The sequence below is a fragment of the Drosophila takahashii genome, chromosome 3R (genome assembly GCF_030179915.1).
Source record: "Drosophila takahashii strain IR98-3 E-12201 chromosome 3R, DtakHiC1v2, whole genome shotgun sequence".
NCBI classification, from domain to species: Eukaryota; Metazoa; Arthropoda; class Insecta; order Diptera; family Drosophilidae; genus Drosophila; species Drosophila takahashii.
Window position 1 is genome coordinate 22050866 of NC_091681.1, and position 262904 is coordinate 22313769.

Here is a 262904-nt window from a genome sequence, read left to right on the forward strand (position 1 = left end):
CTCTCTTTTCTAATGAGCACTTAAGAAATCATTACAGAATCGTTATGCAATTGATCAATAAAATTAAATCAAAATCGGGCGAATAAACATAACATTGGAGTACTGAGATCCGAAAGTGATAACCAGCCGCTTTCCTCCGCTTATTTAATGCCCAATTTTTATTCGCCAGTGCTTCAAAACTTTGTGGCCCTGATCCGATTCCGGTTGCGTTTGTGAATGAAGTAATTATATGTATTGCTTTGATTGCTGTTGTCGTTCCAGCGTTTTGTCCATCACTTTTTTCAGCGGTGCAAAATACAGAGAATAATAAGTGCTTCCGCTTTCACTGTTTGCTGCTTGGAAGTTCGGTGGCGTTTTCTGAGCCAGAGCCACCAAAATATTTCGGCTGTCTTCTGTACAAATGCACGTAACATCGGGCAGTTAAGTACGAGCTTAAAGTCATTAGGCACCTCTTTTTGCGCATTAAATGCGATTTTATATAAGATATTAGGGCTTAATAGAGTGATTTTCCAAATAAAAAGTTTCTAGCTTAATAGCTGCGCTCGGTCAGCTTTCGTTGGGAAAACGAATTGTTGTCTGGGGCCAAGCTATTCAAGTGTAAGTAGGTATTTAAGTTCTGGGCAGAAACTTTCTTGATCAATTAAGTCATTAAACTTTCGTTGGGGGTTCACTCTAATCCAACTTTCTTATCAGCAGAACCGAAACAGTTATCGCTTTTATAGCAATCACTCGGAAGCGGCTCGTAAATGCCCGAATTGCAGCAGACAATTAAAATGTTCCACTGCAGTAGATTTGATTTTTGAATTTCCACCACCAGTTAAAAGTTAACAGCGGCTTCTGTTAACCGATTTGAACCGCTTGCAGACATCTGTCTTACCTGTTGGCAGTGCTTTCTTTTTAATAAAAATTTCTTTTGTCGCCGCACAACTTCATTCAGTGCCTGGCCGTCGAAGGCAGCGGTCGCGTCGTAGTCTTCAGATTTTCCTTCATCGTGAGAGAAATGCAAATACCAGAAATTCAATATTGAACGCGAGCCGAGAGAAAAGAAAAGTGTGAGACGTGTTTGGAAAATCGAATCGAATTTTGTACGGCACCGTCAACGGAAATCGCAACAACGGTAATTGTTGTGTGTGCTCGGTCTCTGTGCTTTTGTGTGAACTCTATTGGTTTTTTGAGCAGCCAGCTAATTGTGGAATACTTTGGTTTGGGCCCCCGCAGCCAAGGATATCAGCCGGATTCAGCCAGTTTGCGGGTAAGATTTGTGGGTTAGGCGGTTAGGAATGTTTGTTGGCCATTACGGTTGCAGCTAATTAGCATGCTGCACTCGACACAAAAAGCACAAGAAGCTAACTGCAGCGGGCTCCTGCTGGTCACCAGCTGGAAATCAGGGCAGGCCCAGCAACCCACACGAGTTCGTGCCTTAAGTCTTTTGTTTTGCCTCTCTTTTTTGTGTGCTTTTTGTCGCCGGCCCTTGCACATTTAGAAAAAAAGTGGCTCACTTTTTGTGTCAGAATAATTATGTACGCAACTTCTGCCGAGTGTTGGATTTTTTGCTCAAGTTTAGATCTCGCGATGGCTTACTTTCCTCCCCATCAAATTCGGTTGACCTACAAATCGTGGTCTACATGCTAATTGACGTTAACTTGTTTCCGACAATCCGCATTCCGCTGGCCAAAAAATTGTCAGGTTCATTGACCATCGCCTGGCGTTATGTAAAGTGCACAATAATTGAATTCTGGTAATGAATTCACACTTTGCATGAGAGCCGATGGGTTGCGTGTTGGCTGGCTGGCGGCTGTTATGCATTGGGCGCGAATTATTCAATTCGCAGACGAGGAGATAACGAGATCAATTGGCTGGCAACCGTTAGCTAATTTATGACTTTCCCAAAAGGTCGAAGCAGCGTTCCCAATCGGCCGCTAAGGAGTCCGCCTGCTGATTTATAGCCATCGCCAGCGACCCAAATTGGCTGGCAATATGCTCAGCTATGTCGGGCTATGCCAAGCAGAATCATAGAATCAGAGGCAGCAGCAGAAACAGAAACAGAACTTGGAGCCAACCCATTTACTGGATGGCACGCGCGGGCGCAGCGCAGCTATTGCAATTGCATTAACCATCCAGTGAGCCAAAAAGCCAAGTGACCATAAAAGAAATGCCAGAGGCAGCAGGCCTAAACCGAATTACCTACGAGTACAAGATCTGTCCATTTATGGGCGCCTCTTCTGCCGAGGAAGTCAGTCACACTCCGCCACCAAAAGCGAGCTGACAGCCTTGAAAGATTTATTGGCTGCCCAGATCGGCGACGTGCGGCGATTCTGCAAATGGTACATATCCATCGGCGAACATAGTCAATCATCCATCGCTTATCTGCCTTATCGCCGCTCTCTGAAATTGTCTTTCGACTCGGCAGCACCTTGAGCACTTTCCTTTTTATTTGAGACCCCAGCTCGTGCTTAGTTTTTGCTACACAGAGGGAAATATGATAGAAATAAAATATATTTTATTTTTTAAAAAATAAAAATAAATTATTTAGCATTTGAAAATTTTTAATAATATATTATGATAATTTTCTCTATGTACCCAGAGTTTTGCCTGTCACTCAACAGATAGCTTTTCTGTACGCTTTTTCTTCAAATCAGCACTTGAGCAGTTTCCATTTGATGGCTCGGACAGTACTTTAATAATAGCAATTCCATTGTAAAATTCATGTTCATCTGCGCATGTGTGCAGCGCATAATTTCCTCGCATTGTGCCATAAGTTGTTGTAAATTTCGACTCGCCGTCGTCGACTTCATTAAAAATTAATAAAATAGCAACAAATTCAAGTTTCGGAGAGCGTGTGTGTGTGGCATTTGAAGTGCTCGGCTTGAACTTCACACTCTGTGGCGGCAAGCTGAAATTTCACCATTTCTCTTTGAAGAACCTGCGAATGCGTATTATTATAATTAAGATTTCAGGCACGTTGCCTTGACTTTCATTGCCATTTCTTAGACGCGGTCAGCGGCTATTTCGGTTTATTGATTTTTAAGTCATTCGGTTTTTATTTTCTGACTGAAGGAATTCCGCCTGTTTTGGCCAATGGGGTTATTCATTTCTATATGCTAATCGGCACTTAGCATGTGGGCGTCACTTTCTATCTTCGCCGAACGAGAGAGCGGAAATCCGATCGCGGATTTCCTTCGCCCATGATTGCTTTCGGTTCACGGGAATTTGCTCGAAATTTCGTGTGATTGCAACACTCGAATGATTCACGAGACTTCAGCCGAGGTGTGTGCACTTGCCAGCATTTGTTAACGTTAACTTTAACGTTAACATCAGGCAGCAGGCAACAGGCCGCAGAGATCATAGCCGGGATTTATGACTGTGAGTGGTGTGGCGGCCAAGAGCGATTACGCACCTTAAAAAGTGAAATTTCTCGTGCTTTGTTGTTTGGTTGCGCCTTTTCGTTTTTTTCGCCAGAAAGAAATGCAAATTAATTCGAATGACTAAGACGGCGGCGATTTTGGGAATGCCAAAACCTAAGGCCATCTAAATGGAAACTGCCTAGGGTCGGGAAAATGACTCTCGCTTTACACGACGAAAAATTATGATTAATTAGCCTTGGATTTTACAGTGCTATCCTAATAAAATATTGAAAATAAATCTTCATAATATAAAAATCTTTAAAACATAGCAGTAATTCAATTATCCCTAAAAGATTTAAAACATTACTAGAACTTATTTAAGAAACGCTATAAATATATTTTTACTTTATTATTATCCTAATAAAATGTTGATTATAAATCTTCATAATATACAAATTTTTAAAAAATAGCAGTAAGTTTATTATTTTAGTAAATTCTCTGCAAATATTACTAGAACCTATTTTAAATACTCTATAAATATATTTATACATTTATCAGAAAGTGTCAATGTAAGATATTAAAATTCGCAATACATCCTAGAGTTTTTTAAATGTGCATTTGAGTATAACCGGGATCATAAGCATAGGGTTTCCAAGCCCACGACCAGGCTTCGTCCACATTCCAGTCGCACTCGCCATCGACTGTTTGTCCAATGATCGTTAACGGGGTCAGCTGAGCTACGTACACGGCTTTCAGCCGCTTCTCTCGCAGTCGTTGTTGGTTTATTTAGTGGTACCTCCATTGGGTATTGGGTATCTGTATCTGTTACTGGTATCTGCTGGCTGGCTGATTCACCAAAAAAATAAGAAAAAAAGGAAAATAAAACAAAACGTGAGGCAGACCGGCGGGCACAGGAAGACTGGCTTCCTCGGTATTTGGGATTGGGATTACAAGTTGCCTCATACTGCGGAGCGGATCGGTTCAGAGCAGAAAGAGGAGTGCCAGGGGGGCAATCAAAAATTTCACTGATTTTAATTATTTTTATTTTGCGTCCTACCGTTCTGGTTTGGCTACTTTGCCGCGTGTGTGCGTTTCTTTTGCCTCGGCTCTTTACATTGCGGTTAAAGTTGAGGCATAAATTCGGTAAGCCATAAATAATTCTCTCTGGCGCCGCAGCAGCAGCAAAAGCAGCCAAAGCGAACAGCACTCAGAAGCTGAGCGAGAAATTTTTGGCTGCCAAAAGTGAAAGTTGCAGCTGCTGCTGGCCGTGCCATTGAAAAGAAATAAGAAATGTAGGAAAGCGCCGAGAGACCCCTACCCCTCTCTAGACCCCTTCACCCCACCTATCTGGTTTAAAAATCAGCCCGCTAGAGACAGTTTAAAGTTGAGTCTGAGGGTCTGGGCTCCACTAGATTGGCCCGGGTGTCTAATGACTCCGCTGGCTGCTCTTTGTCAACATTCGGCCGCAGGGGGGAATTAAAACTAAGCATTTTCGCTATTATGTGTTTCGTTTTGTCGTCGTAATTATGTTTACCACGCTTTTGATTGCCACCATTTCGGTGCCATTAAAAATTACACCTAATTGCGGTGGTTCGTAATAGACGTGCGACTTTTTCGGGTGCTCCATATCAAAACACTAAGACTTCTTCTTCGCGGGGGTCGTCGGAAGGCGAAAGTTATGGTGTTTATGCACTTTATGCGAACATGATTGTGTGGGAACCCCGGGCGGAATGAGTTAATCAGTGAGACCAAGGCGAATTGTGTAATGTGAAAGCAGGGAAGTGATTACGATTACGATTCCACTAATCCCCAGACGACTTACTTCCTTCCTTCCTCTCAGCAGGAATTGGGTCAGCAATTGGGCGGAGTTCATTGAACCGAACCTCGAACGTCTTGGAATGCTATGGTTTACGACCATAACTCGTTTCAATATTTAAATCTGAAAATTTAATTAAATTAGCACTTTCTACGCGACCAGAAAGCCGTGCCTCACATATTGAATAATAATTACAAGCAATTAGCACAGTGACCCAGATGCGTAAATTATGAAAATGAAAATGCATCCATCGCCATGGCCGCCCAGAAATTCCTTTGGCCGACGGCGTACTCATAATGGAAAGTGGCAATCAAGTGCGGCTCAAATGTGCAATGAAAGCACGTTCGCATATTCAAAGACTCAAAAGACTTGTTGACAAGAAGTTTGTGTCTTGAGTCTTTCGTTTTCGAGCGCGTGCTCTTTCAACAATCCAGCGATGACGGGTTTTTATTTGGCATTCGGTGTTCGGTGTTCTACAGGAGGATGCTATGTTTATGTAGCTTCTGCTTTGGCTTCTGCTTCTCATCGGGTTGTTCTTTTTTATTAGCATACTGATAAAAGCGAACTTGGTTAGTGTGTGTGTGTTCGCGTTGTGGACATTAAAAAATGATGGAAAAAGCAAACAAGTTCCTAAATTGTGACCCAATTACCCAGTTAGCCAGTCTGTTGATACAACTGCCACTTGGCCTTATGAATTGCGGCCCATCGACGAGGCGTGCAAAATTGACGAGAAATGCATTTGCATAACACTTTGTCTCAGTCCGAAGAACCGAAGAACTGAAGAACTCCAGAAAGCACAATCTCTACCAAATTCATTGACAATCGAAATGAAAGTTGCAAAGTAGCTAAGCGGGCTGCAGTTAAATGGCATCGCAGATCACTCGCAATTGTTCCGTGTGGCAAAAGCACAAACACATGGCACATGCAATCGAGAGGAAATCTAGACCATAATAATAACCACGGCAATTTGTAGACTGGCAATTGCACTTTCATCTGGGATTCTTGCTAGCCGCGGCACTTTGAATAAATTTCTAAATGCCTTGATTGACAGTCCGCTGTGATTGAGCTGGGCGCATAATGCGACTTTGACATTGATGTGACTGTGACTGCTCCGCGCCGCCGGTGAGTCAGTCATAATTAGCGCTGGGTATTTCGGCTGGGTGACATTATCGATGTATTTTGATTGAATGAAAGTTGAACTGTGTTTTTGAAAGTGAATTTCTTGTCACGGCAGAAGAGGCCGCGAATCGAATCGAAAGCACTGGCGGCCCAGTCGATTTCGGCTTTTTCAGCTTCTTCAGCTTCAGCTCTTTTGCCTTTCTGTTGCAGCAGAATATCGATGAGCGTTAGACAATAGGCCAAGACCATTGGCTGGGATAGAGGCAGGGGCTGGCATTTGGCTCGTTTGACATAACCACCACAATGAGCGACCAGAGCCACAACAAGCCACAACTCCCAGACGGGTTTTCCTCCTCGCCACTCGCTGCAAAAACTGGCTGCTCACATTTGGTAAAATTTCACTTTTTCCTTTTATTTGCTCGCTGGCCGCCGCGACTATTGCAGCAGCAGCAGAAGCAGCTTTTTATATGAAAATCAAAGCAATCCCATCCAGTCACTTGCCAGTCGGGAGTCAGTGCCAAATTTGGAGTGCACCAGTTGGGTTGTGTTGTGTTGTTAATTGTAAGCGACACTGCCAGCCGTTTTGATCTGCAATCATAACTCGAAGGCTACCCCATCCAACATCGAATTGCGAGTAGTACTGCACTCATTGTTTTGGCCAAAACACTTCTCGCAAAACAAAGAAGCAGACACGGTCATGTCTCAATTAAGCCAACAGCCAGCAGCCAACCTACGGTGCTTGGTCTGCTGACAAATTGCCGAGAGGCCGCGACTCGAATCCCGACAGCAACACCAGCAATCTCAGCTTCAGCCACAGCCACCAACTGGCTGCAATTTTCGCACCATAAACGTGGAAGCGGTCCGTTGTCAAAGCTTTTGAAGTGACAGCGGCCTTGTGGAGGCTTTGAAATCAAGAGTGGTTTCGGCTTTGGGCGGAAGGTCTTCGATTCAAATTAAAGATTTAAAGATTTCTTTGCTCTCTCTCTCTTTGCAGCCAATCAAAATGGCAGGCAGTCGCCACTTAGGGTTGCTGCTGGCACTGGTGTTGCTGCTCGACGCAACAGCAGCAGCAGCAACATCGAGCGCAGAGTCCACCACGGAGACCCCTTCGGCCCTGCTGCCCCTGGAGGCCAGGAGTGCCGATATCTCCGGTGAGGAGGATGTCATCTCCACCAGCTATGTGCTGCCCAATCAGATTTTCAACGAGGGAAAACCCTACTATGCCCGCCAGGATCCCGTGTCGGGTCAGCTGGACTTCAGCGCTAAAAAGCCGGCGGGCATTCAGCCGGAGGCCAACGAGGTGGTGGATCCCAACGAGAAGATCGTGCTCAGTGGAGGCAGTTCGCCGAATATACACGACTTTCTGAACCTACCTGTGAAGTACTCCTCGTCGAAGTTTGTCTATCCGCTGGTCTCCAGTTCGTATGCCAATCTGAAGTACCAGGGAAGCAACAAGAACTACATCACCAACAAGAAGCCCACTTCGGTGGTGGCACCAGTCACTCCACCACCGCCAAACTATCACAGTTCGAACTTCTTCACGGTGCCAACTACCAAGCTCACTGCTGTGACACCCACGGCAGGTGCCTACTACCCCAGTAGTCCTAGTAGCACCACTAGCACCTCCACATCCACCACTACAACCACTACGACCACGACTACTCGGGGAACTCCTCCAACTTCCAGGCGACCAGTTAGCACCACTACTACAACCACCACGCAGGCAACGAGTCCGGTGGCCAAGTACACCACCACCTCTCGACGACCCATTCCTGTGCAGGTGACCTCCACTACGGCTCAACCACCACGCACCAGCACCACCCGCAAGAAGTTTGTGCCCACCAAGAAGTACAGTCCCACGGTGCCGAGCACCAGTGGAAGGCCAGTGGAGGTTAACCACGAGGATCGGCGACCACCGGTGAAGTCCAGACCCACGCCCAGCAGCCAAGACGAGACCCTCACCACCCACCATGCCACGCCACAGGCGGCCATCTTCCCCACAGAGCCAGCCACAACCACCAAGATGTACACCACATCGAGCACCAGTCCACCTGTGGTCTTCACCGAAGGACCCACGCCCCCACCTGCCTTCAGTCCCATTCCGGGAACTGGTATTCCCAACCTGGATCCAGCCGACGTTTACCACACGCTGGGGCAGAAGAACACACAGGCCGAGGAGCAGCAGCAACAGCAGTTGGAGAAGCAGCAGCAGCAGCAGTATCAGGAACAGCAGCAACAGCTATATCAACAGCAGCAATATCAGCTGCAACTGGAGAAGCAGCAACTGGAAAAGCAGAAGCATCCATACCAGCAGCAACTGGAAAAGCACCAGCAGCAGCAACAACAACTACATCAGCAGCAGCAGCAGCAGCAACAACAGCAGCAGCAACAACAGCAGCAGCAGCAGCAACATCAGCCTCAACCGCCAACTCAGCAACAGCAACCCATTCCACCGAAATCGCCCATGACCCTCAGCGATATTTTCAACAGCCTGGCTGAAGAAGAATCCAATGTGGCGCAGAACTACCAGCAAAATCAAGGCTTCGATGCCCAGGGCAATCTCATTCAGCCCATCGCCCCATCCAAGCCATCGCCCTTCGCCATGCAGCAGCCAGGAGCACAGCAGCAACCAGGAGCTCAGCAGCGACCCAGCCATCCCAACGAGCAGAAGGTGATCTCCGGCAGCCAGGAGAACTACAGCAACGAGTACGTCTCCTACCAGGTGCAGCAGCCGAACATGATGCAATACCGCCCAGTGCCTGGCCAGATCAACAATGTGGTCATCTCGCCGGGTCAGCAGTCCGCCTCCTTTGTCCTGGGCAGCCAGGTGCAACAGGTCAGCGTGGGTCACCCGAGCATGGAGAAGGAACCTCTGTTCGCCAAGGACACGCCGGGAGTGCAGTATGGTCAGGTGATCAGTGAAGATATTGGCAATATCAAGAGACCCAATATTAAGGAACCATTGCCAGCGCCTCCGAACTACCAACAGATGCCTAGTATTCAGCAGAACTCCAACTTCCATCAGAACGGAAATGTGGCCACATCTGGAGCTCCCACCTACCAAGAGCCACCTCCAGAGGCACCTAGTCCCTATCAACAGCTGCCCCTGATTGGATCCAACAAGCGACCATCAAAGAAACCCGTGGCCAAACCAGAACAGCCTTACCCACAACCACCACAGACATCGACGCCTCCCCAAACGCAGCCCACTCCGTCGACTGTGATGCAGGGAGACGACACCAAGGAGCTTCTGGTCTCCACCAACATCAGGTTCCCTGCTCAGGGCGAAGAGCCGCTGGAACTGTCCTCCTCGCCTGTGATGCAAGGTCCTCCGGCTGGACCCCACATCAATGGACATGCTCAACCGCTGAGCCTGCAGCAGATTCAGAACGCCAATCCCGTTGTTTTCCCCAAGGCCCAGGATGAAGTGGCCCCTGGCAGCGGTAATGTGCAGATCCAGCAGCATGAAGTGCTCAACCTGAGTCAGCAGAAACCACCATTGGTGAGTAACTTATCTTATCTATAACAGTTCGATATAACCTATCTCTATCCACAGAAATTCCCTGCCCAGCAGCCAGCACTTGGCGAGCATCCCTCGCTGGACATGGAGCCACCTCCGCGGTATCCCACTACCATGGGACCCGTGCCTCAGGCTCCTCCCACTCCTGGTAAACGACCTCCTGCAAGCTTCTACAACGAGTTCAACCGCAAGCCGCAGAATGGCCCACGTCCCAGTAATCTGCCGAATATTCTGCCTCAGTTCCGTCCGAATGCCAAGATCTCCAGCGGACATCCTCCTGCTCTGAACAAGGAACCCGGCAACATCCGTCTGCCCCAGCAGGGCGGTCCTGGTCCTGGTCCCAAGCGTCCCTACAATCCCTCTGTGCCACCCCAGTTTGCCCATCGTCGCCAGCCCTTGCATCATCAACAGCAGCAACAGCAGATGTTGCAGAAGCGCTATCCCATGAATCGCATCTCGGAGTATCCCGTGGGTCCCGGTCCCAGTCCAGGAGGAGATGTCAACAGGAGGGTCTACAGACTTCCCCCGTATGGCGGTCAGAATGTGCCTTACCTGCCCGATCACATGTATCCCCGGCGTCCTCATGGTCCTGGTCCATTGAGATCCGTTGACGGCTACCCGGCAGAGCGACATGCTCCCTCGGCGGAACCCTACAAGACCATCGATGCCGAGGCAGCTGCCGATTTCGAGGAGGAGGATCTGGTGATCAACGATCCGCCACAGCCAGTGACACCCGGCAAGGATCGCACTGGAGTGGAGGACACGAAGCTGGAGCCCGTGGTCACCCTGCAAATGCTGCAGTCCCAGAAGAAGGCCGTCAGCCTGCCCGGTGATGATACGGGAGCGGGAGAGATCCAGGTGACGGCCGACAACGATCCCCAGGAGGCGGAGGCATCTAAGCTCAGCCAGCAGAAGTTGGATCCCAGCGGAATGTACGTGGTCTTTCCCATGAAGGGCGCCGAAAAGGGTCAGGCGGAGGGAGAAGCTCCCTCGGCACCAGCCGAATATCAGAACACTCCGTTCTCCGTCATCCGCGATCAGCCACAGGAACCGATTCTGAAGAACAAGAAGCCGCAGTCGCTGCAGCAGCAAAACAAAGCGCAGACGGGACCAAAGGAGAAGTTTCCCTACCCCATCGAGAAGCCAGATCCATCCTATTCGGAGCTCCATCCCGAAGCACAGTCTGCTGTTCCGGGAGTTCTCGTGGCCCCGAGGATCATCACCGGAGCTCTGGGCACCGGCACCGAGACACCCATCGCCATTGCCTACACGCCCACTGAACCCAATCCTTTCCGTCATGAACAGGGACAGAAGTTCTCTAACATCAACCTGGCCACGTCGGTGATCAATGAGATCCGCCAGGACACCCAAACGGAGGAGGGTCTGAGCAGTGACTTTGATCTGCGTGGTCAGAACTTCGAAAAGGACTTCATGGCTCCATTTTATCCAAGTGTGAGCCTAGGTGGTGGTGCACCCAGTGGAGCGGCAGCTGTAAATCCCGCTGCCCCTAGCAACTGGAACATTGTGCCCTCTACCACGGATCAGGCGATCTATGAGAAGAACAACATCAACCGGGCCGATGTGGATGCCACTGAGGAAAAGAAAGCGGAGGAGGAGCAGCCTACGGCCAGCCCGCTGACAGCGGAGAAGCCCTCCGAGATGGACAGCTTCCAGCCACAGCTCCAAGGTGGCTTCAAGCCCATTTATCCGCCGGGCTACAAGCATGTGGAGCAGGTGGAACAGGAGGAGGTCGCAGGTGCCAAGAATGCTGCCCAGGATCAGCCAATCGCATTGCCTCTGGTGGCCACCACAGCGAAGCCTTCGACACCAGCCTCGCCAATCAGCAGTAGCACCAGCAGTAGCAGTTCCACCTCAACATCCTCCTCCACCTCCACGACCTCGACGACCCACCAGCCTGGGATAACCAAGTCGGATGCCACACTGGCCACCACCACCAAGGCGCCGGTGGTCAGTGCGAAGCCCACGCAGCGCAAGAAGACCAGCTTCGAGACAAGTCTGGCGGCCCTGCTATTCGGGGACGAGGATGAGGAGGACGGAGCTCGCAAGTCCGCGGAGCTGCCAAAGGCCCAGTCTGGTCCCAGGAATGTGCCACGCATGGGTCCCCGAAGTCTGACGCTGAGCTAAACGGGAGCCTCGAGGTGCCCCCGCCCCAACAACACTAGTGTAGTCCAATTTTAGTTCGTATTATTTATTCAAAGTTTATGAGACAGCCGGGATAAGCCCCGCTTAGAGGTAGACCATGTGGTAATCTAGTTCTGTTCTACAGCTTATAGTTAGTAAGCTCACCATCCAGATATATAGACCATCGCCTCCAACGAACACAACACCCCACGATCCCAGCGACTTTTGCGAGTCTGATTTGAAATGCGATTTCTATGAACTTTCTCATTGGACTCCCGAATCGTCGGAAATGAGATAAAAGCTTTTTGTATTCAATTTAACAAAACCCCTAAAATAGTACTCACAATTTACGCGGATTATTGTACCATAGAAAACCATGCAAAATAAACATAACTCTTATATTATTAACCATTTTCTTGTTTGAAATAAGGTCTATTTAGGGTTTTCAGGTTTAAATTAGAAGACAAACTCAAGACAACAGAGATGTTAACAAAAACCCCTTTTTTTTCTCTAGTAAAATGGCTTACAAAATATTTGATTTTTGACATGGAGAGAAGATCTTACACTAATTTTACACCTCTACATTGTCATAAAGCCTTGCATACTTTTGGTATTTGGCCCAAAAGAAGATCTTTCCACCCTGGTAAGTGGAATTCAAGAAAAAACGGATGTTTTACTATATCAGTATCTTTATTATACGAGTACAATAATTCAGTTTACAGTTTTACAAAATTATTTGTTTGCCTGACATGATTTCGTTCTTCGAATTAAGATTTACTTCGTTTTAACTTCTGTTAAAACCCGAAATGAATTTCGTTTTTGTGTCTGGGATGGACTGCGATTTCAATGTTGATAATAATATAGATAATACTTATTCATGGTCGACCCAAGTCGGTAAGTGCATTAAAATATTTGATTGGCAACCGGAAATGAATTTTAAATTCATGATTCTCTAATGTTTGGCTTTACTTAGAACCCATTAACAAGACGATGCAATGAGGTTGATGTGTTATGCTCAAATGGACGACTTTCATTTCTTAACAATCTTTTCTATACCGCTGAATCGTATGTACACATATCGTACTTTATTTACAGCTGCCACGGAAGTCTCAATTATCTTAATACATTTTTCTGTTGAACAGTGTCTAAGTTGGTAAAGTAAGATGCTTTAGTTGGAGCCATTACTTCCTAATGAATTCTTGATAAAATAATCAATTTACGGATATATTTTCCTATCATCAGTATAATGGAATCTACTAGCCAATTGAAAAACGATGGCTCAGTCTTCGCCTTGCTTTTGCAATATGTGTTATAATTGAAGTATAATTGCAGCCGAATTACATTAATCGTATATTTAAGTTCGATTATAAGGGACACACACAAAAAATAAGTAAAACAATAAATCATGTCCCATAATACACTCTTTATAAAATCTGAAATTTCTCAGCCAATCTTTGATATTGATCTGCTGGGTGTAATGTATACATATGTATTTATTTGTAATGCAGATACCCACATATTTGTAACGTAAGAAACTAAAACTAAAGTCCTAAGCCGGGATTAAGCCGATCGGGAGTTCCCAATGATAAATGGTCTTGCTTCTCGAATTGATCCGGGATCATCTGTACAATTTTCGAGGGGAAGGGGGTTTCAAGTCTTAAAACCTCAAGTTGATAAGTCTACATCGATATTTAACTTTGACCTTACGTGGTAGTTAATCATTACAGGTAAAATGTATGTATTGCAATATGCCATTTAATGTGTATATGTATGTATATTTGTATTGTATTAAAACATAATCTTTTTATACAGAGTTTAGACAAAATCAAATAAATAGCGCGATAAATGTAATAATATTTGTAAATGTATCTATAAAGAACAGCTATGCCATTTCGTAGGAGTTTACCAGCGACAGGTTTAATTATTAAGAATAAATACTTTCCATGATTGGTTTCTGAATACTCGCTAATTTAGCATAATATATGTAGCGATGTAAATTTGAAGGACTAGGAACCAGTACGACATATGAATATGTTTTTATAAATGGTAATTAGATACAATTTTCAAACTAATACAAACAAAATGGATTCTCTTATTGTTAAGGGCATGCTTAATTTTTAGTAGAACATTTTGGCTTATTTGCAACTGCGCTCTATACACACGACAATAAGGAAATAAACTATGAACTTAAAAATTAAACTTTTAGGCATCGAAAACTAACCAACTTTTGTGGGCAAACTAAGTTGCGATTATTTTTTGTATTCTTATCAAGTGGTACTGCCAGGTATAAAGGAATAGGATATGGGGATAAAAATCTCACAGAATCTAACCAAGTCTTAGGGTGACTGAACAAATAAGTTAAATATGAATCAGGTCTGGGTGTCCGGCTATCCGCCCTGCTGTTGCTTCTTTTTGTCGAATATAGGAAGCTTAGACTTCACTGCACCCTCGCACACCATCATCCTTTGCTGCGCCGGCTTCTTGTCCAGATCGAAGCACAGGGCATCTGCATTCAGGTGCCGCTTGAAATCCGAGTAGCGGCGCGCCTCGTACGAGAGGTAGTTGGACCCCAGTGCCGAAGCAGCCACAGCAGCGGCCACAGTTCCGTTTCCATTGCGATGATGCATCGACGGCGGCGAGGAGTCCTGTCGCTTCCGCTCAAAGTACTCCACTATCTTGGCAATCTGTGCAGATCTCGTACTGGGCAGTGCCGTAAAGGAGCGGTCGTCCCAGAGCAGGGAATCGGATCCGGCCAAGCTGCTAATGTCATCGGAGCTATCGGTGTAGATGGACGAGGTGCGGTTCTTGCAGTACAACAGTTGATTCGTTGCGAACGGACTGCGCTGGAGTAGAGTGTGAATCTCAGAGTCCAGAGCCAATCGATTGATCAGGCCCGCCGTGGCCGCCATCTGCGAGTCGCCGCCATTGCCGCTGATTAACGCATGGTGACAGGTGTACCGTCGCTGGTGTGTGGGCCGCGCAGCCACTATGTCGGCATCCAGGTCATCCATCGAGTCCAGCGCTGTGGATGATGAAGTATTTCCCCCGATCACGGCGGGATCGTTGTCGATCAGCAGCACCGACGACGAGGTCGAGGATGTGTCGTTGAGCAAGTGGTTCTGCTGTTGCTGTTGGGCCGCAGCAGCGGCAGCAGTTACGGCGGCATTCGATGTCGAGGTGGCATAGTAGCAGCAGCGACACAGACTCGCAAGTTTATCGCTGAAAGATAAGATGAGATAATCAGTATGCGGTAATCAAGGACTCAAATGCAGGCCCTACTTAAGGTAACGAAAACATTGGACAAACACTTTTATAGCTTTTCAATGCTTTATGGGTTTCTAATGAACATCGACTAATAATATGATTTTACACACATACCATGTCAAAGTTTAGATATTTAGGAATTATGTAAGTGACTTTTATGATAGCGTGATTTCAATGCTTTCAGCAAAATAAGTCACTTACGTTGTTGTGTGCGTTTGGGGCTCGATATTTATACCATGGCTGTGTTTAACCTGGGATATGCCGAAATAATTACTATATATTCAAATTCTATCGGTATATTATTATTTAGGAAATTTTAAACATGCATTTTAAAGCTTTTCTTTATAGTTACACAACGATCTCTAGGATTAAACAATTTTAGACACAAAAATCTATTACAGAAGTACGAAATATTCCAAGTTTTATGATCCGATTTACTTACTTGATTTCACTATCTGCGCTGACGCATGCATCGAGCATTAGCTGCGTCTTCAACTTCTCGTAGCAGCAGTTACTACTGTTGCCCCCGCCGCCGCAACCAAACCCCAACGACCCAATCCCGTTGAGCTGTCGGCCAAAACTGTTGTTGGTTATCGCCGCATCCGACTCCTCGTTGAAGCACGAAAAGAAGCCGCTTTCGATGGAGTCCCGCCTCGTTAGGTTCGTCTTCAGGGGCAGCTGTTCACACGAGTTCTTCAGTTCGCTTAGATCGCAGGTATTCTTCAGCTCGTCGAGCTCCAGATCGGTGCAGGATGAAACGGAGGCGGGGGTTTCCACCAGCCTCGCTGAGCAGCCGGACATTTGAGTGGGCGAAGCGAGGGCCGTGGCTGCTGCACCGCAACTCGTTTGGTCTTTGGATTTCTTGGCGCTTTCAGTCAGATCCTCGCAAGAATTGGACGCACCCACCGAAGCAGTCAGCGTAATGGTCGATGCGCTGGCCTTCAGCAGGGCTGAGCTCTCGAATTCGCTGGTGCTGGTACTTTTCAGGCTGGTGCCATTGGGGCCACGAAAAAGCGGATGCGTGTACAGGGAATTCGCGCGGTATTTGCGAGCGGTAGGCACGGTGGCAGGACGCACGGCGCTGTCATCGCTGCTGGACTCCGCATCCGCGCAATTGCCACCGCCGTCGGGATCCTCGCCCTCCGAGGTGCAATCATCGCAGTCATCTTCATCCGCTGGCAATGCTGGCGCTGCTGGTGGCGCAGTGGTACTGGTAACTGGAGGAGCAGCATTGCTGATCCGCTGCGGCAGCTGGAGTTCGATGGCGCTGTACTTGCGCGTCATATGCGGCGACACTGGCAGACTCTTTGGTTCACTGGGCGTCGCTGCCGTCGCTCCCTTTGCAGCAGTGGTTCCTGCTGCTGCTGCCTCATCCGTACTCGCTCCCCCTCCCTGGCCAACCGCCTTGCTCTGCATGGCGGCGAGCTCCTTGAAGAACGGCGCCAACATCTCAAAGCACGAACTGAACAGATCTCCCACTCCTGCTGCATAGGTCTTCGGATTGGCGTCCAGGATCTTCTTAACGCCCCGCAGCTGCGCCAGCGCTTCGAACGGATTTGGCTTGGAGCCGTTGTGATCCTTTTCAGATGTCGGCTTGTACTGCGGATCCTTCAGACACATCGTTTCGCCCACCTTGCGCAGCGTGAGCACCGCGGGAACAGGCTGAGGGAGTGGTGGCGGTTCTGGAATAGCCGTGGCCGGCAGTTGAACCGAGGCCAGCTGCCTGGGAGGCGTTGGTGAGTGAGTGGAGGATCGCTGGCGCTGCATCTGATGACACCGCGCCTTGTCACTGGGCGACGTGTGCATGGGAAAGTGGATGATGTTCTCGCTCAGTGAGCGCCGGTGCAGCAGGATCTCGGCCTCCAATTTCTGGGTGGCTCGTCGCACTCTGGACTTCAGGACGTGATCATCGAACCCGTTGCTTCCGGCGGATCCATTCGGCGTGCCCGGCAGCGCAGCCGAGGCGGACTTTTTACTCGGGAACCGGAAGCCGTCCTCATCCACTTCTTTCAGGTGGCGCGGTGTTAAAATACCAGCTGGAGCCGTACAAATAGTGGCCACCGTGGGTGCTGCTGCTGCCCGAGGAGTAGTCATTACATTCTCCGAATCGCTGCCTCCTGGAGAGCAGCTTATTAGCTCCAGGGAACTAAGTGGACTCGCTCCTGCCGAAGACTCGTGCTCGTACTTCTCCAGCAGCAGAGTCAGCTTTTTGGTGGCATCGTGGAAAGTGGGGCGGCTCTTGGCATCGTACTGTAAATAATTAAGCGGATTAGAGACACATTCCTAAACTGATGAAGGCAGAAGAAGCGGAAACTCACCAGACAGCAGTAAAAGGCCAGGCGTAGAAACACGGGAGGTGTATCCATGGGACACAGTTCGACAAAGGCCAGATAGTCCAGGCCAAACGACGCCGTGCGGGGCATCATATCCGGATCCGCTTCGATGCGGGCTATGATCTCGCACTGGATGATGCCGAAGGAGAAGACATCGCTCGTCTGGTCGTACCACTGTCCCTTCAGACACTCCGGACTGACCCAATACGGTGAGCCGACGGTCTCCAGGCGTGATTTTCTACTGCAAGCAAGCCCATTTATGGATTAGTTTATTTGTTTTTAAATTTTTAAAACAATTATAAAGTATCAGTTAGTTTTCATACGAGCTTTAAGTATAATCAAATGAAGTTTAAACCAGGACACACTTACGATTTGACTGGTATCTTTGCGGCTAGACCAAAGTCACCCACTACGGCTTCGTACTGATCGTTGGCCAGATTGCGAATAAGTACATTCTGGAAAGGGATTCGGATTAGGGCAAGAACTCATCGGGATTCCAGGCAGGCAGCCAGTAGCTACAACTCACCTTGCTCGTCAGATCCCTGTGGAAAATGCCCGCGTCGTGGACATAGGACATGCCGCGCGCTATACCCAGCGCCAGTCTTATCTTCTGCGTGGCGCTGAGCACCACCTCCTTGTTGGCCAGCAGCTGCTCCAGGGAGCCGCCGTTGATGTACTCGGTCAGGGCGTGCAGTTGGCCCTCCTGCACGCAAACGCCCATGAAGCTGAAACGGAACGAGAAGGAGCCCAACAAGTCAGTTAAAGTTTGCCACTGCATTGCAACTATTCGGTGTGGCCCGAATAAGTTTCACTTTCAATCATACAACTTGACGGGCACTGCAACTCCCCTGTGCCCAGATTTCTTATCGCCGGTCGACATGCAATCGGCCACCACCCCCCACAGATTGTTGGCATTGTTTCAGCCTTGATTCGATGCAAAATGAAATTGTAATTCGATGCTCCCCGAAGCGGCAGGAGCACGCAATAAAAAGAGAAAGTTTTCCCTTGACTGGACACACAGAGCTCCTTCTTGGAATGCAATGGAGAGATGGAATGCAGTCTCCTAGGATTTTTCAGAACAAAGGAACCCACTGCCTAAGCACTCATCTCCGCTTCCTGTTCAGACAATGTCAATGACTCCTAAGCCTAAGGAGCTCAACAGCCACTGACTCATTCCCTGGCGGGAGGACAAGTTGAGGTCACCAGGCTCGGGAACCGGAACTGTAAGCTTATTAAGAAAATGGCAACGCATGCGTCTACCTTTTCTGCCAACTCCTTCCTCCAAACAGAGTGTGCAGTCAGGTAAAAAAGGTTAAATGCTGCCAGACGGGGCTGACAACGATGCTCCGAGGTGACAATGAACTTTGTTTATGTACGAAAGCAAGGCAGGTTGCATCATCCTTTGGATACCCTGATGTTATCTAATCCTTTAATATTAATAATATTTCTATTAAAAAGGTCTAGTTAATATTAATGATAGATCACGCTGAGTTATAATAAAGGAAATATACATATACCGGAATATTCCCAACCGATTTGCACATGTGACTCAGGTCCCGTGCAGGTGTTCAATACCACTGTCATTATACCACTTCGATAAGGCTTCTTCGCTTCGATTTCAAATTCGTCTTCTGTCAACTGGTCTAATCGGACGCGCAGGTTTTATCTCCGCACATGCTCGGTTTTTGGCCATTTGCAGGTTAAAGCCGTGGCCCAAATCGTTTGCCAAATGGCTCGGAACTCTGAGGCGTGTGCCAGATAAGCTTTATCGTCCGTCATGCCGCCATGCGAATATTCTTCTATAAGCTATATTTACTGTAGATTGTATAAAAGCGCACCAAGAAGAACTTAAGTGGCGTTTGAAAAGTTTGATTTACGTGTGTGTTTGCCCGATTGGGCCATTAATTTTCACTTATAGCTGGAATTTAATTTTATTAACTTAACCGCAGAGCATCAAATCGTAAATAAATTTCGCAAATGTTGCGGAGGGTGGAAATAATTGTTTCGAGCACGCAACCTGTCACCCCATCTACCCCAAAAACAGACACCTTTCTGTCAGGCTGTCAATAAGGCCTTGTCAGGGTATCCAGGTCTCCAGGGTGCGACTGCGAGCGTGACGTCAGGGCAATGGCAATCAAATGTTACGACCACCCCAGCCACCTCATAACAACTCGGAGGTCGTCTCAACGCATTAACATACGCGTTGTAAAGGGGTTGAACCAGGAAGGACCACCAGTTGCATCGCCTTTTGGCGGCGTTTACTGGCTTGCGTGATATGCGGCATTAGGAATCACAGCAGCCCTATTGAATCATCAAAGCCCTTCGGGGGAAGCTTAATGGAAATCAGTCTGGTCACTGGCTTTCCGGCAATCAATCCTGAACATGGAGTTGGGGTAAGGATAGTACAGTGAAACCTGCACAGCTGCACTTTTGAATTGAAAATATGAAATTGGGAAGAACTGTTTTCCCCTTTAAAAATTCGGATATGGATTGAACCCTATAGTAGAGTAGCAAAACATATTGTAAAAAAATATAGTACATCAAAATATATAAAAAGGGATTAAAATTTCAAAAATCTAGAAAAAAAATGTATTTTTTTATAATCTAGAAAATTTTAAGTTTGGCGAAAAGTTTAAAATAATTCTGGATTCAGAAAAATCACGTTTCCATTACTAGTTATTCGATACGTATAAAACTATGTTTTGTGATCCCTGAAAACTTCACCTACATGGATAGCTGACTTTATTTATGTACACAAAACGTTATTACGCTGCATAAAGATAAAGAATAATGAAAATGTCTTGGGCAAGAGGGCATGACCCTTTGAGATTTTTGATAGATGCCACGCCAGTGTGTGGCAGACACATGTCAGCCCTTCAGACGGCCCAAGGGCTCGGCTCAGCGCGGATCTGAAATGAAGTTATCACAAAGGCGAGACACAGCACAACTCGTCGATCCCAGGTGTTGAAGGTGCGATGGCAGGGGCTCCAAGAGCCGAGGCCCGAGGGTTTTTGTCTGCCGCACATCCTCTCTGCCAAGAGACACACCTCCACCTCTGACTCCTCCTTCCACCTCTTCGACTCGTGACCGTGGGTGCAGGCAGGCACTTCCATTTGCATGACCATCGCCGGGATTTACGGTTCTAATTCAATTTATTTCCCTGCGTGATACACGATTAGCGCCCCGAGTGAGTGCCCCATGCCCTGCCCTTCGCCTCGCCTCGCTTTTCCTGCCCATTAGCGGCTTACATTAAGAGGATTTGCCTGCAGTTAACACCTTTAATGTGCGCTTTAAGCCGTTCTCAAGAGATCTCTGTTGACAGAAAGGATTTAATTTAATTGAAAGGTACAGAGAAATCGAGAGGCTCCAGAAAAGGAAACGCAAAAGCCTGTCGACCATGTTTGATTGCACGACGAGTGCTTTGTTAATTGGTCAATTAATTTATAACGCATTTATCAGGGGTTTTTATTTTCGGCACACAAAACAACAAGATTAATAAATTATCAAAAGCATTTTGCAGTGGGCGCTGCCAGGTTCGTCGACATCAAATTGGCTGGAGATGCAAATCAGTAGCTGAACACAAAAAAGGGGCAGTCAGGAGGAGATTCCGGCAAAGGTGTCTCTAGCCATTCTCCAGCAGGAAATGAATACACGTCGAGTGCCTAGGCTTTTGGCCACTTCAAGAGCTGCAACACACTGAAAGACTGAAGATGCCGAGAGCAGGAAGCGAGAACTACTCAAGCGGCTATAAACCTCTGAAACTGCCGAAGAAGCATTGTTCTGGCAGCGTTTAGATTTTCAATTTGTTTTTTGTTTCTCGCCGGCTTTGCAGTTTTCTTTTTTCCCTTGCCCTGCAGCGCAAAGAGATGTGATTGTGTTAAATTGAAATGTGCTGCTTTGCTGGGTGTTACAATATTTGTTACAGGCATTACACAGTTTTCCCGGGAAAACGGTGTTCGTTCGACAATCGACAGAAGGCAGGCAGCCGGCATTTCTCTTGCAAGTCGCAATGAAAACCATAAATTGACACGTTTGCACGTTTCTCTCGTTCGAGACTGCGCCAATTGGTTTCCCAGACTTTTCGCAGACGGCGACCGACTAAAGCCGCTAACTGCCGCTGGCCAGCTATCTTGGTTATTAGATAGGCTAATAAAATGCAAAAGTCCCGCTTGGAATTCTTTCACCCGTGTGTTGCAACCGCCGCCGCCGAGGCATTTAATGTTGGCAAATCGAATTGGAGCATTAAAGCATTTTGCGCTTAATTGAAAATTATTACCACAACATCAGCGGCAGCAGCAACAGAAATTGCAACTGCAGCAGCAACAGCAACAGCAGCAACGGCACGATCGGCGGGGTTAAAAGGTTGACACAAAGTAAACAAAATTCGCTTTTAGGCAAACAGCAAATAACCCAGGACCATTGGACCAGGCCCAATATCCAAGTACCAAACGAGACGGTGGCAGTGGAGCAGCCGGGGGCGTGGCAATGGGCGTTATAAATGGTCCTAAACGCCAACTGCAATTACCATTCGGCATTTGCAACCAAAGCAACAACAACTAGCAGCAGTATTTCGAAATGAAATGATTGAATTTGGTTTTCAATTAGAAAAATATGCAAAACGTGATGCGAAAATTATGCAGATTGCAGCTGCAGCAGCAACATACAGCAGCAACAGTTGCTGCTGCTGCCTCAACTTCCTCTTCTTGTTTTCACTGCTGACCGATTTTGAAGCCTCGGCCTCCTTGCAGCCCAAAAAGAAAGCTCGTGTATGTGCGGAGAGGGTGTTGCATAAATCTGAATATCTAATGCTCGCTTTTTGTTGTGCAAAATTGATTGAAGTGTATTGAAATTGATTGAAAGTTGATGACATAATTTCGTACGAAACGCAGTCCGCAGTCCAGCAGAGACAAAACAAAATAAAAAGACAATGGCCAAACGCAAATTGGAAGTGAATGTTGGCAGCCGGGCCAAAAGACCAATAGCCAACGGTTGGGTGAGAGATGCTTTATGGGACATCGGGCTGCCTGACACGTTTATTTACCATTTTATGGCTTTATTTTTTCACATGCGGAAACTGGCAATTACAAGTGCGATTTATGCAGACAAATATGAGACGATTTATCGCTGGGAGAGCCGAGCCAGCGATAAGCCAACTAAAAATCCAGCGTGCACAGTAGTGAGTAATTGCTGTCAAGAAACTTGTTACAACACACGCAAATGCAACAAAACGGACTGGAATGCCAGGCAGCAGCTCATTAAATTCCAATCTGTATCTGCATCTGTCTCCGAATAACCAAAAGACCGAAAAAACCCTCTGTATTGTGCGATACATATTACTCATGCTCATCATCAATCCTGTTGCTCTTCTTTTTTATATATTTTTACATGTGTTAGCACTTACAGAGACACAACAATGTATGTAATAATAATGCCGTGGGTTCAATGACTTGCAATTGCGTCGCACTGTGGATGTTATTGTGGCTGAGACATAAAGCATTACCAAAATAAATAAGAATGACAACAATGCAGTATGTACCCCAGTTTTGGGTCAGTGAGTTTAGTTCAGTCTGGCATTGCCAAGAAAAAAATAAAAGGCCATAACCCCCTGCGAATACTGAAGAGCCATCGATAATTGGGAATGGCTGAATGGAATGCTTAATTTCTGGTTTGCTGTAAACACTCCACTGGTCTAAATATAGCCCACGCCTCCATAAATAGACGATCGAAAATCCGTGATGCAAATACTACAGATATTGACGTCAATGCAATTGACGATCGAATCGAAGCGAATCCAGATCGAACAACCTGATCGCACGGGCGTCTAAAAACAAGCTGCCTAATGAAATTGCGCGCGACAGTTTACCAGGCCATGTTGATCATCAATCAGAAATTAACCCAATTTAGCTTTCTTGAACTGGCTGCGATCTTCGATCCGTGCCACACGGCAAAACTCGGAGCAGAGCAGCCTCAATTACAGGCTATCGAATCGACAATTGACAATCCATCCACCGTCCGCAATCGACGAGCAAACATGAAAAGCTGCGCTGCGAGCTGATAAAAGTGCACTGGCAGTAGTCAACCAGTCTGGCAGTCAGGTATCCATTAAGCAATAAAAAGAAATGTTTATATGGCCGCAATCATGACACGCTCTCTTTCGGCCTCGTGTTGTTGCTGATGTTGCTTCTGATGTTGCTGCTGCAGCAGCAACAGGTGTTGCTGTTGCAACTTGTCAAAGTCTAAAAGTCTGGTAACTGTACAAACTACTCGGGGCTAGAAATTAAGAACTCAATTTGGCCAGACACTAAATCCCCCATTATACTAGGCATAATTATATATGCGCGAATTGCGGATTTCGGAATTTACTCAAGCTGCTCGCATGAATGGCCAATTTAACCCATCTTGCACAATAAAATTCTCATTAAATTGTCAACAATTTCTGCTCGTTCTCGGCAATCTTTTCATTAGCTCCCGAGACAGGCCGACAATGTGCCACTGGGCGCCCATCGTTCGTTTCAAGGCCAGCCATCTCGGTTTATTGGCAAGCGCATTTCATTTTCATTTTTTTTTATTTCATAAAAGGGGACAGAAATGAGCCGCCAACGCTCGGCGACACACAAATCAAGCCAAGACAAATAATGGCCGAGAGACAACAATGTGCAGTGTGTGGCCCCTCGAAAAATGGAGGCTTGTGGCATCTATACTATACTGTACTATACTATACTATACCATACCGAACGCATTCCCCCTCTACAAAACGACCTTCAGATGAAGGCGGGACTCGACTCATCGATGAGATGAGTGGCTCGCTCGATCGACTGGCTATCGAGTCATTCAATTAAGTGCAATCTGACCTTTGTGGAATCTCTTGCAACGCCAACGCCGGTTTTATCATTAGCTACCGATTGCCCAAGTCTCAAGACTCAATCGGGGTCAAAGCTAAACTGCAGCCACTACTCAACTCACTCGTGCGGAAGTGTGAGAGCCCAGTGGTCCGAACTCTTAGCACCTAAAGTCATTAACCCGCGCCCATTTGCATGCCAACAATTTGTCAACATTTGCCCACAACTTATCACCTGCTTAGCATCGCAACCAGGCGCAAAGATCAAGTGCCGCCATGGCAGAAAAATAAAAAGCAGTAGAAACAGCAGCTCTAGCGGAATTTCCACCATTGTTTGCCACCGTAACGAGCCGACTGGGCCAAGAACTGTCACATGTCTTACCCGGGCTTAGTCGCGTTAAATGAGCGTTTAAATGGCTCTGAGCCAAAGGCAGCATGTTTGCTTTTCCCCTGCCTGCCCCATGATGGTTACAAGTGGAGTTAATATAAAAAACAAGGGAAAAAAACGAAAAGTGTAGAGAACCCGGCGCCACCATCGTCGTCATCGCAGTGTTTACATCCAGAGAAAGGCACTCAATGGAAGTCAACTGGCAATGGGATTTGTGAGTCAAACAATGCATATAGTGCACTGCCAAGAATTGTTTTTAAAATTTAAAGGGTCAGAGGTTAGCAATAACAGGAGAACTAGGCCAACTTAGGATAATTCTAACTTGTTTGGTGGTTCTAATCAGGAATAAAAAAAAGTTCTTATGATCAGAAGACGAATTTGTATTATAACAATTTATACTAACAAATATTTGGCGAAAAATGTAAAGAAAAGGAATTTAAGAAGTAGACAACATACCATTTGTTCTACAACTAACTCAAGTTTCGAGCTGAACCATGCGCCGATCCACGGTGGATGGTAGGGGATAAGTAACAGGATATGTGAAATTTAAGAAGTATGCAACATACAATATTGCCTCAAAATTCAAGCTTTTTTCCCAGTGCATTAGTGCTGCTGGTAAGTAGAGTGACTATCTGTCAAGTTGGCGGCTGCCTGGGAGCGGCGACAGCTACAAGCCATGTGGGTGGGTGGGTGTTTTTATAGTAGATCGAACGGGGGGTCGAAAAGGGGGCAGCGGGCTGGGACCAATGCAATTGCCTGACTCGCTGCCTGTTCGCTGTTCTCATTGTGCGACATTCCGCATTACGGCGGGCGCGTGATAAGCCCATAAAAAAAACACGCCAACGGCAACTACTCAACCACTCAGTCGAGTGTGTGAGAGTTTCAGTTTCAGTTTTGTGGCCAATAAGTCACCCATTCGGGCGTGTGGGTGGGTGTAGTGTCTGGTATTCGTATGGGATAGCTGGGCATTCGGCATGCTGCCGGCTAGAAAGGTGGTTTCAATTACCCAAAGATTAGTTCTATTGACGCTCGACTGCATTAACATTACACCCCGGAATGAGACTTAGGCTCAGAGGAGAAGGAGGATGCAACGGTATAGCAGCTTGCTAGATCTGGCAGCCAATCAATAGGCTTCATTAGCCGGATCGGATCGTGGATGTGGAGGCCTCCATGGGAGGCGGCGGCGGCTCAGTGGCCCGCATGGACGCCCAGCGGTGTAGCTGTTAAAATTTGACAGTTAGCCGACAGCCGCGATCGTTAAGCATCATTAAACATGCCCGCCAACAAGAACAGCGCCTAACTAACTACTAACTGACAGTCAGTCAGTCAGTTAGTCAGTTAGTCGATCTGGGAGCGGAGTGTTTAGCGATCCACGTCACTCATAAAATCACAATCACAATCGCGGATCGAGGATCGAGGATCGCGGATCTGAGCTGGGTTCAATCGGGTGGAACATTAGTGGCCCCCATATGGATACACTGGGGGAAATAAAAACGCCATTAAAAGCACATGAAATGCCATAATTAAGATGATTGAAATGCACCTCTAAAATAAAGATTGAAGATTGAATAGCCATCAAATGTTAAGGGGTGCAGCATTCACTTGAGGCGGCGAAAAACTAGGAAAAATCAATTGCTTTAACATTTATGAATAGCATACGTTTTTGTGGTCTATAAAATGCATTTTTCGCCTTTAAATACACATTTAAACAGTAATTACTTTTCAGGGGATTTATTGTGAAATAAAATTAAGACATTTTTAAAAGAGATTAATCACTAAAATAATAGATACTATTAATTTCAATAAAACCCTTGATTGTTCTTGATTGCAACTACTTGTTTTCGTTTTCCCAGTGTCGTATTATAAATAGCTCTGCTGCTGGGGATCCATAAAACAAAGAACTAAATGCGTGTGGCTGAATTTTAATTTCACTATCCAGCCAGCCGATGGCGCCATAGCTGCATTCCAGACTTTTTCAGAATTTTCATTTAATGCCTACAAATAAAGAAAAGTTGGCAGCTGCATAGTATAGTATAGTTGTTGTTGCTGGCTAGCTGGCTGTTCCGCTGACCCAAATCCATCTCTCAACGAGCCGGGCACACAGCGAAATAAGTTGGCCAGGCCAGGGCATTTAATCAACAGAATCCGTTGCATTTAATACTCTGACTGCGATTCGCCGCACGTTTCACTCAGATGTTTTTTTCGTTTGTGGGCCAGAAACAGAATTACTGAAATAGCCCCTGATGACAGATGTCATAAAATCAAGTGGTCTCTCTGCCACCTGGAAAACCTGGAGAATTAACGGATTCTTTCGGATTATACGAGGTTAAAGTTTGAATGGCTGCAGGCAAACTCAATCTGGTGGGAAGAACGTGTCTCTCTGCCCATTTTTGGGGTGTTAACATTGTAAATGAAAGGGCGGTACCAAAAAACAGAAACAGAAAGAAAAGGTCTAAGCCAGAAATTGCATATTCATGGAGGCAAACAGGAAAAGATGGGCGGTGCAAAATGGATTGGTCTGTCTGTCTGGCAGTTTACGGAAAAAAAAATTGGAAAAATAGCTAAAATAGAAAACGGCAACAGCAGCCGCGTAGTTGCAGTCGCAAAAAGTCCCTGAGAATTGCATACAATTGAAGTCGCTGCCATCAGACACTCATTGTTGCGTGCAGTCACGTGAGGATAAAACAAACTGAACAAAAAAATGAAAAATAGTATAAATAAATCCGAAAAAAGGGCGGCAGCGAAGTGAGTAAGCTCTCTACGCAGCTTGGCAATTAAATCTAGTCAAGTCAGACAGACAGACAACAATGTCATGAGCCTTTGCCATATTGTTTCAGACTTTGCCACTCAGCCAATTACATCAGCAGTTTTTTCTTGTTGTGTGACCCGTGAGAGGGTCCCCTAATAAACCCCTGCCCCTAAAGCAAAAACACACCTGGTCACTGCCAAGGTAATTACAGACAGTCGGTGCACCGACAGCAGCCCCCCTGAACTTGACCTTTCCGCGGGCATCGGAAATGTTTTGTGCGATTTTGGTCTTGAACCCGCTGCTCTGAACTCCACTGAACTGGAATGGAACTCTTTAAAGTGGCAAAAGCAAATGGCCAGCCGAAAAATATAAACAAACCGCCGAAAAACCATAACAAGGCAATTCCATTTCGGTAAACAGTAAATATTTGCTCGGCATTACTTTGAAAGCACTCAAATACTCGTATATATTTTCATTTCCATAATGACATCAGTTTAGTCAGCAGCCCAGAGATGTCAGAACTTACGACAGGCTGAAAAGTGAATCATAGCCCGCTATTTCAATGCTTTCAGTTTTTAGCATAGGTCAGTATTTATTTGATGATGCCAGCCAGCCAGCAGCTTTTACCCCCTAACAAGTTCCGAAATCGAGTGTAAAATATGCAAAACTGAATTGAATCCGACAGGGAGAACATGTACATTATATTTGCGTAGAATTCAAAATAAAGACCCCGCGCGATGAACCCATTAAATTGTTTACGTAATCCATTTAAATGAATGGTCAATTCGCGTCGAGGTGCGAACTGAATGCGTAAACACAATCGGACCACATGATCATCAAAAGCTAAGGGAATATGTGTGCATATAAGCAAACATGTAGCTCATTTGGAGTCGTCAACAACAACAACAACAATCATTCATAAGTCCCGCAGTCAAGTTTGCAATTAAAATCAGAGAGTGAGTCAGAAAGGCGAGCTGGCATTGACCCATAAGATGCAACTTCACTACTTATGTTTTTGTTTACCCGCACTCGCGATTAGAATAAATATATTATGGGCTATATTTAGCTGGTATTTCCGATATTCTTAATGGTATTATGATATTCTTAGCTTACCTCAATATATTCGCATGCGAGAGCTTGTTCAGGAGCTGCACCTCCCTCAGCATATTGGGTCGATTGGCCCGCAACTGATTCATCTTCAGCACCATCACCTGGCCGGTTGTACGATGTGTGACCTGGAAAACAGAACAGAAAATCAGAAAAACATTGCCAAAATCAGAAACATGAATTTATATATAGCAAGTAGTAAGTGGCAGATCCATAAATCGTTCTGCCGGCGCTGACAACTCAAGTGCAAAATGTGAGGACACGGGTCTAAACTAAACCAGGTATGAACATATGTATTTTTTTGCAATATTCCAGGGTCAAGTTCGCGTGGAAAGTTGCCGAGGGGCGAGTGCAAAGCAAATATATCGAGAGCTGGAGGATAATTGCATTGAAACAAGTGAGACAACAAGCAAAGTGGTTTTCATGGATTTGTGCAGACCGAAACCAAATGAAAAATCAATAAACCCGTCTATCTCTCTGTCTGCGCCTGGACCAATGCAATTTGATGGTCGGCGGTTAGCGAGCCAGAGATGTCTGCAATCACAATTAAAATTGTAAATTGAATTTGCCTTTTTGAAGGTGGTTTGGGTAGGGTTGGGTTCGGTTAGGAGGTACCGCCTGTCAAGGGGTTAAATGTCATTTGGCCCCAGCTTGGCCGGAAGGCATCCGCAACCGCGTAGGTGCTATTTCTGTACATCTTCTACACTGAAGGAAAACGGGGATTATTATTTGATAATAATCATGGATAGATAGACTACCAAAAATTCTTAAAACATTTAAAACACGCTATGAAAAGTTAAGTATAGAAAGACTTACTTATTTAAAGACTGTCTAGTATAAGCTGTCACCTTTCAAACCCTGAGCTAATAATAAAGAACATTTATAAGTTAATGTTCTGCCATGCCTGTCTCTGTATTTGGCGATAATACTTTTGATTTAAGAGTGACTTTTTCTCAGTTTAGAGCTCGTCGTCTGAGCCGGGATTGCCACTCGGCGCCAGACAACATTATTCACAATTCACTTAAATAAATAGCCCCGAGTCGCTGCTGCCAAGGCATATGTATGTAGACAATGGCAACTAGTGTTCAGTGTTCAGTTCTTCTTGAGTTGTATTCTATTTTTATGCCGACAGCGAGCAAGGCAAATAAGCAGTGAAAACAAACAGCCAGCAAAGGCACAGGCACTTCTATTCCTTGAGCGCGAATTTCTCGGCTCTTTGCTAATGGCAGCAAATTAAGTTTCCTTGTGAAGTTGGGTCTATAGGTGAGTAAGCTGATATGTGCCGGATGGATGGGGGTCTGGGGACCTGGGGATCTGGGTACCTAGGAACCTCGGGACACGTGTGCGTGGGTGACACACACGACGCCGACAACTACTACGATAAAAACTTCAGTACCGACAACAGTCGTAACCAAGTCATTGTCATTCTTTATTGTCCTGTTGCGCTTTTAGCTCATTTCGACTGTTGTGAGCTGGCCTCCATTCGCCTTTGCGTCGGTGTTAACAAATTTATGAAGTTTCTGTTGCCATTTGCTATTTGCTTACGCCCAGCGGGCAAAGTCCAATTCACGGCGGTCTGCAGTCATGAGTTGTTTGGCTTGTTGTCTAGCAGCAACAGCAACAGCAGCATGTGGCAATCAGTTAGAAGGAGAAGAAGGGGTGAGAGGGGTGTAAAAGGTGTTTCCAAGATTCTTAACTCGACTCAGAATTCGATTTCCGCTTTGTGTCACTTCATTTTCGGCCAGCCAGCTCCCCATGTCATTCGCTGATTTGCTTATCTGCCACTCAAAGAGCTTTCAATATTCGTATACTTTATACCTATATGTTTTCCGCTATAAAATCGCCTCATAATGCTGACACACCCAGCCGGATGGTCTCAAAATATATTTGGTTCGGTTCTCGTTTAAATTGCTGTCGTTCATCATATTGATTGAACAGGCTAGCTTCTGTAAGTTAATTCTTTTTGTATTTATTTTGGTGTTTTGATTAAAGCTGTTTTTCGATACTTCTGGATATTATCGTATCAATATTATCAAAATATCGATACTTTTCAAACTCTATTTTTGATTAACCCTGATTGTATACGAAAAATTCGAATAATGAAGGTTTTTTACTAATAGTTCTTGTTAAAGAAGCTCCACTGTCTGTCTTTCTTTAATTACCAAATTATTTGTGCGTTGTGCGTGACCAATAAAGCCTGAAAGCTTTATGTATGTTTGCCAAATTGATTTGCATTAAATGAGTCTCTACCTTACAGTCACAGTCACTTTGACAGAGCCTGTCATCCCGACAGACCATCAAATGAGACAGCGAAGCAAACCACTCCCCGTCGAGTGTTTGCTGGGACAATTAAACCATTAAATGCATTTTAGAAGCGAATGCTTTAGAAGCGCTTAATGAGCGCTGCAGATGAAAAGAGGCAGTTCCTACAAAATGCACGCTGGGTACGTGTATTTATCCAAAAATGTTCGAATGTCCGAAGTTCGAACCGTTCGTGCAGCAGACAAAGCGAATGCAGTGGACCAAAAAGTGGCACGTCCGTGTTCCTAAGTCCGAAGACTGGGGGCCTGGCCTGCAACTGTGCTAAAAGAGAGCTCACTCGGTCTACACACAGACAAACACATGTGAGTTGTGGATTGATCTTTTGCTCGGCGGCCAGCTTCAAAGACCATCGGTCTGTCGGTCAGTTGGGTTTCTTATTGAAAAGCGTTTAGGCCAGCAATGACGTGAGAAAAGAATTACCGACACAGCACAAAAATGCCCATACATCATACAATACATAACATATACCCACAGCATCGATGGGCTTCCAAAATAATCAATTACCGGCGAAATCCGAAAACGAAGGTGTTCGAGTGAAAGAAGCCTTTCCATTGATCTGGGTCGTCGTGTGTGGGAAAGTTATGGGGTTCTAAAAGCTTTTTGACCAGCTTAGGAAGATCCCCAGATTTTCCCCGAAATTCATTTGCACCTCCTCAGCCGCTGCATCGTTTAATTTACCCTCCCAAACTGGGTGATAAACAATCGACGAGTGTAAACAGCAGAACCAGAAATTATTTATGAAGGAATATAAACCACACACGAACTTCTTTGTTCTGTTTGCTTATTTTAAAGCATGGAAATGCTTTTAGGCATTTCGTTTGCACTTCAAATAATGTCCAACTTAAAGTTCCGCCAATAAAAACTGTAAATAACCGACGGAGGATGAGGAGGTGAGAGTGAAGTGAAGTCATCGCCATCCGTTCTGCGCATTCAAATGAAACACATCAAATCATTATTACTTAACCAGTTTTAATGGCCAGCTGAGAGGCTCCTCATCCTCATCGCATTGCATCGATGGTTATGTCAACAGGCAACAGGCAGCAGCATCTCGGCGGCATGCAAACAAATTTCTTGCCTTTTGCCGTAAATACTCGTATTTTCACTTTCAGTTGGGGCAATGCAAAATAAAAAATGAAAATAACAGCGTCCACAATAAAATGGTGGCGGTTGCGGAAACAAAACAACAACGAAAGTTGCCGCACCACCTCGCCGAAAAAAACATCCTTTTTGACCAAAAGGCCAGGCTTTTGGCCGAAACCAGTCGAGAGAGGCTTACACTGACATTTCAGCCGGCGGAAAAGAAAGAAAGACGATGAAAAATAAAAATAATAATGCCACTAAACACAAAAAATTGGTAATCGGTAGGCAGAGAAAAACCCGCTCGATATATGTATATTTCTCAGTTGGCCGAAAAACGCGTTTTCAGCCAACGGACTCGACATGGGGCACACACGTGTGACATTCGATCTTCGACTCGATTGCACCGGCTACTTACTACATATACCAGTTGGTAGTGAAAATATTCCAGATATTTCCACGCCGCTGCGGCGTTTCGTTTTGCTGGTTAACAAATACTTAATGCGATTTACAGTTGGGTTTTTTCATTCACCAGAGATACTAAGAGTATGAGCCTGCCTGGCTGGTCAATCATCTTTCACAGCGGCAACATATTGTGGCAACACGAGTTAGCGGTACAATGTCACCAGCGGAACGGAGGAAGGGAGTCCAGAGTCTCTAAAACGTGTTCTGGCACACTCCGTCGCGTTTTTCACGCCGCTGTGCGAACCCAAACCCAAACCCAGAGCCAAGAAATACGCACTCCAACAGACAAATGTCGGCTAAAACCATGTAAGACAAATATTAGGCGAGAGGTGTTGCTGCCACCAACTTCTGGTCATTCCCATTCCCAAGTTGTCGGCAGAGAAGTAAAAGAACCAGCTGAGAGCTGATAGCTGGAAGCCGGCTTTGAATGGAATTTAACCCAGTTTGCTTTCTTCTTTCTCGCCATCTAGCTGGCTGTCTTCATTTTTCTGCCAAGCCAACTGGCTTTTTGGGCGTTCAGCGGCCGCTCTAAATGGCCTTTATTGCTATGGTCAGTTATAACGAGGCAATGGAGAGACAGGTGACTTTGTTTGGATATTTGCATGGGGCACAAAACGGGTTAAATGGGGATAATATTGCACGCTCCATTGTCACGAGAGCCCCCAGAGGAGTAAATTAGGAATTAGGTTAGAGGTGGGTCACCTTTTCTAGACATTCGTACTCTATAAAAGGGGGAAAAAACTAATTTGCTGAACTAAAATTAACCTTGACAGCTGTGGACTGACGTAGAAGCCAATATTTTTAGACATTATGATACGGTCAAATTGTATGAGCCTTATCGGTATAAACCTGCAGCCCAGTCAAGTATTAGGATTATAATTCAATGGGTAATCTAATCAGTTGTCGCCGAGTTGCTGGCCAATCTTATCGGCCCCATGGAAAGTTCAGCTGCCCAAGGGCAAACTTATGATTGGCCATAAAGATGCATCCGCTGGCGGGAATTGATGGAGAGGCGGTATGAGGATGGGAATGGGGATTCGGTGGAATTAATTAGCCAAAAGGCGAGTGAGCGTGTGCATCAATCACCATAAACATTTATTAAGCCGGCAATAGCGGAACACAATTGCAGATAAAACTCCGGCCAGCCCCCAAATACCAGATATATATCTCTATATTATGCCCGGGCCGCAAAACAGAGTCGTAAACAACGGCAAAAAGTCCAAACTATAAGCTCAAGTGCCGTTTTAAGCGATTTCGAATTTGGTTTTCATGTGAAACGAGCGGAATTTGCTGTTGCACCTTGTTCATTCACACCATCACTTTTCCAGGTGCTCAAATGGGCGGCGTTGCCGCATGTGTGGGCGACCAGGAAGTTTCCAATTGAGCAGTGAAAATCAAAGAATATCTGTTGGCTTTTGAAGGCTGCAAGCGAAGATGTTGCAAGCTGCAATTATCACACACCGGGAGATTCGGGGGCAAGATACAGTTTCGGATTTATGCAACCTTTTATTGAACTCGTTGGGTAATGCGCCTCGGACTTAAGATATAAGATGATTATTATGCTTGGTGGCCCCGTGTGTGTTTGTGCTTTTAATTGTTAACGGAAGCTTTGGCGCCGTTATGCAAATGTTGCTTGCTTTTGTTTTTTATTTGGTTTGGTTTTTGTTTGGCGTTTGCCGTTTTTTTTCTTCTGCAGCTCCTGCTTGTTGTTTCACCTTTTCCTTTGCGGCACATGTTTAACAAAATTTTATTTCGTGTTAAGCAAATAATTTAACAAGTAAAATGTTGTTGCTAGTAGATGTTGCCGGGGCAGGAAGCAATGGCTATGCAGTAACAGCTGCAACTGCAACAACAGAGGCAAAGGCAACAGCAGCTCACGCATATTGCACAACTTTTAGTGGGAGGATGAGGTGGGTGTTTGATTTTTTTTTTTGCTTACTTTTTTCTTTTTGTAACTACAGCAATTATTAGCTGTTAGTTGTAGGCAACATGGAAATTCGATATCAAATTGAAAAGCCGAGGAAAAGTGTTGGCGGAGGCGGGGACAATTAACGCATACTCAAATCCAACAGCCATGCATCACGAATATGCGGAAATTGCGAGTACATCTCATGTATTTATCAGCTAAGCGAAAAGGTAATAATAACAAACATTGCATAATCAATTAAATCTGACAAGGAGGCCTCACTGCTCACTGCTCACTACTCACTGCTATCAGCCTTCGAGATCACCTTCAGCAGTTCATTGCACGTTCGCTGGATGGGCTGGCCATCCTATCTGTAGTATAACTAAGTATAGTTTAATGGCCCGTGTTATGTCACCGTCATCTTATTCCATTCGATTCGATTCGGTTCCATTCCAGAGGCCCCCGTAATGCTGTTCTCACGATCGGCACGAGAGACTCTAGGACTCGGGCTTTAATGACATCGGACGACAGCAAACTTTACGATTACACGACCGGCGTCGTATCGGCCATAAAAAGCATTCAAAATCGAACACGTTCTACATATTGAATTATAACAATGTCACAATAGGAACAATCCGGCCGTCATGTGGGATGACTCGGCAGCCCGGGTTGTTTTTAGTTTTCAGTTCCAGTTTGAGGTGGATCGTATGCCATCATGCATACGCTTAAGGGTTCGTGAGCGGGCCCTAAGAGAGCTGTTCCAACGGCTCCTCAGAAATTAATAAACTAGACTACGTGCCTTCCATGGGATACCAAATACATTTTGTTTGTTTATTTGTTGGTTTAGGTGAGGCGCACGACGGCGAAAAGACATTCTTGGATCGAATCGAACCTGATTTGTTTATGGGCTTGCCCAGCTGCATATTTCCCTCCTCCCAACCACTAAACCTCCTCCAATCTCCAAACAGAGAACGTCGACGACCCCCTGCCAAGACTGAAAGTTATAGTACACCTATTACCTATCCGCCGAACCGAAGGTCATAATTATTCCTATTCTTGGGGTATCAATCATTTGCGGTTGCGGAATGTGCTGAAATGGGCAATCCGCACACTTTTCTATATGTACTTTGAATACATATAAACAGGTAATGACTTAATAATTTGCCGAACAATATATTAGACTGATTTATAGTGGCCGGGCCGCTATGCTATCTCTGTCTCGGTTCACCTCTATTTGTGTACTTAACTTTACGATACTCCACAGCACAGCACAGAGTAGTATAGCGTACAATAATAAAATTAAAAGCCGCTTAACTTGTTTACTTTTGCATCAATGGCATGGCAAAAGACATAATAAATGGGTTAAGCAAACACACTCTCACAAACGCACCTAAAAACAAGCAGCGTCATTAACCGACGACGTTTCGGGCCCGTTGAGTGCCTTAGATAGTTGAGGGATCTTAGATTGTAGATACTCGCACTCACATAGCGATTGCATAGGAATTACGGTTTTCAGCTATTTCGTTTTCTCTAATATTCGGAGGTGGGAAAAAAATCAACCCAAGGTAGTTCCGCAAACTCCGTCGGTTAAGTTTTTAACGGGATAACCTTAGAAAGTGTTAGAAGTACTCACATGACTGGGCTTTTAATGCCTGACTCATGTGGAGATATACTCATAAATTTGAATAAAACCAAGTGCATTTTTATATTCATTTAGTATGATGCAATCGAGGGATTTCACGGTTGCTTGCCTTGAACCCTATAGACCACATGCAGCTATCATATAGTAAAAATAAATATTTCTCTTTGTCTTGTGATAGTCACTAAACCCTTTATAATATATTCTATAAGTCTGTAAACTTTATGACTAACCAGAATGACAAACAGCTATCCAAACAAAATGTCATCTATAAGAATCGAGTCATTGCCACTGCGTATAAGATATAATTTAATCTCTAAGACATGGCAAAAGCAATTAAATGGATAAATGTAACACAAAATCAATTAAAGACGTTGTTGTCTTGTTGTACATGAGCAGCAGAGCAATACGTACATATATCGCCAACAAGTCGCCTCCTCTCAACAAACTGTGCTAAATACCAGAAATGAAATAAAAATAAATAAAAAAAACCGCACAAGACAGTAGCAAACTGTTAATTGGATGTGGCGACTGTCAATCGATAGGTGGAAGTGAAAAGCAATAACAGAACAGAATAGAGCACTATACCTCCCCGGTCTTCCAGTGCGTTTTTCAAGTACGTCAACAGGGATTAGGGGTGTGCTGCGAAATAATTTGACCTTAGAGCCAAATTGATCGAATTGCCAATTGATCGGGGGTTCGTTGGGGTGGGAGAACATTCACTTTCATGGGGAAGAGCGGAAGAGCATGCAGTTTTCATTTTATAAATTTCATTCTGACGGAGGCGCCTGCCTATCCCTTTCTGGGCACTAAGCTCTTTGATCACATATGCGCGGCGAGTAAGTCATACAATTTAATTGCTTTTATCGCACGCCTTAAATCGCAAACATCAGTCGATGTGGGCTCTGTCAATTAAATTAGAAAAGCACGGCTGAGTGTGTGTGAGTGGGTACCTTTATGGCTCAGAAACACTCGCACACACACACAAATAACAACTAAAGAGTGGATGAGCCGATGCATTTGGCCAGTTGTGACACGTATCCGTGATTAAAATCAACATAAAGTCCAGACACACGCCTTCCGCCGACTTCCCCCCTCTGTTTTCATTAAATGACAACAACGAGCACTTCCGTTTCCATTGCTTTTCTCCGGCTATTTCACTAAGTGTGGCGCATTTTCCATAAGCAGCAGTCGTGCGTCTGAGTTTCAGCGCCCTGTTCTGTTGCCTATCCTTTCCACTTGGCCCAAAGACCACAGTCCAAAGCCCAAACAAGCCAACGCGATCCAATCAAGACGGCTCGGGGATCGGTCCCCGTTGCATGCTGACCATAAAAGGGTCACTGGCATGCTGCTGGCGATTAGCACAAGATGCCATTCGAAAGGGTTTTCGCCTCCCTATTTGGCTAGCGAAAATGTAAGCAAGATGGGAAAGTGGTATTTCGGGTTGGAAATTGGGAATACCCTATATCATGGCAATACTACTTAAAAGTATTTCTGTTGAAGAGTTTGAGTTGCGAAATTGCGACCATAAATACCAACGACCAACTTCTTTAAGATAATCGTTAAAAAATATACCTATTCCTATACCATCCCATATACAATTTTAAATATTCTTTAAAGCTGGTAAAGAATATCTAAGCGAGTCGCTTGAAGATATCATAGTACTCCCCAGGTTCCAGGGTATTTCAGCTAGAGAGCCCACGAATCTCCAGAGAGATCTTTTGGCACAAAGAGCTGCATTCGAGATCCACGCAATTTCCATACCCACTACGACCGAACTTTGTCGGCTTGTTAAGTGCGATCGGGTACGAAATGTAATTGGTTTGGCGCGTTAATAATCAATTGGCGTTTACATTTTAAATGTGGCATGCCGCGGCCGAGGAAAGGCGGCAGCGTTTGTTCTCCCAGCGAGACACCGAAGAATTTCCAGCCAGGCCAAACGGAGCCGGCACTCCAAACTCCCCTCCATTGAGATCTTGGCGACGTCTCGGCTTTGCCGTCTGCCCTTGATGAAGTGCCACATGCTGCCCGGCCACAGTAGCCAGTCCGTATGATGGAAGACCACCGCTCCCTCACTCCCCTACTCGGTTACTCTTTTTTACCAGACGGAGTTTGTGCAACTCATGTCAAGTGGGCCGGACTGGACGGCGGCTACACGTGTCGCCCAACGTCATCGCCATCGCCAGCACCCAACTAGTTCTAATCAGAGCCGGATTTTAATACACTGCTAGAAAAAGCACAATATCTTTCTACCAACTACAGATTTTCTGTGAAGCGTAGCTACTTGTTTGATAAGGGATCAAGGAAAATTCCTTATAAATAACCTGATAACGATTATATTACAGATAGCACCAGCTATATTAATATTGATCTTTAGATAATAATCTTCATAGCTAAACACTTAAGTTAAATGGTGAGCATACAAAATTCAAAGCACATTCCTAAAATATTTTTAGAAGAGCTCGACTAAAATAGAAACTATGCAAAATATGCGACCCACAAGCGAAACTCTCCTGAAACTCGAGACGTTCTATTGTATCGACCCATAAGACTTTGTTCTGAGTGCAGAAACCAGTTGGACTGGATCGATTGGTGGCGTTTCAAGCTCAAGTCCATCAATCAGCGGCTTGTTTGGGAGGTGAGTGAGCCATGGGCCGTGGAGCCGGGCTGAAATAGCTTTTTAATTGTCGCAAATATTTATAGGAAATTTCTCACGCATAGCCAAACCGAGTCGTGCGATTTACCTGGTTTCAGTTACCTGACACTCACTCAAACTGTCGTGCAATTAAATCCAAGGATTTGACAATAAGGAATCAAAAGCTCACCTGAAAGCAGAAAGAGAGGGAGAAAAACATTTATTAATTTAGTGCTACGAGTGATGGCAATGAACTTAACAATCTACTTTTGATAATTAAAATGTGCGCATAAATTATTGTGCACTTCATAAACAATCAGAAAAAGAAAACAAAAAAAAAGCAACAATTGCAAACGCTCCATATAAGAAAGCAGAGGAGAAGAAAGAAACATAAAAACACACAATAAACAATTTAATTACGCATCGTTTGCGCATCGAGTGCGGTACACAAAAGTGAAATGCAGTTATAAACACTCCAAAATGAATAATCGTATTTTGCTAAAGCAAATAAACAAAGACACGGCCCACAACAGTTGGCTGCACACTTGAAATTGGCCAAGGCAGGCCGGGAAAAAGCCCCGCTTCAATTTCATTACATTTTCATGTTTCAAATGTGAGAAAACTTTACGAAAAAATACCTCCGGCACTCGACTGGAAGTTTAATTCATAAACACGAGGGCAATAAATTACATTGTATTGGAAAAACCTACGCAGATGCGCCTGCCTTTTGTCGCGTGTAAGACGGTTTCCAAAAAGAAAGTCTTCATTATAATTGCTTTGTTTCATTTTCCACACCATTGTTGGCTGTAAAAATATTTCAGCTCTTTTGGCAAATTGTGGCAAATACATTTTGAAAATAAGTGCAAGATAAATCAGAAAACTTAGCCAAGCCCCCGGACAATGGCAATGACAATACAGCAGCAGCAGCAACATCTGCATAGCATCTTGTCATGTCGCTCGTCGTTCAACTTTTACAGCGCGGTCCTCTGTTTTTATTACTCCATTGCTGCGGAGGGATATGAATGGTTGGATGGATAGTTGGATGTCTGTATAGAGGGGAAAAGCCTGCGACATGTCAACTATTTCAAGGCTAAATCAGCGAGGCAACCAGTCGTGTGTCAACAATGTTTCACCCTCGCCAACTGCGGGGCCATTGAACTCCGGACTGCAGGCTGCAGCACAGCTTGGATTTATGGAACAAGTTGGAATGCATTTGCCTGTCATTTCGTTAATTGAAAGTTGGTGACAACAAACAGCAGAGGAAGCCGGGCCTTTCAGTGAGTAATTTCATTTGGATATCCTTCATTCAGTTTCAAGCACTCTAAATATGTACGGCCAGACGGAATGCAAACAAAAACGGACAAACGGACAAATGGATAAAGACTAACTAAAAGCAAACTCGCAATCAATTAGAACAAACAGAGGTCTGTTTTTCCCAGGCCCATTTGGCGACTCGTTAAAATACTCACAGACGCCGCACCCTGCCACGAAAAATGTTGCTCATTATTTTCGGTCTTTTTAGCTTTTTGCTGCCAGGGTTTTTCCAATGCGTTCGAAAAAAACAAAATAAATAATAATAATAAAGTTGCACAACACCCATATACGTACGTGTACGAATTTGAATGAAGGCAAAGCGATGACGCCGCCGCTGAAAATCATTTTGCGCCGAGTATCTCGTATCTGTTTCTTTTTAAATTTATTTAATTTTCTACCTCTTTTTTGGGGCATTTGCTGGGAGCAGCTGTCAAGCCGTCAGATGCGTTTCTGTTGCCTCACAAAAAAAACCAAGTTTGACTCTGAGCCAGGGCTTAGAAATGCAACCGAAAAAATAATAACAATTCGTGGTTGTTGGCGCCGTGACAAATTTAAATGAGCGCTACTTTTGGGTGCAGCCCCCGGGGACTCACAAGAAAAAAGGGGCAACGGCAAAAAAAACATAGTAATAATAATGCGGTCATATATTACTAATGTGTTTGGATCGCCGGCGTCTGCCCGAAGCTCCGAAATGAATCAATGCAAACTATGAAATGCATATCGCAACGACAGCGGCCACAGCAACAACAGTGACAACACAGTTGACATGCGCTGCCCGCGGTGCACAGTGGTCAAAACTGATACATTCTAGGGTAAAATAAACAAACGAAATAACAAGTAATACCTGGTAATTTAACAAGTTATTTTAAAATACAGAAAATGATATTTTTACCAAGATCTATAAAGATAAAACCTTGTATTGCAGACACTATCTATAAATTCTTTTTCAGCGAAAACAAGATAATAAAACTTTATTGTTGATATTGTAGCAATAATTTTAATATATTTTTAAGGCGTGTTACTCTTAATACATATTATAAAAAGCTTTTTGAATTTATAATTTTTAAGGGTGAGAAGAACCAGGTTACAACAGTCTTATCTACTCAGAACCGAACCACTGTGATGCATCGCTGGCGATGAATCAGTTTTACAGCGGATGGAGGCAGGGCAATAATCGTCGTGGGGCAATATGCTCAAGGCCTTGTGTCAGAATTTTTATGAATGAACGCGAGAAGGCATACAATTTACACGTATTGAATGCGCTTAAACGCTCCACCAATCGGCGGCGGGCAAACTGAAGCAGATAGCTGAGATCTCAAAAAAAAAAAAAGATGAAAAAATGCTGAACTATTGCCAGCATCCTCAATGATTTCGGTATTCGCCAGAGTTCGCTGAAAAGCCATTGCCATTGCAGAGATAGCGCGGTGCATTGAACCCCAGCATCGGATGGATCAACCAGTTGAGCAGTCAAACAAACGTTTAAACGCTCAACAGTCAATTCCATGCGACTCCATTCAATTCAATTCGATTGGAGTATCTGCTAAAAGCAGATATTACCAACTGGCTTTGGCCAGCCCGTTTGGTTGTTGCCTATTTGGTAGGATATCGTGTTGGCAGCGGTTCGTTTTTGGGCGGCCTTATCCTCCTTCTCCTCGAAAGCGAAGCAAGCCAACAGCCGGTCACGTTTCAACTATCAACTGAAAATGGTTTTTTGATTGGCCATCCTCCCCAGAGCAATGCCCATATAGTTCTCGAAATGCGGAAGTTATGAGCTGTGCATTGGGCCCTAGCCAAGATTAACCTGCGGACTCCCTTGGTTAATGGTTAATGGCGTATATTTTCTAATCAATTTCGGAACAAACACACACTGAAAAGTGCCTTGCAGCGTTAAATCGATAAATTGCTGTGTAGTATTCCCCATTAGACAACAGGCTGTGCAATCTTTAGTGTCGTTTGTCACCATATTTGCCACTGCAGTTGACACTGATGGGGACCAACAACCGAGAACCACACACACGGGAACCCACCCAGACAGCCCAGCTTCTGCGGTCACCTCTGTCTGGCTATGGGTCTATGTGTGCACTGGGAAAAATCTGATTTAAGGTCAGGTTAAAGATGGGAGAAAATGGGGTTACCACGAAATAGATTCTAGATCCTAATCCATAAGTTCCCTATCAACCTATTTTGATTTTAGTTTGTATTTTAAGTATTTTATATATTCAATATTTATTTTATTGATTCAAGAACTATTTTTCTCAGTGCTGAAGAGCCACCACCAAACTTGTTGCTGCCTGCGCCCTTCATTAATCGTGAACCTGGTTGAGGAGGAACACAACTTTGTGCGGTGATGGCATTTGATGTGATCCTGAGCCTGCGGGCTGACTCCCCTGGGTGAGCGCACAGGTTTTTGGTTGTGATTCTGTTTGTTTGACTGGGATTTGATTATGCACCAGCCAGTGTTTGTAGGAAGTCGCTCCCTGTACCATTCCCATTTCGATTTCCATTTCCATTCCCGAACCCATTCCCTGGTTGCATCTGCGCAAAAGCGTCGAGTGCAACTTGTCATTGTTTATCTGCTGTGGCAGTGCCAAACGATAGCTCGTTGTGCTTCTGATTCTGATTCTGCTTCCGCTGGATGGGAGAGCTTGTGATGTTCCTGCTGCTGCTGCAGCTGCATACAATGCGACTTGGTTGTGCCATTTCCATTTTCTTTGCCTGCCCAAATGTGCGCAACTGCAGCTTATCTCGAGGGGAAGGGAAAGAGCTCGGGGTTCTATGTCTTTCCATTCACCACTGCTTCTATTTAGGGTTTCCTTGCCACTGGAGGCGGCCATAGAAGTGCCCGCGTCCAGCTTTCTGTTCTCTGCTGCTGCTAATTAAAAGAGCCTGCCACAGAGACTAGATACAGATACATGCGGGATCCAATGGGAAGATCGTACACAGAAAAAATAAATAAAACCTTTTATTAAAGGATTCGTTATATTTAATAGATACTTCTTAGATATTCCTAATTTAATAATCTGGAATTTTAATCAGAATGTAATCGTAAATCTCCAAAATTGTGTACTATAAGAAAATCAAAAGTTATTGTATCAATTCTTTCTATAAAAAGTCTACTTCATTTTGAAATGTTTTGATCATCTATTTTACACTTTTATTCTATTTGTCGCAGTGCAGTTTAGTAAGTGATATCAAAGAGAGGCATCACCCAAGACAAAGACAAAACACGAACTGCAACTGCAACTGCAACTGCTGCAACATCGGCCATCCATCGCCAAAGGGGCAGTGCTTGGGTGGCAGCCTGTTAAATGCATTTGCTGCCCTGACCCCTATTGTGACTATCAGGCCATTTGGCGGAAATTTAAATTTAATTAGAGCTCTGCTTCTGCTTCTGCTTGGGCCTCGGTCCCAGTCCAACTCCGAGAACGGGAAGCTCGAACTCGTATTCGTACTCATATCGGTTAGTTAAGGCGGTCGTAGGGTCTTTGATGGCTCTCAATTGAGGAATTGAACAAAGGAATATATTAGAAGACTTCGATAATATTTATGATATACTCGAAATCGGCGACGGATGCGTGGGAATGAGCAGTCGGAACGCTATAAACACATATTGTTGCTGTACGAATTTTATTTATTTTCTTTATGTCTCTTTATTTCTGTTCAAAAAGGGGAGACATTCGAGATGTTCTTTGTCCCACGGATTGATGGGGAAGATACTATCTATCTATCTATATATCTATATGGAGTGCGCGCATTATAGCTGTCATTTTACTATTGTCGAATAGTTTATTTGCATACTTATACTCGTTGTTTCGTTTTGTTTCATTCAATTTGCGCCATAACCCGCTCATGAATCGCTGCTGGTGGCATGACGCAGTTCACAACATACCGGCAATAAATATACATTTATCTATAGCCAGACAATCGGAAAAAGAGAGCGCAGAAAAGTACGCACTTGAGTCACTTTAGATATTTTTTTTGGGGACTGCGAGAAAAGGGAGAAAGGGTTGAGGAATAGATATCCATATCCACATGTGAATGGGTCTCAAGGGGAGCAGCAGCACTTTAAAGAAGGAAATTTTCAATTTCAAAATTGTCTGACACTCAGACAATTGAGTTATGACAGCTGGTTGAGTGTTTAGTTCTATTAAAGTGCCTCTACCCAGATGCTCCACACTTGATATGGGGGATACCTAGATCCATGGATAGATACTTTCGGTGAATTTTCAAAACCAAAACCTTGCCTGAGTTTCACCCGTTTGGAGAGTTCGTTCAATCAATTTGGCTCAACAAATTTGCAGCACAAATAGAAACGCTTGGGATATTTAACCAAATGGACAATTGTCACGCCAATTTGAGACGCCAAAGTCTCCTTTGATATTTTCCCCCTTCAATACCGATTTGTTTGTTTTATGCCGCGAGCCAAAACCAAACTGACCATGAAACAAACGGCCAGCCCCGAGCGGCCAGTTCAATAAAAATATTCGAAAATATGTCTCCGACTTCTTTCCGTGCGCCACGCTTGACCGCTTCGAAGGGTATATTTAGTTCAAGTGATTTGTAGAAAAGCCGGCGATTTTATTTACATTTAGTTGATGGATAGCTTCGGCTCGTCGGCCCCTGGATAAACCATAATTAATTACGATCGAGCGACGTCGATCGATTGTCGTGTTTCCCGGGACTGGCTGACTTTGACTTTGGTTCCCTAAGCAGAAATCCGAAAACCGAACTCCGGCCGATATTATCTCGACTTCGTCTCATTTTTTGGGCATTTTTTTCAACTGTCAGGTATAGTTTTTCAAAAACAAATACGCATATAGTTTTCCCCTCGATCGGGGTTCGTTCTGTTGTAGTTGCGTTTTTCACTGGAACTCATTGGGGGAGAGTGCTTTCTTTTTGAGCGATGCGTGCTTACAAAGGCGCCCCACGAGTTCAATGACACGGTCAGCAGCCAAGATCGTTTGTAATGGAAGGGGGTAGACCATTGTGTGTACATTGAGCAGGGGGGCCGGCATAAAGCCGCTTTATCCTGCGATGTGCGGTCTAGGGCATTTTACTGGGCTTTTGTGATCCGATTCTCGGTGTGTGTATGTTTTCGTTTTTTATATTTATACCCGTTACTCGTAGAGTAAAAGGGTATATTAGATTCGTGCAAAAGTATGTAACAGGTAGAAGGAAGCGTTTCCGACCCTATAAACTATATATATTCTTGATCAGGATCACTAGCCGAGTCGATCTAGCCATGTCCGTCTGTCCGTCTGTCTGTCCGTCTGTCTGTCTGTCTGTCTGTCTGTCTGTCTGTCTGTCTGTATGAACGCTGAGATCTCGGAAACTACAAAAGCTAGAAGATTGACATTTTGCATGCAGATTCTAGGAGTACCTACGCAGCGCAAGTTTGTTTCAAAAGGGTGCCACGCCCCCTCTAACGCCCACAATCGCTTATATCCGATTTTAAAAATTTCAATATTTTGGAAAAGTAAAAATGCAGTTTTGTTGTGTTTAAAAATACCTATCGAAATGTAGAAGAAATTTTTTAAATCGGACCATTCGTTAAAAAGTTACGGCGGATCAAAGCTTTTATCTCCATCTCCTTCGCATTCCCTTTAGCTGAGTAACGGGTATCTGATAGTCGGGGCACCCGACTATAGCGTTCTCTCTTGTTTTTGCTGCATTGTGCCTGCAATTCATGGATTTTCATTGTTTGCACGTCCAGATGTTTAAGACCGAAAATGTCGTTAATTGACTTACTTAACTCCCCACTCCCAGCCGTAATGACAATTAGATGACTTAACGCTCACGTGGCCAAATGGCTGTTTGCAAAATTAACGAGGGGAGTGCACTGCAGTTAATTGAAAGTATTCCGATATTAACCCACCTTGCGCAAAGTTTTCCTTTTGGCTTAATTGTTTGTTTACACCCAGAAAAGATAAGTAAATTTGTGCCTGTTCTGCTGTTTACGATGGAGAACAATAAAGTATGCCACAATCTATATATATAAGCGCAATTTATGGATATAACTGCTTAAATAGACCGACCCTCCCTTCCCAGAATATTTGCATAGCCGATAAATAAGGCCCCCAGACTTACTTACTAACTGACTGACACATCGGACTGACAAAGCCAAGAAGCACAGGCCATGGCGAATGGAGGATCTTCGGGTGAAGTCCAGGAGAAGGTAGAGATTAAGTTAATTACAATTTCGCGCTGCTCTGGCAAAGTGAGGCGTGCAAAACTTGCACCATGCAACTTGCAACATTGTTGCGATTGCGATTGCTATTGCCACTGAGTACTTTGTTTTGAACTTGAACGCTGGGCCAGTGTGGGAACGCCTATGCCTTCGATGGCTATATATTCGATATGTATTGTATATATATTCGTTGACCAACTTTTGAAGACAATACGATTCATGGGTCGTCGACGCCTGGCACCCACGTAGCAAAACAAAGCAAAAAGCGAAACTAAATCGTGATTTATGATGATTATATTTGAATTGCTAAATAAAATAAAAATCATAAATAAAAATCAAAATTGGGACTCGCTGCTGGTAGTGCCCTGACCATGACCATGTTGCAGCTGTTGCCAATGCAGTTTTCCAGCGAACCGCGATAGAAGATCTGCCGAAAAAAAAAGGGAGCTCGAACTGCATTTTCACTTTGGCTCTCCCTTCGGGGCCAAGACTCGGTGCATTGGGTCTGTAGGGCGCCGGGAAAGTTAATTAATTTTCCAGCGAAAGTTGCCTTAATTAATGCACATCATAGACTGCATTTTGGGGGCATCTAAGCTCGCCAACCATAAACCTTTATCCACGGCCAGCAACCCCTTGAAGTTCGTATTACCAAAGTCCTGGCGTTTTAAATTACAGTTTCACTTTTTAATTAGGCCCCGCCCGGGCCAGACGTCTATGCAAAGTCGAATAGAGAGCACACCAGAGGCAGCCCATGAAAAGGAAATTTTAATTAAACAGTCTGCGAGGGTTGGCACAACCAGCAAAAAAAAAAACAAAACAAAATAAAAAGCACATCGCATATACAACTCCAATAGCCGAAGTCACAGAGCTGTGAGTGTTGGTCAGTTGCGAAAAATGTTTCGAGGGCTTGGCCAGGAAAAGGAGGCGGGGCCTTTTCAGAGGGCAAAATACAATGAATAGAGTCTCACTAACTTGTACTGGAAAAAAAGTTCTCGGGAGATCATCCTAATATTGGAGTCATCAATGATTGTTCTAGAGTAATATTCAATAAAAAGTGATATCGCAATCTATAAGACTAGCATATAAGTGGAAAAGTTTACTTTTTAAAATATTATTGGTTAAGGTGTATTTTGAAAACATTCTAAGGGATGATTCATCGATTCCAATAATAATCTTTATATTTAAATTTACCTTTCTCTATTTTAAAGAAGTATTTCCCCTCAGTGTAAAAGCCCAGCGACGAACTAAGTCATTTGCAGACCTGGCCGAGGGATTCGAATAGGGCACGGCATTCAGTTCGGCTCAGATCGCTTTGGTCGGGGGGTTCCTGGTTTAATAGCTTCGCTCTTGGCATTGAAATATTTATCATGTCGTGCTAATATTGCCCAGAACCTCGAGGACTGGACACGCTCGATTGGACAGTTGGATAGGGCGCAGCTCTGGAAAGAGCTGGCCAAAGTCAGCCAGGTTTAGTTGGTTGCTTGGTTGGTCTTAGTCGTCTATCTATGTATCCCCAGATACTGAGACCCTGCTCCTCCTCTCTGGCTGCTTCTTGCGTTGCCTGTCATCATTGACACGCGAATTGCAAAAGTTAATTTAAGTAGTTTTGGCCAAAAGACGACAACACGGCAAACTGCAGTGCACTCCTTCAGGCCCTGAGCTTTAGCTTCAGCTTTGGCTTTGGCTTTGGCTAGTCATGGGCAGATTTATATGGCCATTTGGCTAATGAATTGCGGCCAGCGGCGGACGAAGAAATAAGAGCTGATCCATGGGCGCACATAAATCATGAGAACTCAACGTCGTCGGTGCTGCTTTTACTACTTCGATTTCATTCCTGAGAAGCCAGATCATCGATGAGCTCGCCGTTTTTATTTTCTTTGAATTTTTTTAAGCCATCAGCAATTTTGTTTGGGCCCGCATTTGTTGTTTTTGTTATTTTCGAATGCCATTTGCCTGTTTTTGTTGGCCATATCGTCGCACGCCATGTGAATTATGTGGGAGTTTTGTTGGCCCTGCGCAAACATTTCAATTCCGAGCGTCTGTAATTATTGCGCAAATGTGACAAGACAAACAGTTTGTTGAACACATGTATAAATTGTATGTGAGAAAGGCAAAGGCAAAACCCCGAGTAAAACAGAAGAAACAACCTAAATGGATGGCAAGGTCAACCCGAACAGCAGCAACAGCGATGAAACCCTTCGAAAAAGGTTTTATTTTCGGTGCTTTATGGCAGAAACAAAAATGCGGGCCGCAAAGGAAATGCCCAGAATATACATGGACTGAGTCATCGCTGTCAAAAGATCTTGCAAAATAGGAAATATATATTAAGATTGCGGTGCTAAACAAAGCGAGTCGCCACAAATTAAGGCAACGTCAAGCGGCGTGAAATGAAACGGCAAAAACAAAAAAATAAAAACACGAGACGAATCGCCGCTAAAGTTGAGCAAACGAAACAAGCACACACCTCATAAACAAAACGTATATTAACCGAAAGTTCTCCGAGGATTCTGTCCACCGTGCAAGTAGCACGAGCATTTATTACATTTTTGACTCACAGAAAAATCAACGTGAAATATTTGGCACACATTCAACGTAGAGAAGGAGAAAAAATATAAACATTGGGGCACGCGACGTTTGGCGGGGGCCTGGCGTCCCGATCAATAAAAATAGCCAGTCGCAATCCGCGGCAAGACGTGGGCGAGCATCATCATCATCATCAGCACACAGCATCTGAATCTGAATCGAAAACATCATCATCGCCGGATGATGGCCCGATGGAATGCCATCTATGCCACAGTTAAGAGCCAAACAAAGTGCAAGGACGTCCCAAGGGGCCTGGACCCATCGCAATCCCCCTGCCCATTTCCATTCCCATCTCTACCCCACACTTGCGGGTTATAAAAATATCTTCTTCTCGGTATCTTTGGCTCCAGAGGTGAATGAATCCAAAAATATTTCTGCACGCAAGTTGCGCGCGTAATTGCACGTTGCTGCACCTCGCTCTCGGTTATGGGAGTCACTCAGGCCCCAGACTTCGAGTCGAAGGCAGATTGAGATCCAGAGAGTCTGTGGGCTGCTCGACGGCATCTTCGGCTTAACCCACATACAGGCACAAACCTCCCTTTTCGCACACAGATGCCAGCACTACCGATGCATTCCTAGCTCTTTTTTTTTATTATTTCGACTTGATGATTGGCGGCATCCCCGTCGCAGTATCTAACTGGATCTAAATGGAGTTGTGGGCTTTAAAGTTCTTAGAACCAACTAGGTTCGCCCTATGCAAAAATAAGAATATGACCAGAAAAAATACATATTTTCAAGAGTTATTTTAAAGGTTTAGTATTAGATATTGCTGGGTCCTAACAAATATTCATTCAATTTGAATATTTCAGGCACTAATACACAATATTTAGACCTGAAAACTACTGAGCAGTTATAATTGTAACATTTGAATTAAATATTTAAATATAAAACTACATACAACTGAACTAGTTCACCCACTCGACTGAAATACCCGGCCAGACTTTCCTCCTCGCATACAAATGTCGCATTTTATGGGCTCTAATGTGAAAATCATGGCAGACCAGGCTCCTCAAAAATGCAGCAGCTCGTTAGACGCATTAGGGCCCGGACATTATTTCCCCGGGCGGATGACATATGGCAAAGTGGGGATCTGCTTTCCTCCCATCGCACATACCTGTGGTGGCGGCGCGTCTTATTAGAATTTATGATTGCCATCTTTTTTGCTTTCTTTGGCGCCGTTTCATGGACTTTGGGTTGACTTGCTTTGCTTTGCTGGCTTTGCCCAGCTGGCATTTACTCTTACTTTATTATTTATCATGCACTTTATGGAGAGCCCCGAACAGCACTCGTATATATTTGCATTTATAATTTCAAAAATGTTTATGGCCAAGCGTGAAAATGCCTCACAAGACAACAAGAGAACGGCAAAACTGCAAGCAGCAAAGTACAAAATAATAAAAAAAAAAAATCACAACAAATCTTTTCCTAATGCATGAAAATTGTAAGTGCATGACGCATCCGACACACGCTGAAGGATTGAAAATATTCATAAATTATACAAGAGTCGGCTAATTGAATTCGATTATTTACAGCAAGCCCTTGGGGTGGATAAACCCGGGATTTGCATCAATTTTCCCACCCGCCTAGGCAGTTTATGAAGATAAATGTACAACGCAGCTGTCGCCGTCAAATCAAAGCAGAGAAACGCCAAATCCTCAAAAATGCAAAATATTGAATGTTTGCTCAACAAATGAACCTTCAATTGGATTAATTATGAACACATTTGCTTAATGTTTGAAGATAATTTTTTGACAAATTTGGGTAGCCGTACCGAATTAATGGGGATAGGTGATTTCATAAATTACCTGCCCCGCTTTTGCACTACAAACAATAAATAACTGATTGTTTGCGCTTATCGATTGGATTGTGAAATTCTCTCGCATTTCGCAACAAACACTATTGCAGTGACTAAGAGCATTCTGTCACACATCAATAAATCTATTAATGAATGAATTGCTCCACTACCCACGACGAGGCTAAAAACAAAGCGCAAATATTTGCATATTTATTTCAAAATGATATTTACGAGTCCGAGTCCAATCAATTAACGCATTAACATGGTTTTATTATGTATCACATTCAAATTGGGCAAATCGGCGGTAGCCAGTGCGAAACTCGTTCTCGGCGCCATTACCAAAAAAAGCGAAAAGCACACAGGTTTTCTACGTGGGCGATCCCATCCAATACAATCCGATCGCAAAGTGAGTGAGCAGTGAGATTTGCGGCTCGTTAAGTATTATAACTTAATTAGCTGCATAGCGATTTGGGGAGATGCTTGAAAGGAAACCAAATATTTTCGTTTCGTTGCTTTTTGTTAAGTGTTTACGGTAAATATTTAGCTGTATATTTTTGGGCCATTGCATAACTTGTTTTGTTTGCAATTCGCGTTCAAAGAGTGCAAAAATAGTTTGGGTTTTCTTTCGCGGGGGGCTTTTGTTATTGAAATTGCCTGATTAGTGCGTTAAGCACTTTTACTTTTTTTCGAAACAAAGACAATGCCCCTTGTTATGTAAATTGATTTTAAATTTCTCAGTTTTATAGGCCTGAGGCTTGGATTTAGCCAACTATATTTTTAGCCTAGGCCTAATGGTTTGATTAATCAAGCTCATCTGGAAGATGCATTAAAAGCGGAGAGAAATTAATTGGGGCGCATCAAGGTTCGTCTATAAGAAATATAGAGGGAATATCTGTGGGATATGTTCGTTTTTGTGTAAACATTTGCATGCACATCAAAAGTAACTGTAACCGAATGTTTGCCTGGCCGGCAAAAAGTAACAAACAACCAACAGACAGGCAAAAGCAACAACAAAAGATCAAAATCATTTGAAAAATTGTTTGGCGAAATGGTAAGACCAAATCGAAGATGGAAAATGTGTGCAGCATGAGGGAAAAAAGTTGCCGAGTGGCCAGCGGAAGAAACGAACCAAGCAACGAACCACTCCCGGACCAATGCAGATGTTGCAGTTGCAGCGGCCGATGTTGCTGTTGCAGTTTCTAAATGCCGCCGCGCACCAATTCACCGACAGGCTGCAAAAGCTGCAAGCTGCAACAACGAGAATGCAAACTTTGCATAATTTATGGCAATCAATTTCGCGTGAACATCAACACGGTTGCAATGCAAAAAGATACAAAGCCGGGCTCTGAAAGCCAAGATGGCCAAGAAAATGGGGGAAAAAAACAGAAAAAAAATTGCGGCAATGGCAACGGACGACTGCAAGCCATCCGTCTATCGAATGCCACTATCAACTTATTTAGTTCTACTTAAATGTTTACTTTCATCAATTCGCAACGATTGCCGGCGGTGCAATGTCAATTGGCTGCGGATTGGATTGTCTGATGTTGCTTTTTGGTCACAAAACTGTAGCTGGTCAAGAGCAGACTAGTCGCCTCAACAGGATGCCCGTGCCCGTGCCGGCCATTGGAGATACATTCACTTTACCAAGACCGCTTAGTGGAACACTTTTAGAAACAAAAAAAAAAAAAAAAAAAAAAAAAAAAGAATAATCATGCAAAGGCAGCCGACTCTGTGGAGTACGATTTCGCCTGGCCCTAATCTAATTGCCATCGCCTAACCCAATTTCAGTTTTCAGTTCTCCAATTGCAATTTAGAACTTTCACTGGCAGCAACACCAAGAAAACAAAACCACCTACCACCAGCAATTGTCTTGCACTTTCGAGAGGATGGTTTTGAGGTCTCCTGGCTCAAAATACATATCATTTTACATAATAAATTTAATGCCAAAGAGTGCAACTAACAAATTGCAGCCAGCATGGCGATCCGATCCCCTTTGTCTTTGCTGACAGCTCGCAATTTGTAGAAAAATAGGAGCCGCAGAGGCAGGTGCCTGGTGCATTGTGTCTACTATAGTTATCAAATAAATACTAAGCACTCTACTCAACTCAACTCTACTCTACTCCCATTCTGCTTGAGTGCCGTCTACACTAGCACGGCGTTATGCATTCACCGTTGCTTTTGGCCCACTTACTAACAACACTTACTTACAAAAAGCAAAAAAAATAATACTGAAAAACTAAAAACCAAAAAAGAGAAACAAAAGTTAAACGAATAACCAAGTTTTTCCTGATTTATGTCCGAGCAAATTTTGTGTTGGCTTGGCGGTTTCCTTATACGACATGATTTAAGTGAATTATGTTGTGATTTTGATATACATTTTTAGCACTTGAGCCGTGACCGAATCAAAACGGTTCCTGACTGATTAAAACCCGGGATATGCAGAGGTTATCCGTTATTAATTTCTCCACTTTTATGTACACTTTCCCGGCTGATTAACCCCATCGGTGTGAGGTTCAAATCCGCCAACTTCTATATCTTGCAGCTGAACCGCATCGTTTACAGTTGGCATTCGTTGCACGCAACAGATGGAAATAGATGGGAAATTGTGAAAGAGTTTTAATCAAAGTGGGAACGCGCCAGCTTCTCCTCCGTTTGATATCTTTCTCGCGGCTGCCTTGACACGCAATTCAAGTGAGCAGCAGCCAGGGCCAAAAATAAATCTCGAAGAGATTCTTCATTTCGAAATATCTTTGGGGGGAAATTGGGGCCAAAAGCGTGGCGGTTCGAGATGAAAATCCAAGCGTGCACTTGACGCCGCTGAACCCACAAATTGATGGTGTCATTAGGCAGATATTGATTTGAATTTATTGGCAATTTAATTAACTCTAACCGAATGATCGGGGGCTGGCTTTCAATTATTTCTTTCCCCTTTTTTTATATCATCGATAGGAAAAGGAGTGAAGTGAAGTTCTGCTGCAGCCATTAATTGTCTGGCAGCTGGCGCATTACAATGCGGAAATGCAATCGAATCGAATGGATCCGAATGGAATGGAATCGAACGCACTTCACACGCAAATAAACAGGCCGTTGTTGGTCGGTTGGTTGGATGGTCTGGAGTTTATCTTCGGGATGCACGGCAGCAATTTATTCCACAGTGAATAGTGAATAGGGAACTGGGAACTGAGAATGGCGAGCAGTTATGCAAATCAGCAGGTAGTCTCCCCGGAAAGGTAGAAAAACAGACCCACAGGTCGGTCATTCACCGCCGCAAGTATCCATGAGATACGCGCAACTCGCATGCAATTTGCGGCATTAGAATATGCGCACATGAATAGATAGAAGAGTCAAGGATTCGACTGTTGTGTTGTGCGGCTCCAATGAATGGAAGAGATTTCCATTTAGCCGCAGCACTTTGTGCACTTTCATTAGACAACTGAAATATAATTGCAAGTAAGGGTAGCGACCGAGCGCCTTTGTTAGTGATGGGAAAGCTGGGGAAAATAATGGCAACAAATAACCGAATAATGCCCGTGAAACACAATAAACATACGAGCAAAGAAATGTGTAAATATCACTTAAAGAAACGAAAATGAAAGTGAAACCGTTTTCATTCATCCATTGAGACGGCAAAATATCTCAAAAAAATAGATGAGAAAGTTCAATACAAGTCGAGAAAGAGTTGTCAATTCATTCAGAAAAAACTGGGTGTCACATTGATTTCGATTTCAATTTTCATTTTCATTTCCCTTTTAATTTATGATCTGTGCACTTATCCATCTAGATGGCCGTGCACTTCACTACCAATGTCACCGCTTGATTGCATAATCATTTGACCGTCACTAATTCCTACGTAATTGGAAAGCCATAATGTCAAAGTCTTTGTGCCGGTCGTGCTTCGATGGGAGGCAAAGGCCCTCCTCCTCCATGCATCGCATCATATGCACCACATCTGTTGCAACTTATTAATTTTTGGGGCCAACAACCGTTCCGAGCCGCAAGCGAAATGCCCAAAAACACCAAAAGCACCCCACACAAAGCCGATTACACTCTTAAGTGTTGGGCCGAAGCTGAAACTAAACGCTATTAATTTTTACACACGGTTTCACTGCAGTTCGAATGCGTTTTTCATGAGCTCTCCGTCTCGGAATTTTATAGCTCCCAGCTAAGCTGCAGTGGCAATGGGTTTGGATTTTTTCAAATCAAGTCTGGTGTGGTCTGGGCCATTGTTTTGCAATTTTGTTTCATTTTAGCCCAGAGAGACAGAGGGGGATGCGGCCCCATGATGATGATAATGAATGATGAGCCGAACGAACGAGCGAGCAACCGCCACAATACCTATTGAGTAATTACAAAAATTTTAAAGTTTAATTAAAATTGTGTAAATAATCGTATTTGTTTGGCTTTGTTACCGTTGGCGGGTGTTACTCTTGCGAAAATGAAAGTGCCATCAAAATATGATGCTCAATTGTGGGAACAACAGCTGTCTTTTGACAGGCTCACCGGCTGCCACTCGAGCGATTTCAATAGCTCGACATGACGAGGCGATGTATCTGGATGGATCTTACAAGTAATTGCACGGAGAAAAGGTAGTTAACAAATTGATCATTGTATGCCAAAATATTTCTTATCTTTGACATACTACTTTTCGCAGAACGCTATCTTTTATCTGAGATTTCTTTTTATATGAACATAGAATTTATAGATTGATGCATTGATTCCCTATCCTTAAACGAATACACTTATTCCTGAAATTTTTCTTATCTTACCTTGTAAACCTCTGAGAAAAATCCCGATCCAATTTTCTCCTTGACGAAGTCATCCACGGAATATAATGCCGAGACGGCATGACGCAGCGCCCGACATGAGCTGCCGGTGACCAGGCGATCCGATGATATGGTCCGCGACACGGGCGCCGGCGGCAGACCCATCCCGATCCATCCGCCGTTGTGAAGCGGTTGATGTTTCACGGGAGCTTCTCCGATGGCCTCTCCATTGGATGTGGCTGTTGTGGCGGTGGAGCTGCACATACCCGCTGTGCTGGGCCAGACAAAGGGCGACGGGGCGGACATTGAGGAGTCCACCTGGTCCACCGATAATCCGCAGATCTCCGACGGCGGACCGGGGCCACTGTGCTGATTCAGGCTCATGTTTATCAGCTACGACGTATGTTGCTGTCGTATCCGGATGTGTGTGTAAAGTTGGTTTGCTTTCGGCTTTTGGCGTTTGGCGACCTTGCCTTGCCTGCTTGTGGATAATGGATCTGTAGGATCTGTGTAGTTCGGCTGATGCTGGAGCTCTCGGCTACAGCATGGTATCGTCCATGATAACACAATGATTGGCGGTTAACGCGACGGTAAGGGGGACGGGCACGATTTGTTCTACGGATGATATTTTTAGTGTTTGTTTATGGAACGCAGCACGAAACATTTATCGGACCCATAGGACCGAGTTTGACAACTCTCAAAATTTTGAAACAAGAAAAAAACTGTGAGAACTAACTATCATCAATCACTGTTACTTGCTTCGTAATGGAAACTTGTGTACTTAGTTGGTTGTGTATTATCGGTTTTCTGGAATGTATTGGATTGTTCTTCGATATTCTTGGCACGTTGCAGTTGTGGAAGCTGCACTGGAAGCGCTCGCAGTTGGAAGTCTGGAAAAAGGCAAGCAAAGGGTACAAGTTAAGATAATTCAATCAATCTCGTCGCTCTAATGAAATGTAAATAAATACGTCTATAGGTAGGTAGGTATATATATTTGTTCGAAAAACCGACGAAGCGGGGCGCGTGATCAACATTTCTGTGTTTATTCTTTTTTTATGGGGTGCAAATTAAAATACTTCAAAGAATTCGCCTTATTTTCTGTTGTCACGCGCCGCTGAAAGTAATAACCAAGTGCCAGCAATAAATTCTGGAAAACAGGAACTCGAGATATTTACAAAGAATAAAGGGACAGAAATCCAGACAAGGCAATTTATAAAGCCTAAAAGACTAAGAAAACCAAATCGTTTAATACTTTGAATAGTGAATTGGCAAAGATTAAGACAAGATTCGGATTCCAAAAAGGCTGATAAGACTTTTTATAAAGAAAATATTAAACTTTTAATAAGATTAGGGTACCAAGAAATCGGTGCTCTATTTTAAACCTTAAACCGTTTTATTTATCATACCAGTTTCTGTAGACATTTAGGATTAGCACACCGCGAAAAGAAACATCGCAAATTAACAAGAATGAATTAATCGACCTAGCTCGAATTTGCTAATAAATATTCAGGGTCAAAGTCGACTACATTGGCAAAGTTTTGCTTATCAGCCGGACACCTTGCGGTGATAACCACATAATACTAAATATACGTATGTACAGGTTTTGTTGCCACTTGATAACGTCGAGTTTTCAAGTGCGATAAAACGCACGAACGATCATTTTCACAAAACCAACAGACTTCTTTTCTGCTTTTGCCTTTTTTTGTGCCGAACAAACAATGTAATTTAGCAGCAATTTGGTTATCATTTCGCTGACTTTTGTCGTCGTTTGTTTTCGTTGTCTCGCCGGGGGCTTGGGGAGCAAATGAGTTCAGTTCATCAGCAAATAATTGAGATAAACACGATCACCGAAACCTTGGCCTCGAGCTTGAAAACCAAGTCGGTTCAGTCGGTTTGAGTGGGTTGAAGGAGGCGGAATCCACGAGGGAGGTCGAGGGTTCCACAATCGGAAAACCACCACTACCGCCACCACCCACCGCGAACCATTCGGTTCCACTCTAGAGATAAGTTTGGAAATGATATAACCAAATATTTGTGTGCTATAATACCGGCGAACAACGGCAACAGGTTGGAATTTTTTGATTTGCCATTCCTTATCACGGGCAACCATATATATTCGGCGATAAGATACAGAGAAATAGCTTTCGGGCGACAAAAAATTAAATCAGCCAGCTCAAATTGGGCTCGTAAAGGATCATGCGAGTGGCCAAAAGGCGATCATGTTGGAGATAACACAAAAGAGCCAGCTCACAATTAAAACTATAACAAAATAATTACACCAAATTTCGACATAATGATAATGATAGGGGCGAACACAGAGCTACAGCTCTCACTTTTCCGTCTGGCCAAAGTCAAAATAAAACACAAATTACCAAGCACATTTTTGCACTCGGCAAACAAACGGGGAAGTTATGCGAATTGAGATTTGCTATTCGGTTTTTGGTATTTGGCATTTTGTATTTTTTGTGTGTCTTTCCTCCTTTGCGAAATCTGTCCAAACAGCCAGTTGAAGTCGAAGTTAAAGCCGGCAGCAGGCCATAATTAGGGTCAATTGCGGCTAACCGCTGCCAATCGACGACAACGAAAGCTTTTGGCCAAATGAAGCGGCCGGGGAAAAAGTGCTACACTTCATTAGGCGCCATGACAAACGAAGAGAAGCGAAGAGTTGTGGCAGCGGAAAAAGTAAGGTTGTGGCTTTGGCTCTGGCTTCGATTTAATAGCAGCCTGCCCCACGATTACCTAAGGATCGCTTTCCGCCACGCCCCCGACGACAGTTGTCCAATTACGGACAGGTCTTTGTCAAATTATCTCGTTTTGAGCTATGAAATGAATACGTGTTATCTTCACAGCCAGTTGTGAAAGTTCCCATAAAACCTAATGAGTTGCAAAGTTAAATATTGTTGTAAAAAATAGTAAACATTAAACTTGGATCAACTTGGAGAAGAGTTCGCTGGGGAGAGAGAGTATACGCCACCGATGAGGAGGGAAATCCATTCCGTGGCCCACAAAACGGAGTTTAGCACGCTCCGCAAACTAAGTCAAGGCCCCCAAGCAACGATTTTTGGCTGTTGATGATGAGGAGGGGGGTTCCGATTTGGGTGAGCAAATCTATCGAGTCGAGAAAAACACTTAGACAGCCCCTTTTATTCGACTCTTTCAATGGGGCCATGCATAAATTTTCACATCACGTTCCAAACTATTTATCTCGTGTGGAAAACCACACCAGAGCATCAAAATATTTATGTTTTAATAGGAATGCCAGCCAAACAAAGGTCAGTTGTTGCCAAACATATGGAAAATAGATGATGAGCCCCACAACGGAATGCTGCAATCCGAAAAGACAGCAGTTCCACGAAGATTAAATGCCTTTAGAGCAGGTAGCAGCTGAATTAAATTTAAAAATCTAAAAAAGAAGAGCGTTTTTGGGTGCAAACAATTTAGAAAACGACCTCAATAACTTAGAAATATGTAGTCTACTTAGAGTTATAGAAACTCAACTGTAGTTTAAAGCACAATTTTCCCCAAATATTTACTCTATTAATCATTCGAAATGGAATCGATTTATTAAAATATTTGTTAGCATACCAGGCTCGCTTTTTGCCAAATTATTTGGCAGAGAGAAACCAATGAAATTAATTTCAGCACACCACTTATCTCCATTAGATTTTGATGGCGTTTGAGGCATTCTCCATCCAAATCGAATGTTGAACCGTTAAACGCCACAAGGTTTGAGTCAATAAACCGCTGCCGACTGCGGTGACTCTGTTGCTGTGCGAGAGATCAAGTTGCATTTTTATGGGGCCAAGGGTCGTCGTGGCCACCACCGTCATCATCTACACCATCTTCTTCATCATCATCATCGCATCTTCGCCTACGTAGGCGCGTGCCTGGAGAATTGTGTGCAATACACACTCCGTTCCAGCTGGGCCATTAAAGAGGCATAAATCTTGGTTATGAAATTGGAAATGATTTGCTCTGCAGACACGTTCAAGTAGGGAGCATATAATATAATGCCCCGAGAACTGATGCGTTCAGGAAGTATAGATCCCAAAAAAAGCGTTAATGAAAAGGAAAGTTGGTCAGCGGCACAAGAAAAAAATGCCACTTCATGCCCACTGCCGCCGTGTAGAAAGAAAAACAAAGACGCCGAGACGGCGAAAAGAAGCCAAGGCAGCCAAAGAAGAAGAAATTTCTATAAACAAAGAGATGAGGCGCAGAGCCAGAGCAAAATTATCAAAGAACAACAAAAACGAAAAAGCAAAGAAAGAAAAAAAAAGAAGTGGAAAATGGGACATGGCACACTCTTGGGCCCACAGAAACAACAAAGACTGAATGAAATTCATGTCGTTGTCGCGCTCATAAATTCTTCTACGCCTATATATCGCTGGCTATCTGAAAGATACACCCACACTCGGAAAAACTACCAACTCATTCAACCGGGGAGGTGCTGCCTGCATCCGCTCCATAGCTATACCTCTATGCCTATTTACAAATAAAGAAAAAATGAAAAAAGAATCTATGTAAATTTGTGTATTTTGAATAAATTCCAAGCCCATCGAAGGTGTGAGGCTTTATCGTACAGTCTTTTTTTCGAGACCCTAAAACAAGTGATTCACGCAACGAAATGGAAAGCGAGGAGAAATATACAAATCTCCTAAATAAATTCAAAGTCAGCGGAATGTTCGGCTGAAAGCATAAGATAAGCTTAATTAGCCGGCCAACGAATTTCACTTTCTTTCGGTACAGAACGGTCGTTTCTAAACTATTTCTGAATGTCCAACGATTACTGCGCCATTTAGGCATTTCGACTAATTGGCAGCCATTCCGATTTCGGGGGGTGGGAACGGGCTCACGTGCCGCCCATCGCCCATCGATCGGCAGAAAACTATCCGCCTTAAAAATAACCTGAACTTTAGGATCGCAGAGACCCAACTAGAACGACATCGAAAGTGGGTTTATTTTCAGCCTCAAGTGCAAGTCCCATTAGAAGATCGAACAAAACAAAACACTTGATGAATGCAGCTGAAGGAGGTGCAAAAACCAAACAAAATCAGCAGAAGGGTGCGGAGAATGAGCACAAATGGTTTTATTCTATTTTATTTATTTTTTTCCCCTCTATGCGGGCACACACAAATGAAAACAAATTAGCTTAGGCAGCATTAACAGCCGGCTGCGAAGGGCGGAAGTACGGGGGAGTTTATTGTTAATTTCATAAACACCACGAAAGACCACATCGAAAAAGAAAAGCACCACAAAAATGCAGCAGTAGCAAGTAGCAGCAACCACCAAACCGGCAAAATCCCAATAGGGCAGCTGCATTTCAGTGTGAAACCCAAGTGGAAGATGCATTCGTATTGGGAGCTATAGCTTCTCGATCCGTTATAATGAACCGATGAACATCTGTCGCAGTTTTACGTGGAAAACTGTCTTTCCGCTGAATCGGAAAAAAGGGAGAAACTCGGAGAGCGAGAGATGGGAAAACACACAACATCGGAAGCATCTTCCTCATAAGTTGCAAATGTGTTTGTGTTATTTTTACATTTCCGCTGCTTACGAAAATATTTACGCTCCCCTTCGCACCAGACCTTCCCCATTACGAATTTAAAATTGAAAATTCCAGACGCTCGCACACACGCACGTGTTAGAGATGAGCCAGATTTTGAGTGCATCGAATGGTGACAACAGGTTCGATTGATGTGAATATGTAAATGGTAAAAAATACCCTAAGGGTGTAATTGCAGCTGTTGACTTTTTAGGAAAAACAGATGCAATATGTACTTTTAAAATTAGATCGTATGATGTTTAAAAGAGATTTGGATATATGCCTCGTTTACTTCAATAATTTTTTTATTTGAGTATTAACAAATTAATCAACCTTTTTTAAACGGACGGTTGAACTTTGAAATCTGGAGCTTGATTAAACGAAGGTACAAATATATTTTTAAAAAAATTCCAAAATTGGTCTCTTAAAATAAGATGAAATGAAGGTAATACTGCTATTAAAACTACAAGCTTGATTCTAAGTTAAAACTCAATTAAACATTACCAGACAACATATATTTTATTTAAAACTCCCTCAGAAACATAGGAACTAATACCTTTCCCCACAAGCTAAGCTCGTTTTCTGAGATGCAGCGAAAGCAGCGGGTGGAAACTTTTGGCAGGCAGTGTGCGAAAGCTAAGGTCAGGCCCCCATCTCTAGGTTGCTTCCGCACACACACACACTCACACACTGACACGGAAATGCCACCGATAACAGTTGCTGTCAGCAAAGCTAATCCACTAATTCTGGGCTTTAACCGATTCCTGCTAATACTATTTATTTACCCGTTTGGTTTTGGCGACTGCTCTCTCGGTTTTGCTCTCTCCTTTCTGTTCTTATTGCCGTGTGGCCATAATCCAATTATGTGTGTATGTGTCTGCTCTCTATTGCAATTGCAGTTATTCGCATTCGCCGTGGTATGCAACCCACACACTGCCACTCGCGCACTCACACGCACTCGCAGACATTCAGTTGCAAACACCGAAAATCCTGAGCGTCAACAAAATAAATATAGCTCGGCGTTTTAAAATAGGTTTTCACTTGATTCTGCGTTGGCCGTCTCGTCTTGTTTATGTGCACTCGATGGCTGTGTTGTGTGTACTTGTTTTCTTGTTAGACGCGACTGTCCATTCAACATTTCTCCGCCGACGCAGGGCGACACTTCTTTGTTTTATTGGATTCACATTGGCCTTAACCGATTATCTAGTCTGGAATGGAGCACAAGACTTGATGGTTTATTTATGTCTGCACTCGCGAAAAAGCGTCCACAAATTAACTGTTTTTCGGGAGCGACGCGCAGCCAACGTCCGCTTTTGTTTTTCGTCTCGATTAGAGTGACCGTCGGGCGATGTGCACTGTATAATGTGGACAGTTTTTGTATGGCCGATAACGCCGAAATATTCATTTTGGTATTATACGGTATTTTTATCGCGGTATTTTTTAGACCGGTCACACGGCGGTAGGTGTCCCCGCTAGGCCTATCCGCGGCACTCTCGCAGGGAAAGAAAATATCACGATATAAATATTTATTTTTATTCAAAAAAAAATCCATTTATTGATATTATCATGTTTAAAATTTAACAGAAAATTTCAGCAATGGACAACAATTTATTCTGATGCATTTTCAACCCGTTGTGATCAGTTGTCAGTATTTTCGGACTTCTAAAGGCGTATTATCAAAACAAGTCCCATTAAAAAATATATATTAATATATGAACGAGACAAACATTGTCGTGAATAAGCCCAGCATAAATCCCTTCGTTCAACTGCACGTTTAAAATCACAATTTTCTACAGATGGCGGGAGAGGCTTTAAGGTGACCGTTCAGCGATAGATGTTTTATCATGGACACCAACCGCGGACGATACCGTTGGCGTTCGATATATCGATATTTATGCCCAATTAGTTAATTTTAATTTAAACTTATATAACAAGTTTTTATGTTTTATTTAACAATTAAATGCGACTACTTTTTCTTGATGTACTTCATGTACTTCTTGGCATTGAAGTTGTCCTCCACTTCCTCCATGATCTTGACCTTCTTGCGCGGCTTTCGGGCCTCCAGACGAGCTCTCCGCTCGGCGTCGGTTAAAGTGCTCAGATCCAAGGGAAGCTGACAAGTAAACATGTTAATTATACTTCATATGAAATGTTTTGCTATCCTTGTTACCTTGATAATCTTCCTCGGCTCGTGATAGCGTATGTTTATCGTGGATCCATCGGGCTGAACAACGACAGTGGGATATAGCCGGCAGTAAACAGAGCGATGCAGTCTGGTTACCGCGGTTGTGGCCGAGGAAATGCAGCGAATTTGCTGAACCGCCTGCGGCAACTGTTTCAGCAGCATTTTAATTGATAATCGCAATATTTACACACTTTAAACTAAATAAAACACGAGCTGTTTTTTTATTGCCTAACAGCTGATAAAGTGACCAATATTTGTAAGAGGTTTAAATACTTGCTAAAAAGTTATCGAAAAAGCTGCAGCCCTGGTATAGTTAGAAAATTACTTGGTATTCCCACCAGCTGTGGTCACACTCGTACTCAAAGTGTAAGTGTTGGTGCTGGGTCAGAAATTCATATTTTCTCTTTAAAAAATAAGTACGTTGCTTAAAAAGGTGCTTAAAAATATTAAATCAAGGTGGTCTGCCAGGCGAAGCAAGTGATTTATCTAAAGACCTTGAAGAGAAGAGTAGAAAATGGTTATTTGCGCCGGAGAACCCAGTGAAAGTACTGCGGTTAAGAAAAATTACATAATTTTTGCAGGCATAATTTTCCGTGTGTTATGCCAGGGGAATATAGCAAAGAACCATCAATTGTTGAATAATCCAGGCACCCTAACTAAACCAAGTGCTGGGGACACCTCCAAAAAGCTTTACCACTTTCTGCCAGCAAAGACCTAACCTCATCCGCCTTTGTTGTTGTCTTCCAGTTCTTGTGCAGAATGGCCGCCCGCCGCATCGCCCAATCCTCGGTTAACTGGTCCGCTCTCGCCGAGCGTGTGCCCGCCAATCAGAAGAGCAGCTTCGGCGCCTTCAAGACCAAGTCGGACATCTATGTGCGCGCCGTTTTGGCCAATCCCGAGTGCCCGCCCCAGATCGACTGGGCCAACTACAAGAAGCTGATCCCGGTGGCCGGACTTGTGGACTCCTTCCAGAAGCAGTACGATGCCCTGAAGGTGCCCTATCCCCAGGACAAGGTGTCGCCCCAGGTGGATGCCGAGATCAAGGCCTCCCAGAGCGAGATCGATGCCTACAAGAAGGCCTCCGAGCAGCGCATCCAGAACTACCAGAAGGAGATTGCCCATCTCAAGTCGCTGCTGCCCTACGAACAGATGACCATGGAGGACTACCGCGACGCATTCCCCGAGAACTCTCTGGACCCCATCAACAAGCCCACCTTCTGGCCCCACACCCCCGAGGAGCAGGTCGGCTACAAGTCCAAGGAGCAGCTGGAGGCCGAGGCCCAGGGACACCATTAAGCATCCTCTGGAGGGAGGACTCCGTCGCTTGGCAGTCGTTGGTCATCCGTTGATTCGAAATGTAAACCACGTTGAAGTAAATTACCCAAATTAAATTCATTTCAAATGAAGGTGGATGGCTTATTTAGGGATGTCATTGGCTGTTTTTAGACGGTGTCATTTAGTCAGTCAGAAAATGAAATATTTTTGATCCCATAGGATAATTTTATTCAGAAGCATCGATTTTATATAAATCTTATGACTAGCTGGGCAAAGAAACAGAAAGGAAAACTAATAAGAAAATAATAGGAAAAACGAAATAAGTAGTTTTTTTGAAAGAAAAATCTTGAATAATTGTATGTATTTTATTGTTTAATTAATTATTTTAAATCTGCCAGGATCTGCAAACCATTTTTTTTTTAAATTCAAATAAATGTTATATTCAAGGTGGTTGTTCTTGATAGAGGAGTCTCTACTCAGCTTGGAGGTGGCACTCGCTAACTGCAAAGGCGCCCTCAGGTGGGCGGTGGCAGAGCTCCATCAAATGTAATTGTACAACATTGCCACCTTGTCAGATTTAGTTTATCACACAACCACACTTTGGTTTGAGTCCGAACTTTTAGTATATTTATTCTGGATTTTCACGATCATCCGTATCGCCTTAGTATATTATTTAACGGCCGGCTGGCATTATTCAAAAGTCCCATCACAGCCACTCTGTTCTTCTCCTTCAGAGAGAATTCAAGCAGTGCTCTCTTCTGGCTCACGAAAGTCCGTTAAGAAAGCTTTTAACCGCCGCTCAAATCTCGTTTCCTCTTCGCCGCTCACCTGAGCGCACCTTTAGCGAAGCAAAAGCCGCAGCGCGTCTTAACTTGTCTCGGAGGTGCACATTCGTGATCGGGGTCCGCAAATGCCGCACGATCAGTCGCGAGCGAATCGAGTTGGAGTGCAAACGTCTCAAGCGGAATCTCAAGTTGTAGCGCTAAACGCAGCGATCGGAGTGTACCTATCTATACATCGGTGTATCGCTGAAATACAAAGTTGAACCAAGTTGGAATTTGCCACCAATCGAAATAAATCTCGAATCGAATTAATATCCGCCATTTGCATAGGGCGCATCTAAAGAGGCGCGCGCTTCTCTGTCAGTTAACCCACTTTCTAAACGACCAAAACCAAACCAAACCACAAAAAAGAATAATACTGCGACCGATATTCAGCAACAACGAAACCAATTAACAAGCAAATAATGCCGAGCAAATAACACCGAAAAACGTGCAAGTGATTCATGGTTTTTTTTCTTCCAAGTGAAGTGCTTAGGTAAATCGAAACATACATAGCTTAAAAAAGAGCTGACTGCAAAACGCACTGGAAGCGATAACGATACCTGGAACGCCCCCTCCTGCCAACGACTGTCAGTCAGTTGAAACCGCAACTGCAGCAGCCTCATCTACTCGGCCAGAAACTGCAACAGCAACAACATAGAGTACGGATTGCAAACAGCACGGGTAAGTTACACCATCGTACATCATCGCACAAAAACAACAAGATCTTCAATAATGGGGGTTCATAGCTCGCAGGGAGCCTTTTGCTTTTTTGTTGCCTTTTTTCCTATGCATTGCATTTCCCATTCCCTTTTTACTCGGTCTGCAAACGGGTTAACAAGCTGCGGCTAATACTGACGATCAATAGGCCTGCAAAAATGCAACAGCCAAGGCGAGTTAGAATGCATTTCTTGGGTTTTGCAACTAAACAATACCTTGGATTTCTTTGAATCGATCGTGAACGATCGTGTAACCTGATCAATAAATATGTAAGTTTTCTAAAAACTGCAATAATAACTCGGAATATGACTTCATAATAAAAAAAAAACAAAAATGTACAAATATTTCATAACCATTAATTTTACTTATGCATTATCTCATAAACTTACTGTAAGTAATGGGCTGCTTCGAACAATATTTTAATCCGATTAGAAAAGTGAACATTACTGTGCTTAAAAATGGTTCGGAAGAGGTTTAAGCGGCTCCCAAAAAAGACAAAAAATCTTAATCCAAATGATATTTTTTCCAAATCGGGGGATCAATACCTCCGAAAACGGAATACCCTTGAAAAGTGCGTGTGCAGGGCAGCATAATCAATTCCTTGGAGTCCTCCTGTTTAAGGGGCATTCCATATTTCATAATCCGCTGTCTGGCAGCATAACTTTTAGCACCTTTGAGCACCCTCTCAGCTTCGCATTTCGCCAATGCAAAAACACACACACACTCATAGCACTCGGGGGGGCTATAATTTCTTTGGATAATTATTACTCGTCTGGCATATTTTTTTTAGCTGGCTTTTTAAAACTGTTTTGACCGGCGCTGACTCTGTGAAATTTTTGCGTTAAAGCCACAATTTTTGTTTTGTTGCTTTTTGTGCGCTCGTTTGCATAAACACCTAGCGGATAATTCGGAACGTATTTTACTTAATTTAAATAACTGAGCTTAGGAAATTTCTGCCAACTTTCCTTTGGGCAACGCAACGATAAAAAAATTGCAGCGGAAATGTGTACAAAAACAAACATATTTATGTCATTCGATCTGCCCCCTACTTATTTTTCGGCAATATTTCTGTAAACGTGTTTGGTTTCAGTTATAATATAAATATGAGTTGCCTGGGAAGTCTTAGGAATGTAAATCGGTAATTCGAGAGGCTTTAGGTAACGAAAGCTTTGACTGATCTGGTCTGGTAAGTGACAAAGCCTCTGGTTAGATGACTCAAATGCGCTATAGATCGCAATACTGGAATTCACAAATGACTCAATGTTCTGGCAAGAGAAAGCATTTGGATATTTAAATTTTTGGTGTTTCCGTTTACTTTGATATTTTTAGAAAACATGATTTATAAGGGTTGTTTTCTATCTTGAACCGAAGAGGATTTTTTTTTGTAATTGGAGATAGTTTTAAATGTTTGCAGATTGTGTTTTAAATAAAAAAGTTAAACTTTAAATTTTGACTAATTTATTTTTAATTTTAGGCGATCATGAGTAATTTGGTTTTAATGTTCTGACGACAAGGCTAATATAGGGTTATTGTTGTTGTCATCATTATTTAATTACAAACTAATTAAATAGAAGAAACTAGCAATATTTAATACCAAAAAGTAAAAATGGGTTTACAAAAAAATGGTTTTTATGATGTTTTTCAGAAGCTCATTTGATGTTGTTTTCTCAATGGCCCAGCACATAAGGCGTCCTATTTGCCCCATGGCATCCACTTCTTCTGGATGTTGTTTGTCCGTCGCCATTCGAGACGTAACTCAAAGCCAATTGCCATGAATGAAATTCGCATTTCATTACATGCCGTCGACGCCTGAACGCGACGCAGTCGGTGGCCGGTTTTTGTGTGGTTTTCCACAGGCAACGACAATAGCTACGCACGTTCGGCGAAAACAAAAAAGAAATTGTCAATAAAGTGCAAAAGGAGACGGCCAGGGGCTGGGCAAGAAAAAAAAAGGCGAAAAAAAATGAGGTAGAAATTGCACAGAGAAACGTGTTGCAGCGCCACGGGGGCTTGTTGGCCCATCCCATCCCATTCCGAACCCGAATCGAGTGCAATCGTGATACAAAGCGACCGCCTGTAAATTCGTATTAACTATCCGCTAGATACCCGTACTTTCACAAAAACTCGTTCGGACCAATGGCACAAATATGAGCATTTTATATACTGCAGTTTTATTTTTTCGTTTTATGCAATTTTTGAGATTTTTTTTTCCAGCATGGCGCGTAGTTGCTTTATTAGCAACGTGCCAAACGCAAACAAACCAAGACAAGAAGTAAGGCAAACAAAAAGGCAAATCAACTGAGCAAACAAGAAGTTTGTAAAGGGAAAACTGCATTTTGGCACGAACTTTCGGGGAGGGGGTGCGAAGGGGGTGGGTTACGCAGTGGGTTTAAACTTTAAAGCGAAATAAACCCCACAGTAATTATGCACATAAAGCAAACTTTCCCCCAAAGTGATTTTTAAGGCACGCACTTGCTGGTGTTTCTATTATTTTATTTTACCTTTGTTTCTGTGCGTCCGCTGCTCATTGTTTACCAAATATGTTTCCTAAATTGTTTGCTTTCATTGCCGTTTGCATAATAATCGAAACGATGCAGATTAAACGTCTGTGGTCATGGATTTCTGTGCCCTTTGTTTGCCATATTTTTCAACAGCAGCCTCATCTTCTCCCCGCCTTTTCCTTTTTTCCCATGCTGAGTGGGCGATAAGCGAAACGTGATTGATTGAATACAAGCTGGGAGAAAAGAGAGATATGACAAGTCTGGGACTTCAAATGGGTCTGTATCTGTATCTGTATCTGTGTCTGGGTCTTCGACTTGGGCTCTCGGGGGTCTGGTTTTTATCTTTATCAGCTGCCCCCGTTGTAGGTGATTTATCACAGGTTTTTGGGTTTCATGCGATAAGCAACAGCTGCAGATATTGCTTAAAGATAATTGCAAACTTGAACTTTGCGAATTCGTGTTTTCTAATCTGGGTTAAGAGAGATTCGATAATGTTTACAGGTCAGATTTCTGTTTGGTTGGATTTTTTCTTGATTTTATTACATTATGAATGAATAATAAAAAAAGAGAAATAACTTTCTAATAATACTTCATTAATTAAAGAAATTTATAAAATATTATCAATTAAATTTTAATATATTAATAACTACCCTATATTACAAATTAATTTAAATTCTTTCAAGAAAAGGTGTGTTTATCAAAGCTTAAATGACGAGTGGCTTAAGATTATTACCACAATGAAAGCAATTATTTATTTTACCCACTAGCAATTCTTTCACGACGATGACACTTATTTCTTATTTATGTCTGTTTCCGAGTGTTAAAAGTTCAATTTCCTCTGACACCCTTCTTTTTTTGCCGTGGCTTCTCTTTTGCAAAATAAATAAATAACTCGAAATGCCCACCAATGATCATTTCTTTCGTTTTTTGCCAGTAAATCATCAGCTTGTTGTTAATTTTTCGCCCCTCTCTCTCTTTCTACAGCCGTCGCGCCGTCTCTTTCTTTGCCTATCTTCTTTTTTCGTGGTGCGTCAAGTTGGCACGACAGGCGGCGGGAGAAAGTTTTTCTTTTTCTTTGCCAAACTCGAAAAATAAAACCAAAAAATTAACGCCAAAATATAAAATACAAACAAAGGCGAAATACACAAAAAACGCAACAAAAATGTAAAGTGTGCAATGCAAACATGTGATTATATATCCCCATACATACACAGCCTTATATAAGATATTGTCTGAGGCATTAAAAACGCATAACAATTAAGTATTGAAAGAAACAATCAGCGACAGCAAATGAATCAAAAGTAGATGACACTCTGGGATATCTGCAATAAAATATCAAATTTCAATGGGGGAAGAAAATGGCCAACGAGCGATTTTAAGCGATTTGTTTACTTAGGTTTTGGCCACCAGTTTTTGAACACACTTATCTTCTCAACAAGCATTCCACGCATGGCCATCAAAGTAAATTACTTAATTTATGCCTCAAATGTGTCGTCGAGCAGGGCGGCACTTTCTACCGCCCCACCAAAAATAAAAAACGCGTCTCTTGCGTAAGCGACTTTAAACGCATGCAAAACGCGTGCAGCGAAAGCAGGGCGAACGTTTATGTTGGTGGTTACATCAGATTCAGATTGAGATCCCCAGTGCACCCGGGGTCACTGGAAATTAACTGATAGAAGCAGCTCCATTCCTGGACTTTGCTCCCCCGGCAAATCAATACCAAATTGTAAATAATTGAGGCAGCCCAAGCCAAGGTCTGACCCTCATTATTGCTTTATCAGCTGGGGAAAACTGAAATTCGGGGAGTAGAGGAAGCGCTGAGCTGCACTTTTCTGACAGTCTGCAATTTATGCCACTGAAAATGGGGGAAAATGGAAAAATTCTCAAGTGCCAGGCTGGAAGACCCCAGAAAAATGAATTTCGAATTCCGAATTTTCCATTTCTATTTTTGAAAGGCCAGGGAGAAACGCGTTGCCTACTTTTACAATTTATCTCCGTTCCAGAAAGGCAGAAAGGGATTTCAATTAAGCAAGATATTCAAGTAGCTAATAAATAAATATAAATCTCGTGGATATTGATCAACAAGAGAATTCCATTAACAATTAAGGCTGACTCTCAGGGCTGCCGGTTAATGTTAATTCAATTATATTCAGTAAAAGTAATTTACTTTTTTTTCGAGCCGGAAAGGCGGAGAAAGAAGGAAGGTGGAAAATGAAAAATGAAAGCGTTCTTAATTGCGAGCCGACGACACGTCAGTTGGTTTTTTTTTGTTGCTTCCACTTACATAGTTATTTTCTCCTACGCTCATTTACAATATTTATGGGCATGAAATGGAAATATTTGGTCAGGATCATCGCCATCAAATTGTAAAATTTATTTGCGCATGCGCAGCAACTGGCACGCCATACAAAGTTGCATTTTTGTATCTGCATGCGCATGAGCAATAGATATGGATACATTTATATATCTGCGTCTGCGATCGCGCTCTTCTTTCACTCCCCAGACATTTTCTAATAATTGAAAAGCAAAGTGTGGCCACGGCAGCGGCGGCAGCAAATTGAATTATAATTTCAATTATGAACCGTTGAAAGCGGAAGAAAAGCCAGCAACAAAGAGCCTATTGAGCAGCGTTCGCTCAGTTTGTAAACTGTAAATGAGGTTGCTGGGGCTACAGATATACAGATGCAGATACCATCTGGTGTCTGGAGTGCTAAGCATGTCAATCAAGAAGAACAGTAAATCACTTCTGGCCCTAACGATCATCGGCTGCTCTGCCCCGTGGGCCCAGCACGATCTCAATCTGAATCTCGATCGTGGCCAGCGTTAATTGCCACCTAATGGCCGAAAAAGTATACGCCATGTGGGTCAGGTCACCAGCCAGCCAACGAGCGGCAGTTGTCATAAATATAAAAAATGAGCTGTCAATGTGGCAAGGCCCTATGAATGCATCTTTGTCCGGAGAAGACTTGCATAACGACTTGAGAAATCTTTCCGGCTGCATTGGTAACCCCTTTCGAGGGATGAGCAATCCATCAGAAATCACTTTCAATTGTGGGCTGTTGCCAAATCACATTTGGTCTGGTATTTATGGCCTTGAATTGTGGTCAAGTCGGGTCGAGGTCTGAGTGATTTCATCGAGCTGTCGAAGAAAAAACTAAAAAAAAGAGTGCGGAATAGAAAAAAATAAGAAATAAAACGAAACCCCAAGTTGTCAACAGCTTTTGCGGCTCATTATAATTTTCGCCACAAAAGCCCCCTCGATGACTAAACGCAATCAGGTTTTCGGTTTGGCTTTTGCTTTTGCTGTCAGTTGGTTTTTTTTTTTTTTCGTTAGAATTTCCGATCTGCGATTGCCGTTTGCTGTTTGTCTGCTAATTGGCCCAAAACAGCTGCGCGATATCACTTTGATTATTGGCTAACCATTAAGGTTCTTGCTTCATCGGCTCCACCTGGCGGCGCCACTAGGCACTTGCCTGCCGCTAATTGAATTAATACGTGTTGCACTTGCTACCGACACAATGCAATATTTATTCGCATAATTATCTGCCGCCGATTACGAACTCATTGAGCCATGGTCCACCAACACAGAGCCGGGCTTACAATGTGGCTATATAGTTGGACAGCAAGATTTCCTTGTTTATGGCTACGGCCCCGCCGATCGAAGTTGAGTTCGAAGTCGGACCAGTTCCGGCTCCACAAACTCAGTTAGCTGGCTGTCTGACTAACTGGTGAATGTGCTGGGCAGTTGGACTGTACTGCATGGTAATGGCTAATAATTGCAGGCCACGATTTCGCAAAAAGAGAGCCGAGCCGACTGAGGAGAGAGTGATGGACATGGATGGCAAACGTCAATAAAAGCGCGCTTAATCAATAAGAAAAACAGCTTCGATTGGCGGCAATTGTTGCCGCTCCAGATCTAAGATCAGCGATTTATGGTCCATCGTGGATGCTTATATATCCTCCAGAGTCACGTCGCCCCAGTGGACGGGGAGCTATTCCCCCGTCCCCTTTCCGAAAATCGCTCCAAATCGAACTTCAAATCCGTGATTTAGTGAATGCCTTCAAATCCCTGGACGGCACGTGCAGCATTGAGGCATGAATCGCGAGGCGTGCGGCGAATTTCACTGGCTTTATTCCTCAACTCAATGTGGCTTGGTGCACTCGGGTTTTTATTCCAGCCAAAAGCTAAGCTGCAGTCGGTGTGGGCTGTTCTTGGCCTGGAATTTGGACTTCGGTCGGGCAAAACTTTTTGGCTTTGTGGTCGCTGTTAGCTCGTTGCAAATGTGGCTGCACGGAGAAAAACTCCAGTTTATTTTTTATAAAGTGAGAGTTGTCTATAAAACTAGTTTGATAAATTAAAAATTCAATTATGCGGTGATTTATGGTTAAATACACTGTCTGCTTTTAAGTCATATAAATAAAAACAATATTTAAATAAATACATGAGGTTTATTGTCTAGACTAATATATAAAGTCGTAGCACAAATTACCGAGAACAGATTGGCATAAAAATCTAAAAAACACATAAATTCGGAAATAATCAAAAATAAATCATAAATAATTTAAAATTATTTTTGCTAGCATCCGAAGAATTTTTGTTGGGGATGAAAAATTATTTTCTTGAATAGTAATTCTTTGAAAGTGCTATTTTCTCGCAGTGCATGTGGGTGTGCGCTCATTGTGGCAAGTGAAAACATTTTGAAAGTCGTTTTAAGTGGCACATGGAAATGTTTTCCATGTTCTCGCTGCAATCAACTGTACGGCTGTGTTTGTGTGTGCCTCTGGTAACATGGAGTAATTTTCCATTTCTAAAATGTGCAAAATGCGTTGATTTATGGCAGTCCAAGTTGGTGTAAATAATTACCAAGTTGCGTTGGGGTCAGGGTCGTAACTTTTTGATTACAATTTAAGCTCGTTCAAATATGCTGTAAAATTAGCTTTAAATTTGAAACCGTATCTTATCCTATCCGCCATGTTATTAAGTCCATTATCCAATTTCCAACTCGCACTGCCAACGCTGTGAAACATTGCCAAATGCAACGCCCAAACATATTGAGTCAGCCTGTTGCTCACTTTTGTTTACCCAACAATTAGGCACAATTACAAAAGTTGTGCAATTAAATATTGAAAACTTGTTTGTTTGCCCAGGTTTTCGCCTTGCCGCATAAAGGAAAGAAAAACTTCACAATTTCCAGAGAGACTTCCTCAATTCCGCAAGAGGCGTGGAAATATTGTGATAAATCTTTGATGGAAAATCAGTCAACTTTTGCTTCCGTTTGGGCGAATAAGTTTCACACAAATATTTTGTAATTAATTAATCAAATTAAATGTAAGCCCATTTTATAACGACTCTAATTTTTTTTTGGTGTGGCTAATTTGCCGCATTTAAGCAATCAAATTCGATTTGTTGCAATTAGTGGGGTTTGGTAATTGAGAGCGACAACTGGAAATTATGCAAGTGATATATGGGATGGAGAAAAAAACGCCCAGCTTGAGTTTTAATTAACGCACCAAAAGTATCTCAAAGATACTGCATTCATGAATCTCGATTTGGGCTTAGTGTGTGAGCGCGCAGCTCTTTCAGTCATTTTTCGTTGTTGTTGCTCACATAACACCCGACATAAGCCGATTTGGGTGTTTTTCTTCGAACTTCCTGCTCATTATTACGACAAGCGCTATCCATTAGACCCATAGACCCACATCACTGGCACCCCGATGCAAAACTGAGCCCCCGAATGAGTGACTGACTGAGTGACTGGCTCTGGTGTGTGACAGATTTGCAGATTGCATCGAAAAAATGATTTGGTCCCGCTTTGCTCCGGACTTCTCCTCCAGATGAACGACCTCGATGACGACTGCCTCTGGATTGAGTTGCACTGCGATGGGTTCCGGAATGGAAAGGGGGATGGATCATCCAGGGAGTCGGCGGCACTTGAGTGTTTTCAATTGCCACTGCGGGGAATGCGACCCAGGCTCGCCATTAGCATCATCATCATCATCGTCTTCTTTTTTTTTTGCCCTGCCTCGTTTACCGCACTTAATGCATTTGGCCCTTCGGAGGAGCTGACGTCCAGGGCATCGACTGCAATTATGCACTTGGATCTTCCCTTGATTCCCCCAGTTTTACACGGGGAAAAAAAGAATGCGTTGGGTAGATATTATATAAATTAAAATGAATGCACAATCTGCATTACTTGGCAAATTATAGTACTTTTTCATAGTACTATATACTTCAACATGTTTACAAAAAAACATCATTACTTTAGACATAAAATTATTACAATGTTTGTTCTTTCCTAAGAGGAATTTGTAAATATTATAAAATTTTAAAGACTCTTTAAAACATTCTTAAGTACCTACTTAAGAAACATTTCAGATTGAAATGATTTTCTCAGTGGTCGGCTGCTCTCGATTGATTGGGCTGGCATGCATGCGTGCAGTTCGAGGCGTTTGTTTTCCACATGCAAAAGGCCGTACAATCAAAATATTTTCCCATTTTCAAGCCCAAGGCAACGCACATACAAGTAGGAAAAGCGAATAAAAAATAAACAATGGTTGGCATTATCAAGGGGAAGGCTTTTGGCAGCCATCTAGAGGTCATTTATGGAATTTCACAATAACTCCCCGCCATCCCCCTCATGAATATGCATATGTTCATCTGATCTATGATGAAGATCATTATCACTATGATGATCAGCCAATGACCGAACACACTGAGAGTTCAGGCTAAGCGCGTTTTTTTCTCTCCTTTTTTTTTGCATTTGACTGGGACGGGACTTCATTATCGCCGCTCTGAACAACGGCTTTTGTGCGCCTTTTTTTCAAGCTCCCTGCCGAAGCGAAGCGTTTTATGCCCCGGCTCTTGACCGGTTTGTACAGCTATCGAACAGCAGCAGCAAAAACTACGGCTAAGAGGCAACAAGTTGCCGGCTACCCAAGCGGCCAAGAAAAGCCAAGAAGAAAAACAGACACTGAAATTAAAAGAAACGGAACATTTTGCAATGCGACGAGGTCAAAAAGGTGCCCCGAGATAAAGGTGCAATCAAATGTGTGCTACTACCAACTACTGCTGAAAACACTGGCTACTGGAAAACCGAAACCAAAACGAGAAAAACACGGCACAGATATTTGAGAGCTATCATGCCAGAGGCCCATTAACCTCAGTGGCCGGCAAAAAAAAACAAAAAAAAATGGTCAATGCTTCATGTTGCCGTTGGCCAACATTTAATATTCAAAAATTTTGTTTGAATGTGGCTTTGTTTGTTGGCTTATTTACTTTAGACAATTACAACGAAGGCTAAGGCCATCTCTGCGGAAAAAGAGACGGCATGGGTGGGCGCTGTTAAGTCAATGTTAAAGCTCATGTTGGGCCAATGTTAAGTGCTAATAGGTAAACACTGCAAAAACACTGGCAATGAAAGCCCCTCTTATGTCAGAGACCAAAAATAGCCAATTCAGGTGGAGGAGAGTGAACCGAAGACGAGACAATAATATCATAACATCCATATAAATGAGTGTCATCCAGGGTAATAGGGGAAATAAGTCTCCGAAGAGGTTTATGAGAAGACTTACTTTCTTTAACCTTATCTTAATCTCTTCTGTAAACAGAATCATTGTATGTAACTAGGATTTCCTGAAAAATATATTAGTAAATTATTATATTTTGTTTACGGAACCATTATACCTTAAATATGATCTCACTTTATACTTGAGCAATCCATAAACAAATCAGAAATGCAGCTAATTTGTTGAGCTCTAAAGAACAGAATTTATGAATGGCAGACCCCAGATGAATCTGGATAGACTTGTTTTGCTCAGCCAAACGAAAGCTGGCTGCTAATCGAAATGTTATCACTTATGCATGGCGAGGAGGAAATCTGCAGGATGCTGTCAATTACCATTACGTGAATTGCATAATGCCCCGCACAAGGTGACATCGCGGGCCTTACAAACGAGCAGAAAAGATGCATAAAGTCGCCTCTTTTATTAGACAATTGTCTCCCATTTTATGACGGGGGCTGCACACTAGGTGGAATATATGTGCATACGTCTATAAAAATGCATGAGGAGAATATCTGGAATAGGAAGAGGGATATGGGATATCCAACGCAAGCGGAACTGATCACTTAAGGCAGCGGGACAGGGAACGAGGGCCTAATAATAGCCACAGGGGTACGCACAGTCCCCGCCAGCGGAATATGTCTAATTATATATGTAAAATGCAGTCCCAGCTCAGCGGTGTTTTAGGAAGCGCATAAATGGGGAGCGATCATCAGCCTGCCATTGTGTTCTCCCCCAAAGCCGCTGGCGATGGAAATGCATTTCTCACTCAGCGAAAGCGCTTTGATTGCATTTCTACGCACTGAGAACAAATCTTGTGAAAATGCCAAAAAAAAGTTTTATAAATTATGTATATATTATAATAAATATTTATTTAAGAACACACAATTAAACATTCAAATTCAGTATGTATCTGTTTCCATAAATTTAAATAATACAATTTATAAAATTTGAATTATTTTGTTTTTAATTTTCTTAAACTTTTTTAAATGTTTGAATTTATTCAAGCTAAGAATAACCATCAAAACAACGAAAATAAAATAAGAATTTCTATATTTTCTACCATTTTCTCAAAGTGCAAATGGAGGATGCACACACGTGCTGCATGATCATGTGATTTATGACCGCACTACCCCCAAAACGATAATAACAACTAGGGATTGTCATAAAGATACGTATTCATGTATGCAAAAGAAGAAAGCTAACCTTTAACCGTGGCCGGGGCTATTTTGAATGTTTCAAGAAATACGGTTTCTGGCTTTATCTGCCCCTTTTCATTTTTGCGACATGGCCGGCTGGTCAACGAAACTGAAATATTTCGGTACTTTTGCTTTCCGACTTTAATTGAGTAGCGGAGTATGGTGATGGTCGGCGGAATGAGCGATCTCCACTGGGCACGCACAGTGCGCGTCATAGATATAGTCTCTAGATATTAGAAGCTCACACACACACCAGCTCACATATACCTGTTAATTAGGTTCTGCCTTCGGCGTGTAGTTCTATTTTATTTATAAGCTCAACTCGACTTGATCTCGGTTCGTCTTGGATCGGACTATTTGGGGTCATTCAACCTTCGATCAATCACTCGGCTGGCTTACTTCTTTTGTTTACAGTCGCACAACATTCTCAACTCTCTTTTCTACACATTCCCAAACTCCGATATGCATAGCTAACCTATCTTTCTATATATCGGTGTATATCTTTTAATAGTCATTATGCGCATTACGCTTCTCGTGGCTAATTAACAGCGCACAAAAATGCGAAAAGCTTTTCAATGCCTTTTTCGCAGTTGTCTTTGTCCAATTTGCCAAGCTTAGAAATGCAAATTACCAAAAAAAATAAAATACAAAATAGAAACGGACAAAGAGCTATGTGAGTGATGGGCAGTGAAGGGAAGTTCTTTGTTCGGATCCGGTTGGGATTCTCCATCTGAATAGAAGCGGCAAAGAGGCATCTGCAAAATGTCTAATTAAATGTGCCGAATTTAATGATGATAACCTGGCTTAGACTTTGGCTGCAGTGCAATTTTAGCTGGCTTTGGCTTTTGGATTTTGGCCAACCGGTCAAGGTGAAAGTTTCGCCACCTGCCACGATGCCTTGACAGATTACCCTCCCCCTGAGCTCTTGATCTTGAGTTGCCACCATTTTTGACAAATTAATTGTGCGGCTAAGCGGCCATTAAATATGGCCAACAAAATTGCACTGGTTATTGGCCCCAAACCGACATCGAAATCGAAATCCCACTGTGGCCCACTGCGAATGCAGCAATTTGCATGCTCAGCTTTTCCACTCAACTGGAAACTCCGATGCTGCTTCTGCTGCTGCTGCTGCATTTGCTGCAGCAATGTCAATGCTTGAGTAAATTGACTTCAACTTCATTTGCGACATCCAAACGAACGGAGTGAGATGCCACCAAAAGTTTTCTGCTCCATTGAAGCATTCGATTGCACTCCACTCGAAACTGCGAGCCGTAGAAAGTTTCAGTTGCTGTTCAACTTGAAGTTGCAGTGGCAATGACGCAGTCAGGAGAAAGATGGAGATAGCACCAACTCATCTGCATTTGAATTGCATTGGGGCCCGGGCTCTGGTCACTTAACGGTTAGAAAAGAACGGAAACTGGTTTGGATCCCAAAAAAAAAATCGGGAAAGAAAAGGTGTCATAAGCGGCTGATTATGGGGCACGGCCTCAGCTTATGTGGAAATCTATAAAGCGGTTTCCTCAAGCAAGACAATCTTATGAGATAAAGTTCCTCTAAATCATTGACCAAGTCTATAAGCCCCCTTCGGAACTACGCCCCTGGCTGTCGAGGATGGCCTGCTGAGTGAGTTTTAGAACCGGTTAACCGCTTTCTGATGACACTTACAGTTATAGCCAAATAAAAGCCGGCGAGAATTGGTCGGTGTCTGTGACTTATGTAAAATGTTTGGTTTAGTAAGCGAATAGAATGCAGGAATTCCACAGGGCCAGAAACCGTTAAATCATCCAGGGAATTTGATAACTACCTTCGGAACACATCTTCAGTAGCTGACCCAACCCAAAATCATTTCTCTGTTCATTCATAAAAGAATTCTATTAATACCACATTTTATCAACTTATTTATGGTATGATTTTTGGCGAAGAAGAAAAACAAAAGTTCAAGTTCATAACTTCTGAATAAAGTATTGATTTTCTGACAAAGTTTATCTCTAAAATATGCATAACATGGGGTTTTGCTAAGAGCAATATTCATAACAATTTCAACAGCTTTTTGACAACAAAAACTTTTATTAGCCCAAAGAAAGCTGTTAAAGAACTGTCGTAAATCTCAAGTATCTTTTCAGTTACTTTAAGGCTTGTAAAAATCATTGATATGGGACATCAACAAAATCTAGAGTTCAACAGCTTGTTATGAAAATTATTTTAGACAAAGGACCTCTGTTGGTCTAGTCTTTCTCCAGTTGAATACTTTATAACGAAAGCTGGGTTAGCTTATTATTTTGGCTTTAATCTTATCTGAAACTTGTTTCATCACCCGCCAAGTGACCTTTAATGGCATCAGCGCCACCATCTCCATCGGCCATTAGCAACCAGATCTGCGAACAAGGCGTTAACCCGGCGTGGGCACGAAGCCATGTCATCCGCATCTCCATCTCCAGCCCATCTCTTCATCATCGTCATTTCTTCATCTCTTCGCCGGCGGAGATGTCGCCAGTAGTTGTCGTCCCAACGATGAATGACAATTTGCAAATGGCTCTGGGTGCATAATTTATGCAGATGCAACTGCTGCAGCCGGAGCAACTGGAGCTGCAACTGCAAAACTGGCGGCATTTAGCGCGTTGACTATTAAGGCGAACTTGTTGTTGGGACAGCTGGCCAAAGGGGGAAAAGGGGGATTCCGGGGGACAGTGGACCCACAGGCAGTCGCTTCGCCCATGCATATTCAAACGCCATAATCCCAACGGTATTTTAATGCTAAATGCTTACTCACTTCATGCTGCAGAGCCAAGCGTAGAGGTTGGCTAGAAAAACCCGTTTTTCCAGTAATGACCTTCGGTGTTGTTTTATTATCACTCCCGCTTCCGCTCCAGCAGCTCCTCCAGCTCCTCAGGCTCCTCCTCCTCCTTCTCCACCTTTTGGAGCACTCTTGGAAATTCCACAGAATCGCATAACAAAAGCCCGAGTTTATATGTTTTGTTTGTTAGCTTCTTCTCCTGGCGATTTTTCTATTACCTTTTTTTCGGGCTAACTAACACACAAATTCCACGTGTGGTTTTGGCCAATTTCATTTTAATTAGCTTTATGCCGCAGAATTTCACTCACTAAATCCGTTTAGAATATCAACTCAGTGCACATTGACAGCTGCTCCGGGGGCTGAGAAGTTAATTAAAAGCCACTTTCGAATCGAAATCGATAAGCCAGTATATAACGATACATGCAATTTGCATTCAATGGCTGTAAGCAGAACAACAAGTGCTCCCAGGGGTGCGGTTGAGATTGGCTTAGAGTTTACAGAGGGAAATATGGTTTGGAAAATGTAATAACAGTGCATATTTATGATAACTATATTTCAATCTGAATGAAATTTAAACTTACAAAGGATTTGTATAAAAAACCTTTCTTGGTAATATTTTTATTTTAATTTATTGATATAAATAAAATATGGTAAAATAAATATCCGTTTTAATAGAAATACCAACTGTTCTTGGTAATTAATTCCCTTTAGCCTTCTACTCGCCTCACCCTGGAGTGTCAATTTAATTGGATTTTTTGCTCGCTAAATATGCTAATATATATGGCCGCACATATTCAGGTCTGATCTGTCTGATAGGCGGCGGCGACCTTGCAGCGGTCAGTTTTTATCACACCATGCTAATTGACAATAGAATTGGATTTCCACCGTCTGCCAATTCCCATTCCCCCGAGAAAGAACGGACAAGTGTGCCGTAAAAGCCAGCCACTTGGCCAAGTTAACCTTGATGGAACAGTTCTCTTTATTGGTAATCCCCTCTCAACCTCCCTACCTCCCTCGCCACCACCTCGGGTTAACCGGAGTGCTCAAGTGCATTTTAAACCGGCTGCAACTTGTTCTGGCCAAGTTAAGACGGGCCAAGCCGGGCCAAGTTGGGCCAAGACGAGGAGAATGACAATAAATATTTTGTAGCTTTTGCAGCTCGATTACAGTGTTCAATGGGGGGTGTTCAGGGGCGTTCCAAAGGGGGGAGGGCGGGAGGTGGCTTAAAGTCGAGACTTTGCCAGCGATTAAATGCCCCGAAATGCCAACTGTTTTTAGACCCCGAAAAGGGGGAGGCAAGAAGGCAGTGCAGCTCGTAAAATATGAGCCCGACGTGCATTGAATTCGGGTCATTGCATGGCCAAAAGCCGAGAAAAGGGGTTTTTCGAGGGGGGTCCCAGGCACAACTGGCGCCTTAGCATTTTGTAATTCGATTACTTCGATTTTGAGTTACGCCAAACGAAATTGGCTAATTTTGCATGCGCGCCCACAGGCCATTGAACTGCAGTTTCAGTATTCGTGGACAGCGGTCAAAATTTTATGTTTTCATGCCAATTGCTTAATATTCGGATTCAGGGCTCGATAAATAAATCAAAAATGTAAATAATAAATTACCTGGAAAATTTAATGCATTTGTTAGCTTAAAATATAAAATAAATAAAATGGGATAAGATATCTATAGGTAGAAATGTTTAATACTCTTCTAGAACGTGATTAATAAAAAAATGAATTGGAATGCATTTTTTAACCCAAAATATTAAATAAATAAATTAAGATAAGATAGTTATAGAGATTTTTAATAATCTTTTAATAATAATAATAACTTCTCTAATTCCCTTTTCAGATTGTAGGAACCAAACATTAAAGACTGAGGAAAACCAGGCGACAGGTGAAAAAGTTGAAACAGGTAAGAGAAGTGAAAAGGAATATTGAATTCACACAGAATGCAAAAATGCGTAACGCTAAACGTAACTTGGTAAGCCCGTCTTGGCGTGTTTTCCATAATTTACACTTTCGTTGCCAGGGCAATTGGCATGCCAATTGAAGGTGCACTCCCAGGCCACAAACGACATGGGTAATTCGAGGCGGCTAACAATGTGTTGTCAGGTGTGCAAAAGTTGGAAAGGGGCTTCGGGTTGGGAAGAGCCATCTCGACGGGTCCCAGGCTTTTCGAAGACCAGGAAGACTCCGAGTGGAAATGGCAGGCTGCAGACTGCAAAATCCAAGTGGCAAACTGACAACCTGTCGAACAATGGCAGGCGGCCTAAACGGCAGCCAAAGTGTTCGAACCTCGAAGTGTTGCAATTGTTGGCAGCCGTGTCTTTAATTATCGGCCTTAATTGGCCGCTTATTAAGACAGCCACATCGGCAATGTGTGTTAAATGATGCAGAAATTATGCGAATGCCGAATGCCAAATGCCAACGAACTCTTCTTTTGCCCTGGGATTCAGAAAATCAGAAATCGCTTTCGCTGCGAAAACCTTTTTGTTTCGGGCCAGCTTGAGAAACTTTCCATTGTGCTAGAAACAGAGTTTCTTTCAGAGGCACTCGTCTACACATATATATCCTATATTCATTTAATGCTGAGATAAATCTAATTTCATACCAAATTTATTGTACAACTCGCCCATAAAGCGGCAGAAGCAGAAGTTGTGGTAAAAATGCCATTCCATTGTTGATGAAGACGGTTCAGTTTGGTTTGTTTCGGTCGGACATCAGTCAGTCAGTCAGTCAGTCACAATTGAATAGATTTTCAGATTTACTTTTCCAGTTAGAAACAAAAAAATAAATGTGTGTAAATAAAAAACCCGCCGCCAGAGGAAGAAAACGAAAACGACGAAATAGCAGCTGCCGGCTGCATTCGACAACAGCGTTTAGTCTCAGAGATTTGCTTTCGAATGATGGCAAACAATAAAACTTTCCATTTCTAACAAAATTACACTCAAGACGAGACGAAAACAAAGCAAGACAAATTTGTCTAGTTATCTGATGTTGCCCGGCACTCATCGCTCGAAATCCCCACCATCGCCATCTGACTGAGAATTTGTTTTCTGGAATTTGTTTTATTTTTTCCTCTGCTTTTTGCATAGACTCCCACTCGGGGAACTCGAATGGAAATCTTTGCAGCGACACAATCTCGTAAATGTTGCATGTCATACCCCACAATTCCATTCCGTTCCCCAGGTGACATGTTGCACACGTGTGTGGCAAGCTTCCAGTCCCTTCTGGCCCATATAGTACCCCTCTGTATATGTGGGAGTATGCTGCGCTGCCCGCTGATTTGTGGCGTCGTTTATGTGGCGGAACTGTTTATTAATTAACGAGCGCATTTTGGCTTTATTCTGTCGGCATTACTGGCCTTCCAGTGGGTAGCAAACGATTAGGTGTTAAACTGTTGGCCCAGCTAATGATAATTGAGGTAAATGAGCCGCTGGCATGCAATGTTCTCAATCAGCTGCAGCGGTGGCAACCTACATAAGTTCTCGTAAGATGATGAGGTGATAAAAAGGGTGAAGAATATATCACATGTTGCATAATAGTTGTGGAAAAAGTGTTTTCAATACATGCATTTTATAAAAATTATAATTATAATACAAAAATCTATCGAATATTATTTTTAGGGAATTTACTAAAATATTCCTTCCGTTTGCTTCAAACTTAAAATTTATTTAATTATTTTTATTTATTTATTTCTGTAAAATTAAAACTTTAAAATTTTAATTCTTTTTGAAATTTTTGTTTGAAATATATAATATTTCTCTGAGTGTAACTAGGCTGCTTCTGTCTAATGGCTGTTGCCTGTCAAATTGATAATGGCCGCCTGGATGGCGCATAGCGATAAGCCTGGCCAAGACTCGCTCGAATGCTTCAATTGAAACTGTCAATTGCAGTGGCCACACTCTCCCCTCCCCTCTTCTCCACCCCCTTTGCCTGCTTTTGGTTACCAATTTTGGTGTAGGCGAAACAGTGAAAGTTGTGGCCATGATTGGCCAAAAAGCGGGGGTATATACGATCGAGGGGGACGGCAGTAATTAATGCCAATTAAATGTCAAACAAGAAAACAAATAATTTTACGCTGGGCGTGTCCCTGTTTTGCCGGCAACTCAATTCGATTTTGCTGACCAAACTTTCGAAAGGCTGCACAGATTAATTAAGCCAAGTTCAAAGCCCACCAGCCCAGCCGGTTCAATTGATTTAATTTCCCAAGAGCCTGTTGTCCGCTGCACTTTCTACGTCAAACAAAAGAAGGAAAGCGCTTCGTTTGCCGCCGGTGGCTCAAATTGTGTACGTATGTGGTAAGAGCCACGAAATAGAAAGAAAAAAAGAGTTATTTATGATTATTTAATGCAATTGCTGTGCTTTTTTGCTGCAGGTTCATTGCCCAAAGGCAAAACTCAGCGACTACAAATGCAAATTGAATCGCGCGCTTTTGCCCTGCAGTTGAACTATGTCGCCGATGAACCCGAACACGAATCCAAACCCAAACCCTTCCTCTCACTTGGCTAATTGCTTGTCGCTGCTGCTCTCGTCTCTTGGCTTTTGTCGCTTCTTCCATTGAACTTTGAACTTGGCCAGCCTCGCGGTGGTTTACTGACTTTCTTTTGTTGTTTATCGCGCCAGCCGGCGACATTTGCAACTTGCAACGGCTAACGGCAGCACCAACAAGAGCAATTGCTGCAGCTGCCACTCATGTGGCATGTGTGTGTGCTTGGATGTGAGTGTTTGGTAAGCCATAAGTCTTTTGTCTCCGTCTGCACACGAGCCATTGTTCGGCCTTGCACCGGTGCGTATACGTAATATGTGCGGACCTCCGCTTGACAAACGTTGCGTGCAATTTGTGCCCAATATCCAGATGCAGATGCCATCACACTGTTGCATGGAATTTGCATTGCTGCAGAATTTAATCATAAGGAAAAGCAATATTTTTTTTCAAAATTCGGATTTCAAATGAAGCTGGAAATGGCACTGCAAGGCAAAAATATTTACCTTCCCTTGAGTTCCCTTGAACAAAAAATGTGAAATATTATAACACTCTTTTACAAAAATAATAATATTTCCTTAACTACTAAATGGCTATAAATAAAACATAACAATTCAACAATTGTTTTTTGTTAAAGTTTAAATCTTTATAAACTTGTTCAACACTTAAAGTGTTCAGTGTTGAAAAAGGTAAGAAATGCCAGGGCTGTCAATACAAATATGTGGCAACTCTTTCGTTTTCACAATTTGCTGACTAATAAGTCATTGTAGGCCAACATTTTCTTCAGGATTCCCAAGGATTGAAAAGATTGCATTGTCCTTTAACCGCAAAAATGAAGGCAACCAAATTGAGTACCGCTGGAGATGAAAACGTTCCGTTGCAAGCTTGCAGCAAGGCAGACTGTCGCGTAGTGGACAAAATCATCCCGAAGGCGAAGAGCAACCAGCTTGTAACCGCTCCCTTCATAGAGGAAAAGGCGCATGTGGACGGAGATACAACAGTTTTCGAAGTTTCTGGAGAGATGGCCAAAGTTAGCGACCTCCTCTCGCAGCCCCAATCCTCGGGAGGAGTTCGGCCCATTTATCGGATTAAGCCTGGAACGCATGTGCACATGGTCAATTATATCGTAATCGACGATGACTTGATGGAGAAAGTCAAATCTGGAGAGCAGAAGTTGGAGCAATTGAGCTTGAAGTATAAGAGGGAATGCGCCATCACCGAGTTGCAGAAAATGATGGCCAATCAACACGTCTCAGCACCAGCTCCTCCAAGAGCATGTTCTTCCCAGGCTGTCGCAGATCCTGTAGCATCTTCTTCAGAACCTTCCCCATCTGGCGTGCCTACCGTGGCTTGTCTGATGGCGGAGCTGGAAGAGCTCCAACGTAAAGTAGCTGAGCTGCAGAAGAAAGATACTCTCTAAATCTCTCCTTCTCGGAAAAATCTAATAGATATCAGTATTGGCCATTCAAATGTCAAATATGTAGAAAAATATTCTTTTTTTTTTAAATTGCTAGAAAAAAAAACAATTATACATCTATATTATTTTGTGGTTTTTCTAATATTATACATCGCTCAAATTATTTGTACTTGCAAAGTAATGAATGTTTCTCGCATACTTTGGTGTACCATTGTCTGGCGTTTTGGCCATATTTGCCTTTTCCAAATCCAATACAGTTGCTGACCTCTGGCATACAATTACTCCACACCAACCTCCTCGTAGCCATCCCGCAGACCCTTCACCATCGGCTTTTCTGAGACAATTGCCTTAGACCGCCGGCAGACATCGAAAACTGTGTCTTGCCAGTTGCTCAAACCAAATGGGCAAGCTGTTCTCGTCTTTCCAAGTCTTGACTCTTGACTCAAACTCAAATACCGAATGTTTTTTATTTGCTTTTATTTGGTATTTCATATTCTAATTGTGCAATAAAAGTCAAACAAACAGGCATTCATAGTTCCCAGCCACGAAAAAGAATATAAGTTTCTGGGCGAAACAGGTAGTGGAAGCCATTAGAGGCAGCAATTGTTCTTGGCCACAATTTCGGGCTTTTTTATTGTTCTGGTCAAGATCTCAGCCGCAAACCGGATAAAATGGCAGTCATCGCCCTGCGGTGAAATCCCACAAAAAAACCAAAAAAATAAGACTGCAGCTGTGTGTCCCACAAACATGACTCACTGCTCCATTACAAGTTGTCTGTTGCTGCTGCAGTTGCAATTGCAATTTGTGCCTGTCCGACAGCCAGGCACTTACAAATTGTCCAACAAATTGGGGAATGTGGCGCCAACAAAAATTATCCCACGCAACAGGTTTTTATTTGCTGTTTGTTGTCCCCAAATGCAGCCAACTGAAAAGTTCTCTTCTACGCTCGTATTCATTAGGACTCAGTCATCGTAAAAACAATTTAACGGCGAGTTATTAAAAATTAAGCAAAAGTAGGGTGTGTGGTGGGGCTAGTCATAAACCCAAGTTACGATGCCACAGCGACAACAGCTGTTGCTGCTGGAAAGAAGCAACAGAATACAAAGTGGAAATCGGATCCCAGTTTTTTAGTAAGCGACACATTCTGTGGCAGGAGGGTAAAGTGGGGGATTTTACGGGGACCAGGGGTTTTTTTTTAATTAAGCAAGATGTTGCGGCAACACATGTGCGTGCTACTAAGAAAATAAACAAGAAGACAGCAGCAACTATTTGGTTTTGCTGCCCCGGCAACAGTTGCATCAATGGATGCGTTTTCATTTATTAATTTGCACTGTCTTGTGTTGCTGTCGTTGTTGTTGCAGATGATGTTGCTGCTGCAACTTGTGTTGCTGTTTCTGCTGCTGCTGTCGTTCTTTTGCGCCACGTTGCCAGTGCCTTCTTCAGCTTCCTTTCATCTTTTCCTCTTCATTTTGGCCTGTGTTGCGTTGTACTCTTTGTCTGCGTCACGCAACAGCAAATGAAAACGAAGACGACATGGGAACTTAACCTTGAAATATATGTTGCTTGCAGCCCCCAACCGACGAAACCGACTTCTCCCCATTATTTTCTGTATTTTCTGTGCTTTGTGCAATACCAAAAGGGCGGAAGATGGAAGATGTGGGTGCGTTCGCTCACAGGCATAAATTCACAGGCTTTGCTTGATTAAGGCAGTTCCCCCCAACTACGCCCGCGCACTTTCCTGGAATATCCTTGTGCGAAAATGAACATAAAACATTTCTCCGTAATCAACTGGCTGCTAAAAATAACCCCAACTTTGCCCGGGGCCTTGGGCTAATGCTCGGGGGCCATTGGTTTTAGGCGGCTTAGCGAGTATGGCAACTTCAATTAACCCGACATGATATCGAGTGACTTGGCAATATTGACAGCTAGACGCGAAGCTGTGAGCCGGGCTCGTTATTCAGGATAATTGACAGGCGAACAAGTGACTTTTGGCCCAAAGCATTTGCAGAATGTGTCAGGCCATCAAGAAATCATGTCGTTTTGGTCTTGGGTGGTCGAATTAATGTTTTTTGCCACTTAGGATCGTATTAAGTTTGAAACGTTATGAACCAAAAGGTTCCCCCAACCGATTTCTTTCGAATTTTGTAAAGAAAGATACAGAAATAGGGACTTTACTATTACTATTTACTCAACAAATCCAATCTTTCCACTTTAATCACGCTGTGTTGACTTCTTCTTAAAGCAGGTAGTCGTCAGCTATGTTTATGCTTAAAAGGCTTCAAACAGCCAGCGGCACTACAGTAATTTCCACTCCCCCTCCACAAACAACTTCTTCACAATTTAATTGCTGCTGTGCTGGATGTTGCTGCTGTGTTTGGATGTTGTTGCTGCTGCTGCTGCGGTGTTGCTGTTGACGCAGCATTTGTTGCTTTGCTGCCATTTTGTTGTCATTATTTTGTGGTCGCACAAGTTTGTTGTATTACCTGTTGACAAAATTGCCCTGCTGGCTGCACCAACATCCGGCAAGTTCTCGAGAGGCACAACAACTACCAAGCTAATGGCAACTTTGACTTGGCTTTAATTAAACAATCTCCCAGCCAAATTTTGTGTTTGGCTAAGCGTGTGAACAGGGAAACGGATTAATTTCTGCCATATATCATTCGCATTTGATTGCGGGCTGGCATTGAAAAATGCACAGACAAAAAAAGCAAAGCTAAATCCATTTTCCATTGTCAAGGAGATTTTTATGGGACTCAAAGTATACAATTAAATAATAATGAGCTAGAAATGACATCAATAAGTATTATATTATAATGTTCAAATCTTTAGAAATACTTAGTAAATAGATCATATAAAATTCTTTTATATTTTTCTCTGTGTAAAGTTTGAATTTCAATCCTCATAATTTTACTCAGCTTACAATGCTTGAGTTTCCCACACATGGAGAGCTCTCAATAATCAGCTGATTAAATTTAAAATTGTAATTAGGCCTAAAGCAGCGGCGAACAATGCAACAAAATGCGAAGTGCACTGCACACACTTGAACTTGAACTTTGAACTTTTAAGCCGCAAGCTTATGGCGGCTTAGAGATTCTGATTTCCAAGTCTTGGCCCGGCGCCGCCTAATTGGCAGTTTGCCTTTAAAGGCATCGGATCGGGCCCAGAGCAAATAGTTGACATTTGGCTAATGGTGGATCGCCCACAACATCCGTTCCGCTGGAGCTCCAAGTCAGAAACTCAGAGGAGCGGCCCAACCCAGCCAAGAATTCTTTTGGCCAAAAACTTCGCCGAGTGCCTCTGCATAACTTAGCCAGTGTAAACAAGGCGGCGGGCATTCCTCCGCTGCTTTGCATAATCTCGAGCGGAGCGAACATAACACAGGTGGATATGGGATATGGATGTGGATGTGGCTGCTGTGCATATAGATCCATTAATACGTGCGTATACATAACGATAAATGTATAAATAAACAGCAGAAGGGGGCCAAAACCCCCGGCCACTCAGCCACGCATAAATCTCACGTGCAAATGTGGAACAAAGCTCCCGAAAGAGCACCTCCCTCTTCTCATCCCGATTTTCAGATGGAATCCCATATAGTATATCGTATCTCCATCTCCGTTCATCTCATCTCGCGCTTCATTTGGATTTCAATTTCGTGCTTTTGCGCTTTTCGCTTTCCTGTTTTTTTTCCCAACTTTAATGGGAATCAACACTCGCTGGTGATTAAATTAAAATTCGGTTCTGGAAATTTTTAGCGTCTGAATCAACGGATTTTAACCCACTTTCCTGGCTCTTTCACGGGGGCTCTTGGCCAAAATAAAGAACGGCAGCTACTAACCCAAACAAAGACTAGGATGTGTTGTTGCTGCTGTTAAGAGTAGCCTGCAGAACTCTCCTGCTTGGGGCCCGAAAAAAAACCTGTTGGCCTCAATCGGCGAACGGCTGCGGTCAAGCTAACTGTTTTGCCCGATCAGATTAAAGCAAATACAGAACGCCAGAATGCAAAATATCGAAATGGGTTGCCCCATTCCCGCCGGAACGAAATGGGGAAACGGGTTTCGTTAACGGCCATTTTCGTGTGTGTCCAATTGGCAGACAGTGTGTGCAAAAATGCAAATCCAGATCAGACGGCACATCGATTAGTTTGTAACGCCCACGGATGGGGGTTCCACTCCCCTCCTCCTCCTCCTCCTCGGAATCCATCACCAAATGTCAGTCAGTCAGTCCAGGTGATCCACTCGCCTTAGATAGCCAACTTGGCTAACGAGGCGACGTCCTGGCCAAAGCATAAATTAGCCATTTTCGGTCAGGAGTTTAGCGCTAGCCTGAAATTTATGTAGATTTATTTGTGTAACACTTTTGCCTTGATATCTCTTTTGCTGGCCAACCATCTAAGCGGGGGGAAAACAGCATTCCTGCTGCCAGGCCAACTGACAAACTTGAAAAATAGCTTAAAGATGTTGTCTCGATGATGTTGCTGCTGCTGCTGCATTCCACTTCGAGTTGCTGTTGCTGCCACACCATCTTCATTTCGATTGGAGTTTGGACTTGGGCAAACGGCTTTTATATGGTCAAATGGGCCCCACAATTTGTTGTGAATTTTCTGCATTTCTTTAGCAGCCTTTGACAGTTTTCCAAATGCCCGGCTATTTCACTTTTTTCCGCTGACTTACTTTGAACATATGTATGTAAGTGATCTCTGGCGATCGATCCACTTGCTTTCCATGAGAATGGGCACAACTCTCATCGCCTTTTTGCCTGATTTTGTGTTCGCTGAGTTTGTGTGTGGCCATAAATAAATGGCCAATCGATTCCGCAACCGAATGCAAATGAGTGAAAGAAAAAATGCAAACAATTAACAAATGAAAAAAACCGTGGCAGAAATAGACAGAAAAACAAACGGTAACGAAAACCGCGAGCGGAGGCTAAAATTTATGGGTAACAATGCGGGCAAAAAAAGGGGGAAAAAAACACAGCAGCAACATTTAGCTGGCTCAGTTATGCAATTTGCCCAACCAACCTTCCCCTTTAACCCCCTCATCATCCTCATTTGATGCCAATTGTTTCTGGGACCGCATTGCACAGAGCCGAGATTTATGCATATTAACGTCAAGTCAAAATGCTGACCCAAAAATGCAGATCTAGTAGCATCTGATGCAGAAATCAAGCGTGGCAGTAACAGAAGTCGAGCACGCCGGCAACATTTAACAATGGGTCAACTTTCCTTGGCGCTGGCGTTGATGAATGTTGGCCAAAACAAGCTGCTGCTGTTGTCATCTTCATTGTGGTTGCTGTGGGTGTTGTCGTCGCCGCGACAGCAGCAACATCGCTAAAAACACCAGCAACACTCTCCCAATTCGGCGCCTTAACTACGTGTTTTGGTTCAGGTGACACACTTGCGTAGAGACTTACAGCCATATGAAGAAGTTAATGGCTTAAAGACCTCAAAATCGTTACATTGTTAACTGCTGGTTTGGTGATGTTGCTGCTGGCTTTAGTGTGAAGTGGTTCAGTAGAAACGCCCAAAATTGTAAGTCATTCTAGAAAGATCTTTCAGATAAACGAGTAATTTGATCTAGCAATGATATAACAACGAGTATAATAACAAGATGGATAGAAGAACATCATTCACAAAATTAGTGGTTCCATAAGCTTTTGAGAATAAAAGTCGCCCATAAAAATTCTCTCACAAATGACTCATTAAATTAGCCTAATAAAGTTCTACAGGAAATTTCACAGAGCCACAAATCATTCTCTCTTTGTTTGGGAAATTATCAAAATGTATGGTTAGTTCCTTAGAAGGAAACCAGTTTGCCTTTGAAATCATTTCTAGAAGCTCTGACCAAATAAAGCCGTCAATTTTAAAGCCATAAATGAGTTGTCTGTCTGTTTAATTTGTGCGGCATTTCCTAGTTTTTTTTGTTTGTTAGTCATTTTTGAGCCCGTTAACATGTTGCACATGCAGTTTGGGCCGGGTTTAGAAAGTCATTTGCAAACAGGGGACAAAATAGACGGCAAACAGTAGCCAAGTAGTTAACAACTGGCGGTTACCCAACAGCAATCGAATTTTCGTGTGCCAGGAGAGAGATGTGACAATCAAAGTTAATTATGTGGTTGTCAGCCTATCTAGCCATCCCTTACTATGTATTTTTTCCACATTTTCCCAACCCAACAATCAAGACTTTTCCGACCAAATCCATGGAGTCAACAGCAGCAGCAGCAGTCACATCATCATCAGCAAAATTTCAATAATTCCATTATCAAGATGAAGATTGATTGATAAGCTGTAGTGCCTGGGCAAATGGCAGTTTGTGGCCATGATTTCGGGGTACTGGGACTGGATGATGACCACATTGGCTTAACTTATCCTCCACTCAATCAATATTGAGTCATGCAGAAGGCAGAAGTTGAGATTGCGTTGCAGGCGGCCAGTGAAAGTTAATTGAGAGCTTGCGCAATATTTTTGCAAAGAAAGTTTAGGCTTACTAAGCTCCACTAACAACTAACCTCATCATCAACAAACCATAACTCACGACCACTTATTTATTTCTCTCTTCATTTTTCCCTTTTTTTTCAGAATATGGCCTAAGGTTGTTCGTCGGCGGAAGCAGCAGTAAGCAATAAGAAACCCCAAGCGAGATGTCGTCCTCGATCTGTTCGCACTTCACCCAGAATGCCTGGAAGAAGGATTTGTGCTCGAACTGCTTCAAGTCCAAGGACGAGCACAAGGCGGCCGCTGCAGCCAAACTGGGTGGCGGCCATAAGCCAGACAGAGAGGTGAAAACGGATTACCCCAACAAGCACAAGACCCCGGCGAAGAGCATCATTAAGAAGGCCTTCGGCGTACGACTGACCAGCAGCTCAAGTTCCACCTCCACTTCGACCTCTGCCAGTGGAAGCTCCTCAAAGTCCCTTAACTCCAAGGGTGGCAAGGTGTGCTTTCCCAAGCAGCTGCACGAGGTCATCGGCTATGGGGGAGAGTGGTCGGAGGACGATGATGACGACGATGACGATCACGACTTCATGAATCTTGGCAATGAGCACGATGACATGGCCATCACGGAAACGGATGACGAGGAGACGGTGGAGCTGAAGAGGATTACCAGGGCCAACACCGACTTCAATATGAACAATGGCAATCTGCTGGGCGATGCGGAGGAGAATATCAAGAAATCCTTTGCCGCTTTGAAATTGGGAGCTCCTCAGGTGGACAAGGAGGGCAAAAAGCAGACGCTTACCATCAATGTGATGCCTTTTGGACAACCCATTGGTAAAACGACGGCCACTCCTGCTAAAAGTGCCCCAGTGGAAAGCAAAAGCACAGCAGCAACATCAGTTGCAACATCATCATCATCATCGGCTGGAGCAGCAACACCAGTCAAAACCAAGCCAGCCAGCATAACCACAACCACGACAGCCATCAAAAGTAGTACTACTACGGTAGCTACTGGAACCACCAGTGTTACCAAAAAGGTTACTACCACCTTAACACCCACACTAACCATGGCCAAAAGCGGGCAGGCAGCAACCACAAATTCTTCTCGAGATGGTAAGGATAGTCCGCCCATAGAGCGAGCCATGGAGAAGTCGCTGCTGGACGAGATCTCCGAGACTCTGGAGCAGAAGCAGAAGCTAAATGAGACCACTACAACTTCTGGTAGCAACAACAGCAACATCTCCACTTCCACCAGCAACAACAGTAAGATCAAATTCGAGCTGACTGCGCTGAGTGATTCCCCGAAGCCATTTCTCGACCTTAAGAAGCCCATCGCACGGAATGCGCCCATCACCAGGGACCAGACCAAACCCAAGGTGAATGTGTGCCACAAATACTCGGATACGGACAGCAATTGCTCGGATACGGAGAATGGTGTCTCGGCGTACTACGATGTGGTGGAAACCCAACTGAGCTACGAGAATCTGCCCGATGGCAAGTACTCGGAACAGGTGGGCGTGGCCACGGCCGCCCAGACGGAGAGCTCAGGGAATTCCCATTACTCCAGCTCACAGTACATCACCGACATGCTCCTGAGCTCAAAGACCCGGGCGGCCAGCTACAACCTGCACGAGGGCAACTTCATGACCAGCAAGATAACCTCCGACGGCCTGATTGTGACCAAGTGCAGTTCGGACGACGCTCTGGACTCCACGGGCAGCAGCTTTGATGGCAGTTCCGATGAGGAGAATGCCTACAACATGATACGCAGTGAATCGGACTCTGGCATTGGCATTAGCCTGGGCAGCGAGTACAAGAATCTGGGCCTGGCCAAGGGAATGGCCATCAGCAGCGTGGCGGAGAAGAAGCTGAGTGCTAGCACCAATAACTCGGACTACGAGGATATACAGATTGGAGATCAGGCTACGCCAAAACCGGCTGTCAAGAGCCGGGAGCTGCATGGCGAACCCGATGGCAGTGCCGATCCGGACAACAGTTTGGAGCAGCAGAAGCAGAAGCAAACGACGACGAAGGAGGCGGAACAGCAGCAGCAGGTTCTCCCTGCGCTGCCCAAGTCACCGCCTCCACCGATGAAGATCGATGCCAGGCCCTCGTTTCTGCATGGTCTTAAAAAGCCCGAACTGCCAGTGAAACCTCTGGTCAATCCCAATAGTACCCAGAGTCCGAGCAACCAACTAAAGAGCTTCCTGGGTGGCAAGCGACAACCCAGCTGCGCCGAACAGCAGTTCATTAGCCAGCTGCAGTCGGCCATCTCGAAGTCCAGCGAGAGTCTACAGCTGGCCAAGGCGGATCATCTGGCCAGTCTAGCCGCCGACGAGGCCAAGCTGAAAAAGGGCAAAGCCCCGAATCCGCCGCCAGAGCCAAAGCAGAGTGCTCCGCCCACGCCGGAGCGAGATTACAGTCTGGTAGTTGAGTTCGAGCAGGCGACGAAGGCGGCAGCAAAGCCAGTCACGGAGAAGGCCACGTCATCGGCTGAGACATCATCGACAGGAGAGAAACAGCCAACAGCAGGTGCAACAGCTGCAACAGTTGCAACTGCAACCAGCAGCAACAGCAACTTGTACACCAGGAAGCCAGCTCTTCCGGCGGCGGCGGTGGCAGCTCCTGTCATCCGCGAGAAGGACAAACGCGAACGGGCCGTGATTAACCCCAAGTTCCGGAGTCTCAACACCTTCGTGATGCAGCGCGCCAATGCGGCCAAGCAGATGCAACTGCAGTCGGCCAGTTCGGTGCTGAGCCTCAAACAACCGATGACGCCAGAGCCAACGCCCCGGAATCAACGTCATCTCTCCATGTCGGAGGAATGTCTGGCGGCTGCGGGTTTGGATAAGAAATCCCCGACGGCCTCACCGCCGCAGAAGCAAAAGTCCAAGTTCTCCATCAAAAAGTTTCTGCGCATGGGCAGCAATGGAGGCGGTGGAGGCAGCAAGTCCGGTGAATCTCTGGCCAAAAAGGAGGCCAGCATCTATACGGAAATATGCACGGGGACGGAGGAGGGCAATGCCTCTGGGAAGCCACGATTGGTCATCATCCATCCCATTGACATTAATCCCACGGCCGTGGAGGTGGTGAAGGATATCACCAAGACCAGTGACTCCGTTTCGGCCCAAACGGTGGCCGTGGTTACGGCCAAGCCCCCCGCCCCGCCCCTTCGATCGAGCGCCAGTGAGGGACAGCGCGCCCACGAGGCCAACAAGCCGGCACGCCCACCGCCGCCCAAGAGCGCCGAGCTGAGGAGGAAGCAGAAGACCGAGCTGACCGCCACCCTCAGCGGAAGCAGCGTGGACTCCAGTGTCCTGCCACTCGCATCCGGCAACGGATCCGGATCTGTGAAGCTGAAGGCCGACAACGTCTACGCCAATTTGGGTGAGTTTTTTATTGAAAGAAGTAACTAGTACGGGGTGATCCAGAAATCACTTTTAAACAAAGAAACAAAAGCTTTTCAAAGTCTGTAGGAAGAGATTTTTGAAGAACTTCTGAGGGACTTCTGAAGAAATAAATAAATAATACTCAATAATCATAAGAAAACAGCAATCGTAAAAATAGAACTCTTTCAAAATTAATTAATGATTATCTTCAAAATGATATATAAGCTAATAAATAAGAAATGTTTATCATGATTTAATGAGGTACCAATGTCTTAGTGGACATTAACATACAAAATTTGAAGCTAATTCACCAATCCTAAAGGTTAAAAAAATTGTACAAAAATAGAACAGTCTAAAAAGGCACTATAAAATATTATATGAGGAATGTAAAGCTTATAGCCTGTCCGAAGAAAAAAATTTTATAGCCAATCTCCCATTATATCTTCAACCAAATATGTGGTTAATGTAGAGCAAATAAGCCTTTAAATTCGCACACACATTTTCGTTTCGGGCCACTGAGATTCCTGCATAATGAGTAAGCGGAATTCCGCCACTCATGAAGTCAATTTCCAACTCGTTCCCATTGACCCGATTCCATGAGTTGTTGTGGGCCACACATCCCCTTGCTCCCGCATCATGAATTTCTCCTGACTTTTTGCGATCGCATTCCAAAAGAAAGCGTGAGCAAATCACGTTCACTGACAGCGCCCAGAAATTGGGCGACCTTCAAAACAGCCAGCTCATGTTTATAGCACATGTATGTGGGTCTGAAGGGTCTTGGCCACTTCACCCACTTCTTTGTGCCAACTTGTTGACTTCAATTGCAGCCACAGCCACAAACACGAAACGAGAAACGAAACAAGAACACGAATAAAATCACCGTAAATGGTAAAACTCCTCTGAAAGTAGAACCCAAAAGCCCAAACGCAGAACAAGTTACGCATTTTAATCAATATAACGGGCGCACAAAAAACAAATACACACACCATCCGTAGTTCGGATACAGGTACGCCACTTATGACCATATCCGCCGCATCCAAACGAGTGTGATGAGCCGGCTCGAAGTGGGTTAAGTGGCCAAAGCCAGAGAGCAAAATAGTTGGCCAGCAAAGCGGTGAGGAAAAAAAAGAAACAGAACAAAAAAATCGAAATGAAAATAAGCCAGGCCAAACCAATGAGGTAACCACATGTTGATGGTTAGTTGGAGAGCAGCAGGAAAGAACCGACTGCCGACTGGTGAAACTGGCGGACCAGAGACCCATTTCTTTCGGCCTGACACTTTGCGGTCAACGCGACTGCGGCGAGAACTTGTTACACCTGCCGCTGCACCTGGCACCTGGTCATGAAAAAGCACAGCCAGATCCAGAGAACCATTTGTTAGACATCTCGTAGAAGAGCCCCAGATCCAAGAGCAACCACATTCAACCGCCTGACCATCAGCAGCACCACCATGCGAATTGTAATTTGGCACGAATTTGGGTCAAAATCGCAATTAGTACTCACAGGTTGTCTAACTACTTGGCCCCGGTGAAAAAAGGAGGAGGAGAGAGGGGAGTAGTAGGGTGGAGCTGGATTTTCCACAATTCTCCGGTGCCAGCAAACATTTGGCATCGCCCCATGAAGGCCAAGCAAATTTGAGGACGGCCTGGGAAATCTTATGAATAAATTACGATATGCCAGTGAAGAGCTCTTCTCTCTCTACCTCTTTAATTGTGTTTATTCATTGGTACTTGAGCTGATTTTGATAAATTAGGCACATCTGGAAAAGCAATGCAAATGAAAGCAAGATATCTCTCAATAAATACATTAGATGTACTTTACCGTTAATGCATAGAATCTCATATGTAGGCTTAGTAGCAATTAGGTAATACATTAGAGAGTCTCCTAAATAAACAGAACCATTTAAATACATTTTATTAGCTGAAACTGAATTCCATATAGAAAATACTCTTATTTTTTCCAACTAAAAAACACAGATACAGTTAAACTGTAAAGTTGCATAAATTAATTTAGGGACTAATTTAATTATAGTAGAACTTTAGTAATTTTAACTTTGCCAACTTAAAGTGTTTAAAAACCAAATGGTTTTAGGAAGTAAATTAAAAGACTTTTAAATACCTAACACATTTATCTGAGTCAACCTAGGATGATTAACAACATTTATATAAGTCGTTTATCCTCTAAAGAACCCTTCACTTACAATCACTTTCTTTTTTATATTCCACAGGGGAAATCCGCTCCTCGATCGCCCCACGAAAACCGGAGCGCACGGCCAGTATGCGGGAAAGGGAGGCCCAGCTGGAACTGGTGCGCAAGCGCGGAGTCCTCACCGACACTATCTCCATTTGCTCGTCAAACGGTGAGAATGTAGCCACGGATCAGGGCAAGGCGATTTCCAAGACGAGTGCCAACACCACGGGCCAGGAGACAGGAAAGTCCGTATCCGCGGCCAACAGTAGGACCAGCACCTTCGAGCGCCAGTCGCAGCCAAAGAAGAGCGAGCCGAAGATGTCCATCTCCAGCAAACTAGAGATCTTCGAGCAGCGAACTCTGGATGCCGCGGATGCTGCCCAACGGAGCAGCCTCAAGGATTCGGTGCGCAAGATCAACAGCACCATCGATAGCTATCTGAAGGACAAGCGCGACTATGAGAATATGTATGAGTTTGTGAAGATGGGTTCTCCGCCGCCACCAACGGCCAATGGCAATACAACGCCCACGCCCTCCACTTCGTCCCCTCCGCCGCCACCCACGCGCAGTAACATCGATCTTTCCGTGGCGGGACAGAGACTAACGCAGGCCACGAGACGCAACAATAATATCTACTCGGACACGGCCTCCATTGCCAGTTACACGCGCAGCGAGTACGGACCGGTGCGAAACTACGGATTGAACAACAGCTTGGGTAGGTTTTTTGGGTACTTTATAGGGTCCTTCAATAACTAAGAGTTAGAATAACTCATTAGAAGCTCTCTAGTTCGGTGGTGGCCAGCAAAAGCAGCGCACAAGGCCCTCGGATAGGCAGTTTCTCTGCCGCTGCGCTGCTAGCACTTCGACACACACGTACGCAGTAAAGCTGTTTTTGCTCTAGTTCCTTATATCTATTCCTTTCCATATCTACATATAACTTATCCTTGATCTTCTTCCCCTTACAGCCAACATTCCACGCATCATCTCGGCCTCATATGCGGGCAGTGAGGTGGGCGAGTTCGATATCTATGCTCCGTACAGCTATTACGGCAGCGAGGCGGGCGGCGATGTGGCCACGGACATTAACGACAGCGTCTGGGGCATGCCACAGGTTAATATTAACTATAAAAAACCATAATCTATAAACTAATTGAAATATTTTTATAAACCAGGCCAACAAGAACCGCAGCAAGGCCACGAATCGTTTGCGCATGCGCAAGGGACGCAGTGTCGTGCACAAGACCATCGAGGATAACTACACCGCCGTGGTGGTGGCCAATCACGAGGCCCTCGCCCAGGTGCTAGATCAGGTGGGGATTTCTATTTACTATTTCGTATTTCCTGATTACTAATGCTCATCCTTAACAGCTCCAGCAAACGCCAGTCGTTCCGGCTGCCCTGCGTCCTCTGGCCAATGCCATCAACTTGCGCTACGAGGACTTCACCATTCTGGAGGGCACCCAGGCCTTTGTGGTGGGCAAGAAGGCCTTCCATGCGGCCCTCTGGAGCTCATCGCCGGTGACCCTGGCCCTCTCGGCTGACTGCAACCAACTGGCCGGCGTGGGTGGTGAACTCAGCCAGCTGACAGGCGGTGTGAGCGATGTGCTCAATCCGGTGACCGAATTCTGTGACCTGGTGCCCAGCTACCAGTTGCCACTGATGCCCTCGACGGAGGTCACCCTGCTGCAGGCCACCATCTCAGTGCTGCCGCGATTGCAGCTAGAGACTCTCCAATCGATCGGTTCAATACTCAAGGGCAAGTCGCAGGTGCTGGACAAGAGCAACTTCAACTTCCGCGGCTCCATTCCGAATCTCAGTGGGCTGAAGGAGGGAAACGGAACGCTGGCCGGGAATCTGAGGAATGTGGTGTCGGTGCAGAATCTGAGTACGCTGAACGAGGAATCCTCGGCCACGTCGATGGGTGCCGAGGATGGGTCGGTGAATGCGAATGCCATGCCAGCATTCGATGATGTGATGACGCGCGAGGTGGCCTTTATCATGCTGCAGCTGGTCAACGGAATGAAGAACCTGCAGGCCAAGGCGATCGAGGAGACGCCGCTCAGTCTGTCCAATGTGGTGCTGTCCAAGGACATGGACAACAAGGACGCCCAGGCGCGACTCTGCGTGCTGCAGGGGTGAGTGTACATAAATAAATATCCATTTTAAAAACTTATTGAATTTAAATTTTCTTGTAGAAACAACAATGACGATGACGAGCCCATGGGCACGCTGTGCAAGTGCGCCCACTCCGCCCTGACTGACATGCTGCCCGCCACAAAGATCACGCCCATCCTGGCGGACATCCTGCAGCAGGAGCGAGCCGAGTCCCTGTCCAAGGCCAAGGCCGTGCTGGAGTTTGTGCTCTGGGGTCCCTCGGATGTGGCGCTCACGGGCTCCATCAAGGAGCGGGAACTGGCCCTTCAGCGGTGGCTGGATCTGGAACGGGCCACCGTTCTCCACGGTCTGGTGCGAACCCGGGTCGAGCTGACCGTCTACGACGAGTGTCATCTGATGTTCCTCGTCCGCTCCACGGCCAAGATGATGAACGATGCGGCCAAGATCGTGTGCAACTACCAGCAGACGAACGGATCGTCTGCCAGCCAGGATTAGTTAGGCACCAGTTAATCTGCTAGTTAACCCTGCTCAATGCTAAAGGAATTATCTTATAAATATATACTATACGAAACTGTCATAGACACTTAGTCCTTAGAGTCAACGAACGATATCTTCTGAATCGCCCCATATAATCCATACTATACATATATATCTTTGCCCAGCGTGCCAAATTGTTTCGCGCGGAAATTGTCATGTAAAAATATGCTTATCGTATGCAAACTCAAACGATTTGCTTTGTGCAACTTTAATTAATTTGTAATCTAATGTTAAGTCATTAATCTAAACGAATATTTATATTTCCCTATACGAGTACGTAAATCTGTATACTTCATCAGATTGCAACTATTATCTATGAGTATGCCAACAATTTGATTAGTAAAACAAAACTTTTTGGTGTTTGAACAAATACATATATGGTAAACCTAAATAAACTACAGTCTAAATAAATAAATGGAAACCTACGGTCGATTTTTTTATGGTTTATACGGAACGGAAACTGATTCTGGCTTTAATCAAAAATAACCCCCATAAGCCATCGAAAGTTCAACTGGTCTGATGCAATGGTAACTAGTTGTCGAGTGAAATTTTGAAATTGTTTGCCAACGCAAAAAGTTGTACGGAAATGCTTTGTCAGCTAAATTCGCGTTTGCTGCCAGCTGATTAGATAAAGTTTTCGCCCCAAAACACTCTCTTTAGCCTGATAATATTTTTGAACCTATGCCAATAGAATTGACCAATCCTAACAGCGATGATACTGCTTATTTTGTGTGAAATAACTTGGGGTATATTGGTTTGTTTATAGCTTACAGCCACTTCTTACAATTTTGTGTATTTTTCCGATATGAAACGTATCTTAAATATCTTCGTTTGGAAGATCATTTTGATATGTCTTTTTTGGTTATCTCCCTTACAGTTTTTAAAATTTCATTCATATTCACTCCACTTAAGGGGTATATTTTAGTCGATATTATGGCATATACAATATGTATGTAGCTTTTTTAATGACCGAATGTTTGCCATATGTTTTCCTAAGCAATTCTCAAATACTCGCGAACCTGTTTGGCGCTCCCTCTCTTCCGCTCCCAAATCTATCTTTTAGCGTGCTGTTTTCGCCGAATTCAGCAGTAAAGCTCGCCGGGTGTTTGAAAAATATAAAGCTAATAGAACTATCGCTGGGTATGAGTAGTTTCACTTTGACCGTGAACGAGCAAAGTTCATAGCGTGGCAAAAATGTTGAAGGGGCGTATCGGTCTAGTAATACAACAGTCGCACAAGGCGGCCCTCTTTTCTGCCAGTCAACAGGTAAACAAATATGGGTTTATTAGAAGCAATGAAATAAAAATAATAAAAGACCATAAATTAAATTCTTATTATTTAACCATATTTTAGCGCTGGCAGACAAATGCGGCTACAGCTGAGGCCAGAGAAGATCCCGAATGGCTCCAGGCCAAACCATTCGAGCAGATTCCCCGGGCCAATATGCTATCTTTATTTGCGAAAATTGCGTTGCCCGGTGGAAAATATAAGAATATGGAATTGATGGATATGTTTGACGCCATGCGTCAGGATTATGGAAATGTATTTTACATGTCCGGCATGTTGGGAAGTCCAGCCTTTGTGATGACGCACAATCCCAAGGACTTCGAGGTGATTTTCCGCAATGAAGGAGTATGGCCATTCCGACCGGGCAGTGAGACATTGCGTTACCATCGAACCGTTTATCGAAAAGAGTTCTTCGAGGGAGTTCAAGGAATTATTCCCGCCCAGGGAAAAGCCTGGGGAGACTTCCGATCTATCGTAAACCCCGTTCTCATGCAGCCCAAGAATGTTAGGGTATACTACAAAAAGATGTCACAGGTTAACCAGGAGTTTGTGCAGCGGTAAGAGAACTTACATTAAATACAAATGTTTTCTTAAGATTTAAATGTATATGTTTTTTAGCATCAAGGAATTAAGGGATGCCACCACTCAGGAGGTTCCCGGCGATTTCCTGGAAACCATTAACCGGTGGACCCTCGAATCGGTATCCGTGGTGGCCCTGGATAAGCAGCTTGGTTTGCTCAAGGAGTCTGGAAAAAATAGCGAAGCAACCAAACTTTTCAAGTACCTGGATGACTTCTTCTTGCTCTCAGCCGATCTGGAAATGAAACCCTCCCCCTGGCGATATATCAACACACCACAGTTGAAGAAGATGATGAAAACTCTGGATGGCCTGCAGGGCATTACTTTGGGCTGTGTGGATGAGGCGATCGAGCGATTGGAGAAGGAGGCCAAGGAGGGTGTGGTGCGTCCAGAGAATGAACAAAGTGTCCTCGAGAAGCTACTAAAGGTGGACAGGAAAGTGGCCACTGTTATGGCCATGGACATGCTGATGGCGGGAGTGGATACGGTAGGTGGTCAGAATATTCTATAGTATCCTATCAATAATATTTTAATTTTTTATGCAGACTTCGAGCACCTTTACGGGACTTTTACTCTGCCTTGCCAAGAATCCGGAGAAGCAGGCCAAGCTGCGGGAGGAGGTGATGAAGGTGTTGCCCAACAAGGACTCCGAGTTCACCGAGGTTTCGATGAAGAACGTTCCCTATCTGCGAGCCTGCATCAAGGAATCCCAGCGTGTCTATCCTCTGACCGTTGGAAATGCCCGTGGTCTGACGAGAGATTCTGTTATAAGCGGCTATAGGGTACCAGCCGGTACCTTTGTGTCCATGATACCCATAAGTTCCCTCCATAACGAAGAGCACTTCCCAAAGGCTTCTGAGTTCCTACCAGAACGCTGGCTACGGAACACAAGTGATTCCAGTGATTCCGCCGGAAAATGCCCGGTAAACGATCTGAAGACCAAAAACCCTTTCATATTCCTGCCCTTCGGCTTTGGACCTCGCATGTGCGTGGGCAAACGGATCGTGGAAATGGAACTGGAACTGGGCATTGCCAGGCTCCTTCGAAACTTCAATGTAGAGTTTAATTATTCCACAAAGAATGCTTTCCGCTCTGAACTTATCAATCTGCCCAATATACCACTCAAGTTTAAGTTCACCGATGTGCCCAACTAATGGGTTTTATATTGGTGCTTGACTCTGATATTCTCTGTTGTGATAACTTAGGTGTGGTTAAAAATATGCATTGTTACTCCCTGTAACGTAATTGTATTAAAAATAAATGCGTGTGTCCTTTTGTTTTGATAATAAATTTACATATTGAATACTAAAAAAATCAGCAGTCAATATATGTAAGAGATAAGATTAAAAACAAATGCCCCAATAAATTGTTAAATAATTAATATAAATGTATAATTAGGTTTCTAAAGTTATATTATTTAAGTATTTACCTATTTTATAGTCTTTTAAATATATTTCAATAGCTTTCTAACCCAACTTGTAATATTTTCTAGTCATGGTGACAATTATTTGTTGGCATTGACACTGACCGATATGAAAGGGGAAACCGTTAATTTGTTTGTGTTTATTGGGGGCTGGTTGTTTGTCAAAGACAGATAAAACTTTTAAAAAATATGACGCATTCCTATCAAGGCTAAAATTCAAATAGGTTTGTTCCCATTTCACTATAAAATGTTTTTAGAAAATGAGCGAATTCTAAATAATGAAATAAATATTTTCTATTAACTCGTAAATATGCTCTCTAGAACCTGTTCGTAAACCAGCTCTCAGTGGGTCGCTATCTCTCCTATCCCTCTGTTTATGTGTTGTTATCGTCCAATTAAGCGTTAAAGCTCTCGCAGCCTTAGAAATATAAAGCTAATGGAACGCACACTAGGTTCTCAGTTTTATTTTGGCGTTGAACGAGAGTAGTTCTAAACATCGCGAAAATGCTAAAAGTGCGCAGTGGCCTATCATTAATTCAGTCGCAAAAAGCGGCTCTCTCGCTCAGCTCTCAAAAGGTAAATACATGTATTAAATATAAACAAATAATCTAGGAACTACTTAGCTCTTTATCAGGTTTTTTAACTATAGCAAAAAGGCCAACAAACAAAGAAATCATAATGTACATATATAATATAGATTATTTTCATAATATTTTTAGCGCTGGCAAACCAATGTGGCGACGGCTGAGGCTAGAGAGGATTCCGAATGGCTAAAGGCTAAGCCATTCGAACAGATCCCTCGCCTTAATATGGTGGCATTGACGATGAAAATGTCTATGCCCGGTGGAAAGTATAAAAACATGGAACTTATGGACATGTTCGAGGCCATGCGACAGGACTATGGAGATATATTCTTCATGCCAGGTATAATGGGTAACCCATCGTTTTTGAGCACCTACAATCCAGAGGACTTTGAGGTGATCTTTCGCAATGAGGGAGTATGGCCTCACCGCCCGGGAAACGACACACTGCGCTATCATCGCGAGGAGTATCGAAAGGATTTCTACCAGGGTGTCATGGGCATTATTCCCTCACAGGGAAAACCCTGGGGAGACTTTAGGACCGTCGTCAATCCCGTTCTCATGCAACCGAAGAATGTGAGACTGTACTACAAGAAGATGTCGCAGGTTAACCAGGAGTTTGTGCAACGGTAGGTGACTATAAGAAAATAATCAACGCATTATTATAATAAACAACCATTTTCATAAAAAGTATAAAGGAACTGAGGGATTCCGAAACTCTGGAGGCGCCCGATGATTTTATAGACACTATCAACCGCTGGACCCTTGAATCCGTATCCGTGGTGGCCTTGGATAAGCAGCTGGGATTGCTCAAGGATTCGAAGAAGGAGAGCGAAGCACTCAGACTTTTCCACTACCTAGATGAGTTCTTTATAGTATCCGCGGACCTTGAGATGAAGCCATCTCCCTGGCGCTATATCAAAACTCCCAAGTTGAAGCGATTGCTCAAAGCTCTCGATGGTATCCAGGAAGTCACGTCGGCCTATGTTGACGAGGCGATAGAACGATTGGATAAGGAGACCAAGGCGGGTGTAGTGCGTCCGGAGAATGAACAAAGTGTCCTCGAGAAACTGCTGAAAGTTGATAGGAAAGTGGCCACTGTTATGGCCATGGACATGCTGATGGCGGGAGTGGATACGGTGAGTAAATGGTATAGTGATCTCTGATGGTATCTTGTAATTATTATTTCCATTCAGACCTCGAGCACCTTTACAGCTCTTTTGCTGTGCCTCGCCAAGAATCCTGAGAAGCAGGCAAAGCTGCGGGAGGAGGTTATGAAGGTGCTGCCCAACAAGGACTCCGAGTTCACCGAGGCTTCGATGAAAAACGTTCCCTATTTGCGAGCCTGCATTAAGGAATCCCAGCGTGTTCACCCACTGATTGTCGGAAATGCTCGAGTCCTTTCTAGGGACGCCGTTCTCAGTGGATACCAAGTGCCAGCTGGAACTTATGTGTCCATCGTTCCTCTGAATGCCCTGACCAGAGATGAGTACTTCCCACAAGCTTCAGAATTCCTGCCGGAACGTTGGCTGCGAACCCCCAAGGATTCGGAATCAAAGTGTCCCGCAAATGAACTAAAGTCCAAGAATCCTTTCGTATTCCTGCCCTTCGGATTTGGACCTCGCATGTGTGTGGGCAAACGCATCGTGGAAATGGAATTGGAGTTGGGAACCGCTCGACTTATTCGTAACTTCAACGTGGAGTTCAATTATCCCACGGAGAACGCCTTTAAATCTGCACTGATAAATCTTCCGAACATTCCGCTCAAGTTTAAATTTACCGATTTGCCCAACTAATATATTGTTGCTTTAATTTAAGCTTTTCAATCTTGGCCAATTTTAAATTGTTGTGATACCTTTAACATTCTATGTTTTATAATTATAAACCTAGTTTTAATGGTTGTATGAAATCCCTTAGCACAAAATATAATAAAAATATATATTATATATTAAAGAAACGTTTTCCCCAATCCATTAGTAAATAAAACACCTTAGGTTTTCTATACATTTAAAGCTATTTCATTTCCAGTTTAATACACACTCAAATATATATATATTTATGTATCTTTGTAGATGTATAAGTATACGGATACTAGACATAAGTACACTCAATACGGTATATGGTACATTCGTGGTAAACATTTTACAACAGTTTTACAGTTAAACAGCTCATGGATTCCGGTAAGAAAGAGGGCAGGTGCAGTGACCAAAACTGCATTGCGTACAATTGGATTTGGGTGTTTTTGTTTTTGTTTTACCAATTTCAACAATAAAATAGTTATCTAGCTTAGAGGGCAAAATGCTTGTAGAGAGTAAATATTCAATGGAAATTCCTTGGTTTCTCTTTTCTCTGTTTTTTTTTTCAAGGTATACATCGAGATATATATATATATGTTCTTTTATCATAGCTTGTTCACATTTTTTTTCTAATTTTTCTTTTTCATATGGGTTGGTCCAAATTGGATATTGAAACTTTAACAAATTGGTTCACTTGGTTTTATTCCGCTCTTGGATATCATAGTAAATGTTATGCATATAGAATAGTTCTACATAGATAGATGGCTTGAAAAGTAGTTGAACTTTTGATTTTCTTTTTTATTGAATTTTCATTTATGTATTTAGTTAGAGGTTAATGATTTGCGTATTGAATTCTACTAAGAAGTTGCTTTGGATGTCTGTTTATAAAATGAATAAGAATTCAGTCCTAAATTACGGATATGGAGAGGTTCTTCTTGAATTTACATTTATGGATCGAAAACTTATCAGATATTTAAGTATTTAATTTATGGTTGGCATGCTTAAGTATCCTCTTGGTAAGCTTTAAGAAAAAAAAATACACTGTTTGCCAATAAAGGCAAATACCATCCGCATCGCTCGTTCCAAAGAGTCCCATCTTGTTCGCACACTTGGCTAGTTATACATATTTTATTGTACGCAACTCATGTTGGCAAACTGAATTTTTATGCTTATACTTTAATGCACAATCGATACGCGGGGGGCTGGGCGTTGGAATTACGCACGAGGGGGACTTGATATGTGGGTGCACGTAGGTGAGGCCATAAAAACAGGAAACAACAGGAAAGTGAAAACGAAAGAAAAACGGAGCCAGGCTTAAGTCCTAAGCCACATGTGTGATTGTTTCCCGTGTTCTCGTATCTGTTCCCAGGCCTCTGTTTGCGGTGCGTGCGAGCGCAATAAAATTTAATTTGATGCAGGCACACAAACAGAAGAGCCCCCAGAACCTACCGCCGCCCAAACGTCAGAAACAAAAAATGTGAATTTTTTCCCCGGTTCACAAAACAAAACAAAACAGCAGGGCACACAAAACACTGCATAGTTCTGGGCTGCAAAAAAAGAAACGAAACGAAATGAAACCACAAATGCGGGCGGGACGGAAGTGGTTACAACTCCACCGCCAACCCTTCGCCGCAGGCCCGTTTAAGCGGGCGGCTTAGAGCTTAGGGCCGAGGGGCCGAGGGGCGTGGCAGCGACAAAGCATGCAATAAAAATGTGGAAAGGCGGCGGTCCGCAAAGGACCCTGAGGATAGGGATACGGATACGAATGGGAAGCCCCCGCCTATCTCAGCCTGGCCAAGAAATAACTCAGTGTCTGTGTGTGGGATGTTAATTAGGTTCTGCTACACCGCTTTGAAACCCAATTTGAGGTGCTTTAAGCTGACCTTTGCTCGGTGGCACTTGACCCGCTTCGGATAGACAGGCGCCAAGGCTTGAGCCGCCATAAATTTGCACCGACAAGGACATTAGACGGGCAAAGCTTTTCCACACAGACATTCAAATGGCTATAGTATAAAGTATATATGCAAAACAGCAAATCAATTGTCGCGTCGTCGCCTGCCGCTGACAGCAGCAGTTGTCCAGGGACGACGCTTCGTCCGGCAAATTGCGATTGCATGCAGGTTTTTCGTTATTTTGATTTTCGGATTTTAAGCACACATGTTTGGGGATTTAAATTCAACTGCGCGCCGATCGATGCTTCATTAAATATATAAGCATCATAAGCTCTTCCACGAACATAAATCAAAATCGCTTATTGATGTCTGCGCAACACGCTGCGTATACTCGATGACATAAACGTGCCGGCAAACAAAAGAAGGCAAGGAAGGGAAGGGAAAGGACCCAAGGGTTTGGTGAATACATACAAGTGACATCATTTCTTAGGACAACAATAAACGAAATACATTAACTAATATGAAAACAACAACGAGAACCAAAAAAAAAAGGTCTAATGGAGCGAAGCCACCTCAATTATGAGGCGCGACCATAAATAGATAAATTTGTGGCGGGAACTCAAACGGTAAGGAATATGCAAATGTCTGCCATCCGCATTTCAGTAATTCAGTATTCTCAGTATTCACTATGGACTATATAACCTGCTCAATATTTGCGGGCAAAGCTTGGCGTGCCCGGATTCAGAACGCGGCAATAATGCGAGCTGGTCACGCAATACGGATCCCGATCCAGATCCCCCTCATCGTCATCATCGTCGCCGGCGGCGGCCAGTTGGTGTTGGTGGTGTTGATGCTGCAGATGTTGCTGCGTCTGAGGCCTCCGGCGCATTGATAACGGTCATTGGCGCTGTGTAGCGTTGCTGATGAACTCGCCGTGCTTCAGCACCTGTAAAAAGCGATAAAAAAGGACGTGTATAATATATAAATTTCACACTTTTTTGTGGTAAAGCTGTTTAATCGTGTGAATCGGTTTGGTTCAGGGTAAACAGAATTATTAAATAGCTGAGGAATTTTTTCTTGTGACCAACTAATGAGTTGGACTTATTCAAATATATTTCTATAAATAAATAATTTGTAGCCCACTTTCAGCTTAAAAGCCTTAAACTTAAAACGGCTTATAAAATATTTGCGCAAAATTGTCTCGAAAATATTCAGCAAAATTCTTGACCATTTTAAATTATTTGTGTGTCTGAACAGGAAATATTTAAGTAATGAAGAAAAACTTATTTTGTTTTAAGAAACCATTTAACATATTTTACAACATGTATTAAAATTCGTGTAGCACTAAATTTGAATTAAGCTTCTCAATTTACTAAGAAATATAAATATCAATTGAATTTGTCATGTACTTTAAACGAAAAAGAATTTTTAAAACAGTCGCCATTAAATTAATGAAAGATTTAAGCACGAAACGGACATATAGGAGTTCCCCTTAAGCTTTATTACGGCACTCAGTCACTTACCACATCGGCCACGATGGGCTCCTCGATCTCGAGTCCTTGCAGCGTCTGCTCGCGGCTCAAATGCAGCTCGTAGGAATCTGTGGGCGTGACGAACACCACGCGATGTTTGCGTGTCTGCAGCACATTGGCAATGACCAGCTGGAAGGATGACGCGGAAGAAATTAGAATTCGGATTACGGGGCTTCCGGAGTTCCCCTGGCTGGCTGCAAATTACAAAACTCACCTTGTGCTTGTATTTGTTGAGGCTGTCACGTGCCTTCACAATCAATAGGCTCTCGTCCGTTTCCAGCTTAAAGGACACCACAAAGGCGTGCGGAACCCACAAACTGGCGAGGGGGGCCAGCATTTTTGGCACCAGCTGAAGCGAAATCGTCGGCGCCCCATCTCCCGATTGCATTTTGTGGGTGGGCTGCAAAATCCGTTGACAGCGGTTAGTGTTTTAATGGAATGATGGGACCACGTTGCGTATACGCGATGTGATGGGATTGGTTCGGTTCGTCGGTTGGCTGGTTCGTTGCCCACAAAAGCCACCGCGGCAACATCCTCTTAAATGGAGGAGAGGACGAACACACACACAATGCAGCACTCATACACAGCCACTCGCACGCACACTCGGCCAGCAAAGTGTCCTTGCAAAATAAACAGACAGACGGCAAAATGAAAGGCCAGGGCTGCCTTTCAGCTTTCGCTTTTATTTGCTGTATTTTTTCCTCCCTTTTTTTTGACGCCACGTGGCATATGAATTACAACTAATTGAAAGCATAACTCAGCCGTAATGAGCTAACGACAACGCCTGGCTGCACATCCTGGGCAAGGATCTTTTTAAAGCTTTGCTAAAAATATTGCTCATACGCCGTGTGGCCGTCCACCACCAGCAACTTGTTGAGCGCCCCCTGTCCGTTCTCATTAACTGAGCAACGCCGTAAGCTGCTCTAAGCTGCTGACCAGTCTCATTTATCCGGCACACAAAAGCGGGCACAGCCGGACAATGCGGTCGGACAGGCGGACAAACGGACAGCAGGACAAACGGACAACTGGACATGCGGACAACCGGACGGACACGCCTAAGTAGCCGGGACATTGGGCGAGTAGAAATGAAAAATTTAGCTCAAGGCATTAAGTCGACAACGAAAAGCGAAAGGAAAGTCAAAGGAGGGGAACTTTAAGCTTTTCGGGGGAAAAAAGTTTGTGGGTCTCTGGCTCGCTGGGAAATGCTAGCAGCTGTTGACATTGAATTCGCTTTCCTGCTTTTCCCTTAGTTTCTCGTTTTTCCCCTCTGTAGAATCCAACTGCAGTATGGCTGTGCGTTGGTGCGTGCTCTTGTAAAATCTTTTGATTTGATTTGCGGATTTCGGCACGTCGCCTTTTGTCCTGGTCTCGTTTTCGTTTTCGTATTCGCTTGCCTCCACTTAGTTTACTCTTTTAATTTTCTGTTTGTTCTTACTTATTACGAGTACAATTTACTTTCGGTTCCTGCCCAACGCATTCCCCGCCGAGCCCCGAATTAATTCAAATTGTATGGCAAATATGGCCTTCCTCTCCCCAGACCGTGCATAAATTTGTAAAGGCTTTTAGGCCTTGTTTTCCTGGAGGCGTGTGCTTCGGTCGTGATGATGCGATTGTGAAATTGAATTTTTAGTATCATCTTGCAGTGTACCAAGGACTATATACACTCATTTATATGTATGTAAGCGGCGACGACAAAAGTTTGGCAAGTGGCTTTTGGTAAACGTGTCTGGGCTGTGGTTTGACTTGTTGAAATTCAGTATGGCATGTGACCTTGGCTTTAAGGCTAAGAGGATGGCGGAATGAGTTTTCAATTTGCCGAGAAACTCGGCTAACTGCTAACAGCTAATGGGGGAAAATAGATTTTAGTTGCCTACTTTCGAGCGGGCAAAGTCCTTGAAATCACTCGAAGAACAACTTGAGCTTGGTTTATTTTCAATGCATCGAGCTTGACTGCTTCTATTTATACGATGCCAAGAGGTTATTATGCAAATCCAAATCGATTGCTGGCAATTCGTGTTGCCCGCCGGGAAAGGCTCCGAGCAGCACTCAAAGATGATGCCAAATATGCGCATAAATTTTGACTAGACACGTGCATAAACATCAACAGGCCATTTTCGGCATTTTCGGCATATTCTACATTTTCTACATTTCACCCAAGGCAATGGGCCGTGAGAGTATCTAACAATTTAATCAAGTGAACGGACCATTTGTGGCTAACACACACGTTTAGAGCGAGAGACGTGTATGCATACACAGACAAAGTGGGCGAATGTCTTGGGCGGAAAAGCGAACGGGAAATGCACGAGCTGAGCGGAAACAAGGCGTAGGAAATGCCACGACGATGCTCGGAATCGGAATCAGATTCAGGCTCAGATGATGGTTGGCGGTGGCAAGAGGAAGATGTCCGTGCTTGCCACCCATAGCATCCACCAAGTGCTATACAAATGGGGTCAAAATAGCAGTTTTGGAATCTAGAATCTATCAGGAACATTTCTTAATTCGAAACAGATTTTAATAAAAATAGTATTTATTTATTTCTAATCGAGCATAAATGTTATTAGAATTTTTCAACAGTTTGTGTCCTTAATATTGAACATATATTGTCCTTATTTTCTAGAAAGATTCCTTGACTTGGCAATATATGTATCTTTTGCATTATTTATACTTTGAAAAAGCTTCCAACTTTTCATTCTACTTAAAAACAACTTTTTGAAAAGTGAAATGGAAAATACTGACTTCCCCAAGGATATTTCCTTGAATATTCTACTTTCTAATTTTTCAATCTTTTTATTTTATAAAGCTTTTAACTTGCAACTTTGAATTCAAACTTTTCAAAATATGAATTAAAAGCAAGACTTTTCCCAGAGGAATGACAGTGCTATAACTGTGACCTCGAGTGTGTATTCCTACAGAATGCATGTGTGAGTGGGTATGCAAATGCAAAACGGGCAGGTAAATAAGGAGGGCTGACAGGCGGAGCCATTCACGCCCCACCAATGGACATTTGATGCACTTGAAAGCCTTTTGCTGCTGCGCCAACAAGTCAGCTGACAGACTGCGAAGGATGGGGCCTCCTGACAAGTAAACACGCCCGCTCGCCACCCACTCGCCATAAAGCTCTCGAATGAAAGCGAAAGGTGAAAGGAGACTAGAAATATTAGAGGGCGGGTGACAGGAGTCTAGTGAAGCGGAGAGCAGAAACACGCTAACAAGCAAAATTATGCAAATCAAATTATACGATGACAATGTTAAGGCTGCTGGGCGGACAAGGCCACAAGGCCAGCGTGAGTGACACTGACAGCCTCTGATAAGGCTCCTGGTGGCCAGCTGAAGGAGCTGGAGGAGGAGCAGCAGAAGCACCAGCAACCATAGTTGACTTAGCCCAGTCGAACGTCAATAATGTGGAGAGGAAATGTGTCACAGTCCGGGACTTCCACAGCGACCGGGAATCGGAAGGAGCTCCTGGCGCAAGGGCAGCGAAAGCAACTAGAGATACACGGAGAGAAAATGTTAACTAAAATGTTTAAAGAATAAGTGCTTAACATTTTCCTAAAGCTATTATACCATCTATAAGTTATACATTTTATAGTTTTACAAGTGCCAGTAGTTTTTCTCCCTTTTTGCTTAGTGCAGCATTGAAAATCAATAGGAATCCATCATCTACCTTGGCCTTACTTCAAGTACCAAGTAACATTTCCTACGTTTTCCGCAGTGCAGCTTTGGGAATCGATAAAAACCAATTTCCACTCACTCATTCCGCACTCGCCCAGTGACGAGCGCAATCAATTACGAGATTTCCCACATGGCCGCCCACTCCTTGCCTCATCCGGCAGGAGTCTCGACTTACCATCATGTCCTCGGGTATGTAGAAATCGGATACGGCAGCTGCTAGGTAGAGCACGGCCCGCTCCTCGAAGGCGGCCAGGCACTCGCAGGCGGCGCGGAGCAGCCACATGTAGTCCACCACGCTGGTGAAGTTCACGTACAGGATCATCTGCGTTTCGCGGGCAATCTTGTACTTGGCCAGCACCGGCGCGAAAACGTCCACCGAGTCCGGCTTGATGGCTATCGTCGAGCTCTGGCTGTTGTCCGCAATGTCCAGCATGTCGAAGAACTGCTGGCCCGTGAAGTGACGGGTGAAGGGCTCCAGCGACTTGTGGCGGTGCATGAAGATCACGGCGTAGTCATGATCCAGGAAGTATTCCGCCGATGCGGAGCCCCGCGTGCCAGCGCTGAAGTTGTCCACAAACCGCACCGTGTTGTGCTCCAATGGAACTGTGGTGCCTCCGGACTGAAAAAGTAGAAAAACGACGATTTCTATTAGATATTTTTGTTCTGATTTATCAAAATTATGTTATTCAATGTGAGCTATTAAGAATTTGATTTAAGGTAAACCTGAAGATATAACAGTCTTTAGTGTAGGCAATACAATTATATTTTTGTGAATTTTTTTCTGCCAGCTATGTAGAGGGATTATACTATATGCATTATATTGTATTAATATCAATAAATAAATACTATTTCACTTCATCATGATAAATTCAGATGTTCAGAAAAAGTGCATATAAATTTGGTTACAGATATTTCATCTGAGGTTGTTAATCAAATCTGACATCGTTTGTATCTGCACATTGGCCATGAATCTTAAGAAGAGAAACTAATATGCCTTTTTGCTAACTATTCACGTAAATCATACAAGGATTATAATGCCCCAGAGAATAAACACCAGTTGACCCACTTAACTGTTTAACTTTCTACTTTAAGAGCCATTTACTGGCCTTTTAAAGTAAAGAAAAGCCAGTATAGAATAGCACATTACCAAAGTCTGCAATATAGGCATTACACTTTAATTATTTATATTAAGCTACTAAACAAAATTAAGCTAAGTATTATTTTTTCGTCAGGTTTGCTGAATATTTCGTATTTGTATTTTTATACATTTTCTATATCCAACTACAATGTTATTATTTTCTGTCCGTGAACTCATTTTGTTAGCTTTAGTTTTTCTTTAAATAAGAGGAAAAAATTAAGAAAATAACAAGAAAAAAATATATTGAATTAAAATAGGTATATAAAAAACCGACTGGAAAACCAATATTTTTAATTTAACAAAAATGTCTATGTTAGAAATACCATTAAAACAACTGAAAAACACAAAACTTAGTTAAATGAATGTAAATGAATGCCATCTTCAAGATAAACCTTAAACATGCGAGACTTTTCGCCTTCAAAAGAAGAAAACAGAAAAATAGTTTTAAAATGTTTTAACGCTTCTGGCATGTGCTTAACCTTAAAGACCTTTCTAGTTGGCTTAAATTTATGCACATCCAAACTATATGGGTTGTTTTTAGGGCCCCAGGCGCCCGTTTTGCCATTAAAGCTTTCACCAGCTTTGGGGTCAGCTTAACCCCAGACCGCCGGGCAGTTAATTAAGGGAGGAGGGGGGTTCTTGGAGCCCAGTCCCAATTCCAATCCGGGATTGGATTTCCATTTCCTGCTCACAGTGACGAGGACGATGCGATTCTGTAACTTGTTGTGCCGTTCGCAGAACTCCTTGAGCAGCGAGCGATTGTCCTCGAAATCCGCGGGCGGCAGGTGCGTGTTGTAGAAATCCTCCCAGTGCGTCATGTTTATCCCTTTTTATTTATGCTTTTCTGTGATTTCTGCTAATTGGCCGCCAAACGGAAGCTCGAAAATAACGGAAAGTTGCCTTTTTCCGCCGGAAACTATGCTCTGCTAATTAATAAACACAGAATGCGCGCGAGAGAAGGGTGGGCAAACGAAATTAATTAACACACGCAATTCACTAGTCGGCGTACTATTTTAATTGATTGATTTGCTTTGCTTTGCTTTGCTTTGCTTTGCACTTTCGGAAAATTGAGGAAGGGGGGCTGCTGGGGGCGGGGCAGGGGGCGGAGCGCTGCTTATCAATGGAACTGTAGAGAGGAGCGCGCGCGGAGAGAGCGGAACGGAGCGCTCTAAGAACCGGAGAGAGCGAACCAAAAAATGCTGAAAACGCAGCTGTGAAAATGCGATGCGATGTGCACGGCAGCGAGTTCCGCGGGATTCTGAACCGAAAGTGCGATGGGCAGTTGGACGGCGGAGCAGGACGAACCGGAACGCGGACAGGCGCACTCAAATTCGTATCTTTATTCGCACGAAACGAGCGAAAGGTTCAAAGTGCAGGCCAAAAAACGCGAGCTCCACGAAGAACAGCTGATGGCAGTGTTGGGGAACGAGCGAATAGGGGGCTGCGCGAACTGGTTCCGTCGAGTGCAGCAAACTTGTTGCTTGCTTCAAGACTAAGGTAGCCATAAAACGATCTGAAAACACTTTAAAGTGAAGTAATTTATCTTAAATAATCGGAGGACAATAATTTCTTCCTTCTTATCTGTCAGCTAGCAAGTAATATGGGTGAATATTCATCTTAATGAACTAGTTCACATCTTTTTGGTGCTTTCGAACCCACCAAGCGAAGTTGGCTGCGCTTCGCATACATTTTCAGTATTGTTAATTCCACAAAAGCGCGCCTAATTCAAATTTAAATAGAAATAATGCAAGTAAACATTTTAAACTTTTGCTTAGGCTTTCAAAGTAATAAATACATTTTAGAAGATTTAGCTTTTTACTTTGAGAAGAAAGCTATAGAAGTCTAATTCAAATTGTGTACAAAGTAATACTAAAAGAATTTATGACTTAATCTCCAACTAATTTTTGTATTACCATTGAGAAGTAATTAAATCTCCTGAGTGTTCCCAAAATAACAATGTTTTGTGTAAATCTTTAAAAGGTTTCGGAAAGGAATGATTCATCACCAATATACACCGTTTAAAACAAAAACGACAAAGTAGTGCTTAGTTTACATTTACAAATAGTTGTTTATTATCGATTACCAACGTGGGTTCTATGCATATTGTTAGTGCAAGGACGTACAAAAGAATCTCTAGAACAATATCACAGAAACTTAATAACTAATTGGGCTTGTCAACTGCGCTGTTAGAAATCGGAGTGACCTTTAGCATCGCCATTAGAGTGTAATTGGGAAGGCGGAATGCAATTCCGCTTGTCGTGGAAATTTATGGCATTCATTAGACGGATTGAGCGCTCAGCGCTCTCCATCCTCGTTGTCGCTGGGATTGTCGTCTGAATTGTGTGGTGAGTGTGTGCGCACTTTAAACCGCCATCAGGTCCAATTGTCGCACACCGGATCGGATCAAATCGGACCAGATTTCGAACGGACTACGCCCTAGGCGTCGTAGTCGGGGCGTATACGTGATAATCGACATCATCCGCTCCGCCCGCTTCCTCCTCCAGATCCCGGTTGACCAACCGTTCGCGCATTCCATACCGCTGCCTGTTAAGTGAAGAATTAGCACTCTGGAAATTAGTACAATTAGCCAAGAACTTACTCCAGGTGCGAGCGCCATATGACCAGGCCGGCGTACAGGGCGATGGAAACCAAGGCCAGTGCCACCACCACGATGCCGAGCAGCACGTGTCCCTGGCTAACCGCATCCGCTTGCACATCCACCGGTGTCACCTCGATGTTCTCGGAGGCAAAGGTCTCGGTGTCCGTGCTGAAAACGACGCCGCGTCCCTTGAAACGCTCCTCCAGGTCGTCCATGTCATCCATATTACTGTCATCCTGGTCAGCGTCTCCGGATTCTAGGATCTCCACATCGTACTTGTAGTTCCCGGCCAGCACCAAGTTGGTGGCCGAGTTCAGTTGGTCTTCGTCGCGGTGGGGAAACGATCGCTTCGGCTGCTCCTCCGATTCCGCATCTGAGTCGGAATTCAAGGAAGTATCCTGCAAAAAAAAAGCAATATAAAAATTTAATTAAATATTACAAAATCTAAATATTTTATCAGTATTTTTATAAAAATTTAGACCCTCTTTAGCCGTATCTTATCTATCTGCAATATCTCTTTTTAAACAAAAAGTGTCACAATTGTTTGCTGTGTAGTCTGGTCACCAAACAAAAAGAGGCTCGGTCATCGATGCGGCTTTCGCTGTCGGATTGAGTAATTGATTTCCCCAGGCACGTGATTCTATGCGAGTTCTATGCCGAATTTGGAAACTAGCTGTTGAAAGTGGGTGGTCTCTCTAACAGTGTGGGGGCGTTTTTAAGTTTCTTTTAAGAGGCTCACAACATCTTGAAATCATTTCTATTAATATAACATTTTTAAACATTTTTTACTATGCTAACGTCAGGTATTTTTCAGTAGCAAATGCTTGGAAATATGGGTTAAACGAATAAAATAGTGGAATGGGCTTCAACAGTGCCTATAAGTGAAGTATATATCAGATGATAAAAAAAAGTTACCGAAATTTGTACATATAACAATTAAACTGTTTTTATTACCAGTTAAAAGATTCAAGTAAGACAAGACAGTTAGAAATGAAAGTTTAAATCTTTTATTACCACGCTGACACTTTAGAGAAATTAAATTTAAAAGTAACAATAACATTTTTGTTAAGTATAATAAAAATTTAACGCGTGCTTAATTTTAAATCCAAAATTTTAAATTTCGAGTGTAAAAGTAAAGCCAATAGTTGGCTTGGTAACGAGACTAACAATTAAAAATAAAATAACAAGGAAATCGGAGCCCCGCTGACTCATAAACTGAAAATTTCGCCGCTTTGCGTAAGCCAAACTTTTCCCCATATTAATCATCACTTAAAGACCGACTCACCTTACAAATGGCTCAATTACCCAAGTAGAAGTGATAACAGTGGGCCTTTGATTACCAAGCACCTGTGAAATCTTCACTCATTTTTGCTTACAGCTGTTTAAATTAGCCATGTTTTTGGATTCCACCTTATCACTAAGGTCACTTGAACTTATCTTGCATAATCTGTTACCCATATTTTTCCACAAAGAATGTTAATAGCTACTTAAGTTGTTTACAAAACACGGACTACCCAGAGATCACTCTCGCTCGAAGCCCTTTGAACATGTAGATTGGTGACCCCGATGACCTCCGGGGGTCGGGATGTGACATTTGCAATTGGCGGTAACAACTTTTTACGACTACGTGACTGGTTTTCCTGACTCTGTCTCAATCCCATTTGGCGTATGCTACTTTATCTCGTGTAATTGTCCGATTTGTTTACAACTAACGACTTATAAGCAAGCCGTTTGGAAAGGTGACAAGCACGAGATCGGCTTGGGAGATCTCGAAAATCGTAATCTGATCGCACAGAAACGGGGGATTACCCAGGTGAGGGGAAGCGGGGTTTCTAAATCTGGCATTCAAACGTCACGGCAGCCGAGGAATTACCTAGAATCGGATTGCCACAGTGAGTCACTGAAAAAACTCAGGGGAGTTGGGGTATTATCTCTCTCAATTATAAGGCCCCCGTCGATGGAATTTCGTGACTAAGGCGATGAAAACCCTCTAGCTGCCCGTTTCTTTAATTTTATGCAAAGTTTCATTGCGTGTGCTTTTTCTTTTTGTCTTTATAAGCGTTTCTCGGCAGTTGGAGACCCCTTAAAAGGCAAACGCCGCGCGTGTCTTATGGCGGTTTTGCATTTAATCAAAGTGAAAATAAATAAACATTTTTAAAGCGTAAATTTCCGGTTCTGGGTAAAAATAAACCGAAAATGCATTGCCATTGGATCGTATTTCAGTGTCTGGGGTCTGTTCGCCACTTAATGCGTCAGTCGAAGTGGTTTCGAGTCGACTTTGTCCGAGTCTCCGGATCCTTAGCCTGGCCCAGTTACCCACCGTTTTGTTTTTGTTCTGTTGGCCAACTCACCTCCACGACAGCTGTCTTATTTTTGGACACCCTCTCCAGATCTTTTAGCTCCTCCGCCTGCGTTGGACTCACACTCAAATCCTGCGAGGGCTTGGCATGGGCTAAAAGAGAAAGCAATTAAGCAGAAATGAGATAATGCATTCGCTTGAATTAGCCGGGTATTTTGTATTTGGTATTTGGTTACAGCTTATCGGACTACCTGAACAGATCTTCCTGCTTTCAGGGGAAGCGCAAATATTTAACCCGAGATTTCGCAACTAGCACCTTTCAGCCTGCACAATGCGGTCCAGAGAATCAGATATGTTTGCTTATCTGCCAGCTCTGATTTTATTCAGAACTAACCAGACCCAGACAATACTGCTTTATCAGTTGACACTGAATTTTGGGTTACGCTTTTTGGCAAACAAAATGAGAGCGTGTTGGAGCTTATAAACCGGCATTAATTAGCACAGTCGGGGTTAACTTAATAGGAACGTAATACTTCACTTAAAATGTTAATTAATTTTACCACAGCAATAAAATAATATAAGCCATAATTCAGCAAAAAATGCTCTCTTATTATAAGTTAATTAAACCAGTTTTTAATATACCATTCCTATTTCTTTCACTGCAGCTGTATGATATTTTTTCAAAACCTGTCCACATATACTATATAGCACAAATCAAACAACAAACACATTTCTAATGCCGCAAACGCTTTGCCAATGCCGATCGTAGATTCGCATTCACGAAACGGGTCAAAAACGCTTGGTAGCTGGGAAGCTTCAAAAAAATTCCACAAACAAAAGCCGAAAAAATTCCAAAAAGCACATGATATTGCCAATGACGTCTTGCAATTTATTGCATTCGACATTCGTAAGTCACCCAGTTTGATTTCAGTACGTGACGATAGGCCAAAGCCTTGTCCCAGTGAAAACTTGATCCACTTTTGACAAGTGTCAAAGAGTCCAGAGTTTCTTATCATACAATCGCGGGTGCTAACATCTTTAGGGCAAATAATATAACTTAAGACTCTACTTATAAAGTTCTGACACCTTATAATCTTCAAGGTAAGACGGGTGTCTTTTGGCAATTTGTTATAAAATAATTTAGCTGGGGAAATAACTAGAGTATGCATAGGTTTATGTGAAAAACGCGTTATTAAGGCAATTTCGGTTCTAAATATTAATACCACTACGAAAATGTTAAAATATTCCAAGTACTAAGTGATTACGGTGATTACTCTAAATAATAAATTATAGAGAACTAATAAAATCGTTATATTTAGATCCTTCTGGTTTCCTTTCCCTTAACCATAGGTTATTATTTTGCCCACAACTGTTAAGTTACAATAACTGCGTATCAATCATGGTACCATAAAACGCAGAAAGCCCTGGCGAAATCTTATCTGCACTGGGGAGCCAGCTGGGGTCCCCGGGAATTAAAGTCTTGCAATTTAATTTCGCGACCTGGCGGGACCTTGATGGACGATTCATTGCGACGGGACGGCGGGCGGTCCCCTTCTTCAATAAAAGCCCCGATATTTATGCGCTGTAAACCTGGCTTACAAAAGACCAAACCCGAACCCGAACCGGACCTGGTCTTCGATCTTGGCAGGCCAGGCACTTAAGGCAAAAAGGGTGAACCGAACCGTAAACTGTTAACTATCTAGCCAAGTGGCCGCTCCATCGCGATCCCATCCAGCTGCGCTCGAAACTAGTTTCCCTGCAGAAGTGGAAATATCGAGTTGTGCGTCTGTTTGGGGCTATCTATCTTTTACGGTCGTTGTCATTGTAGATATATCTTGTAGTACTTACACTCTGCCAGCAGCAGCAGAACCAACAGAAGCGCGCTGCAGAGGGCGAAACTTTTCCGCAGAGCCATTTCGCGTTTTTTAAGATATGCGGGTACCGTCACTTCCTTTATCAATTAGCTCCTTATCACACACGCACAGGTAACGCGCCGCTCGATCGCTGGATATTTTTGGATGAATAAGCCTTCGCTTTATTCTGCGGGTCCACTTATAAAGTGTTTATTTGTTCCGCTGCCGAGTTTTGCGTGCGTTCGCGGCGAGCTTTCGGTTTGAAATGAGAAACTGAGAGGCAACGAAGTCTGGGTAAAGTAGTCGGTTAGCTCTGTTAAGCGATCAAGGTCTAAAGCAGTAACATTACTTGTTAACAGAAAGTTAGGGGTAGTCACTTGGTGCTTTTACATTTGTAAGGCTCCCTAATAACATACAATTTTAAAATAATTTATCAATTAAAAATTGAAAAAATGTAATTTGCTCTTTTTTACAGTTCTCTATCTTTTATCACTATGGACGGCAGTCCATGTAGTGACGAAGCGCACCAGGAGAGTGTGCGAAGGCGACTACTATCACTATGGACGGCAGTCCATGTAGTGACGAAGCGCACCAGGAGAGTGTGCGAAGGCGACTACTATTATATAGCCGCAAAATTGAAAATCTGCTGTGATAGTCCGATCGTAATGAGTAATACACCAATCGAAAGGTATTGCAATAACTTAAAGGATTGCATACCAAGACTTTAAGAAAATCAATTGGCTTGGGAGAGAGAGCGGTGAAAGTGAAAAAATGAAAATTTCGAAATTTGGAGCTGTTGGGGCCGGTGGGGATAAATTCCCCCTCGCAATGTTTTAGTTGTATTCCTTTTGAAAATACCCGTCGAATGAGGGGTCAAAATCCGACGCTCCGTTCAAAAGTTATAGCCAAAATAAGATTTCCTTCTTCTTCCCAAAATGAAAATTTAATTCTGTTTGTCAGTTTGTCAGTTTGTCAGTTTGTCCAAAACATGTTTCTTAAGTTTTGAAAATTTAATATGACGTTCATCCCATCGATATAAAAACCTTTTGTTCTACCACTTTTGGAAAAATCCGCTAGTTTAGCGGGAAAACAGCTATAAATAGCTAAAATTCGGAAAACCGTAACTTCTATACTACTAAAGCTACAGACTTGTGCTGCATCTTGTTTGAAAGGTATTTTTAAAAGCTATAAACGCCTTCTATATGCAATTTGTGTAAATGTAATAATTAAAAAGATATGAACAAAAGACAATTTTTTTTAAATTTTTTTTTTTAGCTTTTTTTTATTTTTCTCAAAAACGGCTCTAACGATTTTCTTGAAAACTTTAAACTGTATAGCCCTTGAGATTCCTTAAATTTTGGTATATAACACATTACTGTAAAAAGTCACGTTTAAAAGTTATTTTTATACGAAAATAGCCACTTTTGCCAGCTCGAACAACTAAAGCTTCCTGGGTATTGAATTTTGTGTGAGGGTATCCGAACTGTATTTTAGGGTCATGGAATCAGTAAATTTGCACTTAAGAGTTCCATATAGGAATCTTTTGTTCTACGACTTTTGGAAAAAGCCGCTACTTTAGCGGGAAAAAGCTAAAAATAGCTAAATTTCGTTAGTTTGTAAGTTCTACACTACTAAAGGTACCGACATGTGCTATACCTCGTTTAAAAGGTATTTTGAAATACTTAAACGCCTTTTTAACTTAATTTGTTTAAATACAATGGCTTACAAATTATGATTGACCAATTTTAATTTAAATGTATATATTAGCTCCTATGAAAGCAAATGTAAACAAACAAAAACTTCTGATATCAAATAAAAACACCTCTTAACGAGGTAAAAAACTAGTGACGATCGCACCTTCAACATACAAAAGTTCAAATCGATTTCAATTGAATTGATTTGATTTGAATTGATTTGATTTCAAATCATTTGATTGATTTGAATCATGATTCAAATCATTTGATTTTATTTCAAATCATTTGAATTTGATTTGAATCATGATTTGAAATCAAATGAATCATGATTTGATTGATTCAAATCAAATTTGAATCATGATTCATTTGAATCATGATTTGAAATCAAATTTGAATCATGGTTCAAATCATTTGATTTTATTTCAAATCATTTGAATTGATTTGATTTGATTTGAAATCAAATCAATTCAAATCAAATTCAATTGATTTGAATTATGATTTGAATTTGATTTTATTTGAATCATGATTTGAAATCAAATGAATCATGATTTGATTGATTCATTTGATTTCAAATCATGATTCAAATCAAATTCAAATGATTTGAAATAAAATCAAATGATTTGAATCATGATTCAAATAAATCAAATGATTTGAAATCAAATCAATTCAAATCAAATTTGATTGATGTGAATCATGATTCAAATTTGATTTGAATCAATCAAATTATGATTCATTTGATTTTATTTGAATTATGATTTGAAATCAAATTTGATTTGATTTGAATTATGATTTGAAATCAAATGAATCTCATGATTCAAATCAAATTCAAATCAATTCAATTAATTTGAATCATGATTTGAAATCAAATTTGATTTGATTTGAATTATGATTTGATTTGAATCATGATTTGAAATCATTGAATCATGAATCAAATCAATTCAAATGATTTGAAATAAAATCAAATGATTTGAATCATGATTCAAATTTGATTTCAAATCATGATTCAAATCAATTGAATTGATTTGATTTGAATTGATTTGATTTCAAATCATTTGATTGATTTGATTCAAATCAAATTCAAATGATTTGAAATAAAATCAAATAATTTGAAATCAAATTTGAATCATGATTCATTTGAATCATGATTTGATATCAAATTTGAATCATGATTCAAATCATTTGATTTTATTTCAAATCATTTGAATTGATTTGATTTGATTTGATTTGATTTGATTTGATTTGATTCATGATTCAATGATTTCAAATCATGATTCAAAATTATGAATCATGATTTGAAATCAAATGAATCAATCAAATGATTTGAAATCAAATCAATTCAAATCAAATTCAATTGATTTGAATCATGATTTGAATTTGATTTTATTTGAATCATGATTTGAAATCAAATCAAATTCAAATGATTTGAAATAAAATCAAATGATTTGAATCATGATTCAAATAAATCAGATGATTTGAAATCAAATCAAATCAATTCAAATCAAATTCAATTGATGTGAATCATGATTTGAATTTGATTTTATTTAAATCATTCATTCATGATTCATTTGATTTCAAGTCAAATCATGATTCAAATAAAATCAAATTCAAATCATGATTCAAATCAATTGAATTTGATTTGAATTGATTTGATTTCAAATCATTTCATTGATTCATTTGATTCCAAATCATGATTCATGATTCATGAATCAAATCAAATCAAATCAATTCAAATGATTTGAAATAATTCATTTGATTTCAAATCATGATTCATTTGATTTCAAATCATGATTCAAATCAAATCAAATCAAATCAATTCAAATGATTTGAAATAAAATCAAATGATTTGAATCATGATTCAAATCAATCAAATGATTTGAAATCAAATCAATTCAAATCAAATCAATTCAATTGATTTGAATCATGATTTGAAATCAAATTTGAATCATGATTCATTTGAATCATGATTTGAAATCAAATTTGAATCATGATTCAAATCATTTGATTTTATTTCAAATCATTTGAATTGATTTGATTTGATTCATGAATCAATCAAATGATTTGAAATCAAATCAATTCAAATCAAATTCAATTGATTTGAATCATGATTTGAATTTGATTTTATTTGAATTATGATTTGAAATCAAATGAATCATGATTTGAAATCAAATGAATCATGATTTGATTGATTCATTTGATTTCAAATCATGATTCAAATCAAATTCAAATGATTTGAAATAAAATCAAATGATTTGAATCATGATTCAAATAAATCAAATCAAATTCAATTGATTTGAATCATGATTTGAATTTGATTTTATTTGAATCATGATATGAAATTTGAAATTTGATTTGATTTGAATTATGATTTGAAATCATTGAATCATTGATTTGATTTCAAATCATTTGATTTCAAATCATGATTCATTTGATTTCAAATCATGATTCAAATCAAATCAAATCAATTCAAATGATTTGAAATAAAATCAAATTTGATTTGATTTGAATCATGATTTGAAATCATTGAATCATTGATTTGATTTGAATTGATTGGATTTCAAATCATTTGATTTCAAATCATGATTCATTTGATTTCAAATCAAATCATGATTCAAATCAAATCAAATCAATTCAAATGATTTGAAATAAAATCAAATGATTTTTTAAGTTTTGAAAATTTGATATGACGTTCATCACATCGATATAAAAAACTTTTCTTCTACCACTTTTGGAAAAACTCGCTAGTTTAGCGGGAAAACAGCTATAAATAGCTAAAATTTGGAAAGCCGTAACTTCTATACTACTAAAGCTACAGACTTGTGCTGCATCTCGTTTGAAAGGTATTTTGAAATGCTATAAACGCCTTCTATATGCAATTTGTGTAAATGTAATAGTTAAAAAAATATGAACAAAAGACAATTTTTTAAACCTTTTTTTTTAGCTTTTTTTATTTTTTTCAAAAACGGCTCTAACGATTTTCTTTAAAACCTTAAACTGTGTAGCCCTTGAGATTCCTTAAATTTTGGTATATAACACATTACTGTAAAAAGTCACGTTTAAAAGTTATTTTTATACGAAAATAGCCACTGTTGCCAGCTCGAACAATTAACGCTCCCTGAGTATTGAATTTTGTGGGAGGGTATCCGAACTGTATTTTAGGGTCATGGAATCAGTAAATTTGCACTTAAGAGTTCCATATAGGAATGTTTTGTTCTACGACTTTTGGAAAAAGCCGCTACTTTAGCGGGAAAAAGCTAAAAATAGCTAAATTTCGTTAGTTTGTAAGTTCTACACTACTAAAGGTACCGACATGTGCTATACCTCGTTTAAAAGGTATTTTGAAATACTTAAACGCCTTTTTAACTTAATTTGTTTAAATACAATGGCTTACAAATTATGATTGACCAATTTAAATTTAAATGTATATATTAGCTCCTATGAGAGCAAATGTAAACAAACAAAAACTTCTGATATCAAATAAAAACACCTCTTAACGAGGTAAAAAACTAGTGACGATCGCACCTTCAACATACAAAAGTTCTGATATCAACATTTGTGACGAAAAATTATTACACTCGTCATTAAATAGACTTTCTAATATTTTTTTATTCGGCACGCTGCAATAGAAAATGCCTGTGAAGGGAAAAAGGCTGGAATAGTCTGCTAGGGCGGGCCGAATAAAAAAATATTAGAAAGTCTATTTAATGACGAGTGTAATAATTTTTCGTCACAAATGTTGATATCAGAACTTTTGTATGTTGAAGGTGCGATCGTCACTAGTTTTTTACCTCGTTAAGAGGTGTTTTTATTTGATTTATATCATTGTGGAATTCTTAGTTATAAAATAATTTGTTATATTGAGCAACAAACAACTCTTCCCACAAAGGACACATTTAGTGAATATAAACCTACAAAATAAAATAATAGAAAATTAAATGTGCCTTCTAAAATTGTAAATTATTATTGTAATTATTATATTTTTATAGGTATTTATTTAGTCAATTATTAAATTTTCTGAAATTTATGCTCAATCTATTTGTATTTAATTCTTAAAGGTATTTAAATCTTTTAATTCAATTATTAAAATTTCTGGAATATTTGCTCAAGCTATTAGTAATCCCAAATTAATAAAATGGATCATGTAAAAGTAATGGAGTTTTTATTTTATACACATAGTAGCCTGGCACTTATGGTTTTCCAACCATACACTTGGATGTCTGTGATTAAGGTAAGGTAACATAACACTTATATCGCAAGAATTCACCAGTTTGCTTCGATGGTATATCTCTAAAAATATTGAAGTATTTATTTTTACTAGACATTCTGAGTGGCGCTCGGGTGTACGTACAACTCTTTGGATTCCGTGTGTGTACAGTCAATTTGCAGAGCCCAAGCTGCCCTGGGCGAATTCCATATTTACAAGAGACGGGGGAGGATCGGGATCTGGATGATGGGGTCGGGATGGGGGCCTTAAAATACCTAAACTCAACTATACTCAACAATTTGTCTTATGGTCACTACTTGTACGCCTACGCCGGCGTTTGCACTTTAAGCTTCAACGTAAATAGATTTGGCCAGGACACCAGCGCAGGAACCACGATCCCGACGGCCAATCCCCGCACCGATCCCGGGAAGCCGTGGACCGGTGGGGGGCGTGGCCGCAAGGAACGGCCGATGCCGGCTGTCTGCTGCGCCCGGAATTCGTGGGGGAATCTTTCGCGGGACCGACCAGCAGCCCTCTGCGGACAAAACGTTTCAAAGCAATCGAAAGCGAAACCTTTGTACACACTTGATAGAGTCCTGCGGGTCGAGTTCGTGGTCAGTTCGTCGTCCGTGCTCAGTGTCCAGTGATCTTTTCGTTCGTTTTGTGGGTGAGAGAATGCGGGAAACTTAAACGGCTCGGTAAAAAAGAAAGGCTTGGGCAACGCGCTAAACAAATTGCTCCTGGCTGTTGGCCGACAGCTCCATCAGCCGCCAGGCAGCCTTGGGGTTGAGTTCGTTGCGGTCGCGGCACAGCACCCAGACGTAGTGCACCCGCATCACCTTCTCCGGATCGCCCTCGACCACCTGGTTCTTCTGGTCGCGCACGCACATGATCTGCTGCGCCTGGAAGGTGATTATCAGCACGGGTCCCTGCTCCATCACCTTGCCCATGGCCAGCTCGATGTTCTCGATGTCGAGGATCTTCGAGTCCAGATACATGCCGGCCTTCTTCGCCTCCTTGATGGGCGTCGCAATAATGTTGAACGTGCTCTCGAAGCACCAGTCCTTTAGGATCTCCAAATCGCCCCGGACAATCGACTCCAGGATGTTTGGAATGATGTCCGTTTCGCAGTCGTGCAGGAAGTCCTTCTGATCGAAGCTCGGATCGATCTTCACCAGCTCCGTCATCGTTTCGGAGAGCTCCGTCTTCGAGAAGAGGCCGCCCATCACGTCGGACACTTTGTCGGTGAGCAGGCGGGAGGCACGGATCACGGGATTCTCCGACTCGTCGTACTTCACCTTCCAGTCGAGCACCTTGTTCACGTAGGTGTTGTTGTTCTTGAAGTTCTCCCACGATTCGTAGAACTTGGAATCCTTGTGGAGCTCCACGCCTGTGGATTGAAATGAAAGTAAGTTAATGAACTTTGATCTTATTAAGAGAGAGACTAACCTGTTGCCTCCGTGTTGGGCTCCACAACGCGATCGCTGTCGCTCATGTCCAGTTGGACGCGCTTGCGCAGCTGGGCAGGCGCCCGGTAGACCCGGTTATCTATGCTCGCGTTGTCCATCTCCTTCTTGATGATCGTCGTCGTGCTGGATATGGCCTGGAAGGCGCTGGACTGGCCCAGCTTGCCGCTGGTGTCGGTGATCGTGTCGCTGACGCCCCTGGCCTTCTTCGACAGCTCCTCGGTGACCTTCTTGGCCAGGTCCGACTTGCTGGCGTCGTCCAGGACATCGCCCACGCGCTCTTTGATGGCGCCCAGCTGCTCCTTCAGCTTGCTGGACGACTTCTGCGCCTCCGACTCGACAATGTTGAACTTCTGTCGCGCCGACTTGAGGGCATCCGACTCCTCCAGCTTCTGGGCCTCCTCGCGGAACTTCCGGATGTTGTCCTTGATCTCCTTGTTCTTGTCCATCTCCGACTTCATGTTGTCGAAGAACTGCGAGAAGAAGCCGGCCCTGCGACCTGGCGCGCTATAAAAGCGGGGCTGCGGAGTAAAGTCATGACTTAATCCGGGTGCCACCTGCTGAGTTATGAGGCCCAGTCTAACCTGCTGCTGCTGCAGATTCTGCGACGCCTGCTGGCAGGTGAAGAGACAGGCGCGATCCCGCGCAAGGGCAGCTATTCTGTACTGCAAGGAGAAACGAAATCATTGAAAGCTCGTCCGTTTTAACCTCGAAATGGGCACATGTAAGGGGGATCTCTTGGGACACCAGTGCTGGCCGGGATCTGAGTGAACCTACCATCGTGGGGGATTGGGTGACCTTTCGCAGGGGCTTCGACCGGTGGCGAATGTTCGGGAGTATGGCGTCAGAGGCTCAAAACTTTATGTAATTCCTGCCGCGAACCACGCACGTATCAGTCAGCTGTTCTTGTCGTTCGTCGATAGTCCGATAGTCCCGGGCCGATATCATGGGCGCGGTATTCGAATTGTGTGCAATGATTGTTGTTGTATGACGGCGTGTGGCGCGTGTTTCAAGTTTTAGGAATTTTTTCCTATTTTTCGTTGATATGTCAGGCCAAGTTGATGTGTTTTTGGATTAGTTTAGTGACGGTTGGTGGTACAAGTACCACTAAATAAAAACATTTCTGTTAACATTTATGACCCCTGTCAATTGCTAATTGCTACGGAATCAACCATCAAAATATCGAGCCAACTATCGATATCAATTATTTTGTCCCACCCCTACCAGCCCGAACCGTTACTTGGCGCGCAGCTTTACCACAAATTCCAAGAACTACATTCCGCCGAGATTCTTCCGTTCTGTAGCTACAGCCATTTGCCTCCCGGGACATACGAATTAAGTTTTTTTTGACTCCGCGCCACGATTCGAGACCCAAAACCGAGTTCCGTTACATGTACATTATTATTAGATAAAGGAGTATCGCGAATACTTCAGTTAAGTAAAAACCCGATTCGGTTTTTGGACGAGAATCTGTGGAAAGCAGAGAGTGCGCGATAACGGTAACTTTCGACCCGGACTTTCGCCATGTTCCGCAGCAACTTGGAAGGCAGTGGCGCAGCAGCAGTAAGTGAGGACCCCCCTTTCCCCGCTCCCTCTCCTCACATAAAATTCCCCTCGTTCCAGGACAACTTTGCGGCATTCCACGCAAGAGGAGGACTCAACATGCTGGGCCTGCAGGACATGTACTTGGACACCAGTGGCGCCAACTCGACGGCCACTCTGAGTCCGCCCAGCACTCCCCTGACGCCGCTGACCCCTGACCCGTCGACTGCCCAGTCGACGCACTTCCCCCTGCTCGCGGACAGCGCCGCCTCTGCCAACAGCCTGCTGCTGCAGCGCCAGTACCACTACCACTTGCTGCTCCAGCAGCAGCAACAACAACTGGCCCTGGCGCAGCACCAATTGGCCTTGGCTGCCTCGGCGGCGGCGGCCAGTGCGAATCATCAGCAGAAGGACGAAATCGCAAGATCTTTGAAAATCTTTGCGCAGCTGACTACGGGCGCAGCAGGTGAGAAAAATAGTGCGCAGAGAGAATGCAGAAATGGCGTCGTTGAAAACGGAGTGGCAGAATCAACGGGCGAGAGCGAGACGACTAGCTGTGCAAGTACAGTTAGGCCAAAGTCAGGGGCTCGTTTTCAGAGGGGGTTAAGGAAAGCACAGCCCATAACATTCCAACTGGTGTTTATTTTATCTTTAAACAATGTGCATTATTTAAAAACAACTTAAAGAAACTTCCTATGCTTAATATGGTAGATGTATATGTGCATTTTTAAGTTTATTAGCGGTTTCTAAAAGTCCGAAATAAGATTTACTAAATCCCCTTTAAGAAATATTTCAAATCGCCTCTGGCTTTTCGGCCATTGACCTTCGCAACACTTGCGCTATTCCTTTTCCCAACACTCCAGTTCCAGAAAGCCATTTTGGCGTCATCTCTTCTCTTCTTTGCTCTGTTTACGATTCTTCGACGTTTGCTTCATCTTTCCCGTTTTCCGCAAAAACTAACGTGTTTTTAACAGTATAACTTTTTAAGTGCAACCTACAATCGAATAATTAGAAAATGTCTTTGATCAATCTGGACGCCGTAATGAAAAGCTTCCTATTCTCAGAAAACGCGGCTGGTTCCATGCAGGACGTAATGCAGGAGTTCGCAACCAACGGCTATGTGAGCGATGATATCAGCCGCTTTTCCTACGCTAGTGCTCCGCCACAGGCTCAGACGCCTCTGCCGGCGCAGCCGCAGCAGCAGCAACAACTACAGGGGATGCACATGCCACTGGGACGCAATCCTGGCCAGCCGCAGTCCAATGGATCGAACCTGATGTCCGTGGCCACTCCGCTGGCCACCCAATGGCTGCACAATTACCGCGAGCAGCTGAACAACGTGTGGCGTCACATGTCCTATATGCCCAATTCTAATAATTCCGTGGGTCAGTCCCAAGCATCAGTTACCATGTCCCCCAATCTCGGCGTGGGAATGGGTCTTGGATTGCCCGTGCAGGCCGACCAGCTGCGCGGTGCCTCCAATCCCAGCAACAATATTAACAACAAGGTGCATAAGCAGCGATACAATAACAGCAAGGCCAAAGAGGTGAGAGGATCTTATCAAGCTATCAAAAAAGTTCCTAAACTATCCTAAAACTATTGTAATGTCAACATGATTTCCAAGCTCAACGGTTAGTTAGCAAGTAACAGATCAGAAAACAAATGACTATAAACAATTAAATGAACTTTTTAATTAGGAAGAGGTAAAACTTATATGTATATTTAACAAATTCCTACCAAAAGCAACGACATTTAGTTAAAAATAAGATTTTAAATTAAGTTATTGATTAAATTTCGGATTTCAAGCCATTTTTTCAATTTTCGTAGAATTAAAAAACCATATCCTTATCTTACTATCCTTACTGTCTAAGTAAAGCATGACAAAATATTGAAAAAATCTTGAACTTATAAATAAGGTACTACAATTTTTTTACTGATCAATAGGTCAGAAAACTTTTGATGTTATCCTTTATAAACCATTGAACTTTTTATTTAGAAAGAGGGATTACTTATAAGTATATTTCATAATTTCCTACAAAAAAAGAACGACATTTAGTTACAAATAAGAAAACAACACTCAAATTAAGTTATTAGACAAATTTAAACTTTTAAACCAATTTTTCCATACCTTTTTCACTATTAGATCCAAAGATAATTTTTGAAAAATTCCAAAACCTTATAAATTTTCTATTATCTAAGAAAAAAAATGACAAAATCTTGAAAAAATTTACCTTTTTTAACTTTTAAATTAGATTCTACAACTTTTGTTACTGAACCATTACAGATCAGCCGCCACTGCGTCTTTTGTGAGAACAACAACGAACCAGAGGCGGTGGTCAACAGCCACACAGTGCGAGACAACTTCAACCGAGTGCTGTGCCCCAAGCTGCGCACCTACGTCTGCCCCATCTGCGGGGCATCTGGGGACTCGGCGCACACCATTAAGTACTGCCCCAAGAAGCCGATCATCACGATGGAGGATGCCATCAAGGCGGAGTCTTTCCGCCTGGCCAAGAGCAGTTACTACAAGCAGCAGATGAAGGTCTAGAGAAGAGACCCGGAAAATCCAGCAGGAGCAGAGGCTCTGGCAGCTTTTGCAGCGTTTATATAGCCAATAATATATATACGCGTTCCGATCGAAGCTGGATTAACCAGATAGACGATAACATTTAAATAGCGCCTGGCGCGTTCGATTTTATTGAGTTTCAGAGACTTATCTCGTGCCTATATTTCCTATAGTATAGTCAAAGACCTATCACTCAAATCAATTTCACTTATTCGAATATTTATGTCTGTTTCTGTGAAAAGGAAACCAATTTTGTAATGGAAGAGTACTCACAATATCGTAATATTTGTTCAATCGTCGTGGCCGATAGAAACATCTCACAATCCGAAAGTCAATCGATGGAATTGGTCTGCAACTGGTCGCCCTCATTTTGTCAAATGTTCGTTTGCGACCGAGTAAATTTCGATATATCTGCAAGGGATATATAATCTGTACTAAATTTTGAAATAGAACACTTTGAATTTCGAACTGTCAATCATAACAAATATTAGAATTAAATTTTAAGCTTGCTAAAGGAAAGAGCAAGGAACACTTTCGTTTAAAATCGGCTACACTTACATTTGTGAGTTTTTAAAATTTGACATTCCGCAGTTTTTCATTGATAAGCGAATAATATTTTTATTACATGTATCGCTAATTTTCATTCCAACACATATATCTATATAAATGTTATATATTTATTTAATTGTGTTCCCATTAATCAATATTCAAACACGTAAATCAAGATTATATTTTAATTTTTTTTATTTTTTTATAAAGATGTACATAACTGAAGTGGAAAAAATTCAATGGCGTCAAGTGCCAAATAAAGGTTTAGTTTACATTCTAATTATATAGTTTTCTTGATTTTGGAACTAATCTTTTTCTCCTTCGCGGCGCTTTTCGAAGAGGGCCAAGAAGATGCCATCGGTAAGATCGCTATCCGGCAGAGCGTATAGGCAGTTCTTGCCTATCTTGGGGTACTCCTTGTCGCCCACATTGTTCCACTTGTTGCGCAGCGCCTTCTTGCAGCTGAGGAGCTTAAAGGATGGATTGATCTGCAGGCAGCGCTGCACCACCTGTTCATTCTCCTCCTTCCACAGCGAACAGGTGCAGTAGGCGATACGCTTGACGTCGGGAAACGCGTTCATTGCGTGGGACAATATTTTGATCTGCAAACCAGCCAAGAGGTACAGCCGTCTGTCGTCCTTTGGCTCGTCGCACACGGTGATGCGGTTCTGCATTCCGCTGCCCGAGCAACTGGGGTCCACCAGGATGTACTCCACGCCCGGAAAGCGATCGGGTACTGCAAATGGGATATTATTAATGACTGGAGTTAAGCTATTCAAACAAGAACTCACAAAAGGTCAAGACATCGCCAAAAGTGGGGGACACAATCTCGCAGCCAGCCTGCTCGGTTATATCGCACAGATCCCTGTAGCGATCGGCGGACTGTTCCACCGCATAGATGCGTCCTTTGTTTTGCATCACGTTGCACAAGTGCGTCGTCTTCATTCCCGGTGCGGCGCACATGTCCAGCACAGTGGAACCCACTGGCGGAGCCAGTAGCTCGGCAGCCAGGCAGGTGGCCTTGTTCTGCAGTATAAACTTCTTGGTGCGCACCAGGTCATGGGTTACCCAATAGCTTCCCCACTTGGGATGGAAGATAAGCACGCCCTCCACATGCATGTCGATCATAAATTCATCCTCCTCCATAGATTTTACGGCCTTTAGGAAATCATCGTAGCTCGCGTCCGCCGGAATTTCCTTGCGACGCCACTCCTCGCCTGCCAAATGCTCCAGGGCCTCCGCCAAACTGTACAGATTCGTGTTGATGCGCACATACCGGGGATTGGGAGCTATTTGGTGGAATAGAAGGACAAATAAAATCAGCGTTTAAAAGTGTGTCAAATTGTGATTTATTTTGGGTAGTTACTGATCCTTGATAAGATTGAAAGTACGTGAAAACTTGAAATGGTTTGGTTTCAAGAATGGTTTTAAGTCTTTAGACTAGTCTTTTTTGGGACAACTTCAAGTGCTACTCATGTTACTGCTCCTTCTTGTTCTCCACAGCTTCAGGCTCTTCCTCCTCCTGCTGCTGCACCTGCTGCAATGGCGGAGGAGGCTTCTCGCGGAAGGCCTTGAGCACATACATGGCCACCACTAGGTTTACGACCAGAACAGCCGTGAGTACCGACCAACAGTTGACCGTAAAGACGTCCAAGTGCGGGAAGGACTCCTGCAGCCAGCTGCGCACCCCGTAGAAGCCCAAGAAGGGCAGCGTGAACATGAGAACACTGAAGGCCAGCAGCCAGAGGAAGACCTCGGTGCTGGTGTCCTCCTCCTGGGGATGCTGTTCCACCAGAGGAGCAACCTCTACTGGAGCAGCATCAGTCTGTTGTTTCTGCTGCTTCTTTTTGCCCATCTCAGCCGGCTAATACTGCTAGTTGTTGTTGTGGGTGGGTGGTAGTGAACCTGCCTTTCTTCTGGATTCCGGCTCCACTGACCGCCTGCTGCAGCTTCTCCTGGTAACTTCGCACCGTCTGCACGGGTCTGCTGTCGCCGTTCAGCTGCTTGCGGCCGAAGATCAGTTCGGTGACCAAAACCTTGGCCAAACAGGGCTCCAAACTCGGGTTATCCTTGAGCAGTCCCGCTTGCTCGATGGCGCTCTCGATGGCACCGCGATTATCGCTATAATGTTTCAGCACCGCCTGCAAACTGCGAACACGCTGCAAGAGAAAATATATATTTGCCTGATTCTTAGCCTGCAGGTCGTGGCCACTCACCGCATGCTTCTCCTCCGCTATCAGGGCCTTGATGGACTTCCTCTGCTGCAGCGCCGACTTCAGAATCTTGGCGGTCGCCCTGTATTGGGTGGGAACTTTCACGGAATGCGGTTTTTTACTCATTGTCGTCACGTGTGTTTGTTTGCACTAGTGGTGGGTTAGGTCACTCGCGATACTATCGATATATAAATTCCTTGGGTTGCCGGCAGGCTGGTTCACCAGAATAACGTGATCGGTGATTACTTTTTCAGAAGTGACTTGCACTCGTTTTTCAATACAGCATTGCCAGCCCAAAGTTTTAAGGGCCAATTTTCGCGCGAATCAGTTGCCATTTTAAAAGGATAACTATGAATTTTATCAGTTAAAGTCATAAACGTTTGTTAAGCGTTTTTCTCGAAAATTTCATAAATATAATTTTCAATGCATGCAAAAAAGACCATACAAAATATAATTAACCATTGAGAACATGAGAGGTATTTCGTTTTGCATGTACCCCTTTTTCGTAATGAATAAATAGTTTCGAAGATGTTTTCAAGAATGTGAAAATAACGGGTTTCTTTTAATGGTACTTTTTAAGAAAAGTTTACTCAACTTACGCAAATGCAATTTTTTAATTTTTTATTTTTTAATTTTAAACAACTTTGAGCATAAGATCGTTAACCTTATAAACGAATAGAAAAAAAATCCATTACAAATGAAAAAATTAAAAATAAAACATGATATCAAATTAATAAAGATTTATCCAAATATTTTATTTAATACACAGGTCGACAAAATCTTAACTTTTTGGCTCAACTTTTTAGCTTTTAGTCTACAATAAAAAATAAAATATTGTGACGTGACTCCTTTTTTTAGTCTTGTTTATTTTTGTGCCAACCAGAGATATTTTTCAAAAAATATTTTTAACTTTTGTTTTTAAATTTAATTATTATTAGTTATTCATAACAAAACAACATAAAAAAAAGTGAACATTAGTCATAGTATCCAAAAAATAGTTTTTAAATTAAAAGAAGGCCAATATAATATTTGTTGATAAAAACATTTACATTTAACTGGTCAGTAAACCATCATAGGAATGTGGTCCTAAAGAGAGTCGGTGAAATCGAAAGGGTCAAAGACACCCGGAAGGATGTGGATGCAGGATGATGGATGGGATGGCTGGATATTTTTTGTTCCCTCTCGCCAGAATTTGGCCCAATTAAATTCGGTATTCCAAAAAAAAGAGCACGCCTCCCTCCCCGAACACATAAAAAACGGAGGCGCCAGAAGAGCCGGGAACAAAAAACCGGAATCGAGAGAGAGAGCGCGAGAGAAAGAGAGCGACACTGCACACATAAAAAACATAAACAAGCCTTTTTTCAATACGTGCGAGAGAGAAAAGAGAGCCAGAGCGATTCCTCAATTTCCCTCCCTCACTAGATTGGTAAAAAAACGCGCTCTTCGCTGTGATTTTTTTCACTTTTCGAACGAACGCGAACACGAACGGTTATTCTGCTTTTTAGCTCCTCTTGTTCTGTTTTTGTGTTTGCCGCGACGTAAACAACCGAAGAGCGGAGCTTGCGCCTCCTCCGCCCCACGCCCCCCTCGCAACGTGTGCTCGTTGTAAGTGCAATTAATCGTCGTTGGCCGCCGAAAAAAATTCGGGAGTCCGAAAAGGTTGACAAAAAAGGGCAACAAAAAGCACAAGTGCAGAAAAAAGCAGAAACTTGCGAACGCGTGTGTGTGAGTGCTGGTGTGCGTTGGTGTCCGTGTGTATATTTTTGGCGTGCGCGGCCATTTTTTCTTGTTGCCACTCGAGAGTCTCTTCTGTGTGCGAAAGAGAGGCCCGACCGCCCGCAAAGAAGACGTAGCAAACTACGCAAATCCCCACTAAATTCGCTAATTTGCGCAAAATAAATCAATCGCGGGAGGCGCCGAGAAACAAACAAAACGTACAAAAATAAAGTGCCGCAAACCACAAACAATTTACCTGCGTGTGTGCCCGTGTCTGTGTGTTTGCCAAAGAGGCGAGCTCACCCAACCACCCACAATCAGTCGGCGAACACGTGCTCCAAAATATCAACAAAACTTGGCCCACAAATATAAAAAAGGGGCAACAACTGCATCGGAACCGAACGCCGGAACACAAAAGGCACTTTCAAATTGGTTAGTATTTTACGATGCACGAGCATGTTTTATTTATTTGCCTTATTGGACAAACACACTTGGCGATTCATGTTCGAGAGTGTTTGTTTCTCTTTCCCGCGCTCGACGCACAGCGGAAACTATGACATAATTCCAGAACTTAGTAACATTTAAAAAAGTATAGTCACAGAAATTGTTCCTCTAAGGGGCTCTTTATAAATATGTTTTTTAATTAGATTTAATTCAGAGTCTCCTTTATATTTATAATTATTTTTTACGTTGGTTCAGGTGTTTTCGATGGTCAGAAAAACAATATAATGTTGAACTATTTTTCAGAAATATCAATTTACTAAAATTTTGTCTATATTCAAATTGATTTTTTATAAATTTCACCAATTTCTTGCATTCTTATAAATTTTTAGTCTAAAAAAAAAGTTGGTTCACTATTTAATGTCTTATGACTTATTATTTTAGTAAAATTTCTTAAAATATCTTAATCTAACTATTTAATAAAATTTGAAACATTTCTCAAAAATAAATTTAATTTAAAAATAAGTCAATTTAAGTTCCAATACTGTTTGCCCCACTGTTCCGCTGGTCAAATATTAAAGCTTTTTATTTTATTCTCTTTCTGCAGAAATAATGTAAAATACTTTGTTGTTGGCCAAGTGTGACTGTCAACAAATAATTAAGCTGGAACAATTTGAAAACCATTTTTGCAAACGTGCTCCATTATTTGACCATCCGTTTTGTCGCTTGTTTGACTCTAATGTTCGTTCCCATTCATTCGGTGGCGGTTTTTTTTTTACGTTTGTATGTCGTTGTCTTTTTTATCTTCCACTTTTTTTGTATTCATCAAATATTCGCTGCTTTTTTCGCACACATGTCGCCCCCAACCAAAAAGAGAGAGAGAGGGAGAGCGGTCCGAATTGCGGTTATTGCGCTGTTGTTGTTGTTGACCGCCCGCTCGTTTGTTTATGTTGCTCTCTTGCTCGCTCTTCTGCTCTCTTTTGTTTTCAGCTGCTCGCGCTCAATTAATTTTCGTTGATTCGTTTTTTGTGTGTAGTGTAGGTTTTTTGTGTATACCATTTTATTTATATGCTTTTTGGGCTTCTTTTTTTTCTGTTTTTTTTTGGGGGGTTTCTTTTTGTTGTATTTTTGGGGCCTGCCCGATTGCGTTTATTTATTCCCCATTTGCATTTATCAGGTTGAGTGGCCGATTTTCCGTGTTTCTAGATCTGGTAGTTACACGATTACGATTACGGCTTCTGTTTTTTGTTCGTCGCCACTTTCGCTTATGTTGTTTTATCGCAATTGTTTGAGCGGCAAACAATTGTTTGTTTGTCGCCCCTTCTCGCTCTAAATGTGCGCAACAAGCGAATGGTGCGTCCTTTTTTTTGCATTACATTACCCTTCCCCTCCTCTCTCCCCTCCACGGAATTCCTGCTACCATGCTGTTCAATTGTCCAACGTCAGCACTAACAACAACAACAAAACCGGTTATTTTGACCAGGCAGAAAAAAAAACGAAAAAAAAACAAAAACCAAAAATTGAATTTACCTCTGACGTCAGCACCCACCCGACCAAAAGGTCGAAATCAAATTCGCGCGCAAAACTTTCAGACTTGCGTATTGTATTTCCCCGTAACAAAGTATTAGTTTATTATAGTAAAAGTAAGTTCATGCTAAAATTCAAAATATAATTTTCGATTTGTTTTTCAAACGTAAGTTACACACATTAAAATTCCTACGGACCTATCCAATTTAGAATGAGGACCCTAAGGTATTGTTTTTTATTGACTATGGTGAACAGGATTACAACCAAATCCGAATTTATTACAGTTTATATTATGCTATAAATACTACAGTCACTAAAATTCGGGGAATAAATCTTATTCACCCCGTTTAAACAAATAAACTCATCCTTTATAAACTTCAATTTGTTTTTAGGCTTATCTCAACCAATCCATTTTGTTTTCGCTTCCTTGTTGAATCAACGAGCAAACATTTTGAAAATAAATTGATAAAATTTCAAAATATTTTTTAACATTACGAATACGTATATCAATTCCAGTGCCTGGTACGGATTTAAAGCAATTTTAAAAAATCTCCTTAATTTTAGCAGAATTTTTTCACATTTCCTGGAAATGGAATTAGATAAGTTTGTGTTCTCAGAATTTAATCTAAAGTTTTATATCCTGTTTTTGAATTTTTAATTGACTATAAATTGCGAAATGGACATTTAAAATTTCTCTGCCCATTATTCTGGTTTTTATACCCCAAGAACATCATTGGTCCATCTAGAATTCTGCTTTGCTGCCCCAAAAAGTGCCGGAGATGTAGTTGCATTCAGTTCTCGAGGTTGTTGACACGTTCCGTTGGCGCCCCTGACTTTTTTTCTTGCCAGCCCATCACCTCCCCACAGAGTAACCGCGATTGCGATTTCGGTTCTTCAGGCCAAAAGCGATTCCATTTCGCTTTCCATCGTGTTGTCACCAACAATTTCTGGCCGCAAGCGCCTTTTTTGTTTATCTTGTGATTTTTTCCGTTGACCAACTCTTTTTTGCCCGGCATTGTTATTAATTCTTTTCGCTTTTTGCGCTCCATTGGCAACTTTTTTACTGGGCTGTGCAGTTGGGGGTATAATATCTTCTTGGGCCAGCTTTTTGACTTTTGTTCCAGAGCGCAGCACGTTTAATTCACAAACAATTAATTAATTCATGCACATTTATGTTAATGTGCAGAAATTAATGTACCCAAAGGCGGGGAGTAGAGCGGCAAAGTGGCGGAATCGAAAAGTAGTTTAAGCACTTGTGCCGACTGGGCACAATTTTGTGGATTCAAGAATTACAATATTTCTGTACTTTCAGCACAAAAACGCGCCGAGTTGTGTAAGCCCGCCAGTGGAGTGTCGACTTCCCGACGACGAAGACCGACCGCTTCATTCTTCTTTCGCCCACCCCCCTTGGATAGGCTCAGTTCGCTGCCAGCCACGCCCCCAAGCTGGACGCTCGCACCATCGCCTACCGCCCGCTGACCCTTGGCGGCCACCAGACGCCGCTTATGGCCGAACTGCCGACGGCGCCGAACGGCGTCCCCAGCGGCGATTACCTGCACCGCTCCATCGACCAGCTGCGTTCCCTGGGTCACCTGACCACTGCCCAACTGGTCCACGATTACAAGCCCTTCAACATCAGCGAGTTCCGCCAGAATGTCGCCGAGCGACTGGACTACTCGCTGAAGAACGGCCTGGTGCAGCACCAGCAGCAAATGGTCATGGAGCAGCAGCCACATCCCGATGCGCAGCAGCAGCAGCAGCATCTGCACCACCCACAGCAGCAGCAGCAGCATCCGCCGCAGCTGAAGGTCAGCTACAGTGCGCCCAACTCACCGCCCACGCCACACGAGCAGCAGGAGCAGAAGGTGAGTGTCTAAATCTTATAAATCTAAAATGATTTTAAAATAATTATATTTGAAAAAATAATTTTAAAGCTGTATTAAATAAAAATCATAAAATTTAACAAATATTTTAAAGCTTTATTTCAAAGCAATTATAAAATCCAAAAGATTTTACCATCTTTGTACTCTAAGAACCCTTTTTTTCGTTTAAAACTCTGCACGGCTTTAAACTTTGAATTCCCAAACGTTTTTAAGGTGTAAATCCTACTTTAAATTTATCATAAGGACAAGAAACATTTGTATTTTAATCATTGTACTTTAAACTCTGAATTCCTAACGTTTTCAAGGTGTAAACCCTACTTTAAATTTATCAAACGAACAAGAGGAGTTCATATTTTAATCATTGTACTTCATTTTTATTTTAATTCAAATTAAATTGAATTTGTTAGTAATTAAATTCCATATATAATAGTCAACGATCGCTTACAACGATTGGTTTAAAGATCACCTGCTGTATTATAATATTAAGTGGACCATTTTTAAACTGATGTCTTTTAGTAAAAAGCTAAATTTGCTTCACAGCTTTACTTAATTAATTTAAAAATCGAAATAAAACGAAATATTTTAACACCTTACCTCTTTCTTTTCAGTACGATCCGAGTCGATCGCCGCCGCGTCAGCAGATGAGCAGCGCCAGTGGAAGCGGCAGCAACGGATCCTCGCCGGAGGAGGAGAGTCGCCGGGGCGGCGACGGTGATCAGGCAAAGCCCTACAAGTGCGGCTCGTGCAGCAAGTCCTTTGCCAACTCCTCGTACCTGTCGCAGCACACGCGGATCCACCTGGGAATCAAGCCGTACCGCTGCGAGATCTGCCAGCGCAAGTTCACGCAGCTATCGCATCTGCAGCAGCACATCCGTACGCACACGGGCGACAAACCGTACAAGTGCCGGCACGCCGGCTGCCCGAAGGCCTTCTCGCAGCTCTCCAATCTGCAGTCGCACTCGCGTTGCCATCAGACCGACAAGCCGTTCAAGTGCAACTCCTGCTACAAGTGCTTCGGCGACGAGATGACCCTGCTGGAGCACATACCCAAGCACAAGGACTCCAAGCACCTGAAGACGCACATCTGCAGTCTGTGCGGCAAGTCGTACACGCAGGAGACCTACCTGCAGAAGCATCTGCAGAAGCACGCCGAGAAGGCGGAGAAGCAGCAGCACCGGCACACGGCCCAGGTGGCTGCCCACCAGCAGCACGTTCCGGCGAGTGGGATCGGCCTGAATCTGCAGCGCCAGGCCATGAACGATGTGAATGCCGCCTACTGGGCGAAGATGGGAGCAGATAGTGCGGCGGCCTCGCTGGCGGAGGCCATTCAGCAACAGTTGCCGCAGGCCGCAGGTCAGCCATACGGCAATTTCGCCTCCCTGCAGCAGCAACATCAGCAGCAGCAACAGGAGCTGCTGCAGCAGCATCATCAGCGTCTGGCGGACACTCCCGGGCATTCGCACAGTCCGCACGAGGAGGCGGCGGGCGAGGATCTCGTCCTGCGTCAGTCCACGCCACAACATCACCTCCAGCAGCAGCAGCAGCAACAGCAGGCGCAGCAGCAACAACAGGCGCAGCATCAGCCATCGCCTGGTCAAGGATCCTCGGCCTTCACTCCACTGGCAGCCACTGTGGCTCCACCACCGCCGCCACATCTTCAACAGCATCGCGGACCGCCGGCGGCCACCGCCGCCTATCTCTATCAGCAGAACGCGGCGGCTGCAGCGGCCGCCTTCCCCACGCAGCTCATCTCGCTGCACCAAATCCGCAACTATGCCCATCAGCCAGGAGCGGCGGGCCTCATCGCTGGCGATCACCTCACCCTGGGCCTGAGCGCCGTGAATGCCACCAAGGAAAAGGCGCAATAGTACAGGCCAGGTCGTGGCCAAAAGAGGCAGCAACGATGACATTAGCCTAAGGTCTCCGTTTAAACTGGTGTGGATTTAAGTAAGAACTCTATTTGAATCCACATCAATTGAAACAATTAGAGTAAAAATAAGTTATGCTTAGATAGTCGCAAGTTGGCAGTGGCGTAGGAGCTGGGATTGTTACTGGTTTCCCTTAGACATTCTTCCAACACATAAATTATATTTAGATAACCCAAAAGTTGTATACGATTCGGCCAAAATCAACTCCATCACTGCCTAAACCAATAAGGAAACCAACTACAATCCACTGTTCTTTCGCCCTGCTCAACTTAAAGTTTAAGAACATTATATCTAGGACAACTCAGGATTTTCTACACGATATTTATGCCTATATCTATAAGCAATATTCAAATTAAAACTCTGAACTATTTGAAGTAGACGATTTTGAATAGCTCACATTTTTAATATCAGCTAGGAGCCTTACAAAGTACGGCGTTACCCATTAGTACTAAGAATATATTTGATAGTGTACATAGATGTATGTAAAAGTGTGCTGTACATTTAAACGTATCAACCTAGGACCCTAGATACTTGCTAATTTATCAACTAACTAGTAAGGAGTAAGGATATTTTCTACTTGTTAGGCAAGCTGAAAGAGAAATCGATTTGAAAATGTAAAATTCAACCAATAAAGTTTAAACTTATTTATAAAATAATTATTTCTGTGTGTTTTAAACCTTCCACAAGATTTGCATTTTCATTGGCGAATCGAAGCGGATCGAATATATGCAACGATCCAGAAAAATGCAACCTAATCCGCTTAGCAACCTTAAGACGGACTTCTTTGTGCCCGAGGCGACATAAGAGATTTATGTTCACCCCATATAATCGGAGTCTCCACAGGGAAATGTAGGGCTACGATCGTATCGAAGTTTGTCCTTAAATTTCTCTCGGCCGCAGCTGCTGTTCGGCCAAAGACGTGACAGTGACGTAGTTTGAGGGGGTCAACCCTCACTAAAAAGTGCTCGTCAGATTCTTCCCTCAATTCGAAATGGCTGGCTACGCTCTGATGGCGAATAGTGATTGATGACTGATTGAGTCTTGAAATTTTCGGCTGATCGGCGAGGAGATTAATGAGAATGATTCATTTGACTTGATTCGCATTGAGTTCCTTTCAACATGCTTTGCATATGCGGGTATTTTATACCTAATATAAAACTAGTTCATCCAACGCCGTTAAAAATTTAAGTCTTCTTCAGCAGTCACGATTTGCAACTTCAAATCGGCAATGTACTTAAGAATCTTCTTGGATGAATGAATGATGGAAGCTGATGGATTTATAGAGATTCAAAGACCTTTGACGGATTAGTAAACCGATAGTTTTTTATGGAAGTCAAAGGAACTTCAAAGTTTCATCCAGTCCATGAATATCTCCGGAGTGTATATATATAAATATCAGACAAAAACGAATTTCATAGCTAATTAATAAAACAATAAATTTAAAAGTCCCACACAAAAACCAGTTTAAGTTGTTAACAGGTGCTTTTTTCATTATTATATTTTCTCTCTTTATTTATTTATCTTTTTTTTCGCCTTCGTCTTTGCTGAGCACAGCGTTTGAATGGAATTATAAATAGCAGCAAATTTGTGTTAAACACACAAAAAAGTAAAATGCTTTTTATGATCTTTTTATGCCGCAAATAAATAAGAAATAAAATCTCCTAAGTAGCTCATAAAAATTGGCCAGACAAAGGGGATTGTTGGATTGTTCAATAGACACCCACAAAGAGTTAAGGAAACGACAATGAAGTTGATAGAGATATAAACGCCCTAAAAGGATTTCTTCCAATTGTGTTTTTGTCAACAAAGATCGTTGTCTTTTGCCGAGGATTGTGCGAATATTCGGCACGATCCTTTGGCGAATGAGAGAAAAAAGGACGCCCTTGAAGATACAAGGATACAAGGATCGCTGACAATAAACCAACAAATCATCAAAGCAGAATTGGCAAACACACCGCAAAGGACAAAGGCGCGGCACAAAGGGATTGCCGATCGATAATCGATCATTTGGCAGTTGTGCAAAATGCAAAACAAAGGCCACAATGCAAAAATGAGGCGAAAGGGGAAACTTTTTAGCACATCTCGAACCCTTCGCTTCGAGGGCTCTGCAACCCAATGTTTGCCAATAATTTAATTGATAAATGATTTGATTTCTGCCAGCGATCGTCATCGATCATAGACGCATTCACGCATTGAAGTTTCTCCATTCGAGCCCTGTCTACTCGCGATTAGCATATCAATGCGCATTATTATAGCATGCACTAATGATCATGGGATTGTAGTTTGGTGGTTATTGTCCCGCTACCCGATCTTCAGCTTCGGGTTCCTTTTTTCTTGGGCCTGGGATGTCTTGTCTCTGGGTGCTGAAATCATCACGATTCCGTCCGTTGTGCGACTCATCAGGCTTTGTTATGCTAACTATGAGAAAAAATGTGGCCGAGGATCTTCTCTGCGGGTCCTGACGGCGTCCTTGGGCCTGGGACTGTCACTTTTACTTGCAGCTTGATCGATATGATAATTAGAATGCAGTGCCTGAGGCCAGCAGGGAACTCTTCCTTGAGAGTGGCATCTGTCTGAGAGATATGTGATGTGAGATCCTCAGCAAGGTCATTGAAAAAACGTGGATAGAATTTTAAGTTTAATTTAAGATCATATTTTATCACAGTTTTTCTCAAATATATTTTGTTTACATTTTTTCTTATTGAAGTTGGTTTTAAAAAACCCAAACATTTTCGTTTTTATTTATTTAGTTTGTAATAGGAATTTAAGGACAATGCTAACAACCTTTAAGTAATGCCTTACAAGCTCAGAGACTTCTGAAATTATTTTGAATTTATATTTATGTTATTTATAAAATCTGTATTAAAACAATTCATCTAACAACACAAAGATTTCACTCTTAAATTCCTAACCCAAGGTTATTGGCATTTCAGCTTCCCTTTTCACTTTTCTCCCAGTGCAATACAATCCATTTATCAGTTTTGAGGGAAGGGCATTATGCAAACGACTTGCATTTGAATATTGTCTATGCGTTTTCAATGCCAAGAGATCATTTCGGTGCTGCAGAGAGGCGTCATCAAAGCCATCAATAGATTTATGGTTTCTAAACTCAGACCCGAAATCAAAACACACAAGCAGGCAGTTCAGTTTGGCTAGGGAGGGAGATAGATAGGATCCGACCATCCAGGGGTTGCACACAAAACATCCGGGGATCGCCGACAGAAGAAAAAACCTTTCACCCCAGCAAAAGGTCCTCTTCTTAGCATAAGAAAGGGATCCTTTCTCTAGCGCAACCCGTTCGCGAATGGCATTTAGTCGGTTCGCCATTCAGCAATTCTTTTGGATAAACTATTTATGAAATTATTAGACAATGCACACAATATGCGGATACACTCCACCGATTAGCCCGGGGCTCGAACGAATAAGATCGAAGAGGAGTGGAAGGTGTGTATGTTTTTCCCATAACTTCTTGTTCCTGTGGCATTTGCATTTTGGCCTTTTTTCTCCTCGCTCCTCGACAAAATATAGCTTTGTGCTCCGCCGTATTGTTCGATTCTAATAAGGTGCGATATTGTGAAATTTGATGCGATTTTCGTTAGCTATTCTTATATCCATATTTGCACCCTTTGGCTGATTTCACATTATATTCGCACACTAGAATTGGAGGGCACACTCTGCGCTATTGTTGAGGTTTCTGGGCCCGTGTTTGGATTGATTTCCCTTTATCATTTCGATTGGTTTGTAATTGATACTTAAGCGAGTATAGGCATATTGCAAAAAAGGATTTGAAGCACTTTAATTAAACGTTTCGATTGCAGATTTTGCTAGTAAATCGTTGAGGATTAAGAGTTTGATGAATATTTGCATTTTACTTGTAATATCATATGTCTGAAGTTGATTTATGAATTTAAGGGAGATTTCTATTAAAAACTAGTTTTATAACCCTCCAGATACTTAGACTCCTGTCTTCTTTTATCTGAGAATAGCAGATGTTTGATGAAGGATAACTTTACTTTCACAGATTGTAATTTCTACTTCCCTGTGTCTTCATCTTTTTTTTAAACAAAACTAAATAGATTGGCTAAAATTATTTAAGTTTTAGTGTAAATTTATGTTATGGGAATTTTTTTTTTTTTTTTTATTTTAACATTTTTTAAAAATCGTTGTTAACAGCATTTTAATCACTTTTACATTTTTCCCATGAGTCCATGATTTCTTTTAGAACTCAATCAAAAAGTTTCTCCCAGGATTACTTTTTTTCAAAAAGGCTTTTTAAACACTTAACAATGTTTACAATTGCTCAACAAAACCCCAGATTTTTTGCTTACACCCATCACTTACAATTTACAATTCCAATCCTTGACATCCAACACGTGTTAAATTTCGTACAAAAAACTTTATTCAAAAGACAAAAAACGAAAATTAACTGCGTAATTGAAAGAAGTGAATCAGGAAACCGGATTTTACCCTGAAATGGCGCAACAACAAAAATTTAATTAACATTTTCGCACCGCCTATCAAAGATAAAAAAACAGCTTGAAAAAAGTACCCAAAAAAAAGGATAAAAAACTACAGTAACAAGACTTTAGTAGACGATCCTTTTCACCGAAACGAAGAAAAAAACTTGTCACACGGGATTTCAATATTCAAAATAGGAGAGAAGAAAAAAACGCGGCAAAAAAGCAGAACTCCGTCCAATTATAAACGACTTTTTTCGGTAGTCAAGCATAAAAAATTAGGGAATCGGAAAAAAATGGGTTAAAAAACTGATGAGCCCAACAATAAGGGCTGCAAGGATGAGCATGCATCCTGATGATTTTTTTTCTTCCCCGCGTTTTTTGGTGCGGACACAAAAAATCACCCAAAAAAGTATGCAATGGGCGGCATTTGGTTACCTAATTTGAATATTTGGCGCTGGAAATTTTCTCACGATTTTTTTGTTCTCCCTGCGAGGCTACCCACAAGGCTCAAGACACATTGGGCTCAGGGTGACGATCAAGGATAAAGGACTCGGCGCAAAGACGCAGACGGCAGAAGACAAGGAGTGGAAAAAAAATCCGGATTTTTTGCCTCATTTCCATGCGGAAGCGATTCCTTGCCGAACCACCAAGGGTGCGAGGACAAAAGGACGAAAGGATGCCTTAATTTATGCACAACACGTCCGCGGATCGGACGCCAGCCGTTGTCCTCAAAGGGTTGAATCCTTGATCCTGTCCCGGGACATAGCCTCGCATTTGCATACGTGATCAAGGAAAAGGGTGTGTCGCAGGACAGGGTCAAACATCATTTTTCATTTATCCTCCGCAAAAAAATCGAGCTAGAATTGAAAAAACGCTGTTTTTTCGAATAGAAAAATACGCAAATTATTTAAATTTGATTTTTTTCGGGAATTTTTGTTAATGCGCAGGATCTAAATCTAAACCGTCAGCATCCTCAAGAAACTGGGTCACTTTTCTATGCAAACAGATTGCTGAGGGACAGGAAACCACCCTAAGATCCGGTCTTGCATCCTAGCACATCCTTTTGATCAGGATGCTTTTCTTTCGGTTATTTGTTTATCTATTTTACATACTCCGGCTTTGTATCCGCCCATTTGTACTGCCTCGGGAAAGATTCTAAATCAATATTTGCTCATTAGTCTCATTCAATAATTTTAATTATAATAATTTGCATTTGTTCTCGATGGCAAAAAGAAAAATTGATCAAGCAGCTGTACAAACTTTAAGGGGTTAAGAAATCTTCTGGTTTATAAAATATGACATTTAAGATATCTTCCCATTATTAATAAATTTTTTATATTATTGTTACATTTTGCGAAATACCAAAAAAGTGGTCTGATGCAAGATAAAAATGTTTTTGAAATCACTTAAAAATCACATGGAAATAAAATGAACTAACCCGCCAAAAATTCCAAGCTCATCGCTGAAAATTAATCAAATTATACCCTATCACCAGATAAGCGAAATAATATCCATCAAATTCTTTAAGATGTATACAAAACCGAAAATTATGCAAAATTTATTCAGACGCTCAAATAAAAATTTTGCAGACTCAAGCAACTTTTTTGTTTTGTCAAAAATGAGCTTTGTTTTGCGTGAAATTAATTAAGTTACTTAATTATAGGTACAAGATGGTCAAAGATCGATTCCTCCCTTACCTTTCCCATTTCCTCTTCATCATCAAACAGGTCGACTTGTGCCAAAACTCATTTTTCGAAAGCTTCACCTGTGTCCATTAGTGGGAGTTGTGTATGGAGATCACTTTGGCCAACCGCCAATGTGAATACCCTGGAAATTATAACAACAAATCAAATAGCCAAATATTTTGCCATAGGGTATCGATCAATGCATAATAGCAGACTTTTTGGCAAGGTAAATTTGTGTTAGAAGAGACATAATGATTGATCGTGTGCCAATTGTAGACGAACAAAAGCCGAAACGTTTGAGGAAAGCGGGGTCTCTTGGGGAGACCATTAAGAAATTTTATTTATTTTTTTGCTGCCTTCGCTCGCCGCCAAATAAATTTAATTTTTATTTACGTTCTTTATTTGTTGTTGCTGTGGGCACGCAATTTAAGTGAAGATTCGGTTTCTAGTCAAACCGGTTCGTATTCGATTGCTTTTTTTTGAGAATTTTGTAATTCTTTTTACTGATAAATTCTACTTTGGATCGGGCAGTGGGGTGTGCATAGAATCTATGTATATTATAGATCGAATTTTTAATATTTTCATTAATAATACCTCTTTAAAGAAGTTTTTAAAACTTTTTAATAAATTACTTGTTCTTAGATCTCAGTAAACTGTTACAAACTTCAGAAGAGAAGAGGATATATAGAATATAATATATACTATATATACTACTATACTATACATAGAATTTTTAATATTTTTATGAATAATACCTTTTTAAAGAACTATTTCCCATTTTTGTTTAATGAATCACTTTTTTAAAGATCTCAGTAAACTGTTATAAACTTCAGTAGAGGATAAAGAAAATCCAAAGTAAATCTTAACCCAACAAATATACAACTATTTTCTTATGAAGTGAATTATACCTAGTTAAATCCTTAAATATGTTGTCTGGCTGCCCCGATGAGCTGCCCAATCCGCACAAGAACTGTCTGCACGAGATGCTGCAGGCGCTGATCTGCAACGACAACGATGTGAAGCGATTGAACACGGAACTGCGGAACCTTCAGCTGGAGTTGCAGGCGGAACTGGAGAAGATCAACAAGGCGAACCAGAAGTGCGGTCACGAGAAGAAAGGCAAGGTGGTGTGCGAGAGCATGGAGGACATGACCAAGTTCGCCCAGCGTATTAACAGCCTGGACGAGGTGAAAGCCCATTTCACCAAGCGGAGTGAGGAGATCCGAAAGCGCCGGGACAACATCATCGTCTATGCCCGCCAGTGCCTGTATGCCTACAACGAGGAGAAGTGCAAGTTCAAGTCATTCCACGAGAACACGGTGGACTACATAAAGCGCACGGCGACCCTTTCCCAGGATGCCGAGGTGATTCGGGGCTGCGAGAAGGATATTTGCGAGCTCCACAAGCGGTTCGTTCGGGAGGTGGCCAAGCTGAAGACTTGCGAGGCGGAGCTTTTGCCCTTCTTCAAGCTGCTCAAAGAATCGGATCCGAAGGCCTACTGCGAGTGCTGCTGCTTCAAGGGCTACGATTGGATGCCGCAGGGCAAGAACCTGGAGTCCGTGGACGCGATGGCCGGCGTGATCAAGGAGCAAATGGGCGATGTCCTTCGCAGGGCCTTCGCACAGCTGCACTTGCATTCGCCGCAGGATCCGCGTGCCTTCATTGCCGCCTATCTGATGAACCTCGATCGCAACGAACAGGATATGAAGGAGAAGCTCAATATCTTTCACGCCGATCCTGCTGACAAAGTCCAGGAGCTCTCGGATCCTACATACCAATGCGATAATTGTACCCCACCTCCACCTAAATAGGTGCCTTATTGGGTTATTCTTTTAGTTAACGTGACTATGATTGCATTTACCTCGAAAAATACCAAAAATTAATAATAATAAACTAACAAATCCTGGCTGATTCCTTCACAAACTTTTAATTAATTTTAAATAAAAACGCAATACATTTCAGATATATGATTTTGGCTTAAAAGTAATAGTACACGTACACTAGGTATATTTAATCCTTGGGTTTTTGCTTTACAAAGGAAATCACATTTAGAGCTGTTATTAATCTTATATATTCGGTTTGCATGGCCTTTTAAGATCGGTTAAACAATGCAGCTCGAATCCAAATACATTTATGTGTGAATGGTATATGGGGTATTTAGAATTTACTTCTTGCGGCGATTACCGCGCCTGGCGTTCGGCTCAGGCTCCTTTTCGCCAATTCCAGTGATGGAGGCGCCAGCCAGCTCCGAGTTGGCCATCTTCTGCTGATTGTCCAGAAAGAACATGACGTCGCGCAGCTGCTCCTTTAGGTCGGTGACCTCGGCGTCGTGATTGTGCTTGAACTCGTTGTACTGCTGCTCCAAGATCTTGTATTTGCCGTGCCAGGAGCTCTGATTGGTCTGCAGTGCTTTGGACAACTCACGCTCCTCGTTTAGTTGCTTCTGCACCTCCTTTAGCCTGAATGAGTAATGGTTTATATTAGCTACTCTTTAAGTGACATTCCATTTACTTACTTGGTTGAATGCTGGGCCAGTTTGCGCTCCAGGTTAACCTTCTCCTTCTGCATGGTCTGCTGCAGCTGTTGCAGTTCGGTGACCTCTGTCTTCGCCTCGCTGGCGTTCGCCTTGAAGCTCTGCCACTCCTGCTCCAGCCTCTCCATCCGCTCCTCGTAGTACTTACGCTGTGTGTCCAGCTGCGAGGTTAGCAGGTAAGTGAATTCCATCTGCATGGAGTCGATCTTCTCCTCGCGTTCGTCTTTCTCCGTTTGGGAGGCCACCAGCTTGCCGTCGGATTTGTTCTGAAACAGGCGGTGCACAAAGTTGTCGCCGGCATAGTCCCAAACACTCGAGGTGCCCAACTGCATGGCGAAGGTGTGATTGGTGGCCCGGTAGTGGGCGGCAGCATGTCCCCCCTGGTAGCGTCCGCAACCTACGTGTCCGCAGATCAGGCAGATCCACAGCGAATCGGTGCCCTCGCACTCCATGCAAACGGAATCTTCCACCAGCTCGGGGGTCTGCACATGGCGGCAGACGGGACAGGTGGAGTCGCCCCACTTCATCAAGCAGCTGGCGTGAAAGGCGTGGTTGCACAAGATGGTCAGCACTCCATCCACACTCTCGTCCATGCGCTCCAGGCAAACTGGACAGGTGGGCAGCTCGGTGTGTCCCATTGGAGGTCCTCCATGTTCGCTTCTCTCCACCGCCGAGACCCAAACCGCATGGCAAAGCGAATCGGGCTCCAAGGAGTTATAAGCAATGCCATTGTAGGACTTGTAGAACTCCAGAGCTGATTCGTTCGATCGAAATCTAAAAGAAGTGGAAAGTAAAATGGTTTAATTTAATATCTCTAGTTTCTAGGGACGCAGTAACCTACTCCAGCAGCACCATGAACTGATTGGGACTGCCATCGCGGACAATCTGGACATGCTTGATCTCCGCGTGACAGGGAGCAATGAAGTTGAGTAGATCATGGCAGTTTAGAGTGGCTGGCACGGCCAGCAGGCAGAGCTGGTTGGATGGAGCCTCCTTGATGGCCTTGCGTTCGCTAAGGAATAAGAATATCAATCATTATATTGGATAGTTTAAGGATACACAAGCAAAACCCACTTCTTCTTGTAGAGATGGATGAGACCCTTGGTCACCTCGACGATGGGATTGCCGGAGAAGTAGCCAATTTCCTGGGGAAACTTGGAGGCGGTGGCCTGCGGACCGCCCGTCTGGGTTTCATCGCCGCTCCGGGGAGTCGTCTCCCGGGAACTGCCCGCCGTGGGGCTGTTCACGTGCTGCAGGGCCGCCGCCCAGTTCATCTTGCTGCCCTCCGTGGCCTCCTGATCCTTCGGAGCACTCAGTTCCCGCGTCCAACGCTGGTTGGTGTACGTTTCGATGGTGATGTCGCGCGACTGTCGAAGTCCGCGGTCGCGTTCCCGCTCCTTGAGCACTCGGGGATTGGTGGGATGTTCGGCGGACACGGCTCCCTCGGAATCTATTAAAAATAATTCTGTTGAAATCCATCTTCTTTGTCTGCTGCACTTTTTATTCCAGATTTTACCTGCACTGGGCTCCAAATCCGTTTCGATCTTGATCACACACAACGAAATGTTTTCTAGCATTACACAGGCATAATTTGGTTAAGTTTTCATATCAAAAATGCTACCTAAAAGCGTTTAAAATGTAATTTTCAGTGTTTTTTGTTTTGTGTGGGTGATGAGTTTGTTGTTTTCCTAGGTGAACTGGTTCGCTCGGAGCGTTAACCTATCGAGAATCGCCCGCGGAACTAGTTAAGCTAAACAATCGCCTATCGATAACGCTTACCAACACTGATTGTAACGTACCAGGATTTAAATCCATCGGAATTCAAAAATTCAAATTGTATTTCCGGTTTACAAGAGCAGCATTGAAAAACTTTAAGATTTTCTGTGACAATAGAAGAAAGGAATAGTTTTTTGGTTTTAAAAAAAGGGGGAGGAAAATAGGTTGGAAAAAGTGAAAGTAAAAGTGGTTTTAAATAAGCTGTGAAGTAACATACAACTTGTCGGCTTCGCTTGGCCTCTTCGGCTTGTCGGCCACTTCGGCTCCGCTTGGCGAGTTGGCCAAAACAAAGCCAGTACGTTGCTACAGCTGCTGCGATTCGGACGTGGTCGGTAAGCCAGAGTTGCGCCCGCGATTTGGGCCATAACAAAAACACGTTTACGAAACATACGTCGTCGTCATCTCGTTCTGTCCCGCGCGCGTAAAACCAAGTCGAAAGAGAAGCGGAACAAAAGGTTGGCAGCAAAACAAACCGAAAGCAAAAGTGAGTGCAATATTGGGGATAGTTTTTTGTGATTTCTTGTGATTTTATTATTACTGTTGCGTTGCTGCAGCAACCGTGAACTGTGGCCGTAATACACACAACAAATTGATCACCATAAGCGCGGCTGGCCAAAGTGGATTGTAATTGCAATTACCCAGATTGGACCACAAAATACATTTGACCGCACACACATGCAGTATTAAATGTGTGGCGGCGCCCGTAAAAATGGCCATCGCAAGGAGTCATTCTATTGATTTTCGGCATTATTTATTAACGGGCTCAACCATAAAACTGCTTACAAAATTCGCAACTTCCTCACCTTTTTCGAAACCACTCTTATATGCTAACAAACAAGACCTGACATCAAAAACTAACGCGGGTACACATAGAGAAATGTAATATTGCCATATTGATTAGATTTTAAATGAAAATTTATTGGTAAAATATTAGTGCCATAATTTTAATGTGTAAAGGATTTTTTTAAACTTAAATGTAAAATTTGTTTTATTAGCAAACCTTAAATAATTAAATTGGAAGCCAACTAATAGTACCTCATTACTACGCCTTATTACCCGCCTTTTTGTGCAGTGCATGCGTGTGTGAGAACGTCAGCACATTTCTGGGCTGTTGCTGACAGCTGCCAAGTGCCAGGAGCTTGTCGTCAACAAGTCTATCAAAAGCACGTTTGTCATTTTTGTTGCAGTCGCCCTAGCCGGCAGGTGGCGCCACCACACTGGCCACCCACCCACTCCACCGCCCACTCAACCACCCACCCACTTGTCTGACTGACTATGTAAAATGTGTGCCAGTGTGTGTCTGAGAGCTGCTTTTGTGTTCGCCAATTTGAAGTTTGTTTGAAACTACATATATTGCTCCCTCCCTCTCCCTCCCTCCGCTGACATGCACTTCCACATCCACATCCATCCCGCTCTTACGTTGAGCACTTTGCCATTTTCATTTGCATTTTCGCCGTCCCGCTTTCCGTCGTCTGGCGAAAATCAATTGTTGTATGCAATAAACGCAAGACGTAGCGAGCGCTGCCAACCAGTTTTTGCAGCGGAGCCAAAATCCGTTTTTCAGTTTACATAAACACTCGGCCAGAGCTTGAGTTTAACTTTGAAAAAGTTTGCAAAACCACCGCTTTTTTTCGCTCGGCTTCTATTAAATTATATACATTTTATGTACAAAGATCTAGACTATTTCCTATATAACCCCAATTAAGTTTCTGTATATAACTAAATTGAATAAATTGCTTCTGTCCAATTTTTTTTTACTTTAATAAGGCTAAATTGCTAAACATTTTTTTAGAATTATTAAAATAAAAAAATATTCTTCTTCATTTCATTTTTATTACTTAAATTTGAATTGCTATTATACAATTTTCTTTCTGTTTTTCAAATGTATATCCTGCTTATCATGGAAATCAATTGATTATTCAAAGATTTTTTTTCAATTTTAATAATTTGTAGGTAATTTAAAAAGCAATTTCTTACTTTAAACAAAGTGTGGTTAACCACACCTTTTATGAAAAAGAAAAGACTAATAAATACTTAATTTATTTATCTGGGTTATAATTATCCTGTGTGTTCCAAAAGATAATTAAATATTAAAGCCGTTTTCCTGGGAATATTTAATAAAGCTTTAAGAAGTTTATGATGCTTGAAATTCAATAACAGAAGAAAACTTAACATATTTATTTGTGATAAGAGATATAAAGACACAAATAAAAGTATTTATTGTTCAAAATAAAGAAAACACTCCACTTTGTGCTTTAAATTGTATCTGAATATCGTTTTTCCCAGTTTGCAACTGGATTTAAAGACTTCAGAATGGTGTTAAATCTAAAGTAGCAACAAGAATCTTAGTTGACTTTAAAGCTGAGCTTCAGTTTACATTTCACACCTCATACCACCACCCACCGCCCACGAGTAACCCCTCTGTCGACGCCGACTGCGCTGCTGTTGCTTTATTCAAATTGAGTTGTTGTTTATTCATGCATTTGTTGCACTTCCCTACGGTTTATTGTTGCCCCAACACCAACGTCAGCGCACACACACATGGACAGACTCTTGTATATTCATTGGAGGGGCAGTCTCCCTCTTTCCCCCTGTTACCACCCCTTAACCACCCACCGTTTTCCAGGCCTGACATTTCTAGCTCGACTCAAGTGTCTGTTACGTTTAAATGTCGGCTCACAGCTACAGTTGCAGTTAAAATTACAAGCTAACACACACACGTATGCATGTTGACATGTGGCATTTTGTATATCTAAAGTTTGCTTGGGTTGAAGTGCACTTTCACTTTTTATACAGCCGTAAACAAAAACTGGCAAAACGACAATCGTCTGCCGTCTTTTTCCCTCCTTAACTACCTATATGTTTCTATCTCTTTTCATCTCCCCTTGGACCATCTCTTTCTGGCTTAACCAAATGTTTCAATTGCCGAAAAGTTTGTTGGGCAGTGCTAAAATGCAAACGGTTAAGGTAATCGCGTTTTAGTGTCATGTTCCCATTGCAATTTCGAGCTATGTAAACTAAACACCCAGGCATCCAGTACCGTACCCGAAAATACATTATAATTAGAAACGAATTTGGTGCCAATCAATACTTTGCAGCTTAGATAAAGGGCATACTGAATGACATGGCGAAGGCATGAAAATCATATTACGCATACGCAGTGGTGTACCAAATTAGACTCATCCTCTGCACTCGAAACATATTGGATTAGGTGAGGGGGAGAAAATGTGTTTTTCATGTATATTTTTTTTCGTTTGCTATACAAATTCAGGTTAAGCCTAATCAAATTGCAATTAAACATAGGTTAGCAAGGGAAAATAAAAAAGGAGGGAGGGGAGCAAAAGTGAAATAATAAATACGGTTGGATGGTAATCTCATTTGGTTGTGGCAGGAGAGACAGACATCTGGTGGTTAGCTGGGATTAGCTTAGTTAATCCACTTTGCACTAATTATCCCTTAGCTAAGGCAATCTGTTTTCCAAATTCCTCCCTATTCACACACAAAATGTCCAATTTGATTGATTTGCTTGTGTAGGGAAACTTATCTTCTTAGCTATGCAGTTGGGTTTTCTGGGAACTTTAACCATCCATCAATGTCAGTAGATTTCAGGGTGCCGAAAACAAAGAATTAGGTTAATTAAAATTAAATTCTATATAAGGAAATAGCAATCCCCTGATGCTTTGGCCAAAAAGACTCAAATTGGAAACAGTCCAACAACTCTATTACCAAATCCCACTACTAACCTTCGAAAAGAAAGATAAGGGAAATGAAAGAAAAGAAAAGGGACAATCAATTCAATAATCCAAACAGCAATCAATATGCAACTCAGACTCCAATTTCCATTCCGCATTGCCTGGGTTCTCGGTTCCATTCTCGTTTTCATCCACTCTCCAGCCAGGGAACACCTAATAAAAGCTTATTTACATATGAATGCCTCGTCGGAACAGGGAATCCAGTGTGTAAATTGTGCAAAAATGCGAGATGAACTTCTTTCGGTTGGGCAGATGGCCTGGGAACTGGTGGCGTATCCACCAACTGGCATCTCATCTGACTGAAATGGAATGGAAAGTGGTGAAGGGAGAGGAGAGTGATGACACATCCCATCCAGGACGACGACGACGAGTGCCAATGTCCTGGCCCCGAATGCCAACTGTTTTGTGTGTGCCTGTGCGTTTGCACTCATTTGTTTGTCCCCAGGTCGAGGCTCTGGCATTCAAGTGCATCCCAAGTTTTGTTGTGCACTTTACCAGCTCGGGCATTGCTCATTCGCCAGCCTCATTCCATCCATCCAGTCCGGCGAAATTGCTGTGCTGATGGTGATGATGCCACCTGCTGCTGCTGTGTCACAGCAATTGCTCTGCATTGCACCGACCACTCTGCGTATACGCGATTTGTGCCCTGCCAGACAAACAAGCTTTGTTTTAGTTGACATTTTTTTAAAAGCGTCATGGCTAAAAAAGGGCTGTAAAGAAAATCGTTCTATTGTTATACCCTTTTAAAACATTTGGAGAACTCAAATGCTTGTATTTATTGTAGGGATAAAATAAAAAATCTCTTTGTTTTAGATTTTTATAAATAAAGATAATATCTACCACATTGATAATAATTATTTTATTTTAATTATATAATTTGCTTTAACAAAAATAATATAGAATTTATAGTTTACTAAGAACGACTATATAAATAAACATAACTAATTTAAAATTTTATCACTATGGACGGCAGTCCATGTAGTGACGAAGCGCACCAGGAGAGTGTGCGAAGGCGACTACTATATATACACGAAGAAATGAAAATCTACTGTGATGGTCCGATCATAATGAATGATACACCTATCGAAAGGTATTGCAAAAACTTAAAGGATTGCATACCAAGACTTTAGGAAAATCAATTGGCTTGGGAGAGAGAGCGGGGAAAGTGAAAAAGTTAAAATTTCGAAATTTGGAGCTGTTGGGGCCGGTGGGGATAAATGCCCCCTCGCAATGTTTTAGTTGTATTCCTTTTGAAAATACCCGTCGAATGAGGGGTCATTTGTCAAAATCCGACGCTCCGTTCAAAAGTTATAGCCAAAATAAGATTTTCTTCTTCTTCCCAAAATGAAAATTTAATTCTGTTTGTCCACTTGTCCACTTGTCCACTTGTCCAAAATATGTTTTTTAAGTTCTGAAAATTTGATATGACGTTCATCACATCGATATAAAAAACTTTTGTTCTACCACTTTTGGAAAAACTAGCTAGTTTAGCGGGAAAACAGCTATAAATAGCTAAAATTCGGAAAGCCGTAACTTCTATACTACTAAAGCTACAGACTTGTGCTGCATCTCGTTTGAAAGGTATTTTTAAATGCTATAAACGCCTTCTATATGCAATTTGAGTAAATGTAATAGTTAAAAAGATATGAACAAAATAAAATTTGTTTAAACTTTTTTTTTAGCTTTTTTTTAATTTTCTCAAAAACGGCTCTAACGATTTTCCTTACAACTTTAAACTGTATAGCCCTTGAGATTCCTTAAATTTTGGTATATAACACATTACTGTAAAAAGTCACGTTTAAAAGTTATTTTTATACGAAAATAGCCACTTTTGCCAGCTCGAACAATTAACGCTCCCTGAGTATTGAATTTTGTGGGAGGGTATCCGAACTGTATTTTAGGGTCATGGAATCAGTAAATTTGCACTTAAGAGTTCCATATAGGAATCTTTTGTTCTACGACTTTTGGAAAAAGCCGCTACTTTAGCGGGAAAAAGCTAAAAATAGCTAAATTTCTTTAGTTTGTAAGTTCTACACTACTAAAGGTACAGACATGTGCTATACCTCGTTTAAAAGGTATTTTAAAATACTTCAACGCCTTTTTAACTTAATTTGTTAAAATACAATAGTTTAAAAATTATGATTGACCAATTTAAATTTAAATGTATATATTAGCTCCTATGAGAGCAAATGTAAACAAACAAAAACTTCTGATATCAAATAAAAACACCTCTTAACGAGGTAAAAAACTAGTGACGACCGCACCTTCAACATACAAAAGTTCTGATATCAACATTTGTGACGAAAAATTATTACACTCGTCATTAAATAGACTTTCTAATATTTTCTCATTCGGCACGCTGCAATAGAAAATGCCTGTGAAGGGAAAAATGCTGGAATAGTTTGCTAGGGCGGGCCGAATGAGAAAATATTAGAAAGTCTATTTAATGACGAGTGTAATAATTTTTCGTCACAAATGTTGATATCAGAACTTTTGTATGTTGAAGGTGCGGTCGTCACTAGTTTTTTACCTCGTTAAGAGGTGTTTTTATTTGATTAAATAAATACCAATAATATTAATTTTTTAATTTATTTTTAAAAATATTTTCATAACTTTAAATGGTTTTTAAAAATGTTAAATTTAGATATAAAACAACCCTTGAAATATTGATAAATGTAAACAATATTTTTAGTTATTTTAAGGGTATTTAAAACTCGGCCTGTCCATTTTCGTACCCATCTTTTCATCTCTGGGTATTTGCATTGGCAGTGCGCTTTTTCGGCATTTTCATTCTCTACAAACAACAAACAAATCAAGTTATTTGTCTGTTTTCTGCTCTTTTCCCCTCTTCCCTTTGGTTGTTGGTGTTGGCTGGCTGTTGCAGGTTGTTTGCTTGGCACTGATTGAGTGCAGTTTTCGCACACATCAACTGCCAACCGACACACACACACATTGGACCAGCTTTGACTTTGGCCAAAAGAAGAAGAGTGGATTAAGGCCGCAAAAAAAAAATTGAAGGGGTCCCAAAGACCAAAGAATAATATGGAAAATAAGCACTCTCACCTAAAAAACAGTTTAGGCAAGGCAAAATATTTTTAGAGGTTTTTAAATTTCGCACAGCTTGGGGATTATCCCAAATCCCCAAAACGGAAAAAACTCTTTGGCTAATTGGAATAAATGCTGGGCTTAAATGGGTTCGTGCTGCCTCAACTCCAGTTCATTAAAAAAGTTAAATTAAATCTATCAGCAAGGCCCCCTTCATTCCATCGGGCGTTCTCGCCTATTATAATCCTTCTCAACATCAACATTATCATCATCGTCATCACTGCTCATCAAATCGTTTCGAGTTTTAATTGAAATGTCAGAGTCTCGAAAATTGTTATGAGCAAAAAATTGAAATGGATTTTCCTATGCATATTTTATGGAATTTGTGTTGTTGTTTTTGCTTTTGCCGGGTTTCCATGGTTTTAGCCATGTTGCCCGTCGGTGTTTTGCCTGGTTTTTAGTGATTTTGTTGATGTTCAATTAGGAATAGAGACAGAAACGAACTAAATAGACAGATAGTTGGATATGGAGATAGTTGGCTGTGCGTGTTATTCATAATTAATGCAATTGATTAGTCATCATTGGCTGCCCGTTTTAGATTACTTATTTCTCTATAAATTGAAACTGACAGGGAGGGAGAAATTCATAAATATCTAATTGCCGGATTTCTCAATGGATGATTTCTATTTTGCTTATGGATTGTCGAAACTCTAGGGGCTTTAAAGTACTATGTAATACTGCAAATTGGCAATATTATTTGACCTTTCCTCTTTTGGTTATTAAACTAAATGACATTTTCATTGGTATGTTAATAGGTTTGCTATAGTCACAATATTTTAATTGATTTCTGTTTAATGGCCATTTTATTTAATTTAATATTATACAACTAATTGAAGAGAAAATGGAAATAAAAGCACCGTTTAATGCTGACTTATGATAAAACGTTTTATGGTCTATTCAAAATGATTATTATATTATTATTTCTCTACTCTACACAGTGTAATTGTACTTTAAATTTTCTCCAAAATCTTGAAGTTATTTATCTATTATTTGTGGTTCTTCTAAACTCAGCTTAGAAAAACTTAAACGAAAGAACAATTTCGACAAATTTAAACAACCTTGCACAATCAATTTAAGCTGCTTAAGGGCTTGAATTGCAGGAGTATGAGCCCTTTTCAGGGAATGCACCACCCTTCATCCCATCCCCAGTCGATATCTCGGCATATTCCAAACCAGATTAGACTCCTCCTCCATTCAAACCGTCATCGCTCAAACATTCTTGAACCAGGAGTATTTAAGTTATCTTTGTGCTGCTGCCGAACTGCATTTCTCTTGGCGCAAACAAACATTCCCCATCAAACTGTTATCCCATCTCGACTGGCCAATCATCCATCCTCCCTCGGCAACCTCAGCACCCTCACCCTTCGACCGGGATAGATCCATCAATGGCTGAGCAAACATTTCATCATCGTCATCGTTATCATCGATTTGTAATGGTCGGGTTGGATTGGGGCCGGGGGAATCGGGGAATTCCTCTTAGTTGTTCTCATGTCGATGGCGCAGCTTTTACCAAATCAAATCTTTAAACTTGTGCAACCATCCAGAGCTTATCGCTGAGTTTTCAGGCAGATATTGCTTCCCCCCCTGCAACATTCTGTGCCACTTGTCTGGCAATAGTTTTGCAATAAAGTTTAACGCATTTTTTTAACTCTTATATCTCGTTTCGTTCTCCGCTTTTTCGTCCTGCACTTTTTGCTACATCATCGATTTTTATTGAAATTGACACTATCTTTGGGCCGCAAGAAGAGAGGGTGATGGGCGGATTATGTGGTGCCTCCCTCCTTAAAGTGGGCGTTCAACACGAATCCTTATAGCGAGGGACACTTTTAATGAGCAGTAACTGAAGCAGATCCACTTTATTCCCTCCGGAGTTGGGCAGCAAATGCAAAGTGGGCAGCCAAGTGGAAAGTTCTTATAAAGTTGCTAATTGGATTTGATTTCCCGATATGAACGTAAATTTGATTAAAAATCTTCCTAGCTTCCATTTGTCTCTGCCTTTCCTCTCTTTCTCTGGTCGATTTTCATTAAGGTTGCACAGAAATTTCATTAAAAATTTATTACCAACTTTTTTCCGCATCTCTTTTTTCCCTTTTCCCCCCTATGCCATCTGTTTGGGAGTGCGGACAAGCTAATAACCAACAAAAGTTCACAGAGACATAAAACAAGGCTGCAGCTAAAAGGGAGAAACAAAAGCGAATGCGAGCAGAGAAGCAGTTAATAAAAAACAGAAAGTGAACAGAAATAAAGAAATAGAACGGACAAACAGTAAAAGTGGCAACAACGAATGGCAATGGCCAAATGTAGCTGGCCAGCACAAGACAATGGTGGCCAAGCGATGAAAGAAACATCTGCGACTCGCTTATGGCTTTCTGAGTGTTTAAATGAGTGTAAGCCAGTGTGTTTACACTCGAAACGAAATGAGTGGTAATTGTCTTTAAATTTTGTGTTGTAAATTATGAAAATAAGGAACGATAATATCGATAAAATCGATAATTATGATAATAAGGAACGATAATATCGATCAAATCGATATGTTAGGGCTAAATGCGATGTTTTCCGATATTTAAAATTTTTCATATTAAAATATACGATATTTTAATATCATATAACACTTTACCCCTTCTCTGCTCAAAAATAATTTTAACTAATATTAGAAACCCATGGCACCCATATATAAGCAGCATTTTTCCCAAGTGCACAGTGGGTTTTAAAAGATGCTCAACTGGTTTTGCTGTTGGCCAATAAAAGACAAAAGCAAAAGTGGTACAAAGACAAGCGCAGCCATCGAAACGAAAGCAAAAGTAAACGACGCGAGACAATAGCGTTAAAAAGTGTGGCAACAGACCAATATCCCAGCAACAGCAAGTGATATCATAAAATTCACACAAATGTACGGACCCATGAACACATGTGCAGCGTATTCAGAAACGCAAATTGAGTCAGTAAGTCAAATCGAATTGAATACGAGTATATACAGTCGTGCGAGTTTCCATCGTCGAGTGTGGATTCTGCGATATGGCATAAATATATATATGCAGGGGTAAATATCTGATTAAATTACTCTTACAACGGGAAATCGGTATGGCAAATGTTGACAAGCAATTCCACTTTCAATGGGTTACAGTTCAGCGGGCGCTTTCCATAAAAAATGGATGGGTAAATATTAAATTAAAGAAGATGTGGTTATGGAAAATAACCTAGCAGAACTGATACCTTTCACCCAGAGTTCATTAAATCCGTCACGAGTTCTGATTACTGTTCCATGTTTATGTAGCCACATTAATGAAGGGCAACAGGGAACATTTTATGTTGGATCTATTAAAATTAACTACTTATCTCATGGCTTAGGCTGCCCCAAACTCATCTCATCTGAACTCTCATCTCATCTGATCTCATTTACGACTTCTGTTTTAGTACATTCCATTATGTAAGTCATTAGGTTGGCCCCATTTTATGTCTGAACCCAGCACCCCTGCCAATTCAGAATCCCTCTACTTCAATGATGGGAACGAAGAGAAATTTATGGGACTTTCTAATTCGCTCGTTGGCTGCTTAATGGCTGAACCCCCTCCTCTGATTGGCCCCCTTGAGAGGCCATTGAAGTGAGTAAAAAGATTTCGCAATGGCTAATTAATAACTGTGGGGGAGAAATGCAATGGCTAAGAGGCGGAGAGCACTCGACTTTAGAACATAAATTCTTGACTAAAGTGGGCACTCTAAAAAGAGCAAAATTATTCGCGTAAAGCCAAAGGAGATAAAGTGTGTCAAAGAATGGCTACGTGCTGAGAAACTAGAAAATGTTAAAATTTATTCGTTTGGTGATTGGGTGAGGTGACCTGAAAAAGTTTCAAAAATTTTAAAGGATTTTTAGTAGTAGGTACTTGCTTAAAACTTTTGAATTGTTTTTAAATTAAGAGCCCCTGACTTTGTCACTATAAATTGCGATATCCACTGACCCGAATTCGCAATGGGAAACGATTTCCTTAACTTTACTCATGCAAAATCCATTTCCTCTTCTTCCCTTCTGCTCCACAGACCCATCGCCATCAGCATTATCAGCGCGCATAATGGAAATGGCGCCCCTAACAATCATGTAAAATTGGTGTAAAATGCAGACAAGATGGAGCCCCGGCATAAAGGAAATGAGAATCGTGCGAACGGCAATAACACATCAAATTGGTATTAGAAGTTGTTACACTGACGCCCCGCGTTAGCTACATATATATAAAAAGGGGGCGTGGCCACAGTGATACAAATTGCAGAAGGAGAAGGAGGACTGTCGCTGGTTGCAACATAAAAGTCAATTAATGTACAATTACAACAACATCAGGAACAGCAGCAACAGGAGAGGCAACTGGCTCCAAAAGGCAACGAAAGAGGCAGAAGAAGGACGAGTGGTCGAGGAGGAGGGGCAGAAATTACTGCAAATTACACGCAACGAGTCCTGAAAGCTGCGGTCCAAGTTGGAGCAAGAGCCGGAAGCCGATTGGACCGTGGAGGAGGAGGAGCAGGAGGATGAGGAGTCGGTGTACCAGAACTTAGAGCTGGTCCCATCAACGCCACCACTACCACCGCCACCTCCCTGTCGCCATCACCATCACCATCGTCATCTCCATCGCCATCAGCCACTCCACTGCCAGCTATTGTCCAGCGAAAACGAAAACGAAAAGGACGACGACGGCGGCAACAAAATGACTTTCGTTAACAAGCTGAGCAAAAGCTTCCGCTGGCTGCGCTGCTCGACATTGTGCGCAATTTTGTTTTATATGTTCTTCATTGGCCTGATCCTGCACAGCACCAGCCACAAGCTGCAGCAGCAGCTGAAGGAGCAGGGCAGCAGCAGCAGTAGCAGCAGCAGCAGCAGCAGTAGCAGTAGTAGCAGGAGCACACAGGCAGGCACAAAACTGGCGCCCAACGTGGGGCATAATGGCGCCCAACGTTGGCCAAATTCGCTGCAGGAACTGGAGCAGCAACAAAAACACGAGAAAAAGCTGAGGTCTCAGCCCGTGGCAAACAATTTGGATTTGGGCAACGAGCATCCACAGCAACACGAAGCACAGCCCCATCCACATCCGCAAAAAGTGCAAAGTGCGGCTGCCAGCAATGCCAGCAAATCCCCTAACCAGCCAGAAACAGTTATTTTAGCGGCCAGCAATGTGAATGAGAAGCAAATACTGGCAAAAGCTTTCAAACGGTAAGTTTCGCAGGGGGCACCTCTGAGTTATGGCCTTGGTCCTGGGCCTCGGTTTGTTCGGTTGATAATTTGGCGCTAGTTCGGTGGCTTCTTTATTGTTGCGCATAACGATGTTGCCTGCGGCTTTCATCGCCCCAACGCCCTCCTAAAAGTTCCATTTCAGTGCCCCTTCTACTCCTCCATAACTCGGTGTACGACAAATTGTAAAAATTAGTGGCAATAGCAACAGCAGCTGGAATTGATGGATGTTCTGGGGCAGGCAAGGTTAGATGGGTCAGATTGGATCAATAGGGACACGGGGAGAGATTTGTTGACTGCCAACGCTTTTGATTTGTTTCGAGCAATCAGGATAATCGAATTACAAGTTTTCCGCAATGCGAAGATAATAAACATTGATTGAACAAGAAATATTAAATTAGAGCGGTCTTAAAAGAGGGAGAGAGAATAGGTAAGCAGCCCAAGGGAATCAGGAAAATTAAAAACGGAATTTATGGATTTATGTTTGTCCCAATAAAGACCCTATTTTGCATAACCTTTTCCTTCCCAATCCCTGCCATCTCGTAATTGGCCAGCCGGAAACCCTACTGATTTCTATCCGCCTGACTTGCACTATTCCCCTAATTACTTAAACAAGGTATATAAAACGTTCTCAGCTCCTGCACAAGCGATTAGGCAATTGGCCAATTACTTGGCTTCACTAGAGGTCGTAATAGATTAGTTGATGGCTGCTAGTGAGTTGAGGGCGAGAGGTGGTCAGACGGAAACCGAAAAGTTTCCAGTCATGGTCCTGGGCGAAATTGCAATTTGATGCTCTCGGGGTTTTTCGGGGGTAATCAGGCAGTCAGTATGCCAGGAATTTCCGAAAGTAAAAACAGAAATGGCAACACGAAAATAAAACTCGAGGTGTTGAGAGGAATTTGAAAGAAAATATATTTTCGGGGCAAATAACGGAGGGAAATCAAACTGTCACTGCAGTTTCATATTTATTCGACTTCTACGACCAGAAACTTTTGGCCTCCTTTCAGCCAGTAAAAGCAGTCAAAGTTGCGGTCGGTAAACTTTAAACGTCTTTTGGCAAAACTCATTTCAATTCAATAAATAATAAAGTAGAAAAGCATGTCCCTGCTGCTGGGAATTTCCGATTTGAGGATGTCTGACTGTGACCTCGGGCAGTTTAACTCTTTAGGATTATAAATGCCAACCGAGATATCCTGTTTGCGTTTGCTACTAATGAGAATTTATGTTAGTTCAATTAAGTCTGATGCCAAGTGAAAGATACGAGTGCATGGGCATAGATTGCGGAATAGTGAAATAGAGATACTCTAACCGAAGCAAAAATATAATTTCTTTATTTAAATTTAAATTAATATAAAAGAAAAATTTATTTATTATTAGCTTACACTTATAATCTAAAATAAATTAATTTTACATTCCATACTGAAAGTTTGTCTTCTACAATTCAGAAATTATTATATATTTATGAAGATATATATTTATTAAGATATTTATGAAACTTAAAAGTTTAGAATAAATTTACAAATAGTTCAGTTTCTCATGATCATTTGTTTCTCGGGGTATTAAACTTTTTTACTGATGATCTGATGATTTTTAAAGCTCCACTCTCGATTCATCCTTAAAGCTACTTTCCTAAGTGCAGAGATGCTTTCGCCTCATTGCATTTTCTGTTTGGCCCAAGGCCATGGGCAATGCCACCCCCAATCCGCATCCTTTGATTTCCTAACGACCTTCGGCACTTATGATAACCAGTTAAATCCCCTCAAGGCAGCCACCAGAAAGCTGTCCATCAGCAGGGCACTGGCTGTGCAGTAGTTTCCATCAGTAAACATAAACACGGGGAGGGGCTTAAAGCAAATACGAATCAGAGGTCCCGACACCAAAGTTTTCCCAACTCCATGAGGCAGTTGGTCAGTTCAGTTCGGATCTCTCTCCGGGGTATTTCACTTTACCGGCTAGCCAGGAATACGGGCGTAAACGCATTTGCCGCTTTAGCCAGTGTCGGTATTTGTTTATGGATAAATAGCTGCCATAGCCGCACATATTTGCACAGCCTTTATTAATATTTGATGAGGGATAACATTTAAAACCAATGGGACCCCGAGGGAGCTGAAATTCATTCGAATTTCTACTCAGACGAAATTAAAATTATTTGCATAGCATTTGTTGCGCGCCGCATATTTGCAATTTATTTAAGCCATGGCCAATGGAATAGTTTGCAGATATCTATTGAATTACGAACAACAATTCTCGGGCAATCGAGTTCGAATCGAATTTAAATTCCGGCAAAGAGCAATTAAAGCGCAACAGGAGGCGGGCACTAAATGGCCTTAAATAAATGGTCGGATCTTTAAGGTCCCTCGGGGGGTAGAAGTGAGTTATGTGGAGATTTCCACTTGTCGCCTTGGCATTAAACTGCAATTAAACTGACCAGAAAATGTTGTGATAATTGCGTTGCTGCCTGAAATTAATAGCCATCATTTTGTGGACCAACCCCAACCCCTCTGACTTTGTGACCCCCGTGACCGCAGCCCCTGTTTTCGGTTCCCACTTTCCCGTTTCTGTATGTAAATTCCATTTTAATAATGCGGTCGACAGTGGGCGTGAGTTTCAGCGCTGTGTTCTGTTAATTTTTAGGAGCAATTAAATTTTATCTGCAACTGTCGCCTCATCTGGCCGTTGAAAGGGACATTGTTATAAATTTTAATTGTAAAACGTAGCGCTATCGTCCGCTTCTGTTTCTCCCCTGGTGGCAGTGGCAGTGGCAGCCACATGCCATCGACAGTTGGCAATTTTGCAGTTCCAATCTCATTCCCCATGCATGACCGAATCGACCAGTGAGGCGGGCTAATGTCCTGTCTGTCCAGTGTCCCCTGTTCCCCGCCTGACTTTTGCATCCAATTAGGCCTGCCTGCGGCACCCGCAGCCTGCCACGCCTCCGGCCCTCTCATGCCGCCCCGCCCCCATCCCTCCCTCATTGATTGGGCGTTGCGTCGTGCTAAAATTGCAAACTTCCTTTTCGCCCAGCGTTTTTGTCTCTTTCCCCTGTGCGAGCGCACCAAAGTATGCAATAAACTTTGGCCAAAAGTTTGGGCGCGCAACACGCGGAAAACTTTTTTCACTCGAGTTTTCCTATTGTTGTTAGTGCGCTCAGTAGGTAAGTGTGTATAGTGCGGTAATGTGATTTATGTGTTTTTTTTTTGAGAAAAGTTAACACCTAAGTATTTCAGCTGACTTGCAGAGAATTCCCATTTTACTTTCTCTAATGATGTTGAAACTTTTTAACACTATTTAATTTAATAAACAGGACATGCTCCATTTACATGCAATATAAGTTATTGATTAAATGTGTGTTATTACAAAAGACTATTATTTGGATAGTAAATATTTTGTTGAAAAGATGATAAAAAAACTCACGATCGCTAAAAACCATTGAAATATTTTATTTTCGGAAATTTTACTTACCTTTGATAAAAACTTAAAAGCCATTAAAGTTCAGGGATATTTAATCTAAAGAAATAAGTGACTTAACCAACTGCCCCAAGGCATTTAAACTTGCAGTTGAAGGCAAAAAGCCTAGACTAAACAGTCGGAATCAAGTTTAAAGTAATCCCATTAAATTTTCAACAGTTAAGCCTGACTTCTGCCATCCGACCTCAGAGTGAGAGCAGTATAGCAAATCAGACAGAGAGAGAAGGAGAAAGAGCTGAGCGGATAAATACGAACACAAGTCCTCAGTTAGACTCGGTGTATATGCAATCAAATAATAGTTTTATGCACCACTCAAAACCCTTCTATGTGAGGCATCCTGTCCTGGCCTTAGATCCTTAGACAGCAGGCCCCCGGAAAACGAGTTGCAGGAGGAATCACGGCGGTGGCAGAAGCAATTGGCCAACTTCAGTGGAACCGCAGGCTTATGCAAAATGCACTTTGCGCTCTGCAACAAATCCCCAAAACCTTCCCCTTAGCCAATGCTCGTTGCAAACGGGGTTTTGCCCCTTTTTCGGTTCCGTTTCAAAGCCTCAATTGCAGGAATGTACGAATGGCAAAGTTGTTCCCATTCGCATTTTTTGCGAGTCAATTTCTTGCACGTACAAGACGCCAAAGGAAGAAACGCAAAGCTCGAAAACTTTGTTTTTATATTCGAGGACTTAGCCGGCTTCCGCCCCCCGCCATCCGCCTCATCTCTTTGATCCCACTTGAAAAGGACTCGGGGAACGACCGCAAACGCTTCTCATATATACATTTCAGCCAAACTGGAGAGCTGGAGCAGCAAAACGTGACCGAAAAGAGGAATTAGGAGGGCGGAGCAAGGAGCAAAGTTTGCTGGAAGCCCAGCCCAAAAAGGAAGGGGCAACTTGAAACCGTTTTAGTTGCAACTTTATTTATTTATCAACTATATGCTAATGAAACCACTGTGCGGTGGCTGCTTCTTCTTCTGCTGCTGCTGCTGCCACTTCCGTTTCCGCCATGTCCCCACATACATTCGTACATTTGTATGTATAAGTACACGAGCAAACAAACACAATTGCAGGCACAAACAATTGGTCTCGCTCCTCTGCCATCCGCTGATTATTCCAGTGGTTTGCTGCCCTCTTCCTGTCACGCCCACTTCTACACCCGCCCCCATTTCAGACCCAAGACCCAAGTCCCCAATAAGCAGCTTTAATATCTGACACCTGTTTTGGGCATTCGCACTTCATTGCTGGGGGGAGGCGTACACTTGGAAAAAAATGCTACCATATTAGGATACTTGATATTATGATATCTACCTTTATGATATGATACTGTAAGTGTATTTCATGTATTAATTTTCTAATCGATTTTCCATTACTTATAATATTATGGGCTTATCAAAATTTTAAGATTAAAGAAATAAATCATTTTAAATCATCAGTATAAATTAAAATATATATTCTAATATTTTATGATAGTGATTATAAAAAATTATTAACTTATATTTCATTGTAGCTCTTTCTCAAGTAATTTTCCAAGTGCAAACGAAGCCTGGGGACCTGAGAAATCATTAGACAGCTGTCATATGCAGCATTCGGTGGCACCACTTCTCTGCGGTTAGGTAGGCAGAAGGCTGGGAATTCGGGTGAGGTGTGTTCCACCGACAAGGGAGACACAAGTATGCAACAGGGAATTCGTGCCAAATGCCAAGGGGGCCAGTCGGTTGCTGTTAATGTGTAATGTACATTTGATTAGGCTGCTTAACTCAGTTGGGTTCGGAATTATTCAGCAAATGTTTTCATTTGTTAGTCAATTTAAAGGGAATTTTGAAGGAGACTATTAAGATTTTAGGGAATTAGTACTTAATTATATAATTTTCCTATATTTGCTATTAAATTTTCTTAATTTTCCATTTCAGTGCCGATCGCAATCGTGATGGCATTCTGTCTATTCAGGAGATGGGCCAGTACATCAATCGCCGGATTGTGGAACACATTGATGAGGCAATTATGAACAATGCCCGTGAGTTCCGGCGCGTGGACATCGGACCCGCCGACGGACTGATCACCTGGGACGAGTACCACCGCTTCTTCCTCAGGGAGCACGGCATGACGGAGGCGGACATCGATGAGCACGACGAGATCCGTCACACGGCGCTGAATCGGCGGGCCCGGGAGGACATGATGAGGGACAAGGCCCGATGGTCGGAGGCAGCTCGAACCGATCTCTTCACCCTGACCATCGACGAGTATTTGAGTTTCCGGCATCCCGAGTCCAGTGTGTCCAATCTTCTGGAACTGGTCGATGATCTGCTGCGCCAGTTCGATCAGGATGGCGACGATCAGCTGACCCTGGAGGAGTTCTCCGATCTGAATGTGGACGATGACGACGACCTGATGCGCAAATCTCTGATTTCCAAGACGCTGGTCGAGCGACGCGAGGAGTTCAAGCGGATCATCGACAAAAACCACGATGGCAAGGCCGATCGGGGAGAGCTTCTTAACTATGTGAATCCGAAGACACCACGCTATGCCCTCCAGGAGGCGGCCACTTTGTTCAGTCTGTGCGACGAGGACAAGAACGAGTTGCTGACCCTCAAGGAGGTAAGATCCTGAAACTAAAATAAATTGATTAATTTTTTGTGGAAAACATTTTTTTAATTTAAATCTAATTTTCCCTTTTTTATTTAAATCCCCAGATGACTGACCATGCTGAGATATTTCTGCAATCCAAGATGATCGACACGGCAAACAGTTTTCACACAGAATTCTAGTTTTACTCTTCACCATCACTACCCTTTCCCCTTTGAGCATTTATAGTGATATTAATTTGTAAGTTCTGGCACCTAAAAGAGCTAATTTAGTAGCAAAGCGTGTTTTTGTTAATACTTTTTATGATGAACCACTAAGATCAGATGTAAAGCATGAACAATGAAAATCATTTCCTGTGTGATTTTTCAATAATTAACTTTTAAGAATGCGAAGCAAACAATATTTGACACAAATACTCCAAATAAATATACGTAATTGTACGAAAACCGAAGTGTTCGTTTTCCTTGGGCCAAAATCGGTGCACCCTGGCATTAATTTACCTCGCCCACTCATCTCGCCGCCTCTCTTATCTCTGATTACAAATGATTTGCCCTTTTAACAAAGTATGAAATTAAATTTCAGCCGCCTTCGAAATCCCCTTAAGGACATCTTCCATCTGAGCTGACAAATCACTTCACATTAAGGCTGAGTCCTTGTTCAATTTGTTTGTTTCGTGCTGACTCGCTGTCTCTGCTGCCTGCCTGTTCACTGATGATAAATAAGACTGGGGACGAATGATAAATAAGTGTCACTTGCAAAAATTTCCCAGGAATCCTCTTGTCCCAGCCTGCCAAAGGCTGAGGAATATCCTTTGGGGGAGAATTTTACAAGCAATTGACTTTCTGATGGGTGTTAATACCTCTCTAATCCCCCACTTACCCACCAGCCAGGTTGCCTAGCAGAATCATTTAAAATGTAAGACGAATAGTGATGGATTAGTTGTACTGAGCCACGAACAGGAGCATCAGCAGGATGTACTTGGCTACGTGACGTGTGTGTGCCGGCGGAGAATCCCGGAGTCCGGATAACGTTACGGGAATAATAATCCCCTGTCCAAGTCGCATCTCATCAAGGGCAAGCGGATCGGATCGGGGGATTCTCAGCTTCCAGCTTCCAGCTCCCAGCTACCGACAATAGACGTGCGGTGGGTAATTGAATCTAATTGTTCGGAAGCGCAGATAATGAGCACGTAAAACGCAAGGACCAAAATGGGGGAGCCAAGGACTCGTCTTTGGCAACTGTATACCGGAGGGTTAGGGGGCTGTCGAGTCAGGAACAGAAACATATACACTCCGACATTAAGTAAATAAGCAAACACATCAATTCGGTTAATAAGATACAGATGTAGGACATGCAAACAGGACGACGCATATTATATGATCTGGAAAAAGGAGACCTGTGGAAAGTGTCGTGATAACTGAAAATGGGATGTTAATGGATGAGCTGTAACCAATCTTCATTTAACTTAAGATCCATCATGTAAAAGACAAAATTGTAACCTTTTTCGAAAAGATTTATTAATGGTTTTAATAAAATGATGTATTATGGTTTTGGGAAAATACAAAATACGTAAATAATTATGAATTCCATATGTTTATGTAGCTACCATTTCCTTTCTTATTTAAAACCAAAAAAGCCCATTTAAAAATTCTCTTTTATCTTAATAACCTGTTCTTCTAACATTAAACTCGCTCCGGGAAAACCCAAAAACGGGCGGCTGAAAATCCCCATGATTCATGAGTGGTATTCATAAATTGAGTTAGCAACATAAAACAAATGGCATCAGGCTAACTTAACGAGCCGCACAAAAAGAAGCCACATTTGCCACATGAAGCGGGATTCACCAAAGAAAATGGAACGGCCTTGTCTAGTACAAATGTTTTGCATTATTGGAGCATGGTGAACGGATGGAAGGGGGCGGCTGGAAGTGGACTGAGTGGAGGATACATATAGGATACACGTAACTTACATTAGTCAGTCACTTGCCAGTGGGAAAATTGCTGAGCATGCCGAAAATACTTGGAGGCTTCGGAGGAAATTGCTATTACAGAAGTGAGAGGCCGGCACGCCCCTTTTCGGCCACGCCCCCCCGGCCCGTCGAAGACCTCTGCATAAATATGCCAAACACATACAGAGTATTCTATCTGCCACTGTGTTGTGTGGCCATAAATGCTTCATCTTCAACTCATACATATTAAAATCTGGCAAAATAAACTTCAACAGTTTACAAAGCACAGCACAAAAACACAAACATGCTCGCAGGACGAAATGGGTTGGGGTTTTTGGGGGGGGCGGGGAGGGGTTGGAAATGGGTTCCGAAGGGGTGACCCGAGTGGAGCTCATGCATTTTAAAATTCAGCCATTAGAGAAACCAAGTTATTTTGTATGCAGAATATTATTTGGCTGTTCCGTGCACCCCCGCTTACATCTTGCTTACTGTTTTTTTTGTGTTTCTGCTTGACATTGCATTTAACATTTTTGCTACACTAAAAGGGGAGGATAGCAATTAAATGTTTTTTCTTCAATTTTCTGCATAAATCAGTTTTAAATGTTATAGTGCAAATAAACGAAGCAAGGGATGGCCAGTCCAGGCCAGAAAGAGATAGAGGAACTCGGCTTAAATTGGCCCACAACACATCATTTAACAGGACACTCCGAGGGGTTCGAGGTAAAGAGGCGACCTCAGGACAATGGCAAAAAATGTGGCTTTGTGGCTTACATTTTTTAGACTCGTTAGCTGAATTTTGTAATAATTAAATTTGATTTAACGCGGCTTTCATATAAAGAGATTAACTCATTGTTAAAATTGAGTTATGTACATGGAGATTAAATTTAAGTATCATAATTATATTTGATTAATAAAATAATCGTTAAATGTTTCATTAAATACTATCTAAATACAGATAATGCATTTAATTTATAGTTCGTTTTTAAATTAAATTTTAAATAAATCTTACAATTTATAGCACATTTTCTTATCGTGTTAAATAGCCTCGTACAATCTAAAAACTCATTTAAATGCATGAACATGCATGCAAAAAAAGGAAATGATTATAATTGCATTAGGCTTTTAAAATTGACATTCATTTAAAAAGTAAAAATGATAGTGCAAATGCATGTGCACCGAATTTCCGCCCGGAAACGAAACATTTGAAACATGAAATGCATACGAAAGGCATTTCATTTGTATGCGAAATTGATTGGAATTTGAATATTTATGTTTTTCAATTTTTAAACACGAAAGCTGCAAAATCACTAAACACAAAATACATGGGGCTATGAATTATTTTATTATTTATTCGATTTTGGCTAACAAAAACTTTTGTGTCCATTGTGCGAGGGCCAAAAAATTACAACAAAAGGTAATTTAGCAGTAACAACTTGAAGGCAAACACTTAACTTACTTGTGTGTGTGTGGGTGTGAGAATGTCGTGTTTGCCTGTGTGTGTGAGTGGGTGTGGGGGAGGGAAACTCATTCACCTGCATGATGGGAAGTAAAAAGCAATTTTCGTAACATTTGCATGCCTTAAACTAACACAGACGAATGGAGCGCCAGGATAAGGACGACGAAGCTCCCGACGATGCGAGGAGGTTGAAAATGAAAATAAGGATGATGGCGCCGGGAAAACACGGCCTACCTTTTTGGTATGATAGGGGGAGGGGAGGGTGTTGGGTTGAAAAGAAAAACTACTGCGTGAGAGTGTAAGTGTGTGCGTTCGGTGATGTCGGTGTAAGTAGAATGGAGTACGTGTTATGCTGAAAATGCAATTTGCCTTCTGTGCGAAATGTACGGAAAATTTATGCAAATTTCTCCCTTGACCCCGGTGTCGCCCGACCTCACCTCTTCCAACCCCTTTTCTCCCTCTCTGCCCCATTACACCTCCACCCTCGTCTCACACTTTGCAACACCGCTGCCAACAAGCGGAAACAGGAAGTGCGACCATTGTTGTTGGGGGTGTGTGCGTGTGTCTGTATGTTGTGCTCGTGTGCATGCTTGCCCCTGCATTCATGTGAGTGTGTGTGCGCTGCGTGTGCCTGTATGAAAGCGCTAAAATGAAAATATAGTGAAATATGCGATAGAAAAGAAAGGGTCTCCCCTGCAGGGTAAATGCTATAAAGAAGTCAGACCATCGCAGGTAATGACCCGTAGAAGCACCCTTAAATAAATAAAAATTAATATATCTTTTGGTTAAAAAATAAATTATAATTGATTATAGAAATAATTTAATGGTTATTAAATTATAAGCTGCTTATAGATAATCATAATACTATATTAATGAAACAAAATAAGTAATAATAAAAAAATAAACTAAAAAATACACAATCATGATTTCAAAAAAGTTAATTTAAAAAAAATATGAATATATAAAATTCAGAGTATCATATATTCCTCATAACAGTATGTGCCAATGGCAACGATCTACAAATAAGCCCTTCGCGAATGCAACTACTAACGCGACAACAACATTACACACCAATGTCGCCTGTGCTGTGGCAAAAAAATGTGTTCACAACGTGGTGTAAATTCGCCATCGATAGTTTTGACATTACGTATACGCAACGTTGGTAGCGTTAGTTGTGTGCGAGTGTTACTGGCAGTGCGGCACCCCCCAGGGTGGATTTCGGCTCGGGAAGGCGACACAACGTAAAAAGAGGTGGAATTCCAACGAAAAAAGTGGCAAAATATTGCGAACACGGCCGCATTGGTGTGCTCTAGGAACCAAACCTGGCCAATGCCAAAGAAATTTGTGTGTGTGGGCTCGTTTGTGCTGGTACGGGTTGCGGGGAAAAAAATGAAAAGCCGCCGGTTAGTTCAACAGAGGTACACGCAACTGTATATGTAGGGGAATGTCCACTGAAAAAAATAACAATAGTGCAAATCCTCTTAAAGCTTTTATAAAACCATATATTTCACTAAAAGTAGAATAAAGATGTCTGAAAAACAGCCTGATAAAAAATATATTTCAAAAAACTTCCCCGTTTTTTGTTCTTTTTTTTGAATATTGTTCAGATTGTATTATGTAAAATATTAAGTAAATAAAATATATTAATCTTTCACAAATCAAATTCCACCTCAAACTGAGGATTAGCCACACATTTTTGTGACACTTTCGATTTGATTTTAGTTTTTTCCGAGATTTTCTTTATGTGCCTATGTGCGGGATTGTTTATATTGGATTGCACGTGCCTTTGACATGCCGATCCCTTGTCCGTGTCCCTATTTATGGGCCACTGTGTGCGAGTGTGTGTTGGCCTGTGTTTTGGCTTGTGGGCAAAGAAGTTGAAGCGTATTAGGCAAACACAAGCCTCCGGCTTCTCGCACACACACGTGTGCAGGCCCCTCTTTGAGAATGCCTAAGTGTGTGTTTGCAAGTGGCTCCTTTGGTGTGAGCCAAGTGCCAGATAAACGACAGCATTTAATGCGACCAAATCTTTTTAGCGCCGCATCAAGCCATTTTTCAATCCCGATCTGAGCGCAAAGATTAAGTTGTCTTTAAGTCGGCCGGCAGCAGGAGTCCTCTTGGAATGGCAAACGGAGGCGAATAGGATGGCATAGAACATTGCACAATGGGTGTCTTAAAAAGGGCATTCAGCCTTTTCTAGCCTTTATAGAAAAATTTAAAACTACTTTTATTTCAGATTAAACGGAAAAATATATATATTTCTAGAATGGCTTCCCCTATAAATTTAAGTTTTTTCTAATTATAGTTTTCTATGTGATTTTCAATCTTTTACCCTATTTATTCCACTCCAAAGCTTAGAACTGCTTATCGATTTCCATTTCCATTCCATTGTCCATTTTGGCCTGCACCTGGTCATTTCCACCTGGCACCAATTGCAGCACTTCACGTCCGAGCAGAGAAAAGACCGAGAATAGCAGAAAGAGAAAAGTTTAATTTTCCGAGCGCATGAAAATTAGTTCAGTTCTGTTAAGTTCAGTTCAAAACAATTATTTGAACTTTTTGAATTGGCCGGGAATTTTCTAGGAGTCTGAAAGACGTAAATGAAGCTTGATGAAAGTGGAACTTTTCCAGCCCGGCATAAAAAAAGAAAGCCGTGGAAAGAAAGTTTCGCTTACATAATTTACTTTTATGAATGCCCTGGGACAGTCGCTGGATCCAACGATGCTGAAGGATCCAAAGCCATAGCCATATCCATATCCCTTATCCCAGTCTCCCAGACTGTCGGCATTTTTAATCAGAGCGGATTCCGCTCGCTATCTGTCAGCGTTTGCAGCGCCAAAGTTGTATAATAATATTGATGCCTGACATCAAATTCATTAAGAGTGATTAATATTTGTTTACTGCTGTTGCTTGCTGTTTTTCGCAAACTCAGTGCTCGTTGCTCCGGCTGTGGCAAAAGAAACATTTATTAAATGGCTTCCCAAAAGAGAATCTCTATCCGAAACTTTATTTCTTCTCCAAAGTGACAGACGCTGCCTGGCTGCAAATTAATAGCTGGCTGAGGATTTACGACTGGGAATATATCAAGGATATTAGCCAATTTCCCAGCGCTCCCACGGTAAAAGGGGTCGGAGCCTAAGTCGCCGGACAAATGACTCCTGGCCTCGGCCATCAGACGCGATAATGCGGCTTAATTCCTGGCCGGAACGAGGTGAACGTTATGGGCTGCCATAAATGCGGCTAAGGCTACATCATCGAGTAAGTTGTTAAAGTTGTTTATTGTATTTACCGTATATTGCACATCGGCCCTGCTGGAGTCCCGGAGTCATGTGGCTTAAAGAACTCGTTTACCGGCCTGCCTGCGCCATCGACAGTCCCCCATTTAATTAAGCCTACGAACTGCAGTCCCCGCACGGTGGTTCAATAAAGCGGAAACATCCCTACCCCTTACCATTTGCACTGTAAAATAAAATAAAGAAAAAAAATAAAGGTCTGTAGTATTTACCTTTATTTTGATTTACACATTTTAAAATTAGAAAAAAATATAAAAATATCAAAGCTATTTAACAAAATATGTTTATCCATGGGAGTTTCATTTATTTATTTTCTTCTTATATACATGTAAATATTTTTAGAAAAGGAACGCAATCTATTCAAAATTCGAGTGACAAAAAAACTTCAAAAACATGAAACTATAAGTTTAACACTTGTAGCGTTAGGAAGAGCTCTTAAATAAATATTAAATTAGGATTTTAAATTTTAATATGTGTATAAGAATGTCCTTTTTTTCGTAGTGTCTTCTCCTTTTCAACAATCAACTCTGGGTTCGATGGGGTCCATATGCTGAGGCCAGGATTTTCGCAGCCGTTTCGGCCGCCGGTTGACTTCAAAGGTCCCTTCTGCTTTACATAAATATTTATGCGAGTTAATTTGTCGGCATATATGCCAAGTGGTGGACAGAGGAGGGGCTGCCACTGAAGGAAGGGGTAGAATAAGGGTCAGTTGGGTGCAATCAATCAGACATGAAACAATATTTACAATTTGAAGGCATTAATACGACTGGGTTGACGTCAGCCTGTAGAGTTCAGTGTGCCGTAGCAGTTGGAAATGGCCGGCTTAAGGCGGCAAAGGAAAAGCGAGGGGTAGTTTTCCTCGCCTGAATGCTCCGTGTGTCCGTGGCACCCGCAGGTAAGCAAACAAATAAGGACGAGGTCCTTCAATCTGCTATCGCTCAGGCCCACTCTTCTCCGCCCCCTCTTCTGTGCCACGCCCCTAGACAGGCGGCGCCTGTCGCTGACAGCCATACAAAAAAAAAGGAAACTTCCAGCCAGACGCACTGACAGACACGCAACCCGTCACTTACTTGTTGGCACAAGTGTGCGTGCGCCTGCCATTTCGACTAAAAATAAACAATAGTCAAAAGCACAACAAATTACAAAAATTCCACATAAAAATAACAAGTAAAAGAAGCAGTCTGGCTTTTGGTAGGTCGAGATTTAAATACTCTAACAAAAATATAACTTTAATCTCAAGTTTATTTTAATTACCTTAACGGTCTTAAGCAATATTTAAAATTTAAATTAAATAAAAAATCAATTCATTCTCTTTTGTTTTATTTTAGTGTGCACATTGAAAATGGCAAGCATTAACACATCAAATAAATCACACTTTAAGTCGAAATCCCTTTGCATATTAAATCCTTTCCAAAGACCCTGTGAATTTTCCCCATAGAGTAGTTAAGCCCTCTGCCAGTGCTCGCTTATACAGACATATACATATACATATATGTATGCACATAAAATTACATTAAATATTATTGCTTTACGGACGGTTTTCCATGGCATTCGCTGACCTGACTGTGTGTATAGGATTGGCGGCACAAAAGGATCCAATGGTGCGTATAATTGACATATTTGATTGTTTAACTTGTATTAGTAAAGTCAGCAAAGGGGCAAAAAAATAATACTAAAAGAGGACGGACGATTCAAAGTAAGAAAACATGCTGGCTTTGCTGAAAAAAACACAAAATATGTAGTCCTGCAAACGAGGTAACTCATCAGAAGTAGTTAGAATATAATAATAATAATATATATATATATTAGATAGGATTTCAAGTAGGTTTAAATAGTTAATTGAACTTTTTTAGATTTTAACATTGTTTTCTCTTTATTTCTTACTTCATGTACTCACAACATGTGGTCCTAGTGATTAAGCTAAGGACTTGGAAATCTGTGACCCTATCTGTTTGATAGGGATTTGCCCTGTCAACTAATTCTGGTCTGGGCAGCATAATCTTCTTAGCCGAGCGACAGTTCTCTGTTGTTTGTATTCAAACGTGTACTTTCAGGTTTATTTATAGCATAGGGACATTTTGGCATTTGTCAGATTCCTGTCAAGCTTAATGTGTGTGCAATGATTATTCATTTAATTGTGTACACATGCAACCATCAGCGACTTCAATCTGACATTGTCAGCCTGTCCGGATCACTCAACAAGAAATTCGATTTCATAAAGGGGCAACAAAAGCATGATGGATTGCTTTGCAGACTCGATTGTCTGCATGTGAGAGGGCTTCATCCTTTGAAATGTGTAAAATGGGACGTATAACATAAATTGTTACATATTGTTCGCATAACCCGTCCGCAAATACTCCAAAGGAAAATTACGAAGGCTAGCATTTCTTTCGCAATTTTTTCTAACAGTGCTGACACTTTATCCATTTTATTTAGAAAGTAGAGGGTTTTAAAAGTATAAATATTAATGTATCATTATATTTATGAGCTATATATTTCTTTTCTCTTTTTATTATTTGATATTAAATATATTGACCATGCAAATACAAATTGATCCTTGCGTGTTCTTATTTCCTGTGTAGTAGTAGTTACCCTTGTAAGTAATATTCTCGAAGCAAAAACGGAATGTAGCTCTTATCCCCAAGGCACCAATGGAAATTTGATTATTCCGTATTTTCAGATATTTATACCCTTGCAGAGGGTATTATGATTTCAGTCAGAAGTTTGCAACGCAGTGAAGGAGACGTTTCCGACCCCATAAAGTATATATATTCTTGATCAGCATCACTGGACGAGTCGATCTAGCCATGTCCGTCTGTCCGTCCGTCTGTCCGTCTGTCCGTCTGTCCGTCTGTCCGTCCGTTTCTACGCAAACTAGTCTCTCAGTTTTAAAGCTGTCGGGATGAAACTTTCGTAAAAGTCGTATTTCTATTGCAGGTAGTATATATGTCGGAACCAAACGGATCGGACAACTATATCTTATAGCTCCCATAGGAAGGATCAAAAAAAAAAAAATAAAAAAATTCTATCTCCGGTGTTTTTTGAAATTTTACCTTCTACTCTTGGGAACATTTTTATACCCGTTACTCGTAGAGTAAAAGGGTATACTAGATTCGTGCAAAAGTATGTAACAGCTAGAAGGAAGCGTTTCCGACCCCATAAAGTATATATATTCTTGATCAGGGTCACTAGCCGAGTCGATCTAGCCATGTCCGTCTGTCCGTCTGTCTGTCTGTCTGTCTGTCTGTCTGTCTGTCTGTCTGTCTGTCCGTCTGTCCGTCTGTATGAACGCTGAGATCTCAGAAACTACAAAAGCTAGAAGGTTGAGATTTCCCACACATATTCTTTGGCTTCCTACGCAGCGCAAGTTTATTTTAGCCGAGCGCCACGCCCCCTCTAACGCCCACAATCGCCCACTAACGATTTTAAAATGGGTCCTGCGCCCACATCTTTAAAGATTTCCGAGAAGTATAAATGCAATTTTGTTGTGTATATTTATACCTTTCGAAATGTAGAAGACATTTTTCAAATCGGACCATTCATTAAAAAGTTATACGCAATCAAAAATTATATATCTATCTCCCTCGCACTCCCTTTAGCTGAGTTACGATTATTAGTCGGGACACCAACCCGACACAGCGTTCGCACTCCCTTTAGCTGAGTGACGGGTATTAGATAGTCGGGACAACAAACCGACTATAGCGTTCTCTCTTGTTTTTTATATGTTTCTGAATTTCGGTTTTTTTGTTTTTTAAATCGGATCACTATATCATATAGCTGCCATAGGAACGGTCGAAAAATTAAATGGAAATTAATGGGAAAAAAATTATATCTTTGTTGGTTTTTATTACAGTTCCTTCTACTCTGGGATATGACTATTTTGAAATATTTCCGAATTTCGATTTTAATTTTTAAAAGATCGAACTACTATATCATATAGCTGCGATAGAAACGATCGAAAAATTAATGTGAAATAATAAGAAATTTAACATTTTTGCGATTTGTAAATTAATAGAATGATCTGCAAGGGTATATAAGCTTCGGCTTGCCGAAGCTAGCTTCCTTTCTTGTTTTTCCTGATCTATTCTGGCTTTCAAGTTGTCTGCTGGCAACACTGCTCCCTAACAAGCTGCAATCTACAGCCTGGCAATCATGTAATGTAGCGAAGCATCAACACAAACACAGGGGCTGTGTGGGCGGGCTGCTGCTGCTGCTGCTGATTGCACAAAGGATGCCCCTCAAGTCCTTGGTGACGTGTTGAGCGAAAGAATGAAACTAGCAGCCTGCGCCCGGCAGTTCAACGGAAGATCCACTGCACCTGAGCTGGGAACTGACTGGCTGGATGAAAGATAAATTATGGTGCGGGGTATCCCGACAATGACTGAACAGTTTACTATCCGAGCAGGGGGAAGCCGTAGCAAACCAGCTGCACTAAATAAAGCAAATCCCTTTTGAAGGCCTGGTCCCACCTGGCGGTCGAGTACTAGGGAGCTCTCCATCACAATTTACAAATGCAATTCGTATTTTAGGACCTTTTCTAAACGCTTTAACCCAAAGAAAGAGAGCTTCTTCCATAAACTATCCGAGAGTTATATAATTTTATTATTTTTCTTTTCTAACAAGCATTTTTAGTCCCATTTTAAACTCTTTATACTGCTAAACTTACAAAAAGATGAAAGCCATGGCAAAAGATTTTTAGAAATATTTTTAACAAAGGTTAAAGGGGTTGGCCCATCTGGTTATTTTCCAACAATGGACACTTTCAATCCCCCAATTTCTGTGTTTTCAGTTTGAAAGCCAATTAGTGTTATATGAGATTATTTTTCGAGGAAAAGGAAACCATGGCAGCATGACAGCAATTGTCAAACGAAGACGCAACGAACAATTGGTCCCACCTGGCGTATGGGTAATAAAGTTTACTCTTACATAAACGACCATTTCATTCTATATCGCCCTTTGCGTAAATAAAAGCTAACTATCAAAGAAAATCCATTGAAATAAGGCAGAAATTGTGAAAAGAAACCCACCTGGCGTATGAGTAATATGAGTTTATTGAGCAAAAGAAATTGTTTTGCCATTTTCAATCCTCAAATTTCCGAATTTTCAGTCTTCTTCTAAGCTCTGCCAACCGATGAACGTAAATTAGTTTCATAAAAGCTAACAAGGCAAGGAAAATTCTTTTGTGCGAAACCTTTTGCACTGCTTCGTCTCCACTTCATTGTTCATTTTGCCCCGTTTCACTCGGTCCTCCTCCTCAATTTCCCAACCTCCCCTAATCCTGGCTTTGGCCATAGTCCAACCACAGAAGGCTCATCATCGTCATCGTCATCATTTGAATTCTCCACCCGATTGTTGCATGCAGCGGCTGTTGTTGTTGTTTTTGTTGCTGGGAGGACACGTGCATCGCCGAGCTTTGCAGTTGACATTCCGTTACGCACGTTGCCTCCTCCTTTTGGGTCCTAGTTGATGCTGATTCTGCTCCTGCTGCTGCTGCTGTCGTTGTCGTTGTCTGGGCAACATGCAATGCCAAAGTTTTCGTGATGCAAGTGCGTAGTTTGCTCACAACAAGGCTCGTTGACGCTGCCCAGGGACGTGGGGCATTCCATTTGCGGGGGTTTTAAAGGGGACAAAGCTCACTCAAAGCTGGTGGAGGGTTTACAGCCAACGTTATGAGGGAAACCATGGCAATGAAGTACGCTGCAAAAAAGGATATTTAATATGTTTTAATATGAAGAGCAAAATATGCACAAGTTGAAAAATAAAGAAATAAATTTTTATTAAAAAAAAACAATAATTTTAATGCAATTAAAATTTTAGTACTTTAAAAGATAAGTTAATTTATAAAAATATTAAGTACACTTTTAGAAAAGTAAAAAAAAAAAAAAAAATTTATAACACTTAGAATTGATAAGCTAACAACGCACCTCGCACCCTTCGCAAGGTTATAGTTGAATACTCGCAAAAAGCTCGTCACGTCATAAGCGGCAACAGTTGGGTTCTGGTTCTGTGTGCTCAGAACACTGGCTCCCACTGCCAGAGCTAACAAAAAGGGGTGGCAGCTAGCCGGGGGGTGAAAGTGGGGGGTTCGGCTCGGTCTCAGTGCAGTGCAAAAAGTGCAGGCAACCGTGTTCAGAGTGCCACACTCGTGCTCACACAAGCACCCACGCATACAGTCTCCCTCTCGCATACACTCACATCGCCAGCTTTTGTATTGACGCACTCGAACGGGTGGCTTCAAGTTACCGGTTCGGTTCACAGTGCCCGCTTCTACACAGAGGGAAAATATCAGTAATTTTTTATTTTAATTTTTTTATTAGTTGTTTTTAGTTTTTCAGTTGGCAATATAGTGTTTTTAAACTTACTGGTAAGTAGCCCATATAAACTTAAAAGAAAAAAAAATTATGACTTCGATTTTATGTTTTAAAATTTCATCAAAAGAATTTTCTTTATTTTTTAAATATAAATATTAATTTGAAATCATTGTGTGCAAGTAAAAACTTTAATAAAAATAGGAACATTTGTTACAGTGTTTTTAAAGTGGAAAGTGTTTGATGTCCAACGATTTGTTTTACAGTGCAGTTCCCACAGGTCTCTTGCTTTCTATCTCTGTCTCGCTTCCAACAGTTTTCCGATTCGCTTTTTTCCTTAGCGTCGAGCGGGAAACGTTGAGCTGCAGTCGGAGAATCGCTCTTAACGCTCGAATTTCGCATTCACATTCTCATTCGCCAATTAGCGGCCGGCGCAAGCGAGTCGCGTGTGCGGAAAAAAGTAAATCCCCAGAGTCGTTTGTTATATTTCCCCAAGTGAACTGGAAAACGGTTCTCCCCGATCAATATCGAGAGTGATCACGGATTTTTATACCATTGAATTTATCAGTTCGCAGTTTAAAGATGGCCACGCGAGGAGCGAATGTGATTTGGTTTCGCCATGGATTGCGCCTGCACGATAATCCCGCCCTGTTGGCCGCCCTCGCCGACAAGGATCAGGGTATAGCCCTCATTCCAGTTTTCATCTTCGATGGAGAGAGTGCAGGTAAGCGGTGGAAAATAATGATACAATTGAAAAGACCTTGACCTTGTTATTTGCTAGATTCTTTTAATTTTTGTGATTTTTGTCAATAATTACGTTAATGGTACATTTAAAATTGTGCAACATGTAAATGATCTAGTAAATGTTTTAGTTTCTTTCAATATTAAATTTTATACATCCTGGATGATTTTAACATTAATAAATTTTAAATCATAATTTGGGAGAGAGTTTTTATCAATTTATTTAATTTATTTCTAAAATTAGGAAATTGTTTTATTTATATCTAAGTAATTTAGATAATAAAAAGTAATATACAAAAAATTAATTGTCAACAGTGGGTTAAAAGTAAAAACTTTTAGCTTGATTGCCATTACACACTCATTCTACGTATGAGCTAATATCATTTTTTGCGACTTGCTTCGGTTATCAAATACCACCTCTTTCCGCGACCGCTGCGAATTCAGCGTTTTCGCTGCTCGTGGAAATGCGGAAAAGGGGATAGGGGGCCGAGGAAAGGGAAGGGGAAAACCTAATGCACTTTTGCATGGTAGAACAAAACAAACGATGCGTTCTAATGCGATTTGCGGCTGGCGGTTTTGCGAATACCCCGTTGAATCGCTGAGAGAGCTATAGAAAGACAATGCAAAATGGGTAGAGACATTGAGAACAAACCAGAATACTAGTATAATGCCTTTTGTGCTAGTGTGTAAGCAGCTCGCAGGTCTGAAAAAGTCGGAGAGAACCCTATAGAACCCATAACTTGACCGATAAGAGTCGTTTTGCGGGGAAAAGCGGGAAAACAATTATTGCGATGGAAAACGGAGAACGAGCTTAAACTGAACGTTTTGTGTGCGCGAAAGCTGCAAAGATTGCTGAAAGGTGGCACCTAAACAAGCGAACTTGTTTAGCATACATAATTTGACCATCCTTATGCAAGCTTTTGAGTTTCATTTAATTTTAGCAAAGCAAGAATACCAATAAAACGTAAAAATATCATTATTCTCAGGACAATATTGGAGATATAAACTTCTTGTGAGAAAGTATTTTATATTGAAACGTCTATTAAAATATATATGTTTAAATAAATAAGTTGGAGAATGATAGTTACTTTAAATTTTTTTGTGTGTATTTTAAAACAACTTAATTCTAAGTTTCAAAGAAAAAAGAAAGGAGTTGTGAACTCTAACCCTTCTGTGGTTCCTAAACAGGTACCAAGTGCGTGGGCTACAACCGGATGCGCTTCCTGTTGGATTCGCTGCAGGACATCGATGACCAGCTGCAGGCGGTCACCGAAGGAAGAGGACGCCTCCACGTTTTTGAGGGCGAACCGGCTCACATATTCCGGCGGCTGCACGAGCAAGTGCGTCTGCACAGGATCTGCATGGAGCAGGACTGTGAGCCAATTTGGAATGAGCGCGATGAGACCATACGTTCTCTATGCCGGGACTTGGGCATCGACCTGGTCGAGAAGGTATCGCACACGTTGTGGGATCCGCGCACGGTGATCGACACCAATGGCGGCATTCCGCCGCTCACCTACCAGATGTTCCTGGTAAGTAATTAAATTAAAATGATATAAATTAATAAGTGTTAAGTCCAAGTAATCCTCTAGCACACGGTGCAAATAATCGGTCTGCCGCCTCGTCCCGCCGCCGATGCTCGACTGGATGATGCCTCCTTTGTGGAGCTGGCTCCCGAGTTGCGCAGATGTCTGGGTTACTTCGAGCAGCTGCCGACACCGGAGCACTTCAACGTTTACGGCGACAACATGGGCTTTCTGGCCAAGATTAACTGGCGCGGTGGCGAAACGCAGGCCCTACTTTTGCTGGCGGAGCGGCTCAAGGTGGAGCAACATGCCTTCGAGCGGGGCTTCTACCTGCCCAACCAGGCGCTGCCCAATATCCACGAAACGCCCAAGTCGATGAGTGCCCATCTGCGCTTCGGTTGTCTGTCGGTGCGTCGTTTCTACTGGAGCGTCCATGATCTCTTCAAGAATGTCCAGCTGCGCGCCTGTGTGCGAGGCGTTCAAATGACCGGCGGAGCCCACATCACGGGTCAGTTGATTTGGCGCGAGTACTTCTACACCATGTCGGTGAACAATCCGAACTATGACCGCATGGAGGGCAATGAGATCTGCCTGAACATCCCGTGGGCCAAGCCAAACGAGGACCTTTTGCAGCGTTGGCGGCTGGGTCAAACGGGATTCCCGCTTATCGACGGGGCTATGCGACAGCTCCTGGCCGAAGGATGGCTCCACCATACGCTGCGCAACACGGTGGCCACATTCCTGACGCGCGGCGGCATGTGGCAGAGCTGGGAGCACGGGCTGCAGCACTTCCTGAAGTATCTTCTGGACGCCGATTGGTCGGTCTGCGCCGGCAACTGGATGTGGGTCTCCAGCTCGGCCTTCGAGCGGCTGCTGGACTCCTCGCTGGTCACCTGCCCGGTGGCCCTGGCCAAGCGACTTGACCCCGAGGGGGCCTACATCAAGCAGTACGTTCCGGAGCTGATGAATGTGCCCAAGGAATTTGTGTGAGTTTCATATGTAGACCTTTTACAACTTAAGTAATTAATTGAAAATAGCAATTTGCAATATTGAAAAGCTTAGATAAAAAGTAAAAACTTAATTCGGAGCTATGATTAAGACTAACTTAATTTTAAATTATGTACTTAAGTATTGATTATTTTAAGTCTGGTTATACATCAAAGTTAAGTAGTTTTATGTAGTATTTTACAGTAACATATAAAGATAGCAAATAATGCAATGATCAACTAGTCGTATACGCAATATAAGGTAGCTGTTAGTTTACTTAAGTTCAAATAACATTTTCTACAACTAATCGAAGTAAAGCAAATCTGATATATCCATTATATTTTAAAGATATATTTCTAAAGCTAAAAATTAATTTTTTTTAACTTACCATTATATTTTTGTAGCCACGAGCCCTGGCGAATGACTGCCGAGCAGCAGGAGCAGTACGAGTGCCTGATTGGGGTCCACTACCCAGAGCGCATCATCGACCTCTCCATGTACGTGAAGCGCAACATGCTGGCCATGAAGGCGCTCCGGAACTCGCTGATGACCCCGCCCCCGCATTGCAGGCCCTCCAACGAGGAGGAAGTGCGCCAGTTCTTTTGGCTGGCCGATGTGGCTGTTTGAAATACTGTAACCCCAAAGCAAAATTTTACCCGATTTCACAATAAAGGAACTATTACCGGTCGTATATTATATATCATTAATAATGCTTTATTTTCTTCAATTAAAATAATTACTACAATACAATTTGTATCTGTTTTATTTGGTTTCGTTTTATTTTTAACAGCTTATAACGTGTTACTCATATATCAATTTTATTCAGCTTACTTTAAAAATCGTTAATGGTGTATATATATATAATTATTATTATCATTTGTATTACGTTATCAAATTATACGTTAATTAACAGCTTTAATTAAATAGTTTTTGCTTTTAGTTTTACTTGTTTTTACGAGAAAAATTGAACGCGAATTTATTTCAAATATTGAAATTTAATTTTATGTCGATCTATTGATCCGTACTTCGTTTTCGTTTTTTCTTTCGTTTAATGAGAGTTCCGTTTGTATCTTATAATTTGTCTAAATTGTGGTGTATATTTTATTTTATGCCTAAATTTTGGTGTTCCTTCTAGATGTGTGCCATACAAATGAGATATAGGTAGGGGTTGATGGGACCTAAAAGGAGTTATTGTTGAAGTTTGAGTCCCTCGACAGTTTGCTACAAATAAAATTGGAGAAAATGTAAACTCGACCAGGCCGAGCTTCTCCCTTACTCCCTACAAGTACATTCCCCTTAATAGTCGCTTGTAGGAAGTAAGCATTTATTTTTAGACATTCCACATCCTCTGAATTAGTTGAAGTAAATTCGAGTAAACATTTAGAGCGTTGCTTGGCAAAAAGTTATATTTCTGGTAAATGTAAATTTCACACACATATGCGTAGTATACGATAGCTGAATAAATAATCGAACCAACCAATTCAATCAACCAACGAACGAGAACGAACGAGAACTCACAGCAAATAACAATTTGACGCAATTTATACTTTATGGAATATCTCGTAACGCATTTTGCTTTTATCATTATTATATTTTTAAAGTACTCCCCCGATTCAAGTGTCCCTTCTGTATGTATGTACAAATGTATAATATTGTGCTGATGCATTCTGTGTGCTAAGTGGATGCCTGTATGTTCGAACCGATTGGCTATAAAAATAAAAAGCTGCTTGTCCCCATTGCGTATGCAATGCATTTTAAATCCCCCTGATTTCTCCGCAGCCCATTTTCGTTTTCATTTCCATTCCCCATTACCATTACCATATGGTGCTAGCTGACTGCTTTAAGCCTATGAGGTTCCATTAAATTCATTTGCCTTTTAATTTTTCCTTTATCCTTTTAACTGGGCGCCAGAGTCTAATGTGTCTGTGTTTCTTTTAAGATCATGAAAATATAGCTTCACTAATGATTCTGTTAAAAGCCTTTAAGATTTTTGGTTTCGGTAGAGGTTATAGCTTTAAAATGGACGTTTCATAGATAGATCATTAACTTTACATAGATTTCCAGAGCTATTTCTCCGTTTGAGCAGAATTAAGTGGCGGATAGTAAAAAACTCGGATCGATTTAGAGGATATGTGGCTACAGCAAAAGAGTACGTTGTATCTAAGGTGGTTTACTTTAAGGATTTCCACTTATTTGGGCATTTCAGATATTGGCAGTTTCCTAGTGTTGTCTTGGTGTGTTTGAAAACTTTTGAGAACATTCTTAGGTCAAGTCCCATTACAATCTTAGAATGTTATTGCTCGCAGCCAGACTATAGACTATAATGCAATCGTAGCTCGCAGCTAACTCCACTCGCAAGCGGTTCATAAATCATTCAAGCCAACCCATGGAAGGCAACTGTTTGCTCAGTCAATCCCCTCTAAGACCTCCCCCTTCTCTCCTTAAACTCGTGGTTATCTTGGGATTGGATTGTTACATTGACTTTTTGAAATGCAAATCAAATGCAGACCACAGATGCATAGCCAATGAATGCAAATAGACATGGCTGCATAGGCTCCTGGCTCCTATGTACATATTCTCAGAAAATCACATATTCAAAATGCTCCCCACCTCTCGCCCCCTCCTCTCATGATCGTTTCTCGGTTATTCATACAGGTCGGATGTTTGCGTTTAACTTTTTACATTAACTGTCATTTGGTTTATTTCACAATTTACAAAATGCAACTTAAACAATTGGATTTGATGCAGTGTGTTGCAGGGCAGGCCATGCGTGGAGGAGAGTGCCGTCAACAGATGTCCTGTGTGCCTGCTGGCTCGGCATCCTGTATCCTGGCTACATTTTACATACAGTGCAGTGGAAGGAACTTAACTAACTTACTGCGGTTGCAACCGTTTCTCGGGCTCTTTAATTTGTTGTCGTGTGCTACACTAGAACTAAGCTTTGTTGCTGCGGTTGTCGTACACTTGGTGTTTGCTTAGTTTGCTTTTGTTTCACTTGACGCTGCTGTGGCTTCACATTGCTTTAATTTCGTTTCATTTCATTTTGTTTGCTTGGTGTTAGTTTGTATCGTAAATTTATTTATGCAATTTTATATCTCAATTTCATTTATCTGTTTTGTTTCGCTTTGTATCGTTTTTGCCTTTTAGTTCTTGTTTTGCCTGGATTTTACATACACATATTTTGTTTACAATTTTCTACTAGATTTAATCGGCGTCCGCGCGCATACCCCGCACCTCGCCCACCTGCCGCGCCTTGTCCAGCTCCTCCTTCGTCTGGTCCTCGATGGCGCGGATGTCCTCCATTGTTAGACCGTACCAGCGATCGGTTGAACAGAAAACTTGGCTGAAATGGGAAAATAGAAAGGATTAATATGGTGTTTTTAGAATTATTGGGTGTCTCGGCTTTCTTTCTATTTAAATTTTAATTATAAAAAGACACAAAAAATAAATAAGTGTTACAGAAGTTTTTCCTAAACCAAGTTCCAACCAAGTACTGAATGTTGTTATAAACTTTCGGTTATAATTCAATTATAAGAGGTTTTTTATGAGTTAAAGTTATTGTTAAACAAAGATACAGATATTCCTCAGACGTTTAAATTCCAAATGTGAACTATTTTAAAAACTCTTTTCAACATTTCAAGACAATTACCGATGGAAGTTTGTAAAGAGGCGGCGCTCCGATTTCTGTATAAAATTCTCCACTCTTGTTTGCAGGCCGAACCATTTGAACTCGCACGTGACCAGCTTGTAGCAGGTCATGACAGGATCAACGCGCTTTTTCCAATCGGCTCCCACCAGGGGACCGCGGCCCGTCTTCTTTGACTGGTAGCTGCAAGGATAATCCAAATGTAAGTAACAAATAAATGGAAATATAATAAATTATTGCTTACGTGGTTGGATCCTCATCGGGCTTGTAGTCCGCAGGCAGGACCGGATCGTTGGCAATGTCGATGTGCACCACCTCTCGCATTTTCAGCTTATCCGGCGTCAGCTCGTGCACCTGCAAAGGCGAAAGCCGGAGCAAAATATCTTAGAACTACTCATTTTGGCCATGACAAATGGAACATTTAAAGCGTTTACTACATAGACGTGCACATGGATCGATGGCGGATTTGAACTACAAAGCTGAACAGAGCAGACGGCAAATAAAGTGCAATTAGAAACCAAACTCACGTTCTAAATAGTGCCAATGTCATTTTCTATGTGTTGCGAATATACGTCTACTTTAAAGTTTTTATTCATATAACCAGGATTCTTAACCGAAAACCGAATGACGAAACCAAACCAAAACCAAATCAAGCCAAAGTAAAAGGGGTTGTGGAATTTTGACAAACTCATTTTGCATGTTGATGGTTAGTTAGTTAATTAGGATGAGATGAGTTGATGTTGTGGAGAGAAAAGAAGAGAACACAAGTTAGTAAGATCATGCAGTGGTTCCTTGACTTACATTTTCTGAATCGCCCGCATCGCCGACGTGCAGGGTGTCGATGATTATTTTGAAAGCCTCTTTCATGAATTTGGGGTTCTAGAAATGTAATACAATCAGAGTAATCAGATGGGTTCAGGTACATCCTATACGAAACCCAGGAAATATCTTTTGGTTTTATTAAACCCCATGTTTATTTAATATATGTTTTGACCCCTTAATTACCGTGATAATCGTTCGACAATAGGGATAGGCATTCCATGCCTCCTCGTGGATCTCCAATGAGCCCTTGGGTGCCAATAGTCTAATGTAGGCTGGAACTTTTGATTGCAGATGGTAGATCTTATATGTATATTGACCGGAATTGTATTTGCCACCTGCAAAGAATGAAATATGTTCACCCGGAGTTATTAATCACAAATCGCAAATGGCTTACCCAGCAGGGGGAAGTCTGTAAAGGGCTCGTTCTTTAACACCTCGATGCCCTCGCCGCCTCCCGTGTTCTCCTTTGACGCCTCGGCCACCGAGAATAATTGTGCAACTTGATACTGTGGAGCAGAAAGCAGAAAGAGGGCAGATGGAAAAGTTACATCGGGCTTTTCCACCAGTTAACAACTCCCTTACCTCTTCCACAGTCAATGGCAAAGTCACACGGCTGCAACGAGAAAAAAACAATGACTGCGTCAGCGAATGTATGCATTAAGGCTACACGATTTTAATTAAGTTTAATATAACAATTTTAATTAAATACCAGGCCTGTATATAAAAAGCTGTTGATACCCTTAACTAGCCATCGAGCACACGGGGTATATCGGGTTCAGAGAAAGAGTGGGATATATGAAAATAATTAACAATAACCAGGGAAATTCAATGAACAACCTGTTTTAATTGCAGTTTAAGAGGAACGGTATTCATATTACGTTTCAGTACCAAAGTACATCGTTATTCCAGTGTTTTATGTGCAAACAAAGGGAAAGGGAAAACGTCCAGAAACAATAAATGTCAGCAGCCTGCCTAGAAATAGTTTATGGGTTGACTGCATTCATTTTAATTTACTGCAGAATTTGTCCAATCTCGATTGCTTTACAGTGATGTCAATACAATGAAATACTCAATTTGGTAACTTCATAATAACGTTGTCGAAGTGGAGCTTTCAACTTGATAAATAACTTAATTTTGTCTCTTTGTTGGGTCCATGTTAAGTTATAAGATGTATTGCCCACATTTTCCTCAAATTGCATAATTACAAGTCCTCTACGCTGACTTTACATTGTCTGTGCAATGTACTCAAGCCCCAAAGTATGCAAACAACCCAGAATGGCCATCCACAATTTAATATGCAAGCAAACAATTCATGTCGATTAATACTTGACGAGATAAGATTAGAATTAGTGGTCCTATTTAAACGGAAATCATATCAAATTATTCAAAGGACCACTTCACGATATCTGTCGAGGAAAGTTACTTCCGCCGCACAATTTAAATGAAATAATTTTAATTAAAAGCTTACATAAGTGGGCGTCGCATTGGCATTGCAAAAAATAAACCTTCAAAAAAAATGCTGGCAACATGCAAATTTCACAAGCCTTTTTTGATTTTATTTCCATATACATGTTGTATATGAGTTTGGGGTCCCCAATCCACCCACTTCCGGGCCACATACTCATCCTCTAATTACCAAAAAAAAAAGGTCGCCGGGCCAGTGAAAAGTTGCAGGAAACGTTCTGGGAACGCATATAATTATGACAGCCTTGAAACTTGTTCGCATCGCTTGACTTTTGTTGCGGTTTTGGCGTCGACAATTTAATTGCAAAAATTTTACCAGCTTCTGAAAGAGGATAGCATCAACGAAGAGGAAATGCTCTTTGGAGACGTCATGAAAAACTAATTTAAAATCCATAGTTTGAAACCATAAATTTTTAACTTCTAATGGATCTGAAAAAGTTAAAAATCTTTCTGCATCATTAAGTGATACCTGAAAATATTTACATTTTGAGAATCAATGATGCTTAACTTTTTAATGCATCCCTAAAATATATTAAACACATAAATATTTAAATTCTTCAATGTAAAGAACACCAAAACTAATAAAAAATGTGTACGAAAGAAGCTTGGTATTTTTGCTTGTGCCCTGGGAAATTACTGCGCTTATTTTGAAGGTAATATTTAGCTACAAACGGTAATCCCAAGGAAAGTCAACAGTCAACGGCTTGGCAAATGAAATATTTCCCGGCGAATAAAGGCTAAATTGCTCCCCCGGTGCGAGGGAAGCCTTGGCATGCATTCGTAAGGTGCGAACTGCGAACTAGAGCTCCTTCTTGGCCATAAAGAACCTGAACCTGAACCCCGTGTGCTGGCCCAGCTTTATGGCCTGTCATCCGTTCTCGCCTCCCCACATAATATAATACACAAATGCCAAACAATGCGACACAAGAAAACACGACACGACTCGAGAACAATCAAAGTGACGGGAGAAAGTGAAAGGGGGGAAATTCGGTGCTTTGTTTGCCGGGTGTCTTGCAGACGCAATTAACCTTTTGGCCCACTGTTGACACTCGTAATGATGTGTTTCCTAATTGCCAGTCGACTCGAGCAGAGCAACTGGTAGGCGTGGCTTTAATGCTGCCTACTCAAAAGTTGGCAAACTACGCGCGGGCCCTGAAAAGGTTAAAGTTCGCATAGAAATGCTTTATGGCGCAGGAGGGGATAATGCGCCTTTCCAAGTTTAACTTTTGCCAGAGTTCATCTGGGGAAGGTAAGGGGGATTTCCACAAAAACAAGGTGGATGATTTAGGAGAGTGTGCGTGCAGCTGTGGCAGGGGCACCGAAAAGTTTGAACTATAAACGGACTTAGGACAAGGTAAACATTGTGTTGCGGTGTTTAATTGTTAATGAAGTTATTTGGAACTGTACTTAATCATTGCATAATCAAAACGATGCTGAAGTTCATCGGGGTGGAATTAAGACTTCCGCTTAGGTTAATTGATTAAACATTCATTAAACATCAAGTTTGTAAGTCGAGCTGCTTGTATTTTTCATTTAAATCCACTGAAAGTCATTTTCTACCTTTTAAAGGGTTTAGATATTTTAGAATCATCTATCTTGTTACAAATCTTAACAGTTTAGCCGTTAAAGAAATTTTAAACATTTTAAAAGTGGTAATCATCTTATTTAAATGCATTTTTTATCCAACAATATCATCAAATCATTCATTTATACAAACAATATAACTTTTCTTTTCAACAAATTTCCACGCAGCATTTGTCGTTTAATCAAATCAGATTGTAAAAGTTTTGCGCAAATAAATGGCCCATAAAAAATTATTCTTTGCCTTTACATACCAAACTTTTTTTCTTGAACAACAAAAAGGGCATATTATTACTGGAAAATGCTAACGAAACTCGTAAAATCTGAAAACCCAGAAGAAGACTCGTTAGATGAAGAACTGATGGCGGAAGGCCAAAAGAAAAGCAAAACGTGTTTGTGTGACAAAAGTTCTGTCCCAATAAGTTAAGTAGAAATAAGTAAATAAATTCCCATGAAATTGCCGAAACCAACATCTAACTGGGTCAAATACTCCCGAATGCGAAAGATCAAACGATATGGAAATGTTTTTCTTTATAAGGTTATCTATGAATCAGAGTACAATCAGAGCAATGAACAAATTATGCAAAATACAAAAACAGAAACATAAAAGAAATCGCCACACATGAACGTAGGGTTCAGGAAAAGCAGAGAACAACAGCCAGAGAATATTGAAGAACTCTTAATGAGACCAAAGTTGCCGAAAGAAACACTCGGGAGACCCCCGCATTCAACCCTCTTTTGTGGCCGTGAACAAGGGGAATTGTTTGCTCTTGTTGGCATAATTGAAAATGGAAAGTGATTGTTTGGGGCGCTGTGTGTCCGCATCGGTAAGTGGGCGAGTGTGTGTGTGGGCCGAGGGGAAAGCTCTCGGCCAAGGCTCTTCTACTGGCCATCATTATTGAGGGCCGCCCACTGGCCACTGCCCATTGCCGCAATTGAAGGCCGAAGCCAAGTAATAATTGATTTACCCGCAATAAAGATGTCACAGAGAGATTGCCCAGTGGACTCAATGAATAACAGAGCAACGAGTCAGTCGAGCTTGAAATTAAAGCTTTTGTTTTAAGCCCCTATATATCTTAGACCACTGCCATTAACTAACTATACCTTTATGTGAAACTTACAAAATTGTATTTATTTTTATAAAAAGACTAATAACCATAATATCTATAATATTATTTATGAAACGGACCCTAAAATATTCTATAAATGTTTAGCTCCGTTTATAATATTTTTTGATAAAGAAGGCCCAAAATTCCGGGGACCACTTTGCGGCTAACCCCAATTGTGATTGTGGCATACTCCTCAACTTTCGGTGCCCGCTTTTGCTGGCGCTTAGCAGCAGTCACACTCAATTACCAACCATTTTCGAAACAACTGAAACCTCACACACTCGAAACGAGTAATGAGTACAGTGCCGTTGCGAAGTAAAACCACGGACACAACCCGAAAACCAAAAGCTGTGTGTTATCTTATCTCAGTACATAAAAAAACACAAATGGCGGAACTAAATTGGAGCTCGTGCCATTTTCAAATTGATTGCGGGCTGGCGAGGAGGGCAGTTCGAGGGGTGGAGGGTGGAGGAGCTGTATCTGACGGATACATATGTGGGCTACAAAGCGAGCCAATCAGTTGGGGCAGTAAAAGTCACGCTACAGCTGGTTTATGATGAGTACCGTCGAGGACTGACATTGAAAACAACAAGCTTTTGCTTTCACAGATCAAAGTTGAAAAGGTTTTAAAAGCCTGCACTCTTTAAATTAAATATGGCTAATTCAGAGCTTTATATGTAGGGTAAATAAAGTTGCCCTGAAGTCTGAAATAAAATTATAATTTTAAAATTAAATTTAAATTCACTTAATTTTTTAGTTTATATTTGAAAGTGTTATGTTAATTTTTCGATATAAATCAAAGCTTTTAATTTACGATTACAAACAAAATCAATTTATCTTTGTATAGTTATAATGACCTCTTTTCGATTGCCTTAATATTATCAACGTTAATGGGTTGATTGCTATCAGACAGACTAAACCGCATTGTTTGTCCACAAACAATTGTTATTCTAAATCCTCTGCTGACAATGCTAGGTCAATAAATAAAGTGCAGCACTTAAAGCATTATTGTATACAATAAAATGCAATATCAGATGAAACAGGCAAAGTGCAGCCATCACAATTTGTTTTTGTTACTTCTCCGAAGCTTTTGAATCATTTGGCCACTTTGGCCCCTGGCCATTTAAAATTGTTTATCAACCTGCTCCGGCACGCGTTGCCTTTATTTCCACCTTTATTTTTCATTTAATGATGGTGCTGAAACTTTCATTGCCAAATGGTTTACATTCCAACAGCCGGCAGACGAAAAAATGCGAAAATCTGGGAGGAAAAAACATTTTGATATGCAAATGCTAAAGGCTTCGTGTGGGGATTACGACATCGAGTACAATTAAACATTAATGCCTCACATGAAGATTGCCTGTCAACTTATGGGCGTTTTAATAACTGAAATTCCGCAAGACTCTTACAAAGTGCTTAATTTTCCAATAAAATTAAGTAACCTTAAACGCTACCTCACAATTTCTTAAAAATGTCGACAAATGGAAACTCCTATTTTAAAATTCGTAATATCTAATCGAATTTTTGTGGACTTCCGGTCGTGAAATTATATGAGAAATATTAAAAATATAAATACATTTTATGAGTACTCTGATAGTAAACTTCTAAAATCCAAGGGTGTCCGCTTTATAATTTGTATGACAACAAGGCCTTTTCTATATTTAGGTTTTCCATAGCTGAGATTACAAACATGATTCATTATAATAATGATTCACAATAACAATTAATATTTATAGTAAATCAACTTGTTCACATAATGTTTATATGTTTAAAACTTTAAATCAACGACCCCTTTCGAACAATTGAGCGAGAATTAAAAGCTTTACACAGCGCAAACACTTATCAATCAATTATCAGTAATTCTCACTCTTTACATGCAATCAAAGTTCAATAATCAGATTGATGTAAAAGATTGTGTAAGCAAGGCCAATAAAAATCGAAAAAATATGATAAGAAGGAGATTGTCTGTTCGAGTTTTTCATTTTCATCTCATGTGCAATCTTCTCAGATTTTCCTCACTTTTCCGTCGGCTGTCAAAGTCGAAAGCAATTATAAGCCGGGCCATTTGATTTCAGGCTTTTGGCAATTTCCGTTAATAAATTAAAAGTATCATTGCCAAAATGGACGGGAATGAGAAGGGGAGAACGTGAGCCATTTGCAAATGGGAGGAATATCACCTGGTGGCTCTTCCACCGAAAAGGATTCGAGATGCAGTGAGTCAACGCTTAATGGGCTTTACGCAACGACCTTATCGCACTTAACAACTTGTTTGATTAAAATCGCAGTGCCCAAAGCCGTAAAGAGAGTTATGGGAAAAGAGAGGCGCAAAAGAGAGTGACTCACTAAAAAAGGCAAAATCGACAACGTGGCGTCGCTGAGCGACTGAAAGGCATTATCTATTTTTTTTTGTAAATATATGTACATATATTTCCGATGACTCAAAGGAGTTTCCAAAACTAATTAGCAATGGGAATGCTTATAAGAAATAAGATGGATTACGTAGCTTCAAAAACCAACTTGAAACTCGTTACGTCATCGCCACAGCTGCAAAATACCTGAGATAGAGCGAGATGGCTAGTGAGGGGCGGGGGCGGAGCAGGGGGACGATAGGGGCTGATAAGAAAAACATTATTTTGTTGTTGCGGAAAATGCCCGCAAACTTAAATACAACAGAAACAACTACATGGACAGAGAGAGAGAGAGAGAGCGTGAGAGTAAGAGAGCGTCGTGTCATGTCACGGAGAGAGAGTGTAAAATCGATTTGTCACAAATAATTTGCGGCTTGCACAGGTTTTTAGGCTTTTTAACATAAAATAATGACAGGTAAATGGAAAATCTGGTTCGGTTCATACTCACAATTCTTTGATCTGCATGTTTGCCAATTATTATCCGGTATTTTCCTGCTTGATTCGCTGCGAGAGAGTACAAAATACAAAATTAGATTTAATGCGACTTCGCTGGCGTATTTCAGCTATACATATAAGTATACAACTTATTATTTCCAAATGTAAATGCACTTGCACTCGACGCTTAACCTTCGCACGCACTTTCTATATTTAACTTAAATATCTGCCAAAACCACTGAGGTGTTTCTCTGTCTGCTGCCAAATCGCTGCACTCGCACTTTTTGTTTATGTTTGCGCTCTTGTTTGGCCAGATTAGCGGCGTTTAGTTTGCCAACTTCAATTCTAATGGGGTTTTTTTCCCCAATTGTCGGCTAAAAACACGAGTCATACGCACACACACACACACTCACGCACACTTGCGGGCGGAATATGAATCGCAAATTGTGCGATTTGCCGCTGATTTATTACTCAAATGATGACGTACAATTGGGGGATGCGATGGGCCTGGTATCGGGATCTTTTCGCGCTGGCAAATCGGCGGCAGTAACAAATTAGTAATGAGTTTTGCGTGTCGGAGCGGAGCTAAAGTTGGATGTTCATGCAAAACACTTGGATTCCGATAGGCCGCGTATCGATTTTGCGGAGGGCTACGGTCATACTTGGCGGTGGGCGCCCGTGCGTCGCGGACTATCGATAGCGGCGGCGATGGGTCCAGGGATGGTCCGTCACCAAAACATATTAGGGGAGCTCCCCTAAAAAAGTTTGTTATTTCTGCTCCATATAAAGATTAAAATTTCAAAACTATCTGATTTAAAAGCCTGTTTGCAAGGGCAGAACTTGCCACTAGCTATTTTTTGAAGACCACAAAACCATTTTCAAAACAAAAGTCTTCTTAGGTTTACAATTATATTTGGCTAGATCGAAAATTGAACACGTAAAATATAATTTAAGAAATATCTAATCTTGGTCAACTACTTACATATACAGTTTTAAATTTGATTCAAAATTGAAATGTATACAATTAATTTTGTTACCTGATTTAAGATGATTAAAATATAAAGCTTGGTGCCTCCGTCGATATCTTGTTCTTGAGTTTCTTCGAATTAGGGTCATTGGGGTCATCCTCCCGGGGTGGTGCGGGTGGCATTCGCAATCCGCCGCGACGATTTTCGGGACTCAACGTGGCTTGTGTTGTGGGGACCAGAGCAGTGACCACTTCCTGGGTTGTCGAGTTGTGTTCGGCTGGCGGATCGGCCTTCTTTTTGCCAGTATCCACGAGCATGTGCATGGAGAACTTGAGTTGTCCCTTTCCCTGGAACTTCTCGTCGATGGGAATGTTGCGGGCCCAGACCTTGCAGCAGATGGTGACCTCGGAATTCGGTGGCATGTTGCTCAGCTGGACGGCCACCACGCGCTGCACGCCAGTCATCTTCTCGGAGGCTTCGTAGTAGGGTCCCGGGAAGAAGTTGATTTCGGGTTGCGGGCCTCGGGCCACCTCGCAGGTGATCCAGATCTTTGGGGTGGGGCCGTACTTCCTTAGCGTTTCGTCCAGGCCCGCAGGCACTTCCTTGGGCAGATCGTCCTGGGTGTCGTACGTCTCCGGCTGGAAGCCTATCACCTTGTTCAGCTTGATGAAGACGCACGGCTTCGCCGACACGTAGCCCCACATGTCGTCCTGGTTGCATTCGGAAAAGAACTCGACGGCATCGTCGTTCAGTTTGTTCAGAAAGTTGTCGATCCCATCCGCGATCGGAATGACCTCGCCCATCAGATGGGTGTAGTAGGTGATCGCGGATGTGTTGTAGGGCACCATCGACAGACCCGGCGGACCCTTCAGCCAGCGCGGCTTATTGGGATCGATGATCGCCAGCATAAAGATGCCAATCCAGAAGGCCACAATCAGCATAATCAGGCTGTACAGGACGAGGTAGAAGCAGACGATCCGGAACCACGCCCAGGCAGTCCGACCGAACAGCGTGTGCTCGTCTATGTCGAAGATCCTCTTCGACCAAGGCAGATCCTTCTTGCGGCGCTTCTCCTGCTCCCTGCGGAATTGCTTGACCAGCTTGTACTCGCCCGCAGGCACCATCACGTCCTCGGGCATCCTTTCTATGGGGTTATTAAAAATAATTCGAGGTGTATGGTATACAAATTGAAATGTAGTTCAGGATATGTGAAATTAAAAGCAGAGTAGGGGGAATGCCTTTTATAAACGTTCTCCCAAAAAAAGTTTATTTAAGATCATTTTGATATGCGGCCAGGTAAATTTTAACTGGTCGAAAAGAGTATTTCATGTAAAAACTATATGGGTTTTGCATGATCACCTGAAATTTACTTGGCCATATCGATTTTACATGCTTTTTTTGTGTATTAATTTGTTATTTTTTGCTTTCCTAGTTCCTCAAATTATAAATATATATAAGATCAAAAATTTCACCCATTAATATCAGTTTATTGACAAATCGGTAACTCGAAACATAGAATCAATGCACTTAGAATTGCTCATTCGTACCACTCATCCAGTAACAATGGAGTGGTGGGGTTAACAGGCGCCGTACGACGAAACAGAAACCGGACTGTTCCCATGTAGAGTGGGATGTTCTTGGCCCACACGCGGCACCGAACCATGACGTTTCGGTTGGGCGGTATGTTGCTGAACTGGACGCCGATGATTCGTCTCAGGCTGGGATCCTCCGTGTAAGTGCCGTTCTCGTCGTCATTCAGAAAGACATTCATTCTGGTGAATAGGTACTCGGCGTCGAAGTAGCGATCCGGCACGTACTCAATTTGAATATCCAAATCCTCCTCCTTCTTGTACTGGCACTCCACCCAGATGCGGTTGATCCGCGCCTCCATGCCCAGTTTGGCCACGTAGAAGTACAGTTCATCCGGGGCGTGATCGGGCAGCGTCATGCCGTCGTCATAGGTGATCGCCTCGAAGCCCAGGGCCTGGGTGAGCTTCAGCAGGACGCAGGGCTTCCCGGAGGCATAGCCCCAGGTGTCGTCCAGGTTGCAGGCCATCAGGCGCCTCTGGCCCTCGAGGCCATAGCGATCCACCATTCGCGCCATCTGCCTGCGGATAGAGCCCAGCTGCTTCTGGTTCGAGTGGCTCCAAATGATTCGCTTCTCGTCGCCCCGCCACTTTCCAGGCACCGTGCACAGTCCGGGGAACTTCTTGCACCCCGGCCGATCCTTTGGCACGTGGTAAGTCATCACCAGGACGCCCAGTCCGCAGGTGAAGGATGCCAGCAGCACGAAGAAGATGACGAAGTAGAGCACCAGCTTGGCGATGCGGCACCGGGTCATCTCGGGCATGGCGATTCGGGTGCGCAGAGAGCGCCTAAAGCGGTACTCCGCCACCCGTTGATCCCTACGACGGCGAAGTCGTCCGACTTCGTAGGGTCCAGAGTACACTATCGCCTCGTTGGGCATGAAAAGGAGATATATTTAATAATAATTACAAAAAAGGTATGAAGCGTTAAGGTAAGCTTGCTTTGGAATTGTAAATGGATTTTTTATTTAAGGCTTAGTACTCAACCCAACAAAAAGTCGTCCAAAACAAAAAACTTCATATGAAAAACAACGTCAAAAAATTTTGTTTCATATGAAGTTTTTGTTTTGGACGACTTTTTGTTGGGTTGAGTACTAGCCCTAAAGTTTAAAAAAGTGTTCCTAAATTTGACTTATATTTCCCATCTATATTAATTAATTAAATTTCCAATCAGGAACTAACAAAATACAAAAAACACAACAAAATGGAAAACCAAGATTCAAAATTTCAAATTAACGCGCTAATTTCTTGATATCGATAATTTTATAGATATCTTTGAATTTTGGCATCCCTGGTTCATTCCAATAAGAATAAGCTAAGGTCACACTGCAGCTCGATAACCGATATATATCGATAAAACCAAAACCAAAACAAACGAAATTGCGAAAATGAACGAAAATGTGATTGCTGCTCCGTTGAGCCGAATCCCGGGCACCAGCCAGTTGAAGGAGCAGCACAGCAAGGACCTGAAGACCCTGACCTACGTGGAGCTGCTGGAAATCAAGGACAGACAGTCGCATTTCCTCTCTTTCAAGTGAGTTTAGGCCTCAACCTGTGGAGCTCACTTTCATTTTATGCGATTTCCCGCGCCAGAAAGCGACTGCTGCAGCTGCCGGACAAGGGAAAGCGCCTCCAGGAGTCCTACGACAAGCTGCTGGACGAGATCAGGCGACGCGACGAAGTGGAGGAGGCGACTCGAATGCTCAGCGGTCTCAATATTGCAGCGCAAGGAAAGATCGCTCTGAACAACCTGGAGTGGAATGGCAGGACCACCGACGAAGGTGCCCATGTGGACGACATTCTGGACAGCGATGACGAGGTGGAGATGGATCCCCTCAAGGTCATAGCCCAGGGAACAATGCACGAGAAGCGGGTCAAGGTGATTCCACCGCCCACGAGCCTCATTACGGCCGAGGATCTGGTGGAAATCGAGGAGTTCAAGAAGCCAGCCGACTCTCCCGATTCCGCTTTGGCTGGGCAGAGTGACACCAGTTCCCTGCCCGCTGAGATCATACATATAGACGCCAGCCAAGTGGCCGCCAAGCTGACCAAGGATCAGCCGCCCGATCAGCATGCCCTCTACCTCATCGACAAGACGGAAACCAGCGTGAATGCTGCTACCAAGGAGAAGTTTATGCCCTTCCGCACCACCAAGTCGAATGTCCACGATCCCGACAAGGAGCGGGTGCGCAAGAAGGGCAAGCACTGGGAGATAACAGCCGCCACACCGCCACTCATCCAGCACAAGGAGGTGCAGCTGGTGCCGCTGGCGGAGTCCGCTGCCCTGCAAATAGATTACATGCAAAGAATTAAGGTATTTGTGCTTATTCCCTTGAGAATTTAATGCTAATTATAGTTAATTTACAGGAGGTGCGCCTTCAGCAGGCTGAACAGCGGCTGGCCATGCAGAAGGAGTCCCGGCTGGCAGCAGGACTGAGCCTGCCCGAGGAGTCCGTGCTGAAAACCAAGGCCTCCTTCCGCAACTATCGAGATCCCCAGGCCAACTTCCTTATCGAGGGCAGGCAAAAGGCCAGCGAGGCGAATGAAGTGCATGATCCCACAATTCAAGACAGAGGAACAGCCTCCAGCGGCATTCACTACACAGTTTTCGAGTAACCTTTAGAATCCCATTCCCAGCTAATCGTTTTCCCAGAAACATTGTGAACTATTTATTCGCGTAGGCAACAATTACTAAATAAGACTGCATATATAACTCACTTAGTGTGTGATATTTAGATAGAGTAAAACTGCGTGGCCGTGGAGGCCTGCAACTCGATTTGGCCCATCTTAAACTGCAGTCGCTGCAGCCACTTGAGCAGAGCCTCCGATCTGAAGGTCTGCTGCTCCTCGTAGTCCGGCGCATAGTCCCTCACGTTCTGCAGGCGGACGTGCAACGTGTCCGAGAGTTGCGTCTGCGAGGAGAGAACCGGACTCCACATGGGCAGCAGCTTGCCCAGCACCGTGGAATTGGTGTCCTTCAACGCCTCCAGCAGACTAAGGAAGTGCAGATTGACCATCTCGGACAGCTTGGAGTTGGCGCTCTGCGTCTGAAAGTCCAATGGTGTCTGCGGTTGATCCTTGTTGACTGCCGGCTTGGCGTGGGACACTAATTGCAAGATGCAGGGCGTCACCTTTGCCCAGAACTCGAACAGCACCCCCAGCGTGCTGCCCTCTGCATTGCTGTTCGTATTGTGGGCCATCTGCTCCAGATAGACCGTCCACAGCTGACACAGGGTGAACGCATGGAACAGCGAGGACATGTGCAGCACCGAGGTCTTCGACTGCTCGGCGAATCCGGCAAAGATCACCTGAATGTGATCGGCGATGTGGCAGGAGGCCTCCTGCGGCACCGGCTGCGAGTATGTGACTCCCTGATGCTGATAGTGCACACTGGCTGTGGGCCCTGTTCCCTGTCCAGGCTGCGGCGGCAGGGGCGTTGGAATGCTGTGCGTCTCCTGGCGGCGCTGCATCAGTGCCATGTGCGTGAGGGAGCCGAGAAGCAGCCAAGACAGCAGGCGCATGTGGCCCACGCACTCGGTGAACTCCTTGGGTCTGAGTGGGGAAGTAAATTGTATTAATTTATTACAAGAGGTTATTTCTATCATCGGTTTACCCTTGCTGGAGGGAGGATGGAGCATTGTTTAGCCAGGGGAGATAGCGGGAAACGGCCTTGTTGTCCCTAGAATTGCCACGCGACATCTCCAGAGCCAAATATTGGGCCACTGCTCCCTTGAGGACGCCGCCCAAGGTGTCTTCGCCCAGACCATTGCTCGTCTGGCCGTTCTTGAAGTTCTAAAACATGAAAAATTATCATTATAAAATCATTAAGATTTATCGAGGACCGAAGCTAACTTCGGCAAGCCGAAGTTTTAATACCCTGGCAGATTTCACAAATTAATTTTTGACTAAAATAGCAACATGAATTAATAAACAACACATTTCTTAATTCAAAAAATAAAATGGTAAAATATTTTACCCTCTTGTCAATAGCTTTTACACTACGCGAAATATCCTGAAAAACATAAAATTTTAACCGATTTCACCCTATTATTCCTATGGGAGCTATAGGATATAGACGTCAGATCTGGTCGATTTTCTAACTTGATCTGCGTTGACATGTTTTAGGATGACTGTGAAAGTTTCAAGTCGCTAGCTTTTAAACTAAGCTAACTAACGGTATTGAAACATACGGACAGACGGACATGGCTGTATCGACTCCCCTATTGATCCTGATCAAGAATATATATACTTTATGGGGTCGGAAACGTCTCCTTCACTGCGTTACAAACTTCTGACCAAAATTATAATACCCTCTGCAAGGATATGAAAAGTTATTTATCAGTTCCAAAAGATCCCCCACCTTAATCTTGCTGAGCGTGTGGAAATCGGCCAAAAAGTCAATAACATCGTTGATATACTGCCTCAAACAGTCCGCCGAATTGGTGGTCATCATGGGAGCTGCATCCGGTAAACCAGGAGCTGCTCCTGGTGGCAGAGTTCCGCCAGCATCGAGCAGCACGAAGCCAATGATCGTGAGTAGATTGTGGTCCGGAATATTCGACTTGAACTTGAGGGCCTGGACAAACTCAAAGATCATCTGGCGACACAGCAGGTTCTTGTCCCGATCCTTGCTAAAGGATCTGATATTCAAAGTGCACAGCTCGTAGAGCGTCTGGTACTCCAGATTCGTGTGCTGCACACAGTAGGCCATGATCTTGGAGTACGGATCGAGCAGTGTCTTGGGCACACAGTTCAGCCTCAAGGTGGCCGCTATGATGTCCAGCATGTACTCCGCATTGCTCAGGCTGGGCATGATCACGATCACCTGGCGCAGCAGCGACTCCATGGCCTGCATGGCCTGTGACCAGACGGCCAAGCCCACTCCCGCCTCCGCCGGAACGCACTGGAGATTCAGATACTCGGCCATGTTGCGGAAAATCACCGGCAACTGATCGACGGGCAGGGCCTTCTTGGAGGTCAGCGAATCGCAGACCATGTAGATGGGACTGGTGGCATTCAGATCCTGGAAATCCTGCAGAGCCTTGGCAATGCTGCGGAAGTGGTTGTGCCGGATTTTCACTGAAAATGGGAAAAGGTTAATCTTTTTTTTAAGCTAACATCATTACTAACTTTTCATTTGGGTCTGGAACACTTGCAGGAAGATTCCATTGGGGGCCAACTGGTGGAGGACGCAGCGGAAGAACTGCAGGGCCACCGCCTGGGCACTGCTGGCCAAAGGTGGACCATTCTCGCCCTGCCAGGCATGAGTGCTGCTCAAGCAGATCCTGAAATAGGGATACATTTAGTTTAGAAGATCATATATGTAAGAAGAACAATTACCGTGAAGTCATGGTGAGGATCTCGGGCAGGAACGGAGCTGCCATGGCGGGTTCGCGGTGGATAAAAGTGCCCAGGATGACTATAAAGATGCCAATCTCCTCGTCTGTGTACTCCTCAATGTGGGCACCGCAGTCTGAGCAACGCTCCACGATGGTATAGTCGCCCACGCGACGGGAACTCTGGGATGGGATAGATACTTAATGATAACCACTCTCAAAAAATTATTCGCCCTTAATTATAGAAATTTGATTTAATTTTTTTCTTAAAACTAAAAAATATTCTACTGGTAAAGAAAATGTTCTTCAAATTAATCAAAACTTATTAAATATAAGAAATTATCCTCAAATAAAGGAAAAATCGCCTTGAAGCAAATTTCTTAAATTCAGGGCGAATAATTTTTTGATTGCATAAGCCATATAGACACCTACCCCTCGCGGAGCATGAGCAGTGGAGTGTGTTCCATGGCCATTGGAGGCCTCTGCCCCGATCTCCTCATCATCATCGGGTTCGGGATCCACGGGCTGAAAGGGAGGCGGTGGCCAGGAGCCGGCGAACCGAGAGCGGATATCCGGTATGGCATTGCTGTCCACATTGAAGGGAGCCAGTTTTTGGCGAGGACGCTTGATGCTGTTGCTGGTGGCCAAGCCGCCACCGCCGCCAGAGGCTCCGGCACTTTGCTTCAGCTCCTTCTGGACATTCTTGAGGATGGAGGTGTGCAGATCGGTCGAGGGTTGCGATGGAAGCTGGGCATTGGGATTAGGGGGCGATTCCAGGGCCACCTGTTTGATTAGGCGACGAGGTGAGTTAGTCCTGCTGCTCGGCGTGACATCATCCTTGGTGCTCTCCGACACATCCAGGCTGTCTTGCTTCAGGTGACTGATGTCAGGCAGGTTGAGACCATCTCGCACCCGCTCCACCAGCGTGGCCACCGAATCCTGGGTGCCAATGGGCAGCAGACGCTCCGGCGTGGGAATCTCCAAAGCGGCAATGCTCTTCGGCGGCGGCAGGCTCTGCATACCCTCATCCACCTCGTCCCTGGGATTCGGCATCACGCTCATCTTGGATAAAGGTGACTCCGGCGACCCATAGTTGTTCTTGTCCGTGCGCCTAAGCGATTTCGTTTGCGATTTCTTCTGCCGCGAATCATCCGCCGAGGAGCTCGAGTTTCCGGCACTGCACTCCACAATCGTCTTGTGGCGTCCAATGGGTTTGCTGTTTGCCGCCGCCGTCGAAGAGGATGCCTGCATAGCAGCCGGGGCACTTCCTCCACTACCATTGCCATTGGCCGATCGACTGCCGCTTCCACTGCTGGATCCCGGTTTCCTTTCCACCGCCGTGGGCAGATCCTGCAGAGCACCCAGCGCCTTCAGGTGATTCGTGGCTATGGCGGCGAACATCTTGGACGTAGAGGCTGCCGCATTCTCCAGCGACTTGTTGCGCACCGTCACCGCCCGGTGGACATCCACTGGAGGACTCACTATCGCCGTCTCCGTGGTCTCCGCACCCACCAGCGGAGTGACGATCATGCGAACGCCCTCCTGCAAACTGTGCCTCGTGTGGGTGGTCACCAGGGTCTCACTGGTGGTGGTGGCCTTGATTTTGGTGGTGTACGTATCGCCCACCTTGGTCGTGATCATCGACTTGTGGGATTTGGTGGATTTCTGAGAGGGATAGTTTATAAAGAGTTGAAAAACCTATACATAACTTGATGATTTTACCTCTTCGGTGTATTCTAAAGTTCGACGATTGCGTGGCATGACGTCCTCATAATGTATGGTATCGTCAAAGGATCCCTAGGTTAAGAATAAGTTTAAATTAAATAAAACTTAATATTTTCATGGATGTAAAACTGATCGTGAAAAATCGTATTTTAAATTCAAATTAAAATCTAGAACAATTATGTTTATAATAAGATAGGTAAAAATCGATTTTTCCGATAAAATACCGATAATATCGATATTTATCAAGCTCTATTTAAAACCCACCGGAGCACTGCTTCCATGCAACGTGCTATCCGAAAGATCGCTCTCCGGAATGGCCACCAGTTCCGACTCCGTCTCATCCGCATCTAGGCTCGAATCGTTGTACTTCCGGAACGCATGCTGCAACTTCGGGGTGAAGGCCACATTCTGACCCTTGCTCTTCGAGGCGGCACTCGTTCCCTCCGAGGGAAACATTGGACTGGCCGGCGGACTGGCCTCCTTGTCGTCTGGATCGGTGCCAAGCGAGGGCTGACTGACATCGCGGGATCGAGCGGCGCCACCCACTCCCTGGATATCCAAAATGGTGGTGGTCGGAATGCGTCGGCATTGGTGGAAGTGACCTCGCAGGCTGTTCATGATCAGGCGGATGCCCGCAATGACATAGCCACTGAGGGGCGGCTGGGTGTACGAGTACTTGTAGAGCACCACCAGCAAGGTGAAGAGCCAGTTGCGCCGCGGATACTGCTCCAGGTGCCACAGGGAATAGTTGAAGACTATATTCTGGTAGGATTCACCCGAGGTGCTGGTCGGATTCGGGGCATAGAGAATGATCTGCATAACGGAGGGCAGAACGAGGCCACCAATCAAGTGATTCTGGTCCAGAACCTGCGGCAGATTGGCCAAGAAGGCATTGAAAACGGCCGAGACCCTGGGAAAAATGTGCAAAATTAAAACCTGAAAGTTGTTCAATGTTTTTAAAGATTACCTTAGGGATTCCGGAGTAGTATGGAAGGTCTTGTCGATCTGGTTGTGACCCAGGAGCAGGAAAAGGTGCTTCAGCACAATATTCTGGGTCTTGGTCATCGGTTTCTCCTCGGACGGATATGCCTGATCCGTTCTCGACATAAACTGCATTAGCATAAAGACCAGCAGGTGAATAGTCTCCCGATCAGACTCCTCCAGTTCCGTGATCCTCGAGAGCAAACCAATAAGGTTATCATCGTTCAAGCCTCCCAGAGAATGGATGTGACCATCTATATAGATTTTAGAGATTACAAATATTTAATAACCGGAAGACTCCTTAAAATTCACATCTGCTTGGAGGGAACGGGGGAAAAACACCAATATCATTTGATTTTTGTTTTGTTTTTTTTTTTTGGGTCACAGCCACATGCCAATTTCACAATTAGATTGATTTTCGTTTATGTAGATTTAAAATTTTGTATGATTCTTGTATAATATACAGAAATGTCTCTCTTGAGTAAACGCCAATTAGAAGTCAATTTAAATTTGTCGAGGGTTGTACAAAAACAGAGAGAAAGAGAGACAGGTTATGGTAGAAATAGAGTTTTCTTTTGTATAGTGGTCCGCGATAGAAATGTTGAGCATACATACCAGTTTGAAGGGGGAACACACTTAAACGACATTTGTTATGGAAAGCAGAGTTACACACACAACTAGATAAGTCAGCTTAATAATAGTCACAGCTCTTGTAAAGAACAATTAAGTGCAGATAGATCGATGGATTATGGATTATGGATTATGGGGATGCTGTAGATGTTTTACATAGCATGCATTTATGTTGAAGATGGTGTGTACATGTATCTAAGTCAACTTTGTGCCTAACATCATGCACAATTAATTCTTCAAAATCTTAAAAAGTTTGTCATAGGTAGTTATTTTTAAAAATATACTGGATATTTTTTTTAATTTTTAGTTAATGGAGGTATTGTCATAAAAACATTCTTAAAAATTTGTTTTCTTATTTAAAAAATAATACAATTGTTTGTTAGAGAATAAAAAAACACCATTAACTCCACATTTTTGAGTGTACAATAAAATCAAATAAAAGTGAATAATAAAGCTCATACTATGTTGCCTATTGTACTACTCCTATATTATAATTATTTATTCAAGTCATAAAAACTAAATTATCATAACTTTTTAAAACAACTTTTTTATTACTTTAAAGACAAAAAATTTATCAAAAGTCGTGCCAATTTCTAATTATTGTTTCTATATCTCCGGTCTTGGTTGTTCTGAATGATAATGTGAATGGTGTTTACACACTGACCAAGCCAAAGCAACACCGAAAATTGAATACACCACTCACGAGGATGGTTTTTTTTATTAAAATAAAAGAAATTGAAGTGGTTTTAATACAAATCAATAGGAAGATAATTAAAAAAACATATCCTAAATTTCTTAAATATTTCTACATGTTGAAAAATAATAATTTTAAAATAAATTCCCATTTTTCTTCTGACCAAAACCCATTCCTTGTGAGTGGTGTAGGCATTTTGCTAGAACACCGATCATCAGACGCCACCGAGGGGAGGGGAATCACAGGACGAACTGACACCGAGGAACACACATGCTCTAGCACCTACCTGGGTTCGCCGCGCTGCCGGTGGCCGCCGCACCCGTGACCTGGGTGTGCGGATGGGGTGCGGCATCGCAGGTGCAGTGCAGGGGGAAGGCCAGAGTCGAGGGGCTGGGACTGGGGGCCGGCACGATGGCCGGCTGCGGGGGCAGCAGATTGGGTGCCGACGGATGCTTTTGGAAGTGGGAGTGGAAGGAGTGATGGGGATTCGGATTCCCTGCTCCAGATCCCGATCCCGATCCTACTGCCGCTCCTGCCTCCTGACCCAGTGATCCTCCGACTGATCCACTCGCTGCGGCGGCATCGGCGGCCGCCTGCGAACGGAGCAGCGTCTCCGCCTCCTGCAGCGTGGGCATCGGACTGTGGTGACTGGGGGGCACACAGTGCACCAGGTACTGGTGGCTCTGGCTGTGCGTCGAGACTAGACCCGCCGAGGTGGTGGCGGCGGTGGTGGCTACGTGTGCACTACTACCGGCATGATGATGCGGATGATGGTGTGGATATGGATGCGGATGTGGATGGGGGTGAGGGTACGGATGGTGGGCGTGGTGGGTGTGTGGGTGGTGGGCATGATAGGGAAAGGCCGTGTGCGCTGGCTGCGTGTGGACGGGACAGGGCGGCGGCTTGGGTCGCGAGGAGCCCGCTGCCGCAGCTGCTGGATTCACCGACTGGCTGCTGCCAGAAGCCCCCCCACTACTACTGCCCAGGAACTGACCCAGTCCGAAGCGCGAGGTCTTCCGCTTGAGAATTGGCGCCGACACCTGGCGGCTGTAGATCTTCTCCTTCTCGGGAACTGTAATAGGAAATTGGATAATAAATATAATAAAATAAAAAGTTAGTTTGTTGGTATTTGTATTTTCTATAAATATAATATTATCACCCAGAAAAAAAAGACCGAAAAAATCTAAGACCGAATTTCTTACATTACTACCGTTTTGTTCTTTTATTTTTTTAAGACCATATTCTTATATTGATACCAAAGGGTATTGATTTAAGACCAGTAAATTTAGATTTAAGTTGAACTTATGCACGCGCGCGAAACACGGTGCGATGGCCCAGTTGGTAAGGCGTCTGCCTCTGATGCGAGAGGACCCCGGTTCAAAAACCGAATAAGTCAAAGTAAGTAAAAAGTTTTTCAAATGTATTTCAATTAACATTTCCTTTATAACTTTAAGAACAAAAATGTATTAAAAAAGTTAAATTGTTAATTTACTAATTACAAAACAAAAAAAAATAAGTTGTGTTGTGAGCGGGAATTGAACCTCGTACCCCCAAACACAAAATAATACCAGAATCCAGCACCTTGGCCCCTGGGCCATGGCCTTATTATTATGATATGATAGACGGTTCTGAATAAATCTTATTTTCTAAAAAGATAAAAATTTAATACATAATATTTAGCAATCTATTCAAATATAGATATCACTCATACGTACTGTTGCCTTAAATCAAAAGTGAATTTTATTCTGTTTTTGGGTAGATTTTAACCAAACATTTCTCACTTCGCTCTCAATAAGTTTTAATAAATATGGTGATAAGATTAGAAACGGAAGAACGTTTTTTTAAAACGAAATTCTAGCTGACACACGTGTCGGATGAGTAATTTTTAAGGAAACTTTAAAACCGTAAGCAATGCATATATTTTATAATTTTTTTTAGTTTTAGTTTTTTAATACATTTGAAATAAAAATATCAAATAAATTTTATTTTGGTAAAAACTTACCAAACTTGCTATCCTGTCGAGGGGCCATGCTGGCTGGAGCGGACATGGTTCGCTTGTAGGGCCACTTGGTGCCGAAGGAGGCGCTCAGCGTCTTGGCCATGCTGCCACTGGTGTCCGACTGGCTGAGCGCATCCCTGGCCTTCTGGATCTTGGCCGAGAGGGCTTCGCTGCCGTTGTCCGAGTTCCTCAGATCGCGCAGATACGAGATGTCGCCGCACTTCTCAAGATTTATCTGCGCCTCCACGAAGAGCGTGTCGAAGCGGTTCAAGAAGAAGTCCCAGCCCAACAGCTTGCGGTCGGACAAGGAGTTGTGCAGCTGGTAGACCGACTGCAGCACCACCGGCCGGTCCACGATGAACAGATCGAACTGCGACTCCAGGCAGAAGAGCAGCGACCGAATTGCCGTGTCATGGATGGTCCCAATGTAGAGGGTCGCCCGCTGCGCCACGTACACATTGATGTCGTCCATGCTGGCGATCAGGTGGCAGAAGGCGGTGGCCAGCGCCGTCTGCAGGCCCACCTCGGAGCGCAGGGGCGTGGAGTCCATGAAGCGGGTAATCACGGTGACTCGCTCCACTGCCGTGAACCGGACGCGCCAGTCGGTGTCGTGGAAAGCCTCCTGCACCACGCGCCAAAACACATCCGATCCCAGTGGCAGCGTGATGCAGTGCAGCAGCAGTGGCACGCCCACCTGGCAGATGTGAGAGTGCTCCGCGTTGCATAGCTCCCACAGGCTGAAAGGGATGCATTTTAGTAGGCTATTTAAAAAAGTGGAGTGTAACTCACTTCTTGATCAGCAGATTCTCCTGGCACCAGATGAAAAAGCCACGCTGCTCCCTCGCCGCCTTGGCCAGGGCATCGCCATGCAGAGCCATCGTGTTCAGGCACTGGAGAACGTAGTACAGAATCTCCGGCTTCTTGATGGTGGGTATTTCCTGTGGGAGAAACAAGGTATCGTTAATAATAGCATAGAAAATTTAAAACGGTTTTTTTCACCATTATGACATTTAACAAATGATTAATGAAGAAAATTTTAATATATTTTATTAATTAGTATTTAACCGTAAATTAGTAATTAGTAATTAACTATCAAAAGTAATAAAATAATAATCTTCCTACCGTCAGCAGCTGATGGATATACTGCAGTGGCTGGGGCAGCGTGTCCAGGGTGAACTTGAACTTGCCCACGGAGGTGTGCCAGAAGTCGTCGCTGTCCTCCTCCTCCTCGTCCTCCTCGGAACCGCTGCCGTTCTCCCCGCCGCCACAGGCCGCCCCGCCATTGGCACCGTTCTCACCCATCACCGAGGCCTTGGTCACGCTGACATTCGCACTGCCGACGTCCGCGTCGGAAAGGGTTATAGAGCGGGCTATGGCCCGGTCTGTGGGCAGGATGGAGGCCAGGTCGAGCTGCTCTGAAACTGTTTCAACCGTCGCCGTCATGATCTGCATGAGACAAGGGTGGCGGAATTAGCGATGGGCATAATGCTAATGATCTGCAACAGGTTTACATCGTATATACACGTGGGTTTACATTTTGTGTGTACGGTATGTTACATTCCTTGGACAACACATGTAGACAAATGCAATGTTCGGGGAGCTTTGACGCTTCGTTTACACTCACATAACCGTCTTTAGATTCGCTTAGTTTAGGTAACAAAGTAATTTACACCAAAAACGATACATACACGTAAAATTGCATAAATTTGTTACATTTTCTGTGCATTGCTGTGATTATAATAATATTAATTTATATTTTCTTTTTTTTTTGTGGAGTAGGGGAATTAACTGTGACAGTGCTGTACATTGAACATGCTCTTTAACAATGATCCATAAATTAAAAAAAATATATTATTTGTTAGGTGAATAAAATTAGCATGGAACTCAATATTTACATGTTAAATAAGATATGTAAAATCGAGATCGACTTAAATAAAATGTACATTTATGAAACTCGTTTTTTCGATTTTGTTTCGATTTACGACAATTTGTAATTTATTTTCACACACATACAAGATACTTTGAGACACAGTAGTTGAATAAAATTATTTTAAAAACTATTAACAAAAAAGATTTAAAAAAATCTATAATTCGGATGGAAATGCTATTAAAAGAGGTAAGTTAAAAAAGCTTATCTTTGCGTACTTTCTCTAAAAGAAAATACTTTTCCAGATGTCGTGATTAAATTCTGTCAGCCTAATCTTTAAATATTAGTAATAGTAAACGGAAAACTTAAAAATAAATTTAAAATATTTGTTTCTAATTTAAGTAAGAATGGCGTCATCGCTCCATCCTATTTGTCATCTATATTGTCTCTAGGGCTAACTAGAAAAAACATCTCTATAGTGCTTTTAAAATTCTTCTAAGACTGCAGTATTTATAAATAAAATTCGAATAAAAATGTATAGTTATTTAAATAAAAGACAAAAACTTAAGCAATATCAGGAAAACACTCTGTACATTTATTTACACTTAATACGAAGAGAACAATTTGTTGACTGGACATAAAAAACTATAGATATTGAAAAACGAATTGTACAATTATCGAATCGTAGGAGGGTTTCATAATTGGGCAAATGATAGAACTTAAGTTTAAAACAAAGTTGTATAGCTTTTGTTGGTTGAATAGTTTGTCTTTTGTTTGGTGTTTCTTTTTTAAGAATGCACAAAGTACCTCGTCTGTGGCGTGAACTTTTCTCAATTCATTACTATCAACTGAATGCCCATTTTCGTTATTCTATAAAAAATATATGAAGAAATGAAAACGTTTGTATAATCGTTGGACAATTATCGATTTTCAATTTTTCCAACTAAAAAATTGAATTAGAATTTGTGTTAAGGAAAGCAAGAGTAAACCAAGTATAGATTATGTGTCGATTAAATGAAACAACTCGAATGCTCACTTCAACTTAGTATTGCTTTGTTGCTGTAATTAATTAAGTTGAATATTTATAGCAAATATATAAAATATATATGTATATATGGGGTGTTTCAATATACCTACAGTCAACGCATAATATTTTTGGATATAATTTTCTTTTTCTTTTGTTTTTTGTTTGTATTCTTATTAGTTTTTTGCAATGTGTAAAGAACTTTAAAAATCGAGTATGGTCGTCATTAAAAGAGTGACAACAAAAGAACATAATGTGTAGGGGTAGAATTGCTTATGATCGAAATACATACGGAACAGACGTGGGGCATATGGACGAGCACTCCGCCCACAGAGTGGGGTTCTGGTTGAGGAACAGCCACTGGCACAGGACCTTTTCAAAGAGAATTATACATTGGGATTAGTTTCGGATCTGGAACAATCGGAAGGCGAGTCCAGCTAAAAATGAAGTTGGCTTAGTGGTCAACATACAACTGATTGGCATTCACAAATCAATCATGCATACATATAGAAATCCTATGAGTGTCATAAGGATAGGTAGAAAGTTGGAACTTCACTGAAAGTATCTCATGCAGGTTTTTGAACAAGTGGTTTACATTACTGCCAATTGGTTACTACGCGAGGATTCTCCGGTTTTGAAAGTTTTATATCCAATGGAAGGAATTAAACTAGGCACTCGTACTGCCTACCGAAAAATCAAAGATCGTAAAAAAATGTGTGTGTTTTCTGGTGCTTGTAGTGTTGACTAAAAATCGCAGTTCGGTGTTATTTTGGGGAAGGACTATAACCGAGCCGAAAGAAAATCGATCTAGAGCAAAACGGAACTGAACTCACTAGGGGCGGTCAATCTACAGAGGTCAACTAGATATAAAAGCTTGGTTATGCTAAATCATATACTCTAGTAACGCTAAACAGAGATAGAGAGTTGTGTGTGGAGTGTGTTTGTGGAGAAAAAGTTTGTTAGAGTGATCGAGCGAAACTATTGTTGTCTTCTTCTGTTGTTCGTGTCGTGTGGTTAATAAAAAATTTTGTAGGTTTGGGTTTTTAGAGTTGGGTAACGAAATGTTTCAACAAATGCTTCATAATGTAATGTAAATTTGTAATTTGTATTTTTGATTTTTTTTTTGTAACGAATGAAAAATTTTCTTGTGGTGCATCACCTGCCATTATAATAATTTTTCCATCGTCTGAAAAGAATTGATCTAGCTTAAAGATATCTGATAATGATTGATAGATTTCAAATTTAGTTTGGTATTAGTTTTGCAGTATTTCATGAGTCGATTTCGATATTAGTTTGTAGATTTTTTTGGGCATAGACGAGAAGTTTTCGAGTGTGAGAGAGAGAGACAGACAGTTTCGTACGCGCGGAATAGGGTGCGAGCGAGCGAGAGAGAGAGACGGCGTTAGTTATGTTATTTTTGTACAGGCAGACGCGCAGTAGAATATGTTAGAGATAGAGAGAGAGAAACAGATATACATATTTATGTAGAGAGAGATAGCAAGATAGTAGACAAATAGTTATGGATTAAAAGATAAGTACAGGTGAGATCGGGATGATAGAATGTTTTTTTCACGAATGATCGTTTAGATGGTAGTTAATTCATACTTCTGAGATTGCTTGATTTAGTCTGGGGTTTTGTTTATTTTGGTCAAGTAGGTAGTTTACAAGGCATAGCAGTGCAGGTTTCTAGTTGTAGGTTGTAACAAAGTTCGGTTTGCGCTTTAACGTGGGGTTGTTAGGCTAAAGTAGGTTGTTTACAGGGACGCTCGACGGGCGAGTCGCCATTCCATACCATTCGCCCGCAAACTTTTTTATATATATTTTATATAGTCCAGGCTCAAGTACTGTCTACAATTAGCTACTTTTTGGTGACGTTTCACTGCTTTACTGTTATGGTGGTTAGTTTATTTATAAGTGGGTGGGTTTCGGGGGGTTTTTATAGGAAAGAAACTTGGGCGGGGTCGTTATAGACGGTTTATGTTACAACCAGGGTTCGTTAAGGGGTCTTGAAATAAACTAAAGTGATTTGGAAACTCCGGGGCATACCTGCAAATCCTCCCAGGGGTCCCAAGGGAATTGGCAAGGGAGCCATTGAAAGGGAGACATCTCGATCACGGGTCTTTTCCTTATCGGATTCGGGTGGAGATTTGCGCGAGGACTTTTCCTCTTCGATGATGTCCTCGATGGGAATCTGGAAGTGTTGTTAATTAGAAATGAATGGCTTAAGGTAAAGATGAAGACCTACATCTGGTGGACGAACTGGATTTAGGGGGGCCATGAACTGAACCAACTTGGTGGCGAGCTGATGCCACATGATGGAAGCCTCGCAATAGGCACATTCTGCCACCTGATAAATTAATTAAAAATATAAAAATTTAAATAATAAAGTACAGTTAACTATTTTAACCTTCAAGGCGCAAACGTGACTACTGAGACCCACGCGAGCGGCGGTGACCATGCACTTGATCAGCCGGGAGACATTCTCGCAGACGCTCGTGTGGATGCCCATGTGCTGCTCCACATCCTGCAGTTCCATTTGCTTAAGCAGGATGTCCAGCATGAGGATGCAGCAGGTGAGGTTGTGCTCAGCATCCGTGGAGAATTCCGTGTGACGATTGGTGGGGGCCTCATCATCCGAGATGGCCGACGTATTGCCCGAGTCGTCCTCGACAACGGGAGCTATGGTTAAATAGGATATTTAAATTAGTTTAAACCTAAAAAAATACTCACAAATTGAGCTCCTCCTGGGGGGATTGGCCATGTCCGCCTTGGTCTCCTTGCTCTCCTTACACGGCGTCTTGGGAGCCTTTGCCAGGGATTGCGACTGGGCATCCTTTTCGCGCATCAACTCATGCTGGATGCCATATTTCATAATGCGAACTCCATCGCCAAACATGGCAAATAGCTGCACTAGGGGAATAAGGATCTCCAGCTTGGTGAGGATTTGCAGCCAGTGGAGAGCCTGCTGCTGAACCTTGGCCGTGGTCTTCTCGAACCGAATGGCCACAAAGTTGTACATGGTCTTGGCATCGAAGCCCAGAGGTGACATCTCCGGATCGAGAATCTTGCTGAGCACAATCTTCAGCTCGTTGAGCTCCTTCTCGGCCACATCGTTGGTGATGGCCTCCATCCAGTGCGGCATCACGTAGTCCCAGATCTCCGAGGTGATCACTTCGTAGGGAACCAGGCAAATGAGTCGCTGAAGGCCCTCCTTCAGGTGACTGGTGCGCGAGGCCAGGGTCTCCCAGTGGCCACCAACGCGGGCATACTCGGGCGGATGGGGCAGCAGGCAGGAGATGAAGACGTTGTAGTGAATCCTGCAGATGTCCTTCAGCCAGTCGCACACATGATCCACCTTCAGCTTCTCAATGGTGCTCTCCACTTGGCCGGCAGCTGAAGATTACTCAAGTTAATTGGTTTTTAAAGATATGGAAAAGGAGATACATACCATCGTAGGAATAGGCAGTGACATGGAACCAGTGGAAGAGCATGCTCAGGATCCTGCCCAGAACCTCCACAGGTGTATCGGCGGTGGGAGTGCAGCGACCCACCAGCAACCAGATGCCATATCTACCCAACCTCTGACGCTCCTCCAGCGAAATGTTGTCCGCTGTCAGCGGTGAACCGTTCTTCTTCGCATCGGACATCGCGGAATCCTTGCCGGGCTCAAAGTTTATCGGCTTGGCCTCGCGCAACAGACTCACCACCGACTCGACCATGTGCATCTGCATCTCGGGATCCATCTGCCAGGCGGGCTGCAGGCTGCGATGGACCACATGGTCGCCACCTCGTCGAGAATTGTGCCTGTTGCTGTGGCACTGGCTGCAGTAGCGAATGGGATGGTTGCCATTGAAGCTGGCGCACTCCGTGGAGAAGCAGATGGAGAAGGCCGACTTCTCGTTGGAGCGGCAGTTCTTGTTCTCGCAGACCATCGACACCTGTTGCATGGGATGCAGGATGTCGCCGAACTCCAGGCTCCCATGCTCCCGGTGAATCTCGTTGGCGCACTCGATGCACAGATACAGGGGCGGCGGGCAGTCGGGGGCGTAGGCGATGCTGATGCTGTGGTCATAGCACACCTTGGCCGCCTCCGCGTTTCCGGAGTTCGGGCAGTGCTCCCGCTGGCAGGTGAAGGGCACCAGGTCATCTAATTTGAAAGAAAGTTATGGATATCATGAGAATTTTAAATTAAAATATGTGGAATATTTTAGACTTTATACCCTTTAAGATAATAATATGAAATTCTTATCTATTAACTGCTAGCCACTACAATAAGAAATCTTAAAAAAAGGTACTAAAGGTACCAAAAGGTACTACTAAAAGTATTAGTGGTATTAGAAGTAGTAGTAGTATTAGTACTAGTAGTAGTAGAAGAGTACTAGTAGTAGTAGTAATAGTAGTAGTAGAAGAGTAGTAGTAGTAGAAGTATTAGTACTACTAGTAGTAGAAGAGTAGTAGTAGTAGTAGTAATAGTAGTAGTAGTAGTAATAGTAGTAGTAGTAATAGTAGTAGTAGTAGTAGTAATAGTATTAGTAGTAATAGCAGTAGTAGTAATAGTAGTAGTAGTAGTAGTAGTATTAGTAGTGAAGTGATATGTCATTACAATAGTTGGTAGTTTTTGAAGAAACATGCACACACTCTATAGTCAACTTAATAAATGTTATATGATATGAACCTTCAGAAGGCTTTACTTTAAAAATAATCCAATATTATTCTACTGATAAAACATGTTTATAGGTGAAAACCCAGTATAAACTCACTAGTTAGTTTTGAGAGCAGGACTTTGCGATCAAAGAGATTGGCGTTGAAGGCTGGCCAGTAGTAGAAGAGCAGCTTGGCGGCCGAGGTTCGGGAGACAGCGGTTCCGTAGGCCACCACGCAGAGGATGTCCTTGACCACATTGTGTTTCAGGGTCATTAGGCACTCCAGCAGCTGGCAATGGTGAGCCGGATTGTTGGAGTACTGCAGCACCATCATGATGACCGAGGACACAGACTGGCAGGCCTGGCATTCCTGCTCATCGGAGCTTCGACGGGCTAAGAACAGAGATTATAAATTATGATTTATAATAAAGGTTCCCATATCCCCGATCAATAACTACTACTCACTTATAGTAAAGGGTAAGATATAGTAGCATAGAGCATTGATGATGCACTGGTGCAATGCTGGCGGTAGAACAGATATAGTAGAGCTGACTAGATAGGGTAGATTATCGATAAGATCCTTGTCGAGAAAAGGTAGGATGCAGCTTAGGCACTGCAAAAGAGCTTTTCCGAAAACTGCAAAACAAACGAGAACTCAGATAAATATGGGATAATCGAATAGCATTAGAGCATCTCACCGATTTGTCCGTACTGGATGCAAGGTGCCACATCGATGAGCATAGTAAGAGCATTGTAGAGATTGCCATATTCGAGATTGGGATAGGCAGACATGCGAGTGGGATCTTCAAGAGGATCGCGGATAAGCTCGTGCGGCGAGGTGCGCACATCTTTAAGGACAGCTGTAAAAATATTTAGAGAAATTACCAAAATTAAAATTTACAATTACGATCGTATATATTTATCATTAAATCATTATTAATAAACCAAAACACATTATATTTTTTTAAAAACTCATTAAAAATAAATAAATACCATACTTACTTAGTAGAGTTTGAGAAAAGTACTTGATATTGTTAGCAATATCGACGCCAGAGGGCGCAGGTAAGACGTTGTGCAAGAGACGTACGTGGTATTCATGAAGGGCTCTCAGTTTTGCCTGAACTGTAAGCACAGAAAAGAAAAAAAAAACCAATTGAGCACTCTAGAAAGTTGAGACTTCTGGGGACAACTTACAGGCGGCAGCGCGAGTGCCCATATTGATGAGTTGCACCTTAAAGCTGCCAGTCATTATATCAGACAAATCCTTCGCATTGCCGAAACTGCTGCCGAGGGACTTCGCATTCTGCAATTAGGTAAAATAAATACTTTTAAAACAATATTTAACACTTCACACCCAACATTACGTAATACGCACACCAAAAAGATGCTACCATTGCAAAAAAGCCTCAAATCATACGAAACTTTATAGATAACACAATATTTTCATACACCACGGTTGCTAAATGACCTTAAGTTAATATTTCTTTTAAACTTACCTCGAAATTGGTTAGTTTTTTCAATAGATTTGCAATTTTTTACGGGTTTAACAGCAAGCCACGTCCACGAAGAAAAATCTCTATAACTAAACTGAGTTTATGGTGTGTATCTGTGCAAGAATTCAGCTATCTGTTGGACGTCCTTTGACCCCCTTGGCTCTTATTTGCCTCTTAAAGCGATGTTTCGGGTAATATTAAAAAGCGGTTTTTGGTAAGATACATTAAGGATGTATTTAACTTTTAAATAAGTAATGTTTTAAATATATTTTGTTGAAAATGTAAAGGAATTTGAGTAAATTGAAGTTGTGGGGTGGGTACTTGACCCACTTTTGCCACCCACCCTCGACAGCAGCCCCTTTGAACAGCTGTTCCTAAGTAGGACATGCGCATATCGCGTGTTTATCTCACATTTTCCGCACTTACCGGTACTCTTTCAACAAGTGTTTGTTTTGGTCTAGCCGATGTAAATATTTACCATTTCTAGCCGGGTCGGGAGTTTGCGCAGATTGTTCTCAATGTTTGTAAATACTTCCCAGCTGTTATCCTTGATATGCAACTGGTATCTGTTGGAGATTTTCCACCGATTCGTGTAGAGATTTGTGGTAGCTTAAAATCCCTTAAGAATTTATCACATCTAAAGAAACCCCTTTAAAATTTATTACGGTCAGCTAAGCAATTTACAAGGGGATACCAAAATGAAATTGAAATAAATCTTTTGGCACCCTTTTTTTAAACCCACAATTAAATACTCATTACAGAATTTAGTTAGCCACTTTTTGGGGGTGTCTTATTTTAGGGCTTCCCTCGAAAGTGAAAACCTCGAAAAATCCTAGGGGTTGCCCAGCATTTTGTCTGGCTCATGCGGCACCTTTTAACCCTACTGTTTGCAACCCAAAACCTTAAACTCGCTTGGGAAATTGAAACTCGTAGTGTAGACATTTTAACAACCGATTTAACTGAACTTTGTGACCCCATTGACGGCCAAAAACCAATGGGTTTGCCTCAGAACAAACACATATTTCAGGTGTGTTTGGGTTTATTGTGAATTAGGTTTGTAATTATAATTTGTTGAATTAAAGCGGAAATGATTATGGTTTTGCAGAGTCGGGTGAAATATCTTGAATCCTTGAAGTGTTTACAGAGTGGACTGTGTAGTGGAGGGGCAGTACCCCAATATTTCTATGAGCACTAGCCTAGAGATCGGGAGAAATACTATGTGTTTTTCGGATATGTCCTACTTGAATTGATTGACAGAAGTTGGAGCTGGCTGAATTGCTTCTTCATCCTCTCGCTCTGCGATGGACAATTGACCTCCCTCCAAAGCATTGAGAATCTCCTCGCCGGATGCCTTGTTGGCCACACTCTTTTTGGCCTTTGGGTTTGATGGCTCCGAATCCGTCCCGGATTCCTCAACTTCGGCCTCTTCTACCTTGACTGGCGATTGGAATTCAGTCTCGGATTCATGGTTTACCGGCTGCAGCTCGTGAACCTCTTCCGATTCACCTTCCGCATTTTGGGACAGTCCGAAACCCGCATTTTGGCGATGGTTCTTCTGGCGGTGGAACAGCAGCTTCCAGTAGGTGGAAATGGAGGTCTTGATAGTGGGCTTCGCATTTGGCATTGGCTTTTGGTCGTGCTCCACGGGGTCAGCTATTGAGCTCGATTGTTCCTGACCATCTAGCAAAAAGAAAGTTATAAATTAGTTTAGAAAATCCATTATTATTAAACCTAGATAAGAATATTAATTCAAAATCAATCACTTTTTCTATTGTAAAAAAGGTATTATCTTGACAACTATAATGAAAGGCTAGCTAGTAATATTAATTTGGAATAAACTTATTTTTCCAATGTGAAACTTTAATATTTTGACAGCTTAAATATCTCAACTCTCACCTTTGTTCGACCCCTTCAACCGGGTGAAGAAACGACTTATCGTGTTGGATCTGCCCAGCTCCCTGTTGTCCTGCGAGGATGTCTCGCTCACTTCCTCCACATGGTCCCGCATCAGCGGCTTCTTGCTGATCTTAAAGAAGCGCTTCAGGGAACTGGACTTGGGCGCGGGCGTCGCTTCGGAGCCATCCACTACTGGCAAACCTTCGGGATCGGCGAGCGGAACATCTTGGAGATTGGACATGATCGTCCACTATGTCCACCGGAATTTTATAGTATTTTTTCAGTTAAAATATTGCTCGGTTATATACGAAATATAAGTTTAATGTGACTGGTGTTGTTGAACGGAGTGCCAGACGCAAATAGCTGGAAAGTACAGGGCCTACTTGTATTTACTTTTTACTCGTTTTGGTAAGGTTTCCAGCTAACTTGATTGAACAAGAGAATTTTAAATACTTACTTATTGATTAATTTTTAAAGTTCTCATAAAATATATGGAAATACATTGTTTAGTCTCGTTTTCATTCTCTGTGTTTCATGTATTTTTCCTTAGCAATTTGGCCACTCACAGTTAACATGTGTTAACAACGACATCGAAACAGGTTTCAATTGATACGACTTTGATTTCATTTTCTCCCCGCAATCGAACTGTTTCCCCGGCCAGGACAAAGCCGAACTGAAGCCTGCAGCCCCAGAAAAAAGCTGAAATAAAATCCAAAGGCAATTCATTCAATATGTGTGCAGTGCACACAATACCCCTTGTTATGCTGCTGCTGCCCCATTGTTTCAAATGTTCGATGTCCGCTGTCCGTTGTCCGGTTGCTGCTGCAGTGTTCCGTTCCTGAGTTCGGGCCCACCAACAAAGTGGTTTCGAAAATCAATTGGAGAACTGGTGGCGATTCCTGCTGTCGACACTGCGCCATCTCTGCACCGCCGCTGCTCCTCCGATCCCTTCTTCCAGCACTCAAGTCCGTTAATTTATGTAGTTATGTATTGCCGGTTGCCAGGACACCCGAAACAATGGACAATTGCTGCTGCAGTTGCAGCATGCGAAGCGTATGCTTTTGTCCGGCGAAGGTGTTGAAGTCCTGAAAAAAACAGATATGCAATATCGGATCAATTTGAATGCCATAAAATTAAAATTAATCAATTATTGATTAGGTGTGTTCTTTACAAGGCGACAATGAGAGATGGTAGAGATTACAATACAAGAATCTTATTTATGGTACTGAAAGTCAGATTTCTAACTTTAAATCAAAAACACTTTAAAGAAGCCTAATATTTTATTTATCTGATTTTTAATTTGCTATCTTTCAGACCCCTTAAAGTGACAGCTCTTATACTCCATCAATTTATGTCCAACCCCTTACAGAAAAAAGTTAATGAAAAAACTCCACGGCGCCAACAACAAAGGGACATCAATAAATCATCAACAATAAGAGCATAAGGGAAATGAACAAGGATAATGCAAGGGCAATCCTTTTGCCATCCTTTTGCCAGCCAACAGCTGCTCACCCACTCCGCTGAAAAGTGTGAAAATGTCAGCGGCGAGTGGGTGAGTTACGTACGTATGCTCATATCTCCTCCGGTCATAATGCTCGCTCATTTGTGGAGTGGGCGCCATATAATGGCCAAAACGGAAATGTTGTTTGCAGCCAATTCATTGGCAAACACACAACACACAAACAGTTGCGAAACGGCGAACAACAAACAGCATAAACACCCCCTGCGGGCTTACGCAGGAGCAACACCATCGCATTTTAGATGCCGAGAAGATGGGGCAGTGGAAACAATGGCAGCGGCAGCAGCAGAATCAGCAGAAGCTGCAACTGCAGACCGCAAAGTGTGGTGCCACAACCCTTGGGGCAATGAGGCTGGAGATGGAAATGGAGCTGGAGCTGGCCGGAGTTGTAGATGGAAACTCATAAGTTGGTCGTCTGGCAGACAAATCCTCAGAGCAAGTGCATTCATTCATTGGCAATAACAATCAAACTGCTGTTGGCAGTACACAGGCCCTTCTCCCTGCCCTGCCCCTTTTTGCTCATCTCTGGATGCCATTCAACTTGTTTGCACTGCTGCTGTTGCTGCCGACAACAGCAAGCAGCAAGCAGCCACCAGCAACATGCAACAGCAACAGCTATGGCAGCCACAAGCAACTCCGTGCTGTTGACTTTAATATTTCGGTCTTCGGTTTATTACAATCCCCCCAAGATCAAATAGTCTGAAAATCGTCATAGATACCGGGAAATATTCACTCTATGTGGGAAAGGTAAACCTTAACCAGTCACTCTTGGGAATCCGATAAAGCCATAGGGCCATAAATTGTAGAATTTTCCACCTCATTCCATTGAAGTTCTCAAGTTCAATTTGGCACTGCTGTTCGTCTTTATAGATTTACAATATTTACATAGTTGCCATTGGTGTGTAGATAAGGCGGCGATAAAGAGTTCAATCGCATCGGTTTATTGGCCTGTGACGTCTGTATGTGGCTCAACTCTCTCTCGGTTTTTAAATAAATAACATTGTGTAATGATAGTAATAATCCATAGCGCAGCGAGTGCGTTTGTGTAATCATTGATTAAATAGTTTTCCCATTTACGATTTCACACTTTCACTTTATCGAACGCAAGATAAAGTACAAAATGTGACTCAATCTCCGGTCCGAGGTATCTTATTTACCTGACCACCCTAATCCCCTGTAGTTTGTGGTCCTTAGGGCGAGATAGAATCTCTTCTGAAGTTAATCAATAATGCAAGTGGCCATAAATCGGAACTGTTGCAGGCGCCACTCCTCTCACTCGATATCGGCCAGATATCGACTGATGGCTATCAAAGGCGCCAGCGGCGGCAAAACCAAATGTCAACAGTTTAATAAATAAAATCAAGACGGGCGCGCGACTGCAATTAAAGGCGAAAAAAAGCCATCGAAAAGGGGCAAAAATCTTCTTGGATCACTCACATGTGGCTGATGTTGCTGCTTGTCGTCGTGTGCGACAGGAGCCGATTGTCGCTGGTCTCGCAGATCAGAATCAGAATCAACAGCCACATCGACACATGCGATATTTGAGTCCCGGCTGAGAATTATGATCGATTTATTATGCGACAAACAACGACGGCAACAGCAACAGCAACATGGCCAAGTGGCTGTGACAGGTTTGGGCTTCGCTTCGGGTTCTTGGCCCACAGAATATGCGCAAGACATTGATTTTCGCCAGGTAATGAGGCAACTCATTAATCATTTTTTCGTTGCGCACTGGCTGGGGGATTATGTTGCCGTTGTTGTTGCTGTGGCATCGTTGCAAGGCACTGGCACACCGGCAACAGTTGCTGCTGCTGCTGCCTCTGACGGAATGTTGGCAACATGTTGAGCATGCAGCTGCAGCAGCCGCTTCTCCTTGCATCCTGGCTGGCTGTCTCCTCTTGTTCTCTGCTTGATTTTGTTAACCTTTTGACCATTTGAAGTTTTTTTTGTATGCTTTACTGCCAATTTGGTGGTCATTGGCCATTCACTTGACTTGCGCCTGTTGCTTGTCCGTTGTCTCTTGGCTGTCTGTTGCTGTTGTGTTGCAGTTGCTGTTGCTGTAGCTGTTGCTCTTGCGGTTGCTCTTTTGGCACACAACGCACAATGTCTGACAGTTTGCCCGATTGCCTCTGTCCCCTGTCGCTGTTGTTTTTGCTGTTGCTGTTTCTGTTGCCTTGATATTGCTCTTGCACTCGCCAATGTTGCTGTTGTCGCGGTCATCTCCTGGCTTATGGCACACACTTTTGAGGCTCATCTGCCAGGAAGGACGGATGCGGTCAGGTGGACCCACTGGATGCCCTATACCTGCAGTTAAAGGAGTTTTCAGGAATGCTAGTTTTATTAAATACCTACATATTAAATTTCAGTTAGAGCCTAGAGACTATGAATAAATTAATGTAATAAAAGAAAGTAATAAGGTTTTAAAAGACTCTTTTTCATAGATTTGTTTAAAATTTCGTATTTTGTTTAAACTTATTTATTATATCAAAGTTCTTATATAATAACTTATAAGTAGTAAGTATTTGTACACAAACTTTTAATCTTAATTGGACTAACGTTTAAAATAATAGTAGTGATTAATTACCAGCAAAATCACAAAAAATATTCATTTTGCCATGATACAAAATCGAAACCATGAACATTTTGAAATAAGGAGTACCATTTGCATTGCTTACGTAGTAATGGGTTAACAACGGAGCATTGAAGGGTATCGAGGAGGTACCTGGATTGGTTTATTGCCACTTTTCTGCACTTGTCGCGCACAGTTGGCCAACTTGTAAATGCCTGTCGTTGCGGTCGTTTGGGGGCCATTAGCCTTCGCCTTCATTTTCGGGTTCGCCACACGCACAAATCCCGAAATTCTGGCAAAATTTCTTCATTTTGGTGAGCGACTCGCTGCCGGCTGGGACCTGCAGTTGCTGGCAATTATTTATAGTTTCTGATGTATTCAATTTATTATGCAGATGGTTAGAAAGTTGCTAAATACTTGATGTACGACTCTAACATATTGGGTGTAATTTTTCTCTGGCTGGCAAAGAAAATTCGAGGTAAACGCAGCCCGTTGCAGATGAGTAAATTAGAAATGCATGAGTTCTCCTTCAGCCGCAAAAGAAAACATTCAAGTATCCAAAAAATACGCGATTTTCTCACGATTACCTGCGACCACACTCACTCACTTATTGATGAATATTCCATGGAGTTGAAGAATCTGCTTAAGTCGAAATCCGTTCGCTATCAAAGTCCGCTTAAAGTTCATCACACTTCAGACGGTAATTAATTACGGATACTTGCAGAAAAACCACCGCAGTCAGAAGCCAGTAATTAAACATAAATAACCGAGACAACTTAATTTTGAAGGTTGGTTGGTCGATCGATCGACATGCAATTCTCCATGCATTAAAGTTTAAAGGCCAGCTAGGAAAAATCCAGCAGCAGCAGCAGCGGTGGCGGCGACAGCAGTGAAGAGAAAAAACATTTTCTAATTTATTAATATGTTTAAGAGGGAAAAAATCTATTTGGCAAACAACCGAGCGACTGACAGCTAACATAGATCGCCGTGGCTGGCGGAGACCATTAGAAAGCGATTAGATAGCGATACAGATACAGATACTCGATCCCCCGAAAGACATATGTAGCCCACGAGCGGTCGGTCCAAGGAGCAGTGGCCAAAACAATGTCAGCCCGCTTGGCCCGGTCCGCCGAACAATGGCAGCTAAACATGGCAAGTTAACAGTTTAATTTACCAAGAGACAAACAAAAAATGCCGCTACATGGCGGCCAACGATATGCGGATATTTAATGTATCCGCCAGATACGTAACATAGAAAAAAGCGCGCTGCAAAAATAAAATACCGCTCTCAATCTCAGGACCTAACAAAAGCCCCCCAAAAGCAAGAAAAAAGAGCCCAACTGCAGTTATCGCTCATTATGGATCGTGATCAATGGCGTGGAGTGTGTGAGACCCCCGAAAAAAGAGGGACCGCAAGATAAACGCACTCCGTAAACTCCGGAGACCCCCGAAGACAACAAAGGCTTCAGCTCCAGGTCAGGCCAACAAGTGTTGCTGGCCAACAGAGCAAAAAGCCAGGAGGAAAGCCGAAAAGGCAACGGTAACAATCTGGCGGTTGGCCAGAGTTTTGGCCAAGCTTCCGCCTCGCATCCTTTTTCGGTCCTAATTTTGCATGCCCTGCTTCGAGAAGCGGACCAGAAACGAAATAACCAACGACCCAAGGCTAAATGACCGTTGAAGATTAGCCCAAAATATCGGTCTTGGCCAAGGAGCACTTCAAGGAGCGCTACTATAAATTTTAAACCCTTTTTATGCCTGGTTAAACCCATCAATTTGCTAAAATTGTGCTCAATATAATTTAATATATGGATCAACTTATAAAATGGATTAATACTTCTTGAGATATTCTCAAACCAATGTCTTAATACATTCTTTTTTGGTTTTAATTGAAAAAAATACTATTTTCTTAAATTAAACTTTTTTTGTTGCGATAATTTCGAACTATTGAGTACTTTAGCGGACTCGAACTTAAAAAAAACGTTTTAATTCACAAGATAAATCTTTTAAAAATGTATTTTAATTTATTCAACCTTTAAGGGATCAGGTTGTGCCTCCTATGCCAAACCTTGCTGCATTTCATTATGTTAATAAAGCATTTAATTAACGCACCATTTATGGCCATCAACCCAATCGAATGCAGTTTACTTTCCTGGCCTCCACCTTGCCCCTTCCGCCACCTTGTCGATCCTTCTCCGCCGATATCCTCATCCTCATTCACATCTCCATTGTGGTGCGTGCAGCGTATCTGAAGGCAAGCAAAGGAAAAAATAGCCGACACAGCTGCGGTTTAGGCGGTATTATGGCTAAGACCTTAGCACAAATAAAAAAAGAAAAAAACGCAAAAACAAAAAATGCGGTAACCGCAAATGTTTTGCTGTAATTTCTGGTGTTTTTTTGCTTAAACGCTTCGATTTGGATTCGATGCGCTACAGATACAGATACTGATACGCTTTTTAAGATACACTTTCGGTGCTCTTGGCCTTTTGCTTTTTGCTCCAGCGCCAAATGACATTGAAATGAATAGGGTTTTTCTTTGAATGCTGAAAGAAATTGATGCTGTTTTGGTTGACTTGGCATAGAGGAGGAGGTGCTCGAAAGTTTTTGTTACGATTTTCGACTTTGTCTGGCCATGAGAATTGATATATTAAGCTGGGAACAGAACTTTATAAAATTTTAAGGATGTATGAACTCATTTAACCTGGCAAAACAAAAATTATCAACTTCTGATTTTCAAAATGATTATACAGATATCAATTTTGTATTAGTAAAAAAATATTATATTTTCCGCCATGTTAAACAACCAAATTAATTATTTTGTATTATTCTGATAATAATTTATACTTGTTGTGGAAAGGCTTATGAATTCAGAAGAGATTTCATTAATTGCCACCTGTTGTAGAACTGGTTATATTCGATAGGCTAAACCATAAATATTTATTTTATTGACCTCCCGTTGGCCAACGTCCCATGGAGCTTCCATCCAAGTCCTCGCAGTTCTCTCTTTGCCACCCAATCCTAAGTAGTTTTCTATGTCAACCGCTCACATTACCCACCCGATTTGGCGGCATTATAACCATTTTCCATATTCATACTTTAAGCCCATACGCACAACTTCTCAGCTGTCACGCTGAACAATGATAATTTCCAAACCAAAAACTGGCTTCCATCCAAAAAAAAAATACTCGAATGAGTAAAAAAGGAAACATTTTGGCTTTACCGTTAGCCGGCTATAACCCATCAATTATATTGTAATGATGTCTGGCCTTAGCTACTTCTGCTGCTACTTCGGCTGCAGTCGCATCTTCAGAAATCATGAGCAGGAATGGCAACTGGGCAACATGCTCATTATCAACGTCATCATTGGGCGGTGATTGGGTTGGTATTGGGGTAGAAGTAGGGGCCATGGGCATTAGAATGTGGCTGCAGTCACAGACGTCCACATTCGAGTTCGAAAAGGAAAACTACTTATAGCACTGATGAGAATCGCGTCCGCCGAATCCACGCAGCTTCCAGCAGGCTGACACTCGCTGCTGCCAATCGATGCACTGGAAAAAATATTGACCCGTTAAAAAACTTTAAAAAGTTAAGCCACTAAGTATGTAACATGAAAGTCAAGAAAGCATCAACATTTCTTAATTAAAGATAATATTAAGAACATTAATACAAGTGGAATTCCCTTAGACCCATTTTCTCATCCGCATGTTCAATTTAAAGTAGGTATTAAACCTTGAAATCATATTGAAATTTATGGTTTCGGGTCGTATATTTATTTTAAGCCTACTGTTAGTTTAACATGCGGATGAGAAAACGATAGTTAGTCTTGCATTGATTTTGTAATTATTTGTATTACTTATTTTATCAGCTTTCTTCCTCAGTGTATTCTTTGGAACTTTTTAGCCGTTGTAGCATTTGCATTCGAGTGTCCACTAAACGTCAATTAAGTGGGCTTTACCCACTACTCGGGATGGTTGGGCAGTTTGATTTGGTCGCCACTCCTGCTCCTGCTCCACCTCCACTTAAATCGTACCCCTCCACTTTTCAGAAGTTACAGAAGTTTCGCTCCAACTGCGATTTCCACTTTGCCCAGTACCAAAAACATAACATAACATGAAGTAATAGCTATAACCATGTTGTGTACACAAGGCTCTGGAGGGGCTGTCTAGGCGGGGAGATCCACCGACCTCTTCGTCGTCGTCATCATCTGCATGTGTGAGCTCCTCCAGCGGTTTTCCCAGTGGTTTAGGTGGTGCGGTGGCGGTGGTGGCGGCTCCCTTTGTCATTTCGCCATGACGCATGCGTAACGTTCGATTTGATTCAATTAATGGACGGGAATTGTCTGTACGTGTGGTTTGATTGGGTTGGGTTCGTTTTGGTTTTAGCATTGGTCTGCCTTTCTTTGCTTTGGTTTGTTTTTTGTGGTCCAAGCAGACTGCGGGGCAGACTTATCTCATGTTGATGGTGGGATATGTGGATGGAGGTGGATTTTAAGTCGGAGATGTAGCAGAAGCTGGAGTGCTATGCAAACAAGTGAAGTTTAGTAGGCTCACGGGCATGGAAAGTGGGCTTCGGCGGAGAAGATTCTGATTTTTTCTTGGGATTAATCGAAAATAAATATTTATAATGACTTTTTGATACCAGAGAGATAAGTAGACATGAACTTAAATATTTTTTTAAAGAAATTAAATAAGAATTACAAATAGTCTTTATTAATTCTAATAAATAATTAAAAACCTTTAGATGAACAGTATACACAAGAAATCGATTTTTCAGTCTTTCAGCACATCTAGAACATGAATACTTTTAAAAGCATAAAGCAAAAAGCATTTGCATACCAATAATTGATTGTACTCGATTGCTAAATAAATGGAAGCTCTAGCCCCGATCATGATTAATTGCAAATTCATTTTGAATACGTCGAGCATCAATCACGAAATTCCAAATACGCCCCTCAACCAGCCCCACTGGCTCATTAAAACTAACCGCTCATAATGATAATCTTTAAAACTAAACGCCCGCATTGTCGCGTCAAATGTATCTGCATTCAGCAGAAAAAAAGGCATTTTAATCTTTTTTTCTTACTGACTGACTGGCTCATCATATTTTCCATAGTCAGGCTTCACAGCTTTATTTGTCAAGTGCGCAATTATTTATTGTTATTTTTTAGACAACCGCTGGAGACGCCAACGCCAAATGGCGGCAGCTGGGAGTTGCTAGTAACTGCAGTAACAACGAGCAACTTTTGTTGCTGCGGTGCATAATAATACCAATTGCAGTGTTGCTGGCGTTTGACGTTCGTCGCAGCGGCAGCAGCAATTAACAATTTTTAACCTTGTTGTGCATGATGCATGTGGCTGTGAGAGCACTCCGATCATCCCATGATCCGCCGATGATGATGATCATTACCATGAGATGAGATGCTGATGCTGATGCACTCGAACGTGTGCATAAAAAGCTGCTAAATGTTTTCGATTTTCATCTCGCGTCGAGTGCTCTTCGATTTTGCAATTAAATCGATTTCAATTTCGAAGCATTCCGTGTTTGCAAATATGAGACATCATCGACCCCATTTGCATAATCGATTGGTGATTGCACCGGCTGTCGTTAGGCATTATTAATTATGAAAGTTTTATTTGACTTTCAATGATGTCTAGGCATAGACTATCTTAATTTATAGATCGTTGCAGCAACTCGATATTCTCGTTAGCATTTAGCTTGATTTCACAAATCTCTGACTAATGAAGTGTGCATTTCGCAAGTGATTTTTCTTCCATACTGTTTTATGGCGTTCAGCACTCAGGCCATTTAATTTCTCATTTAAAATTAACACAAATTCCGAAAGAGCCTACTGGAATGCCTCGCATAACATTTACCCTGTTACCCACAGCAACTCCACTCACAGCAGCAGCAACATCACAAGTGCAATCAGAGTAGCGTGACTTGTTGTTTGATTGTTGCTGCTGCAAAAGTGAAGGTTGAAAATGCTGGAAAGGCGACAATTAATGCTCTAATAAAGCCAAAGAAAGATGCAACACGAGCAGCAGCAGCAGCAGCAACTGCAGCACCAGCAGCAGCAACATGCGACAGCAGCAATTTCAGTTGCAAGTGCAACATCTGCACCAGTCGCCGCGTGAATTTCCGTTAATAATGTTGTCAAAGCGTTCCGATGCGTTGATAAGCGCTTTCGTTTTGACGCTCTATTATGTGGGCGTGGCCGATGGGAACAACGCCTCCGACTTTGTGACAATGGGCGATCTGCGCATCAGGAGTAGGCGTGGCCAGTCGTCGCATTCCTCGCGTCCCGGCGGCATGAAAATGGAGGGCATTGGATTCCAGTACACCATGCGATATCAGCCGGGCTTCCACCTCCACAAGTTGGCCCAGCAGCAGGGCGAGGATGGAGGAGGAATGGGGGCAACGGAAGCACCGATGCCCATGCCCATGCCAACTCCCGCAACACCGCCACCTGAACCAGCTCCCACGCAGCCGGAGGAACCGGAGCCCGAGATACCAATGCGTACGACCATCGCACCAACAGAGGTACCATATATAAAAAATATTTAAAAGAGCTGTTAAAAAGTTACCAGTTCTCAGCTACCTCCCTTAAACTAACTAAATATTATTAAACATTTAAAAGTGACCACAATGTATTAGAGAAATTAGTTTTAATAACCTTCTTGAGATATTAATATTCTTCCGTTTTTAATATAGGAACCTTCACCTCCCCCTGCGACGGAACCCATGATGATGATGCCCACTCCGAGTGATTCGCCGGGAATGCAGCCAAGTCCAAAGCCCAGTGCGAAACCCTCGATGAGACCGCCACCGCCCACGCCACCGTCGAGTACCAAGACCTCCATTATGCAGCCCCATCAGACGCTGAAGAACCTCCTCTTCGGGTCGCCCATCGAGGCGAACCTCATCCTCAAGAAACCGAATGCACCGCGCTCGAAGGGCAAGGGCTTCCTCAGCCTGTTCGAGGTGATCAAGTTCCCCAATACCAAGTGCAGTGTGTCCATGGGCGACATCCGGAGCATGGAGGGCGTCTGCTACCACGAGTTCGAGTGCAAGAGCCTCGGGGGGATTCCCACCGAGAGCTGTGCCGAGGGCGTGGGCGTATGCTGTGTGTGTGAGTGAAAGTCCGCCGATCGATTTGCACGATATCGCAGATCTAACATGTAAACTCTTTCACTTGCAGTCGTCAATGGCTGTGGCGATGTCACCAGCCAGCAGATCCTCTACTTCGAGAGCCCCAACTATCCGAATGCGGTGCGCGAAATGATGATCTGTGTGCTGATCATCAATGTGAAGAAGGGAGTGCAGCAGTTGAGGCTGGATTTTCAGATGTTCGAGGTGGGAGTTCTAGTCACATATGCGTGGTCCTTAGCCTAATTGATTTTCCCTGATCCCCAGCTGAGTCGTCCCTCCAACGGTGATTGCCTAGACGATCAGTTTATAGTCTCGGGCCACAATACCAACTTTCAGATACCCATTCTGTGTGGCATCAACACAGGCCAGCATAGTGAGTAGTTTTACGTTTCATATAAACTATAACGAAGGTAAAAACCTATTCATTTCCAGTATATATCCATGTTGGAGACTCAAACGAGAGCAAAGTGTATCTTTCGGTCTTTATGAAGGTGTCGGGAGGAGGTCGCTCCTTTAATATAAAAGTCACTCAGTTGGAGGACAACCTGGCTCCAAATAATTGCCTGCAATATTTCCCAGAAGCTGAGGGTCTAATAAAATCATTTAACTATGATACAGATGGCTCGATTGTGGACAACAGAGAAGCCACTTATTTTGTAAGTTTGCTAATTTTCTAAAGAACTAATTTTAATAGGTTTTTCTTAATCCAGAACAATTTGAACTATGCCATATGCCTGGCCCGTCTAAAGAATGTGTGCAGTGTTACCTACAACACCGAACAACTAGGTGGCGATCAGCCTGACTTTCAGATCATCAACAAAGATGAAGGTATGATGATTAAATTGAAATCTCTTACAACTTATTAAACTTTTCAAAGCCGAGAACGATCTGATCTCCGACGGGCAGGCGGGAGCTGGGATCTTCAACTGTCCGGACGACTTCATAGCCATCAACTCGGTGCCGCTTTGCGGGGAGCGTTTTAACGATGGCCGGGAAAGCGACGATTTCACCATGCACGCCACTGTAAGGGACACGGCCGCAGGTCCCATCATCCTGCCCTTCCGCACCGATGCCGAATATGTGGGTCGCGGCTTTCGACTGCTCTACAGACAGGAACTGTGTGTCTGAGTTGCCTCGGCGATCTGCATGTCGATCACTAGTTCACAAGATGCATATGTTTCGCTGACTTTCGATCTGACGCGAATATACCGTTGTTTGGCCTAGATGCACTGGGAAAAAGGTCTTATAATATCAGTCAGGAGCCTATTTAATTGCCTTTCCTTAAGACGTACCTGAAATTTAATCCTTAAAATTGTAAAAAAAAAGGGTTTCAGAAAATGTATTTTAATTTTTACAAGAAAGAGACCGCTGTATTTATTTTGAGGAATATCCTATTTTAAATAAATAAACATCATTAAATAATTATTCAATTATAATTGCCAAAATATTATAAAACTAAGCCTAATAATGTAGTATATTTTACTGTTTGATGAAATACAATCTCCTTTCTTCGATTTTCTTGGTTTTAAAAATTCAAATGCAAGGAATACAATATACAGAAAGCTTCAATAGATACATTCGAATATTGAGAGTACAATCCCAATCTAACTCGATTTCTCTCAGTGCACATATGGAATTTAGCACGCTTTGGTCAACTGGAGGGCATTTGAGTTGGCAACTTGGTATTGGAATTGCTTCGTGCGGTGCCTTTATGGGAACGACAGTTTCCGTTCCCAGTGCTGCCCCCGTGTTAATGTGTTTTATGTGATTCGAAGCGATTTGGTGGCTTAGTTTTGGCGCCGCCCACCCACCGACTGGGCGGTCCGCGGGTTCGTAGTTCACACACCATCCAACATCTAACATCTAAGATTTAGCAAGGGACCCGATCTTCCAGTCGATTGGCGTTGGTGTTCGTTGACAGGTTTATTTCAAATTTTCACGTCTCGCCAGGGCTAAAAAAAAGAGATACGAAAGATACTATGACGAAATCTATAACTCGCCGCATCGCCATCGCCATCGTCGCCGTTCGCTCGATTCGCGGTCTCTATGCTTAAATGTGTAATAAATTTGATTTTTTCCTTTCGATTGCGATTTTCCCTTGGCTTTTGGATTCGTTTGCCGCGCTGCTGCATGATAAAGTCACAATTAACCCACGCCTTTTTCGTAGCGGTACTCTTACATATATTTGCATATCATTTTGATTGTTTGGATTCGGGCTGAACTCTCGATGCCGTCGCTGACATGGTGATGACTAAAAGTGTGCAGCACCACCGCCATCAGTACCACCAGCACCACCGGCAACAACAACTAGACCAAAGCAATCATGAAAACGACAACAAAAATTACTTCTCGACCAACAATAGAAAAAAAGAAGACGGCGAAAAAAAATGGCATATTGCATGCACAAGTTTTGAAGTTTGTCATCAAATGACGTTTTGGGATACCTTGAACAACTTTATGTGGCACTGTGGTAAAGGATATTCTTAATTGGGGCAATCTAAAAATATATCTTCAAAAATAACAAAATTGTTCCAAAAAATACTGAATTCGGTAGAATTAAATAGTATTTTTATATTTTTTAAGTTGATATGTTTGAATTATAAATTTGACATGATTAATGTCTGCTTTTATTTGATATATAATTTAACCTACTCATATCGAATTTTGTTCTGTGTAGTGACTTCAGGATAGTAAAGCATATATTTATAAAAAAAATTGCGAATTGTGAATAGTTGCCCTATAACATTCAAATATTTAAAAATATAACTTAACTCTATAAAACTTAGCTCTGTTAATAACCCACTCAATCAAAACCCACTGTACCTTTGGCGCCCAGCAACGCTAGCATAAATAAATAAAACCGTAAAGCCAGGAAAAAAATGGTATAAAATAAAAATCCCTTCAGGGCGTAACGTGCACTACATTAGAAATTGAAAATCCACCGACGCCGCCGACAACAAAACCAACAGCAATGACTATGACGATGTGGATGTGGATGACGATGACTATGAGACGAGGACGTCGGTCGACGAGCAAGACGACATCGAGTCAAAGACAACATGAGAATCTTTTTTGCCATGGCAAAGCGAAAAACAAAAAGCGCCGTTTGATGGAAATTAGGAAACTAAAATTCATTTTTGAGGTTTGGTTTGCTTTTTGGCCGGGTCTTGTCTTTTTGGGGGTGTGGGAACCACAGGGAAATGCAGGCAAGCGTGCATGGCAACGCCTTTTGTCACAGTTGCAATTTTTGTTTTATGGTTTACTTTTTCGTTGTGTTTTTTGAGCAGACCGCCAGCATTTGCATAATTTAATCAATTCGGAATGAGACAAAAGGTGAAAACTTTTTTAGCTTTAATCCTGGCCGATTGGCAACCATCACTGACTAAAGAGACAGCCAAATCGGTGTTTTAATTGCCAACACCCCCTCGAAAAAAAAAACAAAGACGACGACTGCACCACACTGGGAAACCAACAGGCAACAGTCCACTCCATTCAAGGCATTCGGTTAGCATGCCAGAGATCCCAATCACATTCGAAATCACCATCGCCATCGCGGAACAGATCAGCACGGAGACTGGGGACTCCGCGAAGATTGGTAGATTGAACCGACAAAATATTGGCAAAAATGCCAATAAATTTTTGACAAGACATTATACAAATGCTAACTTTATTAAATGGCTCTTGGTCAGACCACCGCTTGGGTTCCTTAATTGCGGAGTTATCGATGGAGGCGAATGCAGCGGAATGGAGATGCCAAAAGGGGAAAATGCAATCGGCATGCGCCGAACAACCAAACAACCGAACGAACAACCACTTGAATAAAGCGATCAACCGGACTCCAACTCCTTCTTATCGCTGGGAGTCTATCTAATGAGCCCGTCATTCCCTCCCCTCGTCTGCAATTAATTTATTAACCGACCGGACAGTTGATCATTTGGCCAATGGAGCTCGGCTTTAATGGTCGTGTAAACGGCATGAGGTCCTGTGTTCGAGTTCAAAAGGAGTCTCATTTGAATGCTGCAGCTATCTCTTTGGGGTCATAAAATGTTGCCAAGCTTGTCGTAACTTAAAGTAATTAGTCATTGCTGAATTAATGGCATTGTTCAACTGACAATCTGAATTCCTTGGCTTTCAGATGGCCACTCACCAAGGCAGATACGATTTCTTTCTTTTTTTGCAAACAGATTAGGAGGGGTTTGATCAATTGAGAAGTTTCATCAATCAATCGATGGTAATCTGTTTAAAAACGGATTTAATAAAGTCATTGTGAGCTTGCCTTTTTTAAGAGAATATTTTTACTGCCAAAGAAACTTTTAGCCCTTTCTCAGCAGCTCTTTTTAATGTAGAACAGCAAAATTGAAATTTACCTGGTAGATCTAATGCAACCGCTCAACTTATGTGACCTAACCCACCTCCGATTTCAAGCGGTCTCTTGACCCCTGACCCATAGGACGAAGACAAAGCGACAATTTTCTTGGGCGAGATTCGCAATGGATTATTATATGGGCACCCACTCAAGCTGCAGGCTTTGAAGACTCGCCCAAGAGCCGATGTTTGGAAACCGCTAAAGGCAGTAACCGAAGTGACACCAACACATCAAGTGAGCATTTTATGATTCACGCTTGCATTAAAATCTCATCTCGCAGCAGGGAAAACAAATCGCACCCAAGAGAGGGGTAGGGTTTTTTTTATTCATTTTTGGGCCAGGGGCGGAGGGCCAAGGAGGGTTAAACAACGGACTCAGTGCGCAACTTCACGCCGTAATTAAACTGTCTTCGGTTGTGTAGTACAAGCGTTCAAGCATTCAGCCGTCCGAAATCCATCCCATTGCCATTTAAAGTTTCTTTTACTTAACAGATTCCACTGCCCACCCTCTTTGCCCCACCACATGTGAGCACGTCGTTTTTCACACTATTTTCTACTAATTTAACGATTTTGTTCGACTCAACGACGAATCGGTCCAGACTTGTGCCTTTTTTTTCACTCCACCATACGATTTTATTGCCGCACTTTTAGCACATCCCGCCTCTCCATTTATTTACATGTGTAAAAACGCTAAGTGTTTGCTGCTGGTCAACTTGCAATGGAAATTGGCACATGAGAGATTTTTCTCAGTTTCATTTTTCCAAATATTTATTTATTTTTTAACATTTCAATGGACATTTTGGGGGTGTTAGGTTTTTGTTGATTGGGGGGAGTTACAGAAAGTAACTACCGCTTATAATAAAAGGCTTAAATTCAAAATGAAGTTATTAATTTACAAATAAACTACGAAAGCACCAGTCTTTAAATATAACTAGTACTTTAAAAAATTATAGGAGCCTTTCTGAGGTAAAAACGGGGCTTACTGTAATGACCTAACCCTGGAATCCCATCTTCCAACTTTCATGGCACATTTATCAAAATATCAACACCCAGCCAAAAAAGGAGCCTTCCCAAATTTGCGGCTACCCATTTTGGAGAATATGTTGCATGTAAAACATTCGACGGCAGATAACAAGGGGCTGGCGAGTCCAGAAGATGGAAACTAAATGGATTTTCAGGTGAGCAGGCGAGAGAAGAACAGGAGGCCAGGGCAGAATGTGCATAAATCGCGTGAAAAATGTGAAAGAAGAAACAACATTTTGACACCGAAAAATAAGAGGAAAACTGAGCGCGGCGCTGACTAGATGATGATTATGAGTATGAAAAATTAATGATAGTCACAGCATGGCAACAGTTGCACGCACACGAGAAAAAAAACAAAAAAAAAAACAGAAAAAAGAGAATGAACGAGGGGGCAACGATGTAAATAGGCAGATTAAGCATACGCAACGTTGGCCACTTTGGCCAAGCCTTGTCAGCGTCAATTTTCCAAGGCTTATCCGTTAGTTACACACATAGCCAGCAAAAAGGCAGACGGCAAACGGCAGACGGCAGGAAAATGCAACAGCTTTCCACTCTCGGCATTTTTAATTTTTATTACCATTTGCCTGATTTTTGCATTCAGTTATGGCTCTTACTTTGCATTGCCACATTCTCCCCACAAATCTCTCTCTATTTCGCCTTCTCCCGGCGCTGCGTGCATTTTTCAACGGCTCAGTAGCCGGGTCACACAGCTAAACTTTCTTTCTTCTCCGATTTACCATCAACTTTGGCTTTACACTAAGAAGAAAGCACAAAGACATCCTGTAGAATTATTGTAATAATAATATTAATATTTCTATAATTTGAAGTTTATATTTCTAGTAAGAATATTTAAACTAATTTAAGTTCTTGACTGTTCCTTATTCTAGAGATGGGAAATCATTGACGGACGAGAAAACGGCCCTAAAGATATAAAGGATTAACAAATATTATTATAACAAAAACGTATTTAATTTTATAATTATACCCGTTACTCGTAGAGTAAAAGGGTATACTAGATTCGTGCAAAAGTATGTAACAGCTAGAAGGAAGCGTTTCCGACCCCATAAAGTATATATATTCTTGATCAGGATCACTAGCCGAGTCGATCTAGCCATGTCCGTCTGTCCGTCTGTCTGTCCGTCTGTCTGTCTGTCTGTCTGTCTGTCTGTCTGTCTGTCTGTATGAACGCTGAGATCTCAGAAACTACAAAAGCTAGAAGGTTGAGATTTCCCACACATATTCTTTGGCTTCCTACGCAGCGCAAGTTTATTTTAGCCGAGCGCCACGCCCCCTCTAACGCCCACAATCGCCCACAAACGATTTTAAAATGGGTCCTGCGCCCACATCTTTAAAAATTTCCGAGAAGTATAAATGCAATTTTGTTGTGTATATTTATACCTATCGAAATGTAGAAGACATTTTTCAAATCGGACCATTCATTAAAAAGTTATACGATTTATAAATTGTCAACATATATCTATCTCCCTCGCACTCCCTTTAGCTGAGTTACGATTATTAGTCGGTACACCAACCAGACACAGCGTTCGCACTCCCTTTAGCGGAGTGACGGGTATTAGATAGTCGGGACACCAACCCGACTATAGCGTTCTCTCTTGTTTTAATTAATATTAAATTTTTTTGAGATTTTTTCACAGTGCAGACCTGACTCTCGGCCTAATCGCCTCATCTTCCGCCATTCGCCGGCCATCCAAGATCCAAGTGTCACAGTCGTAGTCTCCATCTCAGGGGCTCTGTCCCCATCTCCATCTCGCTGTCTCTGTCTCAATTCGCTGGGGAGATGCGTGTGCCGTTTTTCACCTGGCATTTCTCACAGCAACGGCGCTGCGATTAACGCCGACCAGGTTGCGTTTAATTGCCGCACTTTTATTTAATTCTTGTGCGGATTTACCCTGTCCGCGCCACGCTCTGGCAAAGGTTCAATTTTCCGCTTGTTGCCTTGCACTTAGTTGCAATTGCATTCAGCAGATTATGCAACGTCGCTGCTTAAAGGCCACTAATTAAGAATTGGCAATTAACTTGGAGATTTGATAAGTCAGTTAGGCAGTCGGGCTGAATGCCCGGGGTTAAACGGTTGTTGACACACTTGGACAGCGGAATATATTTATGGTTAAGCCAAATGCATGTGCTTAGTCGTATCAAGCAGACGACATTTAATGCATTTAATTTAAATTTAAATAGAAATAGTTGTATATTAAAAAGAAAAGTCAGTCTAGAAAGTTAGAGCCTAGAATATCCCATAGGAATATTTGTATTCGGACATTGCTGCTTGATATAATACTTAAATATCTTTTATAGATTTTATCCCAAGGTTAACTGATACAGTGCTTTCAAATATCTGAAAGTATGTAATTAACGCTCATAAAAAATCATTTTAAATATCTAATAATAATTTCTAAAAATAGATACTTAGGTAATTAAAATCGGCCGTCCCTTCATTTCTTTGTGTTTGGTCAGTCAGTCACGACCTTGGCGAGTATCGACAAAGGGAACTTAAATTTATTCCATTTCGGCTACTGACTGTTCTATTAATATGATTGTTTAATGCGCCGAATGCATGATGCATTCCAGAATAAAGGGCTTTGCCTTTGGCTCCGGGTCTCATTACGTAAGCCGTTTGTTCTCTGCCATGTTCGGTGCTCAGTGCTCAGTGTTCGGAGATCGTACTCGCTGAAGTACTTAAATTCAACTTGTTAGCTGGGAGACTGCTGCCTGGGATGAAAAAGTGCGCAAATCTTAACAAACGACAGCGTCATCTGCTGCGCCTTGAGTTGTTTCTGGTGGTGTAGCTGTTGTAGTCATCGTTGTCGTGGTTAGCGACGCTCGTAAAACATGTTTTTTCAATTAAAAAATCTACGAAATGCATCATAGTGCCCGCAGTGCAGTCACTACTACTAGAGCCCAGCTCAATTCGCTGGAGGCACATTACTTGTAGCTCTAGCCCGATTCCGATTCCGAGTCCACAAGTCCATGGCTGTAAGCCTCCACTTAGTTAGTTAGTCAGCGAGCCCTAGAGTCTGGAGCCCTCCTCCTCCTGCTACTCCATCTGCTGAATCTCCTCCAGCTTCCTCAGGTGATGATGACGAAGATCGGTGGTTGTGAGCGTGTGACTTTATGCGGCAATTGTTAATATGACAAATTAATTTGTTACCCGGATTTGCCTTGCACCTTAATGTTTTGTGCATTAGGTTCTGTATATGGATAGGGTGTATTAAGCTATCTTAGCTTGGCCAAGGTAATTGCTTCTGCCTCAAGGCATCAGGAGATGCTTAAGTTTATGTTACCACATTTTCCGTAGAATATATTTACTTCAAGTTGCTTTGATTCGGACAACAAGAGGAATTTTATCAGTGTTTCCTGATCGTAATTCTGTTGAAAAAGAACGCTTACTTATAATAACCCAAGCTAACTATCTACACCCCCTTAAAGGCATTTTACCACACTATTTCTGAAAACTTTGACAATATTTGTCAGCGAAGAGAAGCACTATCTAAGCTTTATGGTAATGGATCCCATTCCAGTATAAATATGCCGCGAAACAATTAGAAATTGTCAACATAACTAATCCTACGGATCATAAACAATCAAAGCGCAAAATGTGCCGTTAGCTGACGCCAACGCAGAGCAAAAAAAAATGCAGAAGCCATGGCAATAAATTTTCTATATGGAAAGACGCGTGTGGCAATCATTTTTGTGACCAAACCAAGCAAAAAAAAAAGAGAGATATGAAAGGGAGTGGTGGGGAGTGCACAATGGTGGTGCGCCCACAACAAAGCAAAAGATACGGCAGAACGAACCTGGAGCTTGGAACCTGGAACCTGAGCACCAAGTGACGGTGCCACCAATTGCTTTCAATCAAACACAAACTCTGTCATCGATCATTCGGCAACGTTTCGCTTTGGATCCGATGACTGACTAACAGACAGACAGAAGTCTATCCTTTGGGGCCAATAAAGCAAAAGCCGCTCCTGGGCAAACCCCGGACCCAATATCAATGGCACACTCGAAATAAATGGAGCATATTTACTTGCTAAATTCAGAATTTCATTTCACTAAGGTTATGAAATTTGTAACCATTTTGACTTATTAATTTAATAAATTATATTTTTCACTATTTTTAAAGACCTTAGGTATACTTTTTCACAAAATAAAAAATTACAATTAGCTAAAAATAGTGTTCTCTAAAAGATGTTAAAACACTTTTAACATTTTTATTAACTTTATATTAGTTGCAGATTTATTTATTCAAATCCGTGTGTAAAGGGCCAATATATCCCCGTTTTTCTTCAGTGCATCACCCAGCAGGGACCCATCCAGAGACCCGAGAAGATGCAGCGTGATGACAATTTGATTTGCATGCAATGCAAGTGCAATTATTATGGCAAAAGGTGACCAGTTTTCGTCGATGGTTCGCCGATGCCCGATGGTCACCCCCAGTCGCAGTGGATGGCTGTGCTCCAGCCAAAGCAATCCAATCCGAACCAAGCCGATGCGATCCGTTCCACTCCCCTGGCCCATTCGGTGGCTATTTTGCATAAATGTCATTATTGTTGCCGCTGTGCCTGAGCGGCAGTTAAGAGCCTGGATTCGGTTTGGGATTCGGAATCGGGAGTCGAGAGCCGGGAGTCGAGAGTCTGGACCGGACACTATCTCAAACTGATTGACAGTTGAATTGAAAAGTTTGGCGACATTTCTCCTTATTTGATTTGTTGTTGCCGCTCTCGTCCTGGGCAAGATATGCAAAAATTGCGGAAAATATTTCCCTGCGTTTTCATGTTCGCTGTGTACTTTTCTCGCGTTACAATTTCTTTTTTACACTTTTCCATGTCCCAAGAAAAAAATGTGTTATGTCTGTATATTCATAACTCCTTGCTTAAGCTAACTCTTTTTCCCAGTTAATTAATGCAGCTATGTTGCAAGTGATTTTCCTGAATTATTAGCGAAATATTCAAATTGTGCACTCCATTAACCCCACAAATGGTCGGGCCTCTCCTCCGTTTTTTTCCCCCCGAGGAGAAAACTTTGACAAATCACCCAAGGCTTATCGACGTGCTTAGCCACATTCTAACGGTGGCCACAGACGCAACGCAACATTATTGACAAATATGACAACAAAGCCTGACACACATGCCAAGGAAAACTCTTTCCAGGAGGTGGGAACACTCCTTCTTGGCCGCAAATGAAATGAGTTGACATGCATCGACAGCTGGCAAAACCAAAACTGAAAAAAACCTGACAAAAAACTGGCTAACTTGGCAGTAGTCCGCGATCTCCGGCCAAATGACTTTGGACTGGCTCGGAAAAACGCTTTTGGCAGCACCCAAATGCACTTTTCACATAATTACCAAATGAGCCCGGCTATGTAAAGTTGAAATTTGAATAGCCAACGTTGCTGGCCGAGCAGCAGACAGGCAGGTAGGCAGCCAAAAGCAGTCAGGGAGTTAGCCAGCCAAATGAATGGCATTTCATCGACGGCCGACAGAGCGGGCAGTTTAATTGCCGACGCAGGAGGCAGAAGGCCAAATCTTCAGTCTTCAGAGAAGCAGAAGGAGGATGAGGTTTCAGCCTCGGCTGCGGCTTCAGTTTCGACTTCTACTTCGACTTGAGCCCCGGCTACTGGCAGGCTCCTCCACGGGCTTGGCGGCATAATCATAAAATCCCCAAGTTTAATAAACATTTCCACAGAATCTTTGGCATCGCCAACTGTTGGCTAACTCGTTTCACGGCGTTCTGCATTGGCGTTTCTCTTTATACCCTGGCTGAGGGTATTCTAATTTCCACCCTCATTGAGTAGAGGCTTTTTGGAAGCCAATTTGGCAAATTTTGACTATAAAGCTTAAGCTGAGAATAGATTTGGCAAAAAGATTATATAAGCTTCTCTGTTGGCCAAATCTTTTAAATATTTTTTTAAATCCATTTTTAACTTAAAAAACATTTAATTACGAACTTAAACGCCTTCTTGCATTTTAAATAAAATCTGCTATTAAAAAGACACTAATATTAATGGGTGCTAAAAAGTAAACGGTCTATGAAACCCACATGCATTATTTTTCAAAGATTTTGTCAGGTTTCCTCAAGAGTTTTCTATGGGAAACTTTAGTGTACTTAAATATTCGTTCTTTAAACCCATCGTTCCGCACATTTCTTACTTTTTTTGGCTTGCTTTGGTTTTGGTTTGATGTGGCCTATGGAGTTGCCGCCCGTGCAGTCCAGTCGTTGACTCATTTATGACCTGCCACTGCCTGACTGCCGGCTCACAGCTCACAGCTCTTAGCTCCCAGCTCTTAGCTCTTAGCTCTTAGCTCCCAACTCCCAGCTCCTAGCTCATTTGCTGGCTTTTCAGTAATTAAATATGAAAATGAATTTTTATGTTTCCACATACAAACACTCACAGCCACACACACCTAGTAATTAAATGCGATATTAGTGGATGCTGCGAAGAACAGAAGGGAAATTCCTCAAGCCCGTGACGACGTGATCGCGAGGTTAGCCGGTCAATCCCAGGGCGTTCCCAAAGGCAACCGAATGGGTCACATTACAATCCAATCCTTGCTGGCTTGAGCTTAAAAATCAATTCAAGTTCAAAGTGCTGCGATGCAGCAGCACTTCTAATTCAAATTTATGGCCTGACCAGAAACGAGATCAAAGCGCAGTTTTTCCCACAGCGAGCCCAGCTCCTTGACATTTATATGTACATATGAGGCAGCTACTTGAGGCACCACCAACCCAGTGAACCCAGTCGGCCAACAATGGGGCGCCACACACAAAGAGCCGAGGAAAAACAGGGAGAAAAACCTGAGAAGTCGGCATAAAACATAATAAAATATCTAATAGTGACCCGGTAGCCTTAAATGTCAGCCCAACAATGTAGTGACGTCATATGCAAATATATACTCAATACCCGATGGGTGTGTGCATCTTGCGGCGACAATGTTGTCGGGGCGTAATTAAAAATAACAGCAATGCATCATCGATTCGAATGACGCTGCAGATGAGAAGTGGCGTTGCACTTGACATTTCTCCACTAGATTTTATAACCCAATGGCGCCCTTTTCCCTTTTCGACGTGGCCGCATCGTAAATTCCCCCTGCTGAATCGCCGGCTTTCCGTTTTGTTTCGGGTAGAGGAAAATAATAATCAAGCAGTTGACAGCAGACAGAAACCACAAGCAAACATTTTCCCCACCCCCTCTTATACTCGCCGGCTAGTCATAAAAATTAAGTTGCAAAAATTTCCCTCCTCCCTGCGGAAAGCAAAAACACAACACAGATGTCTCAACGTACAACATACAACAATGACGGAAGCTGTAAAAGTTGATCACTGGGCGAGTGTGAGAGTTGTGTGTAACTTTCTGATGACTTGGAGATGCAATTACGTCAACAGAAGTGTCATTACCATGATGATTAGAAAACTGTAAATTGTTAATTCGCTAATTGTTGAGAATCTGCCGGGAAAGCGAGAAAGCAGAAAGGGTAAGCAGCAAGTGAGAAACAGTTGCGAAATTCCATTAGGGATTGGGTAAGGGTAAGGGAAAATAAAACTGTTGCATTGGATACATTTTTAATATTAATTGTTTAGGATAAACTTTCTTATGGCTGATAGTTTATGGACAAAACCTAAATAAACAAATGATGGTGGTAAAATATATAAATACGGAAAATACTTAGAAATTTGTTAAGTATACACCTCGTAAGAAAAAACCAAGGAATATTTTACAAAATAGTGTCTTATTACTGTCGCAATTTCCAAACTGTTTAAAAAGTAGCATAAATAAGAAACAGAAAAATTGTAGACAACTTGTTGTGTGCCTTGAACAACCACTTAAAGTGACTAAAAATGGCTGGAAAAACCTACAATTATTTAAAGCTAGCTAAGATCCATTGTAGGCTGTCAAGACCCGCACTTAAACGATGAGCAGCGCCCTCTGTTGTGTAAATCTTTCAAATGCCTTTCAAAACGATGCTAAACCGAATATTTCGGTTTGTTCGTCTGCTGTTTTCAAGCATTGTAAATCAATATTACCACCGAAAGAAGCACAGACGGAGCCGAGTTTTTATTTCGCAACATGTTGCCGGTGGAAACAACATTAGACTGCAGCAGCAGCAGCAGAAACAAATGAAACACACACGTCACTTGACACGTCAGGTAATTGAGTTTTTGGCACAAATTTGCATGAGGCCACAATGGCGATGATGAAGATGATGTCTATAGAAGGAATTTATCATTGAGTGCACTTGAGACCCGTCCAATGGAAGATCAAAGCGAAAGTCAAAAGTGAACCATGAACATTAAAAAGGCAACCACAAAAATAGTGCCCAGTCATCAGGGTTCATTTATAGAATTTTCTGCACTGGATTTAATCCTGTGGCCCAGTTTTAAATAGATGCTAAAAACATGGAATTTTTTTTCATGAGTAAAGATTTCTGATAAATGTTTTGTCTATTTGCATTGACTTGGTATCTTACACTAAGTTTTCACTTACTTCATGTAATTTTCCCCTTTAAGCTCCAAAGTAGCAAGGCTTATTGATTGCGGATCCACTCCCCTTAGCCACCCACAATGTCCATTAACCTGCTCTAGTTGGCAGCCCACTTGAACCCAGGCTTGACATCCTTCTGGGTTGGGATCCGAACTGGAGGCAAGTTCCGGGGGAGTCAACTCAACTTGACTCGCCTCTAGGTGCGACCATAATGTCTCGGCTGTCCAGAAAATCCGTGTCATGGCACAAATTTCCAACTCGGAAGTGTCGGCACATAACAAAGTGGCAGGCCACCCCCGAAACCCTTCCCAAAGCCCACCGTCCATTTTCTGAATGGGCTGCACCATTGCCATATCAATATAATATCCTTTCCATGTCGTGCAAGGCTGAGGCTGCACTGGGAGAAAAACAGTCAAAGGTTTATTTCGGTAAGGAGTACAAACCAATATCCTTTTTTCCTATTTATCCATTATATTTCCTCGAAATGGTTAATATTTCACATAAATTATTTATTGGTTTCCTTTTCTCTCAGTGCACGTGCATGTGCTTATAAAGGGTATCCTTGTAAATCAGCACGCCAAACAAAAACTTTACCTTCTGTTGCCTTTTGTTTTGTCACGTTACCGGTAGCCTTTCCTTCCATTTTTATTTCCCAACCCCTTTCCCTATTTTAGACTGTGCTTTTTGGCAGTGCCAGCGGAAAGGATTTGGAAGGGGATAACCTTGCCAGGCTGTGATTGAGGTGCCAGGTAGAAAGTTGATTTGATTACACTGTGCAGCATTTTTAGTGCTTTTTAAATTTACCTCGATGGATGCTATATTTTTGGATTCGTTACGAATTCCCAAGTTAAACTGGAGTTTTCCAAAAAGTTCCCCGACGCAAGGATTCTTAGCAAAAGGACCTCAAAGTTCGTAAAATGCTGAAATTGGCCAACTTTACGGAGCTCTCAGAGGCAAATGGATGCATGGTTTGATTCGATGTTAAAGTTTTTTAAAAGATACACCCTTTATCTTTTAAACCCCATACTTAAAAAATTTTTAAGATTTTTTTTAAGGCAGAAACAAATTCTAGAAAACATAGTCAAAAAACATAAAAGTATACAGCTGCGGTCAAAATGGTAGTAGTGTTGCCGCCCTGTGTATTTAAAAGTTTGTTGTTGTAATTGATCTTTTCCTGGTAATATTGTATTGATTATAATTTTCCTATTAGACTAATTGGATAAGAAAAAATTACAACATCAAACTTTTAAAAACACAAGGCGGCGACACTGCTACTATTTTGACCGCAGCTGTAGGTTTTTTAGTTTTTAGACTATGTTTTTTGGAATTTATTTCTGCCTTAAAAAAAATCCTAAAATTATTTTATGTATGGGGTTTGAAAGATAAAGGGTGTATCTTTTATAAAACTTTAACTTCGAACCAAGCCATGCATCCATTTGCCTCTGAGAGCTCCGCAAAGTTGGCCAATTTCAGCATTTTTCGAACTTTGAGGTCCTTTTGCTAAGAATCCTTGCGTCGGGGAACTCTTTGGAAAACGCAGTTTAACTTGGGAATTCGTAACGAATCCAAAAATATAGCATTCATCGAGGTTAATTTTTGATGCTGCATAGTGTTATTGATTGCCATTCATATTTTGGAAATTAAAACAATTTCGTTTATACTTCTGTGTGCTGATAAGGTTACGGCTATGGATACGGTTTTTGCTTGGTTGCAGTCATTGCAAAATGTTCGAGACTTTTTTATTTGTTTGGCCATTTTCGTTCTGGGTTAAACAAAACGTGCAGGTCTACAGATATGGAAAGGGAAATTTATAGACATAAATTATTCTTAACTAGAACAATGAAATGGAAATAGACTCCAATAAAAAGACATATGGATAAACTTTCGTTTTTGTTTAGTATTTGTTTGCTTCTATTATCTGTAAATAGTTCTAAACCTTTAATATAAACTTTATATAATAATGTATTTATATTTCGTAACCCAAATTTTGATAGCAATTAGGAAATCACAGGCTTTCTAGATGACAGAACAATGAAATACTTATCAAAGCTAATAATAGAACTGCTAGCAACAACAGAAGACAATTAACCATTATGGAAATGCCAGATGAAACCTGTCGGGCCAATTACCGGACAACACCCACAACTTTACATATCGGAGGAGTAATGCTAGGGGGGGATACCATATAATATATACCTGTCAGACAACCTGTAACAAGTCTCTGAGTCGCCGCCTACTCATCTCATTACTCGGACACCAGGTGAGCAAACACAATTAATGAAACCGCGCTCACATGGCATCCCAATTTCTATTTGTAAAAACTGTGAAATACTCGGATTTTTTTTCTTCTTAAAAAGGTGTTAATGAATAGCCCGAAGGCATTTTTGTTTTAGACTCTTGTTGACACAACAACCGGCGATTTCTGGGGAGAAGAGAAGGTGAGGTGGCTAAGGGTGAGGTGGAATGGGCACAATAAACAATTGTTCGACTTTATGGAATGCTGAATATCTCTTTTATTTTTGTTGGGTTTTGGCATCAGCACTAAAGGTCAGGCTGCGAGCGAGGAGGGTTTGTTCTGGGACCCCACCTAGAAACCATCATGAATCTAATTAAAATGCAATTCATTGCGGGCTGGCTGGCAGCGTGATGCGCATCAGCTGGAATGCAAATCGAAATATTACCCAATAGGAAATGCATTCGGGAAAATAATAAAATCATCAGTCGCAATAACAAACAGCCGGGGCAGCAGCAGCAGCAGCCGCTGGCAAAACAAACCCAAAAAATCCGTCCAAATCATAATGCAGCAGGGAGAAAACCCAAGCTCAAACCCCCAGCCATCAAACGGCAGCATCAGCAGCAGCAACAGTTGCCATCTCATGCAGGCAGCGATGCTGAGATCCGAGCAACGAAGGCGTTGAAAATTGTCAAAGAACACGCCGCAGACGGGCGACAGTGGGGCAAAACTATTCAAAAAAGGGATACAAAACATGATATGACTATAATATATTACTTACCCACATTTCTGCAGTTTCTAATTATATTTCGCCATATAAGAAGTACTACAAAGTTGGTTAAATTAACATAATTATTAAATCAATTTGTACCCTCTTGCGGGTTTTCAACCGTAATTTTGGAATAATCCCTATTTTTTTCAAAAGTTACACAAAATTTAAATGTTTAGATTTAAATGTCAATCGATTGGGAATTAAATTACGAGCATAACGAGGGATAGAATTTCCTGTTCTGACCTATTTTACTAACATATCATCTAGAATACTAACTTCAAAAAATATTAAATTTTTAAAACATGGGTACATTTTTTATTTGTACTAAAATATTTATTCTTACTTCACCACTGTACTAGGCGCTGCTCTAACTGCTGCTGGATATTCGATTGTTGGCAGTCATGACTCAAAGCATTCAGAAAGCGGCGAGACATCGCCCGCCCGTTGCATGCAACCTCATCTCTCAGCATCTCGGCATCCAAAAAAGCAAAGCGAAAACGGTAAACTAACAGGCGTTGCATTTGGGAAATCAGGAGAGGACCAACCTCAAAAGTGCGCACCTTAAAAATAATCTTTATACGTGTTGGCTGGCCCCGCTGCCAGTTTGAAAAACTTTGAATCCAACTTGTGGCAAATGGAAAAAGAGGGAAAAATTGTTGCCAATCGATTTCGCACAACACAACAAAGCACGGCGAGCGAAATAGAAATAGAAATAAGCGGCATCCAATATACAATATCCAATATCCACAGCTCAGTGCCCAGCACTCATCGGCATCGTCATCGGTCCAACTTGTTGACATTTGCAGCATTTCGACTTCAATAAAATATAAGTAGAAATAGTTTTTTAGTGCGACCGAGTGCATTTAGTGGGGCAGCAGTTGCAGCAGCAACTTGCAGCCTGCAACAAGTGCAGACAACTTTTCCAGATTATGCCACTGAGTGCCGAGTGGATGGCATAACGGGTTGGGTCCGTCCCCCAATCTTTGTGTAGGTTTTGGTGGAGGTCCCCCCTTTGCAATTCGGTAATCGAATTTGGGAGGGTCTAATGAGCTCACTGAGTGCTATTTGCTGAGATTAATATATTGAAGATGCATCAATCAGGGAAAAAAATGTGTTAGTCTGTGTTGTAAATTTAAAATTCGCAAAGAAAAATAAAGACAACTATTTTTTTATTTCTTATAAATATTTATAATTCTACAAAGTCACTAGAATAGCAAAATAATTATTGTAAATTTAATATACTTAAAGAAAAATAAAGACGAATATTGTATATATTTTTCGTAAATCTAAATTTGTAATTCATTAAGTTAAAATCTACTTAAATCTATCTATAGCTGATTCACCCTTGCTGGACGCAACCTTGAACCCCGACCAAGTCTTAAGCAACCACAACCTATAATCATCAGTCTCACACCCACCACACAAGGGGACCACCCAGTCAAAAGGCGATCATTTCCAATTTAAAACCGGAAGACTGCTAAATTATTGCATTATCCGCGCTTAAGCCTTTAATTGCACAGACCGCAGAACAATGAATGAAAAAAGGGAGCCTAAACTTTGGAGAAGCGGACATAAATCACTACCGAACGTTTACGATGAATCCGAAGCGATGTTTTTGGGATAGGGAAATCAAAATCCTATTAATCAGCGACGGCGGCGTTTAACCCAAAACAAGCGAATGGGAAAATTAACACCCAACTAATGCCAAAAGCCGACAAAAGATGACGAACCGAAATGCCCAAGAAAAAAAGATCCCCATAGACGCCGCCACCGATGATTCTGATTCTGACACCCGGCCATAGTTGGGACACCTCCTCTGATCCGGTCCGATCCGTTCCGATACCCCAGCTCCTCCACCTCCGTTCCTCCACTCCACTCCTCAACTCAACTCCTCCACCATTTCTCGTCTGGGCCTGTTAATTGCGTCTAATAAGCAGTTTGGCGCTGTTCTCACAAAACGCCAACGCCACGAGAAGAAGGAGGAGTTGTTCGGGGGAGGAGATAGGCTGACCACTCCGAAATATATATATAGCGTATACGCTATACGCTATACCCATGATTAAAGTCGTGCTCATTTGAATCTCCATGAGCGGCTGCTGTCGGTTAACTGCTGCCAGTTTGCCTGCTGGCTTTGCTGCCTGTTAATCTGAAGATCAACACATCGAACAGGGGTTTCTGTTTTCTGTATCTTATAGTTTATAGCGAGGGAGGGGGTGGAACGGAATGGAATCCTCGGCAGACAGCAGACAGCGGCTTCATAAAACAAATATAGCTTCGTGTACGCTAACTAGTCGCCCTGCCAGCCTCATCCTCATCTTCATCTCCACATCACATCTCCATTGCTGCTCGGGGTTTATTGAAAACTTTTTGATTTCTTGCTCAATTCTGTATCTGCGGGGCCTCGAGAACTTTTGTTTTATTGATTTTCGGTTTTGTTTCGCTAGTTGTTTTATTTCGCTTGCTTTTTTTCTTTTTATTGAAAATCTAATCATGCAATAAATTGGCCAATTGTTTTGAGCGAGCAGCTTAGGAGGCCGACAGGCCACCACATCTGCTAACAATGGCTGAATGGTCAACAGATATATTTTTGTCTTGACTGCCTTGCACATGTTTTTTGATTTATAAGCCGACGAGTGAATTGAATATCCAATCGCAGGTAATTGATAGTTTTCAGCTTTGTAATTAGCATGTGGGAATTTGGGCTACAGGAGGTGGAGAGGTTGGTTCTTTGGATTGTTTAAAGAGTTTATATTTGACAAAGGTAGAGTTAAACTGTATTATTAAACAGCTTTAAAGTGACACTCAAATACCTATGATTTTATCATTAAAAACAAGAGAGAACGCTATAGTCGGGTGCCCCGACTATCAGATACCCGTTACTCAGCTAAAGGGAGTGCGAAGGAGATGGAGAAAAACTTTGATCCGCCGTAACTTTTAACGAATGGTCCGATTTAAAAAATTTCTTCTACATTTCGATAGGTATTGATAAACACAATAACACTGCATTTTTACTTTTCCAAAATATTGACATTTTTAAAATCGTATATAAGCGATTGTGGGCGTTAGAGGGGGCGTGGCACCCTTTTGAAACAAACTTGCGCTGCGTAGGAACTCCTAGAATCTGAATGCAAAATGTCAATCTTCTAGCTTTTATAGTTTCCGAGATCTCAGCGTTCATACAGACAGACAGACGGACAGACAGACGGACAGACAGACGGACAGACGGACAGACGGACATGGCTAGATCGACTCGGCTAGTGATCCTGATCAAGAATATATATAGTTTATAGGGTCGGAAACGCTTCCTTCTACCTGTTACATACTTTTGCACGAATCTAATATACCCTTTTACTCTACGAGTAACGGGTATAATTACACACCTAATTTTTTTGATTTTGAATTAAAGTTTTGGGTATTCAAGTTTATTTACATATTAAAACCAAATATTTGAAACGACACACACAAGAACCAAATAAATAAATAAATAAATCTCCCATTAAAATCCTTCAAATAAATCCAGCGAATGTGACTCAAACTAATCCCATATTTTATCTCATCCCCCTAAAACAAGAAAATCCATAAGTTTTGCTTTTTGCCTTCAAGGTTGCTGGTGTGTGGCTTCGATGGATCAGTGAAAACTGAGCTCAAACCGAACGACAACTTGTATCTGGGTTATCGCCGGGTGCTTTGCATTTCTTAGCCATTTCCAGTTAGCCAGCCCACAGATCCCAGCCAAGACGGGCTTATTACAAGCCACAGAAACAGTCGCTGCAAAAACCGAGCCGAAAAAAGCCAGCCGGAAAACCAAAGCCAAGCCAGAGGAAGACACAATTGATGGCACACCTTGGCACGATAAAAAGGAAAACTCAGTCAGTGCAGAGCAGCTGAAATATTTTATCAAGCCACACAGAGCAGCAAAAAATTTAAATCACGCCTTTGGAGACTCGGAGATTCGGAGCTGAAGTTGAGGAGAGTCGAGACCGAGACCAAAAGACTGAGACACACTTCAAAAGATGACAAAAACCAGCCACGAGGATGGCTTGATGGAGCCTCAATGAAAATCAAGTGCCACGAGGCAGTTGGGGGAAAAGTAGGGTAGGGCCGAAAGAAAAGCCCCGCGGAGGAAAGGAAAATCTCTGCTCAGCGATGCGAACGATATGGCAGGAAGCTGAGCTGCTGCAGTCATCGTGTCGAGCAAATAAAATAAAAATAATAAACCAATTATGCACTTTGCCGCAACATTGAATGGGGAAAAAAAGTGGAGGGCTTTTTTTTAGCTTTAGCTTTGCCCTCGAAACTTTCGTGGTCAGTTGATGGAAGTGTTGGGCCCCGTGGAACATGGAAATTAAATCAACAAAATGTGTAACTAAAAGATGACTACCAAAGATAGTTGCCCACTCCGCTGGGCTAATTTAACTAACCAGAGATGAGCCGCAGATTGCATTTGGGGGCTGGGCCCGGAGACTCCATCTGCCGACTCCTCCTTCGCATCTTCGAGAAGGCAAGTGCACCGTATCTGGTGTATCTGTATCTGGTGTATGTTGTTGGCTTGATTTGCCATACATAGTTTGGCAAACTAGCATACTAGTCGGCAGAGCGGAAATTTGCCTGGGCGGGCGTTACAATCTCGGGTCATTCCACAAAAGCGGAGGAGGTCACAAGCCGCATTCCCCCATCTCGGTCTCAGTTTCACTCTTTAAAAAGGTTTCACTGCTCGCTGTTCGCCGGCAACGTGGTTGCTTTTCTTGCTGTCTTGGCTTGCTAATGAAGCCCCAACTCCAGCTCAAACTCCATCTCTATCCCCGGACTGGGGCCCCGAAACATCCTCTGACTCCTCTTAATCTCGTCGAGCTGCAACGTCGATATTGTTATTGTTGATGAGCTGGAGTTGATAGCCCGAACTGAAGGCCTGACGACAAACATCAGAGGCCAGGTCTTTGTTTATCGTGCATAAAGTGTTTAGTACTTTTTTGGCTCAAAGATCCGGTTAGGAGTCTCTGTGTTCTCAGATCTAGTTTGGCATGTCTATTTCATAAAAATCATACTTTTAAACTTACTTAACATTTTAATATACCTTTTATTACAAATAATTATCTGCCAAATGTATACTAAAATTCATAGTAGGTATAGCCAAGACCATCTTTTAGTAATAACTTTGATTGATTTGAACATTTAATAAAAATAACTTAGTCATTTAATGGTCAGGTTAAGTGTGTAGTTTATAGGTGATAGCTTTTTTAGGACCTAAGCAACTTAGTTTATAACGATCTACAAAAAAATATCAGTTTCGGTAAGTGATAATTTAATAGATATTTATTTTTTATATATCCTTCCTTGATAAATATTATAGAAATTCTATTATGTTACACTTTTAATATTGCTTTTTGATATATTATTAATAAAATATTACTGTCCTTCTCCGCAGGGCATTTTCCTCTTCGTTGTTTTGCTCCATAGATGCTTAATTTTGCCTTCGTGTTTCCAGGTACAAATTATCTGCAACAGTGCGATGGGGGGCATGCCAGCTTTTGGGAGGTTGGTAGGTTGGTCTACTCTCGGCTCTCGGCCCAACCCCCCTTTTGAGCACCATGTAAATATGTGGCTGCAAATTTGTTTTGGGTCTTTGGGGTAATTAGTACCCCCGAGGCAGAGCGGCAACAGGTTGATGGTCGTTGGTTGTAGGGCCCTGGATTTTTTCTTCTTTTATTTCGGCTTGGGCTTGTGCTTAAATATGACATTTGTTGCCGTTTTGTTTGATGTACACTCGAAATACGTTGCAAAATGATGGAAACTATTTGCTTAAAGGTGAAAGTTTGTAGGTTGTCGCTTTGCTGATTTTGGTTTCGGGTTGCCGATCGCTTTGTCGATGTCGTCGCTTTGTCAAAAGTTAATGGTTTTGAGGCGAAACTGAAAGTTTTTTTGGCTTAGCTGAAGAACCAGCAATTAGAGATGCATTTTCCGGCGGGGTGGAGTTTTGCAGTCATTGCAATCATGCTGGGAGGGACTGTCAAAGGTCCAGACAGCCGTTTATTAAATTTTAGGATGGTTTGTGCCATGATCAATGGTTCTTGGGAGTGTGCCTATACAAACATACCCACCTCCAATGAGGACTGCATAAATTCAGTGGGAAAAATGGGGAAAAAGTGAAAGCTCATTGGGAATCAAACGTAATGCCTGCTTTTCATCTTCATCTGACTACGTTGGCAAAGTCAAGCGACAAGCAGCGGTTATTGAAATTCAATGTAAATCTATCGCGATATGTCATACAGGCGTAGAAAATGCGCCGACAGGTTCAAGACATCCACATCCACATCCACCATCTGATTTACCTGTGCTGCAGCTCAGGTGCTCGAGAGGCGAAAGGCAGCCGAAACCACACGAAGGCATTGTCAGCTCCATCGTCATTCACATCGACATTTGGCAAATGCATTTTGTACTCACATATATATGTATAAACTGATAAATGCATTTAATTCGAGTCAGCCGAAAAAAGCGAACCGAAACGAAACCAAACTTTCGAGAGTTGGTTTTTTGAGCTGGCTGCCGCTGCTGCAACAGGTTGCACAGTTGGCGAATTGCAAAACTTGTCAAACGCAAAACGCAATCGATACGAATATCAATCAAATCCGTAAGATAAACTACGGCTCGTAGTCGAAGCCGTTGACAACCGTGGGCAGCCGCCTGGAAGATCGTGGATTCAATAAAGCCACATTTATGGCCATTTATGCATATGAAATTGTCTTAGATCTCCCAACGACAGCTCCACAATCCGGAAGCGATAAATATTTTGTGTCTTTTGGGGCTACCTATTGGGATTATATGTTTTGTTCCCCGTTTTGTCTTACCTTATTTTTATTTCGTTGTAAAATTGTGACTCAGTTGAGGCGACATCTTCGACATTTATTCGGGTTTTATTTTATTTTTTATTTTCAAGACATTTCTGTAAAGACTCTTTTGTCTCGCCTTTGGGTCCGAATAATCGAGGGAAACTGCGACTGGAGGAGCTATTAAGGTATTTGGGTCAGCATTTGTCTGTGTGGTTTTCTGGTTTTGTTTCTGTTTCGACTCTGGCTTCTCGGCCTCCTTGCCGGCCGAAGTTCATCTCCGCAGATGCTCACGATGCCCCACAAAATTAATTATGACAGTTTATTTATTTAATTATTTTGGTGGACTTCAAAAGCCATCCGACAGCAGGGAGCAAAGGCTGCTAATTATGTTGTGACTCAGAAGAGGATTAGGTTGCTGGATTGATGGTAATGCGGTCAATACAACAGGGATTGTCAAAGGTCCAAAATTCGATAGAAACCTTTAAAAAAATGTGGAAAGAAAAATATTCACAATTTTAAACAATTTTCTGCAGTTACTTTTCTTCACTGTAACGATCTTATAAGGATGCTTTTCACACCCAGAGAAATGAGGGACTATTTTTTAGGTAACGTATGACCTAAAAAATTTAAATAGACTAAAATTTCAGATTTAGGTAATGGGTTACCTAAAAATATTAGCATGTGGACTATGTTCCTACTTTTTAGGTAAAGCTAAAGAGATTTTTATAGGCCATCGTAACCTTCAAATTGGTACATAAGACCTAAAATTTAGGAATAATTTAAAGTCGATTATCACTCACAACTTAATACAAATATTGGTCCCTAATATTAATAAACAAATTATTCGGTTTTTTAAGTTTAATGTTAAAAAATTTTTTAGACTTTTCTTAAAGCTAGTGATGGAAAAGTTTCAATATATAAAATCAATACCTACGTGGACTATTTTCCTACTTTTAAGGTAATAGTGCCCTATTCTAAAAATAGAATTCGCCTGAGCCCCTTGAAGCAGGCTTTGGTTTTGCCGCAGGGCCTTTAAGTAGTTCCGTAGACCAGAGGCTAGCCTATTGGACTCTCGCGCAGAAGACCCGGGATCGATTCCCACCGAGGACAAAATAAAGTGATTGTTTTTTCAGAAAGATAAAATATTTGATTTTCCGAATAATACAATATAAGCAATTAAAATAATCAAATATGTTACTATCAATAGTAAAAATCCTAGCTTTTTTTTAAATACCTAATATTTAGGTAATTCTGACCTAAAAATCTAGTCCACTAGCCATTTTTTTAGGTAACCATTACCAGAAATAAATTCAAGACTGCGTACAAAATATAGTCCACATGGACAACATTTTAGGTAATGCATGGCCTTGGCGCGTTTTTCTGGCCATATTTCCTAAAATTTTAGGTAATTAGGCCCCTTTTTAGTCCATTTTGTTTTCTGGGTGCACAAATACCTTTCCTTACCAAATTCACAGCAATTTGGATGCTAAGAGCTTCCCCTATAAAAGCTATACCATTTCCGAAATTCGCGCTCACGTAATCTCATTAATTAGCCAACACCTGAGTATCCTCAAAGTAATTGATATGCCTGATGCAGCTTTTGCCTGAACGCAAAAATCTCTGGACCTTCCTATAACCCTCAATCTGATCATGTTGAAATGTAAAAAATTTCCTTAATGTGCCCGTATCAACCCAACCACAACTTCTTTCCACATAATTGAGTTAAACTTTAAGACGTCCTCTTTAAAAGTAAATCCTGCGAGGTATCAAAAAAATAAAAAACAGAATCGACGATAATTATGATGAGTCTGGAGTGCTCCTGATCGGTCGCTGATCTTTTGATTTTTGCTGGCGAAACGGAGAAGATGAGGCACCGATCGCCGTGAAGCTGTTGATTAATTTTGAAACCGATTCCTGCACCGGAAATGTAAGCGCCGAGCAGAAAAAAGTTGCTAAATGTTAATGCAGCCGTTCGAAGATCGTCGATCTCGAATCAATAGAATCCCGGGCGAAAAAACTTGCCTCGGAAGCGGTTCGAGCATTAAAATTTTTGCCAACAATGTGAAGTCGTTTCGTTTCTTCCACTTTGACCACTTTTTGCTCCAGCTAAATTATTAAGTTTGTGATTTTTAAGGCGGCAGCGCATAATATTCGCTTTGGTTTTCATGATGCTGATTTTTATGGCAAATTTTTGTGAAACAATAAAGTCAAGTGCTTGGCCATAAAGGTGGTTCAAGCATTTTGTTTATGCCATTTATTTTACGGCCCCAATTTCGGTTTATTCGTACACCCGTTTCGATTGCCCCTTTTTTCGGGGACTTTAATGAGCTGCGACGTTTGTCTCATTGACTCCTTCTACTTGGCCTGGCCTAATCTGTATCCGAACTAATTAGGCTACAAGCGAAAGAGAGCGGAGAAGGCAGATAAAAATGGGCAGCCAGAGTTCAGATGCGTTTCGCTGGACCCTGTGTTCTGGGTTTTGTTGCTGTTTTGCGTTTCGTTTCGGTTTTAAGGAGCATTAATTTTAAGCACATTGACCAAAAACAGCGCCAGGTCAGCGGTGGAAAAGGGAAAGAAGGGGGGAAAGGGGGACCAGACCCATGACGATTGCGGTGCGATCCTCACGAAGCCGCCTTCAAAAGCTGTCAAGTTAACAATCCCCACAACACAGTCCCAGTTGCAGTCCCAGGCCAAGTTTCTGTTTCTGTTTCTGTTCCATCTTAGCCCGAAACTCCAACTCCAGTTCCAGTTGGCTGCTGCATCGCTGCCTCTTCTGTCGGTTAATGTCATTATCAAGATCGTTTGCATTTAATCTGCATAAACAAATCAAATAAAGTAAAACCCGGGCCGCGAAAAAGTGGCGCAGCATCAGCAGAAGTTAACTCGGACATTTTCTCGGACTCCTGGCCAGACGACCAGCTCTTCCCACTCTACGCTGAGGGAAACAATCGAGTCTAGAATATTTAAATTCTAGAATTAGCGTTTTCAAATATTAAAAACCATATCTTTCTTTTATAAATTTTATGATTTATCTTTAGTGTTGAATGGTCTACAGAAGGCTAAACTCATATTAGGTTAAAATATGTCAAAGAATTTATATTGATGTCATACCTTGGAGTTTTATTTCGATTTTACTGAATCTTAAATTTATTAAAACATGTAAAAAAATGTGCCACTACTAAGAATTAATTAGGAACTAATTTTTACTTAACCACAAGACGTTTTTGGGTAAAAACGAAATTAGTTTTTAACAAATCTTAAATTTTATTTTCATTAAAAATCTTTTAATTTATCTCTCGATTTTCTCTCAGTGTCCGTGTTTCGTCCACCAGTTTCGTCCGTCAGTCAACGACGCGTTGGTAATGCGGTAATTGTTGCTGCCTTCGCGATGAGTTGTGGGCCAGGGCGACCCAACGTGGTGGGGGTGGATATCTCGGCTTGGCGCTGGATCGGCATGAGGATTGGGATCGAGATTCGGCTGGGGGGATCGTCATCAGAAATCGGCAACGCACGCAGCGGCAAATTAAGTAGAACAGCAGTTGGCTGAGGTTGAGGACGGGGCTGCTGTTCTGGCTGAGATTCTTACAAAACTAACAACATAAGGTAGACGATTTTTTATATGTGAGGATACCCTTCAACTCAGGAAGTTTTGGGCAAGACAAACACCTAGCGGGAATAGTTATATTTACTTGTGGTAAGAAAAAGTTATAAGGAAAATTGTAAGTATTTAAAAAAAATTAAAAAATCAAATTAATTGTATTAAAGGATTTTTAATAATTTATCGATAACATTATTATTTTTAAAACTAACTGGAATTGAAGAATATCCAAGCACACTAAATCTACTGCACAGTATCGACCCGATTTTCTACCTCTTCTTACTTCACATTGCATTTCAGCCTGAAGATGGGGATCTCTGCAGGTCCTCCGCCCGCTTTCTCCCTCCCACTTCCACCCGCAAACCCTGCGATCCCCTC

General features: G+C 42.3%; 26 protein-coding genes and 2 long non-coding RNA genes across 33 annotated transcripts; 14 read left to right on the plus strand and 14 right to left on the minus strand.

The window, feature by feature from the left end:
• The first annotated feature begins 937 nt into the window (after positions 1-937).
• On the plus strand, positions 938-11978 carry LOC108057493 (uncharacterized). The gene is made up of 3 exons (XM_017141770.3): positions 938-1252; positions 7274-9781; positions 9836-11978. The coding sequence occupies exons 2-3, from the start codon at positions 7283-7285 to the stop codon at positions 11942-11944; spliced, it is 4608 nt and encodes a 1535-aa protein (XP_016997259.2). The 5' UTR covers positions 938-1252; positions 7274-7282; the 3' UTR covers positions 11945-11978.
• A 634-nt stretch (positions 11979-12612) lies between these two features.
• Positions 12613-62185, minus strand: cdi (center divider). 2 transcript variants are annotated; one of them, XM_017141751.3, is made up of 8 exons: positions 61634-62185; positions 55310-56196; positions 28627-28748; positions 18065-18263; positions 17908-17993; positions 17524-17776; positions 15648-17455; positions 12613-15160 (listed from the first exon to the last, which is right to left on the minus strand). In XM_017141751.3, the coding sequence occupies exons 2-8, from the start codon at positions 55688-55690 to the stop codon at positions 14329-14331; spliced, it is 3681 nt and encodes a 1226-aa protein (XP_016997240.2). In that variant the 5' UTR covers positions 55691-56196; positions 61634-62185; the 3' UTR covers positions 12613-14328. The 2 variants fall into 2 exon arrangements, with proteins under 2 accessions (XP_016997240.2, XP_016997239.2); XM_017141750.3 differs by having other exon boundaries at positions 17524-17779.
• LOC138913506 (uncharacterized) lies at positions 38551-49995 on the minus strand. The gene is made up of 3 exons (XR_011419275.1): positions 49863-49995; positions 38774-38854; positions 38551-38705 (listed from the first exon to the last, which is right to left on the minus strand). It is a non-coding gene; the product is annotated as an uncharacterized lncRNA (long non-coding RNA).
• Positions 57620-60364, plus strand: LOC138913648 (uncharacterized). Its single transcript, XR_011419460.1, has 3 exons — positions 57620-58404; positions 58560-58683; positions 58970-60364. It is a non-coding gene; the product is annotated as an uncharacterized lncRNA (long non-coding RNA).
• Positions 62186-62771: 586 nt separating the features above from the next.
• On the minus strand, positions 62772-63275 carry mRpL55 (mitochondrial ribosomal protein L55). The gene is made up of 2 exons (XM_017141721.3): positions 63019-63275; positions 62772-62961 (listed from the first exon to the last, which is right to left on the minus strand). Exons 1-2 carry the CDS (start codon positions 63193-63195, stop codon positions 62815-62817), a joined length of 324 nt encoding a protein of 107 aa, XP_016997210.2. The 5' UTR covers positions 63196-63275; the 3' UTR covers positions 62772-62814.
• Positions 63276-63330: 55 nt separating this feature from the next.
• On the plus strand, positions 63331-64439 carry ATPsynD (ATP synthase, subunit D). Of its 2 annotated transcripts, none has more exons than XM_017141716.3 (2): positions 63331-63399; positions 63781-64439. In XM_017141716.3, exon 2 carries the CDS (start codon positions 63793-63795, stop codon positions 64327-64329), a length of 537 nt encoding a protein of 178 aa, XP_016997205.1. In that variant the 5' UTR covers positions 63331-63399; positions 63781-63792; the 3' UTR covers positions 64330-64439. The 2 variants fall into 2 exon arrangements, with proteins under 2 accessions (XP_016997205.1, XP_016997204.1); XM_017141715.2 differs by having other exon boundaries at positions 63378-63449.
• A 603-nt stretch (positions 64440-65042) lies between these two features.
• Positions 65043-100888, plus strand: LOC108057483 (serine-rich adhesin for platelets). Its single transcript, XM_017141756.3, has 8 exons — positions 65043-65813; positions 81747-81809; positions 92378-95623; positions 97853-98530; positions 98781-98926; positions 98988-99125; positions 99184-99950; positions 100011-100888. Exons 3-8 carry the CDS (start codon positions 92440-92442, stop codon positions 100423-100425), a joined length of 5328 nt encoding a protein of 1775 aa, XP_016997245.2. The 5' UTR covers positions 65043-65813; positions 81747-81809; positions 92378-92439; the 3' UTR covers positions 100426-100888.
• Positions 85216-85803, plus strand: LOC108057453 (uncharacterized). The gene has a single exon (XM_017141713.2). It carries the CDS (start codon positions 85216-85218, stop codon positions 85801-85803), a length of 588 nt encoding a protein of 195 aa, XP_016997202.2.
• A 724-nt stretch (positions 100889-101612) lies between the features above and the next one.
• On the plus strand, positions 101613-103626 carry Cyp12a5 (Cytochrome P450 12a5). Its single transcript, XM_017141780.3, has 4 exons — positions 101613-101733; positions 101821-102311; positions 102373-102820; positions 102879-103626. The coding sequence occupies exons 1-4, from the start codon at positions 101662-101664 to the stop codon at positions 103485-103487; spliced, it is 1620 nt and encodes a 539-aa protein (XP_016997269.2). The 5' UTR covers positions 101613-101661; the 3' UTR covers positions 103488-103626.
• A 570-nt stretch (positions 103627-104196) lies between these two features.
• Positions 104197-106217, plus strand: LOC108057488 (probable cytochrome P450 12a4, mitochondrial). Its single transcript, XM_017141765.3, has 4 exons — positions 104197-104332; positions 104476-104966; positions 105029-105476; positions 105534-106217. The coding sequence occupies exons 1-4, from the start codon at positions 104261-104263 to the stop codon at positions 106131-106133; spliced, it is 1611 nt and encodes a 536-aa protein (XP_016997254.2). The 5' UTR covers positions 104197-104260; the 3' UTR covers positions 106134-106217.
• Positions 106218-106574: 357 nt separating this feature from the next.
• LOC108057489 (phosphopantothenate--cysteine ligase) lies at positions 106575-115785 on the minus strand. Its single transcript, XM_017141766.3, has 5 exons — positions 115060-115785; positions 113405-113848; positions 109772-109957; positions 109549-109686; positions 106575-108971 (listed from the first exon to the last, which is right to left on the minus strand). Exons 1-5 carry the CDS (start codon positions 115183-115185, stop codon positions 108924-108926), a joined length of 942 nt encoding a protein of 313 aa, XP_016997255.3. The 5' UTR covers positions 115186-115785; the 3' UTR covers positions 106575-108923.
• Positions 115786-116405: 620 nt separating this feature from the next.
• On the minus strand, positions 116406-121371 carry LOC108057502 (uncharacterized). The gene is made up of 4 exons (XM_017141779.3): positions 121114-121371; positions 119318-119418; positions 116967-117364; positions 116406-116911 (listed from the first exon to the last, which is right to left on the minus strand). The coding sequence occupies exons 1-4, from the start codon at positions 121178-121180 to the stop codon at positions 116797-116799; spliced, it is 681 nt and encodes a 226-aa protein (XP_016997268.1). The 5' UTR covers positions 121181-121371; the 3' UTR covers positions 116406-116796.
• A 5580-nt stretch (positions 121372-126951) lies between these two features.
• On the minus strand, positions 126952-133186 carry LOC108056519 (mitochondrial import inner membrane translocase subunit TIM44). 3 transcript variants are annotated; one of them, XR_011418879.1, is made up of 5 exons: positions 132861-133186; positions 129064-129144; positions 128463-129000; positions 127158-128403; positions 126952-127096 (listed from the first exon to the last, which is right to left on the minus strand). XR_011418879.1 is itself a non-coding variant. In XM_017140525.3 (4 exons), the coding sequence occupies exons 1-4, from the start codon at positions 132954-132956 to the stop codon at positions 127739-127741; spliced, it is 1380 nt and encodes a 459-aa protein (XP_016996014.2). In that variant the 5' UTR covers positions 132957-133186; the 3' UTR covers positions 126952-127738. The 3 variants fall into 3 exon arrangements, 2 of the variants coding, with proteins under 2 accessions (XP_016996014.2, XP_016995935.2); XM_017140525.3 differs by having other exon boundaries at positions 126952-128403; XM_017140446.3 differs by lacking the exon at positions 132861-133186 and adding an exon at positions 129257-129536 and having other exon boundaries at positions 126952-128403.
• Positions 129723-133416, plus strand: nanos. 2 transcript variants are annotated; one of them, XM_017140864.3, is made up of 4 exons: positions 129726-130042; positions 130103-130487; positions 131086-131567; positions 132306-133416. In XM_017140864.3, the coding sequence occupies exons 1-4, from the start codon at positions 130004-130006 to the stop codon at positions 132567-132569; spliced, it is 1170 nt and encodes a 389-aa protein (XP_016996353.2). In that variant the 5' UTR covers positions 129726-130003; the 3' UTR covers positions 132570-133416. The 2 variants fall into 2 exon arrangements, with proteins under 2 accessions (XP_016996271.2, XP_016996353.2); XM_017140782.3 differs by having other exon boundaries at positions 129723-130487.
• Positions 133314-135558, minus strand: Nsun5 (Nop2/Sun-like domain containing protein 5). The gene is made up of 4 exons (XM_017140654.3): positions 135353-135558; positions 135046-135295; positions 133928-134425; positions 133314-133872 (listed from the first exon to the last, which is right to left on the minus strand). Exons 1-4 carry the CDS (start codon positions 135473-135475, stop codon positions 133442-133444), a joined length of 1302 nt encoding a protein of 433 aa, XP_016996143.2. The 5' UTR covers positions 135476-135558; the 3' UTR covers positions 133314-133441.
• Positions 134510-135052, minus strand: LOC108056904 (uncharacterized). Its single transcript, XM_017140979.3, has one exon. It carries the CDS (start codon positions 134989-134991, stop codon positions 134614-134616), a length of 378 nt encoding a protein of 125 aa, XP_016996468.2. The 5' UTR covers positions 134992-135052; the 3' UTR covers positions 134510-134613.
• Positions 135559-136827: 1269 nt separating the features above from the next.
• On the plus strand, positions 136828-143467 carry sqz (squeeze). Its single transcript, XM_017142244.3, has 3 exons — positions 136828-137497; positions 140346-140898; positions 141525-143467. The coding sequence occupies exons 2-3, from the start codon at positions 140539-140541 to the stop codon at positions 142782-142784; spliced, it is 1620 nt and encodes a 539-aa protein (XP_016997733.2). The 5' UTR covers positions 136828-137497; positions 140346-140538; the 3' UTR covers positions 142785-143467.
• A 6339-nt stretch (positions 143468-149806) lies between these two features.
• Positions 149807-150903, plus strand: LOC108057579 (uncharacterized). The gene has a single exon (XM_017141931.3). It carries the CDS (start codon positions 149916-149918, stop codon positions 150798-150800), a length of 885 nt encoding a protein of 294 aa, XP_016997420.2. The 5' UTR covers positions 149807-149915; the 3' UTR covers positions 150801-150903.
• Positions 150901-153416, minus strand: LOC108057494 (BRCA1-associated protein). Its single transcript, XM_017141807.3, has 6 exons — positions 153322-153416; positions 153039-153092; positions 152597-152972; positions 152364-152534; positions 151505-152296; positions 150901-151448 (listed from the first exon to the last, which is right to left on the minus strand). The coding sequence occupies exons 1-6, from the start codon at positions 153335-153337 to the stop codon at positions 151154-151156; spliced, it is 1704 nt and encodes a 567-aa protein (XP_016997296.3). The 5' UTR covers positions 153338-153416; the 3' UTR covers positions 150901-151153.
• Positions 153417-153526: 110 nt separating this feature from the next.
• Positions 153527-171869, plus strand: myd (stromal cell derived factor mayday). Its single transcript, XM_017141693.3, has 4 exons — positions 153527-153782; positions 164191-165349; positions 170739-171423; positions 171519-171869. The coding sequence occupies exons 2-4, from the start codon at positions 164847-164849 to the stop codon at positions 171591-171593; spliced, it is 1263 nt and encodes a 420-aa protein (XP_016997182.2). The 5' UTR covers positions 153527-153782; positions 164191-164846; the 3' UTR covers positions 171594-171869.
• A 12923-nt stretch (positions 171870-184792) lies between these two features.
• cry (circadian regulator cryptochrome) lies at positions 184793-188368 on the plus strand. Its single transcript, XM_017141178.3, has 5 exons — positions 184793-184876; positions 184985-185140; positions 186346-186689; positions 186750-187669; positions 188075-188368. Exons 2-5 carry the CDS (start codon positions 184999-185001, stop codon positions 188295-188297), a joined length of 1629 nt encoding a protein of 542 aa, XP_016996667.2. The 5' UTR covers positions 184793-184876; positions 184985-184998; the 3' UTR covers positions 188298-188368.
• Positions 188369-190727: 2359 nt separating this feature from the next.
• vib (phosphatidylinositol transfer protein vib) lies at positions 190728-199924 on the minus strand. Its single transcript, XM_017141374.3, has 9 exons — positions 199623-199924; positions 199149-199204; positions 192721-192751; positions 192533-192644; positions 192322-192473; positions 192118-192195; positions 191561-191670; positions 191320-191499; positions 190728-191013 (listed from the first exon to the last, which is right to left on the minus strand). Exons 2-9 carry the CDS (start codon positions 199163-199165, stop codon positions 190875-190877), a joined length of 819 nt encoding a protein of 272 aa, XP_016996863.1. The 5' UTR covers positions 199166-199204; positions 199623-199924; the 3' UTR covers positions 190728-190874.
• Positions 199925-200039: 115 nt separating this feature from the next.
• On the minus strand, positions 200040-201327 carry LOC108055082 (sodium/potassium-transporting ATPase subunit beta-1). The gene has a single exon (XM_017138324.3). The coding sequence runs from the start codon at positions 201240-201242 to the stop codon at positions 200187-200189; it is 1056 nt and encodes a 351-aa protein (XP_016993813.2). The 5' UTR covers positions 201243-201327; the 3' UTR covers positions 200040-200186.
• Positions 201328-201578: 251 nt separating this feature from the next.
• LOC108055240 (sodium/potassium-transporting ATPase subunit beta) lies at positions 201579-202636 on the minus strand. Its single transcript, XM_017138566.3, has one exon. It carries the CDS (start codon positions 202568-202570, stop codon positions 201641-201643), a length of 930 nt encoding a protein of 309 aa, XP_016994055.2. The 5' UTR covers positions 202571-202636; the 3' UTR covers positions 201579-201640.
• A 390-nt stretch (positions 202637-203026) lies between these two features.
• Positions 203027-204406, plus strand: Polr2M (RNA polymerase II subunit M). Its single transcript, XM_017140252.3, has 3 exons — positions 203027-203223; positions 203283-204003; positions 204057-204406. The coding sequence occupies exons 1-3, from the start codon at positions 203078-203080 to the stop codon at positions 204303-204305; spliced, it is 1116 nt and encodes a 371-aa protein (XP_016995741.2). The 5' UTR covers positions 203027-203077; the 3' UTR covers positions 204306-204406.
• Positions 204334-222217, minus strand: unc79 (UNC-79 domain-containing protein). The gene is made up of 27 exons (XM_070216440.1): positions 222085-222217; positions 221783-221891; positions 221591-221710; positions 221287-221448; positions 221054-221224; positions 220706-220981; positions 219394-220092; positions 218676-219338; positions 218353-218624; positions 218191-218292; positions 217992-218136; positions 217105-217161; positions 216238-216317; positions 215729-215791; positions 214177-214500; positions 213844-213992; positions 213058-213791; positions 211342-212127; positions 209718-209985; positions 209015-209660; positions 208748-208822; positions 207458-208690; positions 207030-207208; positions 206820-206974; positions 206050-206768; positions 205303-205481; positions 204334-205241 (listed from the first exon to the last, which is right to left on the minus strand). Exons 2-27 carry the CDS (start codon positions 221835-221837, stop codon positions 204422-204424), a joined length of 9132 nt encoding a protein of 3043 aa, XP_070072541.1. The 5' UTR covers positions 221838-221891; positions 222085-222217; the 3' UTR covers positions 204334-204421.
• An 863-nt stretch (positions 222218-223080) lies between these two features.
• On the minus strand, positions 223081-224332 carry LOC108055160 (uncharacterized). The gene is made up of 2 exons (XM_017138451.3): positions 223978-224332; positions 223081-223761 (listed from the first exon to the last, which is right to left on the minus strand). Exons 1-2 carry the CDS (start codon positions 224216-224218, stop codon positions 223319-223321), a joined length of 684 nt encoding a protein of 227 aa, XP_016993940.2. The 5' UTR covers positions 224219-224332; the 3' UTR covers positions 223081-223318.
• Positions 224333-233249: 8917 nt separating this feature from the next.
• Positions 233250-236448, plus strand: LOC108054998 (uncharacterized). Its single transcript, XM_017138204.3, has 8 exons — positions 233250-233278; positions 233950-234602; positions 234774-235191; positions 235261-235415; positions 235476-235584; positions 235644-235867; positions 235922-236039; positions 236089-236448. Exons 2-8 carry the CDS (start codon positions 234141-234143, stop codon positions 236337-236339), a joined length of 1737 nt encoding a protein of 578 aa, XP_016993693.3. The 5' UTR covers positions 233250-233278; positions 233950-234140; the 3' UTR covers positions 236340-236448.
• The last annotated feature ends 26456 nt before the right edge of the window (positions 236449-262904 follow it).

Bases quoted from the DNA above. Each gene is read 5' to 3' on its own strand.
- myd (XM_017141693.3), top strand. From the start codon at position 164,847: ATGACTTTCGTTAACAAGCTGAGCAAAAGCTTCCGCTGGCTGCGCTGC. The intron at 165,350-170,738 runs GTAAGTTTCGCA...TTTCCATTTCAG, and splicing joins CTGGCAAAAGCTTTCAAACG to TGCCGATCGCAATCGTGATG. The intron at 171,424-171,518 runs GTAAGATCCTGA...TTAAATCCCCAG, and splicing joins AGTTGCTGACCCTCAAGGAG to ATGACTGACCATGCTGAGAT.
- LOC108057579 (XM_017141931.3), top strand. From the start codon at position 149,916: ATGTTGTCTGGCTGCCCCGATGAGCTGCCCAATCCGCACAAGAACTGT.
- LOC108055082 (XM_017138324.3), bottom strand. From the start codon at position 201,242: ATGCCCGAGGACGTGATGGTGCCTGCGGGCGAGTACAAGCTGGTCAAG.
- LOC108057489 (XM_017141766.3), bottom strand. From the start codon at position 115,185: ATGACGCACTGGGAGGATTTCTACAACACGCACCTGCCGCCCGCGGAT. The intron at 109,958-113,404 runs GTAAGTCGAGAC...CGGATTTTGCAG, and splicing joins ACATACCCGAGGACATGATG to CCCACCCACAAAATGCAATC. The intron at 109,687-109,771 runs GTGAGTTTTGTA...TCATCCTTCCAG, and splicing joins TCAACAAATACAAGCACAAG to CTGGTCATTGCCAATGTGCT.
- sqz (XM_017142244.3), top strand. From the start codon at position 140,539: ATGGCCGAACTGCCGACGGCGCCGAACGGCGTCCCCAGCGGCGATTAC. The intron at 140,899-141,524 runs GTGAGTGTCTAA...CTTTCTTTTCAG, and splicing joins ACGAGCAGCAGGAGCAGAAG to TACGATCCGAGTCGATCGCC.
- LOC108057453 (XM_017141713.2), top strand. From the start codon at position 85,216: ATGAAGGCAACCAAATTGAGTACCGCTGGAGATGAAAACGTTCCGTTG.
- ATPsynD (XM_017141716.3), top strand. From the start codon at position 63,793: ATGGCCGCCCGCCGCATCGCCCAATCCTCGGTTAACTGGTCCGCTCTC.
- LOC108057493 (XM_017141770.3), top strand. From the start codon at position 7,283: ATGGCAGGCAGTCGCCACTTAGGGTTGCTGCTGGCACTGGTGTTGCTG. The intron at 9,782-9,835 runs GTGAGTAACTTA...CTCTATCCACAG, and splicing joins GTCAGCAGAAACCACCATTG to AAATTCCCTGCCCAGCAGCC.
- LOC108057483 (XM_017141756.3), top strand. From the start codon at position 92,440: ATGTCGTCCTCGATCTGTTCGCACTTCACCCAGAATGCCTGGAAGAAG. The intron at 98,531-98,780 runs GTAGGTTTTTTG...TTCCCCTTACAG, and splicing joins CGGATTGAACAACAGCTTGG to CCAACATTCCACGCATCATC. The intron at 98,927-98,987 runs GTTAATATTAAC...TTTATAAACCAG, and splicing joins GCGTCTGGGGCATGCCACAG to GCCAACAAGAACCGCAGCAA.
- nanos (XM_017140782.3), top strand. From the start codon at position 130,004: ATGTTCCGCAGCAACTTGGAAGGCAGTGGCGCAGCAGCAGTAAGTGAG. The intron at 130,488-131,085 runs GTGAGAAAAATA...TCCTATTCTCAG, and splicing joins GCTGACTACGGGCGCAGCAG to AAAACGCGGCTGGTTCCATG. The intron at 131,568-132,305 runs GTGAGAGGATCT...GAACCATTACAG, and splicing joins ATAACAGCAAGGCCAAAGAG to ATCAGCCGCCACTGCGTCTT.
- LOC108054998 (XM_017138204.3), top strand. From the start codon at position 234,141: ATGCGACAGCAGCAATTTCAGTTGCAAGTGCAACATCTGCACCAGTCG. The intron at 235,192-235,260 runs GTGAGTGAAAGT...TTTCACTTGCAG, and splicing joins CGTGGGCGTATGCTGTGTGT to TCGTCAATGGCTGTGGCGAT. The intron at 235,416-235,475 runs GTGGGAGTTCTA...CCTGATCCCCAG, and splicing joins TGGATTTTCAGATGTTCGAG to CTGAGTCGTCCCTCCAACGG.
- unc79 (XM_070216440.1), bottom strand. From the start codon at position 221,837: ATGACTGGCAGCTTTAAGGTGCAACTCATCAATATGGGCACTCGCGCT. The intron at 218,137-218,190 runs GTAGGTCTTCAT...CAACACTTCCAG, and splicing joins ATCCAGTTCGTCCACCAGAT to ATTCCCATCGAGGACATCAT. The intron at 213,993-214,176 runs GTAGGAAGATTA...TTTCTCCCACAG, and splicing joins ATATCCATCAGCTGCTGACG to GAAATACCCACCATCAAGAA.
- cdi (XM_017141750.3), bottom strand. From the start codon at position 55,690: ATGAGCCTGAATCAGCACAGTGGCCCCGGTCCGCCGTCGGAGATCTGC. The intron at 17,456-17,523 runs GTGAGTTTCCGC...AATTATTTACAG, and splicing joins TGGCCTTTTACTGCTGTCTG to TACGATGCCAAGAGCCGCCC. The intron at 15,161-15,647 runs GTAAGTAAATCG...CTTATCTTTCAG, and splicing joins AGCGCAGATAGTGAAATCAA to CGATAAACTTGCGAGTCTGT.
- LOC108057502 (XM_017141779.3), bottom strand. From the start codon at position 121,180: ATGGCTCTGCGGAAAAGTTTCGCCCTCTGCAGCGCGCTTCTGTTGGTT. The intron at 119,419-121,113 runs GTAAGTACTACA...TTTCTCTTTTAG, and splicing joins TCTGCTGCTGCTGGCAGAGT to CCCATGCCAAGCCCTCGCAG. The intron at 116,912-116,966 runs GTAAGTTCTTGG...TTCACTTAACAG, and splicing joins ATATGGCGCTCGCACCTGGA to GCAGCGGTATGGAATGCGCG.
- Nsun5 (XM_017140654.3), bottom strand. From the start codon at position 135,475: ATGAGTAAAAAACCGCATTCCGTGAAAGTTCCCACCCAATACAGGGCG. The intron at 135,296-135,352 runs GTGAGTGGCCAC...TTTCTCTTGCAG, and splicing joins TAGCGGAGGAGAAGCATGCG to CGTGTTCGCAGTTTGCAGGC. The intron at 133,873-133,927 runs GTGAGTTCTTGT...TCCCATTTGCAG, and splicing joins TGGCGATGTCTTGACCTTTT to TACCCGATCGCTTTCCGGGC.
- LOC108056519 (XM_017140525.3), bottom strand. From the start codon at position 132,956: ATGAGGGCGACCAGTTGCAGACCAATTCCATCGATTGACTTTCGGATT. The intron at 129,001-129,063 runs GTTAGACTGGGC...TTTACTCCGCAG, and splicing joins AGAATCTGCAGCAGCAGCAG to CCCCGCTTTTATAGCGCGCC. The intron at 128,404-128,462 runs GTTAGTCTCTCT...TTCAATCCACAG, and splicing joins GCCCAACACGGAGGCAACAG to GCGTGGAGCTCCACAAGGAT.
- mRpL55 (XM_017141721.3), bottom strand. From the start codon at position 63,195: ATGCTGCTGAAACAGTTGCCGCAGGCGGTTCAGCAAATTCGCTGCATT. The intron at 62,962-63,018 runs GTAACAAGGATA...TTTACTTGTCAG, and splicing joins AGCCGAGGAAGATTATCAAG to CTTCCCTTGGATCTGAGCAC.
- LOC108056904 (XM_017140979.3), bottom strand. From the start codon at position 134,991: ATGGGCAAAAAGAAGCAGCAGAAACAACAGACTGATGCTGCTCCAGTA.
- cry (XM_017141178.3), top strand. From the start codon at position 184,999: ATGGCCACGCGAGGAGCGAATGTGATTTGGTTTCGCCATGGATTGCGC. The intron at 186,690-186,749 runs GTAAGTAATTAA...GTAATCCTCTAG, and splicing joins TCACCTACCAGATGTTCCTG to CACACGGTGCAAATAATCGG. The intron at 187,670-188,074 runs GTGAGTTTCATA...ATATTTTTGTAG, and splicing joins AATGTGCCCAAGGAATTTGT to CCACGAGCCCTGGCGAATGA.
- LOC108055160 (XM_017138451.3), bottom strand. From the start codon at position 224,218: ATGTCCAATCTCCAAGATGTTCCGCTCGCCGATCCCGAAGGTTTGCCA. The intron at 223,762-223,977 runs GTGAGAGTTGAG...TCTTTTTGCTAG, and splicing joins GTTGAAGGGGTCGAACAAAG to ATGGTCAGGAACAATCGAGC.
- Polr2M (XM_017140252.3), top strand. From the start codon at position 203,078: ATGAACGAAAATGTGATTGCTGCTCCGTTGAGCCGAATCCCGGGCACC. The intron at 203,224-203,282 runs GTGAGTTTAGGC...TTCCCGCGCCAG, and splicing joins TCGCATTTCCTCTCTTTCAA to AAAGCGACTGCTGCAGCTGC. The intron at 204,004-204,056 runs GTATTTGTGCTT...GTTAATTTACAG, and splicing joins ATTACATGCAAAGAATTAAG to GAGGTGCGCCTTCAGCAGGC.
- LOC108055240 (XM_017138566.3), bottom strand. From the start codon at position 202,570: ATGCCCAACGAGGCGATAGTGTACTCTGGACCCTACGAAGTCGGACGA.
- LOC108057494 (XM_017141807.3), bottom strand. The intron at 152,973-153,038 runs GTAAAATCTGGA...TATTTTTAATAG, and splicing joins GGATTTGGAGCCCAGTGCAG to ATTCCGAGGGAGCCGTGTCC. The intron at 151,449-151,504 runs GTAAGTAAATGG...TTACTCATTCAG, and splicing joins CTGGCCCAGCATTCAACCAA to GCTAAAGGAGGTGCAGAAGC.
- vib (XM_017141374.3), bottom strand. The intron at 192,645-192,720 runs GTAAGGGAGTTG...TCTGCTCCACAG, and splicing joins TGCCATTGACTGTGGAAGAG to TATCAAGTTGCACAATTATT. The intron at 191,500-191,560 runs GTAAGCAATAAT...TTATCCTTGCAG, and splicing joins CCCGATGAGGATCCAACCAC to CTACCAGTCAAAGAAGACGG.
- LOC108057488 (XM_017141765.3), top strand. From the start codon at position 104,261: ATGCTAAAAGTGCGCAGTGGCCTATCATTAATTCAGTCGCAAAAAGCG. The intron at 104,333-104,475 runs GTAAATACATGT...TAATATTTTTAG, and splicing joins TCTCGCTCAGCTCTCAAAAG to CGCTGGCAAACCAATGTGGC. The intron at 105,477-105,533 runs GTGAGTAAATGG...ATTTCCATTCAG, and splicing joins TGATGGCGGGAGTGGATACG to ACCTCGAGCACCTTTACAGC.
- Cyp12a5 (XM_017141780.3), top strand. From the start codon at position 101,662: ATGTTGAAGGGGCGTATCGGTCTAGTAATACAACAGTCGCACAAGGCG. The intron at 101,734-101,820 runs GTAAACAAATAT...ACCATATTTTAG, and splicing joins TCTTTTCTGCCAGTCAACAG to CGCTGGCAGACAAATGCGGC. The intron at 102,821-102,878 runs GTAGGTGGTCAG...TTTTTTATGCAG, and splicing joins TGATGGCGGGAGTGGATACG to ACTTCGAGCACCTTTACGGG.